The sequence below is a fragment of the Bactrocera dorsalis genome, chromosome 2 (assembly GCF_023373825.1).
Source record: "Bactrocera dorsalis isolate Fly_Bdor chromosome 2, ASM2337382v1, whole genome shotgun sequence".
Taxonomy (NCBI): domain Eukaryota; kingdom Metazoa; phylum Arthropoda; class Insecta; order Diptera; family Tephritidae; genus Bactrocera; species Bactrocera dorsalis.
In genome coordinates, this window is record NC_064304.1 from 69,958,674 (window position 1) to 70,220,487 (window position 261,814).

Below are 261,814 nucleotides of genomic sequence, written 5' to 3' on the forward strand. Positions count from 1 at the left end.
TGTCCACCACCCACAGTCACACCATCCTACTCAGCACCAACGGGGATAAAGAAGGACCGATGAACAGACTCCGATCAGTTCATTCTACGACACTATCACCGATCGGTCATACGTTTTCCTTTTGCGAATCCAACCGCGTTATAAAATAGTTTATCTCAACTCAAGCGAAACAATCTTTTTGGTATTTATTGCATTTTTCGATATTTGTGGTGAAGTGAAAAAATAAAAACAAAGGTGAGTGCACTTTTATAACATGGTCCTTCGAGCCATACAGAAAGGCATATTGGTGAAGTGCAGTGACACAAAACAAAAAAAAAATATATAAATACACATATTTACCAAACATATAAAAAAGAAATATTGTGGTGCAACAAAAAAAAAAAAAATTAGTGAAATTCAAAGTGCGGTCACCCAACCAAATAACCAAATAAAAGGCAGTGGAGCATATACAAGTGCAAAAACAAAAGAAAAACAGGAAAAACGAAATGATGAAAACTAATACAAAACCACCAACGTCAAAAAACAACACAACAATTCAAACTTTACTAATAAAATAAAAACGGGCGCGAAACTTAAAAAATCATTTAAATTAATATACTATAATAAAAAAAAAACCTAAAAGAAACACAAAAACTTGGGAACAGCAGAATAGGAGCGACTAGCGACTCAGCAACAGTGGGACAACACAAAGCACACACTCATCCGATTCTGCCGATTCTGGCATATGTATAAATGCATCTCCCCAAAACCCTTGAGGGAAATCAAAGTGAGTGTACCCATTGCACATTTGATTTCTATCTTCTTCTTCTTCTTTACTGGCGTAGGCACCGCTTACGCGATTATAGCCGAGTCAACAACAGCGCGCCAATCGTTTCTTCTCTTCGCTACGTGGCGCCAATTGGATATTCCAAGCGAGGCCAGGTCCTTCTCCACTTGGTCCTTCCACCGGAGTGGAGGTCTTCCTCTTCCTCTGCTTCCCGCGGCGGGTACTGCGTCGAATACTTTCAGAGCTGGAGTGTTTTCATCCATCCGGACAACATGACCTAGCCAGCGTAGCCGTTGTCTTTTAATTCGCTGAACTATGTCGATGTCGTCGTATATCTCGTACAGCTCATCGTTCCATCGTATGCGGTATTCGCCGTGGCCAACGCGCAAAGGACCATAAATCTTTCGCAGAACTTTTCTCTCGAAAACTCGCAACGTCGACTCATCGGTTGTGGTCATTGTCCAAGCCTCTGCACCATATAGCAGGACGGGAATTATGAGCGACTTATAGAGTTTGGTTTTTGTTCGTCGAGAGAGGACTTTACTTCTCAATTGCCTACTCAGTCCGAAGTAGCACCTGTTGGCAAGAGTTATCCTGCGTTGGATTTCTAGGCAGACATTGTTTGTGGTGTTTACGCTGGTTCCTAAATAGACGAAATTATCTACAACTTCAAGGTTATGACTGTCAACAGTGACGTGAGTGCCACGTCGCGAGTGCGACGACTGTTTGTTTGATGACAGGAGATATTTCGTCCTGCCCTCGTTCACTGCCAGACCCATTTGCGTTGCTTCCTTGTTCAGTCTGGAGAAAGCAGAACTAACGGCGCGGGTGTTGAGACCGATGATATCAATATCATCGGCATACGCCAGCAGCTGTACACTCTTATAAAAGATTGTACCTGCTCGATTCAGTTCTGCAGCTCTAATAATTTTCTCCAGCAGCAGATTGAAAAAGTCGCACGATAGGGAGTCGCCTTGTCTGAAACCTCGTTTGGTATCGAACGGCTCGGAGAGGTCCTTCCCGATCCTGACGGAGCTTTTCGTGTTGCTCAACGTCAGTTTACACAGCCGTATTAGTTTTGCGGGGATACCAAATTCAGACATCGCGGCATAAAGGCAGCTCCTTTTCGTGCTGTCGAAAGCAGCTTTGAAATCGACGAATAGGTGGTGAGTGTCGATTCTTCTTTCACGGGTCTTTTCCAAGATTTGGCGCATGGTGAATATCTGGTCGGTTGTTGATTTACCAGGTCTGAAGCCACACTGATAAGGTCCAATCAGTTTGTTGACGGTGGGCTTTAATCTTTCACACAATACGATCGACAGAACCTTGTACGCGATGTTGAGGAGGCTAATCCCACGGTAGTTGGCACAGATTGTGGGGTCTCTTTTTTTATGGATTGGGCATAGCACACTTAAATTCCAATCGTTGGGCATGCTCTCATCCGACCATATTTTGCAAAGAAGCTGATGCATGCTCCTTATCAGTTCTTATCCGCCGTGTTTGAATAGCTCGGCCGGCAATCCGTCGGCCCCTGCCGCTTTGTTGTTCTTCAGGCGGGCAACTGCTATTCGAACTTCGTCATGGCCGGGCAATGGAACGTCTGCTCCATCGTCATCGATTGGGGAATCGGGTTCGCCTTCTCCTGGTGCTATGTGTTCACTGCCATTCAGCAGGCTGGAGAAGTGTTCCCTCCATAATCTTAGTATGCTCTGGGCATCGGTGGCTAGATCACCTTTGGGGGTTCTACAGGAGTATGCTCCGGTCTTGAAACCTTCTGTAAGTCGCCGCATCTTTTCGTGGAATTTTCGAGCATTACCCCTGTCGGCCAGCTTATCAAGCTGTTCGTACTCACGCATTTCGGCCTCTTTCTTCTTCTGTCTGCAAATGCGTCTCGCTTCCCTCTTCAACTCTCGGTATCTATCCCATCCCGCACGTGTTGTGGTCGATCGTAACGTTGCGAGGTAGGCAGCCTGTTTTCTCTCCGCTGCGGCACGGCACTCCTCGTCGTACCAGCTGTTCTTTTGCACTTTCCGAAAACCAATGGTTTCGGTTGCAGCTGTACGTAAGGAGTTTGAAATGCCGTCCCACAGTTCCCTTATACCGAGTTGTTGACGAGTGCTCTCAGAGAGCAGGAGTGCAAGCCGAGTAGAAAATCGTTCGGCTGTGTGTTGTGATTGCAGCTTCTCGACGTCGAACCTTCCTTGTGTTTGTTGGCGTGCGTTTTTTGCTGCACAGAGGCGGGTGCGAATCTTGGCTGCAACAAGATAGTGGTCCGAGTCGATGTTAGGACTTCGGAGCGCACGCACTTCTAAAACACTGGAGACGTGTCTTCCGTCTATCACAACGTGATCGATCTGGTTGGTGGTTTTTCGATCCGGAGACAGCCAGGTAGCTTGATGTATCTTCTTATGCTGGAATCTAGTACTACAGATAACCATATTTCGGGCCCCGGCGAAGTCGATCAGCCTCAACCCATTTGGGGATGTTTCCTCGTGGAGGCTGAATTTACCGACCGTAGTGCCAAAGATACCTTCTTTGCCCACCCTGGCGTTGAAGTCGCCAAGCACGATTTTGACATCGTGGCGGGGGCATCTCTCATAAGTGCGCTCCAAGCACTCATAAAAAGCATCTTTGGTCACATCGTCCTTCTCTTCCGTCGCGGCGTGGGCGCAAATCAGCGATGTGTTGACGAAACCTCGCTTTGATGCGGATTGTGGCTAGACGTTCATTCTCCGGAGTGAATGATAGTACTCGGCGACGGGGTCTCTCTCCCACCACGAATCCCACACCAAACTTACGCTCCTTTAAATGGCCACTGTAGTAAATGCCACAAGAACCTACTTGTATCTGTCCTTGTCCCGTCCATCGCATTTATTTCTTGAACGCGGTGATGTCAGCCTTTGTTTTCACGAGGACATCAACCAGCTGGGCAGTGGCACCTTCCCAATTAAGGGACCGGACATTCCAGGTGCATGCCCTCAAATCATAGTCCTTATTTCGTTTGCCATGGTCGTCATCAAAAGGGGGGTCTCTCATCCGAGGCTGTGTTTGCTTTTTCATTGGGGGTGTTTTTTTACGTGGCGGGTCCCAAACCCAGCGCACAACCCTATGCAGGGGATCTTTCACCTTCTCACTTTAGCTCGCCTTCAAACGGATGTTCTTAGGCTACCCAGAGGATACTTGGTTAAAGACCGGAAGTCGTGAGCTGCTGGAGTCATATATAGAAGAATTGTTTCTGGCTCATTCACTGGTGATCAGAGAACTTTCCCCACTTGCGTGAACTTCTACACTTGACTCCATCCTTTGAAAAAGGATCCATCAACATTGGTTGAAAAAATTAAAAATTTCTTACTAATTACCTTTGTTCATACCTACAAATATTGAAAGTCCAATGTGGCGATTTCCGAGTGGCTAAATGAGTCTCAGCCCCCCCTCACAACATTACACTTCTACACCACACACATTACATTCACCACATCATCATTCTACACCACATCTTCATTTCATTTCACATCATCATCACATTTCACATCTCACGCACACAATATCAACATCACGAATTTAACACACATGAGGACACCGCACAAAAAGAAACAAAAGGGACCGACAGACAAGGCACCAGCCTCTTTTTGATTTCGACCGCGAACTCAGTCAGTCGCCTTGCGTTCCTTCGTGCTTTTTCAGCGTTTTTCGTTTGCGCATCTTAACTTTACATTGCGAGGTAAGTGCCGCGAGCTTTGTGCAAATATCTATGGTCCTTCGAAGCCGTACTGGACGGCACCAGTGGTCAAAGTAATAAAAATAAAAAGTGAACACATTGTAAAAAAAAAAAAAAAAAAAAAAAAAAACCCAATACACATATATTAAACATAAAATTACAGTGGTAAAAAGAAACATAAAAAAGTGAACACATTGTGAAAAGAGAAAAAAAAAAACCAATACATATATATATAACATAAAGTTACAGTGGTAAAAAGAAACAGGAAAAAGTGAACACATTGGAAAGAACAAAATTAAAAGTGAGCACATATGTAATACAATACACAAAAGTGCACTTAACAAAAAAAAAAAACAAAAAAATTCGTGAAATACGAGGTGACAAAACTATGGAAAACACCACAAAGTATATATGTATATATTTATAAATACAGTGGAGTGAAAATTTAAGTGCAAAAACGCAGTGCAGTGACCACAAAACCAAAAAAAAGAGTGGTGAGCTTAAAAGAAACAAAAAAAAAAAAAAAAACCAAAGAGTGGAGTTGTGAAGCTAAAAAATACATACATACATATACATATGTACGTTCAGCAACCAACAAACGGGCGCGATAAAACAAAAAAAAACTAAGAACACACAACTAAACGGATAAACGGAAAACGGGCGCGAAATTAAACCAACGAAGTTAAACAACACAAGTATCAACACGGAGGGCTGGAACGCGATCACAACACCAACAAAGGAGACTGGCACAGAGGAACAGAGAAAGAGAAGGAAAAAAGGAGCAGCTGGCCGCTACGAGGAAAGGAGGCCACTGACCGCAAAACAGATCATAAGGAGACATACACCGACTTGTCCCCCCTATATGAAACTCAAAAATACCCTTGATGCGAGTCAATGTAAGTGTATCGTTTCCATTTTTTACACCATATATGTATGTTTGTACTAGTAAACCCCGTTTAAACAGTTTCAAAAAACGGGTACCATAACGTTAACAAAACGCAAAAACAAAAAAAAAAAATATCGGTATTCTCATTTCTCCTATATCTTAACGGAGAAAACGGAAAAAAACCGATATTCAAAAAAGTACAAGCACAATACAAATTTAACTAAGTACTGGCACTATTTTCCGCAATACCCCTTCTGCTTCGTAAAGCAGTAAGCAGGATTGCCTAAACCGTAAGCGAAGGCAGATTTATAAAAAACAAAAAGTACACCCTAAAGCGAAAAACAGAAGAAGAATAAAAGATAAAAATACAAACATACATACATATATTCTATTTTTGCATTTACTTATATATACCTACATATTTATTACATGCATATACATATATTTACAAAATATTTTTTACACCATATATGTATGTTTGTACTCATATACCCCGTTTAAACAGGCTCAAAAAACGGGTATCATAACGTGGGCGCAACGCAAACATAAAAACTATCGGTATTTTCATTTCTCCTACATCTCAACGGAGAAAACGAAATAGGAAAAAAAAAAAAACCGATATTCAGAAGAAAATACAAACATACATATATTATATTCCAATTGCATTGCATTTACTTATATACACGTATATATTTCTTACATATATATATTAACAAAACAATATATATATGTCTATATATGTATATATGTATATGTATATACATATATATATATGCGCTTTCTTTTGATCTCACGTTAGGAATATTGCGAACACGCATATTCATATATACATACGTACATATATACACATGTACGTACATACGACACACGATCAGTCTATGTCATTCCAGAGAAGCGGGTAAATTCTCTTTCGTGGTTTTCTTCGTACGAACATATCTACATATTCACATACATGCGTATATATATATATGCACATACGAGTGCATATAAATATCATATATACAAGACATACTGAAAAGTATACCCGATCGACATCGGGTCAAATTCTATAACAAAAAGATTTTGTTTCATAACAACTTTCTTTTCATAAGTAAATATTTGTACAAAAGTGTATTGTCTCATATGTAGATACGCTCATTGCTTCAAAGTCCACATTGGCATATATTCCGCGATACCCCTTGGTTTTCGTCTAACAAAACCAAGCAGGATTGCGTATAAAACAGATTCAAAGTCCACATTGGCGTATTCCCGCAATACCCCTTGATTTTTGAGCAACAAAAACAAGCAGGATTGCATAAAAAACCAAAAGCGTAATACATATGTACATACATGCATATGTACAAAGTGCATTAGCACATAATAAATAAAAGATCCACCTATAGGTATACCCTATAGGACATTTGGACATAATAAATATATAAAAGAAATATACACAGACAAATAAAATACGTAAAATATTTCCGGTCGTTAATAAATAATTAAATCAAATTTAAGCGATTAATTATTCTTTTCATTTGAAAACTCTTATTAACGGAAAAGAGTTCGCGATTACACATATTATCAAATACGTAAAGCGTTATTTACATCAATTTCGTTCAAAACTCTTATTTACTTAAAAGAGTTCTCGTCTGATCATATAAATAAATACATATATATACAAAAATATTTTTAAAAATCTCGGTTTATCAAAAAGCCATTGGTTTTATTTATTTGTCTGAAACTCTTACATACAAAAGAGTCTTCTATTCAACATCTTATATACAAAACCTTTTCAAATCAGCTACAAGTCTAGTTTTCACTAAGACGTTTTAATTTATTCTATACATCTTTTAAATGAGCTCAGACTCAAAGGAATCCAAAACAACTCAGTTGCTAAAAATCCCAAAAATGATTTCAGACGAAAAAAGTCCGTGTACACCGGCTGAAGCTACACGCTCAAAGCAAGGTGCTACAAAACTAAAGAGGGGTAGAGACATTACTTATACAAAATTCATTGCCGAGAGTGACAGTTTGATACGATACTGCACTCGATTTTCATCTTCACCGATTCAAGACAATTCTGAATCGGTCTTAGAAATTAAAAAGGACAATTTAGACAATTTTTGGTCACGTCTCCAAGCGGCATATGACGCAATCGTAGAATCTGACGACTCAGATCTACCCGAAAATTTTAAATCATCAGCTTACACCAAGTATGAACACTGCCTAGACCAGTTCGAAGACACAAAAGCAATGATTTCTGATCAACTAAAGCTAGTAAGAGCAATTGCACCTACTCCACAACCGAGAGTAGAGCTGCCGCAAAGACAAGCCCAAGAGGCAAGTTCAGGTATTCACCTTAAAGTGCCAGTATGCGACACAGATATATTTCATGGTGGTTATGAACAGTGGCCGTCCTTCCGGGACATGTTTACAGCTGTGTACATAAACCATCCTAAATTATCACAAGCACAGAAATTGTATCATCTCAGATACAAAACCAAAGGTCAGGCAGGCGTAATAGTCAAACAGTTCGCTTTGAATGACGAAAATTTTAATTTTGCTTGGGAAGCTCTAAAAGCACGTTATGAAAACGAGAGAATATTGGTCGACAAGCAAGTGACGATACTAATGAATTTACCAAAAATTCAGAAAGAAACCAGTGAAGAATTCATAAAGCTTCAATCCACGGTTTCAAATTGTTTGTCTGTTTTATCAACACAGAATATTCCCACAGATAATTGGGACCCCATTCTGGTAAATATATGCACAGCTGCATTACCAGAAAAATCGTTACTTTTGTGGGAGCAATCGCTCTCATCGCGAAGAAAGTGCCCAACGTGGCAGCAAATGAAAGAATTTCTTACTACCCAATATGAAATCGCAGAAAGGGTAGATAAAAAACTAGTCAGGACGAAAAACGTTCAAAACGACCTCAATAGAAGCTTCAATAGACCCCAAGCAAGTAGCCACAATAATTCAAATAGAAACTTTTTTAAAAATCAATCGTTCTCTTCCGAACAATATAAACAAACGTCATGCGAACTGTGCAGAGGAGGTCACAGATTAAAATTATGCGAAAAATTCAAAAAAATGAATGTTAGCGATCGAAACAATTTCGTAAGATCGAAAAAATTATGTACCAACTGTATGTCACATGCGCATACGCTTAAAGATTGCGAAAGCAAATTTAATTGCGTTTACTGCCATAAAAGACATCATTCAATGTTACATATAACAAATTTTTCCAGCTCACCCCCAAACAATGCAAACGTTAAACGAGCAACAGGATTAGTTGCCACAACAAATTCTGAAAACTGCCAAGAAGCACCATGCTGCTCAAAGGCGTTAAAAACCCAATCGCTACATAGCGAAAATCACAGTAGGGTACTTTTACCCACAGCAGTTGTCTCCATCGAGCACAGAGGAGAACTGTTTAAACTCAGAGCCTTAATAGACCAAGGATCACAACGATCCTTTATAGCGTCTAGGGCACAAAACAGGCTACAGTTACCAACAAAACTGGCCAACTTTGAAATCAAGGGAATGGGCGGAAGAGTTGTTCAAAACTCAAATAAAATCTGCCCCATTACCCTCTTTTCCCCCAAAGCGGATAAGCGCATACAAGCAGAAGCTATTGTCTTACCGCAATTAACCAATATTTTACCCAGCTATCACATAAATAGCAAACATTGGCAAAAGGTTTCACACCTAAAGCTAGCAGACCCCAACTGCAACACCCCCGCTCAAATAGATCTACTATTAGGCAGCGATCTCATACCACAAATTATTCTCGAAGGTATTGAGAAAATTAACAAAACACTTCTGGCGCAAAATACCATTTTCGGATGGGTCCTAAGCGGACTAGTTGCGGAACCAGTTGCAACATTAACAACTCAAGTTGAGGAAGTCTCAAATGAATACCTCAATTCACAATTGAGAAAATTTTGGGAACTAGAAGAACTCCCCCCCATATCAGTCACAACCCCTGAAGATCAGTATTGTGAGGATTTTTACAAAGCCACAACTACTAGATCAGAAAATGGTCGGTACGTCGTACGACTACCACTTAAGCAACAATTTCCTAACACACTCGCCTTAGGTCACTCTCGCACCTCTGCAATTCAGCAGTTTCTAAGTATGGAAAGAAACCTACTTAAAAAAGGCGAACTCAAATCTGAATATGATGGTGTGTTAGAAGAATACCTCCATTTAGATCACATGGAGGAGGTAAACCCAGGGGAGAAAATCGTCAACGGCAAGTACTACTCCTTTTATCTGCCACACCATGCAGTAGTAAAGCCAGACAAAAAAACAACAAAAGTAAGAGTTGTCTTTAATGCGTCAAAATCATCAAGTTCGGGGAATTCCCTAAATGACATTTTATTTACGGGACCCACGCTTCAGCCAGATTTAATGCTCCTCATACTAAATTGGCGTACATACAAATACGTTTTCAATGGGGACGTTGAAAAAATGTATCGGCAAATAGGCGTACATAAAGACGACCAAGATTTTCAACGTATTATGTTCCGAAGATCCCCCACCAGTCCATTGCGCGACTTTAAATTAAAAACAGTTACCTTTGGCGTAAACTGTGCCCCATATTTAGCCATTCGAACGCTCCACGAATTGGCAGAAAACACCAAGTCAGAATTTCCTCTGGCGACCCAGGTGTTAAAAACACAAACGTATGTAGACGATATTCTGTCTGGAAGTCACAGTCTTCCACAAGCATACGAATCATTATCACAAGTAATCCAAGCCCTCACATCCGCAGGGTTTCCATTAAAAAAGATTACGGCAAATCACCCGAATATACTCAAAAATATTCCAAACGAAAATTTGTTGGACACTAATTTCCTTATATTCGAAAAGGAAAGTACAACAAAAACGTTAGGCATCCAATGGAATGCGATATCGGACCAGTTCTCATACACGACAGAGTCCATATCCGCATTATCAGCCATAACGAAAAGACGGATTTTATCCTCGGTGGCAAAACTTTTCGACCCCGCAGGATGGCTTTCGCCAATTATGATCCAAGCGAAAATCTTAATACAAGAATTATGGCTAGATGGAACCGACTGGGACGAACAAGTGAAACCGCTTCGCTTAGAAAAATGGTCCCAGTTCGCAAAAAATCTGAATGACATTTCTCAGATACAAATTCCACGATGGGTGAACTACTCCCCCGAACACAAAGTCGAATTGCATGGCTTTTGTGACGCCTCCGAAAAGGCATATTGCGCTACTATCTATGTGCGCACGTAAAGTGATACCACGACCACAAGCCACTTATTAGTAGCAAAAGCAAAGGTGGCACCTTTAAAAACTATAAGTCTCCCACGACTTGAGTTATGTGGCGCACTACTACTTTCAAAATTAGTAGCCATGGTGCAAATGCATTTAAATATGACAAAATGCAAACTATATATGTGGTCCGATTCAGAAATTGTACTAGCCTGGTTGGAAAAACCACCACATGCATGGAAGACGTATATTTCTAACCGAACGTCTCAAATTCTTGACCTAGTGGGATCAGCCACGTGGCGTCACGTAGCCAGTGCTGACAATCCTGCCGATCTAGGTACAAGAGGGTGCAAGCCACTGCACCTTGCCACTACTACCCTCTGGTGGAATGGCCCCCGATGGTTGATAGAATCTCCTGATTCTTGGCCACAATCCCCCATGCGCAACATTATCGCCCCAGAAGGTCGAAAAATCGCCTCCTTTCATACATTATTGGATGATACCGACATCCTTGAACGATTTTCATCGTTTCCAAGAGCTCTCAGAATAGTTGCTTATATGTTCAAATTTATAGAACAACTCAAAAGCAAAGTTAAGGGATCACATAATTTCCCATGCAACACAGTGACGCACCTAGAGTTACAAAAGGCAAAGGTCGCACTAATAACATATACACAAACGCGCTATTTCAGCCGCGATATATCCCTACTAAGAGAATCGAAGCCGATTGATAAAAAGAGCTCACTCTTAGTCCTCAACCCATTTCTGGACACGAAAGGTCTGCTTCGTGCCAATGGTCGGCTTGCTAATTCGAGCCTAACATATAACGAACGCCATCCCATAATAATCCCAGAGAGGTCATCATTTGCCACACTGTTCCTCCACTACATCCACATCTTAATGCTACACGCCGAACATCGTCTCATGCAACAGATGGTACGCCAGGAGTATTATATCCCCCGTCTTAAGCCGCAAATCAAGAAGTGCATCTTCACATGCAAGATTTGCACTATGCACAAACAGAAGATGCGAACGCAGATTATGGCAGCACTTCCCCCGGAACGCTGCAATTTCGCTCTGCCTTTCACCACAACAGGTGTTGATTTTGCTGGGCCTTTCCAAGTAAAGGCGTCCATGTTAAGGTCTCCCACTCTCATGAAAGGCTATGTGGCTGTCTTTGTATGTTTCACGACAAAGGCAGTACATCTTGAGCTATGTAGTAATCTGACGACGGATGCTTTTCTCGCGGCATTTGCTCGCTTCGTCGCTCGACGTGGCTACCCATCAAAAATCATGAGCGATAATGACAAAACCTTTATCGGAGCTCAACGAGCCACAGAAAAGCAATTTGTGGATTTTTTAAAACAAGTGTCACCCGACATCGTACAAAAGTACGCCCCTCAAGGTATCAATTGGCAATTTATCCCCCCAAGCGCTCCCCATATGGGCGGTTTATGGGAATCAGCTGTAAAAAGCTTCAAAACCCATTTCAAACGGGTAGCTGGAAATTATAAATTCAATTACGAAGAGTTCACGACGCTATTAAATCGAATTGAAGCCGTTCTCAATTCACGGCCACTCACAGTACTATCGCAAGACCCCTCAGATTTCACCGCCTTAACTCCAGGGCATTTTCTAAAAGGAGCACCCATCCTGGCCATTCCTGAGCCAGGCGTGGAGTCGCTATCCCTATTAAATCGATGGGAACGAATTAAAATTCTCCATCATGATTTCAGCCGCCGCTGGAAGGACGAGTAGATAAAGGATCTCCACAAAAGATACCGCTGGAAGACTCCTGAACAAGCGCCTAAACTTGGAGACTGTGTCCTCATTCACGATGATTGTCTACCCCCCACCGAGTGGCGGCTTGGCCGCATAGAAAAGCTACATTACGGCTCCGACGGTCACATACGAATCGTTGATCTCCGTACGCAAAACGGAACGCTGACCAGACCTCTCGTGAAGCTATGCTTTTTGCCAACTTCCGATGATCGCGAATCTGAAAAACCGCAAAAACAAACCGATATTATCGTGTCACAATACGCCAATACCAACCGTTAAAAAATACCAACCGTCAGAAAATAACAAACCGTAAATAAAAATAACAAACCGCAAATAAAAATAACAAACCGTACATAAAATAACAAACCGTAAAGAAAACTAACAAATCATGGTCGATCCATACGACGGCCCATTCATGCCACATATCGTGGCACGATTGCCAAGATCTAATTGTATGACAGATTTCTAATTAACAATCTCCTTTATACATAGATTATCATGGACGTAGATACGCCAGTACTAGCCACGCCATCCGTTCGTTCGGCTACCAGCGTGCAACGCACCGGGCCAACCCCAGCGCCCCGAGCTGCCGTTGCAACAGCGCCGATAACAGCACCGGCAACAACACCGGCAACAGCACCGGCAACAGCACCGGCAACAGTGCCGGCAACCGCACCTACAACCGGCAACCGCTCAACACGGGTCCCGGACGGGCATCGCATAAGATGCCCCCTATGTCGACGCCCCCATCGCTTGCATCACTGTGGGATTTTTAGAGGTATGCGACCGTTACAACGGCAGCAAGTTGCCCAGGCACACGGGCACTGTGTGAACTGCCTATCGCAGACGCATAGGTTGCAAGAGTGTGAGTCGAGGGGTCTGTGCCAAATCTGCAACCGGCCGCATCACACGCTGCTGCATCGCACCGCGATGCGCGACGATCATAGGCCAGCTACACCTCGCAGCCACGTAACAAGACATCAACCCGTAACGCGAGTGCATCAGTGGGTTGGAATGTCTACTCGGCGTCGTCAGCCTCGACCCCAACCACGGCGATCCACGGGTCTTAGCAGCGTCGTGGCAACGCTGCAACAGCTGCAGCGACTCCTAGGCTAATCAGTTGCCTAGGGGGGCCGGGATGGCTAAATGAGTCTCAGCCCCCCCTCACAACATTACACTTCTACACCACACACATTACATTCACCACATCATCATTCTACACCACATCTTCATTTCATTTCACATCATCATCACATTTCACATCTCACGCACACAATATCAACATCACGAATTTAACACACATGAGGACACCGCACAAAAAGAAACAAAAGGGACCGACAGACAAGGCACCAGCCTCTTTTTGATTTCGACCGCGAACTCAGTCAGTCGCCTTGCGTTCCTTCGTGCTTTTTCAGCGTTTTTCGTTTGCGCATCTTAACTTTACATTGCGAGGTAAGTGCCGCGAGTTTTGTGCAAATATCTACCGAGCATTTTATTGTTCCTTGTCAAACAAGAAGTAAGTGCACATATTTCATTTAACGCCTATTATATGCACATAACATCCACTCGTATGTAAGTTAAGAATGCTTGCACAAACTCGCTAACCTGTGAACACTTATTTGATCGTACTTTTTGTTTAAGCTCAACTTCATTACACAACACTCTTTTTGTATTAGTTGAACTTAGTTTGAGTGATTTCGTCATTGGACATGCGCACTAAGCAACTTGCTCTCGCACTTGATTTAAGTCGTGACAACAGCACTTTCAGATTACAACAAATACATGAGACGAATAACGATTGTTGCATTGTCTAGCGGAAAGCGTTGGTGAAACTTCTTCGAGCTTGGTTTGGTTGAGCGAAGAACTTTTGTAAAGAGGCAGAATAAAGATTAACGTGGACAACGAAAGTTGAGTTTTATTGAATTATTTTAAGTGGCGCCCAACGTGGGGTCTCTCGAGAAAATTCTATTCGCAACTTGTTTTGAACGGTCGATTTGATCAATTCTACAAGTATTATTCCTATAAGGAAGGACGAACCAAGCGGCAGGTTACACAGAAACCAATATAAATTCCAAACGAAGTCGGAAAGTTGCGGCGTTGAGGAACTTATTTCATCTTCACGTGGCTGGACACTTTTTTGCATCGTGGGAATTCTACATTCGAGTCTTTACTCTTCATTTTAAGCTTGGCAAACCAGAATTAGAAATTTGTTGAAATTATGTAAGTAATGATCGAAATTGATAATTGTTCAATAGTGAAAAATTAAAAAAAATTAAAAAAAAAAATATAAAATTTGATATTGACGTCAAATAAATTAAAACTGTATGTATGTCAGTGCCTTTTTTAAGTGTTGTTGGATCATAGTGAGTTACGTAACATACACCTGTTGAAAGGTTAATTGATAAATTGAAATTTTTGTAATACAAGTTGGTTCCATAATTTTTTCCACCGTTAAAAACTGCAAGATTGCGAACTCTATATGAGAAGAGAAAAATTGAAATATAGATTGCAAAAACCCGTTTCGCGAGCTGTGAAAACGTAGTAGGATTTTATTCCAAATAGCGTATTTAACACGCACTAAGAAAGGCAAAGTCAAGTCAAAATTTTCTCAACATATCTAAGTTATTCCAAGTAAGCAGGATATACTTATAAATTTATCTGCAGCTTTGAGAATATAGGAGGATTAAAACTTTTAGTTAATAACTTTATAGCATTTTATATTGTTCATTTGTTTAATGTTATATAGTGGTAATTTCTCTTTGTATCAAAATTCAAAATGGAGGTCACATGAGAACAGGTTTTAGAAATCGTAGTAGGTGCAACCGAACGCACCAAACGGGAACTATCGGCACAAATTATCGAACTTACCTTAGCTTTAAATCGTCTTCAACTACCACATGTTGAGCCCTACGAACCGGTCTCTGTTAACCCTTCAATAGACTCTACTCTCGACTTAATAAAATCTTTACCGCAATTTAGTGGCGATGCCTCATCTTATCCTGCTTGGCGCTCTGCGGCCAACTTCGCTATTAATTACTATCCCGAAGGTTCAGAAAGGTATTACGTTGCAATGGGTATTTTTAGAAATAAAATTACAGGTGCAGCGAACTCGACGTTATCATCTTTCAATACCGTACTTAATTTTAAAGCAATAATTGCTAAGTTAGACCAAACATACGCAAACAAGAGACCCGTTCATGTTCTAGAATCGGAATTAAGCATTCTAAGGCAAGGAAACCTGACAATAACAGACTATTACGACGCAGTGGACAAACACTTGACGCTTATCATAAATAAGCAAATAATGGCGAACAGCGGTAATACTGAAGTTATAAAAGCTCTTAATGATCGTGCAAGAGAAAATGCCCTTCGTGTTTTTATATCAGGCCTTCGCCGTCCGCTATGCGATATCCTTTTCTCCTCAGCACCAAAGGATTTGCCTACAGCATTGGCCGTAGCGTAGGAGCTTGAGATGAACCACAAACGCTATGATTTCGCGCAAACATTTGCGATGGGTAATTCATTAAAGCCAAATAAGGCAAGAACAACTATGCCACAGTACAATTTTCCGCAAGAAAACCAACAAAATCGTACAATTAATTATAATAATAGATCAGTCCCAATGGATGTCGATGCTGGCATGTCTATTAGGGTGGGTCGATTCCGGACTTTTTTCGATTCGGTATTTCTAATAGTGCGGAAAAGTTGTCTTAGTACTTCCTGATTCCAATGCAACTTTTTGTTTTGAGATCGGATTGCATCTTCAACCCGAACCTCGGCCTTGAAATTTCGGAAATTCGCCTAAAATCATGAAATTGTCTACCTAGCACCTGAAATACGCATCTCATGTCAAAATGTATTAAACAAAAGTTATTTGTCACGTCATTTGCTACCGAAATGGTATATGTGATCATGGCCGTAGGACGAACCGTTCCCGAGAACGGCCACAGCGCAAGGTGAAAATCGGCTTGCGGCCACATTTCTTGACGTTGATTTCGCCGAGTGCTATCACTCACATTCATTCACCTACGCCAAAGGACACGTTCGGATAGGTCTTCACACAAATATTTTTTCATCGAGTTCCTTCACTCTTGTCGGTGATTTCGCCGAGTTCTATCACTTACATTCATTTCCCTGCGCCATACGACACGTTCGGACTGGTCTCCACATAAATATGTTTTCATCGAGTTCCTTCACTCTTGTCGTTGATTTCGCCAGGTGCTATCACTTATATTCTCTCAACAAAACACAGAACTCAAAATGTCTGTATCTAAATTTAAATTTAGATAGAAATGTCCTGTGTTTGGTATATATCCGTACAATCTCTCTGAGTCCCAGTTACCTACTTACCAGGATGTTCTTTTATGTTATCAGTTTGAAAGTTTTGGTATAGGGCGACTCCGAGGCGACAACTATGAATCTAGGAGTAAAGAGGTTACAGAAATAGTTGCAAAAAAGGTTGAAAATACTTTCAAAAAGTCATCTATTTCGATAGTTTCACACACCAGAGTTGTACAAATGCTCACCACATACCATAAGAAATTTCTGACTGTTAAAAAAATGTTTTTAATGAACCCAATAGGTTTGAGCTCTAAAACAGACGACTTTGTCTCTTCTGCCGGAAAATTATTTGACATCGCTGCTTGTAAATGCATTTATTTTTCTTCTTGCACTTGTCCAAAGGAAAGGAAAGTTCCTATCAATGAACAACCATTTCTCTTGGACCAGAGAACCAATTGGTCGCATTGGAAGTGTTGATCTACCTGAAACAAAAAAGATTACAAAGAAAAATGAACGTAAAGAAAAGCTTTCAAAACGTCATTCAACATCAACACTTACCAGAAAAGTATCAGCTAGAACACGTGACCATTCAGATCAGCCAGACTCTCATACAGACGACAACAATGTAGGCGCGTCGCACATTGATTCTTCGAAAAACGATGGTGATGATGAATTTTCTCTTCCATCCTCTAAAACCAAACAAAACACACTAGTATTACAACACACTGCTTTAGCTGCCCAAAGATTTGGAGTAAGTGAGCAGCGGCCTTGATTGTTTCATCGGCTTTTCTGGATGCCAAAAAAGCAGGTTCGATAACAGAGGATCAGGCTAGCTTTGTCACTGACAAATGCAAGATTAGTCGGGCAAAAAAAAGTGTTGGTGTTAAGCTCCAGAACACCGAAAGTGTTGACTCCGTATATGGGCTGTATTTTGACGGCCGCAAAGACAATACACTTACACAAGTCAGCGAAGGTGAAAAGTACTACCGCGACACTGTCAAAGAGGAACATATTTCTCTTATAGCGGAACCTGGTTGTCATTACTTTGGCCACGTCACTTCTCCTTCCGTGTCAGCTGAGGATGAGACGCAAGCTATATGACAACATTTACAAGACAATTCAGTTGTTGTGGAACATCTAGAAGTTGTCGGTGCTGATGGCACCAACACGAACACAGGTTGGAAAGGTGGAATCATTCGGAAACTAGAAGAAAGAATAGGTAGGCCATTACAGTGGGTTATTTGTCTTCTACATTTCAACGAACTTCCATTCCGTGCTCTTTTCGAACACATAGATGGTGTCTCAAAGAGTCCAAATACATTCTCTGGCGACATAGGTAAACTGCTCCCTTATTGTGAGAAGTTGCCTGTTGTCAAATTTGAAAGTTTTTCATCCTGCCAATTACCTTCTGAGGTTATTAATCCGACCCAACTTAGCACAGACCAAGCTTATATCTATAAAATATCAGAAGCTGTTATTTCCGGTCAATGTTCCTCAGATTTAGCGTCGATGCATCCAGGTAACATGTGCAAATCTCGCTGGCTCACCTGTGCAAATAGAATTCTGAGATTATAAATTTCTACTGACAAACTAACAAAGGAAATAAAGATTTTGGTCAAGTACATACTTACAGTTTACTCACCTTTGTGGTTCTCAATAAGATTCAACAGTTCAATCAAAGATGGCTCGCGCCATCTCTATGCTGCAATTCGAAGGTCCAGATACTTACCCGCTAAACTGCGCAAGGTTGTCGATTCATCCATTCAACAGAATGCTTTCTTTGCTCTTCCAGAAAACATTCTCCTTAGTATTATGACTGACGAACGGATAGAAGTCAGAAAGTTGGCCCTTGACCGTCTTCTGGCAGCCAGAGAAGCAGAGTCTGACACCATAAATGGAAGAGTTAGATGTAATAAAGTGCCAAAGCTGAATTTCAAAGCTAATACTTATTACGATATGATTAACTGGAAGACTATTACCTTGACTGTTCCACCAGTTCTTTGTTCAGTTTCTAACGAAGAACTCATAAAAGGGCTGTCGGGAGACACTGCAGAGGTATGGAAATTTAGTGAATTCCCCTATCACACCGTGGCAGTCGAGAGAATCGTCAAACTGCTGACAGAGGCATCTTCTAAAGTTATTGGCCCCCAATTTCGTGATCTTTTTATACGCTCTACACTGAAATCTAGGCAACAAGTGCCAAAGTTTAGTACAAAATCTGATTTTATCAATAAATTTGACACAGATTCAGACTAAAACAAGCCTGACATATGGTTGGTTGGTTGGGTTGGGCTTGGGAGGAACCCGAAGAGCAGCTACCTCCACGCGGTGGGTTCTGGGTGACCAATACAGGTTAGCTGAGAGCTGCAACAATTTTGACCTTGCGCTGTGGCGCGCCGCCTTTTCGCTCGTATCTCGGGAACGGTTCGTCCTACGGCCATGATCACATATACCATTTCGGTAGCAAATGACGTGACAAATAACTTTTGTTTCATACATTTTGCCATGAGATGCGTATTTCAGGTGCTGGGTAGACAATTTCACGATTTTAGGCGAATTTCCGAAATTTCAAGGCCGAGGTTCGGGTTGAAGATGCAATCCGATCTCAAAACAAAAAGTTGCATTGGAATCAGGAAGTACTAAGAAAACTTTTCCGCACTATTAGAAATACCGAATCGAAAAAATTCCGGAATCGACCCACCCTAATGTCTATGTATCGAAATCGTAATCCTAATAAAAATAACGTAATCGTCTCTCAACAACCCAATCAAGCCATAGTATTTAAACGTCCTCGTGAGCAATCTGGTTCTTTTCAAAAACCTTACCCGAAGACTCCACGTATAAATTTTATGCCAGTATAAATTGGCACAGTTTCTGACGAATCTGAAAACGATGAGCATTGTTACGATTATTATGCTTCTCATTTTTACACCGACAGCAACTACCGCGATGGGCCCAACCATATAAGCGATTGTAAAGTTAATTCAGAGATTAACTTTTTAAACTGAAGTCGTTCCTACCATTTATCACTGAAACAACAGCAGATGGTCAGGAGCTTAAACTATTAATTGATACGGGTACCTCGAAAAATTTTATAAAAAATCTTCCATTTCTTAACGGAATTAAACAAATGGATACTCCTTTTACATTGAAATCACTAAACGGGATTAATTTCATAAACAGAAAATGCCTGATCAATGTCCTTAACCACACCTCAACCTTTTACTTACTTAATAATCTTAAAACGTTTGATGGTATAATCGGTTACGACTTCCTTAAAGAAATTGGGGCGAAAATTGACATCGATGCTGGATATCTGCATTATCAGAATAGTTACGTAAAACTTCAGTATCTTTGCTGCAATCAAATTAACTTGATTACAATTAACGAAGATTCTGTTCCTGATAATATTCGATCTGAATTCCACCAATTGATTAATAATAATACGAATGCGTTTGCACATCCAGACCGTGCCCTTCCATACAACACAATAAGTACTATGATACTATGATGAAAATGGCAAGCAAAAGTTACGGCTGATGATCGATTTTAGAAAAATCAACGAAAATACTACCTCTGATCGATATCCCATACCTGACACTTCCGTTATTTTGTCTAACTTAGGAAAGTCCAAATATTTTACTACTCTAGATTTAAAATCAGGATTTCACCAAATTAATTTACGTCAAAGGGATAGACCGAAAACGGCGTTCAATATAAACAATGGGAAGTACGAATTTTGTCGCTTGCCATTTGGTTTGAAAAATGCTCCAAGCATTTTTCAACGAGCGATCGATGATATTCTTCGCGAAGAAATCGGTAAAATATGTCATGTATATATCGACGACATAATTATTTTTTCGCCTGATGAGTATTCACATCTGAAAGACTTAAATATAGTTTTAACCAAGTTAGAAAATTCTGGAAAGAGAGTTTCACCAGAGAAATCCAAATTTTTTCATACAGAAGTCGAGTTCCTGGGATTTTTGGTCTCCCAAGATGGTATAAAAACTTGCCCAACCAAATTCCATGATATTATGAATTACAAAGTTCCAGAAAACCTACGCTCCTTTCGATCCTTTCTCGGTCTTGCAGGTTATTACCGAAGATTCGTTAAGGATTATGCCGCCATTGTCAAACCTTTGACAAAATATTTGAGAGGAGAGAATGGGCACGTCGGAGCTAGCAAGTCCAAAAATATCAAAATAAACCTGAACCCAGACGCCATGTCTGCTTTTCAAAAAACTAAGAAAATATTAGCTTCAGAAGATGTTTTGCTTCAATACCCGGATTTTAATCGACCCTTCGAGCTAACCACCGATGCATCTTCAAATGCTCTGGGAGCTGTATTATCACAAAACAATAGGCCTATAACGATGATTTCCCGCACACTTTCCTCAACGGAGCAGAATTATGCGACAAACGAACGTGAACTACTGGCTATAGTTTTGGCTCTAAAAACTCTTCGCCATTACCTTTATGGGGTTAAAAATATCCAGATTTTTACAGATCATCAGCCACTAATATTCTCGATGTCGGACAAAAATCCGAATACCAAAATGAAGAGGTGGCGTGCCTTTATCGAAGAGTTTTCGCCGACATTTCACTATAAGCCGGGAAGTGAGAACAAGGACGCAGATGCGCTCTCCCGACAGTTCATCAATAATTTGAGCGAATCAATGGACACAGCTCATAGTGAGGAATCATTAAGCAGAGTTATAAAGACAATAAAATACCCAATAAATCAATTTAAGAAGCAGCGTATACTTACAAAATCATCATGTTTAAAAAAATGTACAAAGATTTTATTTCAGAAGTATATCCGTCATACGATTTCCTTTGATTCGCTTGAAAATCTACTCGAATGTTTAAAGACCGCCATAAACCCAAATATTGCGAACGCAATACATTGTGACTTATCAACATTAGCAGAAATACAAAACGGTTTGATTTTATTTTTTCCCGGTATAAAATTTCTACATTCAGAAGCATTTGTATTAGACTTAATTAACAAAACTGACCAGCTCGAAACAGTTGCTACGGATCATAACCGCGCGCACCGTTGCTTGCAAGAAAATTTTAAGCAAATTTCTCGTGAATATTTTTTCCCAGGTATTAAAAAGTTATTAAAATCCCTAATTGCCAACTGTAAGATATGCTTTGAAAATAAATACCAGCGTTAACCGGTCAATCTCGAAATAGGCAAAACGCCTATTCCTAATATGCCTTAACGTAGACATTTTCCTCACAGACATTTCCTGACTTGCATAGACAAATTCTCTAAATATGCCATTGTTAAACCCATATCTTCACGTTCTACAATTGATATTAAAGAAGCGCTTCTCGAAATATTATTAATATTTAAGAACACGAAAACTATTGTTTCGGACCATGAAAAGGCCTTTCATTCGATGACAATTAAAACCTTGCTTCGAGACAACTTTTCGATTGAACAATTTTTTATTCCAACATTACATAGTCAGAGTAATGGGCAGGTTGAGAGGTTCCATTCAACTTTAATGGAAATAGCTCGCTGCATTAAAGAACAACAACAGCTAAGCGAGACCATTGATCTTGTTCTATTAGCTACTCATAAATACAACAACAGCATTCACTCTTCGACAAATGCTAAACCTATCGACATTTTTCAAAATTGTTCGAATGAAAATTTAAAAACAATCCGCGAGAGATTGTGTCAAGAGCAGGAAAAAGTATTAAGTAGGCTTAATAACAATAAAAAATGAGAACTTATGAACCTGGAGAGAAGATGTTTTTGAGAAGGAACAGGCGTCTAAGAAATAAATTTAATTAGATATTTGTCGAAAAAGTTGTTGAATAAGATCTAGGCACCACGGTTTTGATCGATGGAAAAAAAATCCATAAAAATAACTTGCGATAAATGTTGAACTTTCCCCACGAAATTTAAGTCGTGACAACAGCACTTTCAGATTACATCAAATACATGAGACGAATAACGATTGTTGCATTGTCTAGCGGAAAGCGTTGGTGAAACTTCTTCGAGCTTGGTTTGGTTGAGCGAAGAACTTTTGTAAAGAGGCAGAATAAAGATTAACGTGGACAACGAAAGTTGAGTTTTATTGAATTATTTTAAGTTGTACAAAGGATATTGACCTAGTTTTCAGTGCGCGCTAATACAAGGGCATATGGATAAAACCATAAAAAATATTTTTTTAAGACAAAAAACCAACAAAGGTAGAGTATGCTCCTCATATTAAATTGTATTTTAAGTATTCAATGGGGATGTCGAAAATATGTATCGACAAATACTCGTACAAAGATGATCAAGATTTTCAGCGCATTATTTTCCGAAAATCTGCCAATAGTCCACTACGCGACTTTAAATTGAAAACAGTTACCTTTGGCGTAAAGACTGCCCCATATCTAGCCATTCGTACACTACACGAACTAGCAGAGGACGCAAAATCAGAATTTCCTCTGGCAACACAAGTCTTAAAAAGGCAAACGTATGTAGACGATATCCTGTCTGGAAGCCACAATTTTATCCTCGGTGGCAAAACTTTTCGACCCCGCAGTATGGTTTTCGCCAATTATGATACAAGCGAAAATTCTGATACAAGAATTATGGCTAGGCGGAACCGACTGGAACAGACAAGTGAAACCTCTTCGCTGAGAAAAATGGTCCCAGTTCTCTGATAATTTGAACGACATCTCGCCACGGTGGGTAAACTATTGCCCCGTATACAAAGTGGAACTACACGGCTTAAGCGACGCCTCCGAAAACGCATATTGTGCCACTATATATGTGCCTACACAAAGCGCTGTCGCAACTACATGCGACAAAAGCAAAAGTTGCGCCTCTAAAAACGCTAAGTCTCCCACGACTTAACCTTCAAGAAGTCGCGCGTAGTCTTTTCGACCGCCCATGGTGAATAAAGTATTATAATTTTTGTGTATATAATCCCAGATATTTGGTAGCTCTAGTAGCTTGAGGTTAGTTCATTTCCAATCGAATGCACTATTTCCGTCTCTTTTTAACTATTGTCGACTGTTTATAGCGAGCATTTACTTCAGTTGCCTCTCGTCGTCGAAAAGACTACGCGCGCCTGACGTCTTTTAGTTTACGCGCGACTCTCTGTGCACATTTCCTGATATAATAAAGTGTTACAGTTATTGGTAAAAATGGCTAAAACAAGAATAAGAGAAAGTGAAATAATGAAATTTCTCCTAGAGGAAGATGATGAAAGTGATGAAACTTTAAGTGATGAAGGATCAGAAGTCTCTGACCACTTATTTGATATGGAATGTAATGAGGAATCAGAAATATCTGAATGTAGACCAGATGTGGAATCTGATGAAGAAATGGAACATTCAAACGAAGAAAGTAATTCGGATAATGTTACAAAATGGAAAAAATCAAATAGTGATAGAGTCAGGTATCCACCACATAATATTCTGACTCAAGAGGCTGGTGTTCTTGGAAAAGGCATGGGCGTAACAACATCTCTAAAAGCATGGGATTTGTTCATATGCGATAAAATTATAACGACAGTAGTAAAATATACTAACGAATTTATACAGAAAAAAGAAAGCGCATACTCCAGAGATTGTAAAACTACCGATTCTGTTGAGATTCGGGCCCTGTTCGAATTATTATATATTGCTGGAACCTTACGAATGTCTCATGGAAACTTGGAGGATGTGCCTTTGAAAAGGATGAAATTTCTTCTAAACTCTCTCCGGTTTGATGATGCATCCACAAGAAGTTTTCGCCGAGCCCAAGATAAAGCTGCGCCCATACGAGAAGTGCTAAATATGTTCACAGAAAACTGCCTTTCTCCTTATTCTGTTAGTAAGAATGTTGTAATAGATGAAATGATGTGCGGATTCCGCGGAAAATGTCCTTTTAGACAATACAACAAATCAAAACCTGACAAATATGGGCTAAATATTTATGCACTAGTGGATTCAAAAAACTTTTACACGTTGAATATTGAGCTTTATGCTGGGAGACAACCAAAATGACCTTTTCAAATCAGTAATTCAGGAACTGATGTTGTAAAAAGGTTAATTTCACCAATTTCTGGAACCGGACGAAATTTGACCATTGATAACCAGCATTCCTTTGGTAAAAGATTTAGCCACAAATGATAAAATGTCTGTTGTTGGCACTTTGCGTAAAAATAAAAAAGAAAATCCCCCGTGTTTCATTGCGAAGGGAAAGCCAGAGTATTCTAGTCAATTTGGGTTTTCAAAAATTTCTACCCTGGTATCGTATGTACCTAAAAAGAACGGATCTGTTGTTCTGATTTCATCACTTCATCGTACAGCTGAAATTGACACCAGCACTAACGAGAAACGAAAACCAGCTATTATAACTTTTTACAACAAAACAAAAGGTGGAGTTGATGAAGTGGATAAAAAGGTAAAACTGTATTCCGTATCAAGGAAGTGCAATAGGTGGCCATTGACACTCTTTTTTCGCTTGCTAAATATTGCTGGAGTAAACTCAATGGTAATTTTGAGAGAAAATGATGTAGTTATCGAAAAAAGACGTACATTTCTACGCGAATTGGGAATAGAAATGACGAAAGAACATATGAAAAGAAGAGCTGATAAAAACTTACCAAGAAATTTGAAAAGAAATATAAGAGGTTTTTTGAAATTAGATGATGAGCCCAATAGTGAGGCAAGTACATCCGAAATCAGTAGAGGAAGCTGCAGATATGTCCAGCAAAAAAACGAAGGCAGACAAAAACCCAATGCAAAATCTGCGAAAGAAATATTTGTCGCGACCATACGGTATACGGCAATGAGTGTTTTGCGACCGATGAATCTGATGAATCTGACTATTGAACTATTCTAACTTTCTAATAAGATATTAATGTATTTACATTATGAGTGTTTTGCGACCGATGAATCTGACTATTGAACTATTCTAACTTTCTAATAAGATATTAATGTATTTACATTCTTTTCAATGTATTCTATGACTTTTATGTTTTCCCCAAATTTTGAAAAAAATTTGTTTGGTTTTGTGTTAAGATTAATGAATTTACTTTGCATTCAATGAATTATATTACTTTTTAAGTTTTTCCATCATTTAATATGACAAAAAAAAAATACTTTTCCTGTAAAATATTATTTTATGATTACATAATAACTAAAACTAATAAAACAAATGAATTCCACAACTTTATCCACTTTAAATCTCACATTTTAATTGAGGCGTCGAAAAGACTACGTGCGACCGCTTTTGTTACAAAAGATGGCGCGCCCGCTTGAAGGTTAAACCCTGTGGCGCACTGCTACTAGCAAAACTATCTTCAATGGTGCAGACCCACTTTAACATGGCGCAATACAAATTACATTTATGGTCCGATTCCAAGATAGTTCTAGCCCTGTTAGAAAAACCACCATATGCGTAGAAAACGTATATTTCTAACAGAACGTCTCAAATAATTGACCAAGTAGGATCAGCCACTTGGCGACACGTAGCCAGTCCTGACAATCCTGCTGATCTAGATACAAGAGGATGCAAACCTCTGCATCCCGCCACCTCCACCCCCTGGTGGAATGGCTCCCGATGGTTAACAGAAACTCCACAATCGCCCATGCGCAACATACTTGCCCCAGAAAGTAGAAAAATCGACACTTATCATGCAACACTGCATGAAACCGACATCCTTGAACGACTTTCATCATTCCCCCGAGCCCTCCGGGTAGTTGCCTATATGCTCAAGTTTTTAGAGCGGCTTAAACTTAAAGTTAAAGGAGCAACTTATCTTCATTGCGATGCATTGACACACCAAGGTTTACAAAAAGCAAAGGTCGCTCTTATCGCATCAACCCACACGCGCTATAGCATTACTAAGAGAATCGAAGCCTATTTATAAAAAGAGCTCACTCTTAGTTCTAAACCCATTTCTAGACACAAAGTCTACTTCGTGCGAATGGTCGGCTTGCTAATTCAAGCTTAACGTATAATGAACGCCACCCTATAATCATACCAGTGAGGTGTCCGGTTGCCACGTTATTTATTGGATATACAAGTATTCACATACTAATGCTCCACGCTGAACATCGCCTCATGCAACATATGGTCCGCCATGAGCTGTCCATACCCCGACTAAAGCCTCAAATAAAAAAGTGCATTTTCGGGAGCATAAGCAGAAAATGCGATCGCAGATTATGGCAGCACTTCCACCTGAACGCTGCAATTTTGCTTTGTCTTTCACCCCTACAGGTGTAGATTTTGCTGGGCCTTTTATGATAAAGGCGTTCATGCTAAGGTCTGCTACCATCGTGAAAGGTTATGTGGCTGTTTTTGTCTGTTTTACGACAAAATAATACTTCTATAAGATGCCGATTCAACTTTCCACGCCAAGAGTCTGACGGGAGACGAATTGTGGCACATTCTTTAGAGTTGCTAAGACTGTGGGCAGGCAACATGGATATTCAGCCATGCGGATCAAACGAAACGATAGCGTAGCAAAGTACCAATTGAAAACAGAACCTGCAGGTATAGATTCTGGAATTTATATAATATTATAGTAATATCTTCGAAAGATATCAAAAACGTCCGTTGCAATCTCCCGACTACGATTTTGCGAACATGAGCCTTACAGAGTTTGCAATGTTGTTTGAACCATTCTATCCGAAAAAAGTAAGCGAAACTGAGGAAAGTGTTGATCACGACGCGTATGAAGAATGTCGAAACACACGTCGTCCACAAATTACGCTATTATATAAGAGCAATGGTTGTGAGAGACGTTCCCGCAGTTTTAAGGGCGCCATACTTTATGGTAACATCAAATACCGACAACTTTTTCTACAGCTTAATTCTTCAATATACTTGTATGCCTTATCGTTTGGAAACTGAATTACTTGAAGGTTTCGATAATGTAAAAGAGGCGGTTTTACATCGAGAGAATCGTTTGAAGGAAATGAGTAGCTATATGCGCCAAGCCAACAGCTTGAAAATGCATTCCATCAGATACATGCAATTGAAATTTTAGAACAGCCACAGATTATAAATCCTGAAGTTATGGAAGAAGAATTATTAAATGAGAGAAAATTTGCGTCACAGGTGAAGCATGCACCGGAAAAACTTTTCTCTTAAATGTATTCATAGACGAAATTTCTATGGTGCCTTATGAAAGGCTTTGCATGATCAACTCTCGTTTGCGCCAACTAAAGAGACAGGACGCTTGTTTTTGAGCTATAAACGTCTTACTCTTTGGTGATCTAATGCAGTTACCACCTGTCGGACATCAAGTATTTCAACAGCCAGAACATATGAAACCCGCTACACATCTGTGGCGACAATTCCGCCAGGTTGAACTCCAACAAACCATGCGTCAACAAGAAGATACGACATTTATAGATGGCTTAATGCTTTAAGAGTTGGAAAGTTGGCGTCGAAACACCTTGAAGTTCTTCTTGGAAAAGTGTCAACAGATACCACCGAAAAGAATTCTCGATTGAGAAAGCTTTAAGGATTTACCCTACTAACGACCAAGTTGTTATATATAAGGAAAAAGTTCTGAAGAGTTTTCAAGATAAAGGGACTGTTATTTATACAATTAAAGCACAAGACCAACTCATTGACGCTACACGAAATTTAGGCAATAAGGACTTAAATACTGTAATACATACATAATGATATCAATAAAACAGGAGGTCTTCCTAATGTATTGAAAATATTCGTTGGAGCAAAAGTGATGTTAAAGTCGAACATTGACGTGTCAAAAGGTTTAGTAAATGATAACATGGGGTTTGTTAAAGAAATTTTCAAATTTTCACAGGGACCAAGTATATGCAGAAGACATCCCGTCAGTACGTATTAGTTTCGACTCAGATGGTGAATACGTAATTAAGCCAATATCGATACAATTTCCAGCAAAATACAACTATGGAAGTGCTGAGAGACAAATGTTGCCAATAATACTGAGTTGGGCGCTGACCGTTCATAAGATGCAAGGTTGTAGAGTAGATCATACAGAAATTTATCTGGGTTCTCGACTGTTTGCTGCTGGACAAGCTTATGTAGCACTTAGTTGTTGTAGATCTTTGGACGGTATTCGAATTGAATTGAACTAGACCGTTCAAAGTTGACAGGTAAAACCCTATACAACAGTTAAGCTTTAGAAAAAATGATTCGATTAAGAAGTAATAAATCGTAAAGTCGTCAATAGAACTTGGTCGCAAATAATATCACAATTAATCAATGAAAGATTATGAGTAGATATTAAATGTTGCCTCATTATCGATTTACTTAACCAATACTACATGTTATAGTTTACATTTTAAGAAGTTTGGGGTTTTTCACATGAAACTGAAAAATTAAAAATAAATATAGTTTAAAAAAACTAAGAAACACGCTTTTAAAGTGTCGGGGTTGTCGATGATGTACTTGCCGTTGTGCCAAGTAAAATAAAAATTGTCAGAAATTGGGTACAATACAAATTTGTATATGCGAGGGTGTGTAATATATGTATATGTATGTTAATAAATACAATTGTATGTGTTTATATAGTTAAGGGGTTATTTCTATATATAAATATATCTAAGCAAAACTTGATGTGGTTACTTTTTCCTGCGATGATGAGTTAATGCTGCTACTGATGTTGTAGCTGCTGATACTGCTGCTGTTGTTGTTGTTGATACTCCTGCTGTGTTTTGGCGGCGTATGTCCGTTTGCTCTGGTAATTCGTTTTATTGTGTCTTTCTGTTTGTTGGGTACTTCGATGTTATGTTGGCGCTGTTGGGTGTGTTATGCATTGTCCTCTAATTCGTATTTAGACGAGTTAGGAGGACTATGCAGGGATATGTTCATTTGGTATGAACATCCCGGCCGACTTCCGGTGTCTGCGAATAAAAAGATTTTTAGATCTATTTTCATTAGGGTAAATGAGTATTGTTATAAACTGATTAGAGGTATACTTTGGGTTTATATTGCACAAGCACTCAATCTCTGAACCAGTTCCGACGCAATTATAGTCACCTTTCGGGTCGGGTTGATTATGGCTCGTATTTTATTCCATGTTTGTGTGTTCGTTTTGATAAACGGCTGATAGTACGTCGGGCCGTGCGATGGGTACTTCCTCGTTCTTCTCGAATGGGGGAAAGGCTCGCTTTAAAGCGATGTGGGCGTTATGCCGGTTCCTTCGTTTCAGAGTGGGCTGATTCTACGGGTCACGCTGAGTGATCGCACAGTGAATGTGGTGCTGGTTTGGCGGCTGCAAATTGGCTTCGTTCTGGTTTGAGGGGCCAGGTCACTATAAGAAAATAAGATTAATTATTTGGTAAAGTGACTATTTTGGTTATTAGGCGGCTAATTGTTCCCTGAGGGGTACGTATGTCAGCTATTCTTGTTTTCCTGTCTGTACCGATTACGTATTTCTGGAGGGGATTGGATGACGCATTCGAACAAAATCTGAACAAATATGCTACAACTCGAATGGCTTTGGGTAAGGATGAGAATCTATCCAACATATCCTCTTGTGTTGTGTTCACGAAGGTCTTGATTGGTTGGAGTTCCAGTGTTGTATCGATTGATTTTTTGGTAACTGGCCAGTGTTTCGGGTTGAATGTTAGCCAGTGGGATCCGTGCCACCAGAGGTTATTATTAACCATTTCCAAAGGTGTGCTTCCACGAGTAGCTAGATCTGCCGGATTGTCTTGACTTTCGACGTGAGTCCAAATTTCGATTCCAACCTTTTCTGCGATTGTGGCAATTCGCTGAAATACAAAGGCTGTCCATGTGCATGGGGGTTTGCTAAACAATGAAAGAACAATTGTGGAATCCGTCCAAAGGTGAGTACGGTATTGGATTATACTTAGTGGGGTTAGGATCGCATCCACTAGATTCGCCTGAAGAACAGCTCTGCAAAGTTCTAGCCTTGGTAACGATATAGTTTTTATTGGGGCCACACGAGTCTTGGATACCAAAAGGGTTGTCCAGGTATTTGTGTTTGTAGAAACACTGATATATAGGGCTGCAGCGTAAGCTTTTTCAGATGCGTCAGAGAATCCATGAAAATTGATGATCGCTGATGTCGAAAAGTGGGTCCGTCGAGGAATTTCAATGAGATTTACGGAATTGTAGTCATTTATGAATATTTTCCATCGATGGAGAGTTAAGGGTTTTAGACATTCTTGCCAATCGGATTTATCAAGCCATATCTGTTGCATTATTATTTTAGCTGTGACTACACCGGGGCTGAGCCAACCAGCTGGGTCGAACAATTTTGCTGTAATCGATAATACTTCTCTTTTAGTATACGACGTTTTGTCCTGAATAGGGTTCATGAGAAAAAAGAACGTATCATTTTTTTCATTCCATCTGATCCCTAGTGTTTCTGTGTTATTGGATTCTGGTAAACTGAGTGAGTTGGTATCCAATAGGTGTTCTTGTGGTATTCCAGATAAAACTTTTGGGTCATTTGAGGTCCATTTGCGTATATCGAATCCTGCGAAATTCAAAGATGAAGTGAGTTCATCTCGTGCCAATATCGCTTTTGGTACGTCATGTGCTCCTGCAATTAAGTCATCAACATACATTCCGTTTCGAAGTATCTCTGCTGCCAGTGGGTGGGTTCTTTGTACATCATCCGCTAATTTGAGGAGGGTACGGATAGCTAAAAATGGAGCACAGTTAATACCAAACGTAACAGTTTGTAATTCAAAATCTTCTATAGGAACGTTAGGGGATTTTCTAAACAAGATTCTTTGAAACGGAGTGTGTTTGCATTCAACGAGTATTTGGCGATACATTTTTTGAATATCTGCGTTGAATACGATTCGAAACGTTCGCCATTTTTCTACTAGGATTGCGAGGTCTGCTTGCAGAATGGGTCCAGTATGTAGTACGTCATTGAGACTGTTCCCGTTCGAAGTGGGGCATGATGCGTGGAATACTACACGGATTTGAATCATTATGCGATCCGGTTTAATGACTACGTGATGTGGCAAATAATACGTTTTCGTATTATCCGCAGCGTCGCGTTCTACTTTGGTCATATGACCGAGTTCCAAATACTCGTTGATGGCCTTGTCGTATTGCGTTTTTATTTCGGATTTTTTCGACAATGATTTTTCATTTCTAAGAAATTGAACTAGAGCTAAGTGTCTTGAGTTGCCCATTTCTATGTTTTCTGGGGTTTTAAAGGGTAATGTTACCACAAAGCACCCAATTGAGTTTCTGTGGGTTGTATTTTTATAAATTTGCTCAAAAACTATATCTGAAGTTGAGAGTAGAGGCGCACTTGGAACTTCTTCAACTTCCCAAAATCGTGTGAGCAACTTGCCATCTTTATTGAAAAATGACATTATAGAGGGTGATAAGGGTTTTTCTGATGTGGGTCTGGATAGAATCCAACCGAATTCCGATTCTTGGGCTAGAGGGGTCCCGAGTACATTCCTCCGTATACCACTGAGAATTATTTGTGGGTACAGGTCACTTCTGATCAATATGTCGACTGGTCTGGGCTTATAAAAGTGAGTGTCAGCTAAACTAAAACCGAAATCTGTATTAGTGATGATCGTATTAAGTGAGTGAGTGGGTAAATCATCAGTTAAAGTTTTTAAGATAAACGCGTATGTTGTTATCTTAAACTCCTTTCTTGTCGGGGAGCGAAGGGTGAGTTCACAAATTTTGGTGGGTGTTGCCGAAGCGGTGTTGTTCAATCCAGTCAGTTATGCATTTTTCTTGAACGTGGGTATGTCCGATTTTGTCTGGAATTTCTCTGAAATAAAAGTGGCTTCTGACACGGAGTAAACTAGTGCGCGAGCTGTGGATATTTGCCCTTTGTATAAAACTTGGACTACAGCAGTACCTAGCAAAATCTGCTTCCCACTGAAGTTGTGTGGGTCTTGGGTTTTAGTTTTAGGGGACTGTAAGAGGGTTGTGTAGGCTTGCGGATTTGAATTGATATTACGGGTTTGGGAGGTATTACTGGTGTTTGGATCAAGAGGCGGGTTAGGGGCTCTTGATCCTTGCGGGGGGGGATTGGGAACGGGGTGGTATATCCCTATGCAGAAGTGTGTTATGTTTCTTTCTGTATATTCTACATAAATATTTGCTCTTGCAATCTCTGAAACTGTGAGATACGAGTATTAGATAGATAGATAGATTATTGATTGAGGCATGCACTGCGACCACGGGTCTATTGTGCCCTCACCTAGCTCACAAAGACTCGCTTAGCCCCAGCATATTGATGAAGTCCAATATCCTACTGGGTGCTAGCGAGGCAGTGTGATCCCTATCCGGAAACATGGATCCGAGGGCCTTTGACCTGCGCCTACAGACTGCGTTACAGTCGAGTAGCAAGTGCTCCGGGGTTTCAGGCTCACTGTCGCAGAACCGACAGTTTGCGCAAGCTGAGAGGCCCATGTTTGATAAATGCCTTCTTAGCTTGCAGTGGCCGGTGTAGAATGCGACCAGGAGCCTGAGTTTGTTTCTTGGGAGGTTGATTATGGTCTCGAACCTCTTTTGGTTATACCCCCCACTAACAGTTTGGCATGGCGCATCCCGTGCGCTCGCTGCCAGTGTGCCTCCCTGCACGCTCTTTCCTCTTTGCGGAGCAGTTCCTTCACCGTATGGGGACCCACTCCAGTAAATGGTTCTGGCCCCACCATAGCAGTGGAGGCTGCGGAGCGGGAAAGCTCGTCAGCCAGTTCATTGCCGGCTATACCCCTGTGACCAGGCACCCAGATAAGGTGTACCTGGTTCTTTTCGGCTAGGTTGTCAAGCCTTCTTCTACACTCTTGCACTAGTAGCGATTTGATTACGTAAGAGGAAATCGCCTTTAGTTGCGCCTGACTATCGCTGATTATAGCCATTCGCTCGTTGCGATAGTTTCGGCGAAGATTTATCTCAATACACCGACTTATGGCCAGAACTTCGGCTTGGAAAATGCTCGGAAAGTTTCCCATCGGAATGGAGAGCCTGGTACGCGGACCCGCGATACCCGCACCTATTCCTTCCGATGTCTTCGAGCCATCGGTGTACCACCTCAATGTGCTATCCCTTAGTATTTGCTCAAGAGTGGTGTCGTTCCACTCACTCTTGCTACCAAGGGTAACCTTAAACTTTCTTGTTAAGTGGGTCGTTTTGCTGATGTCGTCCCTTGGAAGGAGGGCAATAGGAATATCACCTCTTATTCTCTCCATCCTCTGGGACGAAATTATCTTGCCTTTACCACCACCCTCCGCTGTTATATGCAGAAGTGAGTTCTTGGCTACTTGACCTATTATTATATGGAGCGGTGTGAGTTCCAGCAGGACCTCCAGAGCCGCCGTAGGGCAGGTCCGCATGGCTCCCGTCATGCACACGCATGCCAACCGCTGTAGTTTGGCCAGTTGGGTTCCCACCGAAGCCTGTGCCGCCACGGAGGCCCAGGACACCCTCCCGTATGTTATAATCGGTCGGACAATCATGGTGTATAACCACCTAATGATTATTGGCTTACAGCCCCAGGATCTACCCGCCAGCCGTTTGCATACCATCAGTGCCTTTGTTGCCTTGGCTACCGTTTGGTTCACGTGCTGCTTCCATCGCAAGGTAGAATCCAGAGTGAGACCTAGGTATTTAACCTTGTTAGTCATTTCAATCTCTCTGCCCCCAAGTGTGAGGTTCCTCAGGCCGGGTAGGGACCTGCGCCTTGTAAATGGGACGATGGTTGTCTTCGAGGGGTTGATGTTTAATTCAACTCCCCTGCACCACCCCTTTGCCAGATTCAGACCGCGTTGTACTAGGTCACAGAGAGTATCCTCAAAATTACCTCTGGCTAATATCACAATATCATCCGCGTACCCTTGGTAGCGGATCCCGTTGTCAGTTAGCAATTCTAGCAGTTCGTCCACGACAAGGCTCCACAGTAGTGGAGATAGCACACCTCCCTGTGGGCACCCTCTTGTCACCCCAAGACGAATTGTTATATCGCCAAGTTTGGTCTCAGCTATTCTGGTGCGCAGCACAGCGTCAATCCATCTGCGCACCGGTGCAGCCACCTTCCTTCTCTCCAGTGCCCTGGCTACACTCCTGTGAGACGTGTTGTCAAAGGCATTGAGCTCTCGATCTCCGAGGTCAACTGGTACAGAGCCGTACTGGTTGATCTTCCCGCTCTGTATGCATGCTGAGTAGCATGCAGGGGTGCAGTTTTCAGCACCGTCGACCTTATATTGTTGTCAATGATCTTTTCCATCGTCTTCAGCAGGAAGGAGGTTAGACTGATCGGCCTGTGGGATTTGGCCAAAGAGTAGTCCCTCATACCTGCTGTCGGTATGAAGATCACCTCTGCCGTCCTCCATGGGTCCGGGATGTACGCCAGTGCAAGGCTCTCCCTTAGCAGCCGAACAAGGTGAGGTAGCAACAGCTGCTCGCCCTGTTGCAAAAACGCCGGGAAGATGCCATCCACCCCCGGAGACTTGAATTTCTCGAACGAGGCCATAGCCCACTTGATCGAGTCCGCAGTAACTAGCTGTTTGGCGGTTACCCAATCCAAGCGGGCTGGCCTATGTTCGCTAACAGGTGGACTTTGGTCCACCGGGATGGTCTCCGGGAAGTGAGCACGCAGAAGTTCTGACGCCCTTTCCTCGGCGCTGGCCGTAAACGTCCCGTCACTCCTCTTAATGGCCAGTTCCGTGCTTGTCTTTCCACTGGCCAGAGCTTTGTGTAGCCGCGCCGCTTCTGGTGTGGAGGAGACTTTTTCGCAGAAGCTCCTGAAACTGTTTTGTTTTGCTGACCTAATCTCCTTATTGTATAGAGTTAGGTAGTACCTGTACTCCTCCCAGACCCCTGTACGCTTCGCCTTGTTAAATAGGCTGCGTACCTTCTTCCTGAGGTCTGCGAGCTTTCTTGTCCACCAGGGACAGTTACGTCCGTCTGTGGGCACTATTTGGGGACAACTATCATTGTAGGCTTTGGTGATTGACTCATTTTGTGTCAACACCCTGCTCTCTATCCCCAGGCCCGTGACGCTATCATCGATCTGATTCTGCCTTTGTAACCCGTCCTTTAGTTTTTCCCTGAAAACACCCCAGTTTGTTCTGCGGGGGTTGCGTCTCGGGGGAAGTTGCCTGACCTCCGTGCGAACCTTATTATTCTGTGGTCTGACAGGGAGGGCTCCGTTGAATACGAGTATTACAAGGCAATTGAAGCAATAACCATTATTTTTTTATTGTGGTTATTCGGGTCTCAACATTCATTTGTAAGAACTTTGGGCATTCTCGAATGGAATGTTGTGTTCTACAGGCTTACAACTTTCAATGTCTTGAGTTTTTTTGAGAAGTTGTTGCCTCTAGCTGGGTGTTCACTAGCGTGTGAAAAATTCAGGGTCGAAGTTCCGGAAATCTTAGCATGAAATGTGCTACATTTCCTGACTTTTCCGTTTCTATAGGATCCATTGTCGGATTGCGTCCCTGGAACGGGATCAGTTAGATTTCCTACTGCTTCGAGGATTTATATCGATGAGTGAGAAACGCGTTAAAAGTTTTCCAGGATGGTATTTCCGAGTTATCTTCTATCGTGTCCTCGAATTGATGAAGTAGGGTTTTGGGTAGTTTCAATCCGCATAAGAAGATTAAGATGGGGTCCCAGCTATTAGTGTCTATGTACACGTTGTGCAGATTTGTGAGACAATTGTAGACGGTCCTCTGAAGGCGTTTAATCGAGCTCCACTTTCTTGGGTTGCTTGGGATAGGTTAAATAAAATTTTCAATTGCGCATTGACCTAAACTCGCTTGTTCTCGTATTGAGATACCAGGTCCATCCATGCCATCAGGAAACCATCATTAGTTAAGAGTGCGTTTTTAGCAATTGCTCTTTCTTCTCCTCGGGTTTTTAGAATCAAATGGAACAGTCTTTCCACGTTGCTGATTTTGTAATTGTTTGAATATAGTATAGCCGTAAACATGTCCTATATCCCGCGATATATATGAATAAGCAACGAATTTATTTTTTTGTTTTATGTGTATAATTTGTGCCGCAATATACATATAATGGGTGAAATTCCGACGAACGAAAAATTTCCTAATGGGTCTTTTGAAATTTTACCTACATCGTCTGTTTTTGCTTGCTCACACTGCGTTAAATTGTTGTTAGTTAAATATATGTACGCTTAGGTACGAGTGTGTGCCAAAGCAATGCTACTTGGCTCTCAAAAATTATATGCGTAAGTATGTACATACGTGAACGAGTAAAGTGCAAAGCGGAATATGCCGTTTTATTCCGAAGTGCACTAATAAATTTATATTATTATATTTTAAATAAATTTGGGGTTGAGTACTTACAAATTTTTCATATGAGTTTGTTGATAAAGTGGTTGATTGGGTGGGTAAATATAATGGTGCTTCAAAAAAAATTTTGGAATTTTTTTTCAACTCTTACCCCTTCAAATGTTAGTGATTGTTAGTGATTGACAAACTAAAAATCCTCCCTCAAACCAGGCGCTGTAGCTTAATTCTAAGGGGTCGCTATTTTTTCTTTAGGTTGCCATACATTTTACATAGGAATTTTCGTTTTTTCATTCAAACTAAAATTTCACCAACTCAATTTCGTTTCTCAGAATTAGCCATCACATATTCATAAAGTTGGCTTGCCAGATGTTTGTTTTGATAAAAATGGATCACTGGATTCTGAACGGAAAAAGCATATCGAATTCTTAAGTAATCAAAACGTGAATTAAGATTTTTTATTATTGAGACAGTGTAATTTCAAGGTGCAAAGATTCAATTTTATTTACAGTTAAGGTAAGGTAGATATGCGGAGGCTGTCGTTAACTCCCCCCTTCCTAAAATGAATCGTCCCCGATTCACTATTATTTTGGGTTAATTTATTTATTTGACCCAAAAAAGCATTATAAGTGATTTCTTTAAAATGCATATTTTCGATTGGTTTGGAAATTCGCGAGATTTTTTTAATTTCAGTATTAAGTAAGTTATGAAAATTATTCGCAAGATTAAAATTATGTACCAAAAATATGAATGGACTGTTATGTTCTCGTTCCGTTCTGCTAAAATATTTATATTATCTAATTTTAACAGTTTATTGGTTGTTTCAATATATTCTAAAATTTCAAAATTATATATATGGTTATTTTTAAAATAATTCCAAATTTTTATTTCAATGTTTTCATAGGTTTTATTATTTATTACAGTATAGTTTTCAAGTGTTATTAAATTTGTTCCATTCAATGTTTGATTACACTGGTTTACAGCAAAAATGTTCCATGAACGCCACTATCCAATTTGTATGTGAAATGGCTCGCTGATTTCGAAAATCGAGTTAATTTTTTTAATGGACCGTTATTCGACCAAAAAAACAAAGGTGTCTTCATTTAATTATGTATATCTCACTGACCAGTTGAGCAATCTTACTGCAAATTATAAAAAATAAAAGTGAATGAAATTTCCCAAAAATATTGTCTACTCCATTTTTCCATAGGCCTTATAATTTCCGAGGCATTGATTATCACTTCGTGTTTTTAAATTTGTTTATGAAAAAATTAAAAAAAAATAAACTTTGGCAAGGAAAAAATTTTAAAACTAAATATATTTTTTAAATTATTTTTTTATTTTATATGAAGTCCTGTTTCTTTATAAAAAACTAAGCTACCAACGAACAAAATCCATGGATAAATAGGAAAGTTGTACATGATCAAATAAATATATCCAAGTCGCGCAAAGTCAATGTATACGTATATGCGTATGTTGTGTGTAAAGTAGGGGTGGGATATCTAGCTATGCGCTGGGAAATCAAGTTGTAATGAATTTTTAATGGAAAGCGAGAGAAACGTTCTATCACAAGCGCAACTAAACGATTGGATTAGAGATTAGGAATTATTCAAGGAAAAAGCTGAGCTACATGCCTCTCGTATGCAACAATTTTAATTCGTGTCACCCTATGTTAAGGTGACATATTATAGAAATCGTCACGAACCATTTGCCAAACTCTATAGGAAGGAAGACAATGTGTGCTATTGCAAAGACATTCCAGGATTATTCAAAGAGTTTGGTCAACCATATGATTCCGAGGAGTGGCGATTGTTCATAGACAGCAATAAACTGAGCTTGAAGGCCGTATTACTGCATAATGGTAACAAGAAGCCCTCGATCCCGATCGCGCATGCAGTAAACACGAAGGAAACATACGAGGTAATGGAGAAATTGTTAAAATTCATGAAATATGAAGAGCATGATTGGAAAATATGTGCCGATAATCATACATAATCATTTCGACTATAATGTAAGAGCATCAACTTAAGACAAAAATAACACATTGTTTTAATATATATTACTAATATATAAATAAATGAGTTTATAAAAACTAAAAACGACATGAAAATTGATTTTTTACTTAACAGAAACAGCGCATACCTAGATATCCCACCCCTACTTACGATATCACACTACATACGCATATACTTACGTATACATTGACTTTGCGTGACTTGGATATATTTATTTGATCATGTACAACTTTCCTATTTATCCATGGATTTTGTTCTTTGGTAGCTTAGTTTTTTATAAAGAAACAGGACTTCATATAAAATAAAAAAAAAAAAATTAAAAACACGAAGTGATTAATAAATTTCTCAGAATTATAAGGCCTTTGGGAAAATGGAGTAGACAATATTTTTAGGAAATTTCATTCACTTTTAATTTCTCTAATTTGCAGTCAGATTGCTCAACTGTCAGTGAGATATACATTATTAAATGAAGACACCTTTTTTTTGGTCGAATAACGGTTAATTACAAATATCTCAAAAACGTATCCATAAAAAAAATAACTCGATTTTCGAAATCAGCGAGCCATTTCACATACAAATTAGATAGTTGCATCCGTGGAACAAAAAACAAATTCAAATTTGTGATCCAGTGTTATCAACAATATTTTTTCCTGAAATTTGTAAGTTTTTCTCTTTTAATTTATTACATTTTCCTTGTTTTTTGTTTAAAATTTCTGACAAACATGTGCTTTTTTATTTAGTTTACAATAGGTTTTTGAAATTTCTGTTTTACAATTCTGAATATTACAAAATTTATTATTACGGTATATTATGTTCTTGTCATCGTATTACTTACATGTTAGTGCTATTTTAGGGTATTTTATATAAATTATAATTATGTCTTTTTTTTGGGCTATTTTAAATTTAGAAATGTCCATTAAATCTGATATTGTCATTATACCGTTTTGGTAATATCTTATGTTTTTTAGTTCATCAAAGTGTAAAACTGTCGGATTTCAAATTCCAATTTTACCAAAAGTGATTTCGTTTTCTTTTTATTTTCCTGTTTATGTTATCACCTTTAATATTATTTACTGTGTCAGTTAATTCTGTTAATATTTTAAAAATTTCTGAATTGTTTATTGTTATTTACTACTAGTTCGTCCAATTTGTCATTCATTTTTACAAGGTCGTCATGGTCTGGTGTACCAGCTATCCATTTCAAAAGTGTTCCTAATTCATTTATACGCCTTTTTGCCTAAAATGGGTTTGTTTTAATTGTTCTAATAAAGTTTTAATTATCAAAATTTCAGATTCTGTTTCGTGTGTAATAATTCCTAGGCTGTCGTGATTTTGTTCGTTATTACTGTATAAATTTCTATTTTCTTCTGCTATAATATTTTCAAAATAAGATAAATTGGTAATGTGAAACAGGTCCCCGTATTCCTCATAAATGGAAACATCGCCATTTTCGATAAGTACGTAGTCTTGTCGGGTGTAGTCTATAGCATCAACAATTGCTGAGCTGATTAGTGCAGTCAAAATTAAAATGATCATTTTGGAAACCTATAATAATTATGATTTTATATTATCTTTATGAATAATTCTATTTCTATTATTAATTATTAATTTATTCTCCAAATTTTCCTTAACTTGCTGTTTTTTATATCTAGGTTGTAATTTATTTATGTCTCCTATTATTTTCTCGTAAATGATTTGGCCGGAATGATACTGCTTATCTGATCTATGTTTATTATGAAACGTTAGCATCTTCTCCTGTGTTTGCTTTAAAATTGTTAGCAAATTTTCATGGTTTAATTTATTATAAAGTACTTCATTTGGTTTAAAATTCGTTACTGAATGTATTGTTGTATTGAATTTTTGCGCAGCTCTATCTATTGTTTCTAAATTACTGACAATATTATATTCTTCTTTTATACATCTGGCTATTTCAATTATTGTTGAATGGACTCTTTCAACTTGTCCGTTAGTTATGCTGTGACGTGGATTACAAAAATAAATTTTAATATTTAACCTATCCATTAAGGAGTTAAATGTTGGTGTGGTAAAGCTTGGTTCACTGTCTAAAGTAATTTGTTTTACATCTGTGAAACTTTGAAGTAATTCTATAACCTTTTAGCATTTCCAAATTTATGCTTCACACTATGCGACTATCTTTAAGTCCTGTTGATTGACATCTCAAATGCAATTTTCACTGGAAACGGAATACGTTTGAACTTAAATGAGAAATCGTTAGACATCAAAGGAATTCGTAGAATCAAGCATTCTCCCCCTTGTATTCGATAGGTGCGTCACAATCAGTCGGGTTCCATTACACACTTTCGGCGCATGAAGATTGCGAAACATAATAACGACGGATCCTACTTTGAGACGCAAATGATGGGGTAGTATACCAAGCCTGTCCAAAGAATTTAGAAATACCACTGGATAATTGACGATCGATCGATTTGTATGAGCGCAAGTCTCCCGGAATTTGACTTTGAATCTTCTAGTTTAAGTCAACAACATCGGTATTTCTGGCAGCTAACATTGCGCGTGCACTTAACCCGAAACACCCTACGTAAATTTTTTGTGGAATTTTGAAAAGATTTTTTTTCCTTGAAATGTCCTGTTGCCATATGGCAACGCTAGGTAAGCTAGGCCACTGGTTTACATATATGTATGTAGAAAATTATTCCGCAACCCCCAAAAATCAAACTTCAAAACAAAAATTTTCAATTCACTTTATTATATATCATTAAAAAATCAAAAATAATGAATTCATTTTATTAAATATCATTGAGATGATACAAAATTTTATTGAAAAATCCTGGTTTTTCACATTTTTGTATGATATGCTTCGAAGCAAGGCAAACAAAGTCCAACATCGCATTTTTTACAGGCTGTTCGCACGATGGACTTACAGACATCACCTGCACATCGCCTCTTATTTCCAATTGGAACCACAAGGTGATCAGTCCTGTCATAGCACAGGACATTCGTTACGGATTCAATTCGTTTATTTGAGGTTTTTTGGAACTTTTTCAGTTCGACGCCGTAGTGCTTGCAGTAGTAAATGGCTACTTCTCTCTTAAAATCTTTAAATGACTTATTTTCATTAGCGGATGTATAAAGAAGCCAGCTGTTTTGCAAGCTTGCATCAATAAGCCAAGTAAAAATGGAATGCCACCATTTTTTTCCTCTAAAGCTTATGCGGTGGCCTGCAACATTTTGGTCAAATCGATCCACACCCGACATAAATTTGTTGTATTGAGTTGCAACGCACGGACGTGGAACTGATATTTTCCTACGCAATTCTCTACTGTAGCGAGATGCTGTGGATTTTGGTTCGCCACTAAAACATGTCGATGCAAGGCAGACTACCGAGTTATCTACCCATTTAGTCAGATAAATAGACTCTTCTTTGATTTCCACGCTTTCGTAATATCCTGTTTGCTGTTTACGCAAATACTTCTTATGTGGAATAGGACAACTTTTTGGAATTCGGTTTTCTCGAATTGTACCGGTAGCCTGGAAACCTCTTTTTTTCAATTAAATCATCAATGGTATTCCAGTGAAAAGATTGTCAAAGTAAAAGAATAACGGAAGTTCTGGCACCTCTTCCGAAAATTCGTCAATCATACATAAGAGTGGAGCTGCGCAAGTGCCAAAGCGTTCTTCATATTTAGGATTCACCCTCGGATTCTTACCTTGGTATATTTCAAAATTGACCATATATCCTCTAGGAGTGCAAAGAGACCAAGGTTTGGTTCCGAAACGAATTGGCTTACCTTTTATGAACTGTTTACATCCATAGCGACCGAAATATGCAATCACACTTTCGTCATATGAGAGATTTTGTTCTGGGTGAAAGTTTTCAGTCATTTTGGCCTTTATATGACCGCCCACTGGGCGTAGTTTCCAAAGAGTGTCAAACCTATCAGAACTAGCAGACGGTTCGTGCAATGCGGACTCGAAGTGCAGCATATATTTGATTTCCTCAAAGCGGTTTCTTCGCATAGCATTGAAGACCATAACGTTTTGAACGTCATCATCGCAGCTCCACATGTCTCGAAAGGCTCCTGTAGAAGTGTAGCCAGTTACTATCAAAACTCTGAAAAATTTAGTGTTAAGTATAAATATCATAAAATCAAAATAGAGATTACATCGTCATTACCATCTATAGTAAGTTCTTCGTATCGTTTCTGATGATGCGTAGCCTACATATTCGAACATTTGCATATATGTTCAAGCAAGTCATCACTGAAAAATTTCTCAAAAAGTTGATGAGGTCTAAGATGCCGACAATCTTCGGAATTTGTTTCAGGAAATTTGGGAAGGACTGGTAATGAATTAGCGGTTTGCCAAGTATATTTGCTGTCTTTGTTAGCTGGTGGAAGTGGTACTCCAGTATTTGATTGAATTGGGCGACAAACCTTGGACGAGCTGGGCAAACAATCGTCTAAAGTATCGTCATAAGGTTCCTCGTCATCGACATCCTCTATATTACAATCGGTGGTTTTCATTCGCGTACTATTTTCAAATACCATTTCACATCCGGCTTTAAATTGTGCTGGGCATACATTGTCCGGAACTCCACCTTCATCCTCGCCATCATCTTCCCCACTTACATCCCCATCCTGATAAGGTGGCTCGATGTACAGTGCCTGGATATTAGTAGAAACATCGTTTTCATCATCAGAACACAATTCCTCTAAAAAATCCAAAGCTTCTTGCAACGTTAGATATACCATCGCGCGTTGCCATATGGCAACCCCAGGGTGATTTGGGTTAAGGAATCGTAGTTACGATAATTTGGCCAATGCCCGAACATTTGTGATAAGTTCATCTTTCGTGAACTGATAAAGGCAAGATGGAATTGATACCGAACTACCCGAAGTATCAACCGAAATTGTACCATTTCCATTTTTTAGCGAAGACGATGTAAAATGTCTTTGGCAATGTCGATGTTTATATCGAAAAGTATGCGAACTTCATATTCATTCCAGCGATTAACATGTTCCAGCAATTCTAATTCGTCGTTTTTTGGGTGGATTGTGTAAATTCGTCCTAATGCATTAGTTGATAAGACACCTGGATGTCAATCTACTGGTAGGCCTTGCTTCTGCGTAACTATTTCTTCGACGATGCATTCCATGTATAATAGGGGTATTCAGACCAGCCTTGTTAATATACGTCAGTCGTTGTTCGGTAGTTTTTTACATGTATTTTGTTTTTGTAAAACTAACGGACTATCGTTCTACCGAGTAATGAACTATCCATCTGGCAAACTTGATAATTGTTTCGTTACTCGGTAATATCACATCAGGTGTTCTCCTGTTCCTCTGTACATCAATTTAAAGTACTTACCAGTAGTAAATTTGATCTGTTCCACATAATTTTCAATTAAAAGACTGACAATTTTTGATTTTGCACTTTGTTGAGGCATTTTTACTCTCTAATAAAATTGAATCAGCTGTTTCGGAATAAAATTTATCATATTACCAAGGTAGAGCAAAAAGTATGTTCACAGTTAAGCCTTTTAACGAAGTATTAACTAATGAATTACCAAATTAACAGGCTTCGGTCTGAATACCCTTAATATCAAGGTATTTCCGAATAGAGCAATGTTCTCACAAACGGATCACTGATGAAAGTTGAGAAAAAACTCGTCAATGTTAATTTTGTTGCTGGCGATGATTCCACTGGCTATACTGTATTCTCTGGGGTGAAATACACTCTTTGGCCAATCTCCAAATTAACTGCGAGACGCACAACAGTCGGAAAACGTTCATGAATTGTAAAAGTAAATATTATTGCCATGTTGCTTCCTTTGGTGACGTACTTACAAACGTATTTAGACATATTTAATTAGACAATAGTGGTGAATATAGTACGATCCATGTGTTGTCAACTTCGATATTCACTCTTCTAAGTAAAATGCTGAATGTTCTGTTATCTGGTAAGCGACGCTGTGTGTTTGTGTTTCCGAAAGAAAGGCACGTGAATAGTGTTTCGTGCATTTATTGTCAGACATACAAACCGAAAAGGATTGTAGTGTCCGCAAGGTCCATGAACCAAATTGGTTTCCACCACTTCATATAATACTGGATCTTTCTCTACATCAGGAATTTCCGGAGAAATGATTTCATCAATTTGATCTGGTGTAACCATCATCGAAAGAAGAATGTGAGGAAAACCTTTATTTTACCACTCAACAGAGTACATTTAGCATCCAACAGCACCACATGTACGTTGCTTCAAGATAAAGCCAATCAAACATCGTAACTGTTATTTGAAAAGTCGTGCTGTGACATCGTGACGATCGCTTGCTGATTTACCGCGATCCATAATTCCGCACGTATGTCACCGCATCTTGGGAGTACTTCTTGGCTTGCCTTGCCTTGGGCTGTCATACTTTGATGGCAAAAAGAACACCGACCTATATTAGGGCGACCTCTTGGTGCCTTCGTAACAAATTTCAATCCACAATTGACCTCTTTGTGTGAAACACACGTAAAGTTTTCACTGAATAATTTTCAATAATATTTCGTTTGAATAGCCGAAATAAAAAAGCAAGCGACCGAAATTGAACTATTCAAATAATTTACAAATCAAAATATTGAAAAACAAAAAAAAACAAAAGTTGAAAACAAATTGTATCGAAAAAAATTAATTTTTGGAATTATCCAATTTTCCGACTTTTCATGAAAAGTATAAGATATTTTTATTTCTAAACCTTCCTTGATCCACAACGAACAACCTCTGAAAATTTCATCAATATTGGTTCAGCCATTCTCTTTGCGTTACTAACGAACAAACATTCATTCGTTTGTATGAGAAAAAGAAAAGGGCTATTTTTAGTAGTTTTCCGGTAATTATTTGAATGTTTCTCTCCGTAAAAACTATCCTTGAACCTCAGCGAACATTTAAAAAAAAGAATTATCAAATTTGGTTCAGTTGTATGAAAGTTATGAGCATATATACAGTTTGGTCAACTTTTATATGGGAAAGTGGAATTGTCGTCTTACTCTATCTTACTCGCAATTTTTCCTTATTTGCTCACCGTTTAGACCTACCCTGGACTACAACAAACATTTTAAAACCAAAATCAGCTCAATCGGCCCAGCCGATCTCGAGTTTTAATCAGACTAACGAACAACAATTCATTTTTATTTATATACATAGATCATACAATTTCGAACGTATTCTTTCATTCTTTTCCTTATTTCTGGCCAGTAATATAATTTTTCTATTTGTTTAATATTTTCATTATAGCTTCGATGAGCTCTATTATGGGTTTGTTAGGTTAATCCGGACTGATCTTCTCTATTAATAATATCCATTGGAAAAAGTTTTGTAAATACAAATTTGTTCTGAAAAGATTGTTTGAGAGTTCTTGGACTTCATGCAAATCTTCAACAGTGCAGTGAATCCCCGTCACTAGCTTTGACTTAATATATTATTTAAAATTGTTAATAAATTTTCTACTCTATCAAACTCTATTAAATGCCATTTATTTCCAAAGGTTTTAATTAACTCATGGACCCTAAATCTGTTCTTACACAATATTATTTGTTGTTTAAATTGATTTATGGGTTTTTGTTTTTCTTGTATTTGAACACTTTCTACTCTGTGCTGAATGTTGGGATTCCTGACTCTGGGAATCATTGGAAGTGTTATATAATTCAAGACGCGAAATTGCGTCAGCTACAATGTTGAATTTACCGGGTTGGTATACAAATTTTGGGGAAAATTCTTCTATAGTTGGGTGCCATCTTTTCATTTTTGGATTAGGATTGCCGGGTGATAAAGCAAATGTTAATGGTTGGTGATCAGTATGTATTTCCAAATTGGTAATACCATAAAGGTAATTTCGTAGATTTTTTAATGCCCAAACAATGTCATAAAACTCTTTTTCATTAGTTGCATAATTTCTTTCTGTTTTATTAAGAATTTTTGAAATGAAGGTTATTGGTTTACCCCCTTCCGATAGTACGAGTACCGCACCAATTGCAACGTTAAATGCATCGGTTGTTAATACAAATGTTTTTGAGTAGTCAGGCTGTATCAATTCCATTTCTGAAGCCATTAGTTTTTTAAATTTATTAAATGCCGATATTCCTTTCTCCTGATAGGTATTTTGTCAAAGGTTTGGCTATCGAAGCATAGTCTTTAACGAACTTACGATAATATCCTGCAATTCCCAAGAATCCTCTTAATGCTCCCAAACTTTTTGGTATGGAATAGTTTAAGATTAATTTTATTTTATTTGGGTGTGTTTTGATGACATTTTGAGCTACTATATAACCCAAAAACTCTATTTCTTCCGCGAAAAATTTTGATTTTTCTAATGAAATTTTCATATTAGCATTTTTTAATATTTTTGTAATTGTTTCTAAATCCTTTAAGTGTTTAGTTACGTTTTTCGAAGAAATTATTATATCATCCATATAAACGTGACAGATTTTTCCTATATGTTCCCGCAATGTATCATCCATTGCTCTCTGAAAAATTCTAGGGGCATTTTTTAACCCAAAAGGCATCCTTAAAAATTCATATTTCCCATTATTAATGGAAAAAGCTGTTTTCTAAATAATATTTTCTGTCATTAAAATTTGATGAAATCCTGATTCTAAATCAATGGTTGAAAAATATTTTGCTTTGCCTGGATTAGACAGTATTACGTTTGTATTTGGAATCGGATAACGATCAGAAATTGTACGCCCATTTATTTTTTTGTAGTCAATTACCTTTCTAAGTTTTGGTGTTCCATTGTCATTTGTACCCTTTTTTGGTACCACCCAAATTGGTGAGTTATATGGACTTTTACTAGGTCTTATTATATTATCGTTAATCATTTTATTTATTTCTTCATCAACAAACGAGTTTACAGGTAAGGGATATGGATATTGTCTGCTCCATATCGGATCCTCATTTTTCATTCTTATTTCCGCTTTTACATTTGTCATGAAGGGAAAGCTTGTATTGATATTTGAATGCATTTGAGCAATTTTTTCTTTTATTTTTGTTTTAAGTTCAGTTAATATTTCATCCTGATTTTCAATATTTAACTTTTCGGAATTCTTTTCCGAATAATAATCATTATCGTTATTCATTTCTGAGCCTCTTTCACCCAATATCGAATAGTTATCGTTCATGTTGCCGGCAAATTCATCAGTTGGCGTTGTAGAACATCTCCGTTCCACAATATTTTCTTTATAATTTCTATTTTCATTCTGCTAGTATAAATCTTCAGCTGGCATTTTAGGACCTTTTTGTCCAAACAAATTTCTTTAAATAAAATATTGCCGGTAAAATCTTCGGCTGGCTTTGTAGAACTTTTTCGTTCCACAATATTTTCTTTATAATTATTTTTTTCATTATGCTGGTATAAGTCGGCAGCTGGCGTTTTAGGATCTTTTTGTCCCAAAATAAATTTTTTATGCCCGTAAAATCTTCGGCTGGCGGTGTAGAACTTGTTTGATCCACAATTTTAATATTTCTTTAACTTTTAATATTACCGGTATTTTTCTCGGCTAGTTTTTTGGAAGCTTCTTGTTCCTTCGTTTTGTTTTCAAAAAAATGTTCATACTTCTGTTTTGATTTTTCATGTTATTCTTTACCCTATAATTAATTTTCCCATTGGACACATCGATAACTGCCTCAATCTTTTTAAGGAAATTGTATCCCAAAAGGAGATCCGATTCTAATCCCTCTATTTCATAGAAGATTTCTTCGACTCCAAATATGGTAATTAGGTGGTAAAATTTGATAATGAAATAACCGTTCACGGTTTTTATGCGCTTATAAAAATCGTGTATTATTATTCGTATCAATTGAAGAGCTCTAAGGGCCTAGTTGTTGTAATCATGGGTATATAGTCCGCCGTAGACTCTAGTGAAGTCAAAGAAGCATTGGAAGAATGCGGTTTTGGAATTAAAACAGTTGTAAATATATTTAATAGAAACAAAGTACCTCAGCCAATGTTTAAAATTGAATTGTTGCCGAATTCGAATCAAATTAAAAAAAATGAGACCCATCCAATATATAATTTGAAATATTTGCTGCACCGTAGAGTAACTGTGGAAGAACCACATAAAAAAACGGTCCGTACAATGTACTAACTGCCAAGAATATGGGCATACTAAATCATACTGCACTCTACGCAGTGTTTGTGTGGTATGTGGCGATTTACATCCCACTTCTAAATGCACCCTTAAGAAATAAGAATTAGGTAAAAAATGCCGCAATTGCGGAGGAAATCACACTGCTAACTAAAGAGGTTGCCCTTTTTTTTTTATAGTAGGGGGAAGCATCGAAAGCCGGAGTGCGGAACTTTAATCTGCTAAACCTAACCTACTCCCAACTCAGGACTATCCCACGGAACCACCGATTAAGTATTACTTCGTGGGAGGGACAGGACATTTAAGTCTCCTCTATTATGCGGACTGACGGACGCCTAACTTGTTCAAAAAGTCTCAGTTTTGTCATTATGGATGTTGACGCTTCGCTGACAGCTTTCCAATTATCAGTCGACTGACACATGAGTGTCGTTAAATTATCGACCGTAAAACTTCCACCGAGTGTGGTTTTTAGTTTTTCCCTTGTATTTGAAAATCGAGGGCAGTTAAAAAATACATGCTCAGAGTCTTCTATATGCTCTGTACATGTCGGACAGTTCGGACTAATGTCATTGTGGAATCTGAAAAGGTAACTTCTAAAGCACCCATGCCCACTAAGTATTTGGGTCAGATAAAAGTCTAGGTCCCCATGTCGTCTGTCTATCCACGAGTGGATGTCCGGTATCAGTCGGTGGGTCCAGCGCCCTTTGGATGAGGAATTCCACCGCTCCTGCCACATTTTAATGCTTTTATTCCTCTCCTCTGTCTTTGCCGATACTGTTTTAGGCGCCGATAGATGATATAAACGCTCGTGTTCATCTCCCTGGATGTCAATGGGCGGCATGCTGGCTAATACTTCAGCAGCGTCGGTAGATGTAGTCCGGAAAGCACTTATTACTCGAATTGCAGAAAGCCTATGCACTGCAATTATTTGTTTAGCATATGCTTTTATATCCATCGCCTGTATCCATACTGGTGCTGCATACAGTATTACGGAGCTCATTGCTTTCGCTATCAGGAATCGCCGGCTGGAACGCACACAGCCTGCATTGGTCATCATTCTCGATAGTGCATTGTAAATTTTGTTTGCTTTACTGGATGAATACTCCATGTGTTCTCTAAATTTTAATTTCTAATATTACTCCCAAATACTTCAGTTTCGGCTGCGAAGTAATCTCGCACTCCCCTATGGAGAGCTCTATTTGTTCTTCTATCTTCCTGGTACATATGAGCAAAACTTCAGTTTTTTGCTCCGCCAGCTCCAGTCTCACAGATGAGAACCAATGGCGTAGACCATTTACGCACTCATTGCATTTGTTTCTTAGGTCGGCTAATTGTTTGGCCACTGCTACCACCATGAGATCGTCCGCATACGCTATTAGTGTCTTTTTAGCACCCCATCGTACATGAGGTTCCATAATAGTGGGCCTAACAATGACCCTTGGGGTACTCCACTCGTGATAGAGTAGCTCTTGGTACCTTCGTCTGTATCAAAAAGTAGCCTTCTGTTTTTAAAATAGCTCAATATAATGTTTATGAGGTATTCAGGGGCTTGTATTTCATCCAGGGCTTCGATTATGTGTGCCCATTTTGCCGAGTTGAACGCGTTCTTGACATCCAGGGTAATCAGCGCGCAGTACTTTTTTGTGCCACCTTTCCATCTTTTGCCACTTACTGCACATTTCGCAGTATCAACGACTTCTCGTAGTGCGTCAATAGTGGATCTCTTTTCTATAAAGCCGTATTGTCTCTCTGATAATCAGCCGGCTTTCTGGATTGCTAACTCCAGGCGGTTTCTTATTATATTTTCATACACTTTACCCATTGTGTCGAGCATACACAGTGGTCGGTACGATGAGGGTTCTTCCGGTGGTTTCTTTGGTTTTGGGAGCAGAACCAATCGCTGTATTTTCCATACGTCGGGGAACACCTCTTCCTTTATACACGTGTTGTACATTTTAGCGAACAGTTGGGGTTTTGAGCTTATAGCTTCCTTCAGGGCCCTGTTGGGTATCCCGTCCAACCCAGGCGCTTTGGTGTTTTTGATTTTCCTTGCTATTGCCAATAGTTCGTCTTCCGTGACTAACGGGGGTGACTCTACAGTAGGGTGGGTCGATTCCGGAATTTTTTCGATTCGGTATTTCTAATAGTGCGGAAAAGTTGCCTTAGTACTTCCTGATTCCAATGCAACTTTTTGTTTTGAGATCGGATTGCATCTTCAACCCGAACCTCGGCCTTGAAATTTCGGAAATTCGCCTAAAATCGTGAAATTGTCTACCCAGCACCTGAAATACGCATCTCATGGCAAAATGTATGAAACAAAAGTTATTTGTCACGTCATTTGCTACCGAAATGGTATATGTGATCATGGCCGTAGGACGAACCGTTCCCGAGATACGAGCGAAAAGGCGGCGCGCCACAGCGCAAGGTCAAAATTGTTGCAGCTCTCAGCTAACCTGTATTGGTCACCCAGAACCCACCGCGTGGAGGTAGCTGCTCTTCGGGTTCCTCCCAAGCCCAACCCAACCAACCAACCATATGTCAGGCTTGTTTTAGTCTGAATCTGTGTCAAATTTATTGATAAAATCAGATTTTGTACTAAACTTTGGCACTTGTTGCCTAGATTTCAGTGTAGAGCGTATAAAAAGATCACGAAATTGGGGGCCAATAACTTTAGAAGATGCCTCTGTCAGCAGTTTGACGATTCTCTCGACTGCCACGGTGTGATAGGGGAATTCACTAAATTTCCATACCTCTGCAGTGTCTCCCGACAGCCCTTTTATGAGTTCTTCGTTAGAAACTGAACAAAGAACTGGTGGAACAGTCAAGGTAATAGTCTTCCAGTTAATCATATCGTAATAAGTATTAGCTTTGAAATTCAGCTTTGGCACTTTATTACATCTAACTCTTCCATTTATGGTGTCAGACTCTGCTTCTCTGGCTGCCAGAAGACGGTCAAGGGCCAACTTTCTGACTTCTATCCGTTCGTCAGTCATAATACTAAGGAGAATGTTTTCTGGAAGAGCAAAGAAAGCATTCTGTTGAATGGATGAATCGACAACCTTGCGCAGTTTAGCGGGTAAGTATCTGGACCTTCGAATTGCAGCATAGAGATGGCGCGAGCCATCTTTGATTGAACTGTTGAATCTTATTGAGAACCACAAAGGTGAGTAAACTGTAAGTATGTACTTGACCAAAATCTTTATTTCCTTTTTTGGTTTGTCAGTAGAAATGTATAATCTCAGAATTCTATTCGCACAGGTGAGCCAGCGAGATTTGCACATGTTACCTGGATGCATCGACGCTAAATCTGAGGAACATTGACCGGAAATAACAGCTTCTGATATTTTATAGATATAAGCTTGGTCTGTGCTAAGTTGGGTCGGATTAATAACCTCAGAAGGTAATTGGCAGGATGAAAAACTTTCAAATTTGACAACAGGCAACTTCTCACAATAAGGGAGCAGTTTACCTATGTCGCCAGAGAATGTATTTGGACTCTTTGAGACACCATCTATGTGTTCGAAAAGAGCACGGAATGGAAGTTCGTTGAAATGTAGAAGACAAATAACCCACTGTAATGGCCTACCTATTCTTTCTTCTAGTTTCCGAATGATTCCACCTTTCCAACCTGTGTTCGTGTTGGTGCCATCAGCACCGACAACTTCTAGATGTTCCACATCAACTGAATTGTCTTGTAAATGTTGTCATATAGCTTGCGTCTCATCCTCAGCTGACACGGAAGGAGAAGTGACGTGGCCAAAGTAATGACAACCAGGTTCCGCTATAAGAGAAATATGTTCCTCTTTGACAGTGTCGCGGTAGTACTTTTCACCTTCGCTGACTTGTGTAAGTGTATTGTCTTTGCGGCCGTCAAAATACAGCCCATATACGGAGTCAATACTTTCGGTGTTTTGGAGCTTAACTCCAACACTTTTTTTGCCCGACTAATCTTGCATTTGTCAGTGACAAAGCTAGCCTGATCCTCTGTTATCAAACCTGCTTTTTTGGCATCCAGAAAAGCCGATGAAACAATCAAGGCCGCTGCTCTATCACTTACTCCAAATCTTTGGGCAGCTAAAACAGTGTGTTGTAATACTAGTGTGTTTTGTTTGGTTTTAGAGGATGGAAGAGAAAATTCATCATCACCATCGTTTTTCGAAGAATCAATGTGCGACGCGCCTACATTGTTGTCGTCTGTATGAGAGTCTGGCTGATCTGAATGGTCACGTGTTCTAGCTGATACTTTTCTGGTAAGTGTTGATGTTGAATGACGTTTTGAAAGCTTTTCTTTACGTTCATTTTTCTTTGTAATCTTTTTTGTTTCAGGTAGATCAACACTTCCAATGCGACCAATTCTTGTGGTTCTCTGGTCCAAGAGAAATGGTTGTTCATTGATAGGAACTTTCCTTTCCTTTGGACAAGTGCAGGAAGAAAAATAAATGCATTTACAAGCAGCGATGTCAAATAATTTTCCGGCAGAAGAGATAAAGTCGTCTCTTTTAGAGCTCAACCAAGTCAGAAATTTCTTATGGTATGTGGTGAGCATTTGTACAACCCTGGTGTGTGAAACTATCGAAATAGATGACTTTTTGAAAGTATTTTCAACCTTTTTTGCAACTATTTCTGTAACCTCTTTACTCCTAGATTCATAGTTGTCGCCTCGGAGTCGCCCTATACCAAATCTTTCAAACTGATAACATAAAAGAACATCCTGGTAAGTAGGTAACTGGGACTCAGAGAGATTGTACGGATATATGCCAAACACAGGACATTTCTGTCTAAATTTAAATTTAGATACAGACATTTTGAGTTCTGTGTTTTGTTGAGAGAATATAAGTGATAGCACCTGGCGAAATCAACGACAAGAGTGAAGGAACTCGATGAAAAAATATTTATGTGGAGACCAGTCCGAACGTGTCGTATGGCGCAGGGAAATGAATGTAAGTGATAGAACTCGGCGAAATCACCGACAAGAGTGAAGGAACTCGATGAAAAAATATTTGTGTGGAGACCTATCCGAACGTGTCCTTTGGCGTAGGTGAATGAATGTGAGTGATAGCACTCGGCGAAATCAACGTCAAGAAGTGTGGCCGCAAGCCGATTTTCACCTTGCGCTGTGGCGCGCCGCCTTTTCGCTCGTATCTCGGGAACGGTTCGTCCTACGGCCATGATCTATACCATTTCGGTAGCAAATGACGTGACAAATAACTTTTGTTTCATACATTTTGCCATGAGATGCGTATTTCAGGTGCTAGGTAGACAATTTCACGATTTTAGGCGAATTTCCGAAATTTCAAGGCCGAGGTTCGGGTTGAAGATGCAATCCGATCTCAAAACAAAAAGTTGCATTGGAATCAGGAAGTACTAAGGCAACTTTTCCGCACTATTAGAAATACCGAATCGAAAAAAGTCCGGAATCGACCCACCCTACTCTACAGCTTCCTTTCGTCGTTTGGCATATGAAATCCGGTCGTGTTTCGGGAATAGTGTTTCGACGACCTTTCCCATAAAAGAGGCATATTTAGGTTGCTGCTGCTTGTTTTTAAATCTGGATATACATATTTTGTATGCAGTACCCTAAGGGTCAAGGTTTGCTTCCTCACACAGCTTCTCAAAACATGATTTTTTGCTTCGTGTAATTGCCGACTTCAGGAGCCTCTTGTGGCTTTTGAATTCCTCCCTAAGGCGATTTTCGTTCGTTTCGCCCCAGTTACGCTGTAGACGCCGTCTAGCTGAGTGACAAAGCTTTCTCAGCATGGAAATTTCATCATTCCACCAATATACAGGCCGCCGCTTGTGGTGATATGACGTTTTACGCATTGTTGCATCACATGCTGCCACGAGTTCTTTTCGAACTGCTGATACCAAGTGGGCGGCGCTGTCACCAGATACCTTTGATGCACTCCAGACTAGGTCAAACAGGTCTGGGTCGAAATCTTGTTGTTTCCAACTTCGCCTTCGGGAGGGGTTTCTGCTAAGAAGCTCCTGCTCTCGGGAGTACGAAATTTGTGCTATAATTGCCATGTGATCGCTGTTTGTGTAGATGTCGGACACTTCCCACTTAATGTGCCTGCTCAGCGAATCGTTTGCAAACATAATGTCGATTATGGATCCTTTGTTTCCTTTTTGGTACGTGTTTCGCGTTCCACTGTTTATTATTATTAGGTTTGTTTGACTTAGGAATTCTTGGACTAGGCGCCCGCGATGGTTTGTATAGCTGCTGCCCCATGCAGTCGACCATGCGTTAAAATCCCCCGCTATTACAATTGGAGTTTTGCCTCTGGTTTCTATAGAGAGCCGTAAGAGGAAGTCTTCAAATTCTGTAATAGCTGCGCTGGGACGAGCGTAGCAGCTTACAAGATATATCCCTTGTATATTGGCCCATGTGAAGCAGTTATGAGCTTCTCTGGAGCTGGTCTTAAAGGGTTGGCCTTTGCAGGACCATATTGCTGCCTTACCAGATTTGTCTGCAATCCATGTGCTTTCTGGACGCTGGGAGTATTGTTCACTTAGTATAGCGACATCAATGTTCTCTTCTATGACTGTCTGTTCTAGCAAATCCTGAGCCGCTGCACAATGGTTAAGGTTTAGCTGTAGTAACCTCATTTATTTAGAGACTTCATCATCTCGATATACTTTGGGCAAGTCGTGCTCATTACTGAGTGCTCTCCTTTGCAGAGCATGCAGCTCGGAGCGTTTGTGCATGCCTTTGCTAAATGCCCCGCGGTTCCACAGCGTGTACAATGAGAAGATCTGTCTGTCGAGCTGCAGCAATTTCGCGCCATGTGACCCAAGTGGAAACACTTATAGCATCTGGGGGCAGGCGAAAATTCTCGAAGGCGACAGATCGACCACCCAATTTTTATTTTACCTATTTTAAGTGCGGCCTTGGCATCTTGAGCACGCATGCATATAAGTGCAATTTGCGGTTGCCCTGTATATAAAGATTTGAAATCGAAGTTGTCACAGGGCATTCAAGCATAGCGTAATCAAATGTTACAAACACCCCGTAATGAAACTACAGCAACCTCAGAAAAAAGTTCAAATCATATTACTTCTAACAATAATAATATGCAAGGAAGCTATGCAAATGTGGTGAAATGCAACACTGTGCAAATGCAACTGCCGCAAAATCCACCAAATGGAGGTATTGAAACAATTATTATAAATCTTACACAGTGTATGACACAATTTATATCTACCTTGCAAAACATGATCCAAGGTTTAGTTAAATTACAAAATCAAATGCTACAAAATTTATTATGTAAAAAATGAGCTCACTAAACATCTGTATATGGAATGCTAACAGTGTTAACCAACATAAATTAGAAATTATCAGATTTCTGTCTGAAAAGAATATAGATGTAATGCTTATTTCTGAAACTCATCTAAAAAATAAAAATAATTTCAATATACCGGGATTTAGACTATATGCTACAAATCATCCCGTTGAAAAAGCGCATGGTGGCACGGCAGTGTTGATTAGAAATCGTTTAAACCACTATGCTCTAGAATCTCATGCTACACCACAGTTACAAGCTACAACAATATCACTAAAAATCGGGGTTGCGATTTAAACCTTACGGCTTTATACTGTCCACCTCGTTTTAAAATTACAGAAATCGGGTTTAAAGACTTTTTTGGAACAATAGTTCAAACATTTCTAGCAGGTGGAGATTACAACGCAGAACACACGTACTGGGACTGACGACAGCTGTACCAAACTGTTATAAATAGGCACAATAACCTTGAAATAATATCTCCTGGTAAGCCGAAATATTGGCCTAGTGATCGTAAGAAAATACCAGATATAATTGATTTTTCTGTAAGTAAAAATATAGATAAATCGCACATAGCAGAAAGAACAACTTTAAGCTGTCAACCTTACCCAACACAGCTAAAGAGTCGCTCGAGTTTCTTAAGATTTCAACTTTTGAAATTATTGGTATCATCAAAGAACTTAATCCAAAAAAGGCGCCGGGACATGATAATATTTCCCCAAAAATGCTAAATGAGTTACCGATTATTGCTGTATAGGTGCTCTCTTTACTCCTCAATGCAATTCTTAGTTTCGGATACTATCAAATTTCATGGAAAAAGTCGCAGATTTTATTGATAGATAAATCTGGGAAATACTTAACACAGCCATCTTCATACAGACCAATCAGTCTTCTACCCCGTCTTTCAAAAGTATTTAAAAAAGTATTACTATCAAAGATGTCTCCCTTCCTCCATGAAAATAATGCAATACCAATACATCAATTCGGTTTTCGTGCGAAACATGGCACAATAGAGCAAGTAAATAGAATTACTAACGAGATAAAGAAAGCATTTGAGTACAGGGAGTACTGTTCAGCAATATTTCTAGATGTAGCTCAGGAGTTTGATAAGGTGTGGCACGAAGGTCTTTTATACAAGATTAAAAAAATTCTACCTTTAGCATTCTATAAAACATTTGAGTCTTATTTATAAAATAGAAAATTTATGGTAAAAGTGGGAGATTTCATATCTGATGAACGACAGATAGGGGCTGGTGTACCCCAGGGATGTGTTTTAGGCCCAACACTATACATAATATATACAGCAGATCTTATAACAGCTAATTTAACTTTTGCGGAAGACACTGCTATAGTAAACCGTAACAAATGCCACATTTTAGCATCACGAATATTAGCGAAGCATTTAAGTTCTGTCGAAAGTGGCTAGCAAAGTGGCGTATAAATGTGAATGAACAGAAGTGTAAGCGTATTACATTTTCGCTAAGACCAAATATGTGCCCGGCAGTAAAAATAAACAATATTTTAGTACACCAAGCGAACAAAGTAACGTATTGGGTTATCAAAAAAGTCTTACGGTATTTTCGCTAGTTGGCGCTGAAAGCGCGTAGTTCTAGTTTTATTCGTCGCATCGGGCCATGCTATACCTTTTTGGAAAGCTTATTTCCCGCGCTAACACGTGTTTGATTGATTGTCGTTTCTTTTAAGTCGTTCGTGAGTTATAGCGTCGCAAAACATGGAGCAAAATAAAGAGAAAATACGGCATATTTTACAGTACTACTACGATAAAGGCAAAAATGCATCTCAAGCCGTCAAAAAAATTTGTACAGTTTATGGACCCGATACAGTTTCCATTTCCACCGCACAACGATGGTTTAAACGTTTTCGTTCTGGTGTAGAGGTGGTCGAAAATGCGCCACGCTCCGGAAGGCCTGTCGTCGAAAATTGCGATAAAATCGCTGAATTGGTCGAAAGAGACCTGCATAGTAGTCATCAAACCGTTATAAACCATTTGAAGAAGCTTGGAGTCACTAAGAAGCTCGATGTATGGGTGCCACGAATTAATTCAATAAAAATACCGCAAAACTTTTTTGACAACCCAATATCTTGGTATTCACCTAGATAGAAGGCTCACATGGAGAAAACACATCTCTAGTAAAATAACATGTATGAAGATTAGAGCTGGAAATTTAAATTGGCTTTTAAATAAAAACTCCAAACTTAGCCTAGAGAACAAAGTGCTTTTATATAATGCGGTCATAAAGCCGATATGGATGTATGGCATTCAACTGTGGGGTACGACCTGTGCAACTAATATTCACATATTACAAAGGTTTCAATCAAAAATGCTTAGAACAATCACGTCTGTCTGTCCGTCCGTCCGTCTGTATATATACGAACTAGTCCCTCAGTTTTTAAGATATCCTTTTTAAATTTTGCAAACGTCATTTTCTCTTCAAGAAGCTGCTCATTTGTCGGAACGGCCGATATAGGACCACTATAACATATAGCTGCCTTATAAACTGAACGATCGGAATCAAGTTCTTGTATGGAAAACTTTCACATTTGACAAAATATATTCAGGAAATTTGATACAGATTATTTTCTAAGACAACTATGTAATCTCCAAAGAAATTGTTCAGATCGGTTAACTATGGCATATAGCTGCCATACAAACTGAACAGATAGTTACTAACAGAAATGCACCTGTGAAGGGTATTTAGCGGTGCAACCGAAGTTAAGGTTTTTTCTTGTTTTTAAATAGATTTAAGATTTTATAACTTATTGTTAGGTTTTAAGTAAAAAGCATTTTCAATAAATAAAATAATTTTGAAAAAAAAAAAAATTAATGAATATATTGAGGAAATACTTACACCCTTCAGTAATAAATGAAATCTGCACGACAGAAGACAAAATGGGACAGATTCAAGCACTGTATCCAGAACATTTCAGGTCCTTCGAAGTCATATTTACTCAAATGAAGGTAGAAGACATATCAAACGAAACAGACCAGAACGAGATAATTTTACAGATTCACAACAAGGCTCATAGGAACGCTTGGAAAGCAAACTGCAACTATCAGAGAAATATTACATAGTTTCCGAAAATGAGACAAAGAATAGTTACACTGGTAAAAGATTTAACATTTTATAACTTACTAGCTGACCCGGCGAACTTCGCCCGCCCAATTTTTATTTTTTTTTGGAAGTCATAGACTCGTATAACTTTACCACAAATAATATAAACTTCAAACCATCTACTGTAACATACCGCACTCAATACCGCTGTTAGCGCCACCAACTGGTGGATAGCTCTTTGCTAATAATAAACAAATAATTTGCAATAAATAAATAATGCGACTATAAGGAGAGTTATAAACTATCCTATCTTTCAAGTTGGACCAAACTGCACACAGTGTTAAAAATTTCATTAAAATCGGTTCAGTAGTTTAGGAGTCCATCGCAAACAAACAACGTGACACGTGATTTTTATATGTTAAGATTGTTAGGCTTTAAGAAAACGCAGATCCAATAACTAAAATAATTTTGAAAAAAAAAAATAAATGACTAATTCGTTTTTATTATTGTAAACCCCAGGCTTAATGTAGCATGAGGTTGCTCCCGTATCGATTAGAGTTTTTAAGTTTTTATTTAATTTGAAATCATGTAATTTGAGATAGGGAAGTTCGTCCCCTCTTCGCCTAAATAATGGCTCTCATTCGTATTATTAATTCTTTGACTTTTCTCTTGCGGGCGAAAGCTATGATTACTTTCTCTATGCCGCTTTACCCCATGTGCTTCCTGATTTTGGCCCTTATTGGCCTGAACGTTTGTACAGGTTTTAAATTTTGATAAAAATTGCTATTGTATTGTTGTCCCCTCATATTAAAATCTCTATTATAAAGTCTAGATACAGATGGATCTATTCCATAGGAGTTGGTTTCGGAAAATTAAATTGTACATATGTTGATATTTGGTGAGTTGTTCCTTTGAGGAAATCTTAAATTATTATTTGTATACATTGGTTTTGATTTATTTCTATCATACATGAAGTTTTGAGCAAATCGGGCTCTTTGATTATTTGATTCGAGTTCCTGAGCTTTTGCTAAAGCGTCAGGTAAATCTTGTGGGTTTAAAGAGAATGGGGTGTTTAGTCCTGTTATAAAAATTCTTAAAATTCTTTTTGTTTAATTCTTTTGTCAGGTCTGCGTTATTTCCGTGCGTCAGGATTGTTTTGTTTATTAATAGCGTCAATTTTTTGTTGACGAGGTTGTAATATTCTACAACCGACATTGCACCTTGCCTTAAGGTGCTTAGTTCCTGTTCGATTATATGTATTGGACGTTCGTCCGCATATGCAAAGTCTAAATGGGCTAAAAATGTATCGAAATTGAGGACTGTTCCATGGTTAGTTAACGCATCGTTTGCATCATGCGTTATTTTATTTCTATGTATTGTGAGTGCAGCAAAGTATTTCCTACTGCTCCTCACGTATAGGCTCATAGCGTTAAGCGCTGCCTCTCTCCAACTAACATATAAATTCATCCTACCAGTAAATTCAGGTACGGATTTAACTACGTCTAACGATTCTTGACCGGCTATATTATCGTCTATTATCTGTGTTAGAAAATCGGTTGCACTATTGGTATTGACCTATTTGTGAGCGTAATTGCTCTACTTCCTCACGTAGTGCTATATTGCTGTCAGCAATGAGGCGAGTATTTAGGTCTATGGTCAAAGCGTCACCGTTAGCCATTTTGTCTAATTTTCAGTTTCTGATCTTTTTTGTAAATTATTTTTATTATATTCTGGAGGGTCTGGAGTTCAGAATCGCAGAATTAAGCTTTATTTTAACCCTTGCGGTGGTGAATCGCGGTTTCAATATATTTTTGTTACATGGCTGGTCGAGATTTTAATTACTATTTTATTAAAAAAAATGTATTGATTGGATAAATTTTTTTTATAATTCTCAGGAGGGTTCCTTGGCTGGTGAATAGCAGAGACATTTAATTTTTTATAAGCTTGAGGGTCCCCCCGGGGGTGGTGAATCGCAGCTTTTAATTATGTAATTTATTGGTTGTACAAACCATTAGTTATAGTCTTTAGTTTTTTAAGTTTAGGACATTCCCTAATATCATGATCGCCCTTACAAAAGTCGCAATATGACAGTTTTTTTATATTAAATACTTGGGCTATTTCCCATTTCTAATATATATTCTAAATATAGTTAATTTTAATTTAAACTTACAAATGTATTCTCTCGCTGTCTCTATTATAATTCCCGCTAATGATGCAATTGTTGCCGCTGCTGTTGTTACCGCTGTTGATTATTTTTGTGATTTAAGTCAACCTAGTCCTCTATAATTGCTGCTGCCGCTGTTAAAACCTCCGCTGATGTTGTTTCCACTGCTGTTGTTACCGTTGTTGATGATGTTGTTTTATAAAGTATTTGTATTTTTGTGATTTAAGTCACTCTTTCTGTTTTTGTAATTTCGAATTTTGTTTATTAGTTATGTTTTAATTAATTATTTTAATTATTGGTTTTTAAATCAATTTTAAAATTTTTTTTAAAATTTCTTGTTTTTATTATCCTGAGATTGTCACTTTGTTGCTTGTTCTTACTAACACAGTTATTTTTTTTAGTGAAAGTTATTCACTTACACTTTTTTGGTCACTGTTACTTTTCTTATTAAAAAAAATTTCCTTGTTTTTATTATCCTGCGATTGTCACCTCGTTGCTTGTTCATCTTCTTAATTGGCTTAGACACCGCTTACGCGATTATAGCCGAGTTAACAACCGCGCGCCCCTCGTTTCTTCTTTTAGCTACTTGACGCTGCGTCGAATACTTTCAGAGCTGGAGTGTTTTCGTCCATCCGGACAACATGACTTAGCCAGCGTAGCCACTGTCTTTTAATTCGCTGAACTATGTCAATGTCGTCGTATATCTCGTACAGCTCATCATTCCATCGAATGCGATATTCGCCGTGGCCAAACGCGCAAAGGGCCATAAATCTTTCGCAAAACTTTTCTCTCGAAAACTCTCAACGTCGACTCATCCGTTGTTGACATCGTCCAAGCCTCTGCACCATATAGCAGGATGGGAATTATAAGTGAGTTATAGAGTTTGGTTTTTGTTTGTCGAGAGAGGACTTTACTTCTCAATTGCCTACTTAGTCCGAAGTAGCACCTGTTGGCAAGAGTTATCCTGCGTTGGATTTCTAGGCAGCCATTGTTTGTGGTGTTTACGCTGGTTCCAAGATAGACGAAATTATCTACAACTTCAAAGTTATGACTGTCAACAGTGACGTGAGTGCCCAGTCGCAAGTGCGACGACTGTTTGTTTGATGACAGGAGATATTTCGTCTTGCCTCGTTCACTGCCAGACCCATTTCTTTTGCTTCCTTGTCCAGTCTGGAGAAAGCAGAACTAAAGGCGCGGGTGTTGAGGCCGATGATATCAATATCATCGGCATACGCCAGCAGTTGTACACTCTTATAGAAGATGGTACCTTCTCTGTTGAATTCTGCAGCTCGAACTATTTTCTCCAGAACCAGGTTGAAGAAATCGTACGATAGGGAATCGCCTTGTCTGAAACCTCGTTCGGTATCGAACGGCTCGGAGAGGTCCTTCCCGATTCTGACGGAGCTTTTGGTATTGCTCAACATCAGCTTACACAGCCGTATTAGTTCTGCGGGGATACCAAATTCAGACATCGCGGCATAAAGGCAGCTCCTTTTCGTGCTGTCGAAAGGAGCTTTGAAATCGACGGAGAGGTGGTGTGTGTCGATTCTCCTTTCACGGGTCTTTTCCAAGATTTGGCGCATTGTGAATATCTGGTCGGTTGTTGATTTGCCAGGTCTAAAGTCACACTGATAAAGTCCAATCAGTTCGTTGACGGTGACCTTAAACTTTCACACAATACCCTCAATAGAACCTTATATGCGATGTTGAGAAGGCTAGTCCCACGGTAGTTGGCGCAGATTGTGGGGTCTCCTTTTTTATGGATTGGGCAGAGCACAGTTAGATTCCAATCCTTGGACATGCTTTCGTCCGACCATATTTTACTAAGAAGCTGATGCATGCTCCTTATCAGCTCTTCGCCGCCGTGTTTGAATAGCTCGGCCAGCAATCCGTCGGCCCCTGCCGCTTTGTTGTTCTTCAGGCGGGCAATTGCTATTCGAGCTTCTTCATGGCCGGGTAATGGAACGTCTGCTCCATCGTCATCGATTGTGGAATTGGGTTCGCCTTTGGGAGTTCTACAGAAGTATGCTCTGGTCGTGAAACCTTCTGTAAGCTGCCGCCTTTTTTCGTAGAATTTTCGAGCATTACCCATGTCGGCCAGCTTATCAAGCTCTTCGTACTCACGCATTTCGGCCTCTTTCTTCTTCTGTCTGCAAATGCCTCTCGTTTCCCTCTTCAACTCTTGGTATCTATCCCATCCCGCTCGTGTTGTGATCGATCGTAACGTTGCGAGGTAGGCAGCCTGTTTTCTCTCCGCTGCGACACGGCACTCCTCGTCGTACCAGCTGTTCTTTTGCACTTTCCGAAAACCAATCGTTTCGGTTGCAGCTGTACGTAAGGAGTTTGAAATGCCGTCCCACAGTTCCCTTATACCGAGTTGTTGACGAGTGCTCTCAGAGAGCAGGAGTGCAAGCCGAGTAGAGAATCGTTCGGCTTCTCGACGTCGAATCGTCCTTGTGTTTGTTGGCGTGCGTTTTTTGCTACATAGAGGCAGGTGCGAATCTTAGCTGCAACAAGATAGTGATCCGAGTCGATGTTAGGACCTCGGAGCGCACGCCCATCTAAAACACTGGAGACATGTCTTCCGTCTATCACAACATGATCCATCTGGTTGGTAGTTTTTCGATCCGGAGACTGCCAATATACCGGGATTTAGACTATATGTTACAAATCATCCCGTTGAAAAAGCGCATGGTGGCACGGCAGTGTTGATTAGAAATCATTTAAACCACTATGCTCTAGAATCTCATGCTACACCACAGTTACAAGCTACAACAATATCACTAAAAATCGGGGTTGCGACTTAAACCTTACGGCTTTATACTGTCCACCTCGTTTTAAAATTACAGAAATCGGTTTTAAAGACTTTTTTGGAACAATAGTTCAAACATTTCTAGCAGGTGGAGATTACAACGCAGAACACACGTACTGGGACTGACGACAGCTGTACCAAACTGTTATAAATAGGCACAATAACCTTGAAATAATATCTCCTGGTAAGCCGAAATATTGGCCTAGTGATCGTAAGAAAATACCAGATATAATTGATTTTTTTGTAAGTAAAAATACAGATAAATCGCACATAGCAGAAAGAACGACTTTAAGCTGTCAACCTTACCCAACACAGCTAAAGAGTCGCTCGAGTTTCTTAAGATTTCAACTTCTGAAATTATTGGTATCATCAAAGAACTTAATCCAAAAAAGGCGCCGGGACATGATAATATTTCCCCAAAAATGCTAAATGAGTTACCGATTATTGCTGTATAGGTGCTCTCTTTACTCCTCAATGCAATTCTTAGTTTCGGATACTATCAAATTTCATGGAAAAAGTCGCAGATTTTATTGATAGATAAATCTGGGAAATACTTAACACAGCCATCTTCATACAGACCAATCAGTCTTCTACCCCGTCTTTCAAAAGTATTTAAAAAAGTATTACTATCAAAGATGTCTCCCTTCCTCCATGAAAATAATGCAATACCAATACATCAATTCGGTTTTCGTGCGAAACATGGCACAATAGAGCAAGTAAATAGAATTACTAACGAGATAAAGAAAGCATTTGAGTACAGGGAGTACTGTTCAGCAATATTTCTAGATGTAGCTCAGGAGTTTGATAAGGTGTGGCACGAAGGTCTTTTATACAAGATTAAAAAAATTCTACCTTTAGCATTCTATAAAACATTTGAGTCTTATTTATAAAATAGAAAATTTATGGTAAAAGTGGGAGATTTCATATCTGATGAACGACAGATAGGGGCTGGTGTACCCCAGGGATGTGTTTTAGGCCCAACACTATACATAATATATACAGCAGATCTTATAACAGCTAATTTAACTTTTGCGGAAGACACTGCTATAGTAAACCGTAACAAATGCCACATTTTAGCATCACGAATATTAGCGAAGCATTTAAGTTCTGTCGAAAGTGGCTAGCAAAGTGGCGTATAAATGTGAATGAACAGAAGTGTAAGCGTATTACATTTTCGCTAAGACCAAATATGTGCCCGGCAGTAAAAATAAACAATATTTTAGTACACCAAGCGAACAAAGTAACGTATTGGGTTATCAAAAAAGTCTTACGGTATTTTCGCTAGTTGGCGCTGAAAGCGCGTAGTTCTAGTTTTATTCGTCGCATCGGGCCATGCTATACCTTTTTGGAAAGCTTATTTCCCGCGCTAACACGTGTTTGATTGATTGTCGTTTCTTTTAAGTCGTTCGTGAGTTATAGCGTCGCAAAACATGGAGCAAAATAAAGAGAAAATACGGCATATTTTACAGTACTACTACGATAAAGGCAAAAATGCATCTCAAGCCGTCAAAAAAATTTGTACAGTTTATGGACCCGATACAGTTTCCATTTCCACCGCACAACGATGGTTTAAACGTTTTCGTTCTGGTGTAGAGGTGGTCGAAAATGCGCCACGCTCCGGAAGGCCTGTCGAAAATTGCGATAAAATCGCTGAATTGGTCGAAAGAGACCTGCATAGTAGTCATCAAACCGTTATAAACCATTTGAAGAAGCTTGGAGTCACTAAGAAGCTCGATGTATGGGTGCCACGAATTAATTCAATAAAAATACCGCAAAACTTTTTTGACAACCCAATATCTTGGTATTCACCTAGATAGAAGGCTCACATGGAGAAAACACATCTCTAGTAAAATAACATGTATGAAGATTAGAGCTGGAAATTTAAATTGGCTTTTAAATAAAAACTCCAAACTTAGCCTAGAGAACAAAGTGCTTTTATATAATGTGGTCATAAAGCTGATATGGATGTATGGCATTCAACTGTGGGGTACGACCTGTGCAACTAATATTCACATATTACAAAGGTTTCAATCAAAAATGCTTAGAACAATCACGTCTGTCTGTCCGTCCGTCCGTCTGTATATATACGAACTAGTCCCTCAGTTTTTAAGATATCCTTTTTAAATTTTGCAAACGTCATTTTCTCTTCAAGAAGCTGCTCATTTGTCGGATATAACGGCCGATATAGGACCACTATAACATATAGCTGCCTTATAAACTGAACGATCGGAATCAAGTTCTTGTATGGAAAACTCTGACATTTGACAATGTATCTTCACCAAATTTGGTACAGATTATTTTCTAAGACAACTATGTAATCTCCGAAGAAATTGTTCAGATCGGTTAACTATAGCATATAGCTGCCATACAAACTGAACGATCGGAATCAAGTTCTTGTATGGAAAACTTTCACATTTGACAAAATATATTCAGGAAATTTGATACAGATTATTTTCTAAGACAACTATGTAATCTCCAAAGAAATTGTTCAGATCGGTTAACTATGGCATATAGCTGCCATACAAACTGAACAGATAGTTACTAACAGAAATGCACCTGTGAAGGGTATTTAGCGGTGCAACCGAAGTTAAAGTTTTTTCTTGTTTTTAAATAGATTTAAGATTTTATAACTTATTGTTAGGTTTTAAGTAAAAAGCATTTTCAATAAATAAAATAATTTTGAAAAAAAAAATTAATGAATATATTGAGGAAATACTTACACCCTTCAGTAATAAATGAAATCTGCACGACAGAAGACAAAATGGGACAGATTCAAGCACTGTATCCAGAACATTTCAGGTCCTTCGAAGTCATATTTACTCAAATGAAGGTAGAAGACATATCAAACGAAACAGACCAGAACGAGATAATTTTACAGATTCACAACAAGGCTCATAGGAACGCTTGGAAAGCAAACTGCAACTATCAGAGAAATATTACATAGTTTCCGAAAATGAGACAAAGAATAGTTACACTGGTAAAAGATTTAACATTTTATAACTTACTAGCTGACCCGGCGAACTTCGCCCGCCCAATTTTTATTTTTTTTGGAAGTCATAGACTCGTATAACTTTACCACAAATAATATAAACTTCAAACCATCTACTGTAACATACCGCACTCAATACCGCTGTTAGCGCCACCAACTGGTGGATAGCTCTTTGCTAATCTTCTTCTTCTTAATTGGCGTAGACACCGCTTACGCGATTATAGCCGAGTTAACAACCGCGCGCCAGTCGTTTCTTCTTTTCGCTACGTGGCGCCAATTGGATATTCCAAGCGAAGCCAGGTCCTTCTCCACTTGGTCCTTCCAACGGAGTGGAGGTCTTCCTCTTCCTCTGCTTCCCCCGGCGGGTACTGCGTCGAATACTTTCAGAGCTGGAGTGTTTTCATCCATACGGACAACATGACCTAGCCAGCGTAGCCGCTGTTTTTTAATTCGCTGAACTATGTCAATGTCGTCGTATATCTCGTACAGCTCATCGTTCCATCGAATGCGATATTCGCCGTGGCCAACGCGCAAAGGACCATAAATCTTTCGCAGAATTTTTCTCTCGAAAACTCGCAACGTCGACTCATCCGCTGTTGACATCGTCCAAGCCTCTGCACCATATAGCAGGACGGGGATTATGAGAGACTTATAGAGTTTGGTTTTTGTCTGTCGAGAGAGGACTTTGCTTCTCAATTGCCTACTCAGTCCGAAGTAGCACCTGTTGGCAAGAGTTATCCTGCGTTGGATTTCTAGGCTGACATTGTTGGTGGTGTTTACGCTGGTTCCAAGATAGACGAAATTATCTACAACTTCAAAGTTATGACTGTCAACAGTGACGTGAGTGCCAAGTCGCGAGTGCGACGACTGTTTGTTTGATGACAGGAGATATTTCGTCTTGCCCTCGTTCACTGCCAGACCCATTCGTTTTGCTTCCTTGTCCAGTCTGGAGAAAGCAGAACTAACGGCGCGGGTGTTGAGGCCGATGATATCAATATCATCGGCATACGCCAGCAGCTGTACACTCTTATAGAAGATTGTACCCGCTCGATTAAGTTCTGCAGCTCGAACTATTTTCTCCAGCAGCAGATTGAAAAAGTCGCACGATAGGGAGTCGCCTTGTCTGAAACCTCGTTTGGTATCGAACGGCTCGGAGAGGTTCATCCCAATCCTGACGGAGCTTCTGGTGCCGCTCAACGTCAGTTTACACAGCCGTATCAGTTTTGCGGGGATACCAAATTCAGACATCGCGGCATAAAGGCAGCCCCTTTTCGTGCTGTCGAAAGCAGCTTTGAAATCGACGAAGAGGTGGTGTGTGTCGATTCTCCTTTCACGGGTCTTTTCCAAGATTTGGCGCATGGTGAATATCTGGTCAGTTGTTGATTTGCCAGGTCTAAAGCCACACTGATAAGGTCCAATCAGTTCGTTGACGGTGGGCTTTAATCTTTCACACAATACGCTCGATAGAACCTTATATGCGATGTTGAGGAGGCTAATCCCACGGTAGTTGGCGCAGATTGTGGGGTCTCCTTTTTTATGGATTGGGCATAGCACACTTAAATTCCAGTCGTTGGGCATGCTTTCGTCCGACCATATTTTACAAAGAAGCTGATGCATGCTACTTATCAGTTCTTCGCCGCCGTGTTTGAATAGCTCGGCCGGCAATCCATCGGCCCCTGCCGCTTTGTTGTTCTTCAGGCGGGTGATTGCTATTCGAACTTCTTCATGGTCGGGTAATGGAACGTCTGCTCCATCGTCATCGATTGGGGAATCGGGTTCGCCTTCTCCCGGTGTTGTGCTTTCACTGCCATTCAGCAGGCTAGAGAAGTGTTCCCTCCATAATTTAAGTATGCTCTGGGCATCGGTAACTAGATCACCTTTGGGGGTTCTACAAGAGTATGCTCCGGTCTTGAAACCTTCTGTAAGCCGCCGCATCTTTTCGTAGAATTTTCGAGCATTACCCCTGTCGGCCAGCTTATCGAGCTGTTCATACTCACGCATTTCGGCCTCTTTCTTCTTCTGTCTGCAAATGCGTCTCGCTTCCGTCTTCAACTCTCGGTATCTATCCCATCCCGCACGTGTTGTGGTCGATCGTAACGTTGCGAGGTAGGCAGCCTGTTTTCTCTCCGCTGCGACACGGCACTCCTCGTCGTACCAGCTGTTCTTTTGCACTTTCCGAAAACCAATGGTTTCGGTTGCAGCTGTACGTAAGGAGTTTGAAATGCCGTCCCACAGTTCCCTTATACCGAATTGTTGATGAGTGCTCTCAGAGAGCAGGAGTGCAAGCCGAGTAGAAAAACGTTCGGCTGTCTGTTGTGATTGCAGCTTCTCGATGTCGAACCTTCCTTGTGTTTGTTGGCGTGCGTTTTTTGCTGCACAGAGGCGGGTGCGAATTTTGGCTGCAACAATATAGTGGTCCGAGTCGATGTTAGGACCTCGGAGCGCACGCACATCTAAAACACTGGAGACGTGTCTTCCGTCTATCACAACATGATCGATCTGGTTGGTGGTTTTTCGATCCGGAGACAGCCAGGTAGCTTGATGTATCTTCTTATGCTGGAATCTAGTACTACAGATAACCATATTTCGGGCCCCGACGAAGTCGATCAGCCTCAACCCATTTGGGGATGTTTCGTCGTGGAGGCTGAATTAACCGACCGTAGTGCCAAAGATACCTTCTTTGCCCACCCTGGCGTTAAAGTCGCCAAGCACGATTTTGACATCGTGGCGGGGGCATCTCTCATAAGTGCGCTCCAAGCACTCATAAAAGGCATCTTTGGTCACATCGTCCTTCTCTTCCGTCGGGGCGTGGGCGCAAATCAGCGATATGTTGAAGAACCTCGCTTTGATGCGGATTGTGGCTAGACGTTCATTCACCGCAGTGAATGATAGTACTCGGCGACGGAGTCTCTCTCCCACCACGAATCCAACACCAAACTTGCGCTCCTTTATATGGCCACTGTAGTAAATGTCACAAGGACCTACTCGTCTCTGTCCTTGTCCCGTCCATCGCATTTCTTGGACGGCGGTGATGTCAGCCTTTATTTTCACGAGGACATCAACCAGCTGGGCAGCGGCACCTTCCCAATTAAGGGACCGGACATTCCAGGTGCATGCCCTCAATTCGTAGTCCTTATTTCGTTTGCCATGGTCGTCATCAAAAGGGGGGTCACTCATCCGAGGCTTGTTGTTAATATTCGCTGGGGGTGTTTTTTTACGTGGCGGGTCCCAAACCCAGCGCACAACCCTATGCAGGGGATGTTTCGCCTTCTCACGTTAGCTCGCCTTCAAACGGATGTTCTTAGGCTACCCAGAGGATACTTGGTCAAAGACCGGAAGTCGTGAGCTGCTTGAGTCATATGCAAAAGAATCGTTTCTGGCCACTCCCAAGTGAATGGCGATCAGAGAACTTTCCTCACTTGCGTGAACTTCTACACATGACTCCATCCTCCTGCTAATAGTAAACAAATAATTTGCAATAAATAAATAATGCGACTATAAGGAGAGTTATAAACTATCCTATCTTTCAAGTTGGACCAAACTGCACACAGTGTTAAAAATTTCATTAAAATCGGTTCAGTAGTTTAGGAGTCCATCGCAAACAAACAACGTGACACGTGATTTTTATATGTTAAGATTGTTAGGCTTTAAGAAAACGCAGATCCAATAACTAAAATAATTTTGAAAAAAAAAATAAATGACTAATTCGTTTTTATTATTGTAAACCCCAGGCTTAATGTAGCATGAGGTTGCTCCCGTATCGATTAGAGTTTTTAAGTTTTTATTTAATTTGAAATCATGTAATTTGAGATAGGGAAGTTCGTCCCCTCTTCGCCTAAATAATGGCTCTCATTCGTATTATTAATTCTTTGACTTTTCTCTTGCGGGCGAAAGCTATGATTACTTTCTCTATGCCGCTTTACCCCATGTGCTTCCTGATTTTGGCCCTTATTGGCCTGAACGTTTGTACAGGTTTTAAATTTTGATAAAAATTGCTATTGTACTGTTGTCCCCTCATATTAAAATCTCTATTATAAAGTCTAGATACAGATGGATCTATTCCATAGGAGTTGGTTTCGGAAAATTAAATTGTACATATGTTGATATTTGGTGAGTTGTTCCTTTGAGGAAATCTTAAATTATTATTTGTATACATTGCTTTTGATTTATTTCTATCATACATGAAGTTTTGAGCAAATCGGGCTCTTTGATTATTTGATTCGAGTTCCTGAGCTTTTGCTAAAGCGTCAGGTAAATCTTGTGGGTTTAAAGAGAATGGGGTGTTTAGTCCTGTTATAAAAATTCTTAAAATTCTTTTTGTTTAATTCTTTTGTCAGGTCTGCGTTATTTCCGTGCGTCAGGATTGTTTTGTTTATTAATAGCGTCAATTTTTTGTTGACGAGGTTGTAATATTCTACAACCGACATTGCACCTTGCCTTAAGGTGCTTAGTTCCTGTTCGATTATATGTATTGGACGTTCGTCCGCATATGCAAAGTCTAAATGGGCTAAAAATGTATCGAAATTGAGGACTGTTCCATGGTTAGTTAACGCATCGTTTGCATCATGCGTTATTTTATTTCTATGTATTGTGAGTGCAGCAAAGTATTCCTTGCCTCCTCACGTATAGGCTCATAGCGTTAAGCGCTGCCTCTCTCCAACTAACATATAAATTCATCCTACCAGTAAATTCAGGTACGGATTTAACTACGTCTAACGATTCTTGACCGGCTATATTATCGTCTATTATCTGTGTTAGAAAATCGGTTGCACTATTGGTATTGACCTATTTGTGAGCGTAATTGCTCTACTTCCTCACGTAGTGCTATATTGCTGTCAGCAATGAGGCGAGTATTTAGGTCTATGGTCAAAGCGTCACCGTTAGCCATTTTGTCTAATTTTCAGTTTCTGATCTTTTTTGTAAATTATTTTTATTATATTCTGGAGGGTCTGGAGTTCAGAATCGCAGAATTAAGCTTTATTTTAACCCTTGCGGTGGTGAATCGCGGTTTCAATATATTTTTGTTACATGGCTGGTCGAGATTTTAATTACTATTTTATTAAAAAAAATGTATTGATTGGATAAATTTTTTTTATAATTCTCAGGAGGGTTCCTTGGCTGGTGAATAGCAGAGAAATTTAATTTTTTATAAGCTTGAGGGTCCCCCCGGGGGTGGTGAATCGCAGCTTTTAATTATGTAATTTATTGGTTGTACAAACCATTAGTTATAGTCTTTAGTTTTTTAAGTTTAGGACATTCCCTAATATCATGATCGCCCTTACAAAAGTCGCAATATGACAGTTTTTTTATATTAAATACTTGGGCTATTTCCCATTTCTAATATATATTCTAAATATAGTTAATTTTAATTTAAACTTACAAATGTATTCTCTCGCTGTCTCTATTATAATTCCCGCTAATGATGCAATTGTTGCCGCTGCTGTTGTTACCGCTGTTGATTATTTTTGTGATTTAAGTCAACCTAGTCCTCTATAATTGCTGCTGCCGCTGTTAAAACCTCCGCTGATGTTGTTTCCACTGCTGTTGTTACCGTTGTTGATGATGTTGTTTTATAAAGTATTTGTATTTTTGTGATTTAAGTCACTCTTTCTGTTTTTGTAATTTCGAATTTTGTTGATTAGTTATGTTTTAATTAATTATTTTAATTATTGGTTTTTAAATCAATTTTAAAATTTTTTTTAAAATTTCTTGTTTTTATTATCCTGAGATTGTCACTTTGTTGCTTGTTCTTACTAACACAGTTATTTTTTTTAGTGAAAGTTATTCACTTACACTTTTTTGGTCACTGTTACTTTTCTTATTAAAAAAAATTTCCTTGTTTTTATTATCCTGCGATTGTCACCTCGTTGCTTGTTCATCTTCTTAATTGGCTTAGACACCGCTTACGCGATTATAGCCGAGTTAACAACCGCGCGCCCCTCGTTTCTTCTTTTAGCTACTTGACGCTGCGTCGAATACTTTCAGAGCTGGAGTGTTTTCGTCCATCCGGACAACATGACTTAGCCAGCGTAGCCACTGTCTTTTAATTCGCTGAACTATGTCAATGTCGTCGTATATCTCGTACAGCTCATCATTCCATCGAATGCGATATTCGCCGTGGCCAAACGCGCAAAGGGCCATAAATCTTTCGCAAAACTTTTCTCTCGAAAACTCTCAACGTCGACTCATCCGTTGTTGACATCGTCCAAGCCTCTGCACCATATAGCAGGATGGGAATTATAAGTGAGTTATAGAGTTTGGTTTTTGTTTGTCGAGAGAGGACTTTACTTCTCAATTGCCTACTTAGTCCGAAGTAGCACCTGTTGGCAAGAGTTATCCTGCGTTGGATTTCTAGGCAGACATTGTTTGTGGTGTTTACGCTGGTTCCAAGATAGACGAAATTATCTACAACTTCAAAGTTATGACTGTCAACAGTGACGTGAGTGCCCAGTCGCAAGTGCGACGACTGTTTGTTTGATGACAGGAGATATTTCGTCTTGCCTCGTTCACTGCCAGACCCATTTCTTTTGCTTCCTTGTCCAGTCTGGAGAAAGCAGAACTAAAGGCGCGGGTGTTGAGGCCGATGATATCAATATCATCGGCATACGCCAGCAGTTGTACACTCTTATAGAAGATGGTACCTTCTCTGTTGAATTCTGCAGCTCGAACTATTTTCTCCAGAACCAGGTTGAAGAAATCGTACGATAGGGAATCGCCTTGTCTGAAACCTCGTTCGGTATCGAACGGCTCGGAGAGGTCCTTTCCGATTCTGACGGAGCTTTTGGTATTGCTCAACATCAGCTTACACAGCCGTATTAGTTCTGCGGGGATACCAAATTCAGACATCGCGGCATAAAGGCAGCTCCTTTTCGTGCTGTCGAAAGGAGCTTTGAAATCGACGGAGAGGTGGTGTGTGTCGATTCTCCTTTCACGGGTCTTTTCCAAGATTTGGCGCATTGTGAATATCTGGTCGGTTGTTGATTTGCCAGGTCTAAAGTCACACTGATAAAGTCCAATCAGTTTGTTGACGGTGACCTTAAACTTTCACACAATACCCTCAATAGAACCTTATATGCGATGTTGAGAAGGCTAGTCCCACGGTAGTTGGCGCAGATTGTGGGGTCTCCTTTTTTATGGATTGGGCAGAGCACAGTTAGATTCCAATCCTTGGACATGCTTTCGTCCGACCATATTTTACTAAGAAGCTGATGCATGCTCCTTATCAGCTCTTCGCCGCCGTGTTTGAATAGCTCGGCCAGCAATCCGTCGGCCCCTGCCGCTTTGTTGTTCTTCAGGCGGGCAATTGCTATTCGAGCTTCTTCATGGCCGGGTAATGGAACGTCTGCTCCATCGTCATCGATTGTGGAATTGGGTTCGCCTTTGGGAGTTCTACAGAAGTATGCTCTGGTCGTGAAACCTTCTGTAAGCCGCCGCCTTTTTTCGTAGAATTTTCGAGCATTACCCATGTCGGCCAGCTTATCAAGCTCTTCGTACTCACGCATTTCGGCCTCTTTCTTCTTCTGTCTGCAAATGCCTCTCGTTTCCCTCTTCAACTCTTGGTATCTATCCCATCCCGCTCGTGTTGTGGTCGATCGTAACGTTGCGAGGTAGGCAGCCTGTTTTCTCTCCGCTGCGACACGGCACTCCTCGTCGTACCAGCTGTTCTTTTGCACTTTCCGACAACCAATCGTTTCGGTTGCAGCTGTACGTAAGGAGTTTGAAATGCCGTCCCACAGTTCCCTTATACCGAGTTGTTGACGAGTGCTCTCAGAGAGCAGGAGTGCAAGCCGAGTAGAGAATCGTTCGGCTTCTCGACGTCGAATCGTCCTTGTGTTTGTTGGCGTGCGTTTTTTGCTACATAGAGGGAGGTGCGAATCTTAGCTGCAACAAGATAGTGATCCGAGTCGATGTTAGGACCTCGGAGCGCACGCCCATCTAAAACACTGGAGACATGTCTTCCGTCTATCACAACATGATCGATCTGGTTGGTGGTTTTTCGATCCGGAGACTGCCAGGTAGCTTGATAAATCTTCTTATGCTGGAATCTAGTACTATAGATAACCATATTTCGGGCCCCGGCGAAGTCGATCAGCCTCAACCCATTTGGGGATGTTTCGTCGTGGAGGCTGAATTTACCGACCGTAGTGCCAAAGATACCTTCTTTGCCCACCCTGGCGTTGAAGTCGCCAAACACGATTTTGACATCGTGGGGGGCATTTCTCATAAGTGCGCTCCAAGCACTCATAAAAGGCATCTTTGGTCACATCGTCCTTCTCTTCCGTCGGGGCGTGGGCGCAAATCAGCGATATGTTGGAGAATTTCGCTTTGATGCGGATTGTGGCTAGACGTTTATTCACCGTAGTGAATGATATTACTCGGCGACGGAGTCTCTCTCCCACCACGAATCCCACACCAAACTTCCGCTGCTTTATATGGCCGCTGTAGTAAATGTCATAAGGACCTACTCGTCTCTTTCCTTGTCCCGTCCATCGCATTTCTTGGACGGCGGTGAGTCAGCCTTTGTTTTCACGAGGACATCAACCAGCTGAGCAGTGGCATCTTCCCAATGAAGGGACCGGACATTCCAGGTACATGCCCTCAATTCGTAGTCCTTATTTCGTTTGCCATGGTCGTCATCAAAAGGGTGGTCTCTCATCCGAGGCTGTTTATGCTTTTTCGTTGGGGGTGTTTTTTTACGTGGCGGGTCCCAAACCCAGCGCACAACCCTATGCAGGGGATGTTTCGTCTTCTCATTTTAGCTCGCCTTCAAACGGATGTTCTTAGGCTACCCAGAGGATACTTGGTCAAAGACTAGAAGTGGTGAGCTGTTTGAGTCACATGTAAAAGAATCGTTTCTGGCCACTCCCAAGTGAATGACAATCAGAGAACTTTCCTCACTTGCGTAAACTTCAACACATGACTCCATTGTTCTAACTCATTTTATTTCAGGTTTTGTACAGTTATTTTTGTTATTTTCTTAGTGAAACTTTTATCTTAGGTATTGCTACTATATCTTTATAGAAAAAAATTGTATATGATTTAGACTTCACTTTTTACTTTGGTACACGCTTTTGATTTGGTGAAAATTATTTTTTATAAAACAATTTTTAACTTCACTTTGCACTTTTGACTTCGTGTTAAACTATATTATTTTAACTTAACTTTTTACATTAGTAGGAACTTTAACTTCAATTTTCTATTTTTATTTACTATAGTGGGCACTTTGAACTCGTGCCCCACGTTGGCCGCCAATTAATTCTCGCGACGAGGCAATTTTAAAAAAATATATATTTTACATCCGCGAATGCGCGGATACATAAGAACACGTGTGGTTCCCGTGGATTGCCAGATACAAATCAAATCTTTATTTCTGAAATACTAATATTTATATATATTTTAGGCTTATTATCTTAAAGCTAAAGCTGAAGTCTAAGCATCAGCTTATTTGAATCCAGAACAAAGAGTTAATTACAATATTAGCTGTTACAGCACATTCCAGCAGAACCTTTAGCATTATGTTTTCTTTACAAATGTTATTGTTATGCCTTCTTGTGAGGGCGAGCGATATTGTTTTGATAAAAAAGGATTATTGGATTCAGAACGGAAAAAGCATGTCGAATTTATAAATAATCAAAACGTTAATTGAGATTTTTAATTAATGTGTAATTGCACAGTACAAAGATTCAATTTTATTTACAGTCAAGGTAATATAGTAGCTTTGCGGAGGCTGTCGTTAACTTGCATACTTTTCATATATCGAGCATTCCACGCTATTTTCACAATAAAGCAAGATTTTTTCCTCCATTATTATTGTTAGTTTATACAAAGAATTATTTTTCTCTTTTTTGTTTGATATGCTTTAAAAGCGTGTTTTTTAGTTTTTTTAAACTGTATTTAGTCTGAATACACTAGTTGGAACAGGCAAAACATGCCTTATTTCATAACTTCTTGCTGAGACACAAGTAAAATTTCACATCGCATCTCGCCTTGCACCAACTTTTTAAGATGTAGACAGAACAGCTCAACAGTTAATAACTCAAAGGAACCCAGATGCAGTGTGCAACACAAAAACATAATTTTCCATGACTGCTCTGCTGAAATAGTGTAAAATTATCAATTGAAATGAATGCACTATGGCACAGAAATATTCACTTTAGGCATTAGATAGGATATTAAAAGCTATAAAAACCAAGCACAACAAGCTGTTTGACATTTCAGACAAACATTTCGTTAATGAAATAATCGCTTGCTTAAAATCATCGTGAATTTCTTATCCTATATCCTACAAATGACGTATATTGCAAAATAACGGCTGCTGGGTCAACTAGCACTATATATTATATGTAGCGCCCTATGTCGTGCGATGCGTTCACAAACCAGTAAACAATTTGTAGTATATTTTAAAAAATGTTACACGAATTTGTAAAGCCACTTCTTCTTGCCTTTTTACTTGAATTCTCAATCAACGAGGACCTGCTTCCCACCTATTCTTACATTTGTGACGCAGCTCGCTTTTAAAATTAATTTTTTTAATAAAGTTTACGAATGATTCTTAACGATGGCTCGACAGTAACGGATATAGGAAACATTGCAGAAATTGTTTCTGCACATAATTTTTGGCCACGATTTCACTTCACATCGTGGTACAAGTGTTCCTTTAGCAAAGCTAATGGGACTGCAAACACTTATCGAGGCTGTACCCGCCGTTTGCAATTGTAACGACATCCGGCAAAACTTTGTTGAAAACTTTACCAAAAGCCAGAAGAGGCGCCTGCAACTAGTCCTAAAGAAGCTGTCACAAGATAATTGCCGTCCCAGCGAGTTATACAACATGATGAGACGACCTTCGGGCCCAGCTCTAAGCGAACATACTTATCCTGCATATTCTTTAAGTTAACCGTTTGCCACCCTACACACAGACAGCCATCATCTCAACAAGTATTCACATCAAAAGGAAAATCAAAATTGCAGACTCAATCACTGAATGTCCGTCCATGAAATAGAGAAAACTTTCTGAAGTTAGCGCGGAATCCCAAACTTCGCCAGATTTTTGTCGCCTGAAAACCGAAATCGCTGTTTTGTCTAAACGTGTCAGCTGACTTTTAGATAAGGACAGGAGTCGGCAGCGCGTCAGGTCTGTACCGCGTTACAGATCAGTAGATCGCAATGTACAACGTTTGCTGGTATCATGCTAAGTTTGGTAATAAATCAACAAAATACCATCAGCCATGATTCAACACACTGCCGAAACCAGCAAGCCAGACACAATAGTCACGCTCCACATAGGTTTCTGCTAGTGCATACTGCGGCTAAAAATAAAAGGAGTTGTCGCAGGACAATGACATTTGGTACATCATTGTTTTGGATGCCAATCAAGAAAAAAATGAAAAAAATTTTTTAAAAAATTTTATTTTACGCCCACCTCCCATATAAGGAGAATCTTAATTTTTGACCTACAGCACTGATTTTTGGTACATAGCATTTTTATGACATTATATATGTCGGTGTTAAATTTCAATACTAACCGCCCACTTTTACGCCCACCTCCCATACAACTAAATTCTCTTTTATCAAGTCTCTTTTACCAACTTTTTTACATCTCCGTGACATTCTGACATTGTTTTTTCAAGGGGGGCAATTTGAGGCAGCTGAATTTTTTTTTATCGTTTAGCTGAGACTTCAGGCTTTAATTTGGTATATGTATATCGACAGCGGTAGACAGCGCTAAAAAGATGCACCACTTTGAATTTGAAGAACATTGAAATTTTGACGTCCAAATTATGTTGTTCCACAAAATTTTTTATGCATTATTTTTTTCAATGGATTTTGATGCAAATTTTTTCTTTGATACATATTATAAATGAAAAATAATAACAAAGTTGAATTTCAATAGTTGTTTTATTGTATCAATGATTTGACTTTTGAGTAAATTTTTTGATAATTTTGATGTTCTCTACATTCACCAACTTTGGGTATTTCTGGACAAAAAACTAATGCAAATAGAATCCTAATACTTTGGGAAAATAATGTATAGATAGTTGGTAACAAACTGTGAAATTTTCATTCAAATCAGACAACATGAAATCTTTGAATTTCGGCCACAGATATCCCAATCTGCGCTCTACTAATTCAGTACCAGAGACTGGAAAATAATCTGATACAAAAAGGACTTTTCATATTCTGCGTTTATGACATGCCAGCCAACATGAAGTTTTTGATCGGATCAGATGCAGGCGTGTCCGTCAATTCAAAGTCGGAAAGGAACATATCAAACTTCAATAAATCTGTTTGCCGAAAGGGCTCACCCGTTTCTTGCTATGGGGAAGTTAATCTCAAACACAACCTTAATTGACGCTGCGAATTTCTTTGGCTCGTTATTATAGCCGATGTTTCTCAATTTCTCGGCCATCACGGCTTAATCATCGACTAGCCTCATAGACCGCACAACTCTACTCAAGATACCGTGCTCATTGAAACTAACAACTTCCAAAGCTTTTAGGATCCACTCAACACATAAATTTTCAGACATCATCGAGAATTTGCCGAAATCACCCATTCAACAGTATTGGGCCCTCGAGCTAATGCCAAAAAACCACGACCGGCAATCCTACTTACTCGCGACTTGAGCTTTTTATAAAACTCGTTATTTGTCGGTCTTCCGGCAGCGATTTCCACGGCAGTGAGTGGAGATTGTAGGGCTTTGAACGCCGTAACCATGCTGGACAGATACCCGCTGCCATTTTCATTTCGCAGACCTCAACTGACATTCGGCGTGCCAAAAGCGAAGACAATGCTGCTGCTGATCTGCTTTCTCGAATACAATCGGTTACAGCAGTTTCGAACAATTATGATTAAAATTCGGATGATCAGGCAAACGACGAGGAATTAAACTCGTATTTAAACGATATAATTTCCCATACTCTTATATCAAGAATATTTTTTTTTATCTTCTAGCTTAAAGAAAGATGCTTGCAAACATCGCCAGGCCATATCCCCCCTTTTGTGAAAGCTAGGTTTAATGCCAACACAGCAAATTCGCCACAATAGAAGTTTGTTACAACGGAGGGAGAACCCCAATCAACGCTTCAGTCATTTTCACACAGACATGGTTGGTCCCTTTCTATTGTCGGGGGCTACAAGTATTTTTTAACCGTGATTGACTTTCCTTTTCTTACTGAGAGGCTGGATATCACATTTTGGAGTACTCATCGACATCAAGTCCGACGCCGGTTTAAAAGTGCGTTCTTCCACGAGGTACTGCAATGCCTTGGAATTTCACATCTGCACAGAGTAATGGGCTGATTGAAAGGTGGCATCGCAATTTTATGTCACAACAACAAAGGAACAGGTTATCTGCCTCGTCTCGTCTCGACTACCTGCCAATTTTGGCACTAGCACCGGCCGCTCAAGCGACGCAACAGAATTAGTACAAAAGCTAAGACACGTCATGTAGAAAATTCGTTCAGTGAACCCCGTTTGACATACGACGTAAAGGACATTTGCCCACAACAGTTAGAAGTCATGTAATTAGGGTTTATCCGGGATTATTCCGTCCGACCATCATTATCAGCTCATACAAAGAACCATACAATGTTATCAGCCGTGCACCAAACTATTTTGTCATCGAGGCTAACCTTAATGGAATTAAGGTCTCCATTGATCGTCTAAAGTACTCTTTCATCGCGCCTCCTACGACTCTCTCGGAGGGGGTACTGTGGCGCCTTGTGTCATGATACGATGTGCGATTTGATCTGTTATATGTATATTGTTAAATGAATTAATAAACCTACTTCTCTCCCCTTTTTACTTCAGCTCCAAAAAACCGATTAACCTCCTAACCTTATATCTCCTATTTCACGCACTTTCAATCCATAGCGTGACCACAAAAAAAAAAAACAATACGCATTCAAGCCTCCCATAACATTTTACATGTATGTTGGTTAAGGCTCAAAAAATCATAACAAATGTTACAAATATTGTGCACTTTATTTCATTTTAACATCACGTCGATTGTATTGGTGGATAAAAAACTCAATCGAAAAGTCTAAATTTAATATTTTGGGAATATGGAAAAAATAGTGATTCAGTGGAGCTGAAATCGTAATAATGGATAAGAGGCTTAGACAATGGTCTAGAAACATTCATTCATATTCAGCGCTAAAACATATTCTATTTTTGTGAACTTTGACCAACATAGACGGCTTGATGTCATTTAGAAAGTGAGAAATCATTAGATCAAGTATATATATTTGGACTAAAAAGGGAGGACTGGTTGCGTTAGCTTATGGCATTACTCATGTAAACATAGAAATATGTATCCATACAATTTTATGAAGGGAACACAAACCGGCATATGCGGTATAAAGTCTGCGTATTTAACGAAAATCAATATATGTACTCGTACTTAGGTAGCACATGGAAACTGTGGTAATTGTAATTGTAGTTGTGGTTGACCAACTGCACTCATTTTCTGCATTAAACTATAATATATCCAATATTATAGGTTCACTTAACAATGTTAATATTTGTTACATATTGACGGTTATATTCAGTATAACGGCTATGGGAAGTTTGAAATCCTTATATTGGGTATGTTGGTGCTAGGTTTAAGTTACGTACGAGGTGTGTTCAAAAAGTATCGCGAATCGTAACTGACAGTTTTCTTCGATTGCAGGGGCGTGGTGCATCATGAGTTCTTGCCACAGGGAAGAACGGTCAATAAGGTATATTACTTGCAAGCAAACGCCCGGATTTGTGGAAGAACAAAAATTGGCCTTTGCACCTCGATAACGCCCCTGCTCACACACATCGTTGCTTGTGCGCGACTTTTTGGTCAAAAACAACACACAAATGATGCCGCAGCCACCGTATTCCCCAGATCTGGCCCCTGTGAATTTTTCTTGTTCCCTAAACTGAAGAGGCCCATAAAAGGACGACGTTACGCTTCTTTTGACGAGATAAAGACGGCATCGAAGGAGGAGCTGAAGACGGTAAAAAAAATGATTTTTTGAAGTGCTTCGAAGATTGGAAAAACCGTTGGCACAAGTGTATAATATCTCATGGGGATTACTTTGAAGGGGACAAAATAGATATTCTCGAATAAATAAATAATTTTTGAAAAAGCACAAAATTCGCGTTACTTTTTGAACACACCTCGTATATGGGAAAGGTTATGTTCCGATTTCAATTCTTTTTGGACGTAAAATGGCAAACCTTAGAATCAATAATATCTGAAGGTTTAATTCCCCTCACCTTACTGGTGCTTAATATAAATCTTCTGACCGTGTGTTTGCATTTGAACTGCTCCTAAACGGATGGACCGATTTTGATGAAATTTTGTGTGTATGTTCAAGGAGATTTGAGAATGGTTTAGATTTACAATTTGGTCCACTGGAAAATGTTTTTTAAATAATTTTTTTCATTTTTAATCAATTGTTAATTTTGAAATGTTTGACCTATAGATGGCGCTACCATCGCAGTATCCAATATTCAAACCTTAAATTGGCGTAAACGTGCATTAAACAAAACGATGCCAAAATAAAAGGCGACATCTGTGGATCAAGTTTTTATATTGAGGACAGAGTTCGTTCTTAAGTAATAAATTGGGTGATTCAATACATCTATGGGTAGCTATAACATTTTTTCCGTACCTGCTAACTATTGGAGGGGGTATCTTGAGAGCCAATTTAAAATTGCAAAAGGTCTGGCATAAAAAATAGCGGCATAACTGAAGTGTTGATAAAAAATTTGAGATATACAGAAATCTTTTCGAAGCATTGCACAGAAAAATAATAAAATTGCTAAATACAGTGAAACTTCGATAACTCGTATTTGGAAGGGACCACAATTTAAATACGAGTTATGGAGTTTTTCAAGTTATCAAGTTATACAACTTATAGAGGCAACATACAGAATATACGAATTATAGAGTTTTTTTATTTATTTTTTCAATTTTACATAAAAAAACAAGAAATGATTGTACATATGTATTTAAATTTTAAAATATAAAGTACATATGTTATTCAATCAATATATGTATGTACGTATTTTGAAAAATCATACAAAAATATAAGAAAAGTGTTCATTTTAAAAGAAATCCGTAATATGTTTTTGACGGACATTATTTTGGCGTGTTTTATCTATGGCATTATCAATGTTTACAATGTCATTAAAAATAGTGTCTTCAACATTTGATGCCATGAAAAAAAGTCGCAACCTTTGTGGAAACTGAGGGAATTTCAAATGTTTCATCGTTTTCATCGTCGATGTTTTCGAAACCCAGAATTTCATCATCATTGAGGCTTCCAGTAATCACCAACTCATCATCAACATGAATGTAGTCATCAAAGTTTACACGTGTTTCTGCATTTTGTGGAACACGAGCCCACTCTGCTATGTGAAGTACATGTTCGCTGATTACGACTACATTTTGATCCTTAACAAAACCGCAAGCTCGAAAAAAGTTTTTAATAGTCGATTTACTGATATTTGTCCAGGCTTTATGAACAATATTCATTGCATCATAAAACGAAATGGAATAATCCTTTTTTTCCTCGATGCTTTCAAGCAGTTTAACAACAACTTCTTTACGGTACAATGTTTTGAAACTTTTGATTATGCCTTTGTCGAGTGGTTGCAAAACTGAAGTGGAGCTATGTGGGAGAAATTCAGTCTGCACATTGCTCAAAAGTTCCATTGCAGTGTGGGCGGTGCAATTATCAATAAATAATAAAATCTTTCTATTTTGTTTTATCATTTGTTGGTTCACCAATTGTAGCCATTCAAGAAATAAATTACGTGTCATCCATGACTTTGAATTTGCACGATAAAGTTTAGCGAACGTCTTGATGTCTTTAAAGCATCTGGGTTTCATGGATTTACCAATAATTAATGGTTTACATTTTTCTGACCCATCATGCCTTTTAAAGACAAAGTGCGATCAGGAAGACACTTTTAAAAAAGACCCGTTTCATCCGCGTTGAAAATATTCTTGGGCTCATAATTCTCTATTATCTTTTGAATGCTTTCTCTCCATTGAACGCACACTTCATCATCAACGGCCGCGCTTTCACCGCAAACTTTTTTGAAACTTACATTATTTCTCTTCTTGAAATTGTTCAACCAGCCATTACTTGCGTTGAATTATGTTAAGCCCAATTTTGCGGCATACACCTTTGCTTTTTCTTTTAGTAAATGTCCTCCAACTGGAATAGTATTAGATTCTCGGCATTGTAAAAACCAAGTGAGTACTCTCTTTTCTAATTCCGGGTATTCTGGAAATTTTTGGCACTTACGTTTGGTGTTTGAGGGCAAACCCAAATACAGATCACCTTTTTTCAAAATTTATGTGATAGTAGATGGCGAATTACCGAACCTTTTCGCGATTTCTACTTGTTTTTCACCATTTTTTACGGCAAGAATAATTTCTTTTTTTTTTTTTTAAATGGCAATATTTTGCACTTACGAGAATTTGACATCTTGCGTCCTAATTGATACTAATCTACGCTAGTTTTAGAAAACAAAGCAAAACTTATGAATAAGCGTAACTGTAAAATAATAACGGTTAGAAAACGTACTAGTATGTTTTCGTCATGTACGGTTTTTAGGGGGAAAAAAATACGAGTTGTAGAGGCTTTTGATGCACATTTTTCAATTTTAGTCTCAAGAAAAATACGAGTTATCAAAGGGACCGAAAAACATGCATTTTTCGCGAATTTTTCTAGGGACCGAAGAAATACTATGAAATATCAAGGTTTTTCGCTTATCGAGGTTACGACTTATCGAAGTTTCACTGTATTGGGAATGGTAGAATAGAACTGCAATCAAATACACAATGCAATGAATTAAAACTGGCTCATTTATCATTCGATGAATTACCACGGGCATCCCAAAAGACTGATGCCATAACCTTGCCAGCCGATCTTTTTGTCTTTGCACGCTTGAGAACCGTTTCTTAATATGCAGTCCACCAGGCTGACAATCGATTGGACTCGATTGATTTCACTGATGCTCAGCCCAAATTCAATAGTATTTTTACCCCAAAAACCAATTCTTTCTTAACGCACGAAATGCTTTTTGTTAATTTTTGTTGCTTCAGCAAAAATGCGATTATTCCTTAACTAATACTTATAATCTAACTAATAGAAATCATATAGATGGTATTAGTAGTACTACTAGTAGTTATACGCACCAAATTTAGTTTAAATTAAGTGCCATAGGACATGTATTTGTATTTGTTCTCAAGTTATCGGTTACTCATAAGGGCAAACGGACAAATATTTTAGATAAGTCATTAATCATTTGTATATACATATGTATTTAAGTAAATATCTCCATATCTGGCTCGATTATTTTTAGGTGATACGGTGGAACAAACTTATTATGTTCTCAATAGTATTAAATTAAATAGTATACAGTGATAACTATGAAATTAATTAAAACTAACGTGTAGACATCCAATATACTCGTAATATTTCTTTTCTCAAATTTAATAAAGTTTGCAATTAAAACATGTTGCTTTTAATCTTAAAATAAACATTACAAAAAATTTTTAAGATAAGTTTATTTTTCAGGAAATCCTCATCAGCTATTCTGCAGATATATTTTCGAAATATCGGATGTTGTGGATCAACCTGAGCGAATTATTGCAATCTTTGGGAAACGCATATGCAAGAACTTATTCTACTTACTGTATCTTTATGTAAGCTAAGCATAATTTTTGGTATTAATTTCAAATTAAATATTGCTCAAAGTTAGTACGAAAGGGGTAATCTACTCAGGTGCACACAAATATGGTACGATATGGCCAAAGTTCCGGGGCTATTATATAATATATATGTGTTGTCATCATCCATGCCTCTGCATCGGGAAATTACCGGAAATTCTAATTTTAAAATTTCCCGATGAGAATTTTCAAAATTTTTTTCCCCAGATTGGCGTAACTGTCAGCCACTATTCTGTCAGTTTTTATTGCTATGTGTAATTTAGTTTGTTTACGGCGTCCTTAGGAACAAGCCAACATTTTATGTGCGTTGCGGATAAAAATATCTAACAAAGAGTTTGTGTGAAATTTCGTGTTTCAAACGAAATTTCTTGTGCCAAACCGTTGGAAATGTTGAAAAAAAAACATTTGGTGATTCAAAACCCAAGTTTACGATTGGTATAAATCGTTCAAAGAGGGGCGAGAAGAAGTGAACGATTTGCCAAGTTCACGACGGCCTTCGACCTCTTCAACTGAAGAAAACGACGACAAAATAAAGGAAATGGTGCTCGAAAATCGTCATTAGTTTGCGAGAGATAGCTCGAATAATGGACATGTCTCCTGAGACCGTTCGTCATATTTTGGTTGATGTTTTCCCCAAAAGATTTTGCACCACGATAACGCACCAGCGCACAAAGCGATCATTGTGAACAAGTTTTTGAACAAAAGTTCAACAAATATCATCGAACAACAATCGTACTCTCCAGATATGGCACCGTGTGAGTTTTTCCTGTTTCTATAACTCAATTTCCACTTCGTGGAACCCGTCATGGGAGCATTGAAGATATCAAAACTAATTCGCAACGAGAACTGTAATATAATATAGTAATATAGCTTTCAAATGGTTTCGATGATTTCATTGTTCGTTGGAAGAAGTGTATTGCCTCAAAAGGGGCCCATTCTGATGGGGATATAATAAATGAAGATGATTGATAAGTTGTTTGTGTTTTATTTCAAATTTCTGGGTACTTATTTAACAAAATCTATAAAGTTTTATTTTTGTTTGTCGAGAGAGGAATATATTTCTCAATTGCCTACTGAGTCCGAAGTAGCACCTGTTGGCAAGAGATACTCTCCGTTGGATTTTTAGCTGCCGTTGTTGTCGGTGTTGATGCTGGTTCCAAGATAGACGAAATTATTTACAACTTCGAAGTTATGACTATCAACAGTGACGTGAGTGCCAAGTTGCGACTGCGACGACTGTCTTCCTCTCGTTCACTGCCAGACCCATTTGCTTTGCTCTCTTCTCTATTCTGGAGAAAGCAGAACTAACTGCGCGGATGTTGAGGCCAATGATATCAATATCATCGGTATACGCCAGCAGTCGTATACTCTTATAAAAGATTGTACCCGCTTGATTACGTTCTGTAGATTGAACTATTTTCTCCAGCAGCAGATTGAAGAAGTGTTCGACTTGTCTAAAACACCGTTTGGTGTCGAACGGCTCGTAGAGGTTTTTCCCGATCCTGATGGAGCTTTTGACACTGATAAGGTCTAATCAGTTTGTTGACGGTGAACTTTAATCTTTCACACATTTTAATAAAAACAAAAAATCTGTCTAATATATGTGAATGCCAAATACATATGTATATACGGTGAAAGCTGTGATATATTCTCCAACACAAACCAATCATTCAGAAAAAGGAGTATCAACTAGCCTAAGGGTTCAAAACGTAATCGATGTTATTTTAATAAAAAAGAATAGTAATGGAAATGTAAACACTCTCTTGAATATGACTTATACCAGCTCCATAAAGGTCTAAAAATCGCCTTCGAAACTATTCAAATCAAACCTTATGTTATATTATTAAAAATACACATAATTATTTATGTGAATAACAGCTTTTCACCAAACTACTTCACAAAAGAAAACCCCAAAAAATCACTGGGCATAAATACAGAAGAAATAAAAACCCAGCAACAACAAAAATCGAAAGAAATAAAAATGGTATAGGATAAATTAATTGATAACAATTACACAACAAAAATCAATTAAACACCTTAAATTATGTCAACAAATATATATTATATCAATACAACTCATCATCACAACAATTAAAATAAAGAAAATTTACCAATTTACACATTTAATGTAATTAATTTTCATGAAGAAACCGAAAAAAATTGTAATGCCGTAATAAAAATTTAAATACATTTTTACTGCCAGCACTTTTTTCGAAAACAATTATGACTCACAAAATACTAACACAGACACTAACGAGTTTCTGTTCGAACTTTACTACAACAATCAGGAAATAATGAAAGTCCTTCAGTGTAATATCAAAGGCTATTGGAACAATTATAATAAACTGTAGGTATACTAGATTAATAGCAGAATTCCAACTTCAAATCATAGAACTGTAAGAAACACATATCAGTCAGGGGCGGATCCAGAAATAGTTTTTGGAAGGGGAAATATACATTTACTTGAAACATGAACATTATTACATATTGTCGGGGTAATCGACTTGTGTTTGCCGGTGTGCCAAATAAAATAAAAATTATTAGAAATCGGGTAACAATTCAATTTGTGTATTTGAGTAAATATAAAATATGTGTATGGGCTAATAAATACAAGTGGGTGATTATGTGTGGGTGTGTATAATTGTGTGTTGTTTTATGTATATAATTACAATTATAAGACATATAATTAAATATTTAAATGTAACCTGATGTGATTTTTACTCCCGCGTTGAGACCTTTGATTCTGCTGCTGTTGTTATTATTGTTGCTGCTGATACTGCTGCTGCTGTAGAGTTTTGCGCCAATTTGTCCATCCACTGTGGTGATTGGTTTTATTGTGTCTTTCTGTTTGTTGGGTACTTCGTTGTTATGTTGGCGCTGTTGGCGCTGTTGGGTGTGCTTTGTATTGTCCTCTTATTCCTATTTAGACAAGTTAGGAAGACAATGCAGGGATGTGTTCATTTGGTATGAACATTGCGGCCGCCTTGCAGGGTCTGCGAAAAAAAAGACTTTTATATCTATTTTGATATGGGTGAATGAGTATTATTATAAACGGGTTGGAGGTATACTTTGAGTTTACTTCACACAAACGCCGGTTAAAGTCCAACCGAGTGCGGTGTTTTGCGCGATCACGATGCTGTTATCGGGGTTGCATAATCCAGGTTTCATTAACTTTGGGTAGACGTCGGCTCCCAGTTCCAACAGGATAAACAGGTAACCTCAATCTTTGAACCAGTTCTGACGCAGTTATAGTCACCTTTCGGGTCGGGTTGATTATGACTCGTATTTTATTCCATTTGCCATCATGTTCAACTTGGATCATGACTGTTGGTATGAGGGTCGGCTTGGCCAGTAACGTTGGTAGATCTTTTTGTCTATGCAATCTTTCTTCGCTCTTTGGTGTTTTTTTTTTGGCTCTTTGCAGAACAACCTGGGGTAACCATGTAGGGTTGAATGGTGTTCCCCATTACACGAGGCACATCGTTTTGTACTTGTGCACTTTTGGGTGGAATACGATCTGGCCAAGCAATTGACGCAGTACTTATACTTAATGACTGCGTCAAACTTTTCGTTGATGTTCATTTGGGTAAATTTTGAAGATGTTACCAGTCTATGATCCTTTTTGCACAATTCACAGGCGAAGTGTTGGTTAGTTTGTTTTGCTGAACGGCTGATAGTGTGCCGGGCCGTGCGATGGGTACTTCCTCGTTCTTCTCGAACGGGGGAAAAGCTCGCTTTAAAGCGATGTGGGCGTTATGCCGGTTCCTTCGCTGGAGAGTGGGCTGATTCTACGGGTCACGCTGAGTGATCGCACAGTGAATGTGGTGCTGCATTGGCGGCTGCAAATTGGCTTCGTTCTGGTTTGAGGGGCCAGGTCAATATAAGAAAATAAGATTAATTATTTGGTAAAGTGACTATTTTGGTTATTGGGCGGCTAATTGTTCCCTGAGAGGTACGTATGTCAGCTATTCTTGCTTTCCTGTCTTCACCGAGATACGTTTTTTCGATGCGACCAAGTCTCCACTCATTTGGGGGTAGTGTTTCTTGACGTATAACTACCATATCGTTGACGTCTATATTGCGCTGGGGGTATTTCTACTTATATCTTTTGTGGAGTTCTTTCAGATATTCTTCTTTCCATCTTCTAAGTTGGCTTCTGATGAGATTAATAAAGGGGTACCTATTAAGAAATGGCCTGGAGTTACAGGTTCTAAATTTATAGGGTCTTCACTTAATGGGCTTAAAGGGCGAGAATTCAAACAACTTTCGATTTGGGTTAAAAGGGTTGCTAGTTCTTCGAAAGTGAATTTCTGGTTCTGAGACACCTTTTTCAAGCGGCTCTTAAACTTTTCACTGCTGCTTCCCAGAGTCTACCCATGTGTGGAGTTGCTGGAGGATTAAAGTGCCAATTGATGTTTTGGTGTGCTTCACTAGTTTTTAATTGAGTTTTCATTGACTTCATGAATTCTCGCCGATCTTTAATTAAAAATTTAGACGCTCCAACGAAATTAGTACCATTGCCCCAATAGAGATCGGCGTGACATCTGCACCTGGAAAAGAAACGTGCGAATGCGGCCATGAATGCGTTGGTGGTGAGATCACTTACTGGCTCTAGATATATTGCTTTGGTTGCGAAACAAACAAATACGCATATATAACCTTTGGTGATCAGACATGCTCTGCTAGTGTAATTTTTTATGTCGTAGGGACTGGCGAAATCGACTCCTGTTGCTAAGAATGGACGGGTTAAGGTGGTACGTACGGATGGCGATGCATTCTGAAAAAGATCGATTTTTAAATCGATTCGAATCGTGACCTGATGAATCGATCCACAAAAAAATGTTTCTATTACAATATAAGTATTAATCAATTTTAATAATAATAAGACGAATGTTATAATTAACGATCTTTAATAATTAGTTAAGTCAGGGACTTCCATAATAACAATTATTTTTATTACCATATCAAAGTATCAGATCCGATAGAACGAGACATTTATTTTCAAAGTTGACAAGTTTTAGGTTATAAAGCAAATAGATAATTTAGCTTATAGTTCCCAATGCTTAGTATTTAAACTTTTTAAAAACAACAGTCTGTCACGTCTATTGGGATCCAAGAGGTTCCGATCATCAATTGTGATGTTTCCGGCAGTTGAAGAAAGGACTCATATACATCATGGCTATATACAATGACCAGTTAAGCCTAAGTAGCTTTGACTATTATGCGAGTCAGTCCAAACATCTGCAGTTAAAGATAATGCTTCTACTTCTTCTATTTTTAATTTCAGTTGTGTCGAAAGAGAGTCATATTTATCGTCAATCATATGAGCAATTGTTTTTCTGACTGGAACTTTATAAAGCGGTGCTCCTACTTTCATTAAATATTGAAATCCTGTTTTTTCCACAGTATTGAGAGGTAAACCATCCTTTGCTATCATGAAGACTGTTGCATCTGTATTTATTCCGTTGTTCACAGTATGTTTAATAAACAGTCACTTAGTCAAAAAACGAACAAACAACAAACAAATTAATCGAATGATGTGATGATGCAATCACAGAACAGATAAAAAAGTCATAGATTAAAAAAGTAACTTTTTAATATAGAAAAGAAGTGAGGTGAAGGAAACTAAACACACAGCCATCTCGTGAGTTTTTGAGTAATTAACCGGCTGCACTCTTGTAATACGGACACAAAAACAAAAAAAATCGAATGTCGATTTTAAAGAGTGATGTATCGATCCAATGAATCGATCCAGTACTACATATCGATTTAAAAAACAGATTTTCTTGGCTCGAAAAATCGATCTTGCGATTAATCGATCTCAGATCGCCATCTCTAGCTTATATTGTATTATATGAACCATTTTCACATATGCGTGATTATTTTGTATCAAATGAACCTGAAAAATGGTAAAAATTTTATTTTTTTTAAAAAAATCGGGAAAATTATTTTAATTTTATTTCTCTTTATTTTTATTTTTATTTTTTAATTTTTAAATAAATTAATATTTATTTCGACTATTACAAAGTGAATGTGCAAAATGATCTTCATTTATTTAAAGAAAATTGATGACCTTCATGAAATATGCGTATTCGCATTATTTCGTTATCATTTCCATATTTGTACCAATAGAACTCCTATGGCATATATGAGTACATATGTATGTATGTATATTATTTCTTTGGCACATTTGTATGTTTACGAAAGCAAATGCGAGCCCCATATGTACATATGTATGTACATACATTCATAATAACAAGTGTCGCACGCATCTTTCGCATCTACGTTGTCACGGACAATCAATGGCCGAAACTCAAAGAGTCACGGCCGGAACACATAGAGCGGGGCAGACTGCAAGCGGCATCTGTCAAAAATTAAAATACACACTTCTTATGGACACAGTTATGTAGTTGTCCAGCTGTCTAAATAACTGTTTTTTTATTTATTTTTGTTTTTTTTTTTTTGTGCCGGAGGGGGAATCTTACATAGATACTGCTACTCAGCTGTAGCAATATGCACGATTCGTACCGCCCGCTATAGGTGCACCTCTTTCGGGACCACGCACAGTCAGTATTACCTACTGTTCTGGACTTGCGAAACGGTACGCCTACGTACTAAACCCTAACTCCGTCTCTTTTAGCTTTACCGAGACCCTGTGGGACCGCCGTTAGGCGTTTCATCGCAGGGCAAGCTTAGCCTGTGGATTCACGTCACTTGAGCGATATTCGCTGCTCTAGCTTCACTCCTTCTTTGTTGTTCTGCTCTTCGCAGGTCATGGAGTACCATGGCTGTCATCTTCTCCATTAAGTTCCACACATGCCTCGAGTGCAACATATGTGTCACTATATTGTCTGGCGTTATTCGATTAGATACTTCCTTTTCCATCATCATTCGCTCCCTTGTATATTTCCGACAGTGGAAAAATATGTGTTCTGCGTTCTCGGTATTGCTACCACAGATAGAGCAAGCTACTCCCTCCTCGTGACCGTACTTATGCAAGTACTCCCTGAAGCATCCATGTCCTGTTAGGAATTGCGTCAAGTAATGATCCACCTCCCCGTGTTTTCGTTCCATCCATGCTTGTATGTTACCGATTAAGCGGTATGTCCATCTCCACTTTCTTGATGTATCCCAGTGTGTTTGCCATTCGCTTAAGCTAGCTTGTCTTTCTTCTCTACGCTCTGCCACTGTTAGTTTCCGGCCTGCGGTTTTACTTTTATCATATATTCGCTTAAGTTCGAGAGCCATTATGTCTGGAGGCATAATTCCTGCTAGGACCCTGACAGCTTCATTAGAAACCGTGCGAAATGCACTGACTATTCTAATGGCGCTCTACCGGAACACTGATTGCGCTACTCCAGCATATGTCTTATGTATTAATGCTGGTCCCCATACAGGCGCCGCATACATTACGATTGACTGGCTGACCTTGGCCAGAAAAGCTCTCCTGCTCTGTTTCGGCCCTCCTATGTTTGCCATTATTCTTGATAAGGCCATGTTTACACGCGCCGCTTTTTCACATGCTTTTTCAATATGCATTTTGTAGTTTAGCTCGCATCAATCGTTACACCAAGATATTTCACAGCGGATTGCGTTGTAATGTTGTGCCCGTCTATGTTAAGCGAAATGGTTTCCAGTTTTTTCCTGCTAGTTATAAGCACTGCTTCCGTTTTGTGGCCGGCAAGTTCGAGTTTTGCCTTCGTTAGCCACTGCTTTATCTTCAGTACAGTATCATTACAAATACTTTGTGTTTGATGGAGCTCCTTAGCTACTATTGTCACAGCAATATCATCTGCGTATCCAATTATTTGCCCTTCTCTCGGTAGAGGGAGGCGCAATAGTCCATCATAGAGTGTATTCCAAAGGAGTGGGCCTAGCACAGATCCTTGTGGCACACCACCCGTTATCCTATACTTTTTTGGTCCTTCGTCAGTGTCATACAGCAGGATCCTATCGCCCAAATAACATTGCATGACGTTCAGCAAATAGCTCGGTGTTTTTTTGAGCACTAATGCACGCATTATATGGGGCCAATGGACCGAGTTAAACGCGTTTCTCACATCAAATGTGACGACCGCACAATATTCCTTGTTCCCGTACATCCATCTGTCTCCTTCAATAGCCTTTTCTGCTATACCTGCAACTTTCTTGATTGCATCAAGAGTTGACCGCTTTCTACGAAAACCATATTGGTTATCAGAGAGACCACCATCTCCTTCTAAATGATTCTCTAGACGGGTATAGATTATCCGCTCCAAGATTTTGCCCATCGTATCGATCATACAGAGCGGTCGATAGGAACTTAGTTCTTCTGCCGGTTTGTTTGGCTTCTGTAGGAGGACCAGTCGTTGTACTTTCCAAATGTTTGGGAACACTCCTTCACGAAGGCAACGTGTATATAAATCCGAGAATGGCTGTGGATGAAAGCTGATCGCAATTTTAAGAGCCCTATTCGGAATACCATCTAGTCCTGGTGCTTTGCTATTTTCAAAGCGCTCAGCAGCTTGAACAACTTCGTGCCCGGTGATTGCTGGCGCATCTGTGGCTTCTCCGCGATAATAATTTCCTGCTTCCTGATTTTGTTGTTTGTTTTTAAGTAATGAAGGACATGTAGGCGCTTGACATTTGCCACCTTTAATCCTTGACATTACAATCCTATACGCTGCTCCCCACGGATTTTCGTCCACTTTTTCGCATAATTCTTTGAAACGTGTCATTTTACTCTTTTTTATTGCCTTTTTTAGGTCGTTGAATTTCTTTTTGAATGCTTCTCGCAGGCTGTCACAATCTAAGCTGCGTATGTTTCGTTGAAAACGGCGCCTCGCTTTGAGACTTTCACTTCTCAGAGATTCGATTTCTCGATTCCACCAATAAGCAGGCTTTCTCTGTGCGGCTCTCCTCTTTTTATTCATAGCGGCATCACAGGCTTTGCTAATGTGTTGTACCAACAATTTAGCCTGTTGGTCTATGTCATCACTTCCGTTTACTTTTTCCTCCAGCATTAACTTAAAAAGCTCCTCATCTATGGTTTCAATTCTCCACCCCTTGGACTGCACCTTTTGGTGGCAAACATTTCCCTGTTGTATACTCTTGCTGATACTTAACATTATGGCTTAATGGTCACTTTGGGTATATATGTCGCATATCCGCCAGTCTATATAACGATATAGCACCCTGCTGGCAAAAAATATATCTATAATAGAGCCACGCCCATTCTTCTCGAAGGTGTTTTGTCTTCCTGTGTTAAGCAGTACTACGTCTAGAACACCAAATGCTTTAAGTAATGCGCTACCTCTTAGATTTTTATTTTTGCTGCCCCATTCTAGCGCCCAGGCATTAAAGTCACCCGCAATTATATTAGGTGTAGTTGTCATCGCATCCTTTACCAAGTCGTCAAGTATTTTTTCATATTCAGCATGTGGTATACTTGGCGGTATATAGCAGCTGTAGAAGTAAATCCCCCATATTTTGGCTCTTGTATAGTATGCCTTGTCAATTAATGGTTTGTCTTGCATCATCTTATCTCCGAATGCCCATATTGCAACCTTTTTTGTGGTGTCGGATATCCACTTGTCAGAGTCTTAATTTTTATACTGTTCACAGATTAATGCAATGTCTATTTTATTCTCGTAGATGTTTTGCGTCAAGAGATCCTGGGCCGCTTCGCAATGGTTCAGGTTTATTTGTAATATTTTCATCTTTTAGGTTTTTTGAGCGCTGCTGTATATATGGGGCATTTCCGGCTTCCTATCTGATGGTCTATGTTTGTGTTTCCACTGCGTTTACATGCCTTGCAGGAAGCATTGTTAACACAATCTTTGGCGAAATGACCCTCCTCTCCGCATTTAATACAGCATTTGCTTCTGTCTTCTGGGTTGCTGCATGCTTTCGCCACATGTCCATACTCTAAACATCTGAAACATTTTTTCAGTTGCGCTTTTTTCCTGATTTTTCAGATTGTCCAGCCGATTTTTATCTTTTGTGCGGCCAGTAGGTGTTTTGCTTCCTGTGCCTGAAGGCTTATGATAGATTTTTGCGTGCCTGCATATGCTGGTCTAATGCTTTTAATGCACTCTACGCTAAATAGACGCAGCTCTTCAAGTTCCGAACGAATTGCCTGTGCTATATCCTCTTTCGTTGTTATTTCGTCCAAGTCTCGCACTTCCACTGTGATTTCTTGTGTTAGAGATCTTATTCGTGCCTTATCTCCTAGTATCTTCCCTATCTCCTCTCTATATTCCTTGGTATTTCCTGTCTGCGCAGGGGGGCGGGACGAAATAGACAGGAACGGGTATACCCTCGGGGGCTGTGCCCATACCCCAGTTCCCTGCGGCCTGTCCTACGTTTTGCCGGTTCCGGTAAACTCGGACGAACCGGCGCTCGCCCGGAGCAACTCAGTCTACTAGTTCTGCGCCCAATATACACTTCCTGACCAGGGCCCGAAGGGGCTGGTATCTGATTCACATCGTGGCTGACACTTCGGCAGAGCTGACTCACATCACCCTCCCCACACCACCAGTGAAAACAGCTGGTGATGCTTCTAGGGACTCCCAGTGCGCCCCGGTATGGACCGGTCTTATTTACAGCCGCACCTAACATGGTGAACAGACGCTGACCAGGAAGCCGCTCACTTTGAGCCCGTCGCGCCTGGATTTTGATCGGTCACCTATATTAGAGAGGCGGCAACTATTCGCCTCTGTCGCAGGAGTTTCATCGGCTTGGCTGGCTTTTATACCGCATCCTCCACTCCTGCCGCTCATCGTCGGGGGTTGCTTATTCCTTGTAACTTATTTCGCAACTAACCTGCTACTACAGGCCGTTCGGCTATCCGCGACCTGCCGACCCCCACGGTAGCTTAGAGCTCAGCTGGGATGCCTGATCCCGTAGGATCTAAGACTTACCAAACGGGAAGACCTACCAACGGGCAAAACTTAAAAATATAATTTCACTGTGTCCTTAAGAATGTGTGTATTTCAATATCAGATTCAGATGGCGCTTGCAGTCTGTCGCGTTCTATGTGTTCAGCACATCAATCTGTCGAAGCACTGAGGCGACGAGACGCGAAAGAAACTAACAAACGGAAAAATACTTTAGAATTGAATATTATAAATCGACAACTCCGTTGTTGATACTTTTCTGACTTCTTTCTGTGAAGAAGCATCAGAAAGCTGTTCAATTTATGATTTTTAGCTTTTGCCATCGTCGCGAAAAGACGCTTGTAGGCAAAGGCATGCTCGGGGAGATGTTACGGTGTCTGTTTTTATGAATGAAGCGAGGTCGCTTGTAGAATTTACGCCTGCATTTATGAATGAAATCGTTTTTGTTGCAAAATTTACTACATTTGGGTTTCACCAATTGCTTAAGTTTTTTACTGGTGACATATTGACATGTGTACGCATATGTTTGTATGCTTGTGCATTATATGTTCGGAAGTGTATACAAATATATGTACATATAAGTATATGTATATGAATGTATGAACATGCAGATCAATGCGCGAGTTAATTTTTACATTGAGTAACAATGAGTCAAAAGAATATATTTTGAGCTGCACCGAAATGTGTACTCTTTATTTATACTCTTAAGACTATCTTATTACATCGTTCTTACTTCTATTTATACTAACTAAAGTGAAACTTCGATAATTCGATTCGTATTTGCAAGGGACCACAATTTAAATACGAGTTATGGAGTTTTTCAAGTTATCAAGTTATACAACTTATAGAGGCAACATACAGAATATACGAATTATAGAGTTTTTTTATTTATTTTTTCAATTTTACATAAAAAAACAAGAAATGATTGTACATATGTATTTAAATTTTAAAATGTAAAGTACATATGTTATTCAATCAATATATGTATGTACGTATTTTGAAAAATTGTACAAAAAAATTAAGAAAAGTGTTCATTTTAAAAGAAATCCGTAATATGTTTTTGACGGACATTATTTTGGCGTGTTTTATCTATGGCATTATCAATGTTTACAATGTCATTAAAAATAGTGTCTTCAACATTTGATGCCATGAAAAAAAGTCGCAACCTTTGTGGAAACTGAGGGAATTTCAAATGTTTCATAGTTTTCATCGTCGATGTTTTCGAAACCCAGAATTTCATCATCATTGAGGCTTCCAGTAATCACCAACTCATCATCAACATGAATGTAGTCATCAAAGTTTACACGTGTTTCTGCATTTTGTGGAACACGAGCCCACTCTGCTATGTGAAGTACATGTTCGCTGATTACGACTACATTTTGATCCTTAACAAAACCGCAAGCTCGAAAAAAGTTTTTAATAGTCGATTTACTGATATTTGTCCAGGCTTTATGAACAATATTCATTGCATCATAAAACGAAATGGAATAATCCTTTTTTTCCTCGATGCTTTCAAGCAGTTTAACAACAACTTCTTTACGGTACAATGTTTTGAAACTTTTGATTATGCCTTTGTCGAGTGGTTGCAAAACTGAAGTGGTGCTATGTGGGAGAAATTCAGTCTGCACATTGCTCAAAAGTTCCATTGCAGTGTGGGCGGTGCAATTATCAATAAATAATAAAATCTTTCTATTTTGTTTTATCATTTGTTGGTTCACCAATTGTAGCCATTCAAGAAATAAATTACGTGTCATCCATGACTTTGAATTTGCACGATAACGTTCAGCGAACGTCTTGATGTTTTTAAAGCATGTGGGTTTCATGGATTTACCAATAATTAATGGTTTAAATTTTTCTGACCCATCATGCCTTTTAAAGACAAAGTGCGATCAGGAAGACACTTTTAAAAAGGACCCGTTTCATCCGCGTTGAAAATATTCTTGGGCTCATAATTCTCTATTAACTTTTGAATGCTTTCTCTCCATTGAACGCACACTTCATCATCAACGGCCGCGCTTTCACCGCAAACTTTTTTGAAACTTACATTATTTCTCTTCTTGAAATTGTCCAACCAGCCATTACTTGCGTTGAATTGTGTTAAGCCCAATTTTGCGGCATACACCTTTGCTTTTTCTTTTAGTAAATGTCCTCCAACTGGAATAGTATTAGATTCTCGGCATTGCAAAAACCAAGTGAGTACTCTCTTTTCTAATTCCGGGTATTCTGGAAATTTTTGGCACTTACGTTTGGTGTTTGAGGGCAAACCCAAATACAGATCTTTTCATTTTTTTCAAAATTGAAGTGATAGTAGATGGCGAATTACCGAACCTTTTCGCGATTTCTACTTGTTTTTCACCATTTTTTACGGCAAGAATAATTTCTTTTTTTTTTTTTAATGGCAATATTTTGCACTTACGAGAATTTGACATCTTGCGTCCTAATTGATACTAATCTACGCTAGTTTTAGAAAACAAAGCAAAACTTATGAATAAGCGTAACTGTAAAATAATAACGGTTAAAAAACGTACTAGTATGTTTTCGTCATGTACGGTTTTTAGGGGGAAAAAAATACGAGTTGTAAGGGCTTTTGATGCACATTTTTCAATTTTAGTCTCAAGAAAAATACGAGTTATCAAAGGGACCGAAAAACATGCATTTTTCGCGAATTTTTCTAGGGACCGAAGAAATACTATGAAATATCAAGGTTTTTCGCTTATCGAGGCTACTTATCGAAGTTTCACTGTAGTAGTTATTGAAAAATGTGAAATTAACCCTTGTGTTGCCACCCGGGTACCCGGGTACCCACCGGCGTGTATTTTGTTGAATAATATTTTTTCTAAAAAGGATAGGCTAAATCCTCTTGGATCCCCATGGTTTAACCGATTATCTAGCGAATTGTGCATTATACATAGCTCAAATTTTTTTCTAACTTCAGAAATGTTACATTTGAAAATAGAAACACGTCTCAGCCACCCGGGTACCTGGGTACCCCGACAGAAATTCGGCGCAGTTCGTGTAATACATTATGATTATAATTTTATTTTATATCTAAAAGGAGTAAATAAGTATCTGTATAATGACTATAACAAATTATATTCATTTTTAAACATTTATTGATAAAATATACTGTATATAATAATAATAATAATTTTATTTTGCGACATGAAGCTACAAAAAAAATTAATGATTTTTTTGCTTTTTGCACAGTGAAATATAAGTAATAATTTGAACAAGTAAATTTGAATAACTAAATTTTAAGAATTAATTAAAAAATTAAGAAAAATTCAAAATTACTCATTGCAATGTAAACATTTAGAAATGTTCACCGAATGCTATCGCACTCAACGCAGGATTTCCGTGTTTTTCGTCGGTTGCGAATAGGCTGCTCCTTACAAATATAAAAAGATCCAACAACAGCTCTTCTCGCAGTGGCGTCTCAACGTTGGTCATTTCTGGGTACCACCCAGAAATTGGCCTTTCAAAGAAACTTTCGACTGCGATTTTGGTAGAGTGGTTTCGCATTATTTGCTGGTTCGGGGCTCGCTCTTCGATCATCGGCATTGTAATTCTTCTGACAATTGTCGAAGGAAAAGTCTGTTTGTTTGTTGCGAAGCATGCTCTTATTCTCATAGTAGATTGCATAAGCAGCTACACCTTCAATGTCAAGGATGCTGAAAAAGAAAGCCAGCGGACATATACACGTTCGCTGTTGGGTGGAGTACCTCGAACACATTTGACCTATGGTGTCAACGCCATCTTTTGTTTGATTATAAAACAAAATCATTTTTGGTTTTTTGTGAGCTGCATCAGAGATTTCATAATCATAGTGCATCGTACTAAGAAGTATTAGAGCTTTGTTTTTCTTTGGAATATATAAAAGTATATGTTAGAGTATACGAAAATATGTTTTACATTGCTATATATACCCCATACTCATCGATAAAAATATTTTTTTCATATTTTTCGCATTCAATTTTCGATAAAATTAAAAACCTATCGTGGTAAATTAATTGTGTATTTATTGTATACGTATATAAGTTACCTCAAAAACTGTGCTTTCGATAACTCCTCCATCCTTTTATTTATCTGAGGTATGTAAATAAAATACAATTATCTTTACTCATCACTTCACAAACTTTTTTCAATAATATTGCAATAAATATATAACTTCGAATATCGATATGTAATGCACACACGCTAACGAACAATCCAAACTGACTGGAGTGACTGCAGCGATACGCCTGGCTTCTTCGAGTCAACGACGGAAACTGAACTATTTATTTATTTATTTATTTATTTTTTATTATATTCGTTTCACGGGATTCTCGAACGTTCCTGAAGTACAAAGCAATTCAGAGAGCGACCTGTTTCTCTAGCACTCGAATTCCACGCATTTGCCTTTCGAGAAACGAGAAATTTACGTTAGACAGACCGCGTTTTATTCCTGATTTAGGACTATGAAGGTGTCTGTACATAATTTATATGGTAAATTCAAGTAGGTATACCTTTCTAAGATGTGTATATGTAGATCCTGATAGAATGCACTCAATTATTTTTACGTATAACGCACTTATACGCACGAATTTGCGTACGGGTACCCGGGTACCCTGGGCGGCAGACAGTGTGATTTTTTTTGGGTGGCAACACAAGGGTTAAAAAGACAGAAACGCGTTTTAATTATTTCACTATATACTTTTATTTATATAGTTCTTTACCTTTTATAACACGGAAGTTGCTAGAAAATTAAATATGGCCTACAATCTACGTTACCAGTTTCTTTAATATTTCTCTTTTATTATAATATCTCGCCCTCACTTCATTTTTAAAAAGCTTTTCCTGTTGGTGTGCCAGCCATTTCGCATTTCTAACAGGAAAACTGTTATGAGGAAATCTAAAAATGTATGCCTATGTTCGAGGCAATCTCCAGCCTCGCTATACCACTCTGGGTATTTCTCTTTTGTAATTGCAGTAATCTGGGCTAAAATCATCGATTTTATACCCACTCTGCAAGAATTTGCTATAAAGAGCTCTTTATAGCAGCTCATTTGTAGGCGGCTATTGTCGAAGATATTTCAAAAATATAATATTTCCGGCTGCTGTAGCTTGTGTTCGGAACTGCGGGACCGCCGTTAGGCACTACTTCGCAGGACCAAGCTGGGCGATAACTGCCTCTTCACGACATACCTCCAGGGTTGTTCATGCGGTCTTATGCTTCTGCGCTGCCTTTCTTTCGTTCTGAGTTCTCGGAGCGCTATTGCAGTCCACTCTTTCATTTTAGCCCACACCAGCTGTGATCGCAGCATGTGACTAACTATGTTGTCGGGCGTCATCCTTTCATTTGTTAATTTTTCTATGGCCTCTCTCTCCACTGCATACTTCGTGCAGGAGAAAAATATGTGTTCTGCGTTTTCTGCGGCATTTCCACAGAAAGAACAGTGTGTTTCGTCATCATGGCCAAATCTGTGTAGGTATTCCCTGAAACAGCCATGGCCCGATAAGAACTGCGTTAAGTAGAAATCTGTCTCCCCGTGTTGTCTGTCAATCCAGGCCGGTACATTCTTAATAAGTCTATATGTCCATCTTCCTTTACTGCAGCATCCCATTGCTTTTGCCACTCCTCGAGACTTGTCTTCCTCTCCTTTTTTCGTTCGTCGGCCGTTAGGCGCCTATGCATGGCTTTTGTTTTACGGTGGACTCTACTTAACTCAGAGGCCATTATATCCGGTGGCATAAGACCAGATATGATAGCACTCGCCTCGTGCGACACCGTTCTAAACGCACAGGCAACTCTAAGGGCGCATAACCTGGACACAGATTTGGCCATATTGACACAGATCTTTTGACGAAGAGCTGTCCCCCATATCGGAGCTGCGTACATAAGCATTGATTGGCTAACTTTAGCCAGCAGAGCTCTCCTACTTTGACTTGTGCCACCAACCATGATTCTCGACAGGACTGCAGTCACTTTAGCCGCCTTACCACAGGCCTTTTCAATGTGCGCCTTGAAATTGAGCCTCGTATCGATCATAACTCCCAGGTACTTCAGTGAGTTTTGCGTTACAACGTTATATCCATCTATATTAAGAGTGACCGTTTCTAGCTTTTTCCTGCTCGTGATGAGCACTGCCTCTGTTTTTTCACCTGCAAGATGCAACTTGGTACTCGTAAGCCAGTCTTTAATTTTCGCAACGGTCTCATTGCATATGTTCTGTATCTGCAAGAGCTCTTTAGCTACAATCGTTACGGCAATGTCGTCCGCATAGCCAATTATCTGTGCTTCTTTTGGCAGTGGTAATCGTAGCACCCCGTCGTACAGCACATTCCAAAGTAGTGGACCTAGTACGGAGCCTTGTGGTACTCCTGCTGTCACCGCGTATGATTTTGGACCTGCATCGGTATCGTACAGCAGCAGTCTGTCAGACAAAAAGCTGCTAATTGTCCTCAGAAGATACCCCGGGGTGTTTCTTGCCTCTAATGCTCCCAGTATATGTGGCCAGTACGCCGAGTTGAAAGCGTTTTTCACGTCCAACGTAACAACTGCGCAATATTTTTTATCTCCATACATCCATCTTGGGCCCTCCATGGCTTTGGCTGCAATGTCCGTCACTTTTCCAACTGCGTCTAAAGTGGACCGCTGTCTTCTGAATCCAAATTGGTTTTCAGATAACCCAGGAGATTCTTCTTCTAGGTGGCGTTCTAGACGTGTGCAGATTAGTCTTTCCAGTATTTTGGCCATAGTGTCGATCATGCAAAGTGGACGATACGCACTCGGCTCTCCCGCCGGTTTGTTTGGCTTTTGAAGAAGTACCAACCACTGTTTCTTCCATACTTTCGGGAAAACTCGTTCATTCAGACATCGTGTGTAGAGTTCGGCGAATGCCCTCGTGCTATGCCTGATGGCAATTTTCAGAGCCTTGTTCGGGATGCCATCAAGTCCTGGAGCCTTTGCATTGCCAAATCTTTCCGCCACTTCCATTACCTCCTTCTTGTCTACAATTGGCGATTCCATCATGGTTGGTATCGTTCTATTCGTCTGTGGTTCTTGCGTTGGAAAAAGCGTTTTCACCATCTTTTCTAGGAGGGTCGGACAGGTTGGTGCTTGACTTTTACCCCCTCTGATTTTCGCCATCACTATTTCATACGCGTCACCCCACGGATTCTCGTCCACCTTCTCACATAGTTCTTTAAAACTCGAGGCCTTACTTCTTTTGATCGCCTTCTTGAGTTATTTACGTTTTCTTTTGAAGCTTTCCCACAGTCTTGTATGGTGTGGCGTACCTTGGCTTCTTTGGCAGAGGCGTCTCGCTTTATGGCATTCGCTTCTTAATGTGCTGATCTCTTCGTTCCACCAGTATGCAGGCTTTTGGGTTATATTGTACCTTTTCATACACATAGCAGCATCACAGGCTTTACTTATGTGCTTCACTAATTTTTCAACCTGTCTGTCAACATTAATCGCATCTTCTAGGTTCTCATCCAACTTAAGTTTTAAAATTTCTTCATCCAACGTTTCAACTTTCTATCCTTTTTTTTGCAATATTTTTACGCTTACTTACTTCTTTTGATCGCTTTGTTGTTCCTTACGTTTTTTTTTTTTTTTGAAACTTCCCACAGTCTTGTATGGTGTGGCGTACCTTGGCTTCTTTGGCAGAGGCGTCTCGCTTTATGGCATTCGCTTCTTAATGTGCTGATCTCTTCGTTTACGCTGGATCGAGTTTGGACCAGCGTGCTGCTGGCGAAGGTGATATCTATTACCGATCCGCGTCCATTCTTTTCAAAAGTATTTCTACCGCCGGTATTGAGCAGCACGGCGTCTAATATAGAAAACGCTTTGAGTAGAGCATTACCCCGCCTGTTTGTGTGGCTACTACCCCATTCAATTGCCCATGCGTTGAAATCGCCTGCTATCACGTTTGGCGTAGTAGTGAGGGCGTCTCGGACTAGTTCATCGAGATTTCTTTCGTAATCTCCTTGCAACGCACTCGGGGGAATATAGCAGATGTAAAAATAAATGACACCTATTTTCGCCCTCATCTGCCCAAGATGCCCATATGGCAGCTTTACTTTCCTTATCGGAGATCCAAGTGGAAGCGTTTATGTTTTTGTACTGCTCACACACTATCGCCACCTCTACTCTTTCCTCGAAGATTGTTTGCTTCAGCAGCTCTTGAGCAGCCTCGCAATGGTTCAGGTTGATTTGGACAACTTTCATTTTATCTTTTTACACACCGCTTGATACAGAGAACACTTCCAACTTCCTATCCGGTGCCCGGTCTCCTTTTTCCCACTGCTTTTGCATGCTGCACACGACGGGCTTTTAACACATTTCTTTGCGAAATGCCACATTTCACCACACCTGGCCCAACACTTACTGCGATAATCCTTATTCGTACATGCCCTCGCCAGATGGCCGTATTCCAGGCACCTAAAGAACTTTCTTAGGTTCGGCTTTTCCTTATTCTGCAGACCACCCATCCAATCTTGATCCTATGGGCGTCAAGCAGCCGTTTTCATTTCTAGAAGCCTTTTCGCCTTTTACCGTCTTCCGGCTTCGCGAAACGTTCTCTCCAAGCTCCTTCAGGGCGTCATCCTTTTTGACGGCTGTAAGCATATCGCTGTACGACATGTTTCCAGTGCGCGCAATGATAATTGCATCGGGCCTCGGGCGTGGAGCAGAAACCGTCTTCTTCTTGTTTTGTGTTTTCGGTTTCACCTGTGTCCATTCATTTTCCTGTTCCTCTGCCTTCCGCTCTTTTGTAGGAATGTTCCCTTCATTCTTCTTCCCGCAGTGGTCCTCTTATGAACTTCCTCTTGGTGGCTTTCTTTTTTGGTGGGGTCTTTCGCGTCTGCTGCTCATCCTCGCGGGGCCTTTTTGGAGTTGAATCTACTTCTGTGTGTCCCAAAGGAACATTTCGCCTGGTTGCCTTAACTTTGTTATACTCGCTTTGGGCGCGTTCATGGAATTTAGTGACAGAAGTTAACAGATCCCGGATCTGATTGTTGATCGATCGTTGAGGCAGTTTCAGTGTTTCCGTTAGCCTCTTGATCATATCTCCCAATTCAGCCATAATGTCCCCTTTTGGTTGCGTTAGTTCCGATCGAAGCGTGCTGTCTTGCAGCGCTGGTGGCGACGATCCCGCACTTTCAGGCCTTTCCACTGTAAGTCCCTGTTTCGGTGGTCGCATCAATCTTGTTGCGCGTCTAAAGGGATCAGCTTCGACGCAAGTACTCGGAGTTCTTCTGGACGGTTCCGTTTCTGGTATCTTACTGCCAGGGTTTTGAGTGGCGTTGCTCGTCAAGCAGTCATGTAAACTGCTGCTTTTGATTTTGTTATCTTTATTATATATTGCTGCGTCTCACAGTGTACTTTTCGGTTAATTTCCACGCACTCACCGTTCTTGATTTTATCAAAATAGAGAAAACACATGAAGAAGGAGTTCAGATATCTTTATCACAACTTTGGAGTTTAGAAGTTTAAGATATGTACATAAGTGTTAAAAAAAACTGGATATTCGCACAAAGTTGTAAACGTTGGAGCTCGAGTTGAATCGCACGGCTATATCAGCGGATCGCAAAAAAGGAAGTGACGAACTTGTTTCTCCGCCCCTTTTGTTCCCTTTTGGTTGAGGTAAAAAATGCAGTGGTAATGAAGTTATGTGTGATGTGGATTGTAGGTGGTGTAGAGATGAGTGTGGTGAATGAAGCGTGCTAGTGACGTATATTTTAATGCGGTGAGTGAAGATGCGGGATTATTGTTGTGGTTAGGTGTTCGGTGTTGGTTATGTGTTGAGTGGGGCAGGAGACTGAAGCTCATTTAGCCATACCGGCCCCCCTAGGCGAATATTTCAGCCTAGAAGTCGTTGCAACTGCTGGAGCGTGGCTACAACGTTGCTTAGGCCTGAAGTGCGGCGCGGATGGGGCGTTTGTTGCTGGCGTCGTGTCGACGTACCATTCTGTTGCCGCCGGATACGGGTGAATGATGTGGTTGGCTGTCGACGCGATCGCTCATTCCGGCTTATTGGCGCTTGTCGTACTGCACCACGGTGGTGGCTACCAGATTGTTGACCGATGTCGGGTCTGGTGGTTTGGTGCAGCATGGTGTGGTGAGGCCACATACATATCTGGTACAGGTTTCCCGAGGTACACTCCTGGGTAGTGTGGGTGGTGCCAGACAATTGAGGCAGTGGCCGTGTGCCTAGACGACGCGCAGCCTTTGCTGTGGTGACAAACCTTTAAAAATGGCACAGTGCATCAACCGGTGCGGTCGACGACATATTGGGCACCTGATGCGCTGCGGCTCCGCTGCTGACATGGGCGTTGACGACAGTGCTCGCGTTCCACTACGCGGAAACGTTGATGTGGTGGTTCGGGGAGCTGCGACTGGGCCAGCCGCAACTGGTGCTGCCACTTGGTGTGGCACGTGGATAGTCGAGCGAATGGTTGGCGTCGGAGCGAGTGGCATGTCTGCATCCATGTAGCAATCCAATTTGTAGCTGCCAGCTATATTCTTGAAGTGAGATTTGAAACTCTTTACAGCTGATTCCCAAAAACCACCCATATGAGGAGCGCTTGGGGGTATAAATTGCCAATTGATACCTTGGGGGGCGTACTTTTGTACGATGTCAGGTGATACTTGTTTAAAGAAATCCACGAACTGTTTCTCTGTGGCTTGTTGAGCTCCAATGAATGTTTTGCCATTATCGCTCATGATTTTTGATGAGAAGCCACGTCGAGCGACGAAGCGAGCAAATGCCGCGAGAAAAGCCTCTGTCGTCAGATTAGTGTATAGTTCAAGATGGACTGCCTTTGTTGTGAAACATACAAAGACAGCCACATAGCCCTTCATGGGAGATCTTAGCATGGACGCCTTTATTTGAAAAGGCCCAGCAAAATCGGCACCTGCGGTGGTGAAAGGCAGAGCGAAATTGCAGCGTTCAGGTGAAAGTGCTGCCATAATCTGCGATCGCATTTTTTGCTTATGCATTGTGCAGATCTTGCACATGAAAATGCATTTCTTGATTTGGGGCTTCAGACGTGGGATGTAATACTCTTGGCGTACCATATGTTGCATGAGGCGATGTTCGGCGTGTAGCATTAATATCCACATTTCCGGAATAATGTGGCAAATGGGACTTCTCAGGTATGATTATGGGGTGGCGTTCGTTATACGTAAGGCTGGAATTAGCAAGCCGGCCGTTTGCACGAAGCAGACCTTTCGTGTCTATAAATGGGTTTAGTACTAAGAGTGAGTTCTTTTTGTTAATTGGCTTCGATTCTCTTAATAACCCCAGGTCGCGTCTTGGTGCGTCAGTGTATCGCATTGTGGGCAAGTTGCTCCCTTTATCTTAAGTTTGAGTCGCTCTGCGAATTTGAGAATATAGGCGACTACTCTGAGTGCTCTGGGGAACGATGAAAATCGTTATCATTATCATTATCATCCAATATTGTGTGGTAGGTGTCGATTTTTCGACTTTCGGGGGCAATTGTGTTGCGCATTGGCGATTGTGGCCAGGAATCGGGAGATTCTGTTAACCACCGGGGGCCATTCCACCATAGGGTGGTAGTGGCGAGATGCAGGGGTTTGGACCCTCTTGAACCTATATCAGCAGGAGTGTCAGCACTGGCAACGTGTCACCAAGTGGCTGATCCTACTAGGTCAAGTATTTGCGCCGCTCGATTAGAAATATAGGTTTTCCACGCGTGTGGTGGCTTTTGTAACCAGGCTAGAACTATTTCGGAATCAGACCATAGATATAATTGTACTTTACCATGTTTAAGTGGGTCTGCACCATGGAAACTAGCTTTGCTAGTAGCAGAGCGCCACAGAGTTCAAGTCGTGGTAGACTTATGGTTTTTAGAGGCGCAGCTTTTGCTTTTGCCACTAGTAGGTGGCTTGTAGTTGCAATATCGTTTTGTGTTCGCACATATATAGTGGCACAATATGCCTTCGGAGGCGTCGCAGAAGCCGTGTAGTTCCACTTTGTATTCGGGGGAATAGTTTACCCACCGTGGAACTTGTATCTGCGAAATGTCGGTCAGATTATAGCGAACTTGGCCCATCTTTCTAAGCGAAGAGGTTTCACTTGTTCGTCCCAGTCAATTCCGTATAGCCATAATTCTTGGATCAGGATTTTCGCTTGTATCATAATTGGCGAAAGCCATCCTGCGGGGTCGAAAAGTTTTGCCACAGAGGAGAGAATTTGGAGTTTTGTAATGTCGGATAATGCGGATATGGACCCAGTTGTGTATGAAAACTGGTCCGATATCGCATTCCATTGGATGCCCAGTGTTTTTGTTGTACTTTCCTTTTCGAATATAAGGAAATTAGTATCCAACAAATTGTCATTTGTTATATTTTTCAAGATATTTGGGTGATTAGCTGTGATCTTTTTTAGGGGAAACCCTGCGGTGTTGAGGGCCTTTGCCACTTATGATAAGGACTCGTATGCTTGTGAGAGGCTTTGGCTCCGAGACAAGATATCGTCTACATACGTTTGTGTTTTTAAGATTTTTGTTGCCAGATTAAATTCTGACTTTGTGTCTTCTGCCAGTTGGTGGAGTGTACGGATGGCTGGATATGGGGCACAGTTTACGCCAAAGGTTACTGTTTTCAGTTTAAAGTCGCGTAGTGGACTATTGGCAGATTTTCGGAAAATAATTCGTTGAAAATCTTGATCATCTTTATGAACAATTATTTGTCGATACATTTTTTCGACATCCCCATTGAAAACGTATTTGTATATACTGCAATTTAATATGAGGAGCATTAAATCGGGTTGGAGTGTGGGTCCCGTAAATAGAATATCATTAAGGGAATTACCCGAGCTAGTGGATCTCGAGGCATTAAAAACAACTCTAACCTTTGTGGTTTTTTGTCAGGCTTTACTACTGCATGATGTGGCAAGTAGAATGAGTAATATTTGCCTTTTACGATTTTTTCGCATGGGCTTACTTCCTCCATGTGGTCTAAATGGAGATATTCTTCTAAGATACCATCATAAACTTGTTTAAGCTCACCTTTTCTAAGTAGCTTTTTCTCCATACTTAGAAACTGCTGTTTGCAGAGGTGCGAGAGTGACCTAAGGCGAGTGTGTCTGGAAATTGTTGTTTTATTGGTAGTCGTACGACATACCGACCATTATCTGATCTAGTAGTTGTGGCGTTGTAAAAGTCTTCACAATACTGATCTTCTGGTGTTGTAATTGAAATGGGGTGGAGTTCTTCTAACTCCCAAAATTTTCTCAATTGTGAATTGAGGTACTCGTTTGAGATTTCCTCAACTTGAGTGGTCATTGCTGTGACTGGTTCCGCAACTAGTCCACTTAGGACTCATCTGAAAGTGGTATATTGCTTCAGTAGTGTTTTCGAAATTTTTTCAACAACTTCTAGTATAATTTGCGATATAAGACCGCTGCCTGATAGAAGGTCTATTTGAGCGGGGGTGTTGCAGTTGTGATCTGCTAGCTGTAGGTGTGTAACCTTTTGCCAATGCTTGCTATTTATATGATAGCTTGGAAGCATGTTCGTGAGTCGCGGTAAGACTATTGCATCTGCTTGAATGCGCTTATCCACTTGGGGGGTGATTAGGGTAATGGAACAGATTTTATTGGAGTTTTGAACTTCTCTTCCGCCCATTTCCGTAATTTCAAAATTGGCTAATTTTGTAGGCAGTTGTAGCCTATTTTGTGCCTTAGACGCAATAAATGATCTTTGTGATCCTTGGTTTATTAAGGCCCTGAGTTTAAACAGTTCTCCTCGGTGTTCGATAGAGACGACTGCTGTTGGTAGTAGTACCATACTTTGAATCTCGCTGTGCAGCGTTTGAGTTTTTAATGCCTTGGAGCAGCATGGTGTCTCTTGGCAAAATTCGGGATTTTGTGTTTCGGGAGTTGCGGTTGCAACTAAATCCGTGGCTCTTTTTGAGAAAGCGCTACTTTGAGGTGTGTTAGGAAAGTTATTTAAGTGCAACATAGAATGATGCCTTTTGTGGCAATATACGCAGTTAAATTTGCTTTCGCAATTATTGAGATTGTGTGAGTGGGACAAACAGTTTGTACAGAGTCTTTTTGATCTGACAAAATTGTTCCTTTCATTGATATTAAGTTTTTTAAACTTTTCGCAAGATTTTAGCTTGTGTCCTCCTTTACACAGTTCGCATGACGTTAATTTATTTTGTTCAGATGTGAACGATTGATTTTTAAAAAAGCTTTTGTTTAAACTGTTGTTGTTACTAGCTTGGGGTCTAATGAAACTTCGATTTAGGTCGTGTTGATCGTTTTTGGTTCTGACCGTCTTTTTATCTACCCTTTCCGCAATTTCGCGATGAGAGCGATTGCTCCCACAGAAGCAAAGATTTTTCCGGTAATGCCGCGGATCATATGTTTACCAGTATGGGGTCCCAATTGTCTGTGAGAATATTCTGTGTCGATAGAACCGACAAACAATTTGAAACAGTGGATTGAAGTTTTATGAACTCCTCACTTGTTTCTTTCTGAATTTTTGGTAAGTTCATTAATATGGTGACTTGTTGGTCGACCAATATTTATTCATTCTCGTAACGTTCTTTTAGAGCTTCCCAAGCCGAATTGAAATTGTAGTCATTTAATGCGAACTATTTGACTATTACGCCTGCTTGACCTATGGTTTGTATCTGAGGTGATACAGTTTTTGCGCTTGTGATAATTTAGGATGGTTTATGTACACGGCCGTAAACATGTCCCGGAAGGACGGCCATTGTTCATAACCTCCGTGAAATGTTTCTGTATCGCATGTAAACCAAACCACAAAAATCTGTGGCACATAACCGGGATTGACTGTAATTGTCAAGGAATGTAGAAAATATTTTGTAATTATGAAATATTTTTACGCAGCTGCGTCGATATGTATGCAAGCTCACGCATAAACATATGTACATATTTACGCTGGTTTGTGGGCGAAGCTGCTTCAATGGCAAGGGAAACGGTGACAACACAATGCTGTGACGCTTTGTCGTCGCGTCAGTCCTTCGACACATTGACATTTTGACAAAACGTGAAGTTCGGCCATTGATTGTCCGTGACAACGGAGTTTTCGTATGAAACAATGAGTGTATGTGTATATTTAAAGTTGTGTGTAGACAAAATTACAAACATGAACGATTCTTTCAAATTTGTTTACATGAACACAAAACTACATACATACGTGAATATGTACATAAACTCGCTAGTGACGTGACGTGTTTTTTCTTGGTGCTCCGTTTATGGCATCAAATACGATAGGAAATAATCACAAATTGGTTCCTAAGCGCGCAGAAACACATACAGTGCCCACATCAGCACAAGCTAGTCAAAACTGAGCATAATAAAGCTACAAAAGTGGTGAGTGCTAAAACAATTAATAAATATTTATTTATTTGGGAGAAGGTGCGCACAAAAGGGAAATCGAGAAGAGCGTATCTTCTTAGCTCTCCCTTTGATACCTGCTTAGATCCCACAACCCACAACCCACGCAAAGAGAAATTCCTGGGCATTTTAAGTTGAGAAATTCTCGAGCAACAGCTACACTAGCGGACTGCTATAGGAATAGCTGAGAAATGTCAGCTAAACTTAAAGCAGCATATGCCATCTCTGGCAACAAGGAGGATTGTAGTCCGTTTACAAGGAGCAACAAGAACGCCCGATCGCCTGATCGACAAATCGCCCAGGCACTTAAAGTTGCTACACCAACTTTACAAGAGGTGACCCTACCAAATGCGGCCACGCACGATGTGACTCCATCAAGTAACATCATAATGGCAACTAACCAAGCCAGCGCAGCCGACCTGCCAACACAAGGCTCCACTAGAAACGAAAATGTAATAAGTGTGAGCGAAGGAGAGAGCGCGCTTGCTGGTCTAGGCATACTAATAGAGGAGTTTATCGCGCTCACCCATGGCCAAAAACAAAGGCATGTAAACCAGCATATGCGAAACATAATAGACAAAATTTCGCAATTGCAAAAACAAGCAGTAGCAGAGGTGAGAGAGTCGGCAATCCACCTGACCGCCCAGACCAAAAGAGGTCGCATTACACTCAGCGAAGAACCAATGGCGGAAGAGTAGACTCAACAACAAAGCAAGCGATCTTGTATCAATTCGCCAAAAACCCGAGCAAGAACAAGCCTAATTGGTCAGTTCAAACGATCAGAAATAACAAATGATATTTCTACTCAGCAAATGTTTGGAGCCACTGCAAAGTCGCCAGCAATAAAACAATTAGGCACGCAGCCAAACAAAGGGCCCATTAATAAGGCAACAACAACAAAGCCAATAGAAGAACAGTGGAATATAGTAGCTAAGAAAGGCAACCAGAAGACAGCAAAATTGCCGAAAACCAAACCCCAAGCGATTTTAATATCAAAAAATGGGAACCTTTCCTATGCGGAGATGCTACGAAAAATCAAGTCCGACTCAACACTTAGTAGTGTTGGTTGGGCAATTGTGAATTGAGGTACTCGTTTGAGATTTCCTCAACTTGAGTGGTCATTGCTGTGACTGGTTCCGCAACTAGTCCACTTAGGACTCATCTGAAAGTGGTATATTGCTTCAGTAGTGTTTTCGAAATTTTTTCAACAACTTCTAGTATAATTTGCGATATAAGACCGCTGCCTGATAGAAGGTCTATTTGAGCGGGGGTGTTGCAGTTGTGATCTGCTAGCTGTAGGTGTGTAACCTTTTGCCAATGCTTGCTATTTATATGATAGCTTGGAAGCATGTTCGTGAGTCGCGGTAAGACTATTGCATCTGCTTGAATGCGCTTATCCACTTGGGGGGTGATTAGGGTAATGGAACAGATTTTATTGGAGTTTTGAACTTCTCTTCCGCCCATTTCCGTAATTTCAAAATTGGCTAATTTTGTAGGCAGTTGTAGCCTATTTTGTGCCTTAGACGCAATAAATGATCTTTGTGATCCTTGGTTTATTAAGGCCCTGAGTTTAAACAGTTCTCCTCGGTGTTCGATAGAGACGACTGCTGTTGGTAGTAGTACCATACTTTGAATCTCGCTGTGCAGCGTTTGAGTTTTTAATGCCTTGGAGCAGCATGGTGTCTCTTGGCAAAATTCGGGATTTTGTGTTTCGGGAGTTGCGGTTGCAACTAAATCCGTGGCTCTTTTTGAGAAAGCGCTACTTTGAGGTGTGTTAGGAAAGTTATTTAAGTGCAACATAGAATGATGCCTTTTGTGGCAATATACGCAGTTAAATTTGCTTTCGCAATTATTGAGATTGTGTGAGTGGGACAAACAGTTTGTACAGAGTCTTTTTGATCTGACAAAATTGTTCCTTTCATTGATATTAAGTTTTTTAAACTTTTCGCAAGATTTTAGCTTGTGTCCTCCTTTACACAGTTCGCATGACGTTAATTTATTTTGTTCAGATGTGAACGATTGATTTTTAAAAAAGCTTTTGTTTAAACTGTTGTTGTTACTAGCTTGGGGTCTAATGAAACTTCGATTTAGGTCGTGTTGATCGTTTTTGGTTCTGACCGTCTTTTTATCTACCCTTTCCGCAATTTCGTGATGAGAGCGATTGCTCCCACAGAAGCAAAGATTTTTCCGGTAATGCCGCGGATCATATGTTTACCAGTATGGGGTCCCAATTGTCTGTGAGAATATTCTGTGTCGATAGAACCGACAAACAATTTGAAACAGTGGATTGAAATTTTATGAACTCCTCACTTGTTTCTTTCTGAATTTTTGGTAAGTTCATTAATATGGTGACTTGTTGGTCGACCAATATTTATTCATTCTCGTAACGTTCTTTTAGAGCTTCCCAAGCCAAATTGAAATTGTAGTCATTTAATGCGAACTATTTGACTACTACGCCTGCTTGACCTTTGGTTTGTATCTGAGGTGATACAGTTTTTGCGCTTGTGATAATTTAGGATGGTTTATGTACACGGCCGTAAACATGTCCCGGAAGGACGGCCATTGTTCATAACCTCCGTGAAATGTTTCTGTATCGCATGTAAACCAAACCACAAAAATCTGTGGCACATAACCGGGATTGACTGTAATTGTCAAGGAATGTAGAAAATATTTTGTAATTATGAAATATTTTTACGCAGCTGCGTCGATATGTATGCAAGCTCACGCATAAACATATGTACATATTTACGCTGGTTTGTGGGCGAAGCTGCTTCAATGGCAAGGGAAGCGGTGACAACACAATGCTGTGACGCTTTGTCGTCGCGTCAGTCCTTCGACACATTGACATTTTGACAAAACGTGAAGTTCGGCCATTGATTGTCCGTGACAACGGAGTTTTCGTATGAAACAATGAGTGTTTGTGTATATTTAAAGTTGTGTGTAGACAAAATTACAAACATGAACGATTCTTTCAAATTTGTTTACATGAACACAAAACTACATACATACGTGAATATGTACATAAACTCGCTAGTGACGTGACGTGTTTTTTCTTGGTGCTCCGTTTATGGCATCAAATACGATAGGAAATAATCACAAATTGGTTCCTAAGCGCGCAGAAACACATACAGTGTCCACATCAGCACAAGCTAGTCAAAACTGAGCATAATAAAGCTACAAAAGTGGTGAGTGCTAAAACAATTAATAAATATTTATTTATTTGGGAGAAGGTGCGCACAAAAGGGAAATCGAGAAGAGCGTATCTTCTTAGCTCTCCCTTTGATACCTGCTTAGATCCCACAACCCACAACCCACGCAAAGAGAAATTCCTGGGCATTTTAAGTTGAGAAATTCTCGAGCAACAGCTACACTAGCGGACTGCTATAGGAATAGCTGAGAAATGTCAGCTAAACCTAAAGCAGCATATGCCATCTCTGGCAACAAGGAGGATTGTAGCCCGTTTACAAGGAGCAACAAGAACGCCCGATCGCCTGATCGACAAATCGCCCAGGCACTTAAAGTTGCTACACCAACTTTACAAGAGGTGACCCTACCAAATGCGGCCACGCACGATGTGACTCCATCAAGTAACATCATAATGGCAACTAACCAAGCCAGCGCAGCCGACCTGCCAACACAAGGCTCCACTAGAAACGAAAATGTAATAAGTGTGAGCGAAGGAGAGAGCGCGCTTGCTGGTCTAGGCATACTAATAGAGGAGTTTATCGCGCTCACCCATGGCCAAAAACAAAGGCATGTAAACCAGCATATGCGAAACATAATAGACAAAATTTCGCAATTGCAAAAACAAGCAGTAGCAGAGGTGAGAGAGTCGGCAATCCACCTGACCGCCCAGACCAAAAGAGGTCGCATTACACTCAGCGAAGAACCAATGGCGGAAGAGTAGACTCAACAACAAAGCAAGCGATCTTGTATCAATTCGCCAAAAACCCGAGCAAGAACAAGCCTAATTGGTCAGTTCAAACGATCAGAAATAACAAATGATATTTCTACTCAGCAAATGTTTGGAGCCACTGCAAAGTCGCCAGCAATAAAACAATTAGGCACGCAGCCAAACAAAGGGCCCATTAATAAGGCAACAACAACAAAGCCAATAGAAGAACAGTGGAATATAGTAGCTAAGAAAGGCAACCAGAAGACAGCAAAATTGCCGAAAACCAAACCCCAAGCGATTTTAATATCAAAAAATGGGAACCTTTCCTATGCGGAGATGCTACGAAAAATCAAGTCCGACTCAACACTTAGTAGATTCGGAAATGTCGTGACAAAGATACGCAAAACGCAAAGTGGTGAAATGTTGCTACAATTCAGCGGAGCAGTGATTCCAACCGAATCTAAGGAGTCTATGAAAAAATGTCTTGGGGATCAAGCTCACATTAAACTGCTGACCCAGGAGATTCTACTGGAGTGCAAAGACCTTGATGAAGTCACAAGCAAGGAAGAAGTCCTTTATGCCCTGCAAAGGGAATTAGGAAACCCCGAGCTGACAATCTCGTCAATCAAGAGCTTAAGAAAGTCCAATGGAGACACCCAAACGGCACTCATTAAACTCCCGATTGACGCAGCTAGACAGCTGCTAGTGACTAGAAAGCTGAAAGTTGGTTGGGTAAGCTGCCGTATACGAGAATATAGGCAACCACAGCGATGCTTCAAATGTCTCGACTACGGACACACGGCAAAAACATGCACAAACGAGGACAGATCCAGACTCTGCAGGAGATGTGGCGAAGGGGAGCACCAGGCAAAGGATTGCAACAACAAACCAAAATGTTTGCTCTGCTTGAAAGCCGGAACAAAAGAAATTGAGCACTTTACAGGAAGCGTCAGGTGCCCGATATACAAGAAAGCAGCTCAGCATGTCACATGAGGTTCTTACAACTGAACGCAAACCATTGCCAAGCGGCACATGACCTATTGAAACAGTCAATTGCCGAAAACAAATTGATGTGGTTCTACTAAGTGAACCATACAAAATCGGACAAGGCGTAACCTGGATAAGTGACACTCGAAAGAAAGCGGCTATATGGAAATGCAATCCCAACTTTGCGCAACTGGAATCGCCTTGCTCTTCAGATGGTTTTGTTCGTACAACTATCAATAATATTAATATATACAGCTGCTACTTACCTCCAAGCCTTAGCGACGAAGAATACAGGCGTATCATCGACAACCTAGTGGCCAGATGCAAGACCAAAGTTATATTAGCTGGGGACTTTAATGCCTGGGCCATCGAGTGGGGATGCAAAAGAACCAACAGCAGAGGTAAAACTTTACTAGAAGCTTTTGCTTCTCTTGATCTGGAGCTTTTAAATGCTGGCAACCAATGCACATTTAACAAAGGTGGCCGACAATCTGTGATAGACCTAACGTTCGTACACTCGAGCTTAGTTCGCAAATCTCACTGGGAAATTAGTGATCATTACACTTTTAGCGATCACTATGCAATTACATTCGAAATAAATACCGCACATGAACGACAGCGTTTACCGACCCTAAAAACAAGTAACTGGCGACCCACAACGTTCGACCCAGACCTTTTTGAAGAAGTCTTTAGGCTAACTTCTTTTCCCGACAATTTTTTGTCGGCTAACAAAGCTGCTCACTCGATTATGAGCTGTATTAAGAATGCATGCGACGCTTCAATGTCTAAGCTATCTCGACGCAAACACCATCCCCCAGTGTATTGGTGGAATGTGACGATCGCCAGGTTACGAAAAGAATGCCAGCAAGCTAGGCGATTATACCAAAGGTCACGAGGTACACCTGTATGCACCACTCTCATTTTAAGGAGAAAAGAAAACTACTGAAACAAGCAATTAAAAAAGCAAACAGGAATGTTTCCTTAAACTGTGCGACGATGTCGAAAACAACGCTTGGGGACTCGCTTACAAAACCGTAATGGGGAAACTCCGAACTGGCGGGCAAATGCCAACCTCCCCCTCAACAATTGAGAGAATTGTTTCGGTCCTCTTCCCTATCCAACCCCCACTCCATCACGAGATCGTGAGATTACCACAAACCCAGGTTATCCCGGCTGTTTCGAACGAAGAAGTCCGAGAAGCATGCAAACGGTTAAATCCGTCTAAAGCCCCGGGACCAGATGGAATTCCGAATATAGTGTTAAAAACAGCGATTGATAGAAACGTAGACTCCTTTCGAACTATGTATAATACATGCATCCAGGAAGGCCGCTTTCCCACCATATGGAAAAGGCAAAACCTGATACTATTGTCGAAACCCAACAAACCAATGACCGAACCGTCCCACTTCCGGCCCCTTTGCATGTTAGACTCCGCTGGAAAGATCCTGGAACGGATCATACATCAACGGCTAAATAAGGCAATCGACGCTGCCGGTGGGTTATCACCCAACCAATTCGGATTCAGGAAGGCAAGATCCACAATTGCAGCTGTAAATTTAGCAAAGACCCTGGCTGAACGGGCTATAAGCGGGAAAAGATGGAAAGGAGGCACAATACAGTACTGTATGGTTGTAACCCTGGATGTAAAGAATGCCTTTAACTCGGCATCCTGGCACAGTATATTGAGCGCACTAAAAAGCTTCTCCGTGCCTCTATACCTTTATAACATAATAGTAAGCTATTTCGAGGATAGAACTTTGAGCTACAACACAAGTGAAGGCTCTAAAAAATATAAAGTCTCAGGTGGAGTACCCCAAGGATCTGTTCTTGGGCCGCTACTATGGAACGTCATGTACGATGGAGTACTACGACTGAAAGTACCAAAAAACGTGCATATTATTGGCTTCGCAGACGATATCGCTGTTATGGTTATAGCAAAACATATACACGATATAGTTTCGATAACCAACAGAACAATAGAGTTAATAAGCGACTGGCTCGAAACTAACGGACTGAACCTAGCGGAGAGCAAGACCGAAGCGGTACTCATTACGGGCAGAAAAGTCCATGAAGTTGCCACGATCAATGTAAAGGGTGTAAGCATCGCGACACAACCGGCAATTAAATACTTGGGAATCATGCTTGATGCAAGGATGTCCTTTAAGGAACACTTAGCGTACACAGGCGAAAAAGCTACAAAAGTGTGCAGAGCCTTGACCCGGTTAATGCTCAATACCCGTGGGCCAAAGCAAAATAGAAGACGACTATTAGCTGGTGTACTAAAGTCAGTCGCGCTGTACGGCGTCCAGGTATGGGGAAAAGCTTTAGAAATAAAATCATATCGCCGTGGCCTTTTTTCGATATATGCCACTTGCGCGCTAAGAGTATGTTCTGCGTTCCGCACAGTATCGGAAGATGCTGCTCTAGTTATTGCAGGCTTACACCCTTTAGACCTTCTGGCCAAGGAGATTCAATGCTGTACAAATGACAGGTTACCGCACAATACATTAAAACAAATAGCAAGGGCAGAGACAGTAGATCAGTGGCAAAAACGCTGGGAGGAAAGCGGAAACGGACGGTGGACATTCCGACTGATCCCCAATGTCGAACCATGGTTAAATAGACAACACGGTGAGGTAGATTTCCACCTAACTCAAATTCTCACAGGACATGGCTGCTTGCGAAGTAGCAGCCAGGGTTACGAAATCCCAACGTGCCAGCGAACAGCGGCGGAGAAGAGAGCTGTTAAATGTATCGGACAACCACGACCCAAACACACTAACATCGACGTGACGGGAAGGGTTGGCGACGAACAATGTACAAGGGGGGTTATCAGACCAACAGAGGGGGGGCCAAGTAAATGCAACTTCTAACTGAATGCATTTTGACCATCACGTACGCATGCGTGTTACTCAACCATCCTCCCGACGTAATACTTGACGGTGGTACCGGGGGGAACGGTACAGGACGGTAGGAGGTTTAGTTTGGATTAAAGTTCCACACTGACTGGGGTCCAGGCTTTCGATGCTTCCTCCTCGTAAAAAAAAAAAAACAAAAACAATACGTGAATATGTGAGCATTATGCGAAAGGTTGTTTAAAATCTTTTTACAGGTACACATAATTATAAGATGTTATCAAAACTTCTAATGCCCAAAGCAAATAAAAACATGTACTTATATATATATATAAATATATAACTTATCAAACCTATATTAATTAAATATTTAAGTAATAATAAAAATATGACTTTATTATACATTTCAACAGATTTAATAGAATTCATCATTAAATGGATCAAATTGCACATACATACATACTTATGTGCTTTGATATCGAATATATGGAGAATATCTATAAATGATATCCATAGCCGTTTGCGCATTGTAAAGGGTGATTTTTTAAGAGCTTGATAACTTTTTAAAAAAAAAAAACGCATAAAATTTGCAAAATCTCATCGGTTTTTTATTTGAAACGTTAGATTGGTTCATGACATTTACTTTTTGAAGATAATTTCATTTAAATGTTGACCGCGGCTGCGTCTTAGGTGGTCCATTCGGAAAGTCCAATTTTGGGCAACTTTTTCGAGCATTTCGGCCGGAATAGCCCGAATTTCTTCGGAAATGTTGTCTTCCAAAGCTGGAATAGTTGCTGGCTTATTTCTGTAGACTTTAGACTTGACGTAGCCCCACAAAAAATAGTCTAAAGGCGTTAAATCGCATGATCTTGGTGGCCAACTTACGGGTCCATTTCTTGAGATGAATTGTTGTCCGAAGTTTTCCCTCAAAATGGCCATAGAATCGCGAGCTGTGTGGCATGTAGCGCCATCTTGTTGAAACCACATGTCAACCAAGTTCAGTTCTTCCATTTTTGGCAACAAAAAGTTTGTTAGCATCGAACGATAGCGATCGCCATTCACCGTAACGTTGCGTCCAACAGCATCTTTGAAAAAATACGGTCCAATGATTCCACCAGCGTACAAACCACACCAAACAGTGCATTTTTCGGGATGCATGGGCAGTTCTTGAACGGCTTCTGGTTGCTCTTCACCCCAAATGCGGCAATTTTGCTTATTTACGTAGCCATTCAACCAGAAATGAGCCTCATCGCTGAACAAAATTTGTCGATAAAAAAGCGGATTTTCACATTTCGAACCGAACACTGATTTTGGTAATAAAATTCAATGATTTGCAAGCGTTGCTCGTTAGTAAGTCTATTCATGATGAAATGTCAAAGCATACTGAGCATCTTTCTCTTTGACACCATGTCTGAAATCCCACGTGATCTGTCAAATACTAATGCATGAAAATCCTAACCTCAAAAAAATCACCCGTTAAATATGCGAACCTGTAAGCGTACATTGAAATTAGCATCACTTTTCTCATTAAACATTGAAAATGCTGAATTCTGCTATTTTCGACCCTCCTGTTAAATATTTGTGAAATCCACTAATAGAAAAGAGTACCCTTTCAAAAAATGAAATATCGAAAATTCTCTAGAGTAGTTTCTCGCTAGACCGGACACTCTTTAGTCCGGACACCTCTATAATCTGGACAGTTTTATATTTTTTACTCTTTAACCTTTAACTTATGAGGTCAAATTTCGAAACGTAGATTTAGAGGTAGTAGTAAATTTTACACCATTTTGATTGTTAAAACTTATTAGAAATTTTTTGTTATATTACTTACAAATTTCATCAAACTGATTTAAATTAATTCTAATTACAATATTTGGAAAGAAAATTTTAAACTCTTTGTATTTTTTTGAAGTGTGTCGTTTATTTTAGAAGCCTTTTTTATGATTATGAGAAAATCAAAACACAAGGTGTAAAATTTACTACCACGTCATAAGTTAAAGGTTATCCGGACGCTACAAAAAATGCAGACTTTTGTTTCTCTTTTCGCTTTGGTATTATGATTTTTACTTTGCGTTGTGAGTTTTTGCTGCAGCAGTTCGAAGAATATCGGTACTTTAACGAAAAAATGTGCGTATACATATATGTATGTACTACATACGTACTTAATGTGTTGCCAATAATGGTGTATTTATTCCAAGAATGATATTATTCTCTACACGGCGGTGCACCGTTTGTTTATTCATAGTTCATGAAGTGGCACAGTGACTGGACTTGCATTCTATTTCTTTGTTATTAAAATGAGCGGCAGACAAATAAATAAAAGAGCTCATAAAACCCTATCTATTCAGAAATAATGTGAAATATTAGATCGCCTTGATAAAGGAAAATCAATTAGATACGTTGCAGAACAATTTCGGGTAAGAAAATCTCTTGTATTTGACATAAAAAAGAAACGTGATGCTATCAGAAAGTATGCGTCCAACTGTGTGCAGAAACCAGGTTAGTTAAAGTGGAACCAATTTTGGGGTCCAAATTTAATAACTTAGTGGTATTTCTCAGAAAAAAAGCAGACCATGAGACTAGGAGAACATCCGGATATGGAGAAGGGCTTAATGACTTGACACTAATTTTCGAATTGTATTTCTTCCACCCAATTGCACAGCAATCATACAGCCTTTAGATCAAAATTTAATTCAAAATGTTAAAGTGTCTTACAGAAAAAAACTTTCAAATTACCTTCTAATTGATAATACAGATATTGGAATTTTATTAAAAAACTTTACGCTACGAAATTGCGTCACACTGTTAAACAATGCGTGGTTAGGTATATCACAGCAGAATATTGTACGCAGTTGGAACCAGTTGTTGTGTAGTGACCCGCAAGAATGGATGGAGGAAGATTTGATACCTCTGGCTCAACTTACAGCCGCTAATTCAGACATGAATGAAATTGTCTTCAAGTGTTCAAGGTGTACGGACGTATTTTAATTCGCTCCGTGAATTAAAACGCAAACAAGCAAAAAAAATTAAAAAACCAAAAAATCGAATAAATAGAAAATAAACAAATAGAAAACAGTGCACACAAATTGTTATAAGTAAACATAAACAAATTGTGCACGAAACAAAAAGTAAAAACAAAAAAAGAAAAATAATCAAATAAAAAAAATGAGTGCTACTCAGCCTCACCAGCAAGGCCGTAGGCATTCTTTAAATGCCTACTTTAGCTTTGTCGAGCCAACAACAGTAACTCCTGGCAAAAACAAAATTAACGGCGATGACTCATCATCGCAGCGATCAGCTGAAAGAGCATGTAAGCAAGCGGAGCCAGCAGAAGCAGCAGAGAACAGCAAAAGGGCAACAACAAATGCGTTGACAGCAAACAGTACGCAGGTACCAGCAAGCACCCGGTCAGCGAAGGAAAACAAAAAGCAAGGTGAGAATGTACCAAGCAAAAAAGGACCGTCTGTTCAGACTGGTATTGATCGCTATATTAACGTAAAAAGGAAACTAAGTCCAGTTAAATCAGCCGTCAATACCAAAAAATTTCAACCAGGCACGCCAAATGGTAAAAAGCCAGAAATTCTTAATGGCAACAGATTTGCCTTATTAAGCAAGGAGCCTAACGACGAAGCAAAGGGTACCACCACGGTCGTGAATGCCAAACCCCCTCCAATCTATTTGCGTGAGTGTAGCTCAAATGCGCTTGTTTCCAAAATGAGCAATATAATAGGCACAAACAATTTTCACATTGTGCCCTTGAAAAAAGGTAACATAGATGAAACAAAAATTCAAACATACACTGAAAAAAGTTTCATGGATACTGTAAAATTCCTATCAGATAATAACAAGAATTACTACTCTTACCAACTGAAGAGCTCAAAAGGCCTAGTTGTTGTAATAAAAGGTATAGAGTCTTCGGTAGACTCTAACGACGTTAAAGAAGCACTAGAAGAAGGTGGTTTTAGCATTAAATCAGTAGTAAATATTTTTAACAGGAACAAAGTCCCACAACCAATGTTCAAAATAGAATTTATGCCAGATTCTAACAAATTAAAGAAAAATGAAATACACCCGATTTACAATTTAAAATATCTTCTCCATCGCAGAATCACCGTTGAGGAACCACACAAGAGAAATGGTCCAGTACAATGTACAAACTGCCAAGAATATGGACACACGAAAGCATATTGCACTCTACGAAGTGTCTGTGTAGTATGTGGTGATCTACATCCCACTTCAAAATGTACTCTTAAAAAAGAGGATTTAAATAAAAGATGCAGCAATTGTGGAGGAAATCATACTGCTAACTACAGGGGTTGCCCTGTTTACAAAGATTTAAAATCGAAATTGTCACAGGGTATCCAAGCACGTCGTAATCAAATGATGAATATTCCATCTAATGAAAATATTAAAATCCCCGTCCATATTTCAAAACCAGTAAATCTTAAAGACAATGCTACACAAGGGAGTTATGCAAACGTTGAGAAAGGCAAAACTACACAAATGCAATTGCCCCAAAACCAACCAAATGGAAGCGTTGAAACTATGATTTTAAACCTTACCCAATGTATGACACAATTTATGGCTTCAATGCAAAATATGATTCAAGAGATAATCAAATCTCAAAACCAAATGTTGCAAACTTTTTTAAGTAAAAAATGAGTGTATTGAACATTTGATTATGGAATGCTAACGGTGTTAACCAACATAAATTGGAACTTATTAGATTTCTGGATGAAAATAGTATCGATGTAATGCTATTGTCAGAAACTCATCTTACGAACAAAAACAATTTCTTTATACCGGGATTTAGACTCTATGTTACAAACCATCCAGATGGAAAGGCACATGGAGGAACAGCAGTGTTGGTTAGAAAACGGTTAAATCACCACACATCAGAATCTTATGCCACAGCGCAATTACAAGCTACAACAATAACTATAAAAAATCGCTGCGGGGACTTAAATCTGACGGCCATATACTGCCCACCTCGGTTTAAAATTACAGACATCCAATTCAAAGACTTTTTTGAAACACTAGGCCATAGATTTATAGCAGGTGGAGATTACAATGCAAAGCACACGTATTGGGGCTCACGGCTAATTAATCCGAAAGGACGACAGTTGTACTACACTATTATGAATAAGCATAATAAGCTGGATATAATATCTCCTGGTAAGCCGACATACTGGCACAGTGATAGAAGAAAAATACCAGATTTAATAGATTTTGCTGTCGTCAAAAATATAGATAGATCGCTTATGACAGCTGAAACATGTACAGACTTATCATCTGATCATTCTCCTGTACTAATAAAGTTATACGAACAGCCCATGATATTTGAGCCGAAAGTTTCTCTAACATCACATAAAACTAACTGGTTGAAATATAGAAAGTATGTCAGCACCCACATCAATATTGATTGCAAAATAAATACAGGAAGAGACATTGATGAAAATATAAGAGAAATTAATGAAGTAATAATTATTGCAGCTGTATTGGCAACACCAAAAAGAAACAACAAACCAGTAGGTTTTAGAAAGATCACTAATAATGAAATAGAGAAACTTGTAAATGAGAAAAGGCGAGCTAGGCGGGAATGGCAGCTAAATCGATCCCCTTCAACTCTGCTTCAACTGAAATCTGCTGTACGAAAGTTAAAAAAAGCGCTTAAACGCGAAGAGGAACACAACACTGAAAATTATATAAAGAAACTGTGTCCAAATTCTCACAAGCAAAACTCTCTTTGGAGAGCACAAAAGTCTTTCAAGCCACCAGTAGATTCCAACATGCCTCTAAGACAGTTGAATGGTAATTGGGCACGTAGTGATGAGGATAAGGCAAATTGCTTTGCAAATCACCTAGAAAAGGTATTTCAACCCAATTGCCCAAAGAACAACTTTGAGTTGCCAACCTTGCCCAATGCCGCAAACGATTCGCATGTGTCTATTAGGACTTCTACTTCTGAAGTTACTAGAATAATAAAAGAACTTAACCCCAAAAAATCATCAGGACATGATAATATTACCCCAAAAATGCTAATTGAGTTACCAAATATTGCCGTAAAGGTGCTCTCTTTGCTCTTCAATGCAATTCTTAATCTCGGACACTATCCAAATTCATGGAAAAAGTCGCAGATCATCTTGATAGACAGACTTGGGAAAGACTTAACACAGCCGTCTTCATACAGACCAATCAGTCTTCTACCCTGTCTTTCTAAGATATTTGAAAAATTGTTACTGATATGACTCCTTTCCTCCACGAAAATAATATTATACCAACGCACCAATTTGGCTTTCGTGAAAGACATGGCACGATTGAGCAAGTAAATAGAATTACTAACGAAATAAGAAAAGCATTTGAGCACAGAGAGTACTGTTCTGCTATATTTCTAGACGTGGCTCAGGCGTTTGATAAGGTATGGCATGAGGGCCTTTTATACAAGATTAAAAATATTCTACCTTCAGAATTATATAAAACATTGGAATCGTATTTAAAAAATAGAAAATTTATGGTAAAAGTGGGAAATTTCATATCTGATGAAAGACAGATAAGGGCTGGTGTATCCCAAGGCAGTGTTCTAGGCCCAACACTTTACATCATATATACAGCAGATCTTCCAACAGCTAACAATGTATTAACTTCTACTTTTGCGGACGACACAGCTATAGTGAGCCGTAACAAATGCCACATAATAGCATCAAGAATATTAGCCGAGCACTTAAGGTTTGTCGAAGAATGGCTAGCCAACTGGCGTATAAAGGAAAATGAACAAAAGTGTAAGCATGTTACATTTTCGCTTAGACCAAAAATGTGTCCGGCAGTAAAAATTAACAATATTTTAGTACCCCAAGCGAATGAAGTAACTTATCTTGGTATTCACCTAGATAGAAGACTTACGTGGAAAAAACATATATCTAGTAAAATAACTTGCATGAAGATAAGAGCTGCAAATTTAAATTGGCTATTAAATAAAAACTCCAAACTTAGCCTAGACAACAAAGTGCTTTTATATAATGCGGTCATAAAGCCGATTTGGATGTATGGCATTCAACTGTGGGGTACGACCTGTGCAACTAATATAGACATAATACAAAGGTTCCAATCAAAAATGCTTAGATCAATCACGTGTTCACCATGGTACATGCGTAATGAAAATATCCATAAAGACCTTGGTATTTCTATGGTAAGAAAAGAAGTAGAAGACAGCAGAATTAAATATATATCTAAACTCCGTGATCACCCAAACCCTTTGGCTAATGCTTTGGTACATTCCTGTGATCAAACACGCCTTAAAAGAAGAGATATGCCCGCGTACTGAGGAGCAATGTATCACCAAAACAGCTCAATCACTTGCTTGAGCGTGTCTAGTTTTTAAATAGGTTTAAGATTTTATTACTTATTGTTAGGCTTTCAAAACAAAAAGCAGATTCAATAAATAAAAAAGATATTGAAACAAAAAAAAAAAAAATGAATGAAATTCATACCATCATTGCTTCTATAAATCTGGACGCTCAAGTTGATACTCAAACCATAAATGACTGGGCCACTGGAAGAGATGAATTCGAATACGATTTTTCTGATCGGGAAATTGTGCAGTCTGTGTTAGTAAACGATAATATTGAGGAAAATGGTTTTGACTCTGACTATGGCATAGTTGAAGTGGAAAATAAAATCAGTAGTAGTGAAGCAAAAAGTATTTTTTTCAAAGCGATTCAGTGGGCAGAACAAATTGACGCTTCGGCTATGGATATTTTAACTTTAAAACGCTTAAAGGAAACTGCAGATAAAATGTTAAGAGAAAACTCTAAACAGACGAAAATTGATACTTTTTTTCAAATGCATAACAATTAAAAGTATCCATGTTTACATAAAATTGAAAAAACAACTGAATTTGAATTAAAAATGTATGTTAATTGTGTCAAATTTCTTTCCCGCAAATAACTATTAAAAAATATCTATAATCCGGACACCCCCGTTATTCGGACGACCCCCAACATCAAGGGTGTCCGATCTATCGAGATACTACTGTATATTATACGTTCACTGCAATATATGCATGCTTGCATGTACACTTCTACATAAGTAACGGGTGATTTTTTTGAGGTTAGGATTTTCATGCATTAGTATTTGACAGATCACGTGGGATTTCAGACATGGTGTCAAAGAGAAAGATGCTCAGTATGCTTTGACATTTCATCATGAATAGACTTACTAACGAGCAACGCTTGCAAATCATTGAATTTTATTACCAAAATCAGTGTTCGGTTCGAAATGTGTTTCGCGCGCGTGTTTTGTTCAGCGATGAGGCTCATTTCTGGTTGAATGGCTACGTAAATAAGCAAAATTGCCGCATTTGGGGTGAAGAGCAACCAGAAGCCGTTCAAGAACTGCCCATGCATCCCGAAAAATGCACTGTTTGGTGTGGTTTGTACGCTGGTGGAATCATTGGACCATATTTTTTCAAAGATGCTGTTGGACGCAACGTTACGGTGAATGGCGATCGCTATCGTTCGATGCTAACAAACTTTTTGTTGCCAAAAATGGAAGAACTGAACTTGGTTGACATGTGGTTTCAACAAGATGGCGCTACATGCCACACAGCTCGCGATTCTATGGCCATTTTGAGGGAAAACTTCGGACAACAATTCATCTCAAGAAATGGACCCGTAAGTTGGCCACCAAGATCATGCGATTTAACGCCTTTAGACTATTTTTTGTGGGGCTACGTCAAGTCTAAAGTCTACAGAAATAAGCCAGCAACTATTCCAGCTTTGGAAGACAACATTTCCGAAGAAATTCGGGCTATTCCGGCCGAAATGCTCGAAAAAGTTGCCCAAAATTGGACTTTCCGAATGGACCACCTAAGACGCAGCCGCGGTCAACATTTAAATGAAATTATCTTCAAAAAGTAAATGTCATGAACCAATCTAACGTTTCAAATAAAGAACCGATGAGATTTTGCAAATTTTATGCGTTTTTTTTTTTAAAAAAGTTATCAAGCTCTTAAAAAATCACCCTTTATATACGGAACGTTAATTATACCCTAGGAGGGTACCTCAAAATATTATATATGTACTTATCAAAAGGTTTGGTAGAAAAAGTATAAAGTATTAAAATATATATTTATACTAGCAGACCCCGCATACGTTGTCCTGCGTGAAATTATGTGTTTTGAAATGAAAAGAAAGTTGAATTTACGTTGTGTTAAAAATCTTTTATTTTCGATTTTTCTAAATTTTTTTCCATGTAACGCAGTTTGATAAACAACATTTTTTTGTTTCTATTCCGGAGCGTAAATGTACAGAGAAGATGGTTTTCCAACTCGGGAACACGCCACGTATAACTGGCACGCACTCACTCAATCGTAATTACGATAATTTGTCAAATTTGGCAAAAAACATTCGTGATGAGTTCATATTTCGTTGAAGTGATTTGACAAAAGGCAGGTGGAATTGATATCAAACCACTGGAACCGAAATTTGCCTATTTCCAATTTTTATCGAATACGATGTAAAATGTCTTCGGCAATGTAATTTTGTTCGTATTCCAAAATTAACGCGGCTTTGAAGGCTTATATGTCGAAATGACCATCGCGAAAAGTGTGCGAACTTCAGTGGCATGCGAAGTAGCTATCGAATCGTCCATCGTTTGATTACATTTACTATCATGGTCCAGCAATTGTAATTGCTTGCATGCTTCTCAAACAGTTACACACACTCTACCATTCGCAGTGCGCAATGACTCAAATGAAATTGAACCCCCTGCATTTATCAATAGCAACCGAAGGTATTAGCAATCGTCGTTTTCCTGGTGGATTATGTAAATTCGTCCTAAGGAATTAGTTGAGAATGCACCTGGATGTCAATCTAATGGTTGGCCTTGCTTTCCGCGTAACTATTTCTTCGACGATGCATTCCACGTTTAACCCTGCTGTTAAGTTAAAAAAAACTTACGAATCTTAGGTTAGAGGACCATTTGGTCCATACAGCAGTTTTCATACAAAATAACAATTTAACCTTAGTCTTCATATTTAGTTTGGTTCAATACTTGCTAAATATTATAATTTTATTATTTACTCAACTCTGGTAAGATAAAAACTAGGCGAGGGGTTCCCCCGTTTTGCATTTTTCTTTACTCAACATAGCTAGTGCAAAAAATAATTGCGGGATTCCCCCTTTTGGCTTTTTGTGGTAGAGAATCACGAATGTTTATGCGAGTCAAGTTCGATGACAAATGGGGTGATATTGATGATGACATATTTCGCGCATATATAGCTGTGCTTGCAGGCGTATGTCGGTGAGTACATTCTTGTTTTTCTTATTTCAGTAAAATATTTTACTAATATAAACTTACTCAATGACACCGGTAAAAATGAAGATGTTCATGGTTTATTTGATTCAAAATTTGGTCGCCCAATTTTCCGATCAATTATATCTGAAAATCAATTCCACAAGATTACTAGTGCGCTTCTTTTCGACAGTTTATGCCATCAAAACCAGCAAAATATGGTTTGAAGTTTTGGTTATCCGTGGACTCAAAGTCCGGCTACGTATGGAAAATACAACCATACCTTGGTAAACCTAGAAATGCTAAGCCCGAAAAGAACCAAGGAGAACGCGTTGCATTGGACTTGACAGAAGGTTTGAAAGGGCAAAATATAACAGCTGACAATTTTTTTTCCACATTTGAGTTGGTAAAAAGACTTCATGAGAGAAAACTTACATATGTGGGAACGGTTCGCAAAATTAAAACTTTCATTCCTCCGAAATTGTTGACTGTGAAGAATCTTCCATTGTAAAAGTCTACATTTGCATTCAATGACATTGCGACATTAGTATCATACATCACTCACAAAAACAAAGCAAGCAATGCACAAGAAAGATAAAGTTGATGAGAGTGGGCCGAAGAAAAAACCAGAGATTTTTTCTTATTACAATTCAACAAAAGGTTTACTACAAATAGTTTTTTGCCTGCCAAAAATTTTTTATGTTTCATATCTTTAGGTGGCGTTGATACAGCTGATCAAATGATTGGCTCCTACACGACGAAACGCAAAACAAATCGATGGCCAAACATTGTATTTGCAAATATGTATATGTATTAGATATATCCGTTTTGAATACGTACATAATTTTTTCCGAAATCGATGTTTCATGGACTCCAGCTGATCGGAATCGGAGGAGACCAAATTTTTTGCGGCAACTTGCACTTTCTTTGGCTGAGCCACATATGATGAAACGCACTAAATTACCTCAACAACAATTTTCAGCGCAGTTATTGAGAGAAATACGAACACCTTCCACAAGCACAAGTGGCCTGATCTAAAAATGCTTCTAGTTCAGGAGATCGAAAGCGGGGGATTTGTAGTTGCTGAAAGTCTGATGTAAAATGCTCCATTTGCAATGTGAAAAACATTTTGCTCATCATGTAGTGCCAAAAAATATCGAAAAAACTAATAAATACTTATTTTTGGAAAATTAATGTAAAGAAAATCAAAGAAAATATACTATGGACCTCTTCGTGGCTTCGTAACAAATTTCAATCTGTAATTGATCACTTCGTTTGAAACACACATAAAGTTTTCACTGAATAATTTTCAATTTTTTTTTTAAATAGCCGTAAAAAAAGAGCAAGCGACCGAAATTGAACTATTCAAATAATTTACAAATGAAAATATTGAAGAACAAAAGAAAAAAGAAATGTATGAAAAAAGTCAATTTTTGGAAATTTCCAATTTTTCGCCTTTTTCTTATGAAAAGTTTTTTTTTTTATTTCTGAACCTTTCCAGATCCACAGCGAATAACTTCTGAAAAGTTCATTAAAATTGGTTTCGCCGTTCTTGAGACTTAAGCGGCCCACTCACGACAAATTTGTTTGACAAATCTGTTTGAGTTTGAGGTGGTTTTTGTCGTGAGTGGGCATGTTGTCAAACGGATTGAAGGTTTGCGACAAATTTCAAAAACTAACAACCGATTTGTGGATTCGTTTGTCGTGAGTGGCGTGGTTTGCAAACATTTGGTCAGTTGCTTGAAATTTTTGCAGAGTAAACATCAGCGGATAAAAAAATGGCAAGCGTGAGCAAACATTTTTTGAAAGAGTTTATTGAATTATTTAAAAATGAACCGGCCTTATGGCAATGCAAAAGTGAAAATTATAAGAATAAATGCCAAAAAGATAAGTCGTGGAAAAATTCAGCTCCATTGAATTTAATAGTTTTACATGTGAGTGGTTATATCTCTCACATAACCACTCTTTCATCCATTCTTTCTTCATTATTTTTTTTTTGCATTTGGCTTTTTTCGCTTCATGCACTGGTGTATTACTAGTAGCGCAATTACATCATCCGCGTTATAATCAGACATGTTAACTCCGCGAAGCACACAATGGAAATAAAGTTTGTCAAATCGGTTTGTCGTGAGTGCTCAACCGTCTTCAAACAGATTTGTCAAACAAATTTGTCGTGAGTGGGCCGCTTTAGCGTTACTAACAAACAAACATTCATTTTTACTTACATACATATGTATGTACATATATACAAAATAAAACGTTTGTAGGGGAAAAAGAAAAGGACTGTTTTTAGGCGTTTTCCGGCAACTTTCGTAATTTTTTTTACATAAGAACCTTCTCCTAATAATAACAAATACAAAAAAAAAAAAAAGAATTAGTGAAATCGGTCCAACCATTCACGCGTGATGCCGTGACAACGGAAAACGGGTTTCATTTTTAATACGCTTTTATTAGCTTCACTTGTATGTATGTATGTAACTTTTTTTAGTGGTACTGAAACCTAGAATATTTGAGCGACACTGTAGGAAGGCGATAGTAAGTTTAAGCAGCTCACCATAAAGATGCGCTTAAAAGTATGCAACATACGAGGGCTGTCCGATAAATAACCGACCTCAACGAGAAGCTAGCGGCACATCTGAAAAAAAAGTTTCCACTTCAAATTGTGCATATTATAATAGCTACTCGCCAAAGTTTCAGAAATTTATCTTGCGCAATTATCTGTTGACAGTCGTTTTTGTGAGTCTATTTCGGTGATTTCCCCAACATGGAAAAAATTGAATATCGAGCTGTAATTAAATTTTTATTTTTGAAAGGCAATACGCCTTCACAAATCAAAGATGAGTTGGACTCTGTGTATGGAGACTCTGCACCATCGTTTACCACCGTAAAATTTTGGGCAGCTGAATTTAAACGTGGTGGCAGGAGCTTGGAAGATGATGAACGTCCTGGGCGTCCAAAAACTGTAACCACTAACGATAACATCGCTAAAGTTCATCAATTGGTACTAGACGACCGCCGGATTAAAGTTAGGGAAATAGCTGAGATTATGAAGATGTCAAAAGAAACTGTTTGTTACATATTAAACCAAGATTTGGGCATGAGAAATCTGTCCGCGCGTTGGGTGCCGCGTTTGCTTACGCTAGACCACAAACGTGTGCGCATGAACATTTCCAGCGCTCTGTTGGCTAAGTTTAGAGGCAATAAGACCGAGTTTTGGCGCCGATTGATAACTGTAGACGAAATTTGGATTCATCATTATACGACCGAAACAAAAAACCAATCTAAACAGTGGATTGAAAAGGGGAACCAGCCCCAAAAAAACCTAAAGCTGTATATTCGGCTGGGAAAGTGATGGCGAGTGTTTTTTGGGACAGCCATGGAATTATTTTTATCGACTATCTTGAAAAAGGAAAAACTATAACAGGAGCATACTACGCATCATTATTGGACAAGCTAAAGGAAGAAATTTCGAAAAATCGGCCACATTTGCAAAAAAAGAAAGTCTTGTTCCACCAAGACGACGCACCATCTCACACCTCAACAGTCGCCATGGCGAAAATCCACGAATTGCGTTTCGAACTGCTTGACCATCCACCTTATTCACCGGATCTAGCACCAAGCGACTTTTTTTTGTTTCCTCAACTTAAAACTGCGCTCGGCGGCCAGAAATTTTCGTCAAATGAGGAGGCAATCTCTTTCGTGAACTCGTATACTGCAGACAAAGACGCCAAGTACTATTTGGAAGGGTTGCAGAGATGGGAGCATCGCTGGGAGAAATGTGTGGAGTTACAAGGAGACTATGTAGAAAAATAAAAAAAAAAATTTGAAAAAGTCCCGTGCATCATGGTTATACCGGTTATTTATCGGACAGCCCTCGTATATATAAAACTAGTTTTGGTGACATTTAAATAGCATACTGAGTTGGGCGTAGATCGTTCATAAAAAGCAAGGTTGTACAGTAGAGCATGATGTAATTTATCTGGGCTCTCGACTGTTTGCTGCTGGACAAGCTTATGTAGCACTTAGTCGTTGTAGATCTTTGGACGGTATTCGAATTGAAGAACTAGACTGTTCAAAGTTGACAGGTGGGGATGCTTTGTGACATATTTTTCATATATCGAGCATGCCACGCTTTTCTCACAATAATGCAGGAATTTTTCTTTCATTATTATTGTTAGTTTATACAAAGAATTATTTTTCACTTTTTAGTTTGATATGCTTTAAAAGCGTATTTTTTAGTTTTTTTAAACTATATTTATTTCACACCTACTGCACTTCGTTCGAAGTGCTTAATGCAAACAAATGCATTGAAGGTGGGTATATCCTGCGTTGGTGGGATCCGTAAATTTTCCAACCACTTCTGCAACTCCTCATGCTTCCTAGGGAATAAAAAGAATCTCCCGGGAGATTCTGATGTGCACTCCCGAACGCGACTTTTATTAGCTTAACTTGTATGTATGTATGAATGTAACTTTTTTAAGTGGTACTGAAACGTAGAATATTTGAGTGATACTGTAGGAAGGCGATAGTAAGTTTAAGCAGCTCACCAAAAAGATGCACTTAAAAGTATGCAACATCTATAGTTGCATAGAAAAGCGTGGGGTGCTTTGTGACAAATTTTTCATATATCGAGCATGAAATGCTTTTCTGACAATAATGCAGGAATTTTTCCTTCATTATTATTGTTAGTTTATACAATGAATTATTTTTCACTTTTTAGTTTGATATGCTTTAAAAGCGTGTTTTTTAGTTTTTTTAAACTATATTTATTATATGTATATAAGTTAAGCTTTTTAGTTATTAAATAACCATAAAAATATATTTTTTTAGCGGCGCTGCATTGGGGCAGCATTACCGCGTAGCTTTATTGAGTGATTAGAACTGAAACTTGCTTAACCAAATTTACAATATTTATTCTTAATTTTAACTTGAATAATTATAAGGGGCATGATTCGCTTCCACGAATTTTATGTTGCACAACATGTAGTGCAGACGCTGACCATGCACTTTCTGGTGCATTTCGGTTACACGTGCCGGAAGTTGTAAGTCGATACTTCAGTAACAAGTTTTGTGTTAACTTATATAGATAAATAAACTAATAATTAAATATTACGAACAATTTAATTTACATATTCAATGTCCTAATTGGCACATTTTCGGCAATATTCCTTGTTCTTTGATAAGTAAAAACAACAAGGATTGCGTATTGTAACGGGTGATTTTTTTGAGGTTAGGATTTTCATGCATTAGTATTTGACAGATCACGTGGGATTTCAGACATGGTGTCAAAGAGAAAGATGCTCAGTATGCTTTGACATTTCATCATGAATAGACTTACTAACGAGCAACGCTTGCAAATCATTGAATTTTATTACCAAAATCAGTGTTCGGTTCGAAATGTGTTTCGCGCGCGTGTTTTGTTCAGCGATGAGGCTCATTTCTGGTTGAATGGCTACGTAAATAAGCAAAATTGCCGCATTTGGGGTGAAGAGCAACCAGAAGCCGTTCAAGAACTGCCCATGCATCCCGAAAAATGCACTGTTTGGTGTGGTTTGTACGCTGGTGGAATCATTGGACCGTATTTTTTCAAAGATGCTGTTGGACGCAACGTTACGGTGAATGGCGATCGCTATCGTTCGATGCTAACAAACTTTTTGTTGCCAAAAATGGAAGAACTGAACTTGGTTGACATGTGGTTTCAACAAGATGGCGCTACATGCCACACAGCTCGCGATTCTATGGCCATTTTGAGGGAAAACTTCGGACAACAATTCATCTCAAGAAATGGACCCGTAAGTTGGCCACCAAGATCATGCGATTTAACGCCTTTAGACTATTTTTTGTGGGGCTACGTCAAGTCTAAAGTCTACAGAAATAAGCCAGCAACTATTCCAGCTTTGGAAGACAACATTTCCGAAGAAATTCGGGCTATTCCGGCCGAAATGCTCGAAAAAGTTGCCCAAAATTGGACTTTCCGAATGGACCACCTAAGACGCAGCCGCGGTCAACATTTAAATGAAATTATCTTCAAAAAGTAAATGTCATGAACCAATCTAACGTTTCAAATAAAGAACCGATGAGATTTTGCAAATTTTATGCGTTTTTTTTTTTTTAAAGTTATCAAGCTCTTAAAAAATCACCCTTTACAAAAAGCACTAATCTCTTATACGAGCACTCAGTTGCAAGTACATACAAATGGATTCATCTATAGGTATACCCTATAAGATACAGAAACACAAAACAAATTAATAAAATAAATATTGCATATTTTAAAAATTAAATAAATAATAAATAGATTCGGTAATACTTGTACACTATTTTCGAGATTAATTAAAACGAAACACGTTATTTAATTTAATTTAAACAAAATAAATAAAAGAAAACTTTTACAATTTTATTATTTACAAGAGATTTCGCTTTGCAATCAGCAATTTTAGTTAAAGTCAATCAGTTTACACTAAAAGAAGTTAGGTCGTTTATTTAATTTTTCTAAATGAACGCAGATTCTAAAGAATCAAAATCTTCACAACTACTGACAGTTCCAAAAATGACGAAAAAAGTCCATGTATACCTGCAGAAGCTACACGCTCAAAGCAAGGTGTTACAAAACTAAAAAGGGGGAAAGACATTATATACAGTAAATTTATTGCTGAGGGTGACAGTTTAATAAGATACTTCACTCGATTTTCATCTTCGCCGATTCAAGATAATTCTGAATCGGCATTATAAATAAAAAAGAAAGTCTGGATAATTTTTGGATACGTCTCCAAGCTTCTTATGACTCAATAGTAGAATCTGATGGCTCAGATCTACCAGCTGACGTGATAATAAAACAGTTCGCATTAAATGACGACAATTTCAATTTGGCTTGGGAAGCTTTGAAATCAAGATACGAAAATGAACGAATATTAGTCGATAAGCAAATAACAATTTTAATGAACTTGTCAAAAAATCAATAGGAAACTAGTTAAAAATTTATAAAACTTTAATCCTGCGAAATATTTATGGTCCTTTGCACGTTGGCCACGGCGAATATCGCATTCGATGGAACGATGAGCTGTACGAGATATACGAAGACATTGACATACTCGTAGTTCAGCGAATTAAAAGACAGCGGCTACGCTGTCTAGGTCATGTTGTCCGGATGGACGAAAACACTCCAGCTCTGAAAGTATTCGACGAAGACCTTTACTCCGAAGAACCAAGTGGAAAAGGACCTGGCTTCGCTTGGAATATCCAATTGGCGCCACGTAGCGAAAAGAAGAAACGACTGGCGCGCAGTTGTTAACTCGGCTATAATCGCGTAAGCGGCATCTACGTCAATTAAGAAGGAGATTCAACACGACGTCAATAGAAGCTTCCACAAGCGCCAAGCCAATAGCAACAACAATTTGAATAGAGAAGCTTCTTCAAAACGCAATCGTTCTCATCTGAACAGAATAAATATAGATCTTGCGAACTATGTACAGCAGGGCATAAGCTCAAATCTTGCAAGAGATTCAAAAAATTGAATATTATCGACCGCAAAAATTTCGTGAAACCAAAAGAACTTATTATACAAACTGCTTGTCACATGCGCATACACACAAAGAGTGCGAAAGCAAATTTAACTGCGTCTATTGTCATAATCGACACCATTCGATGCTTCATATAAATAATTTTTCCAGCTTATCCCCAAACAGCGCAAATATCAAAAGAGACACCGGTTTAGTTGCAACAACAAACCCCAAAGAACCACCGGTTTAGTTGCAACAACAAACCCAAACAAAAAGCAAAGTAGGGTCCTCCACCCACAGCATCTAGGGCACAAAATAGGCTAAAACCAAGTCACTTTTGACATTACGAGAATGGGCGGAAGAGTAGTTTCAAACTCTAATAAAATCTGCCCTATTCACACTGGTCGATTTCATAGGCCAAAAATAAAAAAATTAAAGTTTGAAATTTACCACAGGTTGTATCAAAGCTATTTTTTAAAATACCAATAAAACTAACGGTAAATACATTTTTGCTCTATCCCATTCGTAGGGGCTACGAAAAGTGCGAGAAGTGAGACAATAGAAACACGTGCAGTGAAAATAATTTTAAAAATTTCTCTTATAATAAATTAAATTTGCAATATAAAATCGTGCTTAATCCCCATAAATCGACATGTGTATTGAGAATAAAGGTATATGTTATATAACAATGTAGTTTTTATATAATAATATATTGTTTTATTATTTTAAGGCAATTGTTTTATAAGAGCCCTTTTTAGTGCTATGTTTTTCTTTATACATCGATTTCAGATATACAAAAAAATGTGATCCCACTCTCACCCTCAAATGAATTAAGTTTGTGTTTATATTAGTTAATGATTTCTAAGTCTATGCTCTTGATTTCAGCTGCAACTTTTTGCAACTTTCTTTGTTATTCATGTTATTCTACCAGGCATGAGATTTTTTGTGTGTTTTTTTTTTTATAATTTCTTGCATTTACGTGTGCATATTTTATTTTTTTTTTATTTTTTTTTCATCATACATACATATATGTATACATATTGAGCTTTGGTTTTAATTTGATCATTTTCTCACTTTCATCAAATATTTGTTTTATACTCGTACGTACTTTTATTTAGACACATCATATCATATTGTTACGAATTTACTGCTAGTTCACTTTGTTAGGTTCGTATCTCTGGATTGACAAATAAAACCAAAACTGTTTAATTTAATTCAACAACTCTTTATTTCACAACTCGTCTACACTATAGCAGTTTACTCTTAGCACTGATTGATTACGTTGGCGCTGCCACGGCTTATATAGCCACGCACTTCTCGCTGATGCCGACGTGTCCTTCTAGAATATCGCGTCTGGAAATTACCAGAACATACGGCTATACGGCGCCAGACGCAAGCAGACAGTCGCGGCGCCAGACTCAGCAATTGTTTACCTAGACAAGCAGACAGTGCGGCGCCAGATGTCTATTGTTTCGACAAGCAGACAGCCGTGGCGCCAGATGTCTACAACAAGACAAATGCTATTCCATATAGCTACAGCTATTGTTCATAATCAGGGATGCATATAGTAATACAAATACAACTTAATACTACTTTTGTAACAATATCATATATTTGGTGTTTAGAAAATGTGTGAAGAAATATCACTTATCACCGAAGAAAAGTTAATAAAGCTTCAGTACCTACTTATTAGAAGTTTCGATAACAAAAAACTTGATATCAACTTTTTACCCTGCATAACATTTTAAAGGAAAAACAGTTTTCCTGAGCAAATAAAGGTCTCAGAATCTGATGTTGAAGTTGAGATAAAAAAAATTTATGCACCACATTGCCTCACAAATGTAATTAATGAACGGAATGAGACCTCTAATTACCTATTATGAATAACATGTGGCTTTGATGGCAGTTCTGGTCAGAAGGAATATAAGCAGAAATTTGAAAATAAAAATTTGGAAGACAATAATTTATTTGTCACGACATGTGTCCTTGTATAACTGATAATAAAATCGCAAAATGATGAAGAGCACAAACAAATTTGGAAAACCTGCAGAGCTTCGTCCACCCGCAATTGCCGTCCTATTCGAACTCAATTTCAAAAGGAATCAAACCCTAAATACACTAAATTTGTGCTGGATTAACTTCAAAATAGTCCTGATATTATCTTCCTTCTTCCTCATAAGAATCTGCTGAGTCAAGCAATAAAGACGTGAAGATGTATCGACTCCATTATAGCCGAAAGAAAAAATTAGGACTTGCTAAGCCGATTGCTTTTGAGCTTAGACCCTTTCATTACCAGTCAAAGAAACTATCATGCAAAAGTAAATCAATTTTATTAGAATCAATTTTTGATTTAGCTGAATAATATTCAAAAAATTCCTTTTTTCGTTGATCAACTTTTTTAATTTAATATAATTAATTAAAATTTGTTGCCATCGGGGGGTGACGGAGTGGGAAACGGGAGAGGGAGATTTTAAAAAGCTTTGGCAAAAGTTTCACTTTAATATAGGCAGTGGAAGTATTTTTGGCCGCTGATTCCATACAAGACCGACCACTGTGCTATTACCATATTTTTCCTCATGGGGATATAAGTAACTAACAAATATGCTTCCAAGCTATCATATAAATAGCAAGCATTGCGAAAAGATTTCACACCTTAAGTTGGCAGATCCCAACTGCAACACCCCCGCTCAAATAGACCTTCTATTAGGCAGCGATCTCATACCACAGGTAATACTCGAAGAAATTGAGAAAATTTCAAACACTCTTTTGGCACAAAAGACTATTTTCGGTTGGATCCTAAGTGGATTAGTTACGGAACCAGTCACAACAATGACAACTCAAGTTGAGGAAATCTCAAACGAGTACCTCAATTCACAATTGAGAAAATTTTGGGAGATAGAAGAACTCCTCCCCATTTCAATCACAACCCCCGAAGATCAGTATTGTGAAGACTTTTACAAAGCCACAACTACTAGATCAGATAATGGTCGGTATGTCGTACGACTACCACTAAAACAGCAATTTCCCAACACAATCGCCTTAGATTACTCTCGCATCTCTGTAATACAGCAGTTTCAAAATATGGAAAGTAACGTACATACTTAAAAAAGGTGAGCTCAAACAAGAATATGGTGGTGTGTTGGAAGAATACCTCCATTTAGATCACATGGAGGAGGTAAGCCCATGCAAAAAAATAATCAATGGCAAATACTACTCATTTTACTTCCTACATCATGCAGTAGTAAAGCCAGATAAAAGAACAACTAAAGTAAGAGTTGTCTTCAACGCTTCAAGATCCACTCCCTCGGGGATTTCTCTAAATGATATCCTGTTTTGGGAACCCATGCCCCAACCTGATTCAATCCTACTTGTTCTAAACTGGCGTATATTCAAATACGTATTCAACGGGGACGTCGAAAAAATTAATAGACAAATAGTTGTACATAAAGACGATCAAGATTTTCAGCGATTTTTTTTCCGAAAATCCCCCAATATCCCACTACGCGATTTCAAGCTAAACCTTTGGCGTTAACTGTGCCCCATACTTAGCCATTCGAACACTCCGTGGATTGGCTGAAAACACGAAGTCAGAATTTCCTCTGGCAACCCAGGTGTTAAAAACACAAAAGTATGTAGACGATATTCTGTCTGGAAGTCACAGTCTTCCACAAGCATACGAATCATTATCACAAGTAATCCAATCCCTTAAATCCGCAGGGTTTCCATTAAAAAATATTATGGCAAATCACCCAAATATACTAAAAAACATACCAAAAGAAAATTTGTTGGACACTTATTTTCTAATATTCGAAAAGAAAAGTACAACAAAAACTCTGGGTATCCAATGAAATGCGATATCGGACCATTTTTCATACACGACTGAGTCCATATCGGCATTATCCGCCTTTACAAAACGCCAAATTCTCTCTTCTGTGGCAAAACTTTTCAACCCCGCAGATGGCTTTCGCCAATTATAATGCAAGTTGGAGGTCCCAGTTCGCGAGAAATCTAAACGCCATCACACAAATACAAATCCCACGATGGGTGAATTATGTCCCAGAGAACAAAGTCGAACTACTCGGCTTCTGTGCGCCACTATATACAGTCAGCAAAATTCGTATTCATACACCCTATTTTTTCAATAAAAATATACATTTTCAAGCCAATTTTGAAATGAAAAACACGATTTGGATGAAAAATTACAGCAGAAAGCGAAACGTATTGATTTTTATATAAAAGTAAATAATATTTCCATAAAAAGTAAAAGTATAATATTAACAATCGCAAAAATCGTATTCATACATCCTTAACTGAAACATATAATCAATAGCATAAATTTAAATTACTTTGTATTTAGTGGAATATCCTTTTTGTTTAATAACTGCGTGCAATCGTCGTTGCATTGATTTCACCAATTTTTTCGTTAGTTTTGGAGATATCTTATTCCACTCCTTTTGCAATGCTTCTTTTAGTTGTTTTTCATTCCTTATATTGTAATTTTTCAACTATTTTTAACGATAGACCATACATTTTCGATGGGGTTTATATCTGGGCTTTGCGGTGGTGTTTTTAGGTAAAATGGACAATTGTACAAGATCCAAAGGCGAGTATCAAGCGCAGTATGTTTGGAGTCATTATCTTGTTGAAACAGGTATCGACCCCTAATTCAAGTTTATCAGCAGTTTGATTCAAATTTGCTTTTAAAATATCAATGTACATATTTCTTGGCATTCATTATTCCTGTGATGTTGACAACTTTTCCTAATCCAGCTGCAGCAAAACATCCCCAGAACATGACGGAACCTCCACCGTGCTTAAATGTGGGCAAAAGGTTCTTGTAATGAAGACGTTTATTTTTCTCGCGACATACTTTTACCCTTCCATCACTATATGTACATATTTAATATTAAATTTGGATTCATCTGTGAATATTACACGTCTTCAGAATCGAAAATCTTTATTTTTGTACATTCTGGCAAATTTTAAACGCTTCATTTTGTTCGTTGCATTTATGTAAGGTTTTCTTGCAGCGGATATGCTCCTTATTTTTCATTTTCGAAGAGTGTTACGAACGGTCTGCGCTGTTACAGTCACGCCTTGGAATTCAGTTAATATTTTGCTAACTTTGGTGCCGAAATTGTTGGATCTTTACGTACCTCTCTCACTAAAAATTACACATTTCTACGTGATAGTTTGTTTTTACATTCATTTCGGCGCCTTTTTTCACTGTTTTATACTTTTTAAATGTATTAATTATAACTGAACTGTTGCATGGCTTCGGTTTATTACTTTTCCAATTTCCCGTAAAGATTTTCCGTTTTGATGCAAATTTAAAGCCAATTGTCGAATATCATTTGGAACTTCCGAACCTTTTCTGCCCATTTTAGAAAAACACTTTCCAGTTGACGATCAGATTCAAAATGATGCATAATTTATGACGAAAGAATACGGCCTATAATTCGGAGAACTGAAATATTTGCTCTAGCTAACAGTAATTTCTACGAATAGTGAGTTTGCAGACTATCGTTTAGTGTATGAATACGAATTTTGCGTTCACGCTAACTGAATTCTTCGAACTACCGGAAAATCTTTAGTAGGAATGTAAAACAGGTATATTCTATTGCTTCATGTTGTATGTTGGCACACAAAGCAACAAGGCGACCACATCCACTTACTAGTTGCAAAAGAAAAAGTGGCTTCCCTAAAAACAATAAGTCTACCACGACTAGAACTATGTGGTGCACTACTACTTGCCAAACTAATATCCATAGTGCAAACGCATCTGAATATGACAAAGTACATATCATATCTCTGGTTCGATTCCGAGATTGTATTAGCCTGGTTGGAAAACCCTCCACATGCATGGAAAACGTATATTCCCAATCGAAAATCTCAAATTTTTGACGTACTGGGATCAGCCACTTGGCGACACGTAGCCAGTGAAGTTATCTCAAATTCATAGAGCGACTCAAACTTATAATTAAGGGAATACGCACAGTATACCCCCAAGGCGATACAGTGACGCACCTAGACTTACAAAAAGTAAAGGTCGCTCCTATCGCAACTACTCAAGCGCGCTACTTCAGCCGAGAGATATCAATACTGAGCGAATCGAAGCCGATTGATAAAAAGAGCTCACTCCTAGTACTAAATCCATTAATAGATACGAAGGGTCGTCTACGTGCAAGTGGTCGGCTTGTCATTTCAAGCCTAACGTATAACGAACGTCATGCCATTGTTATACCAGAGAGATCGCAACTTGCCACATTATACTCAATTATGTCTACGTACTATTATTACACGCCTCATGCAACAAATAGTCCGCCAATAGTTTTATATCCCAGGACTCAAGCCAAAAATAAAGAAATGCATTTTTTCGTGCAAGATCTGTACTATATATTAGCCGAGGATGCGAACGCAGATTATGACAGCACTTCCACTGGTACGCTTCATTCTTTCTCTGCCCTTCATTATGACAGGTGTCCATTTTGCTGGGCCTTTTCAAAAAAAGGAGTCCATGCTAAGGTTTCCCACGCTAATGAAAGGTTACGCGGCTGTCTTTGTCTGTTTTACAACAAAAGCAGTACACCTCGAGCAATGTACCAATCTGACAAAAGAGGCTTTTCTCGCGTCATTTGTTCGCTTCGTCGGACGACGTGGTTTTCCGTCAAAACTCATGAGCGACAATGGCAAGACATTTATAGGGGCTCAAAGAAAAAAACAGTTTGTGGACTTTATCAAACAAGTTTCACCTGAGTTGTACAAAACTACGCGCCCCCAGCCATTAACTGGCAGTTCATCCCTCCAAACGCTCCTCATATGGGTTATTTATGGGAATCAGCGGTGAAAAGCTTTAAATCCCACTTTAAAAAAGTAGCTGGAACCTACAAATTTAATTTTGAAGAATTTACAATAGTATTAATTCGTATTGAAACCGTTCTCAATGCACGGCCATTGACGACACTCTCACAAGATCCCTCATATCTAACACCTCTTACACCAGGGCACTTTCTAAAAGGAGCACCCATTCTGGCCATACCTGAGCCAGGCGTGGAGTCGCTTTCCTTACTAAATAGATGGGATAGAATTAAAATTCTCCATCATGATTTCAGCCGCCGATGGAAGGAGGAGTATATAAAGGACCTTCATAAAAGATACAGCTGGAAAGCTCCCAAAAAGGCGCCAAAGCATAGAAATTTTGTCCTAATACATGAGACTGTCTCCCCCATACAGAATGGTGGCTTTGTCGCATAGAAAAGCTACATCACGACTCCGACGGTCATATACGACTAGTTGACATCCGTACTCAAAACGGAACTCTAACGAGACCGCTCGTTAAACTATGCTTCTTACCAACAGCAAATTATAACGAAAATGCACATAATAAACAGTCCGTACAATAATACCGACCCGCAGAAATTAAAACATCCGTCTAATAAACCAAACCGAAATAAACCGCAAATATAATAAATCATAAATAATGGGTAGATTATTACATCCTCGACAAACCAAACAATGCGATCGACCATCAGTGTGCCCGTCCTGGCATTGTGACAACGTTGCAGCAGCTTCAGCGATTGCTAGGGTAAACATTCGCCTAAGGGGCCCGCGATGGCTAAATGAGTTAAGTTCCCCGGCCTCACGCGCCACTACACCACACAACACACCACTCACAAGCAACACTGGTACATACACCACACATGCAGACAGTAGTTTCCCCACACACCACACATCCATTGGAAGCAGCAAAAAACACCACACACACACCAATACACGCAGCTACTAATCCACCACCGCCTAAAGAGCCAAAAGCCGGAAACCCTTTTCGACCACGAATTTCGATAACTAAACAGCAGCGGACGTTTCTACACCTTTTTCGTATTATTGGCACGCAGCTCAACGTTCTACATATTTTTCGTTTCTTCTGCAGGCAGCCCCACCCTATTTTTACATCAGGCGATCTTCGGCGCGCAGCAGCGGGATTGTAGTTTCATTATAAAAATTAGGTGAAATTATGAGAGCAGAAATTAACCTTAAGTAACATTTCTTTGTGTGTCTTTTACAATTTGACCTTTTTTTGACATTTTCAAGAAAGTACATCTGTACTATTATTCTTTGCAATGATATTGTAACGACTTTTTTTATCTTTGCAGATTTGTCAACATTGTAATAGCAGTCTATGGGGCTTTTGCTGAAATTTTCGATCACACAAATTTATCGCGAGATTCATATAAGGAATTTGGTTTGATTGTTGATGGGTTATATTGCTCAATTCTTCTATTTATTTTTTGCGACTGTTCTCATAATGCTACTCTCTGTGTGGCTAAGGGCATTCAAAATGTGTTGCTTAAAATTGATGTTCGACAGATTAATAGAAAAGCAAAGAGTGAAATTGATTTATTCATATTTGCCATAGAAATGAATCCAGCAATTGTTAGTTTAAAAGGCTATGTTAACGTTAATCGCGAACTTCTAACTTCGGTAAGAAATAATATTTTTTATCAAACTTCGTTATTTTATACTTAATTGAAACTGGCTAGATGAGTTAGCACCATTTATAGGTATACCCTATAAGACTCACGGACATACATACAAAATTTTTGCGGTCAATACAAACAAAAAAAAATTTGGAAAATTAAAGCGAAATTAAATTGAATACTCTGAAAACAACTCTTATTTAACTCAAAAGAGTTTTCGGGATACATAAGCATACAGCGATTAAAAGCGTTTTTGTTTATTAACTTAATTCAAAGCTCTTGTTTACATAAAGGGTTCGCGGCCAATCATACATATACGAACTTTAACTTGGCATTCACCATTTCAGTATATCAAAAGAATAAAAATAAATAAATTACAGGTTTATCGATTTTCGTTGCAGCTCTACATACATACAAAGAGTCTTTTTTGCGACATATTATACATACTTTGTGCGAAACCATTTACAAATATACTTTCACTTACTTTATTTAAGTTACTGAAACATTTTGTTATTCTATACATTTTTTAAATGAGCTCAGACTCAAAGGACTCCAAACCAAGTCAGTTACTAAAAGTCCCAAAGATGATTTCTGACGAAAAAAGTCCATGTACACCTGCAGAAGCTACACGCTCGAAGCAAGGTGCTACGAAGCAAAAAAAGGGGAAAGACATATCATACTCTAAATTCATTTCTGAGAGTGATTGTCTAATAAAATATTGCAATCGATTTGCTTCTTCGCCGATTCAAGAAAATTCTGAATCGGCGCTAGAAATAAAAGGCCAAACAATTGAAAATTTTTGGACACGTCTCTAGACTGCATATGACGCAATTGTAGATACTGACGATGCATATCTACAGGAAAACTTTAAATCTTCTGCTTACGCCAAATTTAAAAACTGCTTAGACCAGTATGAAGACACAAAAATTATGATCGCAGATCAGCTAAAATTAATTAAAGCATTTGCACCTACTCCACCTCCGAGAGTAGAGCTGCAACAAATTCAAAATCAAGAGGCAAGTTCGGGTATCCACCTTAAGGTGCCCGCATGCGACACGGAAATTTTCCATGGTGGTTATGAACAATGGCCGTCCTTCCGGGACATGTTCACAGCTGTTTACATAAACAATCCGAAATTATCAAATGCTCAAAAGTTGTATCACCTCAGATACAAAACAAAAGGTCAAGCAGGCGTCATCGTAAAACAGTTCGCATTAAATGACGACAATTTCCATATGGCTTGGGAAGCTTTGAGATCAAGGTACGAAAAAGAACGAATACTGGTAGATAAGCAAATAACGATATTGATGAACTTGCCCAAAATTCAAAAGGAAACAAGTGAAGAATATATGAAACTTCAATCCACTGTTTCCAACTGTTTGTCGGTTTTAGCCACACAAAACGTTCCCACAGACAATTGGGACCCAATTCTGGTAAACATATGCACCACCGCATTATCAGATCGTTATTGCTATGGGAACAATCCCTCTCATCAAGGAAAAAATGCCCCACGTGGCAGCAAATGCAAGATTTCCTAACTACCCAGTATGAAATCTCAGAAAGAGTTGATAAAAAGATAATTAAACCAAAAGGTATTTCCCATGACCTTAATAGAAGCTTGCAAAGATCCCAAGCCAGTAGCACCCAAAAACCCAAACGCTACATAGCGAAAACAACAGTAAGGTACTACTACCTACAGCAGTCGTCTCCATCGAACACCGAGGAGAGCTGTTTAAACTCAGGGCCTTAATAGACCAAGGATCACAACGATCGTTTATTGCGTCTAGGGCACAAAATAGGCTACAACTGCCTACAAAATTAGACAATTTTGAAATTACGGGAATGGGCGGAAGAGTAGTTCAAAACTCCAATAAAATCTGCCCCATTACCCTAATTTCCCCCCAAGCGGATAAGCGCATTCAAGCAGAAGCTATTGTCTTACCGCAATTAACAAACATGCTTCCAAGCTATCATATAAATAGCGAGCATTGGCAAAAGGTTTCACACCTTAAGTTAGCAGACCCCAACTGCAACACTCCCGCTCAAATAGATCTTCTATTAGGTAGCGATCTCATACCACAGATAATACTCGAAGGTATTGAGAAAATCACAAACACACTTCTGGCGCAAAATACCATTTTCGGATGGGTCCTAAGTGGACTAGTTGCGGAACCAGTCACAGCATTAACAACTCAAGTTGAGGAAGTCTCAAACGAGTACCTCAATTCACACTTGAAGAAATTTTGGGAATTAGAAGAGCTCCTCCCGTATCAATCACAACTCCTGAAGATCGGTATTGTGAGGATTTTTACAAATCCACAACTAGTCGATTAGATAATGGCCGTTACGTCGTACGACTACCACTAAAGCCAGAATTTCCCCGCACACTCGCCTTAGGTCATTCCCTCTGCTATACAACAGTTTTTAAGTATGGAGAAAAACCTACTTAAAAAAGACGAGCTAAAACCAGAATACGATAGGGTTTTAGAGGAATACCTCCATTTAGACCACATGGAGGAAGTCAGCCCTGGCGAAAAAATCATAAAAGGTAAATACTATTCATTTTACCTGCCGCATCATGCAGTAATGAAGCCAGACAAAAAAACCACAAAGGTGAGAGTTGTCTTCAATGCGTCAAAATCCACTAGTTCGGGAAATTCCCTAAATGACATTTTATTTACGGGACCCACGCTTCAGCCAGACTTAATGCTGCTCATCTTAAATTGGCGTATCTTCAAATACGTATTCAACGGGGACGTCGAGAAAATGTATAGACAAATAGTCGTACATAAAGACGATCAAGATTTTCAACGAATTATCTTCAGAAAATCACCCACTAGTCCACTACGCGAATTTAAGTTAAAAACAGTTACCTTTGGCGTCAACTGTGCTCCATACTTTGCCATTCGAACACTGCACGAATTGGCAGAGAACACCAAGTCAGAATTTCCTCTGGCAACCCAGGTGTTAAAAACGCAAACGTATGTAGACGACATTCTGTCTGGAAGCCATAATCTTCCACAGGCATACGAATCACTAACACAAGTGACACAAGCGCTCAATACAGCAGGGTTTCCGTTGAAAAAGATAACGGCGAGCCATCCTAATATCTTAAAGGACACACGTAAAGAAAATTTGTTGGACACTAATTTCCTTATTTTCGAAAAGGAAAGTACAACAAAAACTCTGGGCATCCAATGGAATGCGATATCGGACTAGTTCTCATACACGACAGAGTCCATATCCGCATTATCAGCCATTACAAAAAGACAGATTTTATCCTCGCTGGCAAAACTTTGCGACCCCGCAGGATGGCTTTCACCAATTATGATACAAGCTAAAATCCTGATACAAGAATTATGGCTAGATGGGACCGATTGGGACGAACAAGTAAAACCACTTCGTTTAGAAAAGTGGTCACAGTTCGCGAGCAATCTAAACGATATCTCACAGATACAAATCCCACGGTGGGTAAACTACTCCCCCGAACACAAAGTCGAATTACACGGCTTCTGTGACGCCTCTGAGAAGATTTACTGTGCCACTTTATATGTACGCACTCAAAGCGATAACGCGACCACAAGCCACTTATTAGTAGCTAAAGCTAAGGTGGCTCCTCTAAAAACGCTAAGTCTACCTCGACTTGAGCTTTGTGGCGCCCTACTACTCGCAAAATTGGTTTCCATGGTGCAGACCCACTTAAACATGAAAAAATACTGATTGCATCTCTGGTCCGATTCTGAAATCGTTCTAGCCTGGTTGGAAAAACCACCACACGCATGGAAAACGTACATTTCTAATCGTACGTCCCGAATACTTGACCTAGTGGAGTCAGCCACTTGGCGACACGTAGCCAGTGCTGACAATCCTGCCGACTTAGGTACAAGAGGGTGTAAGCCGCTGCACCTTGCCACCACCTCTCTCTGGTGGAATGGCCCCCGATGGTTAACAGATCTCCCGATTCTTGGTCAAAATCGCCCATGCGCAATATAATTGCCCCAGAAAGTCGGAAAATCGACTGCTTTCACGCAACATTGGATGATAATGACATCCTTGAGCGATTTTCATCGTTCCCTCGTGCCCTTCGAGTTATCGCCTACATGCTAAAATTCGTAGAGCGACTCAAAAATAAAATTAAGGGAATTCACCCAGAAGCTAACCAATGCGATACGTTAACGCCCCTAGAACTCCAAAAGGCAAAGGTCGCACTAATCGCATCCACTCAAATGCGCTACTTCAGCCGCGATATCTCATTACTAAGAGAATCAAAACCCATTTATAAAAGGAGTTCAATCTTGGTTCTTAACCCATTGTTGGACACGAAAGGTCTGCTTCGTGCCAATGGTAGGCTTGCTAACTCAAGCCTGACGTATAACGAACGCCACCCTCTAATTATAGCAGAGAAATCCCAACTTGCCACATTACTTCTCAACTATATCCACTTACTCATGCTTCACGCTGAACATCGCCTAATGCAGCATATAGTCCGTCAAGAGTTCTTTATTCCCCGCGCGCTTCGTCGGACGACGCGGCTTCCCATCAAAACTGATGAGCGATAATGGTAAGACCTTCATTGGAGCCCAAAGAGCCACTGAAAAGGAGTTTGTGGATTTTATCAAACAAGTCTCACCAGAAATTGTACAAAAGTATGCTCCCCAAGGTATTAACTGGCAATTTATCCCCCCATGCGCTCCTCACATGGGTGGTTTATGGGCTTTAATCCCACTTCAAAAAAGTAGCTGGAAACCACAAATTTAATTATGAACAGTTCACCACACTGTTAGTGAGAATTGAAGCCGTTCTCAATTCACGGCCACTCACATCCCTCTCGCAAGATCCCTCTGACTTCACAGCCCTAACACCAGGGCATTTTCTCAAAGGAGCACCTATTCTGGCCACACCTGAGCCAGGCGTGGGGTCGCTATCCTTATTAAATCAATGGGAGAGAATAAAAATTCTCCATTACGATTTCAGCCGCCGATGGAAGGAAGAATATATAAAGGACCTTCATAAAAGGTACAGGTGGAAGAGTCCAGAAAAGGCACCAAAGCTTGGAGATTGTGTCATCATCCATGATGAGTGTCTGCCCCCTACCGAATGGCGGCTTGGACGCATAGAGAACCTACACTATGGTTCTGACGGTCATGTGCGAGTTGTTGATCTCCGCACTCAAAGCGGTATGTTAACACGACCGCTCGTGAAACTATGTTTTCTGCCATATAGTAACGAAATCGCATATAATGAGAAAACGGTCGATAATCCCGCAAACAAGATTTAAAAAATCAAATAGTTAATCGATAATCCCGCAAACAAAATTAAACTCATATCGTTAATCGATAATCCCGCAAACAAAATTAAAATCAAATAATTAATCGATGAACCCGCAGATACACCCTAATCGAAACTACTAATGAATCTAACCGCAATGGTCGATCTACATGACGACCCTTTCTTGCCACATACCGTGGCACAATCGCCATATAAATTGCATGCAGCACATTTGTAATTTTTATAACTTCTTTATACAGATCGATATGGATGGGGATATGCCCAGCGTGCCAACGCCAACAGTGAGGTCCACCGTTACTGCGCCACGCCCTGGGGCAGCTTCAGCGCCACGAAGCCCAGCGGCAAGGCCTTCTGCAACCGCTCCTCGTAGTGGTACGCGACCGCTACCACCCCCCTTAACACCAGCCGCGGAGCCTCCGCGCAACCGATGTCCCCTGTGTCGGCGCTCTCATCGGCTAGAACATTGCAGCATTTTCCGTGGCATGCAGCCCTTACAACGCCAGAAGGTTGCTCTGGCTCACGGACACTGCCTGAATTGTTTGGCGACGGCACACCACACACGGGAATGTACGTCAGTCACCCTCTGCCAACTGAGCAACCGGGCACACCATACTATGCTGCATCGTGCCCCAAAACGGGCCGTTATGCGACAACGCTCCGCGGGCAGATCGCAGCAGACGAGTCGTCCGGGTCGGCAAAGGAGACTAATAGCCCCTCCTCCAACCATATCGAGGCGAAATGAGGTATCATCACGGCGTCGACAGCCTCGGTCGTCCTACCCCCGCTCCACTGGCCTCAGCAGTGTTGTTGCCACGCTGCAGCAACTACAGCGACTGCTAGGCTAATATTCGCCTATGGGGGCCGGGATGGCTAGATGAGTTAGCGACATTTTTCTCCGGCGGTCTACAAGTGCGAAGCGAGTGACAACAGCAACGTTTTTTATACAAGTGAACTTTTTTAAAATAAAACCGCATACAAGTGTTTTCCAAGATTTCAACTAAAAGTGCGTACGAGTGTTTTCCAATATTTCAACCAAAGCGCATAAAAGTGTCTCAAGATTTCAACTAAAAGTGCATACGAGTGTTTTCCAATATTTCAACTAAAAGCGCATAAAAGTGTCTTCAGATTTCCACGCACAAGTGCATAAAAGTGTTTTCCAATATTTCAACTAAAAGCGCATAAAAGTGTCTTCAGATTTCCAAGCACAAGTGCATAAAAGTGTTTTCCAATATTTCAACTAAAAGCGCATAAAAGCGTCTTCGGATTTCCACGCACAAGTGCATAAAAGTGTTTTCCAATATTTCAACAAAAAGCGCATAAAAGTGTCTTCAGATTTCCACGCACAAGTGCATAAAAGTGTTTTCCAATACTTCAACTAAAAGCGCATAGAAGTGTCTTCGGATTTGCAACTACAAGTGCACAAAGGTGTTCTCCAATATTCTTCAAATAAAACCGCATAAAAGGGTTTTCCAATATTTCAAATAAAACCGCATAAAGGTGTTCAAAGTTTCAAATACATACGTTCAAAAGTGGTTGCTGCTAAATTCTCAGTTTTCATATACATACGTTCAAAGTGCGTGCTGATAATTTCCTAAATCCATATCTACATACGTTCGAAAGTGTTTGCTGATCAGTTCCTAAATACATACGTGCAAAAGTGGCTTACAAACCACCCACAACTGGTGGTTACTAACGAAAGTCAAAGGTGTCGGAATAATTGGACGTCTGGAAGAGGCTACAAAAGCAAGTGAGTAAACATATGGTCCTTCGAGCCATAGTGACAGGCACTACGGATTGTTAAAAAAAAAAGTGCTGAAAAGTGGTGGAATAAAAATACATATGTACACACATACAAAATCAATAAAATAAGGCAGTGCTAAGCTTAATCACAAACAAAAAAACGGAGATAATGCAAATATAAAATAATAAAAGAAAACAGTAAAACAGTAGCAGTTATAAAAAGAGAGAACGGGCGCGAAATAAATTAATATATGTATAGCGGGCGCGAAACACAACAAAAATACTTACATATGTAACTAAAAAGAGCGGGCGCGAACTAAACAAAAAAAAAATAATAACAACAACCACATCAAATCAGCACGACCACAGCAAACACATATCAGGAAGAAGAGCCGAAGCAAAAGTCGCGCACTACCACTACCAACATTGTCCCCAAAAACCCCTGGAGGAAAATAAAGTGAGTCGCATCGATTCCTTTTAATGTTTCTTTTCTTATTTGAACATATATATGCATGTATATTTAATAAATTCATTTTTGCGGTTTTTATAAAAGATCCGTTAAGAAAAAAATTTTGCTGCCAAACTGTATTTAGTATTCGGTTTATTTCACGGTAAAAACCGAAGTACCGCTAGAAACTGAACAGTTTGGTTATACAGTAATTAAATTTGAATTGACAATAAATGCTTAACGTTTTGTTGGGAAACACAAAAATAAATCTCCACAAAACCAAAGCTGCTCTCTAATTTCCAGCAATACCCTCTTGTACTTAATCAAGTATAAGCAGGATTGCTCAAAATAAGCATAAGGAAAAAGATAAGCGGACAAAAGAAATAAAAAAATATTAAAGCTTACATACAAATACTTATACGTTCATACATGCATATATTCAAAATTTTCTACATATATATATTATGTCTACAATATATACACACTTACTGATGTATATATATTGTACAAGAGTATAACTTGCTCCTTAATATAAAACATAATAACACATATACATATATATATACCTCTACTTATACATGTACATTCATACATATCCACAAACAATTGAAGTTGTGGAAATTATTCTTCTAATTTTCTTCTCGCGGTTTCTCCTTACTGGGAAAAATATACCCCATTTAAATCGGGTACAATTCAAATAAAAAAAAAAAAAAAAATTATCTCTCAATTAAAGAATAAAAAACAAAATTTAATACTGACGGAAAATTTATTAAATATTTGTATAAGTCGTGTATAGCCACATATGTAAATACGCATTGTGCATCAAAGTCCACTTTGGCATATATCCCGCAGTACCCCTTGGATTTTGGCAAACAGAACCAAGCAGGATTGCGTTTACAATATATTCAAAGTCCATATTGGCACATATCCCACAATACCCCTTGGTTTTTGATCAAAAACAAGCAGGATTGTGTAAAACAAATCAAAGCGTGATACATATGTGCATACATACATACGTACAGAGTGCAGTGATCTCTAAAACGAGCTCTCATTGACACATAACAAAAAAAAAAACCATTTATAGGTATACCCTATAAGACTCACGGACATACATACAAAATTTTTGCGGTCAATACAAACAAAAAAAAATTTTGGAAAATTAAAGCGAAATTAAATTGAATACTCTGAAAACAACTCTTATTTAACTCAAAAGAGTTTTCGGGATACATAAGCATACAGCGATTAAAAGCGTTTTTGTTTATTAACTTAATTCAAAGCTCTTGTTTACATAAAGAGTTCGCGGCCAATCATACATATACGAACTTTAACTTGGCATTCACCATTTCAGTATATCAAAAGAATAAAAATAAATAAATTACAGGTTTATCGATTTTCGTTGCAGCTCTACATACAAAGAGTCTTTTTTGCGACATATTATACATACTTTGTGCGAAACCATTTACAAATATACTTTCACTTACTTTATTTAAGTTACTGAAACATTTTGTTATTCTATACATTTTTTAAATGAGCTCAGACTCAAAGGACTCCAAACCAAGTCAGTTACTAAAAGTCCCAAAGATGATTTCTGACGAAAAAAGTCCATGTACACCTGCAGAAGCTACACGCTCGAAGCAAGGTGCTACGAAGCAAAAAAAGGGGAAAGACATATCATACTCTAAATTCATTTCTGAGAGTGATTGTCTAATAAAATATTGCAATCGATTTGCTTCTTCGCCGATTCAAGAAAATTCTGAATCGGCGCTAGAAATAAAAGGCCAAACAATTGAAAATTTTTGGACACGTCTCTAGACTGCATATGACGCAATTGTAGATACTGACGATGCATATCTACAGGAAAACTTTAAATCTTCTGCTTACGCCAAATTTAAAAACTGCTTAGACCAGTATGAAGACACAAAATCTATGATCGCAGATCAGCTAAAATTAATTAAAGCAGTTGCACCTACTCCACCTCCGAGAGTAGAGCTGCAACAAATTCAAAATCAAGAGGCAAGTTCGGGTATCCACCTTAAGGTGCCCGCATGCGACACGGAAATTTTCCATGGTGGTTATGAACAATGGCCGTCCTTCCGGGACATGTTCACAGCTGTTTACATAAACAATCCGAAATTATCAAATGCTCAAAAGTTGTATCACCTCAGATACAAAACAAAAGGTCAAGCAGGCGTCATCGTAAAACAGTTCGCATTAAATGACGACAATTTCCATATGGCTTGGGAAGCTTTGAGATCAAGGTACGAAAAAGAACGAATACTGGTAGATAAGCAAATAACGATATTGATGAACTTGCCCAAAATTCAAAAGGAAACAAGTGAAGAATATATGAAACTTCAATCCACTGTTTCTAACTGTTTGTCGGTTTTAGCCACACAAAACGTTCCCACAGACAATTGGGACCCAATTCTGGTAAACATATGCACCACCGCATTATCAGATCGTTATTGCTATGGGAACAATCCCTCTCATCAAGGAAAAAATGCCCCACGTGGCAGCAAATGCAAGATTTCCTAACTACCCAGTATGAAATCTCAGAAAGAGTTGAAAAAGAGATAATTAAACCAAAAGGTATTTCCCATGACCTTAATAGAAGCTTGCAAAGATCCCAAGCCAGTAGCACCCAAAAACCCAAACGCTACATAGCGAAAACAACAGTAAGGTACTACTACCTACAGCAGTCGTCTCCATCGAACACCGAGGAGAGCTGTTTAAACTCAGGGCCTTAATAGACCAAGGATCACAACGATCATTTATTGCGTCTAGGGCACAAAATAGGCTACAACTGCCTACAAAATTAGACAATTTTGAAATTACGGGAATGGGCGGAAGAGTAGTTCAAAACTCCAATAAAATCTGCCCCATTACCCTAATTTCCCCCCAAGCGGATAAGCGCATTCAAGCAGAAGCTATTGTCTTACCGCAATTAACAAACATGCTTCCAAGCTATCATATAAATAGCGAGCATTGGCAAAAGGTTTCACACCTTAAGTTAGCAGACCCCAACTGCAACACTCCCGCTCAAATAGATCTTCTATTAGGTAGCGATCTCATACCACAGATAATACTCGAAGGTATTGAGAAAATCACAAACACACTTCTGACGCAAAATACCATTTTCGGATGGGTCCTAAGTGGACTAGTTGCGGAACCAGTCACAGCATTAACAACTCAAGTTGAGGAAGTCTCAAACGAGTACCTCAATTCACAATTGAAGAAATTTTGGGAATTAGAAGAGCTCCTCCCCGTATCAATCACAACTCCTGAAGATCGGTATTGTGAGGATTTTTACAAATCCACAACTAGTCGATTAGATAATGGCCGTTACGTCGTACGACTACCACTAAAGCCAGAATTTCCCCGCACACTCGCCTTAGGTCATTCCCTCTGCTATACAACAGTTTTTAAGTATGGAGAAAAACCTACTTAAAAAAGACGAGCTAAAACCAGAATACGATAGGGTTTTAGAGGAATACCTCCATTTAGACCACATGGAGGAAGTCAGCCCTGGCGAAAAAATCATAAAAGGTAAATACTATTCATTTTACCTGCCGCATCATGCAGTAATAAAGCCAGACAAAAAAACCACAAAGGTGAGAGTTGTCTTCAATGCGTCAAAATCCACTAGTTCGGGAAATTCCCTAAATGACATTTTATTTACGGGACCCACGCTTCAGCCAGACCTAATGCTGCTCATCTTAAATTGGCGTATCTTCAAATACGTATTCAACGGGGACGTCGAGAAAATGTATAGACAAATAGTCGTAGCAAAACACATTCCTTTTGCTTTTTTTTTTTCAAGATAAATCTCATACACTAATTAAAGCCACCCTCCCACTTTTCGATACAATTTTTATACTCTTGCAACATCTTACTACAGAGTATAATAGTTTTGCTCACCAAATGATTGTAGGTATCAACCAAATCTAAGCAAGATAGATATAGGGTTATACAAGGTGCGTTCCAAAGTAAACATGACTTTAAAAAATAGAACAAATGGTTTTTTCGGCAAAATCAATTTATTTTATTCGATATAAGTAGTCAATACAGCTTTTTACACGGTCCAAAAGCATGTCGAACGATTGTTTTAGTTCGTTGACCGGTATGACCGCCAATATGCCGGTGCAAGCCTTTTGAATTGCCTCTACATCCGCATTACACTTTCCTTTCATTTCATTCCAAATGCAACGTTAGTGGTATAAGTCAGTGTGTTATCGGTGCAAAAATGAGCTTCGATATAATACCCAACATTGTATTTCGTTTTAAAATTATTAAAACTTATACCGAAATGTTGAATTGATGAAACAAGTTTATGGCGATGATTGCCTATCCCGTAGAAGAGTGCACGAGTGGTTTCAACGTTTTCAAAGTGGTCATGGGGACATAAATGACGATCAATATATGGGCCAATCAAAATTCTGATCAACGGAAATTCTATTGAAACTGTGCGTGAATTCATCAAAAATCAGCTGAAATCGTTTTTGAAATTCATGGAAATTGAACATCTCCAAAACATTCATTCCTTAAATGCCTACTTCAGCTTTGTCGACCCAACAACAAGCACAACTACTGGCAATAAAAAGTGTAACGGCAATAATGAGTCATCGCGGCGATCAGCTGAAAAGAAATCGAAGCAAAGAACGCAGTCAGCAGAAGCTAACGAAAACAACAATCAGGCAACAACAAATGCCCTGACAGCAACCAGTCTGCAGGTATCAGCAAAGGCACAGGCCACGAAGAAAATCACAACGCAAGGTGAGAGTGTACCAACAAAAAGAGGCCCGTGTGTACAATCAGGCATTGACTGCTCCGTCAATATAAAAAGGATATTAAGTCCTTCAAAGTCAGCGGTCAATCCTTAAAAATTTCAAAACGGCACGCCAAATAAAAATAAAACGGATGTTTTAAATTGCAACAGATTTGCCATACTAAGCAATGGTTCAGACGACGTTGAGAAGGGTACCACCACAGTCGGTAATGCCAAACCACCTCCAATATATTATATTTGCGCGAACGTACCAGTGTGCGCGAACGTACCCCTTGTTGCGAAATTAAGTGAAATTGTTAGCACTAACAATTTTCATACAGTGCCTTTGAAAAAAGGCAATATAGACGAAACAAAAATTCAGTCGTACACTGGAAAAAGTTTCATGGAAATAGTTAAATTTTTATCAAATAAAAACAAAAATTATTATTCGTATCAACTAAAGAGCTCTAAGGGCCTAGTTGTTGTAATCAAGGGTATAGAGTCCGCTGTAGACTCTAGTGAAGTCAAAGAAGCATTGGAAGAATGCGGTTTTGGAATTAAAACAGTTGTAAATATATTTAATAAAAGCAAAGTACCTCAGCCAATGTTTCAAATTGAATTGTTGCCGAATTCGAATCAACTTAAAAAAAATGAGACCCATCCAATATATAATTTGAAATATTTGCTGCACCGTAGAGTAACTGTGGAAGAACCACATAAAAAAAACGGTCATACTGCACTCTACGCAGTGTTTGTGTGGTATGGGGCGATTTACATCCCACTTCTAAATGCACCCTTAAGAAAGAAGAATTAGGTAAAAAATGCCGCAATTGCGGAGGAAATCACACTGCTAACTACAGAGGTTGCCCTGTATATAAAGATTTGAAATCGAAGTTGTCACAGGGCATTCAAGCACGTCGTGTTCAAATGTTACAAACACCCCGTAATGATATTACAGCAACCTCAGAAAAAACTCAGAAATCATATTACTTCTAACAATAATAATATGCAAGGAAGCTATGCAAATGTGGTGAAAGGCAACACTGTGCAAATGCAACTGCCGCAAAATCCACCAAATGGAGGTATTGAAACTATGATTATAAATCTTACACAGTGTATGACACAATTTATATCTACCTTGCAAAACATGATCCAAGGTTTAGTTAAATTACAAAATCAAATGCTACAAAATTTATTATGTAAAAAATGAGCTTACTAAACATCTGTATATGGAATGCTAACAGTGTTAACCAACATAAATTAGAAATTATCAGATTTCTGTCTGAAAAGAATATAGATGTAATGCTTATTTCTGAAACTCATCTAAAAAATAAAAATAATTTCAATATACCGGGATTTAGACTATATGTTACAAATCATCCCGTTTAAAAAGCGCATGGTGGCACGGCAGTGTTGATTAGAAATCGTTTAAACCACTATGCTCTAGAATCTCATGCTACACCACAGTTACAAGCTACAACAATATAACTAAAAAATCAGGGTTGCGACTTAAACCTTACGGCTTTATACTGTCCACCTCGTTTTAAAATTACAGAAATCGGGTTTAAAGACTTTTTTGGAACACTAGTTCAAACATTTCTAGCAGGTGGAGATTACAACGCAGAACACACGTACTGGGACTGACGACAGCTGTACGACAGCGAAATATTGGCCTAGTGATCGTAAGAAAATACCAAATTTAATTGATTTTTCTGTAATCAAAAATATAGATAAATCGCACATAGCAGCTGATACACGTACTGATCTATCTTCCGATCACTCTCCTGTACTAATAAAGTTATGTGAACAACCCATATTCGTTAATCCAAAAGTAGGTCTAACTTCTTATAAAACGAATTGGCTAAAATATAAAAAATACGTGAGTAGCCACATTAATATTGAGTACAAAATAAATACAAGAAGAGATATAAGAGAAGTCAATGATATAATAACCAGCGCAGCTGTCTTAGAAACACCAAACAAAAGCTATAATCCGCTTGGTTTCAGAAAAGTCTCTAATAGAGAAATAGAAATTCTTGTAAATGAAAAAAGGCGTGCAAGACGTGAATGGCAGATAAATCGTTCCCATTCCACTCAGCTTCGATTAAAATCTGCTGTACGTAAATTAAAAAAAAAAACGTGAGGAAGAATTCAACACCGAAATGTATATAAAGAAGCTGTGTCCAAATTCAAACAAGCAAAATTCCCTTTGGAAAGCCCAAAAGTCCATGAAGCCACCAACTGACTCCAACATGCCTATACGAAACTTGGGTGGAAAAGGCTAATTGCTTTGCAAATCACCTAGAAAAGGTATTTCAACCCAATTTGCCAAAGAACAACTTTAAGCTGTCAATCTTGCCCAACACAGCTAATGAGTCGCACGAGTCTCTAAAGACTTCACCTTTTGAAATTATTGGTATCATCAAATCACCTAGAGAAGGTATTTCAACCCAATTTGCCAAAGAACAAATTTAAGCTGTCAACCTTACCCAACACAGCTAAAGAGTCGCTGGAGTCTCTAAAGACTTCACCTACTGAAATTATTGGTATCATCAGAGAACTTAATCTAAAAAAGTCGCCGGGACATGATAATATTTCGCCAAAAATGCTAATTGATTTACCAATTATTGCTGTAGAGTACTCTCTTTGCTCTTCAATGCAATTCTTAGTTTCGGATATTATCCAATTTCCTGGAAAAAGTCGCAGATTGTTTTGATAGATAAACCTGGGAAAGACTTAACATAGCCGTCTTCATTAAGACCAATCAGTCTTCTACCCTGTCTTTCAAAAGTATTTGAAAAAGTATTACTATCAAAGATGTCTCCTTTCCTTCATGAAAATAATACAATACCAATGCATCAATTCGGTTTTCGCGCGAAACATGGCACAATAGAGCAAGTAAATAGAATTACTAACGAGCTAAGGAAAGCATTTGATCACAGGGAGTACTGTTCAGCAATATTTCTAGATGTAGCTCAGGCGTTTGATAAGGTGTGGCACGAAGGTTTTTTATACAAGATTAAAAAAATTCTACCTTTAGAATTGTATAAAACATTGGAGTCTTATGTAAAAAATAGAAAATTTATGGTAAAAGTGAGAGATTTCATATCTGATGAACGACAGATAAGGGCTGGTGTACCCCAGGGCAGTGTTTTAGGCCCAGCACTATACATCATATATACAGCAGATCTTCCAACAGCTAATAATGTATTAACTTCAACTTTTGCGGATGACACTGCTATAGTAAACCGTAACAAATGCCACATTTTAGCATCACGAATATTAGCGAAGCATTTAAGTTCTGTCGAAAGTGGCTAGCAAAGTGGCGTATAAATGTGAATGAACAGAAGTGTAAGCGTATTACATTTTCGCTAAGACCAAATATGTGCCCGGCAGTAAAAATAAACAATATTTTAGTACACAAAGCGAACAAAGTAACGTATTGGGTTATCAAAAAAGGTATTCACCTAGATAGAAGGCTCACGTCGAGAAAACACATCTCTAGTAAAATAACATGTGTGAAGATTAGAGCTGCAAATTTAAATTGGCTTTTAAATAAAAACTCCAATCTTAGCCTAGGCAACAAAGTGCTTTTATATACTGCAGTCATAAAGCCGATTTGGATGTATGGCATTTAACTGTGGAGTACGACCTGTGCAACTAATATTCATATATCACAAAGGTCTCAATCGAAAATGCTTAGAACAATCACATGTTCACCATGGTACATGCGTAATGAAAATATCCATAAAGACCTTGGTATTCCTATGGTAAAGAAAGAAGTTGAAGACAGCAGAATTAAATATATATCTAAATTCCGAGATCACCCAAACCCTTTGGCCAATGCTTTGGTACATTCCTGCGATCAAACACGCCTTAAAAGAAGAGACATGCCTGCGTATTAAAGACCAACGTATCACCAAAACAGCTCATCACTTGCTTGAGCCTGTTTAGTTTTTAAATAGATTTAAGATTTTATAACTTATTGTTAGGTTTTAAGTAAAACGCATATTCAATAAATAAAATAATTTTGAAAAAAAAAAAATTAATGAATATATTCAGGAAATACTTAAACCCTTCAGTAATAAATGAAATCTGCACGACAGAAGACAAAATGGGACAGATTCAAGCACTGTATCCAGAACATTTCAGGTCCTTCAAAGTCATATTTACTCAAATTAAGGTAGAAAACATATCAAACGAAACTGACCAGAAAGAGATAATTTTACAGATTCACAACAAGGCTCATAGGAACGCTGGGAAAGCAAACTGCAACTATCAGAGAAATATTAGTTTCCGAAAATGAGACAAAGAATAGTTACACTGGTAAAACAATCCCAGAAATATAGACATAATCTCAACTGAAAAAAATTAACCTTTACAGCAATAGATAAATATTCAAAACTTGCGCAAGCAAGAATAATCCAGTCAAAATCAATAGAAGATATAAAAAAAAACCTTGACATGTTATTTTATTAAGGAGTGTCCAATTTCTGCAACTATTACTTTCCTGATGGAATATCAGATAGGTATAAATTTCATTCCAACCTTTCAGAAATTATGAGATGGTTAAAAGCATAACAGGTACATCGGAAATTTGACGAAGAGCTGTCTACGAACACAATTACTTTATACATTCCATAACAAAAGAAAAACGCCCACTAGAGATATTTTTCGGCAGGAACGTGACCACCCTGAGAAAAACGATAAAAGCAAACAGAATGCCATAGAAATCATAAAACAAAAGCTGGCAACTGACCTAGAAAATAATAACAAGGACCACAAAGAAATTAAAACTTACTTACAAGGGCAGACAATAATCCATAATAAAAATAACAGATTAGGATCTAAAATTTTCAACACTCAGCAATTATTACAATATAATCAGGAAATAAATCAAAATCCACTGATAAACCAGTTGTAAAAAACAAATTAATAGTTCACTTAGAAACAGATGATATATATTTGGAAAAAAATTCAATGTTAAAAGTACCAAGTTGTAAAATATCAAATAATATAAAAACCTATTAACTTAAGAGAATCAAAAAGTATTTCTAAATTAATTGAGGGCAAGGAATCGCTTCTGTAATGCAGAGTATATAATCGTAGAGATTGACAACAGCATAATCCTACTTAACAACTTCAACGGCAGTTTAATACAAAACAATATAACCCGTCATCTGAAAGGAACATATCTCGTACATTAACGGAATGACAATATAAGTATTAATAATAAAGAATTAAGCAACAAAGAAAAACCTCCATGTGTATATTGAAACCCAGAACACCACTCATCCAAATGACGCGAATAGAATTAGCGAGTCTATAAATAAAGGGTGATTTTTTAAGAGCTTGATAACTTTTTTAAAAAAAAAAACGCATAAAATTTGCAAAATCTCATCGGTTCTTTATTTGAAACGTTAGATTGGTTCATGACATTTACTTTTTGAAGATAATTTCATTTAAATGTTGACCGCGGCTGCGTCTTAGGTGGTCCATTCGGAAAGTCCAATTTTGGGCAACTTTTTCGAGCATTTCGGCCGGAATAGCCCGAATTTCTTCGGAAATGTTGTCTTCCAAAGCTGGAATAGTTGCTGGCTTATTTCTGTAGACTTTAGACTTGACGTAGCCCCACAAAAAATAGTCTAAAGGCGTTAAATCGCATGATCTTGGTGGCCAACTTACGGGTCCATTTCTTGAGATGAATTGTTGTCCGAAGTTTTCCCTCAAAATGGCCATAGAATCGCGAGCTGTGTGGCATGTAGCGCCATCTTGTTGAAACCACATGTCAACCAAGTTCAGTTCTTCCATTTTTGGCAACAAAAAGTTTGTTAGCATCGAACGATAGCGATCGCCATTCACCGTAACGTTGCGTCCAACAGCATCTTTGAAAAAATACGGTCCAATGATTCCACCAGCGTACAAACCACACCAAACAGTGCATTTTTCGGGATGCATGGGCAGTTCTTGAACGGCTTCTGGTTGCTCTTCACCCCAAATGCGGCAATTTTGCTTATTTACGTAGCCATTCAACCAGAAATGAGCCTCATCGCTGAACAAAACACGCGCGCGAAACACATTTCGAACCGAACACTGATTTTGGTAATAAAATTCAATGATTTGCAAGCGTTGCTCGTTAGTAAGTCTATTCATGATGAAATGTCAAAGCATACTGAGCATCTTTCTCTTTGACACCATGTCTGAAATCCCACGTGATCTGTCAAATACTAATGCATGAAAATCCTAACCTCAAAAAAATCACCCGTTATTATCATTGAAATGCCTACAGGCACTAAACATAAAAAATAGAAAACAATTAGACCAAATAAATACTGATACCTCCTCAAATCATACCCCTATAATTTATGGTCCATTATTATAGCAATAGTTGTAATACAAAAATTCTGCATAAAACCGAGGGAAAAACAAACCGTAGAAATTGGAAAAGGTCCGATACAAATCATGAATAAAACAAACAATTTTCGTAGATCCGGTTGTAAATTTAACAACATACCATACTTTTAAAGCCTACTTGAGGACAAGTTGGAATTTGCGGAGGGAGAGTTAACACTACAAATATTCATTGAAACAACTTATTAAAACTAATTGCAACATTATTAAAGCTCAATAACATAAATAAATTTGTTGAAACAAATATCTGCTCCAACTCTCTGAATTTAAAATAAACAAACATCCATTTCAAGTATCAGAAATATATAAATTGGAATATCTACTAAACTCTACCGCTAATAATTCCGACGCTGCTGCTGTTGATCCACAGCTAGCTTAGGGAACTTTTTATACTCTCGCAACCAGTTGCTACAGAGTATTATATTTTGTTCACCTACCGGTTGTACGTATCGCCTAAAACTAGTCAAGATAGCTATGGGGTCATTCTGAGGCAACCTTTTTTTTCATCTGAAAAACAAGCTCAAAACTTTCGAAAATGTGTAAAAAAAAGTCACTCAAAAGATGAGCTCTTAGTATTAATATTAAGAGGTGGCTATTTCAAATTTTCTGTTTTCCATATAAATTACATGGAAAAAAAAATCATTTTTTTTGTGATGGCTATTGTGCGGAGGTTTTAACGTGCACACGACGGCGGCCTGTAGGAATGGTAAAATCGATTCCGGTTCTACTCGAGAATCGAGTTTTCTCGTTAAATAATCGATTTTTCGAATGTCAAGAACCGATTCGTAATCCACTTCGACTACTGAAAATCGATTTTTAAAAATCGATTATTTAACGAGAAAACTCGATTCTCGAGTAGAATCGAAATCGAGTTTACCATCCCTACTGGCCGCCGTCGCGTGCACATTAAAACCTCCGTAAAATAACCACCGCAAAAAAAATAATTTTTTTTTACCGAATATACAGACCCTAGTACCTATATTTGACTTTGATGGAATATAGCGGTCAATGTGTGAGATATATACTTGAAATTCAGGGATAGTACTTCTCAGACAATGCTATGTCGGTATGTTAAAAGTGGCTTGAATTAGGTCAATACTTCCCTGAGCCCCCATATACCTAATATAAAGATTTTCGAATACCTGGTTGACTGTAATCTATATGTTAAGTTTTTTAGTATGTGGCGTGTTAATAGAATGTGGTATTGGAATAAAGATAAAACCGGGTCGATACTACCCTAACTGCCATAAAAAGTCTTGCGGTATTTTTATTGAATCAATTCGTGTGGCACCCATACATCGAACTTCTTAGTGACTCCAAGCTTTTTCAAATGGTTTATAACGGTTTGATGACTACTATGCCGGTCTCTTTCGACCAATTCAGCGATTTTATCGCAATTTTCGACGACAGGCCTTCCGGAGCGTGGCGCATCTTCGACCACCTCTACACCAGAACGAAAACGTTGAAACCAATGTTGTGCGGTAGAAATGGAAACCGTATCGGGTCCATTAACAGCACAAATTTTATTGGCGGCTTAAGATGCATTTTTGCCTTTATCGTAGTAGTACTGTAAAACATACCGTATTTTCTCTTTATTTTGCTCCATGTTTGCGGCGCTATAACTCACGAACGACTTAAAAGAAACGACAATCAATCAAGCACGTATTAGCGCGTGAAATGAGCTTTCCAATAAGGTATAGCATGTCCTGATGCGACGAATAGAACTAGAACTACGCGTTTTCAGCGCCAACTAGCGAAAATACCGCAAGACTTTTTTGACAACCTAATATAATTGTTTTCGTTTTTCTAACAAACCTTATGTGTCTGTCAGTATAGGAGTTATATATAGTATATGTATGCTTAAAATTGCTTGGATTTCGATGCTCAAGTTGACGTTTTACACCATAAAGTATTTCAATTGCTTCGATTATTGTAAGTTGCAAGAGTATAATATTGTATGTTCGGTTCCACCCGAACTTAGCCCTTCCTTACTTGTTGTCGGTTGCATTTTGGAACTCAATAAAGTAAAACTTAACTTGTATAATACTGTTCACAATTTTTTTATGTAATGTATAGTTATTTCTTTACAGCCCATACCCAATAATTACCAATCTATCATATCTGATAGTTGTCCGTGGGAAGACGTGGTGTACACAAATCTAAGCCACAAACGGCCAACATTTGGCCTTGTGTGTTATTCATCGTCATTACGAGTGTCAATTTAATTAAAAATTTTACTTCACTTGGCAATAAGAATTATGGGGATTCGACCACTCAAAAAGCTTAATGAGGCAAACAGGTGAAATCTTATGATAACCAAGCTCACTTCCCATAAAATGGTTTGGTTAAAAGCAACTTGTTTAGAAATAGATACATAAGTTTATATGCGAATTTAGTAATAGAAGTCATCACCGCTACTTTTATACATATTTTATTAAGTACCAACAGTTTTAGCACTTAATTGTATACAACATCACTACAATATTGTTTAAAACTATATGTATGCTTGCTTTAAGTCTGAGCGCACGCAATCGCCAAACCTGTTTTGTCTATTTGAGTGAATTTGATAACGTTCTCTTATCATACTTTCATAGGCGGCATACAAGCTGCAGTGGAGGTGCGTATCGAGCAAGTTGATAGGCGGGAAAAAAGGTTCGATGCTCTCTACACGCAACTAGTGGACAACGACGCTGATGACCTTTTAGCGGAATTTACCAACCACTATATCGAAATAAAAGCCAAGCTCAGCGGCACGTTTACGGAGCTTCCGAAGCTCACAGCTCTACGACGCGGCCGTTTGCTGGCGATCAAACTTCAATTATTGTCTCTCAGCCAAAGCAGAGGTTACCGGTCCTGCAAATTCTAACATTCAACGGTAAATATTCGGATTGCCCACATTTTTTCTCTATGTTCAACACCGTTGTACATCAGGACGAAGATTCAACAAAAATTGAGAAATTCCAGCACCTTCGGTCAAGTCTACGTGATGCAGCGTTGGATACCATTCGTTTATTAGAGATAAATGAACAAAATTATGATAAGGCTATTGATTTGCTAAAAGCTAGATTTAATAATAAACGCTTGAATTTCCAGGCTCATATCAGAGATATTTTTCAGCTCAAGAGAATAGAGGGTGATAGGGTTGCCAATCTTCGAGAACTCAGCGATACCGTAAATCCTTACTTGCGGGCGTTGTAAACTATGGGAACGAGGGAACAGATTGCTGACTGCTTACTCATTCAACTTCTTCTTATTTTTTCTTTACTGGCCTAGACACCGCTTACGCGATTATAGCCGAGTTAACAACAGCGCGCCAGTCGTTTCTTCTTTTCGCTACGTGGCGCCAATTGGTTATTCCAAGCGAAGCCAGATCCTTCTCCACTTGGTTCTTCCAATGGAGTGGAGGTCTTCCTCTTCCTCTGCTTTCCTCGGCGGGTACGGCATCGAACACTTTCAGAGCTGGAGTGTTTTCGTCCATCCGGACAATATGACCTAGCCAGCGTAGCCGCTGTTTTTTAATTCGATGAACTATGTCAGTGTTGTCGTATATCTCGTACAGCTCGTCGTTCCATCGAATGCGAAATTCCCAGTGGCCAATGCGCAAAAGACCATAAATCTTTCCCAGAACCTTTCTCTTGAAAACTCGCAACGTCGACTCATCGGTTTTTGTCATCGTCCAAGCCTCTGCACCATATAGCAAGACGGGAATTATGAGTGACTTATATAGTTTGGTTTTTGTTCGTCGAGAGAGGACTTTACTTTTTAATTGCGTACTCAGTCCGAAGTAGAACCTGTTGTCAGTTTACACAGCCGGATTAGTTTTGCGGGGATACCAAATTCAGATATCCCGGCATAAAGGCAGCTCCTTTTCGTACTGTCGAAAGCAGCTTTGAAATCGACGAAGAGGTGGTGTGTGTCGATTCTCCTTTCACGGGTCTTTTCCAAGATTTGGCGCATGGTGAATATCTGGTCGGTTGTTGATTTTCCAGCTGTAAAGCCACACTGATCAGGTCCAATCAGTTTGTTGACGGTAGGCTTTAATCTTTCACACAATACGCCCAATAGAACCTTATATGCGATATTGAGAAGGCTTATCCCACGGTACTTGGCGCAGATTGTGGGGTCTCCTTTTTTATGGATTGGGCATAGCACACTTAAATTCCAATCGTTGGGCATACTTTCGTCCGAAGATATTTTACAAAGAAGGTGATGAATGCTCCTTATCAGTTCTTCGCCGCCGTTTTTGAATAGCCCGGCCTGCAATCCGTCAGCCACTGCCGCTTTGCTGTTCTTCAGGCGGGCAATTGCTATTCTTCACGGTGGGGTAATAGAACGTCTGCTCCATCGTCATCGATTGGGGAATCGGGTTCGCCTTCTCCTGGCGTTGTGTGTTCACTGCCATTCAGCAGGCTGGAGAAGTGTTCCCTCCATAATTTAAGTATGCTTTGGGCATCGGTGACTAGATCACTTTTGGGGGTTCTACAGGAATATGCTCCTGTCTTGAAACCTTCTGTAAGCCGCCTCATTTTTTCGTAGAATTTTCTGGCATAACCCCTGTCGGCCAGCTTAACAAGCTCTTCGTACTCACGCATTTCGCCCTCTTTTTTTTCTGTCTGTAAATGCGTCTCGCTTCCCTCCTCAACTCTCGGTATCTATCCCATCCCGCACTGGTTGTGGTCGATCATAATCTTGCGAGGTAGGCAGTCTGTTTTCTCTCCGCTGCGACACGGCACTCCTCGTCGTACCAGCAGTTCTTTTGCACTTTCCGAAAACCAATGATTTTGGTTGCAGCTGTACGTAAGGAGTTTGAAAGTCGTCCCACAGTTCCTTTATACCGAGTTGTTGACGAGTGCTCTCAGAGAGCAGGAGTGCAAGTCGAGTAGAAAATCGTTCGGCTGTCTGTTGTGATTGGAGCTTCTCGTGTTTGTTGACGTGCATTTTTTGCCGCACAGAGGCGGGTGCGAATCTTTTCTGCAACTATATAGTGGTCCGAGTCGATGTTAGGACCTCGGAGCGTACGCACGTCTAGAACACTGGAAACGTGTCTTCCGTCCATCACAACATGATCGATCTGGTTGGTGGCTTTTCGATCCGGAGACAGCCAGGTAGCTTGATGAATTTTATTGTGCTGGAATCTAGTACTACAGATAACCATATTTCGGGCCTCTGCGAAGTCGATCAGCCTCAACCCATTTGGGGATGTTTCCTCGTGGAGGCTGAATTTACCGACCGTAGTGCCAAAGATAGCTTCTTTGCCCACCCTGGCGTTAAAGTCGCCAAGCACGATTTTGACATCGTAGCGGGGCATTTCTCATAAGTGCGCTCTAAGCACTCGTAAAAGGCATTCTTGGTCACATCGTCCTTCTCTTCCGTCTGGGCGTGGGCGCAAGTCAGCGATATGTTGAAGAACCTCGCTTTGATGCGGATTGTGGCTAGACGTTCATTCACCGGAGTAAATGATAGTACTCGTCAACAGAGTCTCTCTCCTACCACGAATTCCACACCAAACTTGCGCTCCTTTATATGGCCACTGTAGTAAATGCCACAAGGACCTACTCGTGTCTGTCCTTGTCCCGTCCATCGCATTACTTGGACGGTGGTGATGTCAGCCTTTATTTTCACGAGGACATCTACCAGCTGGGCAGCGGCACTTTCCCAATTAAGGGACCGGACATTCCAGGTGCATGCCCTCTATTCGTAGTCCTTATTTCGTTTGCCATGGTCGTCATCAAAAGGGGGGTCACTCATCCGAGGCTTGTTTTTTCACTCATTGGTTGTTTTTTTTTACGTAACGGGTCCCAAACCCAGCGCACAACCCTGGGGATATTTGCCTTCTCACTTTAGCTCGCTTTCAAACGGATGTTCTTAGGCTACCCAGAGTATACTTGGTCAAAGACCGGAAGTCGTGAGCTGCTTGAGTCATATGTAAAAGAATCGTTTCTGGCCACTCCCAAGGGAATGGCGATCAGAGAACTTTCCTCACTTTCGTGAACATCTACACATGACTCCATGCTTCAAGTAGTGTCTCAAAATTTGGACGTCAAATCTCGCGCGAAATGGGAGGAACAAACACCTGTAAGCGAAATATCTACATGAAATTCAATGTCTAGATTTTTGGAACAACGCTGCCAGCAACTGGAAAATGTGGAGAATGTCCTTGGACTTCCGGAAAAACAAGTAAGCAAGAAGTTGTCAAATCACATCAGGCGTAAGGTTTTTTAACAGCAGCTGTAGCTGAATGCATATTGTTCAGTTCTGGTGAACACAAAATCGCAAGGTGCAAGCAGTTTCTGGGCATTTCTACTACAATGTTCAATTATCTCGTTCTTTAAAGGGTATTAATTGGAATATACCACAAAACATACGCTTAGCAGACCCACACTTTTTCGAACCGCTACTTTATTCTTTGACCTGCTCTGCGTCGGCCAGATACGCCTGGCTGAAAATGTATCACCTTTACAAAAAACGAAGCTAGGTTGGGTGGTATCAGGTGCAACAACATACAATATCGAAGCTATCTTGCTCGCGCGGTTTACTTCGAGTTAGTGGAAGACTTCAGTATTCAAATTTGAATTTTTCATCGAAACACCCAATTATTTTGCCAAAACGTCACCCGGTGACTGACGCAATCATCAGCAGTTTTCATCGGAAACTTTTACACGCGGGACCTCAATCGCTATTAGCATCTATTCGTCTACAGTATTGGCCTATTGGCGGGCGTAAAACCGTATATCGAGCCTAAGCTTATAGAACATTTAATGGGAAATTTACCATAGGAAAGAGTTAAATGCAATCGAGCATCCTTAACTACTGGAGTGGAGTTTTGTGGGCCATTTTTCTACAAATCGTACGTACGCAATAGAGCTGCAATGAAATGCTACATTTGCATCTTTATTTGTTTCGCCACCAAGGCAGTTGAAGCTGGTAAAGGATTTAGCAACCTCTTCATTCCTCGCAGCTCTTAAGAGATTTATTTGTACGCGTGGCAGACCGCAAACTATATGGTTCGACAATGCCACCAATTTGGTTGGAGCCAAAAATGAGCTATCGGAACTGAAAAAACTATTTTTAAGCCAAGAGCATTCGAAAGTAATTCACGAGCAGTGTGCGAGCGAGAAAATTGAATGGAAGCTGATACCCCCTCGTTCTCTCCACTTTAGCGGTTTATGGGAGGCTGCAGTCAGAATGGCCAAGAATCATTTTTATGGAGTTGAGGGCCTTTCTAAATTAAGCTGTGATGAGCTTCCCACACTTGTGTGCCAATATCCGCGAATATAAATTCACGACCTTTATGTCCGATTACAGAGAGTCCTGACGATCTCGAGGTGCTTACCCCAGCGCACTTTCTCATTGGCGCACCCTTCACATGCGTGAACCTGGCATCACTCCTCTCAATATTAATCATCTTAGCAGATGGCAGCGAGTGTGCTACCTGCAACAACAATTCTGAAAGCAAGCAGAATATCTAACTCTTCTGCAATAACGCAATGAATGGCACTCATCTTCGTCGAATCTCAAGCGCGGGGACGTGGTTTTGATAAAGGACGAAAACAATACCCCACTAAAGTTGCCTTTAGCTAGAGTCATAGAAACCATTTCCGGAAAGGACCAGGTGGTGCGAGTCGCAGTTATAAAGACACCAAATGGCCTGTACTAGCGAGCTGTTTCAAAGCTGTGTCTCTTACCAATTGATGATAATATCTTGAAAGCCTAAACCTTTCAATTGGAGGTGTATGTTTAGAAATGTTTATATGCGAATTTAGTAGTAGAAATCATCACCGCTACTTTTATACATATTTTATTAAGTACCAACAGTCTTAGCACTTTATTTTATACAACAACACTACAACATTGTTTAAAACTAAATGTATGCTTGCTTGAGCGCCGGCAATCGCCAAACCGGTTTTGTCTATTTGAGTGACTTTGATAACGCACTCTCTTATCATACTTGCATAGGCAAGCATACATACCGACATTAATGTAAATGCAGAGAATTAGAACATGCACCACTATCTCAGATCTTTATACCATAGCCACCGTACTTAACCCTAGACGGTCATCCTTCGTCAAAATGACTACGAACTATTTTATTTTCATTGTAAATATGTTTTTAATTGTTCGTGTTGATCTCCGCTTTCGTACAGCGATATAAGTTTTCCTCTTTATTTTTGACTTGTATTTATTAATAATGAAATAAATAAATAAAAAAAATAAAACTCGTTCATTATTTCGACTCACACCCTACTGAAAATGGATTTGAAATAAGTCGTCGTCATATTGACGAACGATGACGTTAATGTACAAAAAAAAGGATGACCGTCCAGGGTTAAGGTAAAAGAAAAGCTGTAGGCTAATCAACTTCTCCAGCGATTAATTTCGGTCAGTCGTATAATGAATGTCACGGTAATCGCAAACAAGATATTAAACATTAATATAAAAATTATTAAATTCGTTGTTTTTCTTTCCAACATTTGAACGGGCAATAAAAAAGCTTATTGTCCTCAAAACACGACTAAAAGTGCGATAATTCAATCAGTATCATATAGTTAATGCGTCAAATAGATTAAATTTACATATAAGATGGCATAAGAAGACTTTATCAGAGCCGGCGTCAGATAAAAACGATGGGCGTAGCACTGCCTGCATCTTGGTGAACATACCTCAAGACCGATATCCAGCAAATTTGAGATGTACATAATGTTATCTTAACATTATTATATTCTAATGAAAAATTAGCGAAATTGGACTACAATTACGCATATTTCATGTATACCACAACCTTAAATTCAACTTGATTTTTTCACTTCTCAGTATAAAAATAAAGCACCAATAATTTAAAATTTTGCACGAATACTACCACTAACTAGTGAGTGAGATATACAATATTGAAATTAATGGATAATCCTGTCTGTATGTCAAAAAAAGGTTGAAATGGATGAACATTTCCCCTAGCTCTCATTTACCTAATAGAAAGGTTTCTCAACTTTATTGATGGTATGATAGGTACCTTAAAGGAAATTAGAAAAATAGATAATATTGGCGTCAATCCTGCATTTATTTCCCGTATATCTAAAATAAGATTTTCAAACTCCGAGCTGAATTTTGGTATTGGATATATGTACTTTAATTCAATGCAGAAAATATACACAAGTATATTATCTTAATATATAAAAACCCAGTGTCTGTGTGTATGTTCCGAATGATCTCAAAAAACGAGTCAACTGATATTCATGAAAGTTGGCATATACATGTAATTTGGTACAACTCGGATGATAGGATAGTTATTGTTCAAATTAATCGTCTCCACAATTAATAATTAACATTTTGTTTTACTTCTAGTTTAAAGTTACATAAATACAGCCAAATATATAATCTACAAAATCAGAGAACAGTCAAATTCGTTCACATTAAAAATTCAATTACAATTTTTAGTAAAATGCCACCCAAAAAATATAACCTTAACGCCGGTAGCAAAAAGGCTTGACGTGCACATGTTGAAAGAGCTCATAAATCAGTCGAACAGAGAGCAGAAAGAAATGCAGCTCAAAGAATCGTCGAAATCGTGATAATCGTCAACAAGAAAATGCATTGAGAGCCAGGATGGCACGTCAAAAACACATATATTCATTTAGAGAACAAAACCGAGAAAATCATTAGACCAACCGCGCAGTATGTTAACACGTGGATCATTTGTTCGGCTTGCATTTAATTACGAACCAGATATCAATTACTCGGCTGATTCTAAAGTCACTATTGGTGCGATGGACAAAATATGCAATTATTGTCAGGCGTTAAAATTTCACAATGAAACACCCGGCATGTGTTGCGCATCAGGAAAAGTTGTATTGCCACCACTCCCTACTCCACCTGAATTTTTGAAATCCCTTCTTTCTGGCATTTCAAATGAATCAAAATTATTTTTGCGTAAGACACGAAAATTCAATTCTCGTTTCCAAATGACGTCGTTTGGTGCATCCAAAGTTTGTGATTTGTCATCTGATGGTCGTAATTTTGAAACAACATTCAAAATTCAAGGCCAGGTATACCATAAAATTGGATCATTGATGCCGATCCCAAATGAAGATCCAAAATTTCTTCAGATTTATTTTATGGGCAATTGCGAAGAACGTGTAACAACTCGATGTCAGTATAATTTCATTGAACAAACAGAAGAGAGAGCAATTGTATTGTCGTTAGAGTTATTTTTGGAGAGCAATAATCAATTCGTTCAATTGTTTAAAAGAGTGTCACCACAATTAAAAAGTGACAATTATCAAATTGTCATCAAAGCGGACAAAGTGCCTGTGGGAGAACACGCCGGCAGATTCAATGCGCCAACCGTTGATGAAGTTGCTATTATTATGGTCGGTGATTCAGTTGACAACAGATCCAAAAAAATCATACGCCTAGATAATTCAGTAAGTAGAATTTCAGATTTACACCGTTCGTACGATGCACTCCATATAATAACTACATGATTGAAGATATACTCTACCGACATAAACAAATAAACCACTCTACAAACTTAGACTTCCCTCAAGATATGTATAACGAAGCATTAATAATGATTGAAGATTTATGTATTATGATCTCAAGTTCACCACTTAGTCATTATGGTATTCCATCTTCTGATCGCCCAGCTATTTAGATGTTATCTTTCATTCTTGCGAAAGTACGGTCACAACATAAAATTGCATTAGCAGTTGCATCATCAGGCATAGCTGCTACTTTGTTGGATGGTGGTCGGACAGCACATTCTGCTCTCAAGTTACCATTAGATATTCATAACAATCCAAATTCAATGTGTAATATCAAAAAAAGAAGCGGAATAGCAGCAGTGTTACGGAAGACTTCGATCATAAATTGAGATAAGTGTACTATGGCTCATAAGCATTCACTCGAAGCATTAAATAGGACTATGCAGGATTTAAACAATGGTGACAAACTTTTCGGTGGTACTATTTTATTACTATAACGTTGCCAGTTATTCCTCGCTCTACTTTTGCAGATGAAGTTAATGCATGTCTAAAACAATCCATTTTATGGAGAAATGTTGAAACACGCAAGCTGACAAAAAACATGCGAGTACAACACCAAAATAATCTAACAGCACAATAATTTTCTAAACATTTACTGGATCTTGGAAACGGTGAAATAGAATTTCATCAAGATGCTCAACATATTAGATTGCCAGATAATTTCTGTACTGTTGTTCAAACTAACAAGGAAAAACGTTAACTTCGGTTGCACCGAAGCTAAATACCCTTCACAGGTGCATTTCTGTTAGTAACTATCTGTTCAGTTTGTATGGAAGCTATATGCTATAGTAATCAGATCTGAACAATTTCTTTGGAAATTACATAGTTGTCTTAGAAAATAATCAGTACCAAATTTCGTGAATATATCTTGTCAAATGTGAAAGTTTTCCATACAAGAACTTGATTCCGATCGTTCAGTTTGTATGGCAGCTATATGCTATAGTTAACCGATCTAAACAATTTCATCGGAGATTACATAGTGGTCTTAGAAAATAATCTGTACCAAATTTCGTGAATATATCTTGTCAAATGTGAAAGTTTTCCATACAAGAACTTGATTCCGATCGTACAGTTTGTATGGCAGGCAGCTATATGCTATAGTTAACCGATCTGAACAATTTCTTCGGAGAATAAATTGTTGCCCTAGGAAATAATCTATACCAAATTTGGTGAAGATACATTGTCAAATGTCAGAGTTTTCCATACAAGAACTTGATTCCGATCGTTCAGTTTATATGGCAGCTATATGTTATAGTGGTCCGATATCGGCCGTTCCGACAAATGAGCAGCTTCTTGAAGAGAAAATGACGTTTGCAAAATTTAAAAAGGATATCTTAAAAACTGAGGGACTAGTTCGTATATATACAGACGGACGGACGGACAGACAGACGGACATGGCTAAATCGACTCAGCTCAACATACTGATCATTTACATATATACTTTATAGGGTCTCCGATGCTTCTTTCTGGGTGCTACAAACATCGTGACAAACTTAATACACCCTGTTCAGGGTATAAAAATGAACTGATTGAGAGTGTCTTCCCAGATATACTAATAGCGGGATTCTGTAACCAGTCTCTAGTCTCTATTTGAGACATTTTGAGGTAAAATCTCAATTTGTGACTAGTTACTATTCACTACACAGTCACTAGCTTTAGTATCAAAATATTGCCACAAATTTGAGAGCTGGTAGTTAGCAGGTCACAAAACCAAAAACAACTCTTGTCTGCCATTTTGAATATACTGAATAAAGATCATCATAGATATTAATCGATTGTCGTTTTTTATATTTTGTACGCAACTCAAACACGAAAAGATGAAAAATAAATAAATTTTACATAAATTTCGTAAATATTATGAAACAAAGTCAACAAATATTTTTATTGATAATTATGGGTTTGACTTTTTTATAGAAAATTTAATATTTGTTATCGACATATTTATTTTCATTCAAGTTTAAAAACATCTCTGAATAATGAAGCCTTATAGATTTTGTGACTGTTACTTACAGAAGAGCGAAATCGTCTCAAGTTTTAGAAATTGTCTCTAACTTAAAATCTCAAATTTAGAGACTTGAGACTGTATCACAGTACAGAATCGCACGGTAAATAACTATTTAAATCATGACTGGTTTAGTAATCGTGCAATTTAGCTGCGAAAAATGTTGACGTTGATCTAATTAACTACCAGATACAACAATTATTACCAGGTGATTTAATGTCATTTAAGTCTATCGATGCTACTGTAGAAGAAAACGAGACAGTGAATTTCCCAATTGAATTTTTAAATTCTTTAGACATATCAGGAATGCCACCACACAATCTACGATTAAAAATTGGATCACCGATTATTCTACTGCGTAATTTATGCAGGATTTGTTACGACGTTCATATTCCGATGATACCATCCGATTCTTCCATACCATTTAAAAGACTACAGTTTCCCATTCGCTTAGCTTTCGCGATGACTGTAAATAAATCTCAGGGCCAAACAATGTCTATTTGCGGATTAGACTTGAAAATCCATGACCATCAAATTTATTTGTATTGAGGGACACACCTAGTGTGAAATTTTCAAAAAATCATTTCATATTTCGATAGGTTATACCTTTAAATATAACATACTAAAATTTCAAATCGATATCTGAAACAGTTTTTGAGTTACAGCCATTTAAAAGAGTAGCCGCTCGGCAGTTAGATAGTTGTATTGGAACTTTAAACGCGTTTTTCTCGAAACAGCATTTTTCGAATTTGCTGCAGTGATTACTCAAAAACAAATGATCCAATCACTATCGATTTTTTTTATATGTTCTATATATAGTTTTCCGTACCTATCGATTTTTGATCTGATCAAAAAATCCAATTTTGGCAGGCCAAAAACGACCAAAATTTTGGGTAAAGTTCGACTATTTTTTTTAAACGCCGCCATAGATTGGAGATCGACTATAACTTAAAAAATATTTAATTTTCTTCTTCAAATATTTCATTGTATATTCTTGAAACATGTACATATATACATATTCTTACAATTTTGAAATAATTCATAAAGTATTTCTTTTAATAAAAATTCCCAAAAATCATCTTTTTTAGGCCATTACACTAGGTGTGCCCCTTAACAAAGGACCGATTGACCAAAAATATTGTACATCCATTGACGCTTCATTGAACATTTACTGTGATTTATTACGATTAAAGACGTTTAGAGTATATATATCAAATAAAAATAATTAAAGTATTTATTAAATATGTTATAAAAATGTTATGTTAATTTGTGTTAAATTTGTCTTTCAAATCCTTCTTAAATCACTCAGCCACAGCAACGCGTGGCCGTGTCTGCTAGTAAAGGGTGATTTTTTAAGAGCTTGATAACTTTTTTTAAAAAAAAAACGCATAAAATTTGCAAAATCTCATCGGTTCTTTATTTGAAACGTTAGATTGGTTCATGACATTTACTTTTTGAAGATAATTTCATTTAAATGTTGACCGCGGCTGCGTCTTAGGTGGTCCATTCGGAAAGTCCAATTTTGGGCAACTTTTTCGAGCATTTCGGCCGGAATAGCCCGAATTTCTTCGGAAATGTTGTCTTCCAAAGCTGGAATAGTTGCTGGCTTATTTCTGTAGACTTTAGACTTGACGTAGCCCCACAAAAAATAGTCTAAAGGCGTTAAATCGCATGATCTTGGTGGCCAACTTACGGGTCCATTTCTTGAGATGAATTGTTGTCCGAAGTTTTCCCTCAAAATGGCCATAGAATCGCGAGCTGTGTGGCATGTAGCGCCATCTTGTTGAAACCACATGTCAACCAAGTTCAGTTCTTCCATTTTTGGCAACAAAAAGTTTGTTAGCATCGAACGATAGCGATCGCCATTCACCGTAACGTTGCGTCCAACAGCATCTTTGAAAAAATACGGTCCAATGATTCCACCAGCGTACAAACCACACCAAACAGTGCATTTTTCGGGATGCATGGGCAGTTCTTGAACGGCTTCTGGTTGCTCTTCACCCCAAATGCGGCAATTTTGCTTATTTACGTAGCCATTCAACCAGAAATGAGCCTCATCGCTGAACAAAATTTGTCGATAAAAAAATTTCGAACCGAACACTGATTTTGGTAATAAAATTCAATGATTTGCAAGCGTTGCTCGTTAGTAAGTCTATTCATGATGAAATGTCAAAGCATACTGAGCATCTTTCTCTGTGACACCATGTCTGAAATCCCACGTGATCTGTCAAATACTAATGCATGAAAATCCTAACCTCAAAAAAATCACCCGTTATATAGTAATGTAAGCCTCCATATCGCTTTAATAATATGTAACGGGTGATTTTTTTGAGGTTAGGATTTTCATGCATTAGTATTTGACAGATCACGTGGGATTTCAGACATGGTGTCAAAGAGAAAGATGCTCAGTATGCTTTGACATTTCATCATGAATAGACTTACTAACGAGCAACGCTTGCAAATCATTGAATTTTATTACCAAAATCAGTGTTCGGTTCGAAATGTGTTTTATCGACAAATTTTGTTCAGCGATGAGGCTCATTTCTGGTTGAATGGCTACGTAAATAAGCAAAATTGCCGCATTTGGGGTGAAGAGCAACCAGAAGCCGTTCAAGAACTGCCCATGCATCCCGAAAAATGCACTGTTTGGTGTGGTTTGTACGCTGGTGGAATCATTGGACCGTATTTTTTCAAAGATGCTGTTGGACGCAACGTTACGGTGAATGGCGATCGCTATCGTTCGATGCTAACAAACTTTTTGTTGCCAAAAATGGAAGAACTGAACTTGGTTGACATGTGGTTTCAACAAGATGGCGCTACATGCCACACAGCTCGCGATTCTATGGCCATTTTGAGGGAAAACTTCGGACAACAATTCATCTCAAGAAATGGACCCGTAAGTTGGCCACCAAGATCATGCGATTTAACGCCTTTAGACTATTTTTTGTGGGGCTACGTCAAGTCTAAAGTCTACAGAAATAAGCCAGCAACTATTCCAGCTTTGGAAGACAACATTTCCGAAGAAATTCGGGCTATTCCGGCCGAAATGCTCGAAAAAGTTGCCCAAAATTGGACTTTCCGAATGGACCACCTAAGACGCAGCCGCGGTCAACATTTAAATGAAATTATCTTCAAAAAGTAAATGTCATGAACCAATCTAACGTTTCAAATAAAGAACCGATGAGATTTTGCAAATTTTATGCGTTTTTTTTTAAAAAAAAGTTATCAAGCTCTTAAAAAATCACCCTATAGTAATGTAAGAACCCATTTACATATTTACATTACCATATTATAACTGATACTACCTTAGTTTTAAGAGATATTAGAGTAAGAGAACAAGAAGATATTAGAATAGTAATTAGGATTAAGCTTTAAAATAAGATAAGGATAAGTATAAATAAAGCGCTTGTTTAATTCCGAGAACGTGATTGGCGACGAGGAAATAGTACCACTGAAGAAAATACTGAAAAAGTACCACGTGGTCGAATTTTTTTGTAAAAAAAAATCGTGCTGAGCAAAACAATTAAAGCACTAAATAAGCAAAGAGTGTTATATTATAAAAGAATAGCAAATACAAAATAAAAAAAGTATTAATAATAAAATAAATATACAAAAGCCGAATTAAATAAAGAAAAGTATAAAGGCGCACATTCGAAAATAAAAGGATTAGAGGAACTCAACGAAAACCACAAACAACTAGCTGTCTGTAACGATCATTGTGTCCTCTATGATTATGGTTATTATGGGTACAATATGTGTATGTATACATGTGTGTATAAATGAAAGCAACGTAAATTGAGTTATTAACAAGCAATAAGATAAAAAGAGATAACAATGTATTACTTTTATCCAGACTGTCATTAGGGTGACCCAACATTCTTGCCCCCGTTGAAAGAACTATCTTTCAAGAAATCAGAAGAATGGCTAATTTATGTATTGGCCCACAAAGAGTTCCATTGGCAGTTCGGAGATTCACTACTCTAACATGGCCATCTCGTCCAAGCACGGTTGATTCGACCCGACCTAATCTCCAACGTTGGGGTGGCAGATTGTCATCATGTATGATCACTAAAGCACCCTTAGTGAGATCAGGTGAAGTTGTTTACACGGGCTCGTAGTTCGTTTATATAGTCCACAGACCAGCGACGCCAAAAACTTTGCTTGATGGCAGTGATTGTGTTGTAGCGATCAAGGTGTGCGATCTTCAGCTCCAGTGAGCGCTTAGACAAGCCACGCAAAGAATTACCAACCAAAATATGACCAGGTGCACCAAAGTCGTTAGGATCTGATGACATTGAAGAGAGCGGACGTGAATTAAGCAACGGTGTTCAACTCTTCGAATGTCAATTTGGTGTTTGCCAATATGCGATTTAACAACTCTTCGCGCTCTTTATCACAGCTTCCCAGAGGCCGCCGAAGTGAGGTGCCCTGGGTGGAATAAAATGGAAATTAATAAAATCAGAGGAACAAAATTTAAAGATTTCATTTAACGTTTCAGTATTGAATAAGAACTGTTTGAGGTCCTTTAACTGGTTAGATGCGACCACAAAATTGGTAGCATTGTCGCAAAGGATATTACATGGCATTTTACGGCGACCACATATTCGCTTCAATGCATTTAGAAATGCGTTTGTTGATAGATCGGAGACCACCTCGATATGCACAGCTTTGGTTTTCGAATTCGAAGATATGTGTTTTTTGGTTCACAAAAGTCGATTCCGCAACGTTCAAATGGGCGTGCAGGTGTAATACGTGTAAGTGGTAGGGGGCCATTACTTGTTGTAACAGCACTGGTTTATAACGAACACAATGAACGGACGATGCGACGAGCAACATCTCTAGCGTTGACAATCCAAAACTCTAATCTAATGAAGGCGACCAATGCCTTTGGGCCTGCGTGAAAATTTCGTAAATGTATGTAGGTGTCGCACGTACTTTAGTACAAATTGGGAATCGCTGGGTAGTAGAATCGGCTGTTTCTGCGAGTTGGGTAAATCTGCATAATCTAGACGTCCACCAACTTTTATAAGTTCAAAACTGGTTACGTTGTCCAAGAATGGTGTAAGAAACTTAAAGTTACTTTTTAGTGTTTGGTTTTTTCGAAGCAATTGAATATCGTTTGAAAAATGTTGTTGCTGAATAGTGAAGATAATACTGATGGCAAAAGGGCGTTTGTCGTAGACTTTCCTCTGCATTTATCACTGAATCGAAAGAGCCAGGCGATGAGGCGCAGACAATGGAGATACGAGCTTATGCCATCAATGACATCGATCAAGTAATTTACCTCCTTTACTGCAGCAAATGTCTTCTTGCGTTTCTCTTTGTTCACAATATCCATATCAAGCTCATATTGCCTGTGTACCTTGCCCATTTCATTGCGTTTTCTTGCAAAAAGTGAGGACCAGAAAACCATATCGAAGATTTCAGCTCAGCAGCAGGGCAGCCTCGAGATACTAGGTCGGCTGGATTCTTTTTGGAAGGCACATACCTCCATTGTCCACCTGCAGTCAGTTCCTGTATGTCAGATACCCTGTTGCCCACAAACGTTGACAGCGTAACAGAGTGTTATTTTACCCAATGTAGAACTAGTTGCTAGTCAGTCCAAAAGAGAGTAGTTATGCGAACAAATGTGAATATGTTCTTTATCTTAGCATACAGGCAAGCGAGAAGGTGGGCACCGCAAAGTTCGAGTTTTGGAAGATACTGCTTTTTTACTGGTGCGACAGTTGATTTCGATGTGAGTAAATGACAGCAATCTGTTCGTCGGAGTGTTCTGTGCGTATGTAAATCGCCGATCCATATGCCCGAATTGATGCGTCGCAAAATCCATGTAACTTTATGTCGCGAGCATTTGGTAGCAGACAATAACGAGGCAGGCTGAATAATGAAAGCGAGTTAAGAGATGCTAAGCAACAATTCCAGGCTTCGTGTATATGTTGGGGAACCGACTCGTACCATTTTAATTTTAGCAGCCACAATTCCTGCATAATTATTTTGAATCTTTTCACGAGTTGTGAGAGCACTCCAAGGGGATCGAAAAGCGATGAAGCGATAGACAGTATTGTGCGCTTTGTGACAGACTTGTGAACTTGCTTTGGTGTGAATGAAAACATCTACGTGTCATTGCGTTGATTCCAAGTCACCCCAAGTGCACTTGATGTAAAACCGTCGGTAATGCTTAGCTCTTTCATAGTTTGTCTTTCCATAAAATCTGGGTAATTGAAATGCCCCTTGGAAAGAGGAAACTGTCCGCGTCGAAGTATCTCAATAACTTCTGTCTTTAATCTGTGTAAGGCATCTGTGTCATCCGCAGCACATCTTCTTCTTCTTTACTGGCGTAGACACCGCTTACGCGATTATAGCCGGTTTTTCATTGGGGGTGTTTTTTACGTGGTGTGTCCCAAACCCCGCGCACAACCCTATGCACCACATACAAGTAGAAAATCATCAACATAGAACGAAGTCTTTACAGCCGCAGCGCCAATTGGAAATTCTGCGATATGCTTATCTGTTATGTAATGAAGGCTTCACATTGCTAGATATGGATCTGAGGCGGTCACAGTGTTGAGCTGGTATGTGAGAAGATCTGCGTCTGCAGAAGCTCGCCAAAGAATGTAAAGAAATTTACGATCATTTTTATTCAAAGATGCTTATCTGTACATTTTAGTGACATCTGCGGCGATAGCGTAACGATAAAAACGGAAGCGCAGTAGCAACATGTACAGCTCTATTTGGATGGTTGGTCCAACTAAAAGTAAGTCATTTAGCGATGTGTGTGTCGTAGTTTGGTAAAAGGCGTCGAACACCACTCGTAACTTTGTTGATGCCATTGTAGGTTTCAGTACGCAGTGATGTGGTATGTAATAGTGTGGTCCATCTAATTTCGGCGCTTTTACTACAGACATGTGACCAAGACGTTCGTATTCTTCCATGAACGAGACGCATTGGGAATAAGTGTCTGGCGAATGCGAAGGACGACGTTCGATTGTTAGGAATCGGCGACGGGCGATGTCGAATGAGGCTCTAAGTGAAGCTGGATTGTCCTTAAATGGCAGCCTCACAATTATGCGTCCAGTAGTGTCTTGATGTGTTGTGGCTATAAAATGACGTTCACAAATCCGATGATCAGATGAAATAGGGTTGGGTTTGCAGTCGACAGTTTCGAGCTCCCAAAGGCGTTGCACGTTTGCGTCAATAGAGTCTTCGCGAAATAGCAGACATGACTTTGAAGGCGTATAGTGCTTCGACTGATATCTTCCAGAAACCACCCAGCCAAATAATGTTTTTTGCAATGTAGGTAAATTTTGGCCAAGCTTTATTTGACCAACAGCGAGAGCTTCAAAAAATGCCTGTGTTCCAAGCAAAAGATCGATGTGTCGAGGTTTGAAGAAGGTTTAGTCAGCCAAAAATGTGTTGGCTGGCAAATTCCAGTTTAATGTGTCAATTTCAGCGTCAAGTTGGTATGCAATATGGGGTGTGATACCAAACTGGAGCGAAAGTTGAGATGCTGATGTTCGTGACTTAATTGTTGTGGTGGTTCGAGCTTTGAGATTGGTAACTGAATCACCTATGCTGCGAATGTCAATATATTACTTTTCTTGACGAAGGTGAAGCCTTTGTGCGAACTCATCTGTCATGAAATTCACTTCAGAACATGAGTCGAGAAGAGCTCTTCCAAGCTTGTAGGTACCCATGCAATCTTTAACTGGAACTAAAGCTGTTGCTAAAATGACCTGCCCGTGATCCGATGTCTCCATATGGGAATGTGTGGCTGCTAGTTGGTTGTATGTACGAGGTTTAGTTGAACATGATGATGATGCTTGAAACGATTGCGAAACAGGAAGAGATGTTGGACTTGTAAGTGTAGATAGAGACGCGTTGTCATGATGCAAGAGCGTATGATGCGTTCTGTTACAGGAGTGGCAGCGATGCTTCAACACACACTGAGCTACTCTGTGACTATTGCTCAGACAATTGATACAGAGGTCGTACTTCTTGGCAGCATCGTAGCGTTGATTTGTGTTCATGTCCTTAAATTAAGAACACCCAATAATTTTATGTTTATCGCTAGAGCAAAGGACACAAGAAGACTTAGTGATGGCGAATGATGAATTTTGTCCACGGGTAGTAATCCGAATTGATTTGGTGAGCTCGAACTTATGGTGTGACGAGGAGTCGGATGAATGCAAAAACGTGACGTTCTAAAACTTGGGTGCATTGTATCCAAGTTGGAAGCGATTTGTAGTCTAGCGATTCATTCCATTTGTTGCGAGTTTGCTGATCACATTTTCCAATGTAAATCAGCATTGCTTGTGCGATATTGGAGCTCGTGCCCAATGATTCTAACGAACTGACTATTGCTGATGCCTTATCAATCAAACGACGCAATTGTTGATAGCTTGATTTATCGGCTGTTTGCAGCGTAAATAAGGAGGCAATTCCTTCCAAAAAAATGAAAGTGGGATTATCGAAGCGTTCCCTGAATCTGTCTAAAGCTTTCGGGTAGTTTTCGCTGGTGACCTGGAAGGCTCTTACAGTTTCCGGGACTGAACCTTTAAAACACGACAACAAATAATTGAATCGTTTTATATTTGATAGCCTAGGTCCCGATCGACAAGTTGAGTGAAAGTGGCATAAAGTTTTTGTATTCTGCGTAATTTCCGCTAAATGTAGGCAACGACAACCGTGGCAAGAATGATGGCGTGGAAACAGGAGTTGGAGCTGTTGTCTCGAGGTAATTAATTGTAACGTTTCCTTCATCCCCAAGCTGTGCTTGAATGCAAAGTTTAGCTGTGACATAGCTATCTTCTAAATCTGCGCGACCTGTGCCTGATGGATCCAAATCAGTTGAACCGAGAGTGCTTGCTTACAGTATGACTCTAGTATTCCCAGTCGACATTGTAACTCCGCATGTGAAGGCGTTTCACCAAAGTCTTTTGATCCCTCAACTATAGATTTAATACGTGATATATTGCGTTTTATATTAGCGCGTTTGCGTTTGGAGTGTTCAAGAGACATTATCTCTTTTACGTTATTTTTGTACACCCTTAATGTAAAGCGAAGAGAATAACTACCATCGGTCAATAATAGCGACGGCAAAAACGAAGTTGTATACAGCTCACTAACAATACGTAGTCTCATTAAATAATGTCTCACTAAACGTTTAGTGAAGGCAACTTATGCAAAAAAATATAGAGAACGCATATAACTATTAAAACACGATAATAACTGCTGCTAGCAGCAGAGCTCTATAGATGCGTTGACAGAATAGCAGCAACGGTGCAGCGACCAAGCGGGCGACGCTTTCAAGTGTCGGCAGGACTATGAACGTTCAGATGAGCAGAGCAGTAAAGGCGCTGACTTATGCTGAGTATGCGATGATCTGCTAACAAAAGCAGCGAATGCAACTCCATTAACCAAAATGTTCCAAACGGTGATGTAGCGAATTATATATGCATGTAAATGGGTAAACGTAAGTATGTATGATGATAAAGTAATTTGTTTTTATACGTACGCTTTCCAATGAGCGGTAATTTCAGCAACAGTAGAAATTCTTAAAATCTCACCAGACAGATCATCCAATTGCAAACCAGTTATGTGAAAATAAACGGAAATCAGTCCAGGAACCCACCAACAACTTTATGTAATTTATGTACTTATTACTTCACTAAGTATTTGTTGGACGTGCATATGGATTTTTCAATGCAATTGATGCAACTATTGTTCAGGAACCACCATTAGGTTTTTCAAAGTTTTTAACATTTGCACAAAAAAGTAAACTTATTTTACACAGCCCCACGTTGGACGCCAAAATGTTGGAGCAAGAAGCGTTTTTCTTGCTTTATTTTATTATTTAAAAAAATTCGGGGTGTAAAACAAATTAAAGTGCAGTCTGCCCTTGTTCACGGTTTCTTAGCGAGTGATTTATTTGTTAAGTTGTTCATATGTATATACATAATTACTCTTTAGGAGGTTTGAGCATTGACATAAGTAAAGAAAATTATGAGTACAATATGTGTATGTAACTATAAATGAAAGCAACGTAAATTGAGTTATTAACAAGCAATGAGATAAAAAGAGATTTATAATAACAATGTATGTATTTTATCCGTGACATAACAGACCGCTTGGAATATCCAATCGACGCCACGTAGCGAAAAGAAGAAACGAATGCCGCACTGTTGTTAACTCGGCTATAATCGCGTAAGCGGTGTCTACGCCAATAAAGAAGAAGAAGAATTGAGATATATATACATATACAAGGGGATTCGGCCACGCGTTGCTGTGATATACATTTTATACTATTATATTATTCATATAATAAACTATTTAATACAGTGAAAATTTGAATTACAAATAAACGCGAAATCGTTTTTGCCGGTATAAGAATCCAAGGGTTTGTACTTGAGTTTTATTTTGAATATTTTCATGCAAATAAATTTCATAGAAAAAAATAACGTATTTAAGGCTGCTTTCTCAATGTCTGGTTACCAGCGGTTCTGTCCAGTTAATATATTGCACTTAATAAACATCAACATGTTAATGGAGATGCCCGCTTGATAGGGCGTCCATTTAAGGGAGCATTCATTCTTTATGTATGAATTGTTTTAACTATCCTATTTTCTAAGCTAGTTCGAACTGGACACAGTGTGCTAAATTTTACTAAAATCAGTTCAGTAGTCTAGGAGTCCATTGCGGACAAACAACGTGACACGTACTTTTTGTATATAAAGATATGTAAATGATCAAGATGGCGAGAAAAGTTGAAATCCAGTTGACTGTCTGTCTGTCCGTCCGTCCGTGCAAGCTGTACCTTGAGTTAAAATTGAAATATCTCGATGAAACTTAGTATGTAAGAACTTGGTATAAAAGAAAATTTGAGTACGTAGATGGGCATAATCGGACCACTGCCACGCCCACAAATCGCCGTTAACCGAAAACATATAAAGTCTCAACACTAAGCATTAAATTTAGATATGAAGCTGTAACTTGGTATAGAGGATTGCTGCAGTAAGGGGCAACGGTGGGAAAATGTACGTATCATCTAAACCACTTAAGCTACAACTCCCAAATTTTCTGACTACAAATCTCATAAGAACTTCTACCGATCGTGTGAAAATGGATGAAATCTGGGGATAACCTCCTTCACTCCCCATATATGTAACGGTAGTGTAAAAAACTACTAAAAGCTCGATAAATCAACAACTAAATACGCCAGGGACATTAAGTTTATCACCGAGATGGTATGAGAAAGCCGTAGAGGAGGGGGTATGAAAATTGGTTGAATGGCGTGGCACCGCCCACTTTTGGTAAAATTTTGGCAAAAGTAAGTATGCGGCATTTTATATTCTTATATGACATTGTGAAAATTAACGAAATTGGACAACAACCGCGCCTACTTCTCATATAATACAATTTTAAATTCCACTTGATCCGTTCAGTTTCCAGTTCACAAACCCGAACTTTGCCCTTCCTTACTTGTTTATTATGAAATTTTCAACACCTGAAGGTATTTTTTCGTCTGTGATCCATGCAAGTTGCAAGAACATGAAATTTTCGGTTACACCAACTTTTATACAGCGATGAGGCCAATAGGTATATATGTAAACAACTGTAATTACCGCATTTGAGAAAAAGAGCGACATAAAGATATTCCAGAACTGCCATTTTATTCTCAAAAAAAAAAATGGTTTGCTGTGGTTTGTGGATCATTGGAATCACCGTCAATGGCGACCGTTATCGCACCATGATAACTTCTATTTAATGCCTGAAATTGCTAATTTTCACACATGTGGGAATATGTAATGTCTACGCGGACAATTCCGCTTCGATTGAAGCCTTGGAGCAGAAAATCACGCCTGTCATTCGCCAGTTACCAGCCGATATGCTTGAACGAGTTATCGAAAGTTCGACTCAACAGATGGATCATCTGAGACATATCCGCGGACAACCTTTGAAAGAGATAATCTTCAAAAAAAAAAAACTGTCAAAGAATGTTCTTCGAATGATAATAAACATTCCCCATTACATTAAGTTTCTGTGGTTTTTCCTTAAAAATGTGGGGAACCTGGAAATGGATGTTTTTTTTTTTCAAAATTATATCCTTTCCAATGCGTCAAGCGAATTTTGTGCCATAGTTCATTTATCCCAAATGATAAATTTACACTATTTCCGCCCCTTGACTATGTTGTTCACTAGGCATTTGGGTTCTTTTGGATGTTTAATGTCAGCTAAATGTTGAATGAGCACAAAATGCAAGTGTGAACAGTATTCTGTAGAGCTAAAACTGGCAATTCAGATTGGGTTCATCAGGAGGATGTCGACTGCATAAATTACCACTGCTCTTGGAATTGGGCACTGCAGCACCCTTTCAAAACTTACAAATATAATTTTTGGATGTTTCGTAAAGCTTTTGCACAAAAAGGCCAGATTCTGCAGTACGGTCTGAAATAGTGCGAAAAACTTTCAATGAACAGGCAGATTCTGTACGACCTATGTTTCAGAACAATACGTATTTTTAAAACAGAACTATTTAGTCATGTAATTCAAATAATATATTTGTATTTATAGTTAAGTCTAAATTATATTTTATTTTAAACTCTAAAGTCGTTCTTTTTGTTCGAACTCAAGCTTTTTTATTTCGAGGGCCTGTGCTTTTTTGCTGGTCCTGTTTCTCATTATCAACTTTTTGTTGTTCAATGCTAAGGCCCATTTCATTATAAGCATCTTTTTTTGGATATCAGCAAGTTAGACTGACTCTTGGCATGCGGGTTATAAGTATTTGTCCAAGAGATCGTTGAAGAGGGGGAGTTGATATATACTTCTGGCTCCGAAAGTGCTGGCTCACATATTAACTCAATGGAAGTCTTTGGGGGCCACACTGACTCAGATGAGGTAAAATTAATTTGTTTAGGAACTATTGTATACTAGCTGACCCGGCGAACTTCGCCCCGCCCAATTTTTATTTTTTTTGGAAGTCATAGACTCGTATAACTTTACCACAAATAATATAAACTTCAAACAACGCATTTTCATTTAATGTTTTTAATGTTTGTAGCGCCATCTACTGTAACATAGCGCACTCAATACCGCTGTTAGCGCCACCAACTGGTGGATAGCTCTTTGCTAATAATAAACAAATAATTTGCAATAAATAAATAATGCGACTATAAGGAGAATTATAAACTATCCTATCTTTCAAGTTGGACCAAACTGCACACAGTGTTAAAAATTTCATAAAAATCGGTTCAGTAGTTTAGGAGTCCATCGCAAACAAACAATGTGACACGTGATTTTTATATATTAAGATAATTAAATGATGATGATTAAACGACGATATTTGATTTCTGCTTATTAAAAAAAAAATTTAAAATGATATTAAACAAATACAATATGGACTAGCTTAATGATAAGTCACCTTATTACCTTTTACTGTGGAACATGCGTCTCCAATATCAAGTAATGTCCCCGTTAATTTCCTCCATACTTGAGCTTTGTTGAAAGTTGCCCTCCAATACCGAATTTTGCACCTTAACATTTCAGCATTTATGTACCTCTAGTTTAGTTTCTTTCAAACATTTATTGTAGTAAATTGCAATTGCTAGCTTTTTCTATTACAGATGAGCAAAGATATAATTCGATAGACCAATAAATTGACGATAATATTCACATCCATACCTCAATATTAAAGTTTTCCAAAAGAAAATTAATTAAAGTGTTTTCCACATACAAATGACGAAATATGTTAGTGGAAGATAGCAGTTTTCACTTTAAATGACCGCCAAAAATTTTTAAATTTAAATATTACTAAAAAATAATATATATTACTTAAAAATAGGAAGTATTGCCTATGCGCACGATCTTTCCGTTACATTTTAAAGCTGATACTTGGAGAGCCCTTCTTTTTGGTGCTTAGCAACCAATTTTTCAGAGCATGAAGCGAACAAACCACTCGTTTTTTTATCAACCCTAATATACTCGTATACATACATATTGTATATGTGTAGCTTTGCCCTTGGTGTTACTCGCGGTCTATTAGGGCGAAATAATGACTATTCACATTTTCAGAAGCAAACTAATTTTAATTTAAGTATCCAAAAGCCCAATTTACAAAATTGAATTACTGACCGAATAGGAGATTTGATTATGACTCCTTATTTCATAAGACAGTACAAGACTGACCAATCTAATGGGCAATCCCGCCAAAGGAACGAGAACGGACAAAGTCACCGATACAACTTACCCTACAATGCTAACGTTGTGGGTATAATCCGCACTAGGGATAACGAGCCATCATATGCAAAGTTCTACTCATATCCATTAGACGTAGCTGATTTCGTAAAAGCAGAGATAAAAGATCTCCTACTACATGGTATTATACGACCTTCGCGGTCGCCTTATAATAATCCTATTTGGGTAGTAGATAACAAGGGCTTCAATGAAGATGGAGTAAAAAAGAAAGGATTGGTAATTGACTTTCGTAACCTAAATGAAAAAACAATAGAACTCCATTCCAAATGTGGGTAATATATTATGAAACTATGGCAAAGACCAACTGTTTACAACTATGGACTTAAAGTCTGGGTTTCGTCGAATTGAGCTCAATGAGCGGGATCGCGAAAAAAACGCATTCTCTGTCTGCAACGACAAGTACGAGTTCTGCCGTCTTCCGCTTGGCCTAAAATATGCACGCTCATTTTCCAGAGGGCAATTGATGACGCCCTTAGGGAACATATTGGCATATATTCCTTTGTTAATATTTAGCGGATATGGAAGGACGACCATTTAAAGAGCTTGTTGTAAGCAAATGTGAGAGTTTTTGGGGAAAAATCGAAATTTTTCCAAACAGAACTCGAATACCTTGGTCTTCAGGTATCAAAAGGGGGATAGAAACTTGTCCACAAAAAATGTAAGCATTCCGAAGCTTCACGCAACCAACAACTAAAGGGTGTTCGGTTATTTCTAGGAATGGCAGGATACTATAGGTGTTTTGTTCGCGAATACGCTAAAATCGCAAAACCGCTAACCAGTATCCTTAGAGGCGAATATGGTAAGGTGTCCGCCTTCCAATCACAAAAAAAAAAATAAAAATCTCATTCGACCAAGATCAAAAGAACGCGTTTAATAAACTAAAAAAATATAGTTATGTCAGAAAACGTTATACTAGCTTATCCAGACTTTAGAACAGCGTTTGATCTGACCACCGATGGCTATTCACACGCCCTTGGAGCGGTACTTTCCCAGGAAAGAAGACCAATCACTATGAATTCGAGAACAATCGATGAAACAGGAGAGCATTTCGCCACTAATGAACGGGAGCTTCTAGCCATTATGTGGGCCCTCAAAAACCTTTGACGATTTACACCGACCATTAACCCCTTACCTTTACGATGTCAGATGGCAACCCGAGCTCAAAAATAAAAAGGTGGAAAGCTTTCATAGAAGGATATAACGCAAAACTTCACTATAAGCCAGGGAAAGATAATTTGGTAGCCGACGCTCTATCGGAAACAAATTACGTTACTTCCTTACGTTTGCTTATAATGAGACTTTCTTCAAAATGGTGTCAGAAGTAATAAAATCTGATGTAGTTAATGGTATTCATTGCGAGCTACCTATGCCAGCACAGATCTAGCATTGGCCAATAACCACATTCCCAAACACCAAATTCCGTCGCACAAATAAATTTGTTATAGACATTTTTTAACCTAACGAACAAATGGAAATATTTATTTATTTATTTTTATTTTTAAGAAATTTGTACAATAATAAATTATTTAACAAATAAATATTTAGCAGCGCTAGCAACAAGGGCCTTCGACTGTCCGTGATCTAATATAACGTTAATGGTTAAGGTGTTAGTAGAGCTAACTACGATTTATTCTTAATATTAAATATGCTTTAACAAGTCAGTCTCTTTCAACAATTTGTACATCTTTAGAACGTTTGTGATGTTAGCCTCTCTCAAAAGGTCGAAGGGATCCGTTGTACTCAGGATCTCTTTTCGGGTTTAGTCGATAATTGGACAATGTAGTAAATGCCGAATTGATGCCGGCTCTTCACAAAATGGACACTTACTGGGTGGGGTACGTTGTAGAAGATGTGCGTGCGTAATAATTGTGTGCCCCAGGCGTAGGCGAATAAATGGCTTAATTGTTGAGAGAGCTTAGTCGGCAGCTATAGTTCCTTTCTTTCTGCTAGGATTGATAGCGGAGTAGTGATGAGCATAGGTGTTCCAATCGCTAATTTGAGTCTGGCGTCTTTCGTTTGCAACTTCAGTCAAAATGTCTTTTTTAGACATATAGTTAAACATTATGGATGGTGTTTTTGCAACGTTTTTTGCAGCGGCGTCAGCGTTTTCGTTGCCAATGATTCCTGTGTGGCCTGGTATCCACATTAGTTTGATTTTTCGAGGTGTGGCTATTAAAGTGTTGCGTATCGCGACTACCTCATTTTGACCATTGGAGGGGCATTCGATGGCGTCAAGGCATGAGTTACTGTCGGTGCAAATAATGAACTTGCCTCGGTGAAGCTTAGCATATGTGATGGCTTCGAGAATAGCGGAGACTTCAGCGGTAAACACGGAGAAAATTGGGTGGAGTAGGCCGTGCCGAATAATTTCTCCATTTTCTTTTGTTATTGCAAATGATGTGTTGTCGCGGGATTTAAAGCCATCTGTAAATAAGAAGCTCCATCCATTTTGGCTGCAAAAGTGCTTTTCTTTCGCATAAATTGCTCTGTATTTCTCTTGTGGTGTATTTGTTTTTGGAAATTGGAGCGTTTTAATTGTGTGAGGAATGTTGTAAATCAACCACTGTGGGTGGATAGTGGATACTCTAGGCCTTGAAGTATGCGGTATCTGATGGTGTTTAAGGAATTTCAGTGATCGACTGATTGCTGGCAAGAATCTTGGCTCCCGTTTTCTTGACATGGCGTTTTTTACGTCTCTTTTTAAAAGATTGTTTGGAGTAAATAGCAGTTTAGGGAGTAAACGACGGCAGCTATCGATTGTTCTTTCAGCGATTGTAGGCAAGCCAGTTTCAGCAAAGAGGTTTTTTAGGGGTGTCGTAGGGAATGCTCTTATGCTTCTCCGTATTGCTATGTGAAAAGGCGTGGATATTTTGTTGATTGCAGATGCTGGACAGTTTCCATAGAGTGGTAGTGCGTATTCAACCTTGGAGAGTATTAAGGCTCTGGTAGCGTTGACAAGAGTGGCCGGGTGAATATGGCTTTTCTTAGATGTTAGATATTTTATTATATTTAATCTTGTCACAAGACAGTCTCTAACATATTTACAATGTGATTTAAAGCTATATTTAGAGTCTATTATTAATCCTAAAACTTTAAGCTCATTAACAATGCTAATATTAAGGTTAGTACAGAAGTTAGTTAGATTAGAGCAGTTCACTTTTTTGCAAACGTGTAAAATTTTTGTTTTTTCTATTGATATTGTGGTACCAGCAGTCAGGGACCATGAAGTTAACTCTGCTAGGACATTTTCGAAAATTTGAGTGACTTGAGCTAGATTGTTACACTTTGTGTAGAAGACTACATCATCGGCGTAGAGCTGACATTGGATGCCGCGGATATTTGTTGTTCGTAGAACAATTTCATCAAACGCGATTATGAAAAGAAATGCAGATAAGGGTGAACCTTGCGGGGTGCCATTATCTAAAGGAACACTGTTGGACAGAAATCCGTTTATTTTGACTCTACACTTTCTATGCTGGAGAAAATTTTTAACAAATTTTTTGATTTTTTGGCCTACTTTCGAAGCGTCAAGTTGTTTCAAAACTATGTGTATGGAAAGTCTATCGCTAATAAAGACACGTAGTTTTTGGAGGATAAAGCGTTTGAAATAAAGTAGTCTAGATGTAGGAGTGCATCCATGGTGCCAAATCCCTTTCTGTATGTAACTTGATTAGGGCTTATAAGGTTTTTCACTTCAGCATACCACGCTTTTCCAAGACATGATAGGAGCGAAATTGGTCTATAACTGTTTACATCTGAAGGGGGTTTGTTGGGTTTTAGTATTGGAACAATACATGCAGTTTTCCAAAATTTTGGGTAGGGTCCACTATCAAAAATTACTTTTACTCCTGTTTAAAAAAAAAATTAGTTTACTCCTGACTGAGTTTGGCAGGTTTTGAATTATGGGATATGTAATCTTGTCCAGGCCTGGTGAACTTCCTTTGACTGAGGAGAGGGCAAATTCGAGTTCTGATGGGAGGATTTTGGACTCAAGTTGCTTGGCTACGATTGATAAAGGGTAAGAGATTGGTGGTTCCTGGTTTAGTCGTCTTGCTTTTAAGTTGCGGAAAGTGTTTGAAAAGGATGTATCGGAGGAGGAAAGGGAGAACTGAGAAGCAAAATTGTTGGCAATAGCATGTGCGTCAGAGAGTGGTCCATTAGCGGAATTAATGTACGTAAAGGACATTTGTCTTGGGGAGCGAGTAAGTATTCGTATGTCATTCCATATTTTTTTAGGTTTAGTTGATGGGTTTATGCTGGAGGTGAGTTCTTCAAATGCTTTGCGCTTTGCTAATTTGGCGTTTCGCTTAAATTGTGCGTTTGCTTTTTTGTATCTCAATAGATTTTCTGTTGAGCGAACGGTTTTGTATTGGTGCCACAAGTTCTGCTTGGAAACTTGGAGTGTGGATAGTTCGGAGCTCCACCAAGGAACGGTTTTATTGGATCTATTTAGTTTAGTTTGTGGTATGGTGAGGTGAGCTGCTGATCGTATAACTCTTAAGATTTTGGCTGCTTTTTGGTTTATGTTATTAGCAATTGGAGAGGCTGCACTGATTTCTTCGCACATTTGACTGAATTTCTTCCAGTCGGCTTGGTTAGTTTTAAATCAGGGTGTGAATTTTACTAAGGATTGATTGCAGACTGAGGTTATTTGGGTAAGGATAGGGAAGTGGTCGCTTCCATGCAATGAGTCAAGGACTTTCCACTGGCAGTTTGAGGCTAGAGTTGCGGAGCAAAGTGTAATGTCAATTGTAGAAAAGGTGTGGTGAGTCGAAAAGTGGGTGGGAGCACCATTATTTAGTGATATAAAATTGGATGAGATTAACGCGTCTTCAATTTTTTGTCCTCTAGAGTTTGTGTAATCAGATCCCCAGATAGTATTCCAGGCGTTGAAGTGGCCTCCAATGATGCATTGCGTACTGAATTGGTTCAGAAGTAGTGAAATATCAGATGTAGAAAAAGTATCTTTGGAAGGAATGTACATGCAAACAGCCACTATCTTGGTTGTTGTATTGATGTCGATCGCTAGTGCCGAGAAACTTGTTTGAATAGGTGATAGCTTGTGTTGAATATTACTTTTGACTAATATTGCAATTCCTTGCTTTTTACTAGTGATCTGAGGTAGATTGTAGAAATGCCCTATGTAATTTTTGGGAGTGTAGGCAGTTTGGTTTTGGGGTAAGTGAGTTTCGGTTAAAAGAATGATGGATGGGGAATAGTATTTAATCAGAATTTAAAGTTCGTGATAATTATTGAGGTAACCATTCATGTTCCATTGCAAAATTGATAACATGATGAATAGCAAATGATATGGAGGTAAAACGAAAAGTTGTGGGAGAACGAATATATGCATACACACACGCATGTAACTGCTTTTGACACTCTGCGAGCAGAGCGCCGGTAGCCACATGCAGTGAGAGATGCATTACATTTCGAAGTCACTGTTATGATCAGCAACGCTCTTTGGCTCAGCTTGTACTGAGTCGGAGAGCATTTGACCATCACAGTCGTTATTTCTGGGCGAGGGGAAGATATAATTGTTACTTGAGGTGGGGTTGATTGTTGAAGAATTGGTATGAGAGAAGGGTTTGGTCAAAGTAGAATTAAAAGGTGAATTGGTTATTGAAGTTTTGTTGTTTGTTGGCGTGGTCGTGCTAGAAGCCCATGAATGGGCGATAGATTTGTTGGAGTTTGATAAGCTAGTGTTATTTGAAGAGGTGGAAAATTTTTTTGAAGCATGAGGTGAATTTTTTGTTTTGTCGTTTTCGGAAGGTTTTGATGTTGTGGAGGCTGAAGTGGGAATGTTTGGAGTGGTTATTTGTGTAGGTAGAGAAATTATTGTTCAAAAGGGTGTAAAAGAACAGGTGGAGGAGTGCTGAGATCTGTATTTAGTTGCTGCTTCGCGCATGCTGCATTTGTCGATGGTTTTTATTTTTAAAATTTCTTTAGCCTGTATAAACTTGGGACAAGTGTTTGCGGAGGAAGGGTGTTCGCCTGAGCAATTCACACACATGGTTCTTGATCATTCGCTGTCATTGCGAGGCATGTAGGAAAGCCTTTGCATTTTTTTATTGTGTGTCCGAGCTTTTGACAGGTTTTGCAGCGCATCGGATTGGGATAGTAGGGACGGACTGAAATTTTTCGCCAGGCTACATCAATTTCCTCAGGTAGCTTGTAGGCATCAAAAGTGAGGAGCATTGCACCTGTTGGGACTATGACACCTTCAAGCTTCTTCTGGAATTTATACACTGCACTAACTCCATAATCTTCAAGGCCTTCAATAATTTCTTTTTCAGGCAAATGGTTAAGAAATGGCGCGAAAATCGTGCCTTTTACGAAGTTAAGGTGTTCATGGTAATTGGCTGAAATTTTGCAGATGTTCGAAAGTGTTGTCGTGTTTGTGAATTTTTCAGCAGTTTTTTTATTTTTCACTAGTAAGAGAAGACTTCCGTCGCGCAATTCAGAAATGGATTTAACATCTTTGCTAATGCCTAAAATGGCTTTATGCACCGCAAAGCATGAAAAACGTGACAGTGGTTTATTGTCTTCTAATGATTTAAAAACTATGTATTTTGGGTCGTCGTTTTTAGAGATGTTAATGGGGGGGAGCTCAGGGAAAGTCTCTTGAGATTTGTTGGCTTTTTTTCGTTTTGTATGAGGACTAGAGGAAAGTAGGGCGAACCAATTTTCCCCTGGATTGTAGGCCCCAGGGGGCATTATGAACACACCTTACACAACCACTTATAACTATTTATGCACTTTTTTTTTTTTTTTTCTAAAGAGATCAATTGATACGCAGAGAGCGTCACAGAGTAACGAAACGGTATACCGAAAACAGACAAATAAGCGAATACTGATAACACACGAAAAGAGTGAACGTCCGCAGGCGTCAGAGGTTAGTCGGTGACTGCAAATGGAAATACTCCACAGCAACACAGAGCTCACCGTGCTTCTCAGGAAAACGTTAAGCAAATACTGCAAGATTATTTTTTTCCGTATAATGGAGAAGGAGGCCAGGAAGTTGGCAGTAAATTGCAAAATCTACGCAAAAGCCAAATACGTAATCCCAGTTAAGCATCCTATAGGGAAAACTCCCATTCGAACTTTTCCCGGCGAAACTCTTCACATCGACATCTTCTCCGCAAATTCTGCATACTTTTTTACCTGCGTGGACACACTATCTACTTCAGTTTGCGGTTGTGCAACCAATCTCTTCCAGAACCATAATCGACATTGAACCACGCATTTTGCAATTGGCCAACCTGTTCACGAGAACCATAACCATATATTGCGATAATGAGAAATCGCTTAATTCAAACACGAGAAGAGCTTGTCTTAGAGACTTCTTCAGCATTGATATCGTAAATGCTCCTCGCAATCATAGTACCTCTAATGGGCATTTGGAGAAATTTCACAGTATAATTAGAGAAATCGCTAGATGCCTGAAATTGGAAAAGGGGATTGAAGACACAACGCACCTCAGCTTACTCGCCACAATCGTATACATAGAGCAGGTAGAAAAAACCGAGCAGGCAAAAAATAATGTGGAAAAGTCCAAGAGGCATCACGAAGAATTCATAAAAAAGCCGGGCAGAAAGAACATTCGTTGTGGGCGAAACAGTTGTTATAAAGTCAAATAAACGCCTAGCAAATAAACTCACTCTATTGTACGCCAAGATTTGGGCTCCACGGTTAGGGTAAATGGTAGGATTGTTTATGTTCATAAGGATAATCTCCGTTAATTTAAGCTAATAACTATAAGTTCTCTCCTCATCTCCACCGGCTTCTTTATCTAGACTGCCAATCCTTGCGCTCTCTTTGGCTTTGACACTTGCCAACTTGCAAATTTACCCACACAGTCACATAACAAAATGGATGATGGTCGACCTCGAACGGATTGACAAGCTCCTCCGAACAGTAACTAGACAAACAAGACATCAACGAAGCTTGAACATCTGCCCTCAAGGTAGTAGCGGATACGCCTGACTTTGACGACTTTCAAAAAGTAACGCTAGAACTTGATAAACTTAAGGACAATAATTAGCAAGCAATTAGCAATCAATTCCCAGTTATAAGAGCAAGTTAACGAGTTAACTAAGCACTGAATACAACAAAAATAAATGAAATTGATACCGGGCACCTTTACAACATTCTCTTGGCCAGAAATAGGGCTATTATAATTGATCTAGATAATATAATTTTATCAATCGCACTGGCACAACTAGGGTTATAAAACCCGATTATTTTTGATAAAGATGAAATAGATTCAATTTTGAAGACCGAGTCACTCAACAAGATCACCGTAACTGATTTGTTATTAGTTTATAAATTTAAACTACATCATAACAATAACCTTTTCCACTTCCTAGTTAAGTTCCCCAAGCTTATCTGTATTAGGAAAACTATACTACCTATAGCACATAAAAACAAAATTCTATTATGTCGAAATAACGCTATAGCGGTCTGCGGCAAAGACATCTACTCCCTGGACGATTATGCTGGGGCGACTATAAAATTTTTGCACGAAACTAACTATAAATATTACGACGTGCGCTCAACAGTTGGTAGTCAGCCTTACAGCAAAATGCAGAACAACATTTGGCCAACTACATCCTGTTCATTTTGACTATTAACATTTTCAGAAGCAAAATATTTTAAATCAGAGCATCCGAAAAATCAATTTAAAAATTTGATGACTGACACAATAGGAGATTTGATTATGCTTAGTATGTAATTTTTTTATCTCCGGTCATAGTGAGCTAGAAAGAATTTTATTTCAGCACATCCCGGCAAGAAAATATTGCGGGACTTATTGTAAGTTTGTGCGTATTATAGGGATTCTCGGTATCATTACAGTTTCTTCTTTGACCCCTTCAGTAAGCCAGGACGTTCTCTCTGCTTTGTGATGTGTAACTTGAACAGGCCGAGCGTGTTCACGTTACGTATCAATATGACAAGAACACCAACATTTAAATAGGGTTATCTTACGTACTATCAACATTGTTAAATTGGTTGTCAAAGGTTATTTGGCCATGTGTATCTGTCGGCATGCGACCTTTGTCAACCTCGAAAAGAGTCCAGACTTCTGATAATTGAAGGGCTGGACCCTTATGTTTAAGTATTCAGTTGTAACCACTCTACCTCAACCAACAACAGCAAAGCCTTAAAGCATGTTTTTATCTCATCTGCCTACTAAAATTTGGCAGTCATTTTTTAACCAACGCACAAATTGTATCCTCAATAAGACGGTAACGGGAGTTGGAAAGTTCGCAAGTGCTTATCGCAAAGAGCCTCTCAATGCAGCCGCCGACCACCATAATATGGCGTCGTCAGCCGTTTTTAAATAACTTCATCGCCTCACGTGCCTCTCGAAAAGTGGCATTTTTCTGCTCATCTACGATTTCGAGCGATTGAAAACTATTGAAACCTCGGATTCTAGTCAGCCATTGACACACACAAAGCGTGTTCTGTCCTGCACAAAATTTTTCATTCTTTTCCCAAAGCAAATCCTGGCACTGATGGGTTAGTAATAGGTGGAGTTGCAAATCAATCTCTCAGTTTTCTTCTTCTTTACTCGCTTATACAATGCTCACGCGGTTATAGCCAAGACAAAAACAGCCAGTCGTTTCCTCTTTTCGCAATATGGCGCCAATATTAGGACGAAGCTACGTCCTTCACCACCTAGCCTTTCCAAATGAGTGGTGATCTTCCCTGCTTTCCCCTGCGGGTACTGCGTCGAAGAGTTTTCTTCAATTCGGACGACATGACCTAGCCAGCTAAGCCGCTGTCTATTATTATTATATTTGCCGTGGCCAACGCGGAAATGACCATAAATCCTCCGCAAAACTTTTCTCTCGAGAACTAGTAACGTCGACTCATCAGATGTTGTCATCGTCCATGCCTCTGCACCAAATAGCAGGCCGGGAATAAGTAGTGACTAATTAAGGTTTGTTTTTGGTTTGGTCGTCGAGAGAGGACTTTACTTTTAAATTTCATACTTAGTCCGAAGTGGCACCTGTTGGCAAGAGATATTCTGCTTTGGACTTCGAGGCTAACGTTGGTATTGATGCTGGTTTGTTTGATAACAGGAGATATTGCGTCTCGCTCTCGTTCACCACAACACCCATTTGCTTAGCTGCCTTATCCATTCTGGAGACGCGGGTGTTGAGACCAATGATATCAATATCATAGGCCGACGCCAGTAACTGTACACTCGTATATAAAATGGTACCTTTTCTGTTAAGTTCTAAATCTCTTTCCCACTACGAATCCCACACCGAATTTGCACTCCTTTATATGGCCATTGAAGTTGATGGCACAAGGACCTACTCGTCTCAATCCTTGTCCCGTCCGCCGCATTTCTGGGACGGCGGTGATGCCAACCTTCACTTTAGCGGGGACATCAACCAGATGGGCAGCGGCACCTTCCCAATTAAGGAAGGGGATATTCCAGGTGCATGCCCTCAAACCGTAATATTAATTCTGAGTATGCTTAAATTTTTACATTGAGGCCGTTTTCTACGTGGTGGGTCCCAAATTCAGCGCACAATCGTATGATGGGGCCTTCTCACTTTAACTCGCCTGATTTTCTTTGGCTACCCTGATGATATTTGTACTAGGACCGGAAGTCGTGAGCTGCTTGAGCCATATGTAAAAGAATCGTTTCTGACCTGTCCCAAGTGAACTTCATCCTCGATTGGATAATATCATATACATATAAATGATAAGAATGATGAGAAGAGATGAGTTCTGGATGTCTGTCTGTCCGTTCGTTCGTCCTTCCATATTAACTGTAAATTGTGTAAAAATAGAAAGATCGCAACGAAACTTGGTACACGTGCTCGTTGTAAAGAAATAGGGAACGACTTCCATGGGCGTAATCGAACCACAGCCCACAAATCGCAAATAAATGAAAATGTTTAATAATTAAGATATGTAGTAAAACCGTAATTTCGCAAAAACAAAGCACCAGCTTGCTATAAGTTTATCAAAAAAAGGTGTGGCACCGCCTTCGAAGAGGTTTAAGGTACAAATCTCTTAAGCCTTTCAAGTCATAATAAAAATAATGGTTTAGGACAAATCCCATAAATACTATTACCAATGCTGTAAAGCGGAGGGGATCTCACAATCCTCATACAACGGTTCTGTTAAAAACTACTAAAACCGCGATAAATCATTAATTAAATACATTAATACATCCGAGATGGTGTGAGAGGGTTTTGTAGGTTCTGGGGTCAAAATTACAATATGGGATTGGCACGGCCAACCCCAACTCGACCGATATCGACCAAACTTGGCACGTAACCTTATCTTGACATTTGGATTATAGTACAGTACATAAAGCATCGAAGTTCACATATAAACCATTTTTAAATTATATCTGATTCATTCACTTTCCGGCACGCAAACACAAAATTTTTTAATGTATCAGGAATAAACTTTGCTACCTAAGGATGGAAAAATGGACAGGTAACGAATATATGGACTCTTATCGAACGTTTCGAAAATAACGAGCATATCCTTTCCTGATAACAATCAGGAAATCTCTAAGCCTCTATATACCTAATACAAAGATTTTCGAACTTCCAATTAATTTTACGCAACATATAATGGTCAATATGCATGTGCCTTATCTTAGTGAAAACGGAAACAAAAGAGAGTGTTTTACTAATAACAATATTTCTTTGCGCCTAAAATAGATAAAATCTTCTGAAAACTTGCCCTTGTCTCGATATACTAATATCAACTTTGGGCTCACTTTACCCATACACCGTACATGAGTGCCTTAATGAAACCCGGGAATTATAAATTTCAAACTTCCTTTTGGCCTTAAACGATATATAAGAATTATCTCTATTTATCATTATCCTATAAATATGTGTTTTTTTAAAAAGCCTAATGACGAATTGGTTTTCAGTGAATGAGCTATATATTCATGTTCTTAAGTATATCTGAGCTATGCCCAAATTAATGTTTTGTTTTTGTTAGTTATAACTGTTCCATATGTATATATTTTTATGTCATTGCATTGAACTTTGCTTTTGGACCCCGCCAGTAATATTTTTTTCTGGTTAAACTGAGGAATTATTCTGAGACATTTCCAATTATACAATCCGAAAGATCCCATTACATTTGCCTCCACTGTCTTTTTTATGGCGTATTTTAATATTTTTTTTCTGGTTAAACTGAGGAATTATTCTGAGACATTTCAAATTATACAATCCGAAAGATCCCATTACATTTGCCTCCACTGTCTTTTTTATGGCGTATTTTAATATTTTTTTTCTGGAAAAACAAGCTGTTTATTAAAATAGTGATTGCCGTTAAGGGCCGATAAATTAAGATTTGATTAGATAGTTGAGATATCTATATACATATATAAAAATGAAACCCGTTTTCCGTTGTCACGGCATCACGCGTGAATGGCTGGACCGATTTCTTATGCAAAAAAATATACGAAAGTTGCCGGAAAACGCCTAAAAACAGTCCTTTTCTTTTTCCCATACAAACGTTTTATTTTGTATATACATATGTAAGTAAAAATGAATGTTTGTTTGTTAGTAACGCTAAGGCTAGAGAACGGCGAAACCAATCTTCATGAAATTTTCAGAAGTTGTTCGCTGTGGATCTGGAAAGGTTCAGAAATAAAAAAAAAACGTTTCATAAGAAAAAGGCGAAAAATTGGAAATTTCCAAAAATTGACTTTTTTCATACAATTCTTTTTTCTTTTGTTCTTCAATATTTTCATTTGTAAATTATTTGAATAGTTCAATTTCGGTCGCTTGCTCTTTTTTTACGGCTATTTAAAAAAAAAATTGAAAATTATTCAGTGAAAACTTTAAGTGTGTTTCAAACGAAGTGATCAATTACAGATTGAAATTTGTTACGAAGCCACGAAGAGGTCCATAGTATATTTTCTTTGATTTTCGTTACATTAATTTTCCAAAAATAAGTATTTATTAGTTTGTTCGATATTTTTTGGCACTACATGATGAGCAAAATGTTTTTCGCATTGCAAATGGAGCATTTTACATCAGACTTTCATGAACTACAAATTCCCCGCTTTCGATCTCCTGAACTAGAAGCATTTTTAGATCAGGCCACTTGTGCTTGTCTCAATAACTGCGCTGAAAATTGTTGTTGAGGTAATTTAGTGCGTTTCATCATATATGGCTCAGCCAAAGAAAGTGCAAGTTGCCGCAAAAAATTTGGTCTCCTCCGATTCCGATCAGCTGGAGTCCATGAAACATCGATTTCGGAAAAAAGTATGTACGCATTCAAAGCGGATATATCTAATACATATATTTGCAAATACAATGTTTGGCCATCGATTTGTTTTGCGTTTCGTCGTGTAGGAGCCAATCATTTGATCAGCTGTATCAACGCCACCTAAAGATATGAAACATAAAAAATTTTTGGCAGGCAAAAAACTATTTGTAGTAAACCTTTTGTTGAATTGTAATAAGAAACAATCTCTGGTTTTTTCTTCGGCCCACTCTCATCAACTTTATCTTTCTTGTGCATTGCTTGCTTTGTTTTTGTGAGTGATGTATGATACTAATGTCGCAATGTCATTGAATGCAAATGTAGATTTTTACAATGGAACATTCTTCACAGTCAACAATTTCGGAGGAATGAAAGTTTTATTTTTGCGAACCGTTCCCACATATGTAAGTTTTCTCTCATGAAGTTTTTTTACCAACTCAAATGTGGAAAAAAAATTGTCAGCTGTTATATTTTGCCCTTTCAAACCTTCTGTCAAGTCCAATGCAACGCGTTCTCCTTGGTTCTTTTCGGGCTTAGCATTTCTAGGTTTACCAAGGTATGGTTGTATTTTCCATACGTAGCCGGACTTTGAGTCCACGGATAACCAAAACTTCAAACCATATTTTGCTGGTTTTGATGGCATAAACTGTCGAAAAGAACATCGCCCCCTGAATGCAACAAGTTGCTCATCAATCGTGACATTTTCATGTCAGTTGAAGAAGTTGTTGCCAACGGTCCCACAAGTCACGAATAGGAGCAAATTTATCACTACTACGCGTTTGTTGTCGACTCAAAACATCATCGAAACGAAGCGCACTAATAATCTTGTGGAATTGATTTTCAGATATAATTGATCGGAAAATTGGGCGACCAAATTTTGAATCAAATAAACCATGAACATCTTCATTTTTACCGGTGTCATTGAGTAAGTTTATATTAGTAAAATATTTTACTGAAATAAGAAAAACAAGAATGTACTCACCGACATACGCCTGCAAGCACAGCTATATATGCGCGAAGTATGTCATCATCAATATCACCCCATTTGTCATCGAACTTGACTCGCATAAACATTCGTGATTCTCTACCACAAAAAGCCAAAAGGGGGAATCCCGCAATTATTTTTTGCACTAGCTATGTTGAGTAAAGAAAAATGCAAAACGGGGGAACCCCTCGCCTAGTTTTTATCTTACCAGAGTTGAGTAAATAATAAAATTATAATATTTAGCAAGTATTGAACCAAACTAAATATGAAGACTAAGATTAAATTGTTATTTTGTATGAAAACTGCAGTATGGACCAAATGGTCCTCTATCCTAAGATTCGTAAGTTTTTTTTAACCTAACAGCAGGGTTAAACGTGGAATGCATCGTCGAAAAATAGTTACGCGGAAAGCAAGACCAACCAATAGATTGACATCCAGGTGCGTTCTCAACTAATTCCTTAGGACGAATTTACATAATCCACCAGGAAAACGACGATTGCTAATACCTTCGGTTGCTATTGATAAATGCAGGGGGTTCAATTTCATTTGAGTCATTGCGCACTGTGAATGGTAGAGTGTGTGTAACTGTTTGAGAAGCATGCAAGCAATTACAATTGCTGGACCATGATAGTAAATGTAATCAAACGATGGACGATTCGATAGCTACTTCGCCTGCCACTGAAGTTCGCACACTTTTCGCGATGGTCATTTCGACATATAAGCCTTCAAAGCCGCGTTAATTTTGGAATACGAACAAAATTACATTGCCGAAGACATTTTACATCATATTCGATAAAAATTGGAAATAGGCAAGTTTCGGTTCCAGTGGTTTGATATCAATTCTACCTGCCTTTTGTCAATTCACTTCAACGAAATATGAACTCATCACGAATGTTTATGCCAAATTTGACAAATTATCGTAATTACGATTGAATGAGTGCGTGCCAGTTATACGTGGCGTGTTCCCGAGTTGGAAAACCATCTTCTCTGTACATTTACGCTCCGGAATAGAAACAAAAAAATGTTGTTTATCAAACTGCGTTACATGGAAAAAAATTTAGAAAAATCGAAAATAAAATATTTTTAACACAACGTAAATTCAACTTTATTTTCATTTCAAACACACATAATTTCACACAGGACAACGTATGCGGCGTCAGCTAGTAGTAAATAAATGTAGTTAAATGATTTATAAATTTCCTGACTTAAGACCAACTGAAAAAAGACGCTGCCTTGTAAGCCGGTTAGTCTGAGTCACTCCCGCTTTCGGAATTTTGTTGGGTTGACACTTATTCATTGGTGTCGATTCACCCCATCACAGATACTTAACTTTGGGCAGATGTACACATTTAAAGTAAACCCTTCATCTCTGCTTCTTCGATCGGATACTGCTTACTGAAACATTTGCAGCTAACCTGCATATCAGGAGGCCGTGCAACCATCCGCTAACCCCAGAATAGCCGAACTGAGGTTAGTACATGGGTCTTCTTATTTTGAAAAAATTATTGATGAAGTCGTTAGAGATGCTGATGCAACTAACACAAATATATGTATGCAGGAATATCAGAATACTTCAATTTGTTTATATATTTATTTATTAACACACTCAGCACCTATACATAGTTTTTTTTCTTCTACATGTTGAGTATTAAGAGAGAAATTTTCGAAGAATAACAATACTTTGAAGAAAAGAATATAATAACAAATGTTAGAATTAGTTAAGATCAGAATCACAAAACTTTAAGCAATATCACTTCTTTATTTACTAATTTACTTATTTATCAGAATATCAGGTAAGAATTAAACGTTTAGCTTTACTTTTAATTTTTATTTTGCAGACATGTCGAAAACATTTGTACGGTCAGCATACTCATTAATTACATTCGCGATCCTATAGGTCGGTGCACGAATGTTGTATATCGATCTAACTATTGGTAAGTTCAATAACTCTTGACTTTCGCAAGTTTACTTTGTACTCAATGAACTCAAATATTTCCACCAACTCTGGAACATCCCAATGTCCATTAATGATATTAACTCCGGTGCAGAAATTTAGATATTTTCTTCTATTGGCCAGTGTGGGATAACTAGGTTCTAGTGCATCAATTGCACCTCTTGAGTCTTTACTCATATTATGACGATATTTTAAGTGTCTGTTAAACTTTTTGAAGTTTTACTTCTTATACGACACCGGAAAAGGTTGCGATAGATTCAGGTTGCGCAAACTTGCTCAATATGAATCTAACGCAACCTTGCTCCATATGAATGTAACGCAACCTTGTCTGCGAAGATGTTCGAGTAACAAGCGAAGCGGTGGCAATCGGCGATCGTTTGTTCGTTTCTTTCGGTACAGCTCGGCTTTTCTACCAACAACACAATGTTGCCATGCTTATGCTGTTGTTGTTTTCGTAGAACAATGTTTCAATTTTTGGTTGGGGACATATTCACATGTGTGCGCATATGTATGTTTGTATGCTTGTGCATTATTGAAGTTATACTCCTTTTTCTTTTGTTTGTCTTTCATTTCTGCGAATTCTCAACTATTTTGCATATCTTCTGGTTGAAATACTCTGCGTTGGCCGTTGAAAAATTAATACTATACTTCACAGAATCATTTCTGTGTGTCTTCATTTCCATTTTTGGACATCGACCCGCGATGACGAGGTATATCGTTTTATCTGACAGCGTGAGGTTTAAGAAGTTCATTTTTAATTTTGTCTTGTGGCATATAAGAAAAGATGTTTCTTCGAAAATCGTTCGCTTACAACGGATAAAACGTGTTCTGAGTGGTGATTTTAATAAATAAATTCATTCCTTTCATTTCTTCAAAAAAATTAATGACCTTTAGAAATATGCAAATTTGCATTATTTCGTTGTCATTTCCATATTCGTAGCAATATAATTTCTATGGCATAAGTAAAGTAATGGCCTCCGATTGTCACCCCTTGCCGCTTTAGCAGCTTCGCCTACAAACATGCGTAAATATGTATGTATGTATACGTATGATCGTGAATATGAAGCGCCTGCGCTTGTGGAATTTGCGCCTGTTTTTGTTGTAAAATTTACCACACTTGTTCTTCGCCAGTTTGGCTGCCATATTGACTTGTTAAGATCAATTTTTTGTTGGTGACATATTCATATGTGTGCACATATGTATGTTTGTATGCTTGTGCATTATTTGTTTGGTAATGTATGCAAATATATGTACATATAAGTATATATGAATGTATGAACATGCAAGTCAATGCGCGCACATGTAAGTACATATATTGATAAGTTATGAAAATATGATTTCAATTTCTGAACGCGCACATGCGTATACATACACTCATATGAGCATGTGCAGATACACAAGATAGGATAGAAGATGTATGTATGCCTTTTAACATCGTATACTATACAAATAAATATTTTTCTTACTAATAGAAATTAAATTTATCACAGCAATATTATGTATATGTAACTTTTCAAATAGCTTAGGTATTGCGGATTGAATGCAGACTTGTCTATAGTTACTCACGTCGATCTTTCTTCCAGCCTTAAATATAGGTACTACGTATGCATCTTTCCAGCAATTGGGAGAAATTTCCAATTTTAATGATTTGTCTAACAGAAAACTCAGTGGTTCACACAAACCCACAGAACATTTTCTTAGAAAGAAGTTCCAAATACCATCTGGGCCTGAGCCTTTGCTAGGATCAAGAGCTAACATCATTTTCAATAATTCACCAAAGGTGATTTCAAGATCTTCCAAGTTGCTATTACAATTTTCCAGCCGCTCCAATAAGAATGTGATGTCCTCTTGTAGTAATGTGTCCACTTTCTGATAAATTCTGCTAAAGAAAAGTTTGTTATTGGAAGATTTAATAGCCTTGGAAAGTAAATAAAGCGTAAGTAAGTAAGTCATCACATGATGATATTACCTACAAACCACCTGCCAGCCTATTACAAAAAAAGAAGCCTATGAAACCAGCTGTGAATGCAAACGTTAGAGATATTGTCGCCATCCCAACCTGGAACTTACAAAGCTTACACCAAAATGCCGAACAAAAGAAAAAACCATTGAAAACCACTCTTTAAAAATAAAAACTGGTGGTTGCATTTTGACGGGAAAAAATTGGAAAGAAGGTATATCAGGTCGTAGTACTAAAAAATGCTTCTAAGGAAGTAAAATTAGGTGTACTAGTTCTGAATGATGAAAAAGCGTCGACGATATTTCACGGAATAAAATAATTATTATGTGATTTCGACTTGTTGGAATCAATTAAAATGATAATTTGCGATACAACCAGTGTGAATACTGGCAGACACCATGGTGTTGTCACTCGCCTACAAAATTTTTTCAAATCCTTTTCATTGCCCGCTCCACAGTATATTGGTTGTCAACATCATGTGCTAGATTTGATGTTAAAACATGTCATGGATGAGCTTTTAGAGGGAAACACATCATCGCCCAATATTTCATACAATTTTATTCCAAATTTAATAGAAAATTACGATGATCTAAAAAAGAGTATGAACAAAATAAAGAGTGTATTAAGGTTAAAAGCATTAAATGGCGAAATGACATGCAATACTTACATATATGAATTGGTCGAATCTTTTAAATACTTCGAATGAACGTTTTCCCTACATAAAATTTAAAGCAATACCAGCAGTCAGTAATGCCCGTTGGAATTCCAGAGCTATTTTGGCACTTTTAGCCTTTATACTTATTCTTGAATATCGTTTGCAATTATATCCTATTTGTAAGTATGTGTGCGGTGCTTGGAGCGAAATCTGGTTTTCCGATCATACTTTCAACAAAAATAATTTCGCCACACTACAGAAATATTGGCCGGCTTCACAAAAGCAAATGAATGTTTTCTCAGACATTGGGTAAATAAACCATCAGCTATTAAGGAAGTTCAGCGAAGTAACATCTGCGCAGAGCGTGCAATTAAAATTGTGCAAGACATTTTACCATTGTGTATATCATCACATACTTTAAACTTAAAACTTATTTCATGTAACAATTGACAAAAATGTAAAAAATAAAAATATTAAAAAAAAAAATTTAAAACAAATTTTGACTTTTTTTAGAAATCCATTTTTGCGCGGAACGTTTTTGAACCGAAATCATCTAAAAAAGTGATATTCATTACTTGTACAATATTTGCCACCACGTGGTGGTATGCCAAATTTTTCGTCAAAATTTGTTATATGCCTAATCAGCACCTTCCGCCTTGAGGTCATTTTACTCCATACTAGACGGTAATCCTTTGGCTGTGCTTTTTTTCATTCTTATAAATTTCCAGAAATATACAGGGTCAGATTTAATCTTCTCCTCAGCGCCTTTGGTAAAGTTTTCATAGCATTGACTACATTACCCTTTACATTCTTTTCTCAGTTTCCTAAATATTTCATAGTCCAAGTAACTTCCAGACCACTTATATCTGTGATGCGCTGTCCTTTTCAATTTCATCTTGTGAATTAGAAGTCTACTAAACCAACAAGGATAATTGTAATCCTTTCTTACCGAGTGCGGCACATACATAGTTATTAATTCCTTCAGAAATGATTCCGTAAAAGTGTTCTACCATACTATCAATATCCTTCAATTCGGACATAGGAATCCAGTTTGCTTGAAGAAAATAATTATTTAGAGCACCGTAGTCGGCTTTTTTGAAGTCCAAATATTCCACCGTTTACTGTCTGATAGTCTCATGTAGTACAACTTCAATTCCAATAGTGGGATGGTACTTGTCCTCTGGGACCACAGGAGCTATTCCATTAGCAAAAAAACACAATTAGTAAAGCATAAATCCAGAAATTGACCGACAGAATTACAGATCTTATTAATTTGAGTCAAACCCAGTAGAGAATACTCCGCAATCACCAAACCCGCCTGCTTTGATTCTCCAATAAATTCTTCTTCACCTCCAGTCCTGATCCATTTAGTGTCCGGAAGGTTGTAGTCACCAAGAAGCGGGATTTTACAACCAGGATATCTATTCACTATATTTACCGAGTCCTGTATGTGTTTAGCATACACATTGCAGTCTCCATTCGGTGGAATGTAAACACATCCTGCAATCAAATCATCATTCTTAAGTTTAATCTTTACAAATAACTGCTCAATCCCTGGTGAGCAACATTAATTAAACCATCCCGAAATATTCGTTTCACTGCAATAAACACTCCACCTCCACTTCGTTTCATAATGTCCTCACGATCTTTCCTACATAACTGATACGTATTGTTTGTAACCTCCCCGTCTTTCATACTATCGTTCAAGTATGATTCTGTAACGCACACAACCTCCGGATCACTAGACGCAGATATTGTATAAAATTGACTCGGCTTAGTGTGTAAACCCCTGACATTCTGATAAACAATAGTGATATTTGTTATTGCTCCTCCGATATTAGGATTCTTGGCCGAAAATTTACATTTTTATCGATAAACGGCTCCCCAAATTTGTATCTAATGACCAGATTTTTTTCTCCTTTCTCTTCTCTCACTTTCAACTCGCTGTGCAATTTCTTTATCTTTTCTCTCTGGGCTAATGTCAAGTCCTGTTCTTTAGACGGAAGTGCGATTTTCACTGGACGAATCTTGTCCTTTGCTGCTTTACCAATTCTATTGATTTTGATATCATCCATCTCAATACCACAATCATCCAGTAGCAGTTGAATGAATTTTGTTTTATCATCCAACTGTCTCTCCGAACCAGTATTCTTGTCTGATTCTTTAAAGTTGTACCCGATGATGCTTCCTTTGCCTTGTTTTCATATACATTTTTTATTAATTTCTCTACCCTTTTTTAGTTTTTTGCAAACTTTTGATCCAATAATTTATCAAAGCATTCTAATATTTTATTCATGCCTGGAGCATCACTATAACCCTCACCGGCCACGCATTCCGACTCCGGGACAACGAAGCTAACCTTCAATTCGCATCTGTCACTCATTTTTATCCAGACCACTGCAGCTCATATGATACTACTTTTTACAATTAATACAGCTGAAACTTCTAATGTTTCCTTTAATTACACTATTACACTCAACACGAACACGTTTATTCGGCGCCATGGTTGCCATATATACTATTTTATTATGTTTTTTCACCACTATAACGTTTTTATTTTTATAATTGTACGCATCACCTAAACCTTGTCGAGAGAGATTTAGTTATGTATATATACAAGTATAAACGATCAGGATGATGAGACAAGTTGAAATCCAGACCGTTCGGTTTGTCGGTTCGTACGTCAGTGCAAACTGTAACTTGAGCAAAAATTTATATCTTGTTCAAATTTCTTTGACAAAAAAATGGGAGTAATTGTACCACATACATACATACTTATATATGCCATAGCTAATCTCCTAATTAAAATATAAAACTGAAATTTGCACAAGAGCTCGCGGTAGTAAGTAGCAACTTTGAAAAAGAGGGCGTGGCACCATCCTCTATTGAGTTTTATGTACATATCTCCTAAACAACCTACAGCTACTACAACCAAATTCGCCTAGCAGTAATACAATATTATAAGAACTCATACCGACTGTGTGAAAATAGATGAAGTCTGAGGATAACCCCGATCACTCTCCATATAACGGTACTGTTGCTACTTCTTAAAGCTCAAAAAATCAATAAGTAAATACGACACTTTTATTTGAAAACACATATATATCAAAATCCACCCCAGCGAGTTACAGAAAATGGGCGATATCAAACTACGGCCATGCCTACTTTCCATATATAGTAAATGAGTTAAGCCTCCCCCTAACTCCACCTGTGAAAAACTGGCGCACTCTAATACGACCGCGCAATTCACCACCACAACGCAACTCACCACACCTGTGCTCCTACCCACTCCACAAAAAGGATGGGCAAAGGGAAAGCAGTCAATTCGTCGGACACTATCCGCACAGCAAAACATTCGTTCAAAGCCTCATCAATTGGTTCTACACAATTCGGTCGTTAACAGACACACTGCGCCGCGTCGATACCCACGTTACTCAACATCTGTCGACACCGATTCTGTGCGCTTCGGAAATACAATTAACTTCTCAGCGGTCCTCTGTGATATGGTCGTCACTACTTTGTTCAATCACTTCTTTTAATTTCATGAAAAATCATAAAAAATAAAGTTAATTCTGAAAGTGTTTACTATTTAATCACCAATAATGTGTTTCATTTTGCATAGTGAATGATTTAATAAAAACTAAAAATTAAGTGCTGGATGTTTCCCACTAAATTGGGCATCCAAATGTTTATGGCCCTTTGAGCCTTAACGAAAGGCACCTTTGGTTTACAAACAAACAGACATATTAAAATTAAAAATAATTTTGGTGGCAAAATTCAAATGCGATACTGAAAGTGAAAGATATACATATATATGTATGTATGTACATACATTAAGTGCCCTGGATAAAACCAAAACATAAAGTGCAGTGACACAAATAGAACAAAAAAATAAAATAAAATGAACAAAAAAACGAACAAACGAAAGTGGAGTGCAGTGCTCTTAAAATATGTATATAAAAGGTGAACACAAAAACAAATTACAAGAAAAATCCAAATATAAATAACAGTTCCAGCAAAAAAAAAAAAAAACAGACAGAACATTAGGCGCGAAACCTAAAAATGAAACTAAAAACGGCGCGAAATCTAAAACTTCAATAAAACAATAAAATTCAACAAATATATACAAAAACAAACAATCGGGCGCGAACAATTATAACAAATATACAAATACCAGCCAAGAAAGTATCCAGAGTTATTCATTTCCCCACTCTCATCGCCCGAACGGAATATACACACAGCAGCACAAGGTGGTAGTCAGCTGCAGCACAGGACGGGGAACAAAGCAAGAAGAGATGATAGGGCAACATATGTAAAAAATTGGAAAGAAGGTATATCAGGTCGTAGTACTAAAAAATGCTTCTAAGGAAGTAAAATTAGGTGTACTAGTTCTGAATGATGAAAAAGCGTCGACGATATTTCACGGAATAAAATAATTATTATGTGATTTCGACTTGTTGGAATCAATTAAAATGATAATTTGCGATACAACCAGTGTGAATACTGCCAGACACCATGGTGTTGTCACTCGCCTACAAAATTTTTTCAAATCCTTTTCATTGCCCGCTCCACAGTATATTGGTTGTCAACATCATGTGCTAGATTTGATGTTAAAACATGTCATGGATGAGCTTTTAGAGGGAAACACATCATCGCCCAATATTTCATACAATTTTATTCCAAATTTAATAGAAAATTACGATGATCTAAAAAAGAGTATGAACAAAATAAAGAGTGTATTAAGGTTAAAAGCATTAAATGGCAAAATGACATGCAGTACTTATATGAATTGGTCGAATCTTTTAAATACTTCGAGAAAAATGAACGTTTTTCCTACATAAAATTTAAAGCAATACCAGCACTCAGTAATGCCCGTTGGAATTCTAGAGCTATTTTGGCACTTTTGGCCTTTATACTTATTCCTGAATATCGTTTGCAATTATATCCTATTTGTAAGTTTGTGTGCGGTGCTTGGATCGAAATCTGGTTTTCCGATCATACTTTCAACAAAAATAATTTCGCCACACTACAGAAATCATTGGCCGGCTTCACAAAAGCAAATGAATGTTTTCTCAGATATTGGGTAAATAAGCCATCAGCTATTAAGGAAGTTCAGCGAAGTAACATCTGCGCAGAGCGTGCAATTAAAATTGTGCAAGACATTTTACCATTGTGTATATCATCACATACTTTAAACTTAAAACTTATTTCATGTAACAATTGACAAAAATGTAAAAAATAAAAATATTAAAAAAAAAAATTTAAAACAAATTTTGACTTTTTTTAGAAATCCATTTTTGCGCGGAACGTTTTTGAACCGAAATCATCTAAAAAAGTGATATTCATTACTTGTACAATATTTGCCACCACGTGGTGGTATGCCAAATTTTTCGTCAAAATTTGTTATATGCCTAATCAGCACCTTCCGCCTTGAGGTCATTTTACTCCATACTAGACGGTAATCCTTTGGCTGTGCTTTTTTTCATTCTTATAAATTTCCAGAAATATACAGGGTCAGATTTAATCTTCTCCTCAGCGCCTTTGGTAAAGTTTTCATAGCATTGACTACATTACCCTTTACATTCTTTTCTCAGTTTCCTAAATATTTCATAGTCCAAGTAACTTCCAGACCACTTATATCTGTGATGCGCTGTCCTTTTCAATTTCATCTTGTGAATTAGAAGTCTACTAAACCAACAAGGATAATTGTAATCCTTTCTTACCGAGTGCGGCACATACATAGTTATTAATTCCTTCAGAAATGATTCCGTAAAAGTGTTCTACCATACTATCAATATCCTTCAATTCGGACATAGGAATCCAGTTTGCTGGAAAAAAATAATTATTTAGAGCACCGTAGTCGGCTTTTTTGAAGTCCAAATATTCCACCGTTTACTGTCTGATAGTCTCATGTAGTACAACTTCAATTCCAATAGTGGGATGGTACTTGTCCTCTGGGACCACAGGAGCTATTCCATTAGCAAAAAAACACAATTAGTAAAGCATAAATCCAGAAATTGACCGACAGAATTACAGATCTTATTAATTTGAGTCAAACCCAGTAGAGAATACTCCGCAATCACCAAACCCGCCTGCTTTGATTCTCCAATAAATTCTTCTTCACCTCCAGTCCTGATCCATTTAGTGTCCGGAAGGTTGTAGTCACCAAGAAGCGGGATTTTACAACCAGGATATCTATTCACTATATTTACCGAGTCCTGTATGTGTTTAGCATACACATTGCAGTCTCCATTCGGTGGAATGTAAACACATCCTGCAATCAAATCATCATTCTTAAGTTTAATCTTTACAAATAACTGCTCAATCCCTGGTGAGCAACATTAATTAAACCATCCCGAAATATTCGTTTCACTGCAATAAACACTCCACCTCCACTTCGTTTCATAATGTCCTCACGATCTTTCCTACATAACTGATACGTATTGTTTGTAACCTCCCCGTCTTTCATACTATCGTTCAAGTATGATTCTGTAACGCACACAACCTCCGGATCACTAGACGCAGATATTGTATAAAATTGACTCGGCTTAGTGTGTAAACCCCTGACATTCTGATAAACAATAGTGATATTTGTTATTGCTCCTCCGATATTAGGATTCTTGGCCGAAAATTTACATTTTTATCGATAAACGGCTCCCCAAATTTGTATCTAATGACCAGATTTTTTTCTCCTTTCTCTTCTCTCACTTTCAACTCGCTGTGCAATTTCTTTATCTTTTCTCTCTGGGCTAATGTCAAGTCCTGTTCTTTAGACGGAAGTGCGATTTTCACTGGACGAATCTTGTCCTTTGCTGCTTTACCAATTCTATTGATTTTGATATCATCCATCTCAATACCACAATCATCCAGTAGCAGTTGAATGAATTTTGTTTTATCATCCAACTGTCTCTCCGAACCAGTATTCTTGTCTGATTCTTTAAAGTTGTACCCGATGATGCTTCCTTTGCCTTGTTTTCATATACATTTTTTATTAATTTCTCTACCCTTTTTTAGTTTTTTGCAAACTTTTGATCCAATAATTTATCAAAGCATTCTAATATTTTATTCATGCCTGGAGCATCACTATAACCCTCACCGGCCACGCATTCCGACTCCGGGACAACGAAGCTAACCTTCAATTCGCATCTGTCACTCATTTTTATCCAGACCACTGCAGCTCATATGATACTACTTTTTACAATTAATACAGCTGAAACTTCTAATGTTTCCTTTAATTACACTATTACACTCAACACGAGCACGTTTATTCGGCGCCATGGTTGCCATATATACTATTTTATTATGTTTTTTCACCACTATAACGTTTTTATTTTTATAATTGTACGCATCACCTAAACCTTGTCGAGAGAGATTTAGTTATGTATATATACAAGTATAAACGATCAGGATGATGAGACAAGTTGAAATCCAGACCGTTCGGTTTGTCGGTTCGTACGTCAGTGCAAACTGTAACTTGAGCAAAAATTTATATCTTGTTCAAATTTCTTTGACAAAAAAATGGGAGTAATTGTACCACATACATACATACTTATATATGCCATAGCTAATCTCCTAATTAAAATATAAAACTGAAATTTGCACAAGAGCTCGCAGTAGTAAGTAGCAACTTTGAAAAAGAGGGCGTGGCACCATCCTCTATTGAGTTTTATGTACATATCTCCTAAACAACCTACAGCTACTACAACCAAATTCGCCTAGCAGTAATACAATATTATAAGAACTCATACCGACTGTGTGAAAATAGATGAAGTCTGAGGATAACCCCGATCACTCTCCATATAACGGTACTGTTGCTACTTCTTAAAGCTCAAAAAATCAATAAGTAAATACGACACTTTTATTTGAAAACACATATATATCAAAATCCACCCCAGCGAGTTACAGAAAATGGGCGATATCAAACTACGGCCATGCCTACTTTCCATATATAGTAAATGAGTTAAGCCTCCCCCTAACTCCACCTGTGAAAAACTGGCGCACTCTAATACGACCGCGCAATTCACCACCACAACGCAACTCACCACACCTGTGCTCCTACCCACTCCACAAAAAGGATGGGCAAAGGGAAAGCAGTCAATTCGTCGGACACTATCCGCACAGCAAAACATTCGTTCAAAGCCTCATCAATTGGTTCTACACAATTCGGTCGTTAACAGACACACTGCGCCGCGTCGATACCCACGTTACTCAACATCTGTCGACACCGATTCTGTGCGCTTCGGAAATACAATTAACTTCTCAGCGGTCCTCTGTGATATGGTCGTCACTACTTTGTTCAATCACTTCTTTTAATTTCATGAAAAATCATAAAAAATAAAGTTAATTCTGAAAGTGTTTACTATTTAATCACCAAATAATGTGTTTCATTTTGCATAGTGAATGATTTAATAAAAACTAAAAATTAAGTGCTGGATGTTTCCCACTAAATTGGGCATCCAAATGTTTATGGCCCTTTGAGCCTTAACGAAAGGCACCTTTGGTTTACAAACAAACAGACATATTAAAATTAAAAATAATTTTGGTGGCAAAATTCAAATGCGATACTGAAAGTGAAAGATATACATATATATGTATGTATGTACATACATTAAGTGCCCTGGATAAAACCAAAACATAAAGTGCAGTGACACAAATAGAACAAAAAAATAAAATAAAATGAACAAAAAAACGAACAAACGAAAGTGGAGTGCAGTGCTCTTAAAATATGTATATAAAAGGTGAACACAAAAACAAATTACAAGAAAAATCAAAATATAAATAACAGTTCCAGCAAAAAAAAAAAAAACAGACAGAACATTAGGCGCGAAACCTAAAAATGAAACTAAAAACGGCGCGAAATCTAAAACTTCAATAAAACAATAAAATTCAACAAATATATACAAAAACAAACAATCGGGCGCGAACAATTATAACAAATATACAAATACCAGCCAAGAAAGTATCCAGAGTTATTCATTTCCCCACTCTCATCGCCCGAACGGAATATACACACAGCAGCACAAGGTGGTAGTCAGCTGCAGCACAGGACGGGGAACAAAGCAAGAAGAGATGATAGGGCAACATATGTACATATGTATATCTTCTTCTTTACTGGCGTAGACACCGCTTACGCGATTATAGCCGAGTCAACAACAGCGCGCCAATCGTTTCTTCTCTTCGCTACGTGGCGCCAATTGGACATTCCAAGCGAGGCCAGGTCCTTCTCCACTTGGTCCTTCCACCGGAGTGGAGGTCTTCCTCTTCCTCTGCTTCCCGCGGCGGGTACTGCATCGAATACTTTCAGAGCTGGAGTGTTTTCATCCATCCGGACAACATGACCTAGCCAGCGTAGCCGCTGTCTTTTAATTCGCTGAACTATGTCGATGTCGTCGTATATCTCGTACAGCTCATCGTTCCATCGGATGCGGTATTCGCCGTGGCCAACGCGCAAAGGACCATAAATCTTCCGCAGAACTTTTCTCTCGAAAACTCGCAACGTCGACTCATCGGTTGTTGTCATCGTCCAAGCCTCTGCACCATATAGCAGGACGGGAATTATGAGCGACTTATAGAGTTTGGTTTTTGTTCGTCGAGAGAGGACTTTACTTTTCAATTGCCTACTCAGTCCGAAGTAGCACCTGTTGGCAAGAGTAATCCTGCGTTGGATTTCTAGGCTGACATTGTTGGTGGTGTTAATGCTGGTTCCTAAGTAGACGAAATTATCTACAACTTCAAAGTTATGACTGTCAACAGTGACGTGAGTGCCAAGTCGCGAGTGCGACGACTGTTTGTTTGATGACAGGAGATATTTCGTCTTGCCCTCGTTCACTGCCAGACCCATTTGCGTTGCTTCCTTGTTCAGTCTGGAGAAAGCAGAACTAACGGCGCGGGTGTTGAGACCGATGATATCAATATCATCGGCATACGCCAGCAGCTGTACACTCTTATAAAAGATTGTACCTGCTCGATTCAGTTCTGCAGCTCTAATAATTTTCTCCAGCAGCAGATTGAAAAAGTCGCACGATAGGGAGTCTGAAACCTCGTTTGGTATCGAACGGCTCGGAGAGGTCCTTCCCGATCCTGACGGAGCTTTTCGTGTTGCTCAACGTCAGTTTACACAGCCGTATTAGTTTTGCGGGGATACCAAATTCAGACATCGCGGCATAAAGGCAGCTCCTTTTCGTGCTGTCGAAAGCAGCTTTGAAATCGACGAATAGGTGGTGAGTGTCGATTCTCCTTTCACGGGTCTTTTCCAAGATTTGGCGCATGGTGAATATCTAGTCGGTTGTTGATTTACCAGGTCTGAAGCCACACTGATAAGGTCCAATCAGTTTGTTGACGGTGGGATTTAATCTCTCACACAATACGCTCGACAGAACCTTATATGCGATGTTGAGGAGGCTAATCCCACGGTAGTTGGCGCAGATTGTGGGGTCTCCTTTTTTATGGATTGGGCATAGCACACTTAAATTCCAATCGTTGGGCATGCTCTCATCCGACCATATTTTGCAAAGAAGCTGATGCATGCTCCTTATCTGTGCTTCGCCGCCGTGTTTGAATAGCTCGGCCGGCAATCCGTCGGCCCCTGCCGCTTTGTTGTTCTTCAGGCGGGCAACTGCTATTCGAACTTCGTCATGGCCGGGCAATGGAACGTCTGCTCCATCGTCATCGATTGGGGAATCGGGTTCGCCTTCTCCTGGTGCTATGTGTTCACTGCCATTCAGCAGGCTGGAGAAGTGTTCCCTCCATAATCTAAGTATGCTCTGGGCATCGGTGGCTAGATCACCTTTGGGGGTTCTACAGGAGTATGCTCCGGTCTTGAAACCTAATATGTATATACACCCCACAAAACATACAATACCGAGAACACAGTGAGCGTATTATGTCCTTTATTTATTTGATATACATATGCATGCCTAAAGATAATATAATTTTACCAAACACGGTAAAAGCCGAAATACCGTTTCGAGTAATATAGATATTTCAAAATATACATACATAAGCATATAAAAATATAGAAGCTTACTTTTTCGTACTTGAAACATACAAAATTACCAAAAATTAAGAAAAATTAAAATATTTACTAGTTACAAAATTCCGGCGGTACCCCTTATGCTTAATAAAGCAATAAGCAGGACTGCAGTGCATATTTACTTACATACGAACATATGCACATACATAAAAGCACAAAGAAAAATAACTTTTTTCAATTCCATTTCGTGCTCTCTTTCTATTGCAAAATATAGAAGCGTACCTTATGCTTACATACGGCATAGAATCTGTATTTCTGTACATACGCTACACTAGGTACCAAATTATTAAAAATATTAATTTTAATTAATTTTCCAAAAAAAAGGTTATCGTAACTTTCCGTAAAGAACTAAACGGAACGGTTAAGTAAAACTCACAAATTACGATTGTTGGAACGAATACAAAAAAAAAAAAATATTTTCACTAAATATACATTAGGTTGTGGACACAACCGTACAAAAAGCAGGGGTATACACAAAATTATTAACTTGAACAATATACTTTCAAACATACGTACATACATATATGTATATTTAAACATACACAAATATTCAAAGTCCACATTCTAGTTCTTTGGCAAACAAAAACAAGCAGGATTGCATGCAAAAAAGCGAATTGATCTCTCTAACGAGCTCTCAATTGCTTACGAACAAAGCATAACAAACAGTTCGTGCATACTTAGGCACAAAGCGAATTGATCTCTCTGACGAGCTGTCAATTGCTTAAGAACAGAAACATAATTATAAATACATAAAAACAAACTGTGCATACTTATTTAAATAGCGCATTGATCTCCTCAGCGAGCTCTCAATTGCATAAAACTTAAGTACCTTCACAGCAAATACATACATACATACAAGTCCAAGTATTAGGGTGTACCCAAATACTAACATATTAACATTAAAAGTGCGGATATTTCAAATAATATTATTTTACAAAAATGGTTAACAACAACAATAATCAAAATACACCTGCAGGAGCTACACTCCCAAAACAGGTTGCCTGCATGTGATACAGAAACGTTCTACGGAGGTTATGAAGAATTTCCGTCCTTCCGGGACATGTTTACAGCCGTTTACATCAACCATCCACAACTATCAAAGGCACAAAAACTGTATCACCTACGATACAAAACAAAAGGTCAAGCAGGCGAAATAGTTAAACAGTTCGCATTAAATGACGACTATTTCAATTTGGCTTGGGAAGCTCTAAAAGCTAGATTTGAAAATGAAAGAATACTGGTCGAGAAACAAGTAACGACACTATTAAACTTGCCTAAAATCAAGAAAGAAACAAGTGAAGAATTTGTAACACTACAATCCACTGTTTCAAATTGTTTGTCGATTCTATCGACATTAAATATTCCCACAGACAGCTGGGACCCAATTCTGGTAAACATTTGTACCGCCGCATTACCAGAAAAGTTGTTACTTCTATGGGAGCAATCGCTCTCATCACGAAAAAAGTTGCCAACGTGGCAACAAATGAAAGATTTTCTTACCACCCAATATGAAATTGCGGAAAGGTTAGAAGAAAGAATAATCAAAACTAAGAACATTAATCACGACCAAAATGGAAGTTTACATAGACCCCAAGCTGGAAGCAAAAATAAATCAAACATAATTTTTAACAAAATACAATCGTTAACATCTGAACAAAGAAAACATATCTTGCCTGAGGTTTAAAAACATAAATATTAACGAAAGGAACAACTTTGTCAGATCAAAAAGACTCTGTACAAATAATGTCCCACACACATAATCTTAAAAATTGCTGAAGCAAATTTAACTGCTTATATTGTCATAAAAGACATCATACAATACTTCATTACAGCAAATATCCGATCTCTCTCCAAAGAAGCGCTTTCACGAAATTAACCACGGGTTCAATTGCAAAAGCAAATCACGAACGCCAAAATACTAAAAATTGCCAAGAGACACCATGTTGCTCAAAGGCACAAAAAGTTCAAACGCTGCACAGCGAAACACAAAGTGGACTAGTTACAGAACTAGTACCACCATGCCAACTAAAGTTGAGTATAAAACAAACAAATACCTTAATTCACAATTAAGGAAATTTCGAATGTTAGGGAATCTTCCCCCTATAACAAACAAAACTCCAGAAGATCAGTATTGTGAAGACTTCTCTAAAGCCACAACTACTCGATCAAATAATGGCCGGTACGTCGTACAACAACCAATAGAGCCACAATTTTCTAATACTCCACAAATTGGTAGAAAAAACCAAGTCAGAGTTACCTCTGACAGTCCAAATTATTAAAAGCACATACAACTTTTCGGCCCCGCAGGATGGCTTTCGCCAATAATGAAAAAATAGTTCTGAACAGCTCCTAGAGCGGTGGCGGGCTACTAAACGCCAAATTAGTGCATATAAAAAAACATAAAATATACCAAAAGTGCCTCAAGAGGCCTAAATTGTCAAATAAATAAAATCGCAAAAGCAAGTTAAGGGATCACCATTCTCCCAATGCGATACAGTGACGCACCTACATTTACAAATAGCTAAGGTCGCTCTTATTGCATCTTTTTAAGCACTCCTCATAAAGGTAGTTGGTGAGAATCTATTGTAAAGCTTGAACATCCCACTTAAAATATTATAACTCCAATGAAGCCGTTCGCAATTAACGGCCACTCTCTCGCAAGATCCCTCTATTGTCACAGCCCTAACTCCAGGGCTACGGAGTACCCATTCTGGCTATATCTGAGCCAGGCGTGGAGTTACTATCCTTCATTAGCCGATCATAAATTAAATATCATAAAAAAATTGCAACAATTGCCAATAACACATAAAGGCCAATTAATAAATAACCCGCAAAATAAAGTTGCTTCTCTTAAGCATCTATTTGAATTTTTAAATTCAAATATGTATATGTATATGTGATATATTTTAAACCAAAATCTGTTTTCCACATACGCGAATAATTATGACAATATTACAACGCCAATTTAAATACTTTTGCTGTCAAATCCGTCGTCGTCAATTCGTCGGACACTAACCGCATAGCAACACATTCGTTCAAAGCCTCATCAATTGGTTCTATACAATTCGGTCGTTAACAGACACACTGCGCCACGTCGACACCCACGTTACTCAACATCTGTCGACACCGATCCTGTGCGCTTCGGAAATACAATTAACTTCTCAGCGGTCCTCTGTGATATGGTCGTCAATTTGTTCAATCACTTCTTTTAATTTCATGAAAAATCATAAAAAATAAAGTTAATTCTGAAAGTGTTTACTATTTAATCACCAAATAATGTGTTTCATTTTGCATAGTGAATGATTTAATAAAAACTAAAAATTAAGTGCTGGATGTTTCCCACTAAATTTGGCATCCAAATGTTTAGTAACACAACTTTAAATTCTATAACAGTGCTTAGAGTAAAAAAATTGGGGTAAAACTCGTCCTATACCTCATATAACTAACAAGTCCAATATACCTGAAGGTACTTCTCTTGCTTTAATCCTTGCAAATTGCAAGAATATGAAATATACCCGAACTTAGCTCTTCGGGGAAGGGGATCGAAAATAAATATACATATTTAAAAAGCTCATTCACTTATATACTCGTTGTATGTGACATCCACCACTCGAAAATTTATATGAATACTAGAGGACCCGCCCAAGTTTTACTGTGGCTTTACATAGGTAGTACTACTAATACCATCTATATGATTTCTATTAGTTAGATTATAAATATTATTTAAGGAATAATTGCATTTTTGGTGAAGCAGCTTGAGTTAGTTAACAAAAAAATGAATCATAAAGAATTTCGTGCGTTAAGAAAGAATTGGTTTTTGGGGTAAAAATACTATTGAATTTGGGCTGTGCATCAGTGAAATCAATCGAGTCCAATCGACTGTCAGCTTAGTGGACTGCATATTAATAAACGGTTCTCAAGCGTGAAAAGACAGAAAAAATCGGCTGGCAAGGTTATGGCATCAGTCTTTTGGGATGTCCGTGGTATATTATTCATCGAATGATAAATGAGCCAGTTTTAATTCATTGCATTGTGTATTAGATTGCAGTTATATTCTACCATTCCTAATATTTAGAAATTTTATAATTTTTCAGGAAGGATCAGTTTGAAATTGTACGCATATATGTAATCAGCGTTCCCGTTTAAATATTGCATTGCTCTGTGCAATGCTTCGAAAAGATTTCTGTATATCTCAAATTTTAATAGACCTTTTTATCTGAAGTGTTGATGCCATTATTTTTTTATGCCAGACCTTTTGCAATTGTAAATTGCCTGTCAAGATACCCCCTCCAATAGTTAGCAGGTATGAAAAAAATGTTATAATGCACGTTTACGCCAATTAGGGTTTGAATATTGGATACTGCGATGGTAGCGCCATCCATCGGTCAAACATTTAAAATTAGCAATTAATTACAAATGAAAAATTAATGTAAAAAAAATATTTTCCAGTGGACCAAATTGTAAATCTAAACCATTCTCGAATCTCCTTGAACATACACACAAAATTTCATCAAAATCGGTCCATCCGTTTAGGACCAGTTCAAATGCAAACACACGGTCAGAAGATTTATATATATAAAGATAAACCGGAATATTCAAAATTTACTGAATTTCAATTAAAATTTTTCCGGTATGAAACGATCGTTATGATACAAATGTGTTGGTAGAGAACATTTGTTGTGATCGATAATTTAATTTTTAGTGTTAATTTCTATTCAATTTGGTTGACTTGACATCTGTCAAAATTGTTCAATAACATTACGGTCATAAACAACATAATATTTTTTCATTCTGTTGAAAATGTTAAAATTTGTACCGAAAAGTTATGATTTGCGGAAAGTATTAATTTTTTGTTTTCATTTTAGTTACTTTACCATTTACTCACGTAGATAGTTAATTTATCACTCACATCTTAGCACCCACTCCGGAATGTCCAAATGATTGCCTTTAAATTCGTTAAGGTATTTATATACACAAGTTTTACACAATATTTTAAGAAAAAGTTTAAAGGAAAAATCTCCCGGGTCGGGTATGGAGAAACCGTAAATTGATTGGCTCCTTGGTCGGATACCAATGGATGTTGTACCAAGTGCAATATACGAGTATAAAAAACTCGAAAGAATGATTGGATGAGCAACTGATGAGGCAAGATGATTTGAGAAAAACGAGAAAAGCTGCTGCGCGCCGAAAATAGCAAAAAACGTCCGCTGATGTGAATTGCTCGTAGATCGTAATCGAAAGGGCCGTCCTCTTCCAGGACTAGGGTTTTTTGCTCGTTGGGCTGTGGAGAGTTATGGTGGGTTGATGTACGGCGTGTATTGGTGTGTGTGTGGGTGTAGACTGCTGCTTCCAATCGATGAGTGTTGTCTCCAAGTGGGGTGAGTGTGCCAGTGTTGCTTTGCGAGTGGTGTGTTGTGGTGGTGTATGAGGGCGGGAAGCTTAACTCATTTAGCCACGTTTGAAGAAAAGTGCTGCAGAGTTCCATCGAATGCTCGTCGATATTTCAATTGGCATGGTATTTACAAATTGCTAGAAGGATGGTCAAAGTGTAAAAAGCAATAGTCAATATTCTAAATTAATTTTTTTTACTTTCCAATTCAAAATGAGTATTTCATTTTTATAAAAAGGCGATCATTTCATACTTGTTTTTGAGGACCTTAATCACCGTTTCCAGCCATTGTCGAAAGTTCTATCGGTGTCGAGAATTCCTTGCTTATAAGAGAATAATTTTTCATGATCGGGCAAAGCAGTATCGACCGACCTGCTAAAGGCATGCTGAGCCCTTAACAGTTTACCCATCGGTATTATGTACCTCTGTACAGATCAATGAGTCTCTCCAACGTTTTCAATAGAAATTAGGATAGACTAATGAGCTTGGAACCCTTGGTACCGACATGTAATCTATTTGCGGGCTTCAGTTTAATTGAAACTTAAACCTGCCAACCTGGTTCATGACATCTTGAACGTTCATCGAAGTTGCATCATCAATCACCAGGACCCGGAAACTTGAAAGGTTGAATGAATTCAGCTTTATGGTTCAACGGAAAGGGAGCATACGGAAGTGTTAAGGTACTTCAGTAGAGGATTCACGACAGACCTCTACACTTCCGCAGAGGAAAGGCGTTCAATCTGAAACTATTATTTAAATTATTAGTGAAGGAATAGTTGTCTAAAACTATCCATTTCACAATCAAGGGATAAATTTCTCTAGAGACTAGCATCTCGTCAAAGTCCTCCGCCCTGATAGAAGTCACGAAAGTGGCGAAGTTTTCTATTATTAATTTCAAAATTATGATACATCACTTAATAAATTTTTTCTATTCTGTTCAAATATGTTATATCTTACAAATGTATTACGCACCCATTTAAAGCAAATTCAGTAAGTTCGAAAATAAATAACAATTTAATAATTATGTCTTCTATATAATTACAGTTCATTGCAACAATAACGGTATATTTGCTGGTGTTAATGCAGTTCAAGTTCACACTAAATTAAAAAAAAAAACGGGTAATGTATTAATTAACAAGAAAGAAAGGGTTAAGATAACTGAAAATTTACAAAACTCGCAATTTGTGAGGCTCAATGAAATTCATTTAATGTATTTTATTAAATTATATTAATGTCATATACTCACATGATTTCATTGTTACCTTTTAGTTATTTATGGTACACTAATATCAATCTTATTAACTTAATTATGATAAACGTAATATATGAAAACTTAATGGAAGAGAGATAAAGAGAATCATAGTTAGGGAAATTATTAAGTACTAGCTGACCCCGCAGCCGTTTTCCTGTATGAAATTATGTGTTTTGAAATGAAAAGAAAGTTGAATTTATATTGGGTTGAAAATCATTTATTTGCGATGTTTCTAATTTTTTTTTTGTTGTATACGCAGCTTGGTAAACAACATTTTTTTGGTTTCTTTTCTGGTGCGTAAAAGTGCAGCGAAGATGGGCTTCGAACTCGTGAACACTCCACGTATATCTGGGAGTGTGAAAAACGCATTTCCAGATTTATGCCAACTCTTCTAGCGACTACTCTTGTGTCCTGTTAATTGTCATTTCAAATGCAATTTCCCTGAAAACTGAATAGGTTTGAACTGAAATGGCAAATCGTTGGAACTCAAAAGAATTCGTAGAATCAAGCACTCTGCCCCTTGAATTCGATAGCTGCGTCACAATCAGTCGGGTTCCATTGCACAGTTTCAGCGCATGAAGATTTCGAAACATAATAATGACAGATCCAACTTTGAGACGCAAAGGATGCTGTGGCATACCAAGCCTCTCCAAAGAATTTTGAAATTCCACTGGATAATTCACGACTTCGTGTCATTGTCCAGGCGATCGGAATTTGCGCATTTCCAATTCTTAGCGAATACAATGTAAAATCCCATTGGCAATCTCATTTTTTTCGTAACCTGTAAGTGACGCGAATTTGAAGGCCGATATGTCGAAATTATTTTCGCGAAAAGTATGCGAAACAACTATCGCATTGTCCATCGTCTGTTTCCAGTGATTATCATGTTCCAGCAATTGCAATTGCTGGCATGCTTCGCAAAAAGTTGCACACACTGTACCATTCACGCAATGACTTAAGTGAAGTTGAACCGTGAGACGCACAACTGTCGGAAAACTTCCATGAATTGCAAAAGTAAATATTCTACAAAGCGCTTTATTGCAGTTCACGTATCGGCCCATTTGATACTTCCTGACCTCATCTCGTTCTAGACCAATAACCGCCATGTTGCTTTCTTTGGTGAGGTATTTGCAAACGTATTTGATCGATTTCACCAAACTATAATGTCAAACATTGACATGAGTTTTGAATGTGAATTAGACAACAGTGGCGAATATGGTACGATCCATATGTTGTGGACTTCGATATTCACTCCTCTAACCTGAATAATAAATGTTCTATTATTTATATTTGTTTGGTGAACTACGATGATAGAGTGGATATCCGTCATTTCCAGTTTGCGTTTCCGAAGGAACAGCACGTGGATAGTGTTTCGTGCATTTATTGTTGGATATACAAACCGCAGTGGGATTGTGGTGTCCGCAAGGTCCATGAACCATATTGGTTTTGTTGTTTGAAAAGTCGTGCTGTGATATCGTAACGATCGTTTACTGATTGACTCCGATCCAAAATTCCACACGTATGTCATCGCATCCTGGGAGTACTCGTTCATGTGCCTGGTGAACCATGCGGTGATGACAAAAAGAACGCCGACCGATATTAGCGCGACCTCTTCGTGGCTTCGTAACAAATTTCAATCTGTAATTGATCACTTTGTTTGAAACACATCTAAAGTTTTCAATGAATCATTTTTCTTTTAAATAGCCGGAATAAAAAAGCAAGCGACCGAAATTGAACGATTCAAATAATTTACAAATCATGCCATTGAAAATCAAAAGAAAAAAAAATTGTTTGGAAAAAGTTACTTTTTGTAAATTTCCAATTTTTCGAAATGTATTACGCACCCATTTAAAGCAAATTCAGTAAGTTCGAAAATAAATAACAATTTAATAATTATGTCTTCTATATAATTACAGTTCATTGCAACAATAACGGTATATTTGCTGGTGTTAATGCAGTTCAAGTTCACACTAAATTAAAAAAAAAACGGGTGATGTATTAATTAACAAGAAAGAAAGGGTTAAGATAACTGAAAATTTACAAAACTCGCAATTTGTGAGGCTCAATGAAATTCATTTAATGTATTTTATTAAATTATATTAATGTCATATACTCACATGATTTCATTGTTACCTTTTAGTTATTTATGGTACACTAATATCAATCTTATTAACTTAATTATGATAAACGTAATATATGAAAACTTAATGGAAGAGAGATAAAGAGAATCATAGTTAGGGAAATTATTAAGTACTAGCTGACCCCGCAGCCGTTTTCCTGTATGAAATTATGTGTTTTGAAATGAAAAGAAAGAACGCCGACCGATATTAGCGCGACCTCTTCGTGGCTTCGTAACAAATTTCAATCTGTAATTGATCACTTTGTTTGAAACACATCTAAAGTTTTCAATGAATCATTTTTCTTTTAAATAGCCGGAATAAAAAAGTAAGCGACCGAAATTGAACGATTCAAATAATTTACAAATCATGCCATTGAAAATCAAAAGAAAAAAAAATTGTTTGGAAAAAGTTACTTTTTGTAAATTTCCAATTTTTCGAGTTTTTCTTAAGAAAAGTATAAGGTTTTTTTTATTTCTAAACCTTTCCAGATCCACATCGAACAACTTCTAAAATTTCGTGAAGATTTGTTCAGCCGTTCTCGAGCCTTAGCGTTACTAACAAACAAATATTTTTTCCTATGTACATATATGTATACAGAAGAAAACGTTTGTTTGGGAAAAAGAAAAGGGCTGTTTTTAGGGATTTTCCGGCAACTTTCGTAATTTTTTCTTACATAAGAACCTTCTCCTAATAATAACAAATACGAGTACAACAAAAGAAGAATTAGTGAAATCGGTCCAGCCATTCATGCGTGATGCTATGACCAAGGGAAAAAGGGATTCATTTTTATATATAATATATAGATGAGACATTTGTGCTTCAAGTTTTGTAGTAATTGGTCTATCCTTTGTTATGGGATTTCAATTTAAGGTAGACGGTGCCAGGTTATAAGGTTATCTTTCGAGCCAGCAACGTTTATTTAGCAGTTTGTATTCGTCAGCATGTAACCTTCGTCGACATCAAGAAGCATTTGTGCATACAGTTCTAATTTCTGATCATTGAAGAGAAAGACTCTCATGATAGTTGTAACCGCTCTACCTTAGCCAAGAACGGCGATGCCTTGACCATGCGTTTATCCGCCTGCCGAGGTACCTTGCTCGATAATCGGAAATGTCTGCGGAAATCACCTGGCAGCAATACGGTCACTCCATCCATCAAGATTCGATTGCCCGAAATGTCTTGCACGCCGCAATCCAGTGCTTCAATCGACATTGTACATTTGTTCCACACGAACAATTTGCATCATTGCAATAGAGCACAGCGACTACTACTTTTGATGGTGTTGCAAGTGTGGCTTTCTTCATTTTCAAGGTTCAGCGGCAGCTTGAATACTGAAAGCTTCTACCACCGTTCCGGAGGACGCACTATCAAGCGCAACCATGTTGTCTTTGCACGAATGTGCAATCAGCAAGTTGAGGAAAAAAGTTTTGCCCTTGCCCCCTGGTGTGTTCAAAAAAGAAGACCCCATTGCACGTTAGCTACACGGATTGTTATTAAATAGAAAAGTTGCCTTAACTCCGGTACAGCAGAGACTCTGTTTGGTTGAGGTTGCGGTTGTGAGGCAGTCATACTGAAATCGGACAGTAATTTTTATATCATCACAAAAATTATATTCTCAATAAGGTTCAGGGCATCTTTAAAAATTAGTACATCGTTGGCTAGTGTTATCTCTTGGTATCGGCAAGCAATGTCTTCTGAGAAAGCGTTTGTATACTTGTCCCACATTGCCGGAGAAGTAGCATTTTCCTGAACATCTACTATATGATTTTAAGTGCTTAAAAACTGGTCCGCAGCAACAGTACATAAGAACACTGTCAGTTTTTTTATGTGTATGGTAAAAAATTCTACGCTGCGTCCGAGCAAACATGTCTTCCTTCCATAGGAGGAGAAAGAGAGTGGTATTAGTTGGTGCTGCAACTCGGTCTTGCAGGTTTGCCTCTTTAAAACACTCGGGCTCATAGTTTGGGAGGTGTACAGCAAGATAGGTCACTGTTGGGAGCCTTTCATGTAATGATAAACCGAGTCTTCTCCATGGCGATTTGTAACTATTTACATATCGGCCCGCCCGAAATATTTAGACCTTATCCTTTGGGACGATCGTAGCGTTACTCTTCTTTCACACGGTTCTGGTCAATGCCTTTATATTTATATTTCATGCTGTCATGTTGTTTTTGTTCAGTATTACTTGGAATTTTCTCATAGAAAGATTTACGCCTGCACAACTTTTACTAATAGTTCGACTTTACTTTGAAAATTCACGTTCTGTAAAGGGACTGAAGAGATTCAAGAGCTATAATTTCATAAGAATAAGAAAAAAACAAAGGGGGTTCTACAAGAGTATGCTCGGGTCTTGAAACCTTCTGTTAGCCGCCGCATTTTTCGTAAAATTTTCGAGCATGACCTCTGTCGGCCAGCTTTTTAAGCTCTTCGTACTCACGCATTTCGGACTCTCTCTCTTGCTGTCTGCAAATGCGTCTCGCTTCCCTCTTCAACTCTCGGTATCTATCCCATCCCGCATGTGTTGTATTTGATCGTAACGTAGCGAGGTAAGCAGCCTGTTTTCTCTCCGCTGTAGCACGGCACTTCTCGTCTTACCAGCTGTTCTTTTGCATTTCCGAAAACCAATGGTTTCGGTTCCAGCTGTACGTAAGCAGTTTGAAATGGCGTCCCACAGTTCTCTTATACCAAATTGTTGACGAGTGGGTGAGTAGAAAATCGTTCGGTTATTTGTTGTGATTGCAGCTTCTCGACGTCGAACCTGTCCTTGTGCTTTCGTTGATGTGCGTTTTTTGCTGCACAGAGACGGGTACAAATCTTGGCTGCAACATGATAGTGGTCCGAGTCGATATTAGGACCACGGGGCGCACGCTCGTCTAAAACACTGGAGACTTGTCTTCCGTCTATCATAACATGATCGATCTGAATGGTGGTCTTTCGATCCGGCGACAGCCAGGGGGTTTGATCAATTTTCTGATACTGGAATCTAGAACTACAGATAACCATATTTTGGGCCCCAGCACAGCCGATCAACCGCGATCCATTTGGGGATGTTTCGTCGTGGATACTGAATTTACCGACCGTAGTGCCAAAAATACCTTCTTTGTCTACCCTGGCGTTAAAGTCCCCAAGCATGATTTTGATATCGCGGCGGGGCATCTCTTGTAGGTCCGCTCCAAGCCCTTATAGAAGGCATCTTTGGTCACATCGTCCTTCTCTACCCTCGGGGCGCGGGCGCAGATCAGCGATGTGTTGAAGAACTTCGCTTTGATGCGGATTATGGCTAGACGTTTATCCTTTGGACTGAATGGTAGTACTCGGCGACGGAATCTGTCTTCCATCACGAAGTTTGTGCTCCTTTATATGGTTACTGAAGTTAATGCCACAAGGACCTACTCGTCTCAGTCCTTGTGCGTCCATCGCATTTCCTCGACGGCGGTGATGTCAGCCTTTATTTTTACGAGGACATCAACCAGCTAGGCAGCGGCACCTTCCCAATTAAAGGACCGGACATTCCAGATGCATGCCGAAATATCATAGTCCTTAGTTCGTTTGCCATTATTGTCATCAAAAGGGGGGTCACTGATCCGATGCTTGTTGTTGTTGGGTGCGTTTCTTATGCGGCAGAACCCAAACTCAGCGCACAACGCTGCGGAGGTGATTTCGCCTTCTTACTTTAGCTCGCCTTTAAACGGATGTTATTAGGCTACGTAGAGGATACTTGGTCAAAGACCGGAAGTCGGGAGCTGCTTGAAGCATATGTAAAAGAATCATTTCTAGCCACTCCCAAGTGAATGGGGATCAGAGAACTTTCCTCACTTGCGTGAATTCTACACATGACTCCAACCTCCTGCCTCCAGCAGGACGGTAAAAATAGAACAATAGAAGCAGGCGTACAGATTGAACAATGGATATGGCACCGCTAACCTTAAAGTGAAATCCTATATTTCTCGAATTCCCCTAGAAATTTCAATCACATTGAACTGGAAATGGGGGAATCATACGACAACACAAATTCGCAATGTGCATTTAAAGTATTTTGTCACAACACCAAACATTTCCGAAACGGGTTAAGCCTTTATATAGCAAATTTGATATTTTTACTGAACATATAAATCACTGTATTTCCTCTTGTGTTGAAATTCTTGGTGAACATGTTTGTTATGACAAACCTTTAACCTGCATTTGCCAAACATAAGCGTTTTCGAAATTCCGGTTGACTTCTGTCGCTCAACAAGTATTGAAGGTCAGAAAGAATATCTTTCTACTTTAGTTCCCACTACAGTTTACATTGAACTAATCCATTACACCCAATCTTAGCCCTACCTTACTTCTTGAGTATAAAGTTTTGTTGACATCTGACAATATTTGGCCACATTTGAGCCACGTGAATTGTAAAAGTAAAAAGTGTTCGAATACACTCAAAATTAACCCTTCCTTATTTGTTTTTACTAGAACTCAAATATAAGAGTATAGTATCTTACGTATGTAGTATATTCGAAATGAAATCAAAATTATAAGTTTAGTCACTACAAAAGGAAATAATAATATAATACTTTTTTATCTGTATATTTACAGGTCATTGCGTCAATAATGGAATATTTGCTGGTCGCCAGAAAACTATATGTATAATAAATATACATTGTATATATATTTATACATTTATGCATATACACAAATTTATTGTTCTTCTTGAATGTTATTACGATTACAATAAATTATTAAATAATGTTTAAGGTGTAGAATAGATTTTTTAGTACATATACATTAAGCAATCGATACCAAGTTGCGTTAAAATGTTAACTTTACATATTTATGCTAATTAGCCGTTTTGATGTAAGGGAGTTGTCATGGAGTGTTCGTATGGCCGTAACGACAGTGCATTTAGACAAATTTCACAATCTTATGTTAAGGTGTGGAATCGATTTTTTTGTACATTTACATTAAGCAATCGATACCAAAAAAACGAACTCACATACCTATGCTAATTAGCCATTTTGATGTTCTTGGAGTTGTGATAGAGTGTTCGTGTAGCCATAACGAACGTGTTTTTGAAAAAATTTCACAACCTTATATTAATGTGTAGAATCGATTTTTAGTCCATATACATTAAGCAATCGATATCAAGTTGCGTAAAAATATGAACTTTACATATTTATGCTAATTAGCCGTTTATATGTTATTGGAGTTGTCATAGAATAGTCGTATAGCCATAACGACAGTGCCTTTGGAAGAATTTCAAAATCTTATATTAAAGTGTAGAATCGATGTTTTAGTACATGTACATTAAGCAATCGATACTAATTTGCGTGAAAATATGAACTTTACATATTTATGCTAATTAGCCATTTTGATGTTCTTGGAGTTGTCATAGAATGTTCGTATAGCCATAACGACAGTACATTTAGGCAAATTTCACAATCTTATGTTAAGGTGTAGAATCGACTTTTTAAGTACATATACATTAAGCAATCGATACCAATTTGCGTGAAAATATGAACTTTACATTATTATGCTAATTAGCCGTTTTGATGTTCTTGGAGTTGTCATAGAATGTTCGTATAGCCATAACGACAGTGCATTTAGGCAAATTTCACAATCTTATGTTAAGGTGTAGAATCGATGTTTTAAGTACATATACATTAAGCAATCGATACCAATTTGCGTGAAAATATGAACTTTACATATTTATGCTAATTAGCCGTTTTGATGTTCTTGGAGTTGTCATAGAATGTTCGTATAGCCATAACGTCAGTGCATTTAGACAAATTTCACAATCTTATGTTAAAGTGTGGAATCGATTTTTTTGTACATTTACATTAAGCAATCGATACCAAACAAACGAACTTACATATCTATGCTAATTAGCCATTTTGATGTTCTTGGAGTTGTCATAGAGTGTTCGTGTAGCCATAACGAACGTGTTTTTGAAAAAATTTCACAACCTTATATTAATGTGTAGAATCGATTTTTAGTCCATATTTATTAAGCAATCGATATCAAGTTGCGTAAAAATATGAACTTTACATATTTATGCTAACTAGCCGTTTTTATGTTATTGAAGTTGTCATAGAATAGTCGTATAGCCATAACGACTCTGCATTTGGAAGAATTTCAAAATCTGATATTAAAGTGTAGAATCGATGTTTTAGTACATATACATTAAGCAATCGATACCCAAAAAAAAGGACTTACATATATATGCCAATTAGCCATTTTGATGTTATTGGAGTTGTCATAGAGTGTTCGTGTAGCCATAACGACAGTGCATTAAGACAAATTTCAAAATCTTATGTTAAGGTGTAGAATCGATTTTTTTGTACATTTACATTAAGCAATCGATATCAATTTGCGTAAAAATATGAACTTTACAAATTTATGCTACTTAGCCGTTTATATGTTATTGGAGTTGTCTTAGAGTAGTCGTATAGCCGTAACGACACTGCCTTTGGAAGAATTTCAAAATCTTATATTAAAGTGTAGAATCGATGTTTTAGTACATTTACATTAAGCAATCGATATCAAGTTGCGTAAAGATATGAACTTTACATATATATGCTAATTAGCCGTTTATATGTTATTGGAGTTGTCATAGAGTAGTCGTATAGCCATAACGACCATGTTTTTGAAATAATTTCACAAACTTATATTCATCGATTTTTGGTCCATATACATTAAGCAATCGATTTTATTGTACATTTACATTAAGCAATCGATATCAATTTGCGTAAAAATATGAACTTTACATATTTATGCTAATTAGCCGTTTATATGTTATTGGAGTTGTCATAGAATAGTCGTATAGCCATAACGACAGTGCCTTTGGAAGAATTTCAAAATCTTATATTAAAGTGTAGAATCGATGTTTTAGTACATATACATTAAGCAATCGATATCAAGTTTGCGTGAAAATATGAACATTACATATTTATGCTATTTAGCCGTATTGATGTTCTTGGAGTTGTCATGGAGTGTTCGTATAGCCATAACGACAGGGCATTTAGGCAAATTTCACAATTTTATGTTAAGGTGTAGAATCGATTTTTTAAGTACATATACATTAAGCAATCGATATCAAGTTTGCGTGAAAATATGAACAATACATATTTATGCTATTTAGCCGTATTGATGTTCTTGGAGTTGTCATAGAGTGTTCGTATAGCCATAACGACAGGGCATTTAGGCAAATTTCACAATTTTATGTTAAGGTGTAGAATCGATTTTTTTGTACATTTACATTAAGCAATCGATACCAAACAAACGAACTTACATATTTATGCTAATTAGCCGTTTTGATGTTCTTGGAGTTGTCATAGAGTGTTCGTGTGGCCATTACGACCGTCTTTTTGAAAAAATTTCACAACCTTATATTAATGTGTGGAATCGATTTTTAGTCCATATTTATTAAGCAATCGATATCAATTTGCGTAAAAATATGAACTTTACAAATTTATGCTAATTAGCCGTTTATACGTTATTGGAGTTGTCTTAGAGTAGTCGTTTAGCCCTAACGACAGTGCCTTTGGAAGAATTTAAAAATCGTATATTAAAGTGTAGAATCGATGTTTTCGTACATTTACATTAAGCAATCGATATCAAGTTGCGTAAAGATATGAACTTTACATATTTATGCTAATTAGCCGTTTATATGTTATTGGAGTTGTCATAGAATAGTCGTATAGCCATAACGACCATGTTTTTGAAAACATGTCACAACCTTATATTATTTGTTGTTTAGTCCATATACATTAAGCAATCGATTTTTTTGTACATTTACATTAACCAATCGATATCAATTTGCGTAAAAATATGAACTTTACGTATTTATGCTAATTAGCCGTTTATATGTTATTGGAGTTGTAATAGAATAGTTGTATAGCCATAAGACAGGGAAGAATTTCAAAATCTTATATTAAAGGGTAGAATCGATGTTTTAGTACATATACATTAAGCAATCGATATCAAGTTTGCGTGAAAATATGAACTTTACATATTTATGCTAATTAGCCGTTTTGATGTTCTTGGAGTTGTCATAGAGTGTTTTTATAGCCATAACGACAGTGCATTTAGGCAAATTTCACAATCTTAAGTTATGGTGGAGAATCGATTTTTTAAGTACATGTACATTACGCAATCGATACCAATTTGGGTGAAAATATGAACTTTACATATTTATGCTAATTAGCCATTTTGATGTACTTGGAGTTGTCATAGAATAGTCGTATAGCCATAACAACAGTGCCTTTGGAAGAATTTCAAAATCTTATATTAAAGTGTAGAATCGATGTTTTAGTACATATACATTAAGCAATCGATATCAATTTGCGTAAAAATATGAACTTTGTAAATATGTATTATGCTAATTAGCCGTTTATATGTTCTTGGAGTTGTTATAGAATAGTCGTATTGCCATAACGACAGTGCCTTTGGAAAAATTTCAAAATAGTATATTAAGGTGTAAAGTCGATTTTTTAGGAAATATATTTTAAGCAGTCGCTGCCAGTTTGCGTGAAAATATGAACTTTACATATTTATGCTAATTAGCCGTTTTGAAGTTCTCCAGGTCTCATAGAGCTGTCATATAGCCACACCGACAGTGCGTTTGGAAAAATTTCAAAATCTTATATTTAAGTGTAGAATCGATTTTTTAGTATATATACATTAAGCAATCGATCCCAATTTGCGGGAAAATATGAACTTTACATATTTATGCTAATTAGCCGTTCTGATGTTCTTGGAGTTGCCATAGAGTGTTCGTATATCAATAACCACAGTGCATTTAGGCAAATACCACAATCTTATGTTAAGGTGTAGAATCGATTTTTTAAGTACATATGCATTAACCAATCGATACCAAGTTGCGTAAAAATATGAATCTACATATTTGTGCTAATTAGCCGTTTTTAAGTTATTGAATTTGTCATAGAGCTGTCATATAGCCGTCATATAGCCACACCGACAGTTTATTTGGAAAAATTTCAAAATATTATATTAAGGTGTAGAGTCGATTTTTTAGTGCATATACATTAAGCAATCGATATCAAGTTGCGTAAAAATATGAACTTTACATATATATGCTAACAGCCCTTTTGAAGTTATTCCAGGTGTCATAGAGTTGTCATATAGGCACACCGACAGTGTATTGGAAAAATTTCAAAATCTTATATTAAAGTGTTTAATCGATTTTTTAGTACATATGCTTTAATTAATCGATATCAAGTTGCGTAAAAATATGAATTTACATATTTATGCTAATTAGCCGTTTTGAAGTTATTGAATTTGTCATAGAGCTGTCATATAGCCACACCGACAGTGTATTTGGAAAAATTTAAAAATCTTATATTTAAGTATAGAATTGATTTTTTAGTACATATATATTAAGCAATCGATACCAATTGCGTGAAAATATGAACTTTACATATATATGCTAATTAGCCGGTTTGATGTTCTTGGAGTTGTCAAAGAGTGTTCGTATAGCCATAACGAGAGTGCATTTGGAAATATTTCAAAATCTTATATTAAGGCGTAGAATCGATTTTTTAGACATATTCACTAAGCAATCGATACCAAGTTGCGTTAAATTATGAACTATACATATTTATGCTAATTAGTTTTTTTGAAGTTATTGGAGTTGTCATATAGCCATAACGACAGTGCATTTGGAAATATTTCAAAATCTTATATTAAGGCGTAGAATCGATCTTTTAGTACATATACATTAAGCAATCGATACCAAAAATACGAGCTTACATATTTATGCTAATTAGCCATTTTTATGTTATTGGAGTTGTCATAGAGGTGTCGTATAGCCATAACGACAGTGCATTTGGAAAAATTTCAAAATATTATATTAAGGTGTAGAATCGATTTTTTAGTACATATGCATTAAGCAATCGATATCATGTTGCGTAAAAATATGAATTCACTTATTTATGCTAATTAGCCGTTTTGAAGTTATTGAATTTGTCATAGAGCTGTCATATAGCCACACCCACAGTGTATTTGAAAAAATTTAAAAACCTTATATTAAAGTATAGAATTGACTTTTTAGTACATATGCATTAAGCAATCGATATCAAGTCGCGTAAAAATATGAATTTACATATTTATGCTAATTAGCCGTTTTGAAGTTATTCCAGGTGTCATAGAGCTGTCATATAGCCACAACGACAGTGCATTTGGAAAAATTTCAAAATCTTATATTAAAGTGTTTAATCGATTTTTTAGTACATATACATTAAGCAATCGATACCAATTGCGTGAAAATATGAACTTTACATATTTATGTTAATTAGCCGATTTGAAGTTATTCCAGGTGTCATAGAGCTGTCATATAGCCACACCGACAGTTTATTTGGAAAAATTTCAAAATATTATATTAAGGTGTAGAATCAATTTTTTAGTACATATACATTAAGCAATCGATACCAAAAATACGAACTTACATATTTATGCTAATTAGCCATTTTTATGTTATTGGAGTTGTCATAGAGGTGTCGTATAGCCATAACGACAGTGCATTTGGAAAAATTTCAAAATATTATATTAAGGCGTAGAATCGATTTTTTAGTACATATTCACTAAGCAATCGATACCAAGTTGCGTTAAATGATAAACTATACATATATATGCTAATTAGTTTTTTTGAAGTTATTGGAGTTGTCATATAGCCATAACGACAGTGCATTTGGAAAAATTTCACAATCTTATGTTAAGGTGTAGAATCGATTTTTTAGTACATTTACATTAATCCATCGATATCAAGTTGCGTAAAAATATGAACTTTACATTTTTATGATAATTAGCCGTTTTCATGTTATTGGAGTTGTCATAGAGGTGTCGTATTGCCATAACGACAGTGCATTTGGAAAAATTTCAAAATCTTATACTAAAGTGTAGAATCGATTTTTTAGTACATATGCATTAAGCAATCGATACCAAGTTGCGTAAAAATTTTAGCTTTACATATTTATGCTAATTAGCCGTTTTGAAGTTATTCCAGGTGTCATAGAGCTGTCGTATAGCCACAACGACAGTGCATTTGGAAAAATTTCAAAATCTTATATTAAAGTGTAGAATCGATTTTTTAGTACATATGCATTAAGCAATCGATATCAAGTCGCGTAAAAATATGAATTTACATATTTATGCTAATAAGCGGTTTTGAAGTTATTGAATTTGTCATAGAGCTGTCATATAGCCACACCGACTGTGCATTTGGAAAAATTTCAAAATCTTCTATTAAAGTGTAGAATTGATTTTTTAGTACATATGCATTAAGCAATCGATATCAAGTTGCGTAAAAATATGAATTTACATATTTGTGCTAATTAGCCGTTTTGAAGTTATTCCAGGTGTCATAGAGCTGTCATATAGCCACAACGACAGCGCATTTGGAAAAATTTCAAAATCTTATATTAAAGTTTAGAATCGATTTTTTAGTACATATGCATTAAGATCGATATCAAGTTGCGTAAAAATATGAATTTACATATTTATGCTAATTAGCCGTTTTGAAGTTATTCCAGGTGTCATAGAGCTGTCATATAGCCACAACGACAGCGCATTTGGAAAAATTTCACAATCTTATATTAAAGTGTAGAATAGATTTTTTAGTTCATATTCATTAAGCAATCGATATCAAGTTGCGTAAAAATATGAATTTACATATTTATGCTAATTAGCCGTTTTGAAGTTATTCCAGGTGTCATAGAGCTGTCGTATAGCCACACCGACAGTGCATTTGGAAAAATTTCAAAACCTTCTATTAAAGTGTAGAATTGATGTTTTAGTACATATGCACTAAGCAGTCGATATCAAGTTGCGTAAAAATATGAATTTACATATTTATGCTAATTAGCCGTTTTGAAGTTATTGAATTTGTCATAGAGCTGTCATATAGCCACACCGACAGTGCATTTGGAAAAATTTCAAAACCTTCTATTAAAGTGTAGAATCGATTTTTTAGTACATATGCATTAAGCAATCGATATCAAGTTGCTTAAAAATATGAATTTACATATTTATGCTAATTAGCCGTTATGAAGTTATTCCATGTGTCATAGAGCTGTCATATAGCCACAACGACAGCGCATTTGGAAAAATTTCAAAATCTTATATTAAAGTGTAGAATCCATTTTTTAGTACATATGCATTAAGCAATCGATATCAAGTTGCGTAAAAATATGAATTTACATATTTATGCTAATTAGCCGTTTTGAAGTTATTGAATTTGTCATAGAGCTGTCATATAGCCACACCGACAGTGCATTTGGAAAAATTTCAAAACCTTCTATTAAAGTGTAGAATCGATTTTTTAGTACATATGCATTAAGCAATCGATATCAAGTTGCGTAAAAATATGAATTTACATATTTATGCTAATTAGCCGTTTTGAAGTTATTCCAGGTGTCATAGAGCAGTCATATAGCCACGCCGACAGTGCATTTGGAAAAATTTCAAAACCTTATATTAAAGAGTAGAATCGATTTTTTAGTACATATGCATTAAGCAATCGATATCAAGTTGCGTAAAAATATGAATTTACGTATTTATGCTAATTAGCCGTTTTGAAGTTATTGAATTTGTCATAGAGCTGTCATATAGCCACACCGACAGTGCATTTGGAAAAATTTCAAAATATTATATTAAAGTGTAGAATCGATTTTTTAGTACATATGCATTAAGCAATCGAAATCAAGTTGCGTAAAAATATGACTTTTCGTATTTATGCTAATAAGCCGTTTTGAAGTTATTGAATTTGTCATAGAGCTGTCATATAGCCACACCGACAGTTTATTTCGAAAAATTTCAAAATATTATATTAAGGTGTAGAATCGATTTTTTAGTACCTTTACATTAACCAATCGATATCAAGTTGCGTAAAAATATGAATTTTACACATGTATGCTAATTGGCCTTTTTGAAGTTATTGCAGTTGTCATAGAGTGTTCGTATGGCCATAACGACTGTGCACTTAGACAAATTTCACAATCTTATGTTAAGGTGTAGAATCGATTTTTTGGTACATATACATTAAGCATTCGCTACCAATTTGTGTAAAAATATGGACTTTACATATTTATGCTAAGTAGCCGTTTCGATGTTCGTGGAGTTGTCATAAAGTTTTCGTATGGCCATAACGACAGTGCACTTAGACAAATTTCACAATCTTATGGTAAGGTGTAGAATCGATTTTTTAGTACATTTACATTAATCCATCGATATCAAGTTGCGTAAAAATATGAACTTTACATTTTTATGATAATTAGCCGTTTTTATGTTATTGGAGTTGGCATAGAGGTGTCGTATAGCCATAACGACAGTGCATTTGGCAAAATTTCAAAATATTATATTAAAGTGTAGAATCGATTTTTTAGTACCTATGCTTTAAGCAATCGATATTAAGTTGCGTAAAAATATCAGCTTTACATACTTTCGCTTATTAACCGTTTTTATGTTATTGGAGTTGTCATAGAGCTGTCATATAGCCATAACGACAGTGCATTTGGAAAAATTTCAAAATCTTATACTAAAGTGTAGAATCGAAGTTTTAGTACATATACAATAAGCAATAAATAACAAGTTGCGTAAAAATATGAACTTTACATTTTTATTATAATTAGCCGTTTTGATGTTCGTGGGGCTGTCATAGAGTGTTCGTATGGCCATAACGACAGTGCACTTAGACAAATTTCACAATCTTATGTTAAGGTGTAGAATCGATTTTTTTGTACATTTACATTTAGCAATCGATACCAAGTTGCGTAAAAATTTTAGCTTTACATATTTATGCTAATAGCCGTTTTGATGTTCGTGGAGCTGTCATAGAGTGTTCGTATGACCATAACGAGACAGTGCACTTAGACAAATTTCACAATTTTATGTTAAGGTGTAGAATCGATTTTTTTGTACATTAACATTTAGCAATCGATGCCAAAAATATGAACTTTACACATGTATTCCAATTGGCCGTTTTGAAGTTATTGGAGTTGTTAGAGTGTTGTCATATAGCCACACTGACAGTGCATTTGGAAAAATTTCAAAATCTTATATTAAAGTGTTAAATCGATTTTTTAGTACATATATATTATGCACTCGATATCAAGTTGCGTAAAAATATGAGTTTACATATTTATGCTAATTAGCCGTTTTATGTTATTGGAGTTGTCATAGAGGTGTCGTATAGCCATAACGACAGTGCATTTGGAAAAATTTCAAAATCTTATACTAAAGTGTAGAATCGATGTTTTAGTACATATACAATAAGCAATAAATAACAAGTTGCGTAAAAGTATGAGCTTTACATATTTATGCTAATTAGCCGTTTTGATGTTCTTGTAGTTGTCATAGAGGTGTCGTATAGCCATAACGACAGTGCATTTGGAAAAATTTCAAAATCTTATAGTAGAGTGTAGAATCGATGTTTTAGTACATATACAATAAGCAATAAATAACAAGTTGCGTAAAAATATGAGATTTACATATTTATGCTAATTAGCCGTTTTGATGTTCTTGTAGTTGTCAAAGAGTGCTCGTATAGCCATAACGACAGTGCAGTTGGAAATACTTTAAAATCTTATATTAAGGTGTAGAATCAATTTTTTAGTAAATATGCATTACGCAATCAATACCAAGTTGCGTAAAAATGTTAACTTTCCATATTTATGCTAATTAGCCGTTTTGATGTTCGTGGAGTTGTCATATAGTGTTCGTATGACCATAACGAGACAGTGCACTTAGACAAATTTCACAATCTTATGTTAAGGTGTAGAATCGATTTTTTGGTACATATACATTAAGCAGTCGCTACGAATTTGCGTAAAAATATGGACTTTACATATTTATGCTAAGTAGCCGTTTTGATGTTCTTGGAGTTGTCAAAGAGTGCTCGTATAGCCATAACGACAGTGCATTTGGAAATATTTCGAAATCTTATATTAAGGTGTAGAATCGATTTTTTAGTACATATACATTAAGCAATCGATACCAAGTTGCGTAAAAATTTTAGCTTTACAAATTTATCCTAATTGCCCTTTTGATGTTCCTGGAGTTCTCATAAAGTTTTCGTATGGCCATAACGACAGTGCACTTAGACAAATTTCACAATCTTATGTTAAGGTGTAGAATCGATTTTTTAGTACATTTACATTAATCCATCGATATCAAGTTGCTTAAAAATATGAACTTTACATTTTTATGATAATTAGCCGTTTTTATGTTATTGGAGTTGTCATAGAGGTGTCGTATTGCGATAGCGACAGTGCATTTGGAAAAATTTCAAAATCTTATACTAAAGTGTAGAATCGATGTTTTAGTACATATACAATAAGCAATAAATAACAAGTTGCGGAAAAATATGTGTTTACATATTTATGCTAATTCGCCGTTTTGATGTTACTGGAGTTGTCGTATAGCCATAACGACAGTGCAGTTGGAAATACTTTAAAATCTTATATTAAGTTGTAGAATCAATTTTTTAGTACATTTACATTTAGCAATCGATACCAAAAATATGAACTTTACACATGTATTCCAATTGGCCGTTTTGAAGTTATTGGAGTTGTTAGAGTGTTGTCATATAGCCACACCGACAGTGCATTTGGAAAAATTTCAAAATCTTATATTAAAGTGTTAAATCGATTTTTTAGTACATATATATTATGCACTCGATATCAAGTTGCGTAAAAATATGAGTTTACATATTTATGCTAATTAGCCGTTTTATGTTATTGGAGTTGTCATAGAGGTGTCATATAGCCATAACGACAGTGCATTTGGAAAAATTTCAAAATCTTATACTAAAGTGTAGAATCGATGTTTTAGTACATATACAATAAGCAATAAATAACAAGTTGCGTAAAAGTATGAGCTTTACATATTTATGCTAATTAGCCGTTTTGATGTTCTTGTAGTTGTCATAGAGGTGTCGTATAGCCATAACGACAGTGCATTTGGAAAATTTTCAAAATCGTATACTAAAGTGTAGAATCGATGTTTTAGTACATATACAATAAGCAATAAATAACAAGTTGCGTAAAAATATGAGCTTTACATATTTATGCTAATTAGCCGTTTTGATGTTCTTGTAGTTGTCAAAGAGTGCTCGTATAGCCATAACGACAGTGCAGTTGGAAATACTTTAAAATCTTATATTAAGGTGTAGAATCAATTTTTAGTACATATGCATTACGCAATCGTTACCAAGTTGCGTAAAAATGTTAACTTTCCATATTTATGGTAATTAGCCGTTTTGATGTTCGTGGAGTTGTCATAGAGTGTTCGTATGGCCATAACGACAGTGCACTTAGACAAATTTCACAATCTATGTTAAGGTGTAGAATCGATTTTTTGGTACATATACATTAAGCAGTCGCTACCAATTTGCGTAAAAATATGAACTTTACATATTAATGCTAATTAACCGTTTTGATATTCATGGAGTTGTCATAGAGTGTTCGTGTAGCCATAACGACCGTGTTTTTGAAAAAATGTCACAACCTTATATTAAAGTGTAGAATCGATTTTTTAGTACATATACAGTAAGCAATCGATACCAAGTTGCGTAGAAATATGAACTTACATATTTATGCTAATTAGCCGTTTTATGTTATTGGAGTTGTCATAGAGGTGTCGTATAGCCATAACGACAGTGCATTTGGAAAAATTTCAAAATATTATATTGCGTAAAAATATGAACTATTCATATTAATGCTAATTAACCGTTTTGATATTCTTGGAGTTGTCAAAGAGTGCTCGTATAGCCATAACGACAGTGCATTTGGAAATATTTCGAAATCTTATATTAAGGTGTAGAATCGATTTTTTAGTACATATACATTAAGCAATCGATACCAAGTTGCGTAAAAATTTTAGCTTTACAAATTTATGCTAATTAGCCGTTTTGATGTTCCTGGAGTTCTCATAAAGTTTTCGTATGGCCATAACGACAGTGAACTTAGACAAATTTCACAATCTTATGTTAAGGTGTAGAATCGATTTTTTAGTACATTTACATTAATCCATCGATATCAAGTTGCTTAAAAATATGAACTTTACATTTTTATGATAATTAGCCGTTTTTATGTTATTGGAGTTGTCATAGAGGTGTCGTATTGCCATAGCGACAGTGCATTTGGAAAAATTTCAAAATCTTATACTAAAGTGTAGAATCGATGTTTTAGTACATATACAATAAGCAATAAATAACAAGTTGCGGAAAAATATGAGTTTACATATATATGCTAATTCGCCGTTTTGATGTTACTGGAGTTGTCGTATAGCCATAACGACAGTGCAGTTGGAAATACTTTAAAATTTTATATTAAGTTGTAGAATCAATTTTTTAGTACATTTACATTTAGCAATCGATACCAAAAATATGAACTTTACACATGTATTCCAATTGGCCGTTTTGAAGTTATTGGAGTTGTTAGAGTGTTGTCATATAGCCACACCGACAGTGCATTTGGAAAAATTTCAAAATCTTATATTAAAGTGTTAAATCGATTTTTTAGTACATATATATTATGCACTCGATATCAAGTTGCGTAAAAATATGAGTTTACATATTTATGCTAATTAGCCGTTTTATGTTATTGGAGTTGTCATAGAGGTGTCGTATAGCCATAACGACAGTGCATTTGGAAAATTTTCATAATCTTATACTAAAGTGTAGAATCGATGTTTTAGTACATATACAATAAGCAATAAATAACAAGTTGCGTAAAAGTATGAGCTTTACATATTTATGCTAATTAGCCGTTTTGATGTTCTTGTAGTTGTCATAGAGGTGTCGTATAGCCATAACGACAGTGCATTTGGAAAATTTTCATAATCTTATACTAAAGTGTAGAATCGATGTTTTAGTACATATACAATAAGCAATAAATAACAAGTTGCGTAAAAATATGAGCTTTACATATTTATGCTAATTAGCCGTTTTGATGTTCTTGTAGTTGTCAAAGAGTGCTCGTAGAGCCATAACGACAGTGCAGTTGGAAATACTTTAAAACCTTATATTAAGGTGTAGAATCAATTTTTAGTACATATGCATTACGCAATCGTTACCAAGTTGCGTAAAAATGTTAACTTTCCATATTTATGGTAATTAGCCGTTTTGATGTTCGTGGAGTTGTCATAGAGTGTTCGTATGGCCATAACGACAGTGCACTTAGACAAATTACACAATCTATGTTAAGGTGTAGAATCGATTTTTTGGTACATATACATTAAGCAGTCGCTACCAATTTGCGTAAAAATATGAACTTTACATATTAATGCTAATTAACCGCTTTGATATTCATGGAGTTGTCATAGAGTGTTCGCGTAGCCATAACGACCGTGTTTTTGAAAAAATGTCACAACCTTATATTAAAGTGTAGAATCGATTTTTTAGTACATATACAGTAAGCAATCGATACCAAGTTGCGTAGAAATATGAACTTACATATTTATGCTAATTAGCCGTTTTATGTTATTGGAGTTGTCATAGAGGTGTCGTATAGCCATAACGACAGTGCATTTGGAAAAATTTCAAAATATTATATTGCGTAAAAATATGAACTTTTCATATTAATGCTAATTAACCGTTTTGATATTCTTGGAGTTGTCATAGAGTGTTCGTGTAGCCATAACGACCGTGTTTTTGAAAAAATTTCACAACCTTATATTAAAGTGTAGAATCGATTTTTTAGTACATATACATTAAGCAGTCGCTACCAATTTGCGTAAAAATATGAAATTTACATATTAATGCTAATTAACCGTTTTGATATTCATGGAGTTGTCATAGAGTGTTCGTGTAGCCATAACGACCGTGTTTTTGAAAAAATGTCACAACCTTATATTAAAGTGTAGAATCGATTTTTTAGTACATATACAGTAAGCAATCGATACCAAGTTGCGTAGAAATATGAACTTACATATTTATTCTAATTAGCCGTTTTATGTTATTGGAGTTGTCATAGAGGTGTCGTATAGCCATAACGAGAGTGCATTTGGAAAAATTTCAAAATATTATATTAAGGTGTAGAATCGATTTTTTAGTACATATACATGAAGCAATCGATACCTAGTTGCGTAAAAATATGAACTTTTCATATTAATGCTAATTAACCGTTTTGATATTCTTGGAGTTGTCATAGAGTGTTCGTGTAACCATAACGACCGTGTTTTTGAAAAAATTTCACAACTTTAAATTAATGTATGAAATCGATTTTTAGTACATATACATTAAGCAATCGATAACAAGTGACGTTAAGATATGAGCTTTACATATTTATGCTAATTTGCCGTTTTGATGTTCGTGGAGTTGTCATAGAGTGTTCGTATGGCCATAACGACAGTGCACTTAGACAAATTACACAATCTATGTTAAGGTGTAGAATCGATTTTTTGGTACATATACATTAAGCAGTCGCTACCAATTTGCGTAAAAATATGAACTTTACATATTAATGCTAATTAACCGTTTTGATATTCATGGAGTTGTCATAGAGTGTTCGCGTAGCCATAACGACCGTGTTTTTGAAAAAATGTCACAACCTTATATTAAAGTGTAGAATCGATTTTTTAGTACATATACATTAAGCAATCGATACTAAGTTGCGTAAAAATATGAACTTTTCATATTAATGCTAATTAGCCGTTTTGATGTTACTGGAGTTGTCGTATAGCCATAACGACAGTGCAGTTGGAAATACTTTAAAATCTTATATTAAGGTGTAGAATCAATTTTTTAGTACATATGCATTACGCAATCGATACCAAGTTGCGTAAAAATGTTAACTTTCCATATTTATGCTAATTAGCCGTTTTGATGTTCGTGGAGTTGTCATAGAGTGTTCGTATGGCCATAACGACAGTGCACTTAGACAAATTTCACAATCTATGTTAAGGTGTAGAATCGAGTTTTTGGTACATATACATTAAGCAGTCGCTACCAATTTGCGTAAAAATATGAAATTTACATATTAATGCTAATTAACCGTTTTGATATTCATGGAGTTGTCATAGAGTGTTCGTGTAGCCATAACGACCGTGTTTTTGAAAAAATGTCACAACCTTATATTAAAGTGTAGAATCGATTTTTTAGTACATATACAGTAAGCAATCGATACCAAGTTGCGTAGAAATATGAACTTACATATTTATTCTAATTAGCCGTTTTATGTTATTGGAGTTGTCATAGAGGTGTCGTATAGCCATAACGACAGTGCATTTGGAAAAATTTCAAAATATTATATTGCGTAAAAATATGAACTTTTCATATTAATGCTAATTAACCGTTTTGATATTCTTGGAGTTGTCAAAGAGTGCTCGTATAGCCATAACGACAGTGCATTTGGAAATATTTCGAAATCTTATATTAAGGTGTAGAATCGATTTTTTAGTACATATACATTAAGCAATCGATACCAAGTAGCGTAAAAATTTTAGCTTTACAAATTTATGCTAATTAGCCGTTTTGATGTTCCTGGAGTTCTCATAAAGTTTTCGTATGGCCATAACGACAGTGCACTTAGACAAATTTCACAATCTTATGTTAAGGTGTAGAATCGATTTTTTAGTACATTTACATTAATCTATCGATATCAAGTTGCTTAAAAATATGAACTTTACATTTTTATGATAATTAGCCGTTTTTATGTTATTGGAGTTGTCATAGAGGTGTCGTATTGCCATAGCGACAGTGCATTTGGAAAAATTTCAAAATCTTATACTAAAGTGTAGAATCGATGTTTTAGTACATATACAATAAGCAATAAATAACAAGTTGCGGAAAAATATGAGTTTACATATTTATGCTACTTCGCCGTTTTGATGTTACTGGAGTTGTCGTATAGCCATAACGACAGTGCAGTTGGAAATACTTTAAAATCTTATATTAAGTTGTAGAATCAATTTTTTAGTACATTTACATTTAGCAATCGATACCAAAAATATGAACTTTACACATGTATTCCAATTGGCCGTTTTGAAGTTATTGGAGTTGTTAGAGTGTTGTCATATAGCCACACCGACAGTGCATTTGGAAAAATTTCAAAATCTTATATTAAAGTGTTAAATCGATTTTTTAGTACATATATATTATGCACTCGATATCAAGTTGCGTAAAAATATGAGTTTACATATTTATGCTAATTAGCCGTTTTATGTTATTGGAGTTGTCATAGAGGTGTCGTATAGCCATAACGACAGTGCATTTGGAAAATTTTCATAATCTTATACTAAAGTGTAGAATCGATGTTTTAGTACATATACAATAAGCAATAAATAACAAGTTGCGTAAAAGTATGAGCTTTACATATTTATGCTAATTAGCCGTTTTGATGTTCTTGTAGTTGTCATAGAGGTGTCGTATAGCCATAACGACAGTGCATTTGGAAAATTTTCATAATCTTATACTAAAGTGTAGAATCGATGTTTTAGTACATATACAATAAGCAATAAATAACAAGTTGCGTAAAAATATGAGCTTTACATATTTATGCTAATTAGCCGTTTTGATGTTCTTGTAGTTGTCAAAGAGTGCTCGTAGAGCCATAACGACAGTGCAGTTGGAAATACTTTAAAACCTTATATTAAGGTGTAGAATCAATTTTTAGTACATATGCATTACGCAATCGTTACCAAGTTGCGTAAAAATGTTAACTTTCCATATTTATGGTAATTAGCCGTTTTGATGTTCGTGGAGTTGTCATAGAGTGTTCGTATGGCCATAACGACAGTGCACTTAGACAAATTACACAATCTATGTTAAGGTGTAGAATCGATTTTTTGGTACATATACATTAAGCAGTCGCTACCAATTTGCGTAAAAATATGAACTTTACATATTAATGCTAATTAACCGCTTTGATATTCATGGAGTTGTCATAGAGTGTTCGCGTAGCCATAACGACCGTGTTTTTGAAAAAATGTCACAACCTTATATTAAAGTGTAGAATCGATTTTTTAGTACATATACAGTAAGCAATCGATACCAAGTTGCGTAGAAATATGAACTTACATATTTATGCTAATTAGCCGTTTTATGTTATTGGAGTTGTCATAGAGGTGTCGTATAGCCATAACGACAGTGCATTTGGAAAAATTTCAAAATATTATATTGCGTAAAAATATGAACTTTTCATATTAATGCTAATTAACCGTTTTGATATTCTTGGAGTTGTCATAGAGTGTTCGTGTAGCCATAACGACCGTGTTTTTGAAAAAATTTCACAACCTTATATTAAAGTGTAGAATCGATTTTTTAGTACATATACATTAAGCAGTCGCTACCAATTTGCGTAAAAATATGAAATTTACATATTAATGCTAATTAACCGTTTTGATATTCATGGAGTTGTCACAGAGTGTTCGTGTAGCCATAACGACCGTGTTTTTGAAAAAATGTCACAACCTTATATTAAAGTGTAGAATCGATTTTTTAGTACATATACAGTAAGCAATCGATACCAAGTTGCGTAGAAATATGAACTTACATATTTATTCTAATTAGCCGTTTTATGTTATTGGAGTTGTCATAGAGGTGTCGTATAGCCATAACGAGAGTGCATTTGGAAAAAGTTCAAAATATTATATTAAGGTGTAGAATCGATTTTTTAGTACATATACATGAAGCAATCGATACCTAGTTGCGTAAAAATATGAACTTTTCATATTAATGCTAATTAACCGTTTTGATATTCTTGGAGTTGTCATAGAGTGTTCGTGTAACCATAACGACCGTGTTTTTGAAAAAATTTCACAACTTTAAATTAATGTATGAAATCGATTTTTAGTACATATACATTAAGCAATCGATAACAAGTGGCGTTAAGATATGAGCTTTACATATTTATGCTAATTTGCCGTTTTGATGTTCGTGGAGTTGTCATAGAGTGTTCGTATGGCCATAACGACAGTGCACTTAGACAAATTACACAATCTATGTTAAGGTGTAGAATCGATTTTTTGGTACATATACATTAAGCAGTCGCTACCAATTTGCGTAAAAATATGAACTTTACATATTAATGCTAATTAACCGTTTTGATATTCATGGAGTTGTCATAGAGTGTTCGCGTAGCCATAACGACCGTGTTTTTGAAAAAATGTCACAACCTTATATTAAAGTGTAGAATCGATTTTTTAGTACATATACATTAAGCAATCGATACTAAGTTGCGTAAAAATATGAACTTTTCATATTAATGCTAATTAGCCGTTTTGATGTTACTGGAGTTGTCGTATAGCCATAACGACAGTGCAGTTGGAAATACTTTAAAATCTTATATTAAGGTGTAGAATCAATTTTTTAGTACATATGCATTACGCAATCGATACCAAGTTGCGTAAAAATGTTAACTTTCCATATTTATGCTAATTAGCCGTTTTGATGTTCGTGGAGTTGTCATAGAGTGTTCGTATGGCCATAACGACAGTGCACTTAGACAAATTTCACAATCTATGTTAAGGTGTAGAATCGAGTTTTTGGTACATATACATTAAGCAGTCGCTACCAATTTGCGTAAAAATATGAAATTTACATATTAATGCTAATTAACCGTTTTGATATTCATGGAGTTGTCATAGAGTGTTCGTGTAGCCATAACGACCGTGTTTTTGAAAAAATGTCACAACCTTATATTAAAGTGTAGAATCGATTTTTTAGTACATATACAGTAAGCAATCGATACCAAGTTGCGTAGAAATATGAACTTACATATTTATTCTAATTAGCCGTTTTATGTTATTGGAGTTGTCATAGAGGTGTCGTATAGCCATAACGAGAGTGCATTTGGAAAAATTTCAAAATCTTATACTAAAGTGTAGAATCGATGTTTTAGTACATATACAATAAGCAATAAATAACAAGTTGCGTAAAAATATGAGCTTTACATATTTATGCTAATTAGCCGTTTTATGTTCTTGTAGTTGTCATAGAGTGTTCGTATAGCCATAGAAACAGTACATTTAGACAAATTTCACAATCTTATGTTGAGGTGTAGAATCGATTTTTTAGTACATTTACATTAAGCAGTCGATACCAAAAATACGAACTTACATATTTATGCTAATTATCCGTTTTTATGTTATTGGAGTTGTCATAGATTAGCCGTATTGCCATAACGACAGTGCATTTGGAAAAATTTCAAAATATTATATTAAGGTGTAGAATCGATTTTTTAGTACATATACATGAAGCAATCGATACCTAGTTGCGTAAAAATATGAACTTTTCATATTAATGCTAATTAACCGTTTTGATATTCTTGGAGTTGTCATAGAGTGTTCGTGTAGCCATAACGACCGTGTTTTTGAAAAAAATTCACAATCTTAAATTATTGTGTAGAATCGATTTTTAGTACATATACATTAAGCAATCGATACCAAGTTGCGTAAAAATATGAACTTTTCATATTAATGCTAATTAACCGTTTTGATATTCTTGGAGTTGTCATAGAGTGTTCGTGTAACCATAACGACCGTGTTTTGAAAAAATTTCACAACTTTAAATTAATGTATGAAATCGATTTTTAGTACATATACATTAAGCAATCGATAACAAGTGGCGTTAAGATGTGAGCTTTACATATTTATGCTAATTTGCCGTTTAGATGTTCTTGGAGTTTTCATAGAGTGTTCGTATAGCCATAGCAACAGTACATTTAGACAAATTTCACAATCTTATGTTGAGGTGTAGAATCGATTTTTTAGTACATTTACTTTAAGCAATCGATACCAAAAATAGGAATTTACATATCTATGCTAATTAGCCGTTTTTATGTTATTGGAGTTGTCATAGAGTAGCCGTATAGCCATAACGACATTATTATATTAAGGTGTAGAGTCAATTTTTTAGTACATATACATTAAGAAATCGATATCAAGTTGCGTAAAAATATGAACTTTACATATATGTATATGCTAGTTTTTGAAGTTATTCCAGGTGTCATAGAGTTGTCATATAGCCACACCGACAGTGCATTTGTAAAAATTTCAAAATCTTATATTAAAGTGTTTAATCGATTTTTTAGTACATGTGCATTAAGCAATCGATATCAAGTTGCGTAAAAATATGAATTTACATATTTATGCTAATTTTCGAAGTTATTGAATTTGTCATAGAGCTGTCATATAGCCACACCGACAGTGTATTTGGAAAAATTTAAAAATCTTATATTAAAGTATAGAATTGATTGAGCAGGCGAAATAGTTAAACAGTTCGCATTAAATGACGATAATTTCATATTGTCTTGAGAAGCTCTAAAAACCAGATACGAAAATGAAAGAGTACTAGTCGATAAACAAGATACGACACTATTAAACTTGCCTAAAATTAAGAAAGGAACAAGTGAAGAATTTGTAACACTACAATCCACTGTTTCTAATTGTTTGTCGATTCTATCGACACAAAATATTCCCACAGACAGCTGGGACCAACTTCTGGTAAATATTTGCACCGCCGCATTACCAGAAAAGTCGTTACTTCTATGGGAGCAATCGCTCTCATCTCATCTCGAGTGCCCAACGTGGCAACAAATGAAAGATTTTTTCACCACCCAATATGAAATTGCGGAAAGGATAGAAGAAAACATAATAAAAAATAAGAACATTAAACACGACCTCAATGCAAGCTTCAATAGATCCAAAAACAAATCAAACATAATTTTTAACAAAACACAATCGTTCACATCCGAACAAAGAAAACATACGTAATGCGAACTATGTAAAAGAGGCCATAAACTTAAAACTTGCGAGAAGTTTAAAAAATTAAACATTAACGAAAGGAACAACTTTGTAGGATCAAAAAGACTCTGTACAAACTGCTTGTCCCATACACATAATCTTAAAAATTGCAAAAGCAAATTCAACTGCTTATATTGTCACAAAATACACCATTCGATGCTTCACTACAGCACATTTCCTAGCTCACCCCAAAGAAGCTCTTATACACAAAGAACCACAGATTTAATTGCAAAAGCAAATCCTGAAACACAAACTACTAAAAATTGCCAAGAGACACTATGCTGCTCAAAGGCACAAAAATCTCAAACGCTGTACAGCGAAGCACAAAATGGACTAGTCACAGAACTAGTCACCACCATACCAACTCAAGTTGAGTATCATAAAAACAAATACCTTAATTTACATTTAAGGAAATGTCAAAAGTTAAGGAAACTTCCCCCGAAAACTACTCAATCAAATAATGGCCGGTACGTCGTACGACTACCACCAGAGCCACAATTTTGCAATACCCCACATAATGGTAGAATAAACATAGTCAGAATCCCCCTGACAACTTAATATAAAAACAAAAATATATGTTCGTAACTTTTCGACCCCGCAGGATGGCTTTCGTTAATAATGATACAAAAATCCTGCTTACAAAATGTCAACTATGTGGCTGCAACGTCAAATTAGTGCATACGCACTTAAACATATAAAAAAAAGTGTCTCAAAAAGTCAAAAAAAAAGCAAAACCAAAATTGACACTTTTCATACAATATTGCCCCACAGAGGTTTCAATTTTCAATTAAATAAAATTTCAAAAGCAAGTTAAGGGACCATCACACTCCCAATGCGATACAGTGAGGCACCTACACTTACAAAAGGAGAAAGGTCGCTCTTATCGTATCTATCCAAGCGCTTCTCATATCGGTGGGTTAGGGAAATCAGCTATACAAAGCATTAAACACTTATGAAGAATTCTGTACTGTATGAATTGAAGCCGTTCGCAATTCACGGCCACTCTCTCGCAAGATCCCTCTATTGTCACAGCCCTAACTCCAGGGGTAAGGAGTACCCATTCTGGCCATATCTGAGCCAGGCGTGGAGTTACTATCCTTCATTAGCCGATCATAAATTAAATATCATAAAAAAATTGCAACAAATGCCAATAACACAGAAAAGCCAAATAATAAATAACCCGCAAAATAAAGTTGCTTCTCTTAAGCATCTATTTGCATGTTAAAATTCAAATATGTACATGTACATTCAAATATGTAAATATGACAATATTACAACGCCAATATTAAATACTTTTGCTGTCAAATCCACAGTACGGCTAAATACGTACAACAACATATGCTTGGAATACTAGGCAAAATATTCGCCTAGGGGGCCCAGGATGTTTAAATGAGTTAAACCTCCCGCCTCACTCAACCTGGGAGAAACTGGCGCACTATAATACGACCGCGCAATTCACCACAGTTGATGACACTTCAACGCAACTCACCACACCTGTGCTCCTACCCACTAAACAAAAAGGATAGACAACAGGAGAGGAGGCTACATTCGTTTTACGCAGTTCGTTCGACACACTGCGCACATCAACATCCGTATTTCGACACCCGTCCCGCGCGCTCCAGCTTAAACATCAACAGCCGCGATCTATCTACATCTTCAACTTTCGTCACAGGATTCGACAATCAACATTCGTCTACAAGAGATTCCATGCTATACTGCGCCGCGTCGACACCATCATTCGTTTTATATTCTTTCGTTTTCGACAACAATCCCGCGGCAGTAAAAATTGTGACACCCCGATCAAACAATAGGAACATTCAATTTTGAAAGCTTTTAACTTATCATTTAACTTTAAATAAACATTATACAGTTTAAAGACTTGCACAATAAATTACATTGTTATTAAAACCTGTAGTGAAACGGATATTTTTATTATATCATCTACCTGCAGTAGTTACCGGCTTAAACAAGTACATATACATTAAGCAATCGATACCAATTGCGTGAAAATATGAACTTTACATATTTATGCTAATTAGCCGATTTGAAGTTATTCCAGGTGTCATAGAGCTGTCATATAGCCACACCGACAGTTTATTTGGAAAAATTTCAAAATATTATATAAAGGTGTAGAGTCGATTTTTTAGTACATATACATTAAGCAATCGATATCAAGTTGCGTAAAAATATCAACTTTACATATTTGTAATAATTAGCCGTTTTTATGTTATTGGAGTGGTCATACAGGTGTCGTATAGCCATAACGACAGTGCATTTGGAAAAATTTCAAAATATTATATTAAAGTGTAGAGTCGATTTTTTAGTACATATACATTAAGCAATCGATATCAAGTTGCGTAAAAATATGAACTTTACATATATATGCTAATAGCCCTTTTGAAGTTATTCCAGGTGTCATAGAGTTGTCATATAGCCACACCGACAGTGTATTGGAAAAATTTCAAAATCTTATATTAAAGTGTTTAATCGATTTTTTAGTACATATGCTTTAATCAATCGATATCAAGTTGCGTAAAAATATAAATTTACATATTTATGCTAATTAGCCGTTTTGATGTTCTTGGAGTTGTCATAGAGTGTTCGTATAGCCATAGCAACAGTACATTTAGATAAATTTCACAAGCTTATGTTGAGGTGTAGAATCGATTTTTTAGTACCTTTACATTAACCAATCGATATCAAGTTGCGTAAAAATATGAATTTTACACATGCATGCTAATTGGCCGTTTTGAAGTTATTGCAGTTGTCATAGAGTGTTCGTATGGCCATAACGACAGTGCGTTTGGAAATATTTCAAAATCTTATATTAAGGTGTAGAATAAATTTTTTAGTACATATGCATTACGCAATCGATACCAAAATGCGAAAATATGTTAGCTTTCCATATTTATGCTAATTAGCCGTTTTAATGTTCGTGGAGTTGTCATAGAGTGCTCGTATAGCCATAACGACAGTGCATTTCGAAAAATTTCAAAATATTATATTAAGGTGTAGAATCGATTTTTTAGTACCTTTACATTAAACAATCGATATCAAGTTGCGTAAAAATATTAATTTTACACATGTATGCTAATTAGCCTTTTTGAAGTTATTCCAGGTGTCATAGAGTTGTCATATAGCCACACCGACAGTGCATTTGGAAACATTTCACAACCTTATATTAAAGTGTAGAAGCGATGTTTTAGTACACATACATTAAGCAATCGATACCAATTTGCGTAGAAATATGAACTTACATATTTATGCTAATGTGCCGTTTTTATGTTATTGGAGTTGTCGTATAGCCATAACGACAGTGAACACTATTGCGAACACTATTGCCACGCCCCTCGTGGTGATAGAGAAGTGGTTGAGGGCTTTTCTGAAAGCTCGTTAAACTATCTAACTGATGCAATGCAATGTCCACCCACGTGAGCCAGTTTAGGCGCTAGAGCGTTTACAAGGTTGAAACAAAAATTTGATTTTTTTAACCACTTTTCATTGTGAACACTATTGCCAAGCCCCTTGTGGTGATAGAGAAGTGGTTGAGGGCTTTTCTAAAAGCTCATTAAACTATCTAACTGGTGCAATATATTGGGTCCACCTACGTCAACCAATTTAGGCGCTAGAGCGTTTACAAGGTTGAAACAAAAATTTGATTTTTTTTAACCACTTTTCATTGTGAACACTATTGCCACGCCCCTGGTGGTGATAGAGAAGTTGTTGAGGGCTTTTCTGAAAGCTCGTTAAACTATCTAACTGATGCAATGCATTAAGTCCACCCACGTGAGCCGGTTTAGGCGCTAGAGCGTTTACAAGGTTGAAACAAAAATTTGATTTTTTTTAACCACTTTTCATTGTGAACACTATTGCCACGCCCTTGTGCTGATAAAAAAGTGGTTGAGGGCTTTTCTGAAAGCTCATTAAACTATCTAACTGGTGCAATATATTGGGTCCACCTACGTCAACCAATTAAGGCGAGAGAGCGTTTACAAGGTTGAAACAAAAATTTGATTTTTTGTTTTAAACTACTTTTCATTGTGAACAGCCAATTTATGCGCTAGAGCGTTTACAGAATTGAAACAAAAATTTGATTTTTTTTAACTACTTTTCATTGTGAACACTATTGCCACGCCCCTGGTGGTGATAGGGAAGAGGTTGAGGGCTTTTCTGAAAGCTCATTAAACTATCTAACTGATGCAATGCATTAAGTCCACCTACGTCAACCAATTTAGGCGCTAGAGCGTTTACAAGGTTGAAGCAAAAATTTGATTTTTTTTAACCACTTTTCATTGTGAACACTATTGCCACGCCCCTGGTGGTGATAGAGAAGTTGTTGAGGGCTTTTCTGAAAGCTCGTTAAACTATCTAACTGATGCAATGCATTAAGTCCACCCACGTGAGCCAGTTTAGGCGCTAGAGCGTTTACAAGGTTGAAACAAAAATTTGATTTTTTTAACCACTTTTCATTGTGAACACTATTGCCACGCCCTTGTGCTGATAAAAAAGTGGTTGAGGGCTTTTCTGAAAGCTCATTAAACTATCTAACTGGTGCCATATATTGGGTCCACCTACGTCAACGAATTAAGGCGATAGAGCGTTTACAAGGTTGAAACAAAAATTTTATTTTTTTTTTAAACTACTTTTCATTGTGAACAGCCAATTTATGCGCTAGAGCGTTTACAGAATTGAAACAAAAATTTGATTTTTTTTAAACTACTTTTCATTGTGAACACTATTGCCACGCCCCTGGTGGTGATAGAGAAGTGGTTGAGGGCTTTTCTGAAAGCTCGTTAAACTATCTAACTGATGCAATGCATTAAGTCCACCCACGTGAGCCAGTTTAGGCGCTAGAGCGTTTACAAGGTTGAAGCAAAAAATTGATTTTTTTTTAACCACTTTTCATTGTGAACGCTATTGCCACGCCCCTGGTGGTGATAGAGAAGTGGTTGAGGGCTTTTCTGAAAGCTCGTTAAACTATCTAACTGGTGCAATGTATTGGGTCCACCTACGTCATCCAGTTTAGGCGCTTGAGCGTTTACAAGGTTGAAACAAAAATTTTATTTTTTTTGTAAACTACCTTTCATTGTGAACACTATTGTTACGCCCCTGGTGGTGATAGAGAAGTGGTTGAGGGCTTTTCTGAAAGATCGTTAAACTATCTAACTGATGCAATGCATTAAGTCTCCCACGTGAGCCAGTTTAGGCGCTAGAGCGTTCACAAGGTTGAAACAAAACTTTGATTTTTTTTAACCACTTTTCATTGTGAACACTATTGCCAAGCCCCTTGTGGTGATAGAGAAGTGGTTGAGGGCTTTTCTGAAAGCTCGTTAAACTATCTAACTGGTGCAATGTATTGGGTCCACCTACGTCAGCCAATTTAGGCGCTAGAGCGTTTACAGAATTGAAACAAAAATTAGATTTTTTTTAAACTACTTTTCATTGCGAACACTATTGCCACGCCCCTGGTGGTGATAGAGAAGAGGTTGAGGGATTTTCTGAAAGCTCGTTAAACTATCTATCTGCTGCAATGCATTAAGTCCACCCACGTGAGCCAGTTTAGGCGCTAGAGCGTTTACAAGGTTGAAACAAAAATTTGATTTTTTTTAATTACTTTTCATTGTGAAGACTATTGCCACGCCCCTGGTGGTGATAGAAAAGAGGTTGAGGGCTTTTCTGAAAGATCGTTAAACTATCTAGAATGGTGTGCAATGTGTTGGG

General features: G+C 38.0%; 2 protein-coding genes and 1 pseudogene across 3 annotated transcripts; 2 read left to right on the top strand and 1 right to left on the bottom strand.

Annotated features, from left to right (window-relative positions):
• Window positions 1–29,264: 29,264 nt before the first annotated feature.
• LOC125776148 (piggyBac transposable element-derived protein 3-like) lies at window positions 29,265–43,630 on the bottom strand. The gene is made up of 3 exons (XM_049447030.1): window positions 43,101–43,630; window positions 42,668–42,990; window positions 29,265–29,374 (listed from the first exon to the last, which is right to left on the bottom strand). The coding sequence occupies exons 1-3, from the start codon at window positions 43,628–43,630 to the stop codon at window positions 29,265–29,267; spliced, it is 963 nt and encodes a 320-aa protein (XP_049302987.1).
• A 42,230-nt stretch (window positions 43,631–85,860) lies between these two features.
• On the top strand, window positions 85,861–235,101 carry LOC125776742 (gustatory and odorant receptor 22-like). 2 transcript variants are annotated; one of them, XM_049450297.1, is made up of 3 exons: window positions 85,861–86,022; window positions 145,980–146,307; window positions 234,935–235,101. In XM_049450297.1, the coding sequence occupies exons 1-3, from the start codon at window positions 85,940–85,942 to the stop codon at window positions 234,986–234,988; spliced, it is 465 nt and encodes a 154-aa protein (XP_049306254.1). In that variant the 5' UTR covers window positions 85,861–85,939; the 3' UTR covers window positions 234,989–235,101. The 2 variants fall into 2 exon arrangements, with proteins under 2 accessions (XP_049306254.1, XP_049306253.1); XM_049450296.1 differs by lacking the exon at window positions 234,935–235,101 and adding an exon at window positions 167,047–167,241.
• LOC125776964 (small nucleolar RNA U3) lies at window positions 208,590–208,788 on the top strand (annotated as a pseudogene).
• Window positions 235,102–261,814: the final 26,713 nt, after the last annotated feature.

What these genes read in the sequence shown, in the direction of transcription:
- LOC125776148 (XM_049447030.1), bottom strand. Translation starts at nt 43,630, where the DNA reads ATGGTATATCTAACGTTGCAAGAAGCTTTGGATTTTTTAGAGGAATTG. An exon ending in ATATGCAAATGTTCGAATAT is followed by an intron (nt 42,991 to 43,100) that starts GTAGGCTACGCA and finishes TAAATTTTTCAG; the next exon opens with AGTTTTGATAGTAACTGGCT. An exon ending in ATGTAAACAGTTCATAAAAG is followed by an intron (nt 29,375 to 42,667) that starts GTAAGCCAATTC and finishes CCCAACAAACAG; the next exon opens with AAAGACACAATAAAACGAAT.
- LOC125776742 (XM_049450296.1), top strand. Translation starts at nt 85,940, where the DNA reads ATGTTGTGGATCAACCTGAGCGAATTATTGCAATCTTTGGGAAACGCA. An exon ending in TCTACTTACTGTATCTTTAT is followed by an intron (nt 86,023 to 145,979) that starts GTAAGCTAAGCA and finishes TTATCTTTGCAG; the next exon opens with ATTTGTCAACATTGTAATAG. An exon ending in ATCGCGAACTTCTAACTTCG is followed by an intron (nt 146,308 to 167,046) that starts GTAAGAAATAAT and finishes ATTTCTTTACAG; the next exon opens with CCCATACCCAATAATTACCA.